A 287301-nucleotide genomic window follows, 5' to 3' on the forward strand; every position below is an offset into this window, starting at 1 on the left:
ACCAACACCTGCACACGCCTTGCCTTCCTTCCTCCTGCTGCAGTGGAGAGGCTGCTCCATCCTGCGCTTTCCCACCCTGTGTACTCCTTCCCTCCCAGGAATCCTACTGTGTTAATTAACTCTTCCTCTCAACTGAGTGCTTTCTATGCATTTAGATATACTCAACTCCCTCCCATCATTAGAAAAGAGTGGCAGTGCAGCGGGATAATTAACGAATCGGAGAGACCGAGGAATTGAGGGGGAATTACTTAATTATTTAGGTGCACTGACCCAGTTGGATTAACATCTAAAGGACTGAGCCCCAAACAAAGAGTCAAGCTACCTTTTAAGCATTTCGGCAGGGAGAGGAGGAGGAGAGGGAGGGAGGGAAGGAGGAGAAAAAAAGAGAAAAACTTCTCACCTGGTCCTCATTCTCCTCCAGCTATCACTCTCTTTCCCCTTTTTTACTCCTCCACGTTTCAAAATAGCTGCCTACACTATGCTGTCTTCATCTTCTTACTTTCTATCCTAGTCTGTTCAGGCTGCTATGAAAAAATATCATAAACTGGGTAGCTTATAAACCACAGAAACTTATCTCTCACAGTTCCGAAGTCTAAGATGTTCAAGATCAATATTGGCAGATTTGGTGTCTGGTTAGGGCCTTTGTCCTGGTTCATGAATGGCATCTTCTTGCTGTGGTTTACATGGTGGAAGGAGAAAAAAGAGCTCCCCTGGGCCCCTTTTATAAAGGCATTAATCCCATCAGGACTTAATCACCTCTCCAAAGGCTCATCCTCCTAATACTATTATATTGAGGGTTATAATTTCAACCTATGAATTTTGGGGGACACAAACATTCACATCATAGCACTTCCCATCATTCATCAACCCATCCCGTCCCTATGTGGACTCCCACACCTCTGAATCACCAAAACAGCTCCCACTGACAGCACCAGTGGCCTGCATGTCTCCATTTTAACCCAAGTCTCACCTCACCCTGCAGCAGCACCTACCGTGCTCATCATCTCTCCCTGCAACTTCAGAAACACCTGCTGCTCTTCTCCTTCCTTCCCCTGTGGCCACTCCTTTGGGGTCTTCTCTGCAAATTTCTCCTCTGCTGCTTGTCCATTAAAGCTTAGAGTCCAGGACTTTCTTGCTGCCCACCTTCTTCCTGGTTAATTTCATTCTTACCTGTCGCATTAATCACCAATTGCAAATAACATATAAAACTTTCACCCAGGTTTATTTATGCACCTGCCATTTGATATCACCCCTGAGACATCTCAAAGGAGATCCATACTCAACAGTTCCTCAAACTCATGGTCTCTCCAACCCTCTTCCCCTTCTGAAATCCTGGTTCTCTTCCATTCACTCTATGTACCCAGAGTGCCTCCAAAAACCAATCTCTTCCTCACTCTATATCCAATCTGTCACCAAGTCCTGCAGATTCTATTTCCTAAATTTCTCTCAAATCCATCCAATCTTTCTCATCTTCACCATGCCCACGTACGCTAGTCCAAGCTAGTTCTAGCACCATGACCTCCTAACTGGTATATGCCATGCTACTCTGGACCCATCCCAACTCCTTGCTAGTCCACACTGCAGCTGAAACACATGCAAAACACATCTAATTACATCATTCCCTTCTTCTTCTTCTTCTTCTTTTTTTTTTTTTTCTTTTTTTGAGACAAAATCTTGCTCTTGTTCCCCAGGCTGGAGTGCAATGGCACAATCTTGGCTCACTGGAACCTCCACCTCCTGGGTTCCAGCAATTCTCCTGCCTCAGCCTCCCGAGTAGCTGGGATTACAGGTGCCTGCCACCATGCCCGGCTAATTTTTGTATTTTTAGTAGAGACAGGGTTTCACCATGTTGGCCAGGCTGGTCTCGAACTCCAGATGTCAGGTGATCCGCCCACCTTGGCCTCCCAAAGTGCTGGGATTACAGGCATGAGCCACCACGCCTGGCCCATCATTCCTTTCTTAACCTGTCTGCAAAACATCTAATTACATCATTCCCTTCTTAAGGGGTCAACAGCTTCCTGTGGCTCTTATGGTAAACATAGAACTTCCTAACATGGGATGCAAGAACATTTATGGTTTGACACTCAGCTCATCTAGGTACTGGGTTCTGGGCCACACAGCCTAAACTTACAGTCTGACTCTGGCCCTTATTGCCAGTGGGACCCTGGGCAAGTTACCTTCTGAATCCTCTTGTGCCTCAATGTCCTCATCTGTAAAATAGTGATATAATGCTACTACCTCATATGGTTATGTGAGAATTAAGTGCATTAAACACCTAGAGTGGTATCTTGCACATAGTAAGTATTTGATGAGTGTTAGCTCTTTCAGTTCCTGCCTCTGGCCACATCTCTCACCCCACTCTCTCTCACCTCTCTGTTCTAGACATGCTGGCTTTTTTGTTTTTATTGACACCATGCTTCCTCTCTCCACAGGGCCTTTGCATGTTCTGTTCCTGCTGGGACTCTATTTCTTTGTCTTCAGCTATTCATTGCCAATGCAGCCTTCAGATCACAATGCAAGTATAATTTTGGGGTTGAGGGGGAGCTTCCTGGAGTTCCCTGACTGGCACTAGTCATCAGCGCTATTTTATATTTATGTATGATGATAATAATCTATCTCTTCCACAAGACTATGGGATCCATAAACAAGAGCAGAAATTGTGTTTATTTTTGTGAGCTTTGTAACTCCAGCATCTAGCAGAGTGCCTCACATTATAATAAAGGCTTCATGAATATTTGCTAGTAAATGAAAGAAGATTGAAAGAGCAGTTTAGGGGTGCTTCGTAAATGTTCATTTAATCTGACAAGGTACCCCTACCATGAAGGATCTAAAAGTATTCCCCTGTCCCCAAGTAATTCCCCCACTCCCAACCACAGTTCCTGAAAAATCACCACTAGGGTCCATCGTTTGGAAAGGGCCTTATTATCTCTGAGGTCAAAACACATTAATTATCCAAAACATTAGCCACAGAGATGAGCTCCTCTCATTTCCTGTACTGCCCACAGCTGGTGTAGAGGGCAACACCCGGGAGGCACAGAACATTAGAATATTAGAGTATCAGAACATGAAGACACCCTTGGGGCCATCCAGCCATCTGTTTCACTTTACAGATTTGGAAACTGAGGTCCAAAGAGGGGAAGGGAGGGATTCAATTTCACACAGCAAATTCATGGTAGAATGAAGACTAGGATCCAAGTCCCTGACCACCAACCCAGGGCTCTTTGCACTGCCCATTGCAGTTCACTAGTTCATGCATTTAATAAATATTAAGCACCACTGTGGGCAAAAATCATATTCATACATACATAAAGAACTCTGCTGCAAAAGCAGCTAAGTTGGTGCTCTCATAGAAGGGCTTGTAGCCATGCTGTGAAAGCCTACAGCAGAAAGCAGTCAATTCCAGGCTGAGTCAGGGCCTGCTTCATGGAGGAGGGGGTAATGTTTGAAGTGGACCCTAAAAAATAATCAGGGAAAAGCCAGGATAAGCATCTTAGCCTGAATAAATAGCACCCATCCTGGGATTTGGGGACTAGATGTCTGTTTGGGGAGCTGTCCTTGACTGCTTGTAAAGCTACAGGGAAACAGAAATGGGGCAGAGAATCAGGACCTAAAAGGAAGTTAGAGCCAAGCAGAAAGAGGAGAATAAGCTGGAAGATCAGCTGCTGTACCTCTATTTGGCAGAAGCTTTCCAAAACCCGAAAGACTGCCCTTCTCTCCCACCATTAGTAGGTCAACATAGGATAGACAACCCCTCCTCCCCCAGCTCCCTGCTTCCAGAGGATTATGTAACCAAGTCCAAGCTCACACCACTCACCACACAACAGCAAAGGCAAAGAAAGCAACCCTATTCAGAAAACCAAGAAGATAGTGGACTAGCATCATAAAGAACCATCTGAAGTCGGCATGAGTTTTAGGCTCCTTTTTACATTAAGGGGAGGGGAAGAGGAAGGGGTTGGGATCAAGAGGTGTTTGATGACCACAGACATCTGGATGCCAGCAAGGGTCTGAGAAGGTTGTAAAAGTTCTTTTTCCTGGGTCAGGTCACAATATTCCTATAAATCTTTAACGTAACATTGTTATTTGTCTATATTCTTCCTTATCTCCTTGTGGGTTAGTTTGGGGAAAAGAACTGTTATCATTTCTTTAAGTTGAACTGCAAGCTAATCTCCTATAATTAGCTGGTCTATGTACAGAGCTAAGCAGAAGCTTTTAACCTAAAGGATATTACCCCTGGAGTTCAGAGGCAAAATGGAGTCAGTCATGCTAAGCCTCCCTCCACTATTTCAATTTCCCCATTGTTAAAGATTCATCCCACAGTCTTGTGGGACTGGGGACAATGGGACATCATCTCACCTGGCTACTTCCTGTCAAACAGGGTCTACAAGGGGTGACTATGGAATGAAACCATTTGACCTGGCTAAGGAAATATTTCATAGTGCCATTTTTAGGAACAATGATCATGGGCATTTCCCTTTTTGCTTTGATAGTTTTAGTGAGACTTGCACAATCTTTGTTTACACAGTACATAATAAGTTTTACTAGAATGTAGGCCACCATGACTAAAAGAAGAACATCAAGGCTGAATTTAAGAATGCCTCCCAAGATTAATAGAATTACACTAGGAATCCAGGAGAATAGGTCTGTAAAGCAGTCTCTGTAAGGGCCCCCAGATTAAGCCTGCTTTGGTGTTCTAAGGTTTGTTAAAGCCAGGTAGCCTGTTGTCTAATTGTATCAATATGGGGCTGTAGAGGAGGAATTAAGCTAGCAGCAGGTGGCTAGGGACGCCATTTGGTAAGTAGAAAGTAGGCTTGCAGGCTTGTGGGTCCTTCTTATTGCTTTGCATGTAGTGTCTAATGAGGGGCTGCATAAGAAAGAAACATGGGGCCTCTGGGTATGGAGTTACGAATTGGATCCTATGTGTGATTTGAAAAACCAGATACCATAAATCTAATGCCCAAGAGGCTACATGACTAAAATCATGTGTACAGGAACAACTATAGGATCAGAGTGGTCATGTACTGAGCAAGGTTTAAGATGACAAATCCGGCAGTGTGATATGCTAGTGAAAGAGGCAATAGACTGAGAAATCCTAACTGAAAAGTTGTCTTGCCAAGGAAACAAAAATCCCTAAAGGACTTGCAAGACACATAGAGGGTACATTTTCATTTTACTTATCTTTTGGTGAAAGAGTAGCTTTCGGTCTTTTAAGTGCTCACAAGCCCACTGTTTTCTGGTTTCTGGGTTAGTGGGGTGTCTTCTGGTGGTGCTGCCTTGACCTGAGTATAATGTGCACATGGCTTTACTCCAGCAAGTTTAACTGAGGAATGTGTGTTCACGAGCAGCTCAAAAAGCCTTGTCCACTTGGCAGCAAATTGGTGTTCAGGTCCTTGTTCTTTCCAAGTATTTGGGAGGACCCAATTTCCCAGTTGAAAAGGATGTAGGACCACATCTGTTGGATGAGTGGTCCTGCTAGAAGCAAACTCATGAACAGAAGTTAGCATAGTGCCTAGAGTCTTAACATTTGGTAATTGCCAAATCTCTTAAAACATCAGTTGGTTCTCCCACCATGACGGAAACCTAGAATGGGCTACCAGATAATATTTCAAAGGGGCTCAATTTGAACCAACTTGAGGGAGCCACTCAAATCCACAACAGCAAACAGCCACATCTTATCCCAAGTCAAACATTTCTTGATATATTTTGGCAATGCTTCTTTTTAGAGTATGGTTCATCTTTTCTGTTTTTCCCATGGATTGTAGTCTCCAAGATGATAATCTAAAGGTTTCAGGAAGAGACAAGTCACAACACCCCCTCCTGTAGCCATCATAGACAGTCTTCTTTGAATTAAGGTAGGCGGGTATTAACTACAGCATATGTGGCCCTTGTATCAATAAGAAAGTCAATAAGTTTGTTCCCCACTGTCAATTTTACCCAGGGCTCCTGGGACTATGACAGCAGTTGGCTAAGCATACATATTCAATGTATGTATGTTACAGGAGAAGCTACAAATATTTATGAAGGTGATCCTGACACATGCATGTTGTACAAACATGCATGTTACATATGACCCATGTTTACCTTGAGGTGAAAACATAACATTTAAATGTACTACAATTAGGTCCTGTACATCAAATCAGAACACAAAGGCATGAAAATGCACAATCTCTATAACCAGCCAGAACCAGTTCATGGCCAGCAGTCTTCTTATCAGGAGAAAATTAGTGAAATCAGTCTTTTGTTTAATCAAAGCTATAGTTTGGCTGGTGGAACTGGGGTTCAGTTAGTCAGCATGTATGAACTGGATGAGTTGCAATTGTTTTAATATTGTTTGTCTTAAGGCCAGTGCTTGCTTGGCTGCTAGAGAAAAAGAGAAACCTTGTGTCGTTGAGAATATAACTTATTCTTTTTTTTTTTTTTTTGAGACGGAGTCTCGCTCTGTCGCCCAGGCTGGAGTGCAGTGGCCAGATCTCAGCTCACTGCAAGCTCCGCCTCCTGGGTTCACGCCATTCTCCTGCCTCAGCCTCCCGAGTAGCTGGGACTACAGGCGCCCGCCACCTCGCCCGGCTAGTTTTTTGTATTTTTTTAGTAGAGACGGGGTTTCACCGTGTCAGCCAGGATGGTCTCGATCTCCTGACCTCGTGATCCGCCCGTCTTGGCCTCCCAAAGTGCTGGGATTACAGGCTTGAGCCACCGCGCCCGGCCAACTTATTCTTTAAGTGTAGCGATGCATGACTTAACTCTTGCCTGGCATGGCCTTAGGTCCTGTTTATAATTTGGTATTTTATTGCCACAAAATTTCAGTTATGTCAGTCTTATGACCTCTATTTTAACATTCGTGTTGATTAGTTGTTGTATCTAAACCACAAAAGAGAGAGGGTATAATGAGGTGTGTCTGACTTCCCATCACATTATACCTGAAGACTAAGTTTTTAAGATTTGTCTGGGGTCCCCTTAGCCAAGAAGGGGGTCATTCTGTCAGTGGGGGGCTTAAGATTTTATTTTTAGTTGACATTCTCCCATTTGGCCAAGATATACCAACGGCAGCATAAATGGCCAAACTTTTATTTGTTCCACATTGTTGCTGGGGGTGTTGTGGCTACCTGCCCCAGGTCCATCATATCTCTTGGTAGGATCCCTGTGGCCAAGGAACTCAAAGCCAAAAGACTTGTATTCAATTAAATGTTTTAGGCCAGATGGTAATGGAGGTGGGCAAGCATTCATTAACCCTTAAAACCTTTTAAATAACATAAGAGCCCAAACCAAAAGCCAAAGAGCAAAGTTACAAAACTGACCTTTCTATAAGTTCTGTGTGTTGAGCCATCAGCTGTTTAGGCATCTGTGTACCTATATTTGGAGGATCTGAACTAATTCTACTCCTTAAAAGTAAAATTAGTACATCAAAAAGTGTTTTGTGCCTACCTCTCCCATGATAGTCCTTGGGCCCAGAAGGATTGAATAGTTTTTTAAATCCTGGAGATACTAGGTACAGAGAGAAAGGTAAACCCAATTTCTATAAGCTATAAATAGCTCAAAAAGAAAAAAGGCAGGCCAGGCACAGTGGCTCACGCCTGTAATCCCAGTACTTTGGGAGGCCAAGGCGGGTGGATCACGAGGTCAGGAGATCAAGACCATCCTTGCTAACACGGTGAAACCCTGTCTCTACTAAAAATACAAAAAATTAGCCAGGCATGGTGGCACATGCCTGTAGTCCCAGCTACTCTTGACTCTGGAAAACAAAACATGAAGAATTACAACATTTCAAACTTAATTTAGAATTAGATTTTGAGGACATTTGTCAAATATGTTAAAGCCTCAAAACATTTGATCAAAACAGAACCACAGGTCTTTGTAAAATAAGTTATTCATTTCACAAAAGTAATAATTCAAAGACTTTAATAGCAATACAGAAAGTTACATGAATATAAAAACTTAACCTTTCTAAAGTTCAGTTTTCCTAAGTAATCAAAAATCTGATGAAGATAACATAAGAATTAGGAATTATCTTGAGAAAATGTAAAATTTTTCCCTTTTTTTTTTTTTTTTTTTTGGGACAGGATCTCACTCTGTCATCCAGGCGGAAGTGCAGTGGCACAATCATAACTCACTACAGCCTTGAACTCCTGGACTCAAGTGATCCTCCCGCCTCAGTCTCCCCAGTAGCTAAGACTACAGGCACGCACCACCACAAACAGCTAATTTGTTTTTCAGAGATGGGGTCTTGCTATGTTGCCCAGGCTGGTCTTGAATGAGCTTCAAGTGAGCCTCCTACCTCATCCTCCCAAAGCACTAGGATTACAGGCATGAGTCACTGTTGCCCAGCCTAAAATAATTGTTTTTTAGGCCAGCTATCAAAAATGCAAAGAAAAATTTTCTGTAGTGTGATTGCTTCTCCTTATGGGAAGCCCATTTAGATAACCTGTAACTCAAACCTGATGAAAACAATACTTGAATGTAATCAGACACAGAAAGACTGTTCAAGGCCATGAGTAGCTGAGTCCAAGCTCATATTACTTGCCACACAACAGCCAATAAGTCTAGAGACAAGGTGTTGTGGCAAGGAAAGCTACCTTATTCAGAGAACCAGAAAACCAAGAAGATGGTAGATCATCATCATAAAGAACCATCTGAAGTCAGCACGAATGTTAGGCTGTTTTTTGTATTAAGGGAAGGGGAAGAAGAAGGGGATTGCGATCACGAGGTGACTGATGACCACAGACACCTGGGTGGCAGCAAGGGTCTGAGGAGGTTGTAAAGCTTCCTTTTTCTAGGTCAGGTCACAATGTTCCTATAAATCTTTAACATAACATTGTTATTTGTCTGTATATTTCCTTATCTCCTTGGGGGTTAGTTTGGGGAAAGGAACTGTTACCATCTTTTTAAAGTTGAACTGCAAGCTAAACTCCTATAACTAGCTGATCTACGTACAGAGTTAAGCAGAAGATTTTAACCTAAAGGATATTACCCCTGGGGGTCAGAGGCAAAATGGAGTCAGTCATGCTAAGTCTCCCTCCACTCTTTTTCTTTTTTGAGATGGAATTTCACTCTTACTGCCCAGGCCGGAGTGCAGTGGCATGATCTCAGCTCACTGCAATCTCCGCCTCCTGGGTTCAAGCAATTCTCTTGCCTCAGCCTCCCAAGTAGCTGAGATTACAGGTGTCCACCACCACACTCAGCTAATTTTTGTAGTTTAGTGGAGATGGGGTTTCACCATGTTGGTCAGGCTGGTCTGGAACTCCTGACCTCAGGTGATCTAACCACCTCAGCCTCCCAAAGTACTGGGACAGGTGTAAGCCACCGTGCCCGGTCCCTCCACTCTTATAATTAAACCAGCTGTTGCGTCTCCTGTCAAGAAACCAATTGTGAAGATTCACCATGTTCTAGACGGGAAAACGGCTGTAGACTGGGAGAGGCCAGTCAGGGACAAAGCCAAAGTTAATATAGAGGATGGAGCTCCTAGGTTATAGGGGTTGGGTCTGGGCTAGGGAGCTGGAAACCTAGGTTTTATGCTTGTCCCGGTTTTGACATTGGCCCTGAGCAGTGCTGTTTCTCATCAGCCTCTGCCTGCTCCAGGGGTCACAGGGCCAAGCCAGATAGAGGGTTGCTAGCGTCACTGGACACAAGATTGCTTTCCCACAGCTCCCCTTCCTCCAGCCCCTCTGCTCCACATCCGGAAACCTGGGTACCCTTCACCCACCTAGCTCTGTCCCACAGTGAGATTTATTGCTGGCTGCCCTGCCATCTGCCCCAGGGTAATAAATCAGGGCAGAGCAGAATTGCAATCACCCCAAGCATGGAGTGTATAAAAGGGGAAGGGCTAAGGGAGCCACAGAACCTCAGTGGATCTCAGAGAGAGCCCCAGACTGAGGAAAGGATGGACGGATGGAGAAGAATGCCTCGCTGGGGACTGCTGCTGCTGCTCTGGGGCTCCTGCACCTTCGGTCTCCCGACAGACACCACCACCTTTAAACGGTAATTGGTAACTCAGGCAGAGAAGGGATGGGAGGGGTGCAGGGTTCCCACCTTCCCAACACCCTGACTTTTCCACGTGTGCTGTCATTCAATCCTTACAATCAGCTGGACAGGGAGGTATGGAACTGTTCAGAGAGGTCAGGTGACTTGCCCAATAAATGACACTAGTAGTCAGATCTGGAAGCTGTGTCTTTCGCTTCCTGCCCAGAGCACCATGCTAACTAAGCACTGTAGAGAACTCAGAAGTATTAGGACATGCCCCTTGCCCTTGAGGAGCTCACAGCCTGAATATTAAGAAGTGTATGGGTGGTTGGGCGCTGTGGCTTCTGCCTGTAATCCCAGCCCTTTGGGAGGGCGAGGCAGATCACTTGAGGTCAGGAGTTTGAGACCAGCCTGGCCAACATGGGGAAACCCTGTCTCTACTAAAAATACAAAAATCAGATGGGCGTGGTGGCAGGCACTTGTAATTCCCAGCTACTTAGGAGGCTGAGACAGGAGAATCGTTTGAGCCTGGGAGGTGGAGGTTGCTGAGCCAAGATCGTGCCACTGCACTCCAGCCTGAGTGACAGAGTGAGACTCCATCTAAGAAAAAAATGGGGTGGGGGGTGGGGGGTGGGGCATGGGTACAGACTGAGCCACTGCACTCCAGCCTGGGTGATAGAGCCAGACCTTATCTAAAAAAGAAAAAAAAAAAAAGGCTGAAGAAGGGGAATAGACAGCATTTGAGAGAAGGCCTCACAGAGAAAGGGGCTTTCAATGTGGGGACAGCAGATGTGACCAGCAGTCCTGAAGGTAGGAAGGCAAATTTTAATCACGGTAATACTTGCTAAGCCTATAAAATGCTTAGGGTGTCACAGGATCTTTTCACATGTCTCATCTCAAGTCATGCCCCCAACAACTCAGCATTCCCACTTTGCAGATGAGGACACTGAGGCTCAGGGAGGTGATATGTAAGAGGCTAAGCCTCAACACACACTGGGCCTTTTGCTTCCAAAACTGCTTTCCCTTGCTCTGAGGCTCTCAGAGAGTAACTGCTGGGTTGTGAGCACTGGGTAAGAGGATGGGTACTTCAAAGCAGCTGCACCCCAGGATAAAGGCAGAGGAAAGTAAAAACATCTTCCCCTGCTGTTATCCAAAAGAGAAAAAGAATGGAATTGGGCAAGGGGTGGAGAGGGAATCCAGCTTTTGAAACAGAATTATAGGAATTTTGCTACCTGCTATGTGCAGAGCATCATGTGAGGCACTTGGGACAGCTGAATGAATGAGCTGCTTCTCAAGGTGAACATGTACATATATATGCTCACAATTTACATATATTGAGCAGTGGGCACATGGTTTCATCTGCACAGTGACTCTGAGGTAGGTACTACCATTAGGCTCATTTTTAGAGGGTTTAATGGAGACTTAGAAGAGGCCCAGAGAGGTTAGGTAGCTTTCTCAGAATCACACAGGTGGTAAGGGGATTCAGGCATGCCCCCTGCAACCACTGTCTTCACCACCATATGGCACCAGTTCCACATGCTGTACAGTGCAGGCTGTGAGACCCAAGGAAAAACAGAGCAGAGGCCCAAGGGAAGGTGAGGCCAGTGTGGGCTGGAGGCCTTGGGGCAAGCTTCTTGGAGGTGGGTGTACATGTTGGGGCTTGGAGGACTAAAGAACCTGGGGGGAAAAGGAAGGGGAGAAGGAAAGGATTTTCTGAAAAGGAAATGGCAAAAAGTAAAAGTCCAAACCACAGGCAGCTGTGAGTAAATAATGGGAAATGCAACCTCTTTGGGGTCAAACCTCTGACCCTCCATTTTCCCATCTGTAAAGTGGGAGTAATAAAATCATCCACCTTATGAAAGCAAATAAAATAATGATTGTGAAAATATTTTGGTAACAGTAAACTGTGATAGGAAGATAACAAATCATTTCTGTTACGATATCATGCTGATAGGCATAAAAGTTGCATTCATGTCCATGGGCAAAATGAGAGTAAGTAGAATGCATGGGACGCAGGAAGGATGTAGGAAGGAAAGGGTAGTGTAAGTATAGGAGGACTGGCCGCTGAGAAGAAAGTAGAAGAAAGAGGGAATCTCCCTGTGTATGGGAAAGTCTATTGCAGAGTCAACTTGGGCTTCCATCCTGGGACCTTCCGGTGAACAGCTAGAGACATCTTCCTCTGGGCTTTGGCAAACAGCCTTTACGTCGGGACCCAGGGGGCCCTATATGGGAAATAAGGCCAGATACATGCTCTGAATCCCTGCTTCAACATTTCTGAGTCACCTTTGTCCCCGTGAGCCTTCATTTTTCTCATCTATAAAATGGATGACAGCTAGCTTGTTGGAGAGCTCTCAGTAACAACTCAGTAGAGTCAGTTTCCCAGGTCTCTTTAATTCTGCCTCTCAAAGGTGATGGGAAAACATCTGGACAAGAAGCCAAGGGACTGGGACACATCTCTCCAAGGACGAGGTGCACGGTACTCTGAAGATGCTGGCATCTCTCTATGCCCAACCCAGCTCAGGGGATCCTCTCCACCACAGCCCTGGTTGGGTGCCTGTCCCCTGGTGTCCTGGAGACCTCGCAGCTGCTGTGGGCATCTGCTGCCACCTAGTGGCCTCCCATGGCACTGTCTCCCCACCAGCCCCTAGTTTTGACAGGGGCACTCCCTGGCATTCATCTCTTCAGAGGGAATGTCTGTGCCTGTTTCCCGTCTGTCCTCCTGCCAGCTGGAGTTCCTTAAAAGCAGTCATGATCGTTATCTTTCTAGCTCCAGTTTCCAGCACAGTGAGGCACAAAGTAGTTGTTCAGCAGGTGATTATGGATTAAATGAATGAACGGACCAATAAACAAACAGCCTTGTCTAATTAAAATTAGGCAACAGAAGGAAGTCACTTCAGGGTTATTTAATCCACGGGCAGCTGACTCCTCTAAATTGACTCTTGACAAGAGGTAACTCTTATAAATGCTCCAGAGGCCTTCAGGGACAGAGGTGATTTCCAGGTGGCTGGGCTAACATTAAAGGTGGTTGTACTAAAAGCAGGGATTTGGCCTCAGGGACTCTACCGTTATGGTGGGGGTACAGCACTTTTCTATTTTTGCTTCCTCCACCATGAGCCAGGATCTTCCTCAAGAGGATGCCCTCAATCCGAGAAAGCCTGAAGGAACGAGGTGTGGACATGGCCAGACTTGGTCCCGAGTGGAGCCAGCCCATGAAGAGGCTGGCCCTTGGCAACACCACCTCCTCCGTGATCCTCACCAACTACATGGATGTGAGTGCCTGGCCCAGCCCCTCGCTCCCTCCCTGTCTCCTTTCCCCCACGGACCTAGGGCTTTCTTTGCCACAAGACTCTCCCTTCCTATGCTGTGTTTGACGAAGGCGCTGAGGAACATTCCCATTTTCCGGTTGGAAAGCCTGAGCACAGAACACAGGAAAGCACTCAGGGGCCATTCAGGGGCAGGGTTAGGTTTGGAACTCAGCCCAGGCCTTAAGCCAGGTGTCACAGGTGGGTGGGAAGGGGTGTGTGACTCAGGTGGGGGTTTCTTTTTTGTTGTTGTTGAGACAGAGTCTTGCTTTGTCGCCCAGCCTGGAGTGCAGTGGCCGGATCTCAGCTCACTGCAAGCTCCGCCTCCCGGGTTCACGCCATTCTCCTGCCTCAGCCTCCTGAGTAGCTGGGACTACAGGCGCCCGCCACCTTGCCCGGCTAGGTTTTTTGTATTTTTTAGTAGAGATGGGGTTTCACCGTGTTAGCCAGGATGGTCTCGATCTCCTGACCTTGTGATCCGCCCGTCTCGGCCTCCCAAAGTGCTGGGATTACAGGCTTGAGCCACCGCGCCCGGCCCTCAGGTGGGGGTTTCTGTGACCTGGTCCAGCACAGTCTGACGGCTTCCTGCCCCAGTAGATTCTCAAGGGTCAAGTTCGCATCCTGCTTCATTCTCAATGTTTTGATTTCGCCATTTTGTCTTACTGAGATTCCCACTTTCTGGGATGCCATGGGGCGATGCTAAGCCTCCTACCAGTTCCTGCAGGACAGCAGAAACCCCGAGAGGCTATAGGACCTCACCTGGGCCAAATCTTACCCTGACAGCCAAGAGCGAAGCCAGGCAAGACCCCAAGACCCAAGGTCCCCTGAGCCCCTCCAGCCCTCTCTTTTTACCCCCACAGACCCAGTACTATGGCGAGATTGGCATCGGCACCCCACCCCAGACCTTCAAAGTCGTCTTTGACACTGGTTCGTCCAACGTTTGGGTGCCCTCCTCCAAGTGCAGCCGTCTCTACACTGCCTGTGGTGAGACCTAAGACCCACAGTGCCTCTCCCCAATCCCCCTGCCCTACTGTGCATGAGCAATCCTGCCCCACACCTAGCTCCCATCCCGCTTGCCACCAAGGGAGTGCCTTCCTCTCTGCCTCTGTACCCACTGACCCTGACACTTAGGGGAGAGAGGAAGATGTCTCCCATTTTTCTGATATAGCCACCAAGGTTTAAAAAAAAAAAAAAAAAAAAAAGAAAGCTCCAAGAATCCCTGACCACCCAGAAGGCCACTTCCCAGTCTTCCTGAGATTGAGACAGGACTGAATTCTCAAACCCATCCCAGGCACTCGGAACTCTTCCATCCCTAGTCTTAATCAACAACCTCTTACTGGGCACTTACTCTGTGCCCAGCATCTTCTCTGGTGTTATCAGTGTTAGTGATTACTTTACATTCCTTCATTTAGGACAAAATTATCGAGGTATGGGCACATTAGGGGGGCCCAAGAAACCCAGTCCTTGATTGATGAAGCACATATTCCAAGCCTCCTGACCCTAGAGTCACTCGTCCCTGTACCTAAGCTAAGTCCTAAGCCACACCAGCCATACCCACAATGCACCCTGCCTCTGAGTCCCCCTGTCTGGGCCACTCTTGGACAAACCTAAGCCTCTGTCCCCCTGCCAGTGTATCACAAGCTCTTCGATGCTTCGGATTCCTCCAGCTACAAGCACAATGGAACGGAACTCACCCTCCGCTATTCAACAGGGACAGTCAGTGGCTTTCTGAGCCAAGACATCATCACCGTAAGTGGGGTTGCCCTAGGTCATCTGCTCCCAACCCCTTCTGTCCCCAGGCCTCTCCTGACCCTCCAGGGACCATACCTGCGGGGAGGTGCACTGCAGCCCACTTGGAGCCTGGGGAGCTGAGGAACACCCTGCTCTGCCACATCTGGCTGTTGCTGCAAAGCAGCAGTACCTATGGGGGAGCAAGCTTGGGCTACGGGCTTAACTGTTGGGTGGTTTATGGACGTTTTTGCATCTGACTTGCACGTAGGGCTTGTCGTGAGCCCCATGGCTGCAGTCAAGTAACTTGCCCAAGTTCACCAGCTCTGACTGGGCTACACCCTAGACTGAAATCTAGGGTCAGGGTCAGGCTGAGTTTTAGGGTCAGGCATAGGTTTTAAGGTCACAGTTGAGGTTGACTCTGGGATTCAGGTCAAGTCCTGCTTTTTTTTTTATTTGGCCTATGCCTGACCCTTTCCTCATTCTGGAGTTTCTCAGGCCCTGCTCCATCAGAGTTAGGGGAGGGGCACACATGGGGCCTGACAGAAAATCAGGGTGATTCCTGCCTCCCTCCCTTTTTCTGTGAACTCAGATATAAAGAAGGGAGAAGGGCAAGGTTGGCTGTGCTGAAGAAACCCTCGCCCATGATAAGCGTGGGGGCCAATACCTAGTCCTGCCGGGCACGAAAGGCGGGCCACTGGGGAGGGGGAGGCGCTCTTGGCAGCTTTTCTTTTGCTGCTTGGCAGGACCACCCTCTCAGCCTCTACTGTCCAATTCCTGGTCAACTCCAGCTCTCTCTCGGCTCTGTGGCACAGACGTATTGGCATACACATTGGCGTACACAGAGTGTGTGCATGCAGAGTTGAGGAAACACTCTTACCCCAAATTCTGTACCCTGAAGCCTGTGTGGCCCTGGGATCCCTAGTGTGGAAGCCCAGACCAGACTCCAGCCAAGGAGCGGGCAGTGGGCTTGGTCTCCTCTGGTCCTTCCTCCCACAGGTGGGTGGAATCACAGTGACACAGATGTTTGGAGAGGTCACGGAGATGCCTGCCTTACCCTTCATGCTGGCCGAGTTTGATGGGGTTGTGGGCATGGGCTTCATTGAACAGGCCATTGGCAGGGTCACCCCTATCTTCGACAACATCCTCTCCCAAGGGGTGCTAAAAGAGGACGTCTTCTCTTTCTACTACAACAGGTGGGGACTGGGACTCCAGGGGCTGAGGTGGGGGGAGAGGAGGGGAGAAGAGCTGGGGAGTGGAAGGAGAGCCTGGGCCAGAATTGTTAAGCGTTTGTGATTAGATGACCGTCAATCAATATCTAGAGCTGTACTAGCCAATGTGGAAGGCACCATTGAAATTTAAATTAATTCAATACAGTTAAGCATCAATTAAGCATTCAACTGGTGGCTCTTAGTTGCACTAGCCACATGTCAAATGTCTGGCAGCCACGGTGGCTAGTAACTACGGTTTTGGACAGTGCGGATAGAGAACATTCCCAGCTTGGCAGGACATTCTAATGGACAGTACCACTCTGGAGCAAGAGGAGATGCAAGGTGGGGGTGATGGGAAATAAGGGATTACTGTGACCTGGAGCCCTGCCTGTGAGGGCCATGGCTCCTCCCACACAGAGACAGCCAACTTCAGTCATCCATTAGATCCTTCATTTGTTTGCCCACTCATCAGTTCAGTAAATGCTATGTGCCAAGCACTGTGCGAGGCTCTGGGGGTGCAGCAGAGAACACAGTGAATAAGGCAGAATCTGTACTCCCCTACCCACATAGAGCTTACAGGCTAACAGGGAAGACAAGACATATTCCAATGTAATGAGTGTCACAGGCAGGCAGCGAGTGTGGTGCTGAAAACCATGGATGCTTTTCAATTCTAGGCTGAGCTTATATGCAGCTCAGCCAGCATTGGGGAAGCTGTTGTCAGCTCTTGAGCAGGGTTGGGCTCTATTCCAAACTGCTGGACTCAGAAAGATGGCATGAGTTGGAGACAAGAGAGCTGGAGGCAAAAGGGGCCAGGTGCAGTGGCTCATGCCTGTAATCCCAGCACTTTGGGAGGCCAAGGCAAGAGGATCGCTTGAGCCCAGGAGTTAAGGCTGCAGTGAGCAGTGATTATGCCACTGCACTCCAGCTTAGGCAACAGAGTGAGATCCAGTCTCCGAAAAAAAAAAAAAAAAAAAAAAAGTCAAAAGGGTAAGAACATGAGGCCAGTGGCAAAAAGAATAGAGGAGAGGACCAGAGTTCAGAGAAATCTCACAGTAAAACGGAGAGGAGTCTCTGGTGTGGTGATAGAAAGGGAGACCTTGAGAAAAGACCAACTGGTGGCTCTGCAGTCAGGGGTGGTCTTTAGAAGAGCCATTTTAGAGGAGGTGGGGGCAAGGCCAGATGGCAAGCAGTTAAGAGGTGGATGACGTGGGTGTCAGGAAGTGGAGGTCATGAGATGTAGGTTGCCCTGGGACATTCAACAGGGAAGGGAATGGGGGGTGGCGTGGGGGGTGAGATCCAGAAGCAGAAAAGGAAGGGTGGGTGTTTTTAAATGCTAGAGGATGCTCAAGTGATGCCTGTAGGTGGAGGAAGAAGCCAATGGAAAGAAAGAGATTAAAAATGTGGAAAGAAGAGGAGCTAAATGGGGGCACTGGAGTTTGAAGGCCATGAAGGAGATGAGGTTCCAGCAGACAGGAAGAAGCCAGGCTTTGCAGAGGAGAGGGCTGGCTTCTTCCTTTATCTTGGGATGGGAAGGAGGGAACATCCAGAGACATCCTGAAGTATTGAGAGAGAGGCAGTAGGGAATTTGTGCTAGCACATACACATACATTCCGAATTTATAAAAACACAAATAGTTTGCAGTTGCACAAAATAACATATGCACACCTACACACCCATGCACACATGTGCATGTGTGAATTCCAGTATGAATTCTGGACAAACACATCACACACACATGCACGCCCTGGAGACTAGGCCTACAGTAGTCCCTGAGCCAAGCGCAGTGTGGAGGAAAGGAAGGCGAGGGGAATCAGCTCCAGACGGGGCACCAGGAGCCTGGCTCCAGTCCCCCACTTGTTCACTCATGGACTGGGTAACTTCAGGCAAGTGACTTCGCCTCTTAGTGATTCCATTGCCTGAAGGGCAAAGAGAGTAGATAACACCCACCCTGCCAAACAGCAGGGCTGATGAGGCTGGCAGGAAATGAAGCTTCCTTTCTGCTGTCTCTCTTTCTCTGCAGAGATTCCGAGTAAGGAGACAAAACCCCCACATGGCTGTGACCTTCCAGTACTCCCTGAGCACCTGACCCAGAATTCCACATGCCACCGGCCCAAAACTCGCATCAGCAAGCCCAGCCTCCGCTAGATGCCGAAGTTCTCTGTCCCTCCTTCCTGCTCTCTCCATGCCCCCTGCCCACACCCAACAGCCTCCTCAGGGTCCCCTCCCCTGCACCTGCTCAATCAGCAGCAACCCAAGAGTGAGGGGCGTCCATTTGTGTCTTGTTCACATCCACTCACTGTTCTTGTACCTGCTCCTTTTCTGTGACCTCTCTGGGGATGCTTTTTGGGGAACAGCTGGACTACCCTGGAACAACCTCTGGCTGGGCTTGGGGAGGGGAAGAAAGGCAGAGAAGCAGTATGTTCTGCATGCTTCCCAACGACAGTTCTGAGCCTGGCTGTCTGTCCCATATTCCGCTGCCCTAGAGCCCTCTGTCCTGCCTGGCACACTTGTGCAAACTTCCCCGATTGCCTGAGTTGCTGGGTCCCGGAGGTTATGGGTTTCCAAGAGCTTCTGATCTTTCCTTTAGGAATGCCCAGTCGCTGGGAGGACAGATTGTGCTGGGAGGCAGCGACCCCCAGCATTACGAAGGGAATTTCCATTATATCAACCTCATCAAGACTGGCGTCTGGCAGATTCAAATGAAGGGGTCAGAAATCCTCAACCCTCTCCGGGCTCCAAAAATTGCTGATGTCATTGAGGTTGGGGAGGGTGGGAAGGACAGCGTTACCATCCTGCCCTCTTTCCAAATGCAGCCACTTCTTAAGCACAGTCACCATTTGCTCTCTGCCTGCTCTGTCCAGGCTGGGGAACACAGACGGAAAGGGCCTGGGGAGAAGTGGTGGAGGGCGACAGTACCTTCCCTCCTCCATTCACTGCCTCAACGGGCCACCACTGTGGCCTCCACCCACCCACCCACACTCAGGAAGGACATGCAGCCTGGAGGTGCCCCATCAGCCTTCTGTCTGTCTGTCTGACTGTGGCCTCCCCCAGGGTGTCTGTGGGGTCATCCACCTTGCTCTGTGAAGACGGCTGCCTGGCATTGGTGGACACTGGTGCATCCTACATCTCAGGTTCTACCAGCTCCATAGAGAAGCTCATGGAGGCCTTGGGGGCCAAGAAGAGGCTGTTCGATGTAAGAAGCCAAAGAGGGAAGGTGCTGCGGGTGGGGGGAGCGCCACCTGGTATCGACTCACAAATCCCCCAGGTAGATGAGGCCATCTCAGGCCTTCGCTTGTTCACCTCACACTCTCCACACGTGTGGCTGGTCACCCATGGAGCGGGGCACTGTGCCCAACCCTCTCCAGAGGAGAGGCCAGGCCACCAGCGCAGGACTCCTCGTCTGCTGAGACGTCTTCCATACTCAAGGAGGCTCCCTTTGCCCCCCACCCCAGTATGTCGTGAAGTGTAACGAGGGCCCTACACTCCCTGACATCTCTTTCCACCTGGGAGGCAAAGAATACACGCTCACCAGCGCGGACTATGTATTTCAGGTGAGGTTCGAGTCGGCCCCCTCAGTGGCAGGGAGGAAGGCTGGACAGAGACCCTCAAAGGGGGACAGATTACAATGCATAGATCATGTTAGAACTGTAGTTCTCAAACTTGGCTGTGCCTGTCACCTGGAGAGCTTTGAAAAATCCTGGCACCTGGGCCACATCCCATACCTATTAAATTAGAACCTCTAGAAGTGGCACCTGGGGTTCAGTTTCCCTAGGTGATTCCAATGTGTGGCCATATTTGGGCATCACTGTGCCTGTTCCCTCATGTCCAGTTTCTCATCAAATACTCCCAATAATCCTATGCTCCTATATTCTTATCCTCTTTTCATAATCAGTAGGCTTAGAGAAGTTGAATAACTTGTCTAGGATCAGAAGCTAAGGCAAACTGTAATCTCCTGAAGGAAGCACGGTGCTTGATGCATTGTTTGCCTGGCATCTAGCACAGGGGCTAAACACAGGAGCGGTGCAGTCCACAATGGGGCAAAATAGCCAAGATGTGAGGGAGGCCCAGTGTGGCTAGGGGAGAGATGGAGGTGAGAAGGGGAATGTTGCTGGAGACAGTTGCTGGGGTCAGGCAAGGTGAAAGGAAAATGGTCATGTGCTGGGTATGGAGAAACTCTCCCCCTTCCTGCCAGGAATCCTACAGTAGTAAAAAGCTGTGCACACTGGCCATCCATGCCATGGATATCCCGCCACCCACTGGACCCACCTGGGCCCTGGGCGCCACCTTCATCCGAAAGTTCTACACGGAGTTTGATCGGCGTAACAACCGCATTGGCTTCGCTTTGGCCCGCTAAGGCCCTCTGCCGCCCAGGCAGGCCCAGCCTTCAGCCCTGGCCCAGAGCGGGAACACTCTCTGAGATGCCCCTCTGCCTGGGCTTATGCCCTCACATGGAGACACTGGATGTGGAGCTCCTGCTGGATTTGTGCCCTGACCCCTGCACCTGCCTTTCCCTGCTTTGAGGACAAACAGAATAAAGGCTTCATGTTCACAGCCTGTCGCATCCGGGTTCACTAGGGTTTAGAACAGAGGGAGGGGCTGCATGATCATGTGTGGACAGGAATGTGACACGGACAAGCTACACATTCGCCTTACACAAAGGTTCTTGCGTGCAGGGATGATGCCATCCATCGGCCATCAACAGGACTCAGGTGGAGCTGTTTACACAACCTCGGGTGGGAAGTCTGAAGAGAGCCGGAACCAAGCTCCCTCCAGTCCCTCAGGGACCAAGGCCAATGCTGTGGCAGTAGACTGTGGGTCAGAAAGTTCACCCGGCTCACAGAAGCCAGCTCTGAGTTCAGACTGCTCTGCTGAGCATGTCAGCCCTGTCTCTTGTCCCTGCAAAACTCCCCTCAGCTCTCCTTATCCACTGCAGATGCCCCCGCCCTGCCCCATGTAGCCATTTACACAGGCATTCTAAGGCACTACCACCTAAAATCATAGAACACCAGAGATCCAGGCAATACTTCCATTTTACAGGTGGGGAAACTGAGGCCCAGAGAATGGAAGGCCTTGCCCAAGATTACTTGGTCAAGAATCAAGTAGTGAAGAATACTGAAAGATAGTGAAGAATCAAGACTGGAACCCAGCCTGCCTGACTTGGGTCCTGGAGGCTTTCCGCCTCATCATAAGCAGTTGGTACTGTCATACGTACAGTGCTTCATGCACGCTGGTACGGGGCCACATGCACAAGCACACAGGTGCACACACACTGCTATCCTCCATCCCTTCCACCAGGGACTCCTCAGACTGAAGTCTCTTCTCCCACTCTCCTTGGGCTGTCTTCAGGGCACGTGTAACTTGGGGAATGAGAAATCAGCATCCACCTGGAGCCACTGAAGTCATCACTCTTCACCATAGTTGCTCACCTCTCTTTTGACAGAAAGTTGTGAGGCACTGAATGGCTCAACCAGGCCCTCAGTACCTCTGGGAGCCATCTGCAAGAGTCCCTGAGCAGTGCCAAGTGCCAGAGCCTGGGCTTCAGGACCCTGGACTCCCACTTATTCTCCATGTTCCCTTGTCCTGCGCAGCTGTACTTCCTGACTGCAAAGGAAGTGTTGGAGGCCATTGTCTTTTCCAGCTCCATCCTGGAGCTCCACGACCTTAAGAAGGCAGGCATGACTCCCATTATCTCCTTCACTGTCCAATATGGTAGGCACATGTGGCTATTTACACTAAAATTAAAAGTAATTAAAATTGAATAAAATCGGCAGGGCGCGGTGGCTCACACCTATAATCCCAGCACTTTGGGAGGCTGAGGAGGGTGGATTACCTGAGGTCAGGAGTTCAAGACCAACCTGACCAACATGGAGAAACCCCCATCTCTATTAAAAATATAAAATTAGCCAGGCATTGTGGCACATGCCTGTAATCCCAGCTACTCGAGAGGCTGAGGCAGGAGAATCGCTTGAACTCGGGAGGCGGAGGTTGTGGTGAGCAGAGATCGCACCATTGCACTCCAGCAGCCTGGGCAACATGAGCGAAATTCCGTCTCAAAAGAAAAAAAATTGAATAAAATCAACGTGGCTAGTGGTCACTGCATTGGACAGCAGATATAGAACATTTTCATCACTGCAGAAGTTCTGCTAGGCACAGCTGGATTCTGGACAGCAATAAGCATAGGAGCCTCGTAGTCAACAGGTTCTGGGATAGGCCAAAGGGATAACTGGGAAAATAGGAAAGGGCCCATTCTCTGAAGGTGCTTTTCTGGGTGGGGCAGTGAGAGACAGTGACTACTGAGATCCCTGAGGCCTCACTACAGCAAATAGGGCTGGCAGCCAACAGAGCCCTGCTCAGGAGGTGGCAGAGAATGACCAAAGGAGAATCTGGCTAGTAGAGGGACTTGCCCCTGAGCCGGCCTTGCCTCTCTCCATGTCTCCTCCCTGCAGCAACTCTGCCCTGGGACACCTTGTCACCCCTTCCCCCTACTTCTCAACCCCCAGCCATCACCACGCCCTGCTTTGGCCCTGCAGCTGTGCCAGGCCTTTAGCTCTCCTCCCCAGGACACACGCAGGGTCTGTCCACTTCACACCCCAAATGCCCAGCAAAGCACTGGGCTCGGGGACACCCACTTGCCTACTACCTGGCCCCATTCACATGCTCTGGATGGGACAGAGGCTTTAACTCAGCCTTGCCCCAATTCCTGCCCAGGAAATGCCCAAACACTCCAACGCCCTGGCTGTTCAGTGGCCTGCCAGGGGACAGCGCAGTCTGCTGGACTGGCACACTCTCACCCCAACGCTATCACCCAATGTTCCCTCTCCAAGGGCTGTGTTTCTGTCGGGGATGGGAGGTTGCCTGGGTGGTGGGTGGGGGCTCTCTGCAGGGAAGGACCTTTGAGATGTAGCAGGGGCCGCCCCTGCAGAGCCATTTCCCGGGGTCCGGGGACTGAGAGACAGAGAGCAGGGGCACAGAGGGGCGAGCCAAGTTGACGTCGTGGGAGCAGCGGATCTCTCTATTCCAGGATGAGATGGGGGCGCAGGACGAGCCCTCCCCCGCCTCCGCCCTAGGCTACCGGGAGAGAGCTGGAGTGTCGCGGCCTCGGAGGCCGGGAAGCCAGCCCCGGCGGGGACCCGAGCGGGGCGGAGCCAGCAGAGGCCCCACCCCCGGCGTCACCGGCCCCCAGGGGGGCGTCGCCCCCATCCAGCGCTCCAGGTAGCGGCGGCCGCAGCTGCCGGCGGTGGCTGGCTGCGCTCCCCAGCGGCCCTCGGGCCGGGGCGGGGGCGGGCCGGGGGCGTTCCCGCGGGCTGCCGCCCGTGATGTCACAATCGCGGCGGGCCGCAGCGCTCCGGGGTCGGCGGTGGGCGGCGGGCCGCGAGCCGGCGATCGAAGCGGGCAGCTCGCGCCTGAGTCATGGACTTCCCCTGGCCCCTCCTCTACCACTCCCACTCCCTCGCCGGGCCCCCCCGCCGGGGCTAGCGTCCGCCGCGGCTCCGAGGGGGTGGGGCTGCTGGGAATGGCTGTGCCCCCTTCGGCCCCTCAGCCGCGAGCGTCCTTTCACCTGAGGAGGCACACGCCTTGCCCGCAGTGCTCATGGGGCATGGAGGAGAAGGCGGCGGCCAGCGCCGGCTGCCGGGAGCCGCCGGGCCCCCCGAGGGCCGCCGCCGTCGCGTACTTCGGCATTTCCGTGGACCCGGACGACATCCTTCCCGGGGCCCTGCGCCTCATTCAGGAGCTGCGGCCGCATTGGAAACCCGAGCAAGTTCGGACCAAGGTAGCGGAGTGGGCGCGGGGCCGAGGATGGGGTCCTGCCAGGGCTGCCAGGGGGATGCGGGGACCCCGTCCTCGCATCTTTCCGGGTATTGGTCCCAGGGGTGAGCGGCTGCTTCGCCAGAAAGGTTTGGAACGTGGTTGTGTACGGATTTATTTCGTCCCTAAGCAAAACTAGGCTCACACCTCCCTCGGCCCTGCACACGCCCCCCTCCTCCTGGGGCTCTTAGGCACGCCGGGTGGCCACCTGCCCACTGTCGGCATGCTGGGTGTGCGGGCCGCACCCCCGTCGCTGCGTGCTGGTGCCCCTCACTGCCCAGAAGCGCGTACCCAGCCAGCTCTGAAACCTGAGGAAGCGGGAACTTTTAAGAGACCCCCACAGCCATACCCCGTGCACTGCTGCCCCTTCTCCACCCCACGGTGGGAGCAAATCCTCCAGGCTCTGAGCTACCCCTGTGTTTCCCAGGAGCCACCCTGTGGAATTCCAGCTAGCACTCAGCTCCTCACCATCGCTGCAGGCTCAGGCTCAGCACCCCCACACAGGCCATCTTCCCCAGCCCCAGCTGGACACAGGTCCCGGGACATACCTGTGGGCAGAGCCACTTACTGAGCCTTAGGCTAACTCCCCAGCCGACTACCTCCAGCCCCGCTGTGGGCTGCCTGTGGAGGAAGGTGCCGAGTGGGGCGCTTGTAGCTTTTGCTGGAATGGTAGCGGCTCCATGCAGATGGGCATTCTGGGGTGGGGTGGGGGCAAAGTTGTGGGGAGGTTCTAAACCAAGTGTGGAGGCTGACAGAACCCGCCCTGGGGGAGGGAGTAGCGTTTTCAAAAGGAAAGGCCCAGTTTGGTATAAGACTGTCAAGACATCAAGCAGGCCTGAGGTTAATTCCAGCACTGACCTAATGTGCCATCTGCCAGTCCCTCCCCTCTCCTGCCTCAGTTTCCCTACCTAGAATTGGTTCAGATGACCTCTAAGGCCCTCCCAGCTCTGTTATATTGTGCTCTACAAATTCTATGGTTCCTTTCTCCTTATCACCCTGCTGCGCAGAGAACCTTGCTCGCAGCCCAGTTGTCTCCTGTCTCTTCCGGTAAGGACCTCTGGCCACTAAAGTCCTGGGATGGGTGCCAACCTCAGTACCCTCCTTGTACCTCCACCACTGGATGGGGCAAGGGGTAGAGCAGAGCCCACTGCCCGGCACAAGGTGAGAGGCAGCTGGTCAGGACGTAGTGTTCTGGGCAACTCCCAGCCCTCCCCTGCCACATTCTGGTCCCTGTCGTTTCTTTCCATACTGGGATGGAGGGTAAGAAGTAGGAGGGGGCTTCTACCTCCCAAGTAGTGTGGAAATTTCTCCATTGCCAAATCCCATTCACTAGAGGCAGACCCAGGAGTGTGTGGGAGCTGAACCCACTACCATTTTTTTTCTTGAACTCATAGAGACTGGAGACCCCCAAGGTTGGGGACAGAGTGGAGCATGAGTGACTGGGCTAAAGCACGGGGGGGCTTGGGGTGGCTGTGCTCAGCATTCAAACGAGCACCTCCTGCTGGAGCTACCGAGTCCAGGGGAGAGACCAGAGAGATCCTGCCCCACCTACCCACCCACGCACTGTCCTCTCCCCATGCTAGCGCTTCACGGATGGCATCACCAACAAGCTGGTGGCCTGCTACGTGGAGGAGGACATGCAGGACTGCGTGCTGGTCCGGGTGTATGGGGAGCGGACGGAGCTGCTGGTGGACCGGGAGAATGAGGTCAGAAACTTCCAGCTGCTGCGAGCACACGGCTGTGCCCCCAGACTCTACTGCACCTTCCAGAATGGGCTGTGCTATGAGTACATGCAGGGTGTGGCCCTGGGGCCTGAGCACATCCGTGAGCCCCGGCTTTTCAGGTGAGGAGGGTGCCAGGGCCTCTGTCTCTACTATTCTTCAGGCCTCGGGCTTGGAAATCCTTGGCATGTGGGGTCCATGGTAGAGAGTTGTAAGAGCTGTGAGTTCCCTGAAATTGCATGAAAAAATGCATGTTTATATGCATCGCTCTGCAGAGAGGGGCTGTTGCTTTCTACAGATTTGAAGTGGTGCCTGCTAGAAGGATGAGTTCTGGGGGAGGAAAGGAAGAATTGTGATGAACATGGGAGCAGAGGACGTGGTTCCCTAAGTGCAGTAGAGATCTGCTTCCTGGCACCATGCCTCAAATCTCTGCCCACTCCAAGTCTGACCTGGAAACATCTCAGAGCCTTAGAAACGAAATGTGAGCCAGATCCCCAGGGCACTCAGGGTTTTCTACCTCTGTCTCTGTTTGTCAAGGAAAATGGGCCCTATCCAGGGTACGCATGGTTTTACCCGCCCAGGGAGATGCTATCTCTTCTGCCAGTCTGAGCTCCTTCCGGGTTCCCTGACGAAGTGGGAACCCAGGTTTGGGGAACTGTCAAGGCCTCCTTTCAAAGGCTCACAAGAATCTGTGGCTCCTGGGGAGCCCCTCCCAGTAAATGCTTGGATGTGTAGGGCCCAGGAACTGGACTTTTCCTTCAAGCCCTGGGAATGCTGTGGAGACTGGAAAGAGGGAGGACCAAAGAAGGACCCCTAGCATCTCCCTCTCCTCTGTGCCAGAATAAGGATGGCAAGGAGTGTCCTCCTTCCTCCGTCCAATGCCATGAGCCACATGGAGGGCACCGAGGCTTGAGTGAGGCCTGAGGCAGGCTGGGGTTTACTCCTGACACTGGGACAGTGGCACAGGGGTCTGCCTAGGAGCCTTGGCATCTGCCCAGGCTAATCCAAGGGGAAGGAGGCCTTGCATACTGAGGGGAAACAAGCCCACCTGGGTGTAGAGCAAGAAGTTTCTTTACTTCCTCACCTGCCACCCACTTAACCCCAAATGCCCCTGGCTCTGTTTGTGCACGCCTTCTGCAGGGACTTAGAAGAAGAGGATCTGAGAGCTCTTCCACCTCCATGCTCATAAGCGGCTGGTCAGGCGGGATATTTGAGTTGTATATTGTAGCTGTGTGTGTGTGTGTGTGTGTGTGTATGTATGTCTTGAGGGTGTGACAGGCATACAAACCTATGCAGGGGTGTTTGCAGGCTCCAGTTGAACAGTTCCAATAGGACCCAGACTGGAGATGTGAAGTCAGAGTAGGGTACAAGGGACCCTGTCCTGACTTCTGCCACTGCACTCCCCCCAGCTCTCCCTCAGTCTGGTGCATATAAGCTCAGATATTAACAGGTCGTCACCACTCCCAGGATCCCTCCACCTCTGTGTATCCGATGCTGTCACTCATCCTCTCACGCAAACAATTACCATTGTCAAGAAGATTGAAGGTGGATTTAGGTTCCATAAGAAGAACGTGGCACCTGGGGTAGAGCCCAAAATTGGGATAGGTGTAGGAGGTAGGCCCTTCCTTGATAGTTTTCCCAGGATAGACCATCATCCCTCTGGGTGAAGGTGAATGTCTGTGGGGGAGGCCTCCAGGAGCCACCCTCTACATGTTCCCTTGAACCCCACCCCCAACCTCGGCCTGCTGAGGCTTTGTAGCATGAAAATGCTGAGTGTTGAGGTTACTTTCATTGCTATTCCAGACAACGGACCTATTGATATTCAAGAAAACGCTCTGTTCATGCTCTGTTCCGAATCTTCCTTTGGGAAGGGAAGGCCTGAGTCTCAGGTCTCTTTCCCTGCCTTGCCCAAACCCTGGCGGGTTCCCTTCTGCCCCAGGGCCTCTGGCCTTTGAAAGAAAGCACAGCCTTCCTCTCTCACCCACAAGGTTGCTGCCACACCCCTTGTCTCCCACCCTTTAGGAGGTGGGAGTCTTGGGGGCTTCCAGAGGAACCCCAAAACTGCTCTGTTATCCCAATAGGGTATGGCCTGCCTCTTCCCAGGGCCTTGCAAGAGAGAGAATGTCCCTGGAACAGCTTGGTAACAAGGTTTCAAACAGCCAATGCCTTTGTTGTCTTTCCCAGTGATTGTTATTCGAGCAACAGGCAGAGGCTGTATGTTGGAAGGAAGCTGAATGTTGGAGTCTTAGCAGACGGTTGGGGGGTGGGACAGCAGAAGGGAAGACTGGCAGAGGACTGGGAGGGCCTAGCTGGGACACAGGGCCTCAGGCGATGGGGTCTTTATCAAGGCCCTCCTTCTCTGACCAGTCAGTCTTCCACTCACCCCCACCTTCTCCCAGCAACCTTCCCTACCACCACTCCTCTCCTGAGACCTTGGATAATGTCCACAGGAGAACTTGAAAATAGAACGCTGGCTTGTTTTGCGTCCTTGGCACCCAGCCGCCAGCATCAACTCCCTATAGCAGAGGAAGGGGCTGCCCTGGGCCAGCCTGTTTCCCTCCCCACCTTGGCCAGGCTGATAAGAGGCGGGCATTTCTTCCCTGCCTGGCATCACTACCCCCTGATCTCTAGGTGCAAAGTGACCTATGTTCACGTCCCCTGAGAGGATGGATCAGAGTCTGGGGAGAGGAGGGCCCGGCCTGCCCCGCCCCCATCCCCAGGTGCCCGTCTGTTCTCAGGAGTTGCTATGGGTACACTGGGGTAGAACAAGGCCACTGACCTGTGACCAACAGCCCCACTGCTCTGCCCTTCTGCTCCCTGAGGCAGCCCCAGCCTGGCACTGGAAAGGGAGCTGCCAGACTAAGGTCTTAATTCATTTTCCTCCCTTGTGCTGAGACCTTCCTTCTGCAGGACCTGTGCTCCTAAGGGACTTGCAATCGTCCCATCCTTGGCCCTCTGGCTAGTGCCCTGGTGGGCCTGGAGGGCCCCTATCTGGCCAGCAGGGGATGAGTGGGGAAGGCAATGTCCCAGCACTGATGCTCTACTCTTCCTGTTCCCTGCTGTAGGTTAATCGCCTTAGAAATGGCAAAGATTCATACTATCCACGCCAACGGCAGCCTGCCCAAGCCCACCCTCTGGCACAAGATGTACAATTATTTCACGCTTGTGAAGAACGAGATCAACCCCAGGTACAAAGATCTGGGAGGGTCCAAGGCTGCCTTAATATGATCTCCCTTCCCCATCCTTTTGGCTCCAGCCCACCCTGCTAGGAGGTTTAAGGGCTCAGGTCCCGGGGAGGAGGCTGGGGAGTTTCTCCTGCAGTCCCTTCAGTCCTAGTTGCTAAGCCTCTGTCTCCAAGCAGAGTTGGGCCCGCTGACTAAGGAGCTTAGATGAGCAGTTTTATACCCATGTGCTCATTTCTCCTTCACTCTGTGCTTGTGGCAGGGACCAGGGTTGGGGACAACATTTCCCCATTTTACTTAGAGGATGCTGAAGCTCAGAGACTGAGCTTGGCCCAGTGTTATGGGGCTTGTGAAAGGCAGGGCTTCTGTTTCCCAGCCCAGGGCTCTTTCCACCTGCCCTGCCTTCTGAACCATGAGCAGGGCAGGGCCCTCAGAATGAGGTGGGACTGAGCTTAGCAACAGTCAGAAGACCTCAACTCATCAGCTGACAAGCCCTTGGAGACATCAAGGTTCCTGCTACTTCCCAAGACCCCTCTTGTCCCCATGTGCCTTAGGGGACCCTGCCCCCACCTTGCTCAGACTGACAGCTTGCTGCTTCCCTCACTGCTCTTCACAGGAAAGGAGATAGTCCACCCATCCTGACATTGCCCTTCCCCGATAAGACAGAGTTCCCTGAGTTTTCCCTTAAGCACTCTGACCAGCAACCTGAGAGTCCTCCAAGCCTTTAGACACCTGACTCCCCAGCACACCCTGAGTGCCGAGGAAAGGATGGAGGCCTGGAGGAAAGCGTGGTGTCTTGCCTTCCTTCCTCCAAAAAAAGGCAGTAGTGAGTCTCTGCTTCCTTCACGCTCCCTGCTGGGCTTGGCCATCACCCGTCTTCCAAATGTTCATGGGAGTAGGGTGCAGAAGAGGTTTGAGGTGAAGGGTGTGTCTTCTCTCTTCCAATAATAATTAACTCTATCCCCATTTTGAGTATGTCTCTGTCACACGCATGCATGACTTTATCTGCATCATCCCACGCCATGCTTATCCAGCACTGCTTTGGGACTATTTGTCCAAGGTGGCCCAGGCCTGCCCTCTCTTCGACCATGTTCAGACCTTGTATGTCAAATATTCTTTCTGGGACAAGGACCTCCTTTTCCCTTAGGGCTAGAACAGTTCATAGAGAACAGGTCCTTCCAACCCTTCAGCCCACAGCTCTTATTTGACAGATGGAAAACCGAGGCCCAGGGAGGGGATGGGACCTGCCCAAGGTCGCTGATCAGTGGCAGCTTAGCAACTAGAGCCAGGCTTCTGGTGCTCAGACATAATCCTTGATACTGCAGCTTCCTTTGACTGTGCTGTCACTGTGTGACCTTGGGGGTGACCTTATTGGGAGGGAGTAATCCTGGGAGAAGAGCTGGCCCAGTCTCTTTGCTCTTGTCACACCTTTGAACCTTGGACAAACCAAGTTGCTTAACTTCTTTGAGCCTCTTTAGGGGATGATCCATGCCCTAAGCTGCCTGAGTGCCCAAAAGCAGAACAATGATGAGCAATCATTTAGACGAGATAAGCACCTGGAGCTCCAGGCATTGCCTAATAACCCTGAATTATTCAATCCTTCATTTCACAGACATTGATTGACTGGAATTAAAACAATTTAAAAATGAATGTGACACTGGCCCTGCCCTCAAAGAGCTTAAGAGCCATCTAGGTACACAGGACATGCCCATACACAGCTGCAAAATAAGGCAGGATGTGTAATATATGCTGGGTATGCTGGGAGTGGGAGAACCAGGGAAAGTTGTCTTGGCAGAGTTGGCATGGCAGAAATGAGCAGGGAGGCTACTCCAACTGGAGGAGATGGCTGGAGCAGGGTTTGCTCCTGAGTGACGAGTAGATGAGGTTGGCTGGAGCAGATCTCTGGGAAGGGTCTAGGGGCAGGGGTGAACTACAGAGTTGGAGCTAGGTGGTAAGGGGCCTTAAATGTCAGGCTAAGTAGCCAAGATTTAATTTAGCAAGTAGTGGGAAGTCATGAAGATGTTTGCGTCAGAGATTCAGGCCAGTAACCTGACCAGGACTGGGCTTTAGGAAGAAAGTCCTCTAGCATCATGAGGGACAGATTGGTGGGGGAGGGTGGATTTGAGGTAGGGAGACCAGTTGGGAGTGATGTAGTTAAGTGGACAAGATCTAGGACTAGGATTCCCAAACTTTGAGCATAAGATTCCCCTGAAGTGCCCAACTTTGGAGATCGATTGAGAGGTCTTGCATTTGCACCCTAGGAAACGGCTTTTTTTTTTTTTTTTTTTTTTTTGCTCTGTCGCCCAGGCTGGAGTGCAGTGGGATGATCTCGGCTCACCACAACCTCTGTTTCCCAGGCTCAACTGATTCTTCTGCCTCAGCCTCCCAAGTAGCTGGGATTACCGGTGCCCGCCATCATGCCCTGCTGATTTTTGTGTTTTTAGTAGAGACAAGGTTTCGCCATGTTGGCCAGGCTGGTCTTGAACTCCTGGCCTCAAGTGATCCACCTGCCACAGCCTCTCAAAGTGCTGAGATTACAGGTGTAAGCCACTGTGCCCTGCCAGGAAGCCACATTTTGATAGGCACCCCAGGTGATTCTGAGGCAAGTGATAGAGGCAAGGGATTGAGGAATATTGCCCTAGGGCAACTTGAGGTGGCGGATGGAGAATAGGATGTGTCGGAGACTTGTGGAAATAGATTCGGTAGCCTCATTGTCGGACACGGATGTGTCCAGAGTGGCTGGGAGAACGTGGGGCAGATAACGGGGTCGGGCATCACGAGGAGATACCGGTGGGTTGGTTGGTGGGAGGGCAAAGGGATAAGCCAGTAAGCTCAAATGCCTAGAAAGAGCCCTGTGGGGAGAAAGTACTCTTGCCTGTCCAGATCTTGACAGCAGAGTAGAGACTGGCCAGGCAGCAGTCCTGATATCAGGAGGAACCCCAAAGCTTCCCTGCAGAGACCTCCAGCCCCCTCCTCCCCTTCCTGCTGGCCCTGGGGCAGAGGAGCAGGAGGAGCAGTTTTTCCTGGGCAGTGTTTCTGGGATGCGGTGGTGGTTATTCTTCTGCCAATTACGCCTTGAAAGAGCCCCGTGGTGGCCGGACTGAAGGTAGCGAAGCTGGCGATGTTTCAAGTGCTCAGGGAGGGAAGCAGAGCAGTGAGGGAGGCCCCGGGGAGATAGAAGGCCAGGATTGTTCCCACAGTAACCATCTGCATGGCCTTGGGGTGGGCAGGGTGGGGTTCAGACTGAGGTCAGGGATAGAGCAGCAGGCATCCTGGATGTCAGAGCCATGTTTTTCAGGCCAGGACCTGAGCAAACCAAAGGAACCCTCCTAATTCTTCTCTTTTGATGGTCTCAATCCAAGAAAAAAATATAAAAGGAATCTTAAAAGGTAGCTTCTTAAGGAGAGCCAGGACTGAAACACATGTTACGCAGACCTGTCAGCACAGATAAACTCCAGGAGGCATGGGGAAGGCCTCCCCCATATCACCCCTCCCAGCAGACTCCCTGGACTCAGAGGGGCCTTTGCAGAGCCTCTGAGGGGCACCCAGGCCTTCAGAGAGAGTGCACAGCCCTCACAATTAGGAGACTCCATTCGATTTGGATCCTTGGAGGGGCCGAGGACTGCTTTCCTTAGATGAAGAAGTAAAGGATCCAGCAGCGCAAGAGGTATCTGGAGGCTGGGAGGAAGACTCTTTCCTCCCTTGAGCCTCAGTTTCCCCATGGGGCTGGACTAGATGACCTCAGATCTTCTTGAGCTTTGACCTTCTCAAAGCCTGAAAGGGACCCTGCGCTCTCTTCCTTCTCCGGAGGGGACAGAGGAGTGCTTCAGTGGCTGAATACGCTTCCTCATGTTCTGGTCCCTGGGCTGGGTGAGGGAGTGATCGGTCTGTCCTGTGGGAAGGTGAGAGAGGGTCGGTCTCATTCTCATCCTCCTCTATGTGCTCTTGCTACGCTGGACAGAGAAACACAAACAGGTGACACAGGAATGGAGATAAAAGCCCAGCCTCCTCCCCTCTGCCCATTGGTGGTTCTAGGTTTTTAAGGACTGTGGTGTTTGGCCTTTTCAGTGTACACAGACCTGTGTGCCTCCTGGGGACCAAAGTTCAGAGCATGCAAGCACAGTGGACCCTCATCAGACTTCCACATGGCCTCTGATAACTTGATTGATTGGCTGATTTCTTCATTCCTCAACATGTGTTTCTTTCAGCAGAAATGGCTGCTGAGTGCATGGGATGGGGGTGGGGCAGAAGGAGAGGTGGACCCATGCATCTTTGTTCATTGCCCCCAAGTTGCACTTGCATGGTCTGGCAGGGGTCTGGGACAAGGGAACACTTACTCATAACTCAAGGTAGAAGGGACGAGTCACTGGGGAGCCACAAAGCAAGCATGCTCTCATTGAAGGCTTTAATGTTCCTTTGACAGTGTAGGAGTGAGCTAAAGAAGCTCTTGGTTTGCTTTCTCATGTGAGCCGATGGTCTGTTTGTGAAATGAGAGGTTAGACCAGACCATCTCTCTGGTCCTTTCTACCTGTGACATGGTCAGCTGCTGGGGTGAGAGGGGGGCACACCAGGATATACCTCTGCCTCCTCAAGAGAGCTCCATTGCTCCAGCTCCCTGCCAGGGCACTACTCTTCCTGCCGGGGAGGATCTTTGTGGGACTCAGCTCGACTTAGGGAGCTGTACTTCCTCCTGGGGAGTTTTCCCAGCATCCCAAGAGCAGGTCTGTTTTGCATCTCTCCCCACTGCTCCTTGTTCTTAGTCTGGAATCCCCGAGTCTGGACACTCATTCTCACCTGCCTTGTCCTTTCCCTGTGTCTCCTTCCTTACCCTCCTGTCCATTTCACAAAGTAGCAGGGATGCCCTTAGTCAGTGACTTTATGCCCTGCCTCATGCTTTTATGCCCATGTCTTTATCAGCTTCCTGGTGTAACCAGAGGAGTCAGAAGGGCAGGACACCTCAGTGCCATTTTACAGATGACAAAAGTGAGGGTCTAAGAGATTGGCCTTTTTTCCAAGGCCCCCCCTGCAGTAAGACAGAGGGAGTGATGAGGCTCAAACTCAGGGCTCTTGAGGCCAAGCACCTGCCTGTCTATCAGCCCTCCCTTCACTGGCTACCTTTTTTTTGCAACTGCCCAGCCTTTCTGCAGATGTCCCTAAGGTAGAGGTGTTGGAACAGGAGCTGGCCTGGCTGAAGGAGCATCTGTCCCAGCTGGAGTCCCCTGTGGTGTTTTGTCACAATGATCTGCTCTGCAAGAATATCATCTATGACAGCATCAAAGGTATGGCTTTTCTGGCCCTGGGGCAGTAGCAGGGCTTTGGTTGGTTGGTTAGCTGGCTTCATGGATCTGTTCCTCCGGCTGGCACTTGGACAAGCAAAAGGAGACCTGGATTTAGGTCTTAAGTTAATTTGTAGGAGGGAAGGAGGAAAGGAAATAAAAAATTCCTACTTTGAAAAGTCTGCACCAAGGGCCAGGCACAGTGGCTCATGCCTATAATCCTAGCACTTTGGGAGGCCAAAGCATGTGAATTGCTTAAGCCCAGGAATTCAAGACCAGCCCAGGCAGTGTGGTGAGACCCTGTCTCTACAAAAAAAAATACACAAAACTTTTCCTGGTTTGGTGGTACATGCCTATAGTCCTAGCTCCTTGGGAGGCTGAGGCAGGAGGATCACTTGAGCCTGGGAGGCGGAGGTTGCCGTGAGCCATGATGGAGTCACTATACTCCAGCCTGGGCAACAGAGCAAGAACCTATTAAAAAAAAAAAAAAGTCTGGCCAGGCGTGGTGGCTCATGCCTGTAATCCCAGCACTTTGGGAGGTCGAGACGGGTGGATCACAAGGTCAGGAGTTCAAGACCAGCCTGGCCAACATGGTGAAACCCCCCCCCCACATCTCTACTAAAAATACAAAAATTAGCCGGGCATGGTGGCATGCGCCTGTAATCCCAGTTACTCAGGAAGCTGAGGCAGAAGAATCGCTTCAACCAGGGAGGCAGAGGTTGGAGTGAGCTGAGATCGAGCCACCGTACTCTAGCCTGGGCGACAGAGCGAGACTCTGTCTCAAAACAAAAAGACAAAAACAAACAAAAAAAATCTGTGCCAAGAAAGAGAGAGAGAACAAACACCTCCTGGTGTTGCTGATGAGAGCATCACCCCAGGGGGTATTAATACTTAGCTTTATTCCTGATCCTTAGCCATGCTGAGGACAGCTGTCTTTAGATGAGGAGAGCCTGAAGATCCAGCTGTGTGAGAGGGACACTGGGAACTAGGAAGGGCAGATGGATGGATGGATGGAAAGAAGTAGCTTAGAAGACTGCTGCAGTGATGGGGTTGGGCAGGGTTGCTGCAGAGGCTGGCATCACTCAGTGGGTGCATCCCAGAGGTCTGCAGAAGCTTGACCAGGCTCTGTTGCCAGATCTCCTGGGCCAACTCTCATCGACTCTCCTCTACTTCATAGGTCACGTGCGGTTCATTGACTATGAATATGCTGGCTACAACTACCAAGCTTTTGACATTGGCAACCATTTCAACGAGTTTGCAGGTGAGAGGGGCATTACTACAGTCATGTGCTTTGTAGTGGTGTTTCAGTCAATGACGGACCGCATATAGATGGTGGTCCTATGAGATTACTGTATATTTACGGTAATAGATACCATTTTTTTTTTTTTGAGACGGAGTCTTGCTCTGTCACCCAGGCTGAAGGCTGGAGTGCAGTGGCGTGATCTCAGCTCACTGCAAGCTCTGCCCCCCAGGTTTACGCCGATCTCCTGCCTCAGCCTCCCATGTAGCTGGGACTAGAGGCACCCACATAGGTACCATATTTTTACTGTACCTTTTCTATGTTTGGATAAGTTTAGATACATAAATACTTAGCATTGTGTTACAGTTACCTACAGTATTCAGTACAGTAACATGCTGTACAGGTTTGTAGCCCAGGAGCAATACCATGCAGCCTAGGTGTGTAGTAGGCTGTCCCATCTGGGTTTGTGTAAGTACACTCTGATGATCACACAAAATCACCCGATGGTGCATTTCTCAGAAGGTATCCCTGTCATTAGGCAATACAGGACTAGATTTGACCAATGTTCAAAGCACCCTCTTTAGGGTGGGGACCAGGGCCAGGGTATGGGGAGGGTGGAGGCTAGATAGCTCTTGTCCTCCAAAATATCACAGCTTGAGGGGTTAAGTCACAGCCTGCTCTTAGAGAATTCCAAGTCTCATTGGGGGAAGCAGGACTCACATACACAGAGCAGACCTCTCCTAGCCCATATGGCACTTTGGTACAAATTAGGAAAATGTGACCTCTGTAGGATCCTGAAGATACTTAGCTTGGTACATGAATTAGAAAAAGACCCCTTCCTCCAGGTCGACACAGCTTAGATGATTGCTGCAGCTTGGCCAGCACAGCACAGGATGACTTCAGCCTCCACTCCTTTGTCCAAGCTCCTTTATGCCCAGTACAATTGTACATGGGGGCCTTACATGCAGACAAGGAGTAGAACAAGCTACAAGTAGCTGTTTGCCTGGTGGCCTGATGAGAATCATCTAAGTAGAATCTAAGTATGTGCTATGTAATTTGACTCCCTAAGTTCAGTTTCTGGCTTTGCTGCTTATTGGCTGTGTGACCCTTGGGCAGTTTATTTACCCTCTCTGTGCCCCTATAAAATGGAGATGATGATAGTACCCACCTCATAGTGTTGATATGAGACACACACACACACATATGTGTGACACATACTAGGCATTGTATTGGCGTTTGCTGCTGTGATTAGACTGGGAAGCTTTCCGGGAGTGGGGATGGGAGAGGCAGGATGGGGGGTGATTCCTAGGAGTGGGCAGGTGTTCTATAAAGGCATAGTATGCACAATGGAACCATCTGTGTAGAGGAAGCAGGGCAGGATTTTCCAGCTTGAGGGTTAATTAGATGGGACCGAGGAGGCAATTCACATGGGACAGAGCTGGACACGGGCTGGAGAGCTGTCCCCAGACTAGCACGGTGAGGTGTTCCCATGATGGGGCGAGGCCCTGTGGCTCAGGATAGGAGAGGCATGCCCAGGCCAACTGGAGAGCCACTCTCCAGCCCCATCAGGCCAATTGTGTTCCTTCTGGAACCCCAGGTGATCAATCTGTCGAGCAATGATTGTACCTGAGAGTACCCCTAGGAACCCCCGGGGCGATGGAGCCTCAGCTGGGCAGAGCAGCTGAGCCTCGGGGTGTGGCTTGGAGCAGAGGCTGGCACTGGCAGGGCCCTGGGTCTGGGAATTCTTGGCTGCCAGGCTCACTGGCCTTTCCACAAGGGATAATTCTTAAGCATTTTAAGTCCTCCTCGCCCACGGCACAGAGCAAAGTCCAACTGGAATTTCTCCAAAGGGGTAGATTGCAGCCTGCTCCCAAGTTGAGAATGGAGGAGGAAGAACCTAGCCTGGGGGAAGGGAGAGAGCTGGGGAGATCCCGACCTGGGGAGAGGGGCCTCATGGCTGCGCAGGAGTGAGGAAGACACAGTTCTGGGCATTGGGAGATGGAGTTCCAGCCCTGACTCTGCCTCTAACCACCATATGACCTTGGGTACATTTCTTCTCCTCTCTGGGCCTCCGTTTCTACATCTGTTCCAGGAGATTCTTTTCTAGCCACACTCCTGGAGCCTCAGGAGACTGCATATGTTTCTCCAGGGATATAAAGGAAGCTTGAGAAGGACAAGAAGAAGAGGAAGGAGGGAACCCTGGAGAAGGTGGCCCAGTCCTGGTCCTCCTGTCTTAAACCACTTCTTTCTGTACCAGCTTTGAAGCTGTGGTTTCTTCCACCATGCCCGGGATGAGCTGGTGGTACTGGGTTGGCAGCTGGAGGGCTATGGCGGGGCTGGAAGGAACCAGAGCCATCCAATCCATGGGTTCCCAGCCTGGCTACACATCAGAGCCATCTAGGGAACTGGACTGGGGTGGGGGTGCTCTCCAGGTGATGTTTTTAAATAGCCTCTTAACACCAGGAAGCCATGTTTGATATCCCTACATGAAGTCCCTTCATTTGATAAATGAAGAAATTTCGGCCAGTGATAGGAAAGGGTTCCCCCTAAGGCTAACAAGGTTAGCATAAGACCTAGGGCTAGTAATGCTGATCCAGTGCTTTTCACTGAGGGCCTCCTGCACATGGTCATTTTTGTGCAGGGGTTGGGAGAGACAGTGGTGCTGTCTTGAGGGGTTCCCGTCACTCCCAGGACAGTGTCTTGCCCCTTAACCAGTCTGCCTCTCTCTCTCTGCTTTCCTCAATCCCACAGAAGCAGTGCTCCTAGCTGGGATGGGGTAGACCCCACACTAGCTGAGTTTCATACTCAAAGAAGCTGCCTTCTCAGGGCCGCCTCTTTAGGCACAGCCCCACAGGTCAAAGGAGATGGGAGTTTGAGGGGAGAAGGGAACACCTACTGAGCTTGAGGAGACCCTAGGTGGGCTCATCTCCAAGCAACTTGTGTCTGGCCTGCCTCCCCATCAGGCGTGAATGAGGTGGATTACTGCCTGTACCCGGCGCGGGAGACCCAGCTGCAGTGGCTGCACTACTACCTGCAGGCACAAAAGGGGATGGCCGTGACCCCCAGGGAGGTGGAAAGGCTCTACGTGCAAGTCAACAAGTTTGCCCTGGTGAGTGCCTTGTGACTAGGGCTGGCACAGGAAAGGAGTCAGCAGGAGGGACTGGTGACCCAACTAGCCTCCTACCCAGAGCCCAAGGTCAGGTGAGAGCCTGGGGACACCCATCCCCAGCTCCTGACCCCACCCTAGAGGTGAAGCCTGGTAAGAGCTGTCTTAGGCAGCCCTTAATACTTGATGCCCTGTTCCCTGCTCCCCAAGCCCCACCAAGTCTAGGCTCTCTCCTTTCTAGAGAAATACTTCCAAGAAATATCCTAGCTTCCTATGTTAGCAGTTTTCTTGTTTGAATAAGTAGTTCTTTCTACTGTCTAACCTCAGCCCTTCATGTTGCAGTTAAATTCATCCATATATATACTTTTTTTTTTTTTTTTTTTTGAGGCAGAGTCTCACTCTTGTTGACCAGGCTGGAGAGCGATGGCACTATCTCGGCTCACTGCAACCTCTGCCTCTCAGGTTCAAGCCATTCTCCTGCCCTCAGCCTCCCAAGTAACTGGGATTACAGGCATGTACCACCACACCCAGCTAGTTTTTTTGTATTTTTAGTAGAGACAGGGTTTCACAATGTTGGCCAGGCTGGTCTTGAACTCCTGACCTCAGGTGATTAGCCCACCTCTGCCTCCCAAAGTGTTGGGATTATAGGAGTGAACCACTGCGCCCGGCATACATACATACATATATATTGTGTGTATATATATATGTATATATACTTTTTTTGAGATAGGGTCCCACTCTGTCATCCAGGCTGGAGCACAGTGACACAATCGTAGCTCACTGCTGCCTTAAACTCCCAGGCTCAAGCGATCCTCCCACCTCAGCCTCCTGAGTAGCTAGGATTACAGGTGTGTGCCACCACGCCTGGCTAATTTCTTTGAACTTATTGTAGAGATAGGGTATTGCTATGTTGCCCAGGCTGGTTTCTAATTCCTGGTCTCAAATGATCCTCCCACCTCAGCCTTCCCAGTAGCTAAGGTTATAGGCGTGAGCTACCATAACCTTTAGAGAAGATACAGAATGTCAAGCTCTAATCCTTCTTTGTAACTACCTCTACTGACTCAGCACTCTAAGTAAACTTTTCCCGACAGGCTCTTCCTGCTCAAATGACTGTGCTGTCAGTTCTCAATTTTGAATGCCCCTTATCCAAGGTGCTGGTTCATGCCAAGTCTCCACTGGTGTGTGCCCAGGGATTCCTAACTAGCCTCATTAATGTCAGCTGTGCATAAGAAGCTAAGGCAGCTGCTTTGAATTTCACAGTACAGAAGAGAGCTAAATACAATCTTTACTTTTCTGTAATTTCAGAATCCCTATTCTGTTTTCCTCACTGAGTCTACATTAGGTTCTTCCTCCTCAGTCTTTAGACTTTAAGACCTTAAGAACAAGCCTTCCTCTTGCTAAGTTTTTTAGTGATCATTCATATGTGCTAGCTTATCTATGCCCCTTTTAAGGAATGGAAAGGAAATAAAGTGGAGGGAGGTACTTTGTAGCCAACCCCTGAGTGAGGAAGACTCTGGGATGGGGTGGGAATGGGATGGGAGAGCCACAAGGGTTGGGGGACGCACATGGGAAAGCGATGGCATCACTAGTGTTTGTTCAGGGGTAGACAGGAACCACAGCTCCCTGGCTTTATTTTAGTTTAGATTCAGAGGTCCACATGCAGGTTTGCTATATAGGTAACCCGCCTGTCACCGGGGTTTGGTGTACAGATTGTTCCATCACCCAGGTAATAAGCATAGTGTGACAGGTAGTTTTTCGATCCTCACCCTCCTCCCACCCAATCCCTGGCTTCTTGAGCCTGAGGTGACCTGGGCCTGGTGGGTACCTCTAGCCACAAGGAAAGCACAGTTTGATGCTTAGCAAATGCCCAGACTTGGGGGATTCTTGTTTCCATATTTAGGTTCATTTTCCAACCTAACCAGCCTCCCAATAGAAGAGAGGAAAAGGCGTGGAGGAGGTTAGTGTAGGGATCTTCCAGCAGACATGTGGCCAGGGCACTGCTGCCCATCACTCTTCCTTCCCTGCACCTTCCTGAAGAGCACCAGTCCCCACTGGCCATTAGGCCTAAGCTCTGGCTTAGGGGTTCACCTTGGCCTGGATACCTTGGCCTTGAAGACTCCAAGAGATCTCCCTGGGTAGGGAAGAGACCAGAGGTGGAGTGTGGGTCCTGCTTAGGTTGTGGGAACCCCCCAGAATTCCTCACTACTGACTACCTGCCTTAGGGTTGGTAAACATTCGGGCCTTGGTAGAACTGGCTCTGCCCGCCTTTCTCTAGAAGGAGTGGAGGCTCCCAATGCTGTGCAGTGACTTGGCCTCCAGAATTTCCCCAGCTTGTGCTAGGGAGACCCCACCACATCTCTTCCAGGGTCCTAGCTGTGTGTCTTCCACAATGACTGCATCCCTCCAGCGCTGTAGAGTTGGAAACAGGCATGGGGAGATTGCCAGGCTGACCCTCTCTGGTCTGTTTCCAGGCGTCTCACTTCTTCTGGGCTCTCTGGGCCCTCATCCAGAACCAGTACTCCACCATCCACTTTGATTTCCTCAGGTGAGTGCGGGGGGTGATGGGGGGGCGTGGAGAAAAGGGAGAGCCTTGGTTGAGCCCAGGGTGTGGGCAAAGGACAGCCCAGGCAGAATGCCCAGAGTCCGCTCCCTTGCTCTGCTGACTCGCCCCCGTTCTAGCTCATTTCCAGTGGGGCCGCTATCCCCAGGGGATGCCAGGAAAGTACCACTCTGAAAAGAGAAGTGTCACATCCTCCCTGTTCCTCACAGGAGGTCTGCTAGTCCCCACCAAATCCTGCTGCCTACTCCACTCCCTGCCCTGCTGCCAGCGCACCTATCCACGGAGCCTGGTGGTGGATGCAATCGTTGAAAATCAGTCTGAACAATCACAGATCCTACCTCGTTTTAACAGCAGAGAGGACAGAGGTCCAGAGCGCAGAAGTGATTTGCTGAAGCCATGCAGTGGTTAAGTGTTTGCCATGCTGCCTTCTGGTTGGGCGACAGACCCAGCTACTCCTTCAGTGGCTCCTAGTGATATATAGGGACTGTAGCTAGCTGCTGCTTGTGTATTGATGATTCAGGGAGTCCCTGTCCTGTGAGGTTCCTATGTCCCTAAGGGCCAGGAATCATTTCTCCATTCTGGTCCAGGGCCTTGCCCTTCTCCTTCTCACCCACCTTCAGCTGAAAGGGAATCACTAGCCTGGTTTCAAAGTGTTCACAACTATTAGAGAAATGCAAATGAAAAGCATAGTGAGATGTCGCCTCACACCCATTAGGATGGCTGCTATTAAAAAACAGAAGATAATAATTGTTGGTAAGGATGTGCAGGAATTGAAACCTTTCTGCACCATTGGTGGGAATGTAAAATGGTGAGCTACTATGGAAAACAGTAGGGTGGTTCCTCAAAAAATAAAAATATAACAACCGTATGATCCAGCAATCTCATTTCTGGGTGGGTAGCCAAAATAATTGAAAGCAAACTCTCAGAGAAATATTTATATACCTATGTTCACAGCAACATTATTCTTGGCACAGTAGCCAAGAGATGGAAGCAACCCGGATGTCTGCCAACAGATGAATGAATGAATAAAATACGGTCTATACATACAATAGAATATTACTCAGCCTTAAAAACGAAGGAAATCGTGTCACTTGCTACAACATGGATGAATCTTGAGGACATTATGCTAAATAAGCCAGTCATGAAAAGACAAATATGGTTCTATAAGAGATAACTAAAGCAGTCAAATCCATAGAAACCAGAATTGTTGCCAGGGGGTAGGGAGAGGGAGCAATGGAGAGTATCGCTTAATAGGTCTGGTTTCGGTTGTCCAAAAGGAAAAAGTTGTAGATATTCATTTGCACAGCAATATGTATATAAGAACTGTAAAACCAAAACTCCAAACAAGCATATTTGTGGAAGGGTTTCTCTAGTCTGATCTAAAAAGAAAAAAAAAATGTAGTTGCAATAAAAAAAAAAAAAAAATAGGCTGGGCGCAGTGGCTCATGCCTGTATTCCCAGTACTTTGGGAGGCCATGGCGGGCTGATTGCTTGAGCTCAGGAGTTCGAGATCAGCCTGGGCAACATGGTGAAACCCCATCTCTACAAAAAATACAAAAATTAGCCAGGTGTGGTGGCGTGCACCTGTAATCCCAGTTATTCTGGAGGCTAAGTGGAAGGATCATCAGAGCCCGGGAGGCAGAGGTTGCAGTGAGCCAAGATCGTGCCATTGCACTCCAGCCTGGGTGACAGAGCCAGACCCTGTCTCAAAACAAATAAATATTAAACATTTAAAAAGAAGCAAAAGAAATAATAATACTAACCAGTCTGGGTTGGGGTTGATCTGCTCAGACTTAGATAGGCCTAGAGCCACTGAGAAACTTTATGATGTGAGCACCCCCAGCAGGGCCCACCTGGCTTTCTTCCTCACACCCAGCTTCCTTCTGTCTTCCCCTAGGTACGCAGTGATCCGATTCAACCAGTACTTCAAGGTGAAGCCTCAAGTGTCAGCCTTGGAGATGCCAAAGTGACCAGCCACCCCATCCCTCCCCTACCCATCCGTCTGGCCAGACCTGTTCCCCAGAGCTCAATTCTGCGCTCTGGGGTCCACACCCTTGGACAAGGTGGGAGAGGGGACAGGTGGGTGTCCAGGGAGAAGGCTCTGTCCCTGCCGCCAGCCCCCAGTGGTTGCCACTGAAGACCTCATTCTCCTGTCTGGAGGGGCTGATAGGACCCCCTTCTGGGGGTCCCCTTCACCCCACCAGGTTTGGGAGGAAGTGCCTGCAGCCAGGTCCTGGACCATAACCACCCCTGGGAAACACATCATTCCCAGCCTCAGGCCCTGCTGGAATTGGGGCTGCCTTATATGTGTGTTTACCCCTTCCTGGCCTGGGGAAGGAGGCGGGGAGGGCTCCTTTCTACCTCCAGTGCCCTGAGCCTCCAGTCCGTCTCCCCCTGCATGCCCCCACGTGGGAGGTGCTGAGCTCCAAACCAGCATCACACCAACTCTGACACATGGATGTACATATCTTGGTGACGGGTGGGGGCCAAGAATTGAGCATGACATCTTCCCCAGCAGCCACCTCATCTGAGACCCCTCACCTTCCCCAAACCAGATCCAATCAAACCTCACCCCGAGGAAACATGCTCCCCAACGTGCTCTCCTGTGCTTCTGTTTTGTCCCCCTGCTGAGGGGACAGAAGAGGGAGTGGTGAGGCCCTGGACCTCCAGAGCCTGGCTCTGCTTCGTGCTGTGGCTTGGTCAGAGGGGACGTGGCCAAGGGTGAGGTGGCCAAAACCAGAACCAGCAGTCTCCTGCCTCGTTCCCTCCCTGGCCCTCAGGCCCTCCTTCCAGGGGTGTCTCTCCAGCTCTACTTTATGTCCTGAAGCTGACCCAAGGTCTTCCTATCTGGGAATGCCTAGTGGGAGCCAAGAGGATGGGGTGGGGGCCGGGGCCCCCCAGGGTCCAGCGTGGGAGAGCCTGGGCAGGATCCCATCAGAAAGGTGCTGACTCAGCTGGTTGCCCGGACACTCAACAGCCTCCACCTCCTTTCTGCCCTCACAGCTCCTGGGGCCTTCCTGGCTCTGGCCCAGAAAGTGATTCATTTGTAAATTATCATGGTTTTCTGCATTAAAATGCTCATTTCCGGACTGCTGTGTCTGAGTGACAATGGTGAGGAACTGACCCCTGCGTGGGGGCTGAGGGGTGCTGTAACCCCTCCTGATGTCCACCTGGGCTTCATGCTGAAGTCAAGGTAGCCACCTGCACACATCCTCCTGTGCACCTAGCTCCGAAGGCTCTGGGCAGGGCCCCTATTTCTCTCACTCAGCTTCTCTGCCTTTGACTCTCTTGGTAGAACCTACCAGTCAAACCTGGTAAAGTGCTGCTTAGAGGGAACTAGGCTGTGGATTACAAGGACTTTGGCTGACTCGGGACATGAACCAGTGACATCCTAAAAAGAAGTGCTCAGGACATCTTTCTGGGTCATCTCTGGCTCCCAGCTGTCGGTGGGGTGGGGAAGGGGCTGCTCTGCCTGAGAACAGGCAGGAGTGATTTCTGGAACCAATCCGTCACTTTCTCAGAAGGCCAGAGGGAAGGAAGAGCAGAAACTCAAAGATGAGAAGGAGGCACCCCTCTTAGCAGCCCAGTCACTCCGGCTGTACTTCCCAGGCTGTGCACCAGGCAGCAGCTGCTCCAGGACTGCCCCCCTGCCAGTAAGTGCCCAGTGCCCTTAGGGGCAGCAGAGGCAACAGCAGCAGCAGCCTGCCAGGTGGACTCTGGTTGTTTGGCTTTTGCCTGCAAAAAGCACCCTGGTGCCATGGCAACCACTGGAGCTGGCACCTTCAAGGTCATGGTGATCCAGCATAGCCAGGCCTTCTATGGGCAGCAGCCTTGGGGGTTACCAGTGGGGGGGACATGGGCGAAAGAGGTGCCCAGACATAGGGATGGTGCCAAGGCTGGTCAAGTAGGGGCCCCCTGGGGGTCACCCGTGGGGTCAGGTGGTCACAGCCACGACCTGTCTGGACTAAACAGCAGTGTCCCCGCTCCTTGTTCCTCTCCGAGCCACCTCTGGAATTGAGGGCAGAATTAACACTGTGAAGCCAGCTTTGTTTCCAGCCTCCTGGGCCTTGATGCTGTTGCGCTGGAGACAAGTGTCGCACTGGTGAGTAGGGAATGGCTGGGACAGAGCCCCCTGCAGGTATTACCCTGTGCCCCTAAGGCCCTGGCCACCATCTGCATGGGAAGGAATTAACAGCAGCCATCATCCCACTGCTGCCTCTAAGAAGGTATTCTCATTCCCCCAGCCCTCCAGCGGAGTGAGCTGGTGTGGTGGCAGGGAACACAATCCTGTCCCCCAAAGACTGCGAGTTCCTCCTTCGCTCCTTTCACTGCCACCCAGGCTAACCAGCACTCCTGCCCTCCTGGCTGAACACCGGGCCTGGGAGCCTCCCAAGTGTGATCTGGGCTCCACCCCCTCGGGCCCCTTCCAAGACTCTTAGCAAAGGGCTCTAGTTAAAGGACACCCGGGCATATCCATCTTCCCAACGGGCTCTGCCCCACGGTCTCTGCCGGAGACGCACGGAAGGGACGAACTTGTGGCCCAGCTTTCCCGGTAATGACCACGCCACTCTGCTCCTGGCCTCTGCAACCACCTGGCCCCATCCTGCCTCTCATGGGACAGGGGGTGGGGCTCCATGGCCCACTACTGTGTCTCAGCAGATGGAATAAGGCAGGCAAGACAAGAGCACTTGGAGAAGGGAAGAGGAACTCAGGACCGACAGGTGGGAATGAGCCAGGTTAGGAGAGTCTTGAGACTGGCAGGACCTGGTTTGGAAAAGTGGAGGAGGCCAAGGGCCGAGGTCGGAGGCGGGAGGGGATAGACAGTGGGAGGTGCAATGAGCAGCTCTCCATCGTGACCACCAGGGGGCAGGCGCCACCGCCAGCTCCTCCTCCCACATCTGCCTGCATCTTTTCCAGATATGGCGTGAGGAGGGCAAAGGAGAGGAGGCTGAGAACCTGGGCTGGGGAAAAAACAGCCAGCCAGCATCCAGGACGCTCCCCAGACCAAATGGCTGGGCGCTTAATTCTTGGGCAGTCTCTATTCCACACCCTCCCAACTTTGTAGTCCTAGAATCAACCACACCTGCCCTCTCTCACCACTACCCTCTCCAATCTAGAAATCCCTCCACTAGGACTCAAGAGCTTGAGGACTTCCCGAGTTGGGAAGTTCACTCTTATTTGTGGAAAAGGTGTTCTTTATGTCAAGACAGCCTTGAACCTCATCCAAGAGCTGAAGTTCTGCCTCATGAGCTTTGCGGAATACTACACTTTGCCCACCTGGCAGCTTTGGAGAAAGCAATCCTGTCCTTTCTGTCCAACTCTGTCTTGTTTTCTAGAGGAAACATGCCTGACCCTTCTGAAGACTCCTCTAAGGACAATGTCCACCAGGATCCCTCCTGTGCTCCTCCATGTGGGGTGCCTGCTTTGGGGCCCCTCCATTGTGAGGCCAGACTTCCCTAGTGACGGGGCGAGGTAGGGCATGCTGCCCCTGGGACTAGGTCTGTGTGGGGTACACTGGACCATCACCTCCCTTGTTGTGAACACAAACCTCTATTAATTCAGCCCAAGTCCAACTCTTCCACAAGAACTGCCATTCGGTTTTGCTGTCCCCACGCTATACTGATGGGATTAATTTTTCACCACAAGATTTGTCTCTCTAAAGCCTGGTTAATATGCATTTTTGAGGCATTTCAGTCTGTCATCCGGCCCTTGCAGGCCTATTACTTCTCCCAATGTGATAACTAGGTCTGAAGTGTTCACTCAAAGCATGTGTCATGGAGAGCCTGAAGCATTATCATTAGAGACCCTGCTTCATTAATTAGCATTGTGGGGGCCTCAGCTGGGCTTCAGGGTAAACCTTTGTGAGCCCTTTTCTGAGAAAAGGATCCACAGCTTTCATTAGAGTCTCAAAGGGCTCCTTCTCTGAATAAGAACCAGGTATAAGGTTTAATCTTGTTGTCAGATGAGGACAATGAGGCCCCAAAGGAGAGACCTGGCTCCCACTCCCCAACCCCAGCCATGTGGCCAGTTCTAGGGAGACCCTGAGCTTCCTGACTCCTATTACAGTGCTCTTACTATTGCCTTCTTAGGATCCAGGTGGCCTCACCTCCTCAAGGTAGGGGCATTCAGTGTGGGCTCTGTGGTCACTCAGGTCACTCACAGACCTGGCCTGGGATTCCCTTGCATGAAGCCGATTCCTACGAAGCCCCAGGCCTGAAGCTTTTGCAGGCTGCCACCAGGGGACAGTGGTGCCCAGGCTGGTGGCGTATTTAGGAATTCTGGACTTAAGCCAGCCTCCCTCCTCCCCTGCACAAGGGCCAGATTCTGAAATGATCGGTCTTTATTATCATCAGAAAACAAAAAAATCCCCCGAGTGTAAACAGGAGAAATGTGCTGGTTAAGTTACTCATCATTATCTTATTATTAACAAAATAAAGCACTATCTATGTTTACAGTCATAAAAAAGAAACAGCCTGGAGAGAAGTGGGGGCTTTGAAGATGAAGAGAAGACGGGGGCAGACACAGACTCCACATCTGGCCCTGTGGGATTTGGGGTTCCCATACTGATCCGTGGGCTGTTTAGATCTTTAGAGTTAGGTGACAATGGGATTTGATTTCCTTAGGGAACAAACTTTGTGAAACTGATCAGAGGCTGAGATCCAGTCCCCAGTATAGAGTCGGGGAGGGGAAGGCCGGCAGGTGAGGAGCAGGGCTGGGTGGGAGAGGCTGAAGCCCAGGAGTCTTCTCCACCTCTTCCAAGAATGGGGAGTCCCCCGCCCTGTGCTCATGAGGGAGGAATAAAGACCAGCTGCCATGGAGAGCCCCTCTCCAGGGCCTCTGACGCTGGCAGGAAGGGGAGCACCATCAATCCTCCTGTCCCGACTCCCTCGTGGGATCAGGTTGGGACCAGGGGCGGGGGCACCAGGACAAAGCCCCTTGGAGGCCGAGGCACATTCCCATGCTGATCAGAGCTAAAAATGGCTCCGTGGGAACCGACTGGCAGAGCCAGGGAGGGAGTGAAGGGGAGGGCAGGAGGAGGTCAGGAAGGCTGATGAGCCCAGGGCAGACCAGGGGCCTACACAGACCCAGAGAATCCAGAGGGCAAAGGGAGCACGGGCAGACACCAAGAAAGAGAGAAATCAAGGGCCTTGCAGAGAGACAAGGACAGAGAGAGACAGAAATGCACACAAGGAAACACAGAACCTGAGACACCCAGACTGACAAAGAGGTAGCAATTTGGGGACAAAGAGAAGCACAGAAAGAGGCTCCCGGAGAAGCAGGAGTGGCATCGAGAGACACACCCACAGGAACTCAGCAACAGTGCCTGGCACGTAGTGGGCACTCAATAAATATCTTGTGCAATGAATGAACAGATGAAACACACACACGTGCACACGCACACACACAGCAGCCAGAGGCGCAACGGGCTTGGCAGAGATGAAAACAGCAAGGGACAGCCAGACCCTTTCGCACAAAGTGCAAAGCGATCCTGGTGATAGACGAGCAGTCTGGGGGAGTGTGGGGGGGGTGTTGGTCCCACAGTGGCTGGTCCAGCCAGGACAAGAATGGAAACAAAGCATGTGACCCCAGGGAGACAGGTCAGTAGCTGCCATACCCCAGGTGAATAGACCTGCAAGAGAGGAGAGTCACACAGTGTCCCCTGGCCATGAGCCCTAAAGGCTGAGGTGCTCAGCCAGCTCAGCCCATGGCCATATTGCAGTTCCTGCCCACCCAGGCCAACAGCTCCTCAGGAAGGGAAGGCATCTCTCCCCTCATGAATGTATCTACAAGTGCACAGCTTTGCCCATCTCTGGGGCACGAACAAGTCCAAGTACCAACATAGTCTTAGGTTGGCTGGCTGTGCCCATCGGGTTGGGACGAGGTCTTCCCCAGAGGAGAAGGGGCCGGGCCCACCCAGCCAGGATCAGTCTGTGAGCACCACCAACTCCCCATCGCTCTTCTCTTCGCCCTCCGAGTCCTCGTCCTCGCTGTACCGGTACATCTCGCCATCAGCCACCGAGTGCCTGTCATCTGCGCCCTCGCCCTCCTCTCGGAGGCTGCAGGTGTTGACGATCACAGGCATGTTGGGGTCCAGGCTACGAGGGACATAGTGCTCCACCAGTGGCTGTGCCAGCGGCATGCCTGCCGCCCGAGGGTACAGGACATCCGAGGAGCTCATCTGCACCTGGCCAGCCTGCGGGCTGTGGGGCAGAGAAGGGGCACGGTGACGGATGCACACTTGATTCAACCCCAAACCCATCTCCCCTCCAAGCCTCCTCAAAGTGTGCACTCCCACTCCACACACTGTTGACTGTGACTTATATACCCTGCCCCCAGCCTGCTTTCTGATGACCAGATTCACTGAACCTACAACCCTGCAGATGACCTGCAGACCCAGGGCCATAGATGTGTTCAACAGACAATATTCTTGGAGGATCATGTTCGAATCCAGTTTTTAGAAACTGTGTATTTTATGTTTTCTTTACTTATATTTAGAGACAGGGTCATGCTGTGTCACCCATGCTGGAGAACAGTGTGCAGTCACAGCTGACTGCAGTGTCAGCCTCTCAGGCTCAAGTGATCCTCCTGCCTCAGCCTCCCGAGTAGCTGGGACTACAGGTGTGCACCACCACACCAGGCTAATTTTATTTAAAGATGAGATTTCACTATGTTGCCCAGGCTGGTCCCAAACTCCTGAGCTCAAGGGATCCTCCTGCCTCAGCCTCCCAAAGTGCTGGCATTACAGGTGTGTGTCACCACACCAGGTAGAAATTGTATATTTTAAATGCCCTGGGAGATGTCCTGTTTAAAGGAATAGAGTAGGGTGCTTGTTTTAGTCAAGTCAGGAACCTTTCTGTGTGATGAATACTTTTATTTCTAGCACCTTTGAATTTCTATTGAGTTCACTGGCAGTGGGATCTACAGGCCCTTTCTCCAGGTCCATGTGGCCAGTCCTCCAGTCACATTCCTATATCCTCAGCCACTGAGTAGTCACCATAGTCACATACATAGCCATACACAGTCGAATCGCACATGCAGGCTCAACTACACACAGATAACACACACACACAGGCATCCACACAGCACCCCTGGGGTCACACACAAAGGCAGGCCACACACTGACACCCAGCCACTCATGAGAGCTACACATGCACACACAGTCTCCTGGCTGCCTGTGGCAGGGGTCTGCTCACGGGATCACATAGCTCTGGCGGGCATCCTGACGCCGGGTCCTCATCAGGGCCTTGTACTCGCCCACACGCAGCCGCTTGCCCTCCACGATGCAGGTGCGCTTAGGCCGTGGCTTGTACTTGTAGTCAGGATACTTCTCCAGGTGCTGCCGGCTCAGCCGTGCCTGTTCCTCATAGTAGGGCTGCTTCTCCTGGTTGGTCATGGACTTCCAGCGAGATCCTGACCCAACCCCCCAGGGGCATGCAGTCAGTGCTGGGCTCTGCTGACCACCCCAAGCCCCATGCAGGACCTGAGAAGATCTTGGTCCCCAGGTAGGTCCACAAGATAATATATGTGCAAGCACTCAGCAAGGGCCTGGCCCGATATGGGTGCTCCTTGGACATTGGGCAAATGAATGAATGAAGTTAGCCTGTATAGAGGTATCCAACTGCTAGCTTAAGACTCAGTACCCACCCATGTTCCTAACAATGCAGCAACTTCCTTGAGCCTCTGGCCTGCCTGATTTTCATAAACAAAAGAGCAGCCACCTCCGGCCTTCAACAACCCAGACAGGCTCCCTGCTCAGGGCAAAATACCTGATGTCTCAGTCGACAAGAGTCCTGCCCTGCGCTGACACCACAGGAGCCTCAGTCTTGAAAACAACTGCCCCCTCGAGCCCCATCTGCCCTGCCCGACGTCCCTCTGTGGCCACCCGTAAGGACATGTAACTAAAAAAAATCTTTCTAGTGACAGCCCAGGAACACTAGTCTCTCCTGTTTTCTGCCAGAGCAAGGGTCTGGACAAACATTTAGATCACGAGTACTAAAGAATGTAAACACACACACACTGTCCTTGAGTTCTTGAGGACAGATGCTACCAAACACATCAGTGGTAAGACCCCAGGACCCAGCTGCCCTCACATCCCCAGCAACTCCTGCACCCCTATCATCAGATTCTACTGGAGTCCAACACAGTACGGAACATCACCAGGCACGCCCTAAATAGACCCAGCTGGCTCCCGCAACCAGGTCATACTGAACCAGGGCCCCAGCCACTGGCCCTTACCAAGGATCTTGCTGATGCTGGAGTTGTGCATGTCTGGGAAGGCTTGCAGGATCTTCCTCCGCTCATCCTTGGCCCACACCATGAAGGCGTTCATGGGCCTCTTGATGTGGCTGCTGTTTCGGGACTCGGGGAAGTGGCGGGAGCCTGGGAGACAGGAGTGAAGTCAGCCAGGCAGCCTGTCTGGGGTCCCAAGAGTGCCCCAGGGCCAGCAGAGAGACGTCCCCTACTTGACCAGCAGGAGGCACTGAGGAGGCTCCCACAGCAGTCAGCCAAGGAGGAGCAAGGCAGGAGCAGATGGGGCAGAAGAAACAGCAAGTTATCAGCAGAGGCCCAAGAAAATCACAGCGGTATGGCCTCAAGAGAGAGCAGAAACTCAGCAGCCACAAAACTTAGGAAAGCAGACTCAGAGACAGAGCCAACAGACACATAATGGGACAGCGGAGGCACACACACCTGGAAAGGACCCAACAGACCAAGGGAGGGAAGAGATCAGAGGCAGACACAGCCTGCCCTGGCAGGATACAGAGTTGGGCCCTCCTGCCCATCAGCCCCGCACCTGAGCCCTCACCATCCATGTCACAGCTCAGCATGGCTTCCTCCAGTGGGTGCACGCAGCCGTCTTCCAGCCGCTCCTTGGCTGGGGATGAGTCCAGGCTGATGAGGTCCTAGATTGACAGGGGCAACCTGACATCAGCCTCTGCTGCATCACCCCACTCCTCTCCCTGCTCCTCTCTTGGTGGCCTCAGACTGTGTCTTCCACCCCTGGCCACCATTTGTTGCTGCCTCCAGGTTCAGGGGAGTGGGGGACCTTACCTTACGGAAGGGGGTGTTGGGGGAGCCTTCCAAGGCCCCACTGTGGCTGTGCAGCAGCTGCCGAGCATCCTGGATGGCTTTGGTGACAGCATCCCCTTCACCAAGGAAGCCTGTGGGAGAGGGCAGAAGGGACGGAAGAGAAGCGAGAGAAGCTGAGGGCATCAGCCCAGTGTGAGTCCAAATTCCATCAGCCTCCCGCCATGCCACTCCCATGAGGCACCTGAGTTACTGTTCCCTCCTGTCCTTCCGCGGGGCGGCTGCATTGCACGTCCTCAAGGGGATGCCACTTACACTGGCTATTTGTTGTGCATGTCAATAGACTAGAAATGAGAATCGTACCCCCTGGAACTGTGCGACTCTGGCCTGAATCCCTGATGCTTGGAACACCCAGAGAGATTATGATGAGGGAGAGGAGGAAGGGGATCTTCTGCTAAGAGCAAGTCTAACACCTTGTTTGATAAAATCTGGAACCCAGGGAGGAGAAGGGACCTGCTCAAGGTCACATCATGCCGCTGGCCCTCCCCTAAAGAGGGCTGAGGGACAAGTGCAGGCAGCAGGAGGCTTACCCAGAGGCAGGCTCGGGGGGCTGGACTGCAGGTCCCGTGTGGGGCCTCCATGGCTGGGGGGGCGGGGCGCACAGTTGCTCATCTTCAGGCTTGGGGAGCTGGAGGTGTTGGGCAGCTCAGGAGCCTTGGGCTTGGCTGTGAGGTTCAGGGGCTGGGAGGGCTCCTGAGGGAGACCCGGCAGGTCAGAGGATGACAGACACCAAAGGAGACTCCCACAGCAGGACAGAGAGGAAGGGAGGTGAGCATACCCAGAACACACAAGGAGACGGACAGAAAAGCGGGCGCAGAAGGAGCGGGTGAACAAGAACACAGGATGCCAGGGCTCACCAGTTCACACCCCGCAGTCCCCTAACACGGCAGCCGGCCGTCATAAGCTCGAGAGGGAGCCCCAGGCCAGTGGGTAAAGGGCGGTACCTGCAGGGGGTGGTGGGCGGCCATGGCCCCAGGCCTCTTCACCACTGGGGCAGGGGGGCTGTGCAGCAGCTGCAGCGGATACTCCACTATGGAAAAGGCGGCAAGGAGAAAAGTCCTGGATGAGCACAGAACAGCAGACACCCTGCTTGACGAGGTCCCAGCACCACAAGGTGGGCAATAGCTCGGAGCTGGGCCAGCTTGGTTCCAACCCCTGCCCTCCCCAGCCCCAAAGCACTGCTGGGTGGCTCCTATCCCCTCAACCCACACTACCCCTGCACACTGACTGGTATCTTCAGCGGGTTCCCGCCCTTCCCAACTCACTCTAAATAGAGTTTCCCAGATTCTAGAGTCCCATCCAATGGCACAATGAGAGAGGGTACATCATCTATTCATCCAACAGCTACTTTTATTTTGTACCTACTGGGCACAGGGCACAAAAGCGGCTGCCTGTTGTGTAGAACGTCTCATGTGTATCATCTCACAATAATACATGGTATGTGATATATAACAGGCTGAATACATCATCATCCCATTTTAAAGAAAAGAAATGAAAACCTTAGAAGTCAAATGGGGCCAGGTGTGGTGGCTCACGCCTAGCACTTTGGGAGGCTGAGGTGGGAAGACTGTTTGAGGCCAAGAATTCAAGACCAATCTGGCCAACATAGCAAGACCCCCATATCTATTATGAAGAATTTAAGCCAGGTGCGGTGGCTCATGCCTGTAATCCCAGCACTTTGGGAGGCCAAGGTGAGTGGATCACAAGGTCAGGAGTTCAAGACCAGCCTGACCAGCATGACCAACAAGGTAAAACCCCATCCCTACTAAAAATACAAAAATTAGCTGGGCATGGTGGCAAGCGCCTGTGATCCCAGATATTCAGGAGGCTGAGGCAGGAGAATCACTTGAACCCAGGAGGCAGAGGTTGCAGTGAGCTGAGATCGCACAACTGCACTCCAGCCTGAAAGACAGAGTAAGACTCTGTTTCAAAAAAAAAAATTTTTAATTTTCAAAACTAAAAAAATAAAAAGAAGAAAAATGGGTTGTCCACAGAGCTACGAAATGGCAGCATCAGGATTTGAACCCAGGACCTCTAGACTCCACAGCCTTTCCTTCTCCTTGACATGGCACTCCTACCTACCCTATCTCACTCCCAGGCCCAGCATCCAGGTGGAGAGATGGAGAGATAGGCCACATGTAGAAATCACGAAGTGCATGGCAGGTGGTGATGAGAGCCACACAGGCAGAACACCAGTGAACTCTGCTCCAGCAGGGTAACTAAAGCAGGCTCCCTGTGGGAGCCGAGGTGTGCGCTAGTGCCTGCAGCATGGGCAGGATTCGGGCAGGTGGAGATGGGGTGGTGGCGTGTGTGAGGGTGAGCTGTGGGGAATGAGGCCGGCCATGAGGGCCGGGTTGGCTCCCAGGCCCGTGAAGGCCGAGGTCAGGAGTGTGGAGCCCATGCTGTGGGTACAGAGCACCGTGTAAGGTTTGTGAGCTAGGGAGGGCCACTGTTTGCAGTCAGCTTTTGCAAGGGACCTTGCTTGCTTAGTTTCTGGAGCAAACAAAGAGGGAGGCAGCCGTGCCAGTCCCAGGTTCCCACACCTTATTTACTGCCTCACTTGCCCAGAAAGCAGTTGAGGGCCCTATCCCTGACCAGATCACTGTCCCCTTGCTTCCATGGCTCTCCTCCACATTCATGAGGAGTTGCAATGGTTTGGAATTGCCCCGTCCTCCACCTTCAACCTTCTCCACTCCACATTCCCCCAGCTAACTGGAAACTTCCACATTGGGCCTGTCTTAGTCCACTCGGGCTGTTGAAACAAAGTGCCATAAACTGGACAGCTTACAGACCTCAGAAATTCATTCCTCAGTTCTGAAGGGGAATTTGCTTCAGAATGAATTATACCTTGAGTCTTACCTATAACTGATTTGAGATTTATTATTATTTTTGTCTGTTATGCGACAGGGCCTCACTCTGTCTCTGTATGTCTCGCTCTGTCTCCCAAGAGGGTATACAGTGGTGCAATCATAGCTCACTACAGCCTTGTCCCCCTGGGCTCATGCAATCCTCCTGCCTCAGCCTCCCAAGTAGCTGGGACCACAGGCACAGGCCACCATGCTGGGCTTTTTTTTTTTCTGTAGTGACAGGGTCTCACTTTGTTGCCCACGCTGGTCTTGAACTCCTGGCATCAAGCAGTCCTCCTGCCTCAGCCTCCCAAAGTGCTGGGATTATAGACATGAATCACTGCGCCCAGCCTAGGTGAGATTAGATGAGGCTCTGGACTTGAAACTTTTGAACTGATGCTGGAACAAGTTAAGATTTGGGTGCCTATTGGGATGGAATGAATTGCATTTTGCATATGACTAGAAAATGACCTGGGGAGAGTCTGGGGCAGAATGCTATGGTCTGAATATTTGTGCCCCTCTATGTTGAAATCTAATTCCCAATGTGATAGAATTAGGATGTGGGACCTTTGGGGGGTGACTGGGTCATGAGGGTGGAGCCCTCAGGAATGAGATTGGAGGCCTGAGGGAGCCTGTTTACCCCTTTCACCACCTGAGGACACAGTGAGAGACGCCATCTGTGAACCAGAAAGTCGGCCCTCACCAGACACCGAATATGCTGGCTTCATGATCTTGAAATTCCCAGCCCCCAGAACTGTATGTGAGGAATAAACGTCTGTTGTTTATGAGCCACCCAGTCCATGGTGTCTTTCTACAGCCCCTGAATGGATGAAGATGGGGCCTGGCTTTCTCAGTCCTTCGTGTTTCCCCTTCACACCACCCTACAGTGCCCGGCCAAAACCACGCAGGAGCGGAGAGCGGGTGGGACTGAGCAGTCTACCCAAGCCCACAGCCTACAGGCCTCAGGGAATTTCCTCTTCTGTCTCTTTCTCACCTGTGGAACAGGGATGATGAACTAGCACAGGTTGCCTTTAAAGCTGTCCACACTCCTGGGGTAATTATGGGCAGCGTCTCTGCCCTGTCCCCATAACTCTCTGTCACTGCCCTAGTTCAGGTATCATCCCCTATTACTAGAATCACCTCAGCAGGTCCTGCTTCTGGCCTCCACTCCCTACTCCTCAAAGCCAGAATGACACACTCACTACTCTAACGTTCACATGCACCCACGGCCTAGAAAATAAATCCCAGACTCCATGCTCCGTCCCCAACTGCCCTGCACCATCAGGTCCCACACCCTTGTCTGACACATGGCCAGTCTGCTGAATTTCAGTGATGGGGTGACACGGTGTAGGCAGGGGCAAGGGTGTGACATGGCCAGAGTGACATGGTGTAGGCAGGGGCAAGAGTGTGAAGATAGGAATCGTGGCTGTTAGAATTTGGGAGATGTTGGCTCAAGCCTATAATCCCAGCACTTTGGGAGGCCGAGGCGGGAGGATCACTTGAGGTCAGGAGATCAGCCTGGGCAACATGGCGAGACTTTGTCTCTACTAAAAATACAAAAATTAGCCAGGCATAGTGGTGTGCACCTGTAATTCCAGCCACTCGGGAGGCTGAGGCAGGAGAATTGCTTGAACATGGCAGGCGGAGGTTGCAGCAGTGAGCTGAGATTACACCATTGCACTCCAGAGCCCAGGTGACAGAACAAGTGAGACTCTGTCTCAAAACACAAACAAACAAACAAACAAAAAAGAATTTGGGAGATTTATAAACCCCAGTTAATATTCCAGATTTTTTTTTTTTTTAAATGGAGTCTCGCTCTGTCACCCAGATTGGAGTGCAGTGGTGCAATCTCAGTTCACTGCAACCTCCGCTTCCCAGGTTCAAGCGTTTCTCCTGCCTCAGACTTCTGAGTAGCTGGGACTACAAGCATGCACCACCACACCCAGCTAATTTTTGTATTTTTAGTAAAGATGGGGTTTCACCATGTTGGCCAGGCTGGCCCCAAACTCCTGACCTCAAGTGATCCACCCACTTTGGCCTCCCAAAGTGCTGGGATTACAGGCGTGAGCCACCGTACCCGGCAATATTCCAGATATTAATATTCTGGCACAGTAAATATACTCGAATTGGGGAGACTAGACCTGGATTGCTACATCATTTTACATCTGGAAAGGGCTTTATGGTTTTTCAGTGTGCTATTTCTTTTCATTCTCCCAGTGAAGTTCAGTGAAATTCAGCAAGATTCAGAAAAAGAGGATTATTCTTCCACCAGACAGATCCAAAACTGAGGCCCAGGAAGTTCACATAGCAAATTAATGGATGAGAGTCGCTCCAGGGCGCTTTCCCTGACCTCAGGACAGGTTGGCTGCCGTGCTGGAACCTCCCTTCTCTCACTCACCTGGTTTGCAGGGAATGGGCTGAATGGGTAAGGCCAGCTGGGAGTCGGGGGTGACAGGCAGAGGTTGGTGGCTTGGGGGGAAGGCTGGGATCATGACATAAGGCATGTTAACCTGCTGAAGGCAAAGAAACGCTGTGTGAGTCCCCAGGGACCCAAAGAGCTACCCAACTATGGTCAGCCTACGACACAGAGAATGGACCCATGGACAAGAGGCACAGGGGATAAAGCAGGGACAGTTTTCTAAAGGATCCCTCTGACCCTAGGCCACCTCTGTGGGCCCCTGTCTACCTGTCCTCAGATCTCAGCTGGGGAGGAAGACAGGCCGGGCTCCTCCCTTAAAGCAGGGAAGGAAGACAGGTTGGAGGCTAGAACAGAAATAACCCTCCTCGGGTCAGGCCTGAGTGATTCTGCTCTGGTGCTTTAACTCGGTGCACATCCCCTGTCCCCAGCACCCTCCAGGCTGGTGTCAACTCCCTCAACCACCTCCCATGCCTCTCTGGGTCTCCCTTCCGGTTACCTGGATCTGCTGCTGAAGGAGGTTGATCTTATGCTGCTGCTGAATCAGCTGCTGCTGCTGCTTTGCAATCTGGGAGAGGGAAAGAGTGGGCAGAGGGGGTCACGGACATTAGCCCTGGGGCCCAGAGCCTGCCCAGCCCTAACCACGCCCTGCTTTCTACAGTGGGGCAAACCGCGGAGTGGGGTGGCAGTAGGGAGCAGAGCAGTCAGCCCTCAGAATTGGTTCTCCTTTTGTAGGAAGCTCATCCCTCCCTCCAAGACCAGAAGGCTGGGTAGGAAGCTGCAAGCTGCTCTTCCTGCAGAGTCCCTTTCATACCCTCCTACCCTGACCCCGCACAAGGGCTCATGAATCAGTCCAGGTGGGAATCCTACAGCCCCTGGCCATAGACCCTGCCCCGCCTGCCCCCAGGCCCCAGCTTGCACTGGTGAGGCCTGCCCCTAAGGCACCCTTCTCTAGGTCCTGACACACTCCTTTTCCTGGAAAGAAAGCCACACCCACCGAACAGGACCTACCTGCTCCTGCTGCTGCCGGGCAAGCTCCATCTGCTGCTGCTGCTTCTCAAACAGCATGGCAGCCATGTTCTTCTGCTCCGAGTGGGCTGTCAGGAGCTGGTCCCGCAGGGTGGACAGCTGGTGGATCATGACCAGAAGCTGGAGCTCCTTCTCTGCTAGGCTCTCTTGGGTCCCTGCTCCACAGTGAAACAGCCCCCATTGAGACTTTTTATTTGTTCATCTGTACATCCATCCATCTATCCACCCATCTATCAAAAACTTATTGAGCAATTGCTATGTCCCAGGGCCATTAGGGGCTGAGCCACAGAGATGATGACACAAGATGCTGGCCTTGAAGGGGGTTCTTCATGTTGCTACCTGGCAACTACTAGCCTAGAAGTTCTCCCCTATTAGCCACGAATTCCAGCCCCTGAAAATGCTGACAGTGGGACGTCTCAGCCCCAGAGCCCTGGGCCTCTTGAATGTCCTCGAGTGCTCAGCACCACACAGGGTCAGGGTGGACAACCATCCCATTAGAGGGATCCAGTGGGACACACTCCAGCTTTGAAGCAAGACAGCTCTGGGGTCAATTCCCATTTCCACCCGTGCTGCCTGTGAGCTGTTAGGCCAAGTTACCAATTTCTCTGCACTTTAGGGTTTTTAGAGTCTGTTAAGTGGGCATAATAACAGTCACTTCAGAGGGTTACTGTGAGGGATAAATGAGCTAATAGAGGCCAGGCTTGGTGGCTCACGCCTATAATCCCAGCACTTTAGGAGGCCAAGGCAGGTGGATCACTTGAAGTCAGGAGTTCAAGACCAGCCTGAACAACATGGTAAAACTCCATCTCTATAAAAATGCAAAAATTAGCCGGGCGTGGTGGCACATGCCTATAATCCCAACTACTCGGGAGACTGAGGCAGGAGAAGTGCTTGAACCCAGGAGGCGAAGTTTGCAGTGAGCCAAGATCACACCACTATATTCCAGCCTGGGCAACAGAGCCAGCTGTCTCCAGGAAAAAAAAAAAAAAAAAGAAGCACTAATATATACAAAGCTCTTAGTCCAGGATCTGGAACGTGGTCCTCAACCAATAAATGTTAGTGCTTCCCTGACCTCCAGTTTAGCTCCTGTCTGATGCAGCAGTTTATTCCTGAGTACCTGGCCACAGACCTTTTTTTTTCTTTTTTCTTTTTTTTTTTAAACATCGGAATCACTCAGGGATCCTTTGAGAAGTATAGAGGCCCAGGCCCCTACCATGCCCCAGGGTTCCCATTCAATAGGTGGGGGTGGAGCCTGAGCATCTCTATGGTTTTAAAGTTCCCTCTGTGGGTGTGATCGATGACAATGCAAAAATGATCATTCTGGCTGGGTGCGGTGGGTGGCTCATGTCTGCAGTTCCAGCAATTTGAGATGCCAAGGTGGGAGGACTGCCTGAGCCCATGGGGTCTGAGACCAGCCTGGGCAACATAGTAAGACATCATCTCTATTAAAAAATATGTAAAAATTAGCCTGGCTTGGTGGCAGGTGCCTGTGTTCCCAGCTACTCAGGGGTCTGAGATGGGAGGATCACTCAGGAGGTTGAGGCTGCAGTGAGTCAAGATTGTGCCTCTGCACTCCAGCCTGGGCAACATAGGGAGACCGTATCTCCAAACTGCCCCCCCTCAAAAAAAAGCAAAAACAAAACAAAAAAATCACTCTAAGGAACCCAAGCCCATTAATCACTACTTCTCATTCACTTAGTGAGGTCCAACTGACCTAGAATTAATTAGAGTGAAAGGGAACTTTCTGCTCATGTTGCGGTTAGACCTGGGAAGTGGCAATGACATGCCTGAAGTCACAAGGGTGCCTGGTGAGAGCCCAGATTCAGAGTCATGGGATTTGATTCCTACCAGGCCTCTCCTGCATGGGATGAGTGAGACCTAATGCTTGGGGCCCCCAGGCGAGGGATGGTGATGACCCCTAAGGCCAGGCAGGAGCCAGATGGCACAGGATAGGTATGAGGGTACCAAGAACTGCCCTACAGAGCCAGGCTGCATGACCAGACCAGAAGAGAGATGGGGTTCAAACATCTCCCCCACCCCCGACAGGCCTTCACCTTTGACATCTTTGGCTTCCATAGAGTTCCTTCCTAGAAACCTCTCCTTCCAGTCACTGGACAACAGCTTCTCGATGGCTGGCACCACTGGAAGACAGCAAAGGGGTGAGGAATAACCGTCTTAACACCTTCCTGCCTCAGGCTTCTGCTTCTAACTAGGGCAGACATCCTACCTTCTTTCAAATTTCGGTTGAAGTCCAGCTTCTCCTGGCTTCCAGAGGCAGCCTCCGACGCTCCTGGTCTCTTGGGTTCCGGGGACCCATTACCCTCTGGAGAGCTACAGTCCTGCAAGACATACTGAATTGTCACCATTGCCCCCAGGAGAAGGGGACAGGCTGCAGGGAGGGCTGGGAACCCCAAAGATGTGTACCCTGAGGGATCCCAGCCCTATCCAGGTCCTACTTCTCCACTCAGTAGGCCCCTTTGACCTCTACCTGCCCAAGCTTTGTTCAGGAAAAGAAGAGAAGATTTCAAAACAAAAGACCTGGGTTTCAGTCTAGGCTCAGTGACTCACACAATGCTTGATCCCACACAAGTCCCTGAACTGCTCTGAACCTGACTTCCCTCTTTTGAAAATGGAAATATTAATACCTCCTCTGTCACAGGATTGTTGCTGGGATCAAGGGAGTTAATGCATGTGAATGAGGTCTGCCATTGCAATCAGGGGCCAAAAGTCACCTACTAATTATTACTCCCTTGAACACACCCACTACACCAGCAGGGCTGCAACAGGGAGCAGGCAGGGGCTGGCAAAAGTTACTCAAACTCCCCACTGCCTGCCTCACTCCTCTTATCAAAGTCCTCCCCATTCTTTAAGGCCTAGCTTGAGGCTCTACTTCTCCAGGAAGTCTTCCTGGATCACATCACCAGTGCCCCCACCCTCCAACCCCCTCCTCCAGGCTGGATTCTTTCTTAGAGCCCATAACTCTCCTCATTTTCACTTATTTGGATTTTCATTATATGTTACCTTTTTACATCTCCTATATGAAATCAGAATTTGTAGGAGCTGCAAGAATCCTTATTAATCATGTAGCTCAATTCTCTTGTTTTAAGGGTGAAGAACCGTATCATCTTTAACAGTGACCTAATTCTTGCTTGGGTAATTAGGCTGATTTTCCCAAATCACCTGAAAAAGCTGGTAGATGACTTTTAGGCCAAACTTTAGCATGTGTGTTCTATCTCCCCATCTAGTCCTCAGAAACAAGGACTGGGTCACACATAGGTGAACAGTCACTATCAAGTGAGTGAGTGAGTGCAGGCGTGAATCCAGGTCCTGCTCTGATAGGTGACTCTGCTTCCAGCCTCAGACTGAACTTGGCAGTGCCTCCCTGCTTCCCTGCACAGCGTCTTACCCCTATGATCACCATTTCTGCCTGTATCTGCTGCCATCTAGGGGAGTGGGCCTGCCCAGTCTAGCAGAGAGCCCAGGTACAGCGCATGGGTGTGAGGATGGAGGCAGGGCGGGAACACTGACCCAGGAGCCCCTGAAAACCTGGGCTGGAGCTTGGGGGTCAGCACTATCCTGAGAGGCCCGGGCTGGGTCTCCAGGCTGAGGTTCAGCGGCAGTGGCTGAGCCCTGGGGGGCCTCATGGCAAGGCTCTTTCTTCTCCTCTGACTTGATGGTGCAGTTCACCATGGTGCCAACGCCATCCAGGGCCAGCTGGGCAGAGATGGGGCTCCTCATGGACATCCTGGGGGAGGGACAGAGTGAGCTGAGGTGAGTCCCCGGTCATAAACTTCCGCCCAGAGGCAGTGATCCTACTGTTTGCTCCCCTGACCCCACCCAAGTGCCTCCTGGTGCCCGTCACACGGGCACACTCACGGAAAGGGCAAGCCTACTTATGAACCCACAGAAAAAAATCAGCAAAGGCTCTTGTATCCCTCATGCTTTTTTGTTTTTTGCTTTTTAAACAAAAAGTTCTAGAGAAAAGTGGGCCCACGCTTCCACACGCGCTGCCTGTGTAATGCTGGGACTACAGGACTAGTGGACTGACCAGCCCAACTAACGAGGCCAGATACTGACTGGCTGTCTCTGAGCCCAACAGAGTTGGGAAGTGAGAGAGAGAGAGAGAGAGAGAGAGACAGTGCACATCTGTCTGTGTATGTTTGTATGTATACAAATGCTTCCCTGCCCCGACTCCCTCACTCTGTCACCCAGTCTGGAGTGCAGGGGTACGATCTCAGCTTACTGCAACCTCTGCCTCCTGGGTTCAAGTGATTCTCCTGCCTCAGCCTCCCGAGTAGCTGGAATTACCACGCACCACCATCCCCAACTAATATTTGTGTTTTTAGTAGATATGGGGTTTTGCCATGTTGGCCAAGCTGGTCTCCAACTTCTGACCTCAGGTGATCTGCCCACCTCGGCCTCCCAAAGTGCTGGAATTACAGGCGTAAGCCACCATGCCCAGCCTACAAATGCATTTTTATAATTAGTTACCAAAACTTAAAAGTCAAGAGATAGCACATAAAAATCTAAATTTGAACTTCTAGCTCAATTGTCGTTGTGGCAAATATTGGCTGGAATTGAGTAATGGGTATTTCTTATGGACAGGCCAGTCTACCTTAGCCTCTAGACTCCTACTACTCCCCAAAAGGGAAACCAAGTATTAACTATATAAGACATATAGTCTTCTATATATAAGACATATAGTCTTCTTCTTACAGTGGAGACAAGGTAAAAGTAAATGATTTCTTACTTCATGCATCTATCAAAAGGGGGGAAATAGCCAGGTATGGTGGTTCATGCCTGTAATCCCAGTTACTCAAGAGGCTGAGGAAGGGGCATCACTGGAGGTCAGGTGTTTGAAGACAGTCTGGACAACCTAGTGAGACTCCCATCTCTTTAAATAAAAAAAAGGGGGGAGGGTGGACAGAGGGGAATAACAGACTGAGATGATTGGCTTTACAAAAAATATTTTCCAATATCTAGCTAGAATCTCTCATTTAGAGTATGGCCACTATAGGTATTTGAGTTTGCAGTTCCTAGTTTAAGCAGCTGGTATACCTGGCAGACCCTCTTGAGACTCTGCACCTGCTGTTCCTTTCCTGTCACATCACTGCCTGGGACATCTGAGGAGCTGAGCAATCGTAGCATCTCAGGGAGTGGTCATGCCAGGCTTGGGCAGAGCAGCAGATGCCTATCCTCCAAAGTCACTGGGGCACGCATCCAGAGATGCGCTCTGGATTCTAGTGGGAACACACAGCAGGTTCCAGCTACGCATGGGTCCTGCCTCAGCTACTGACTAGCCCAGTGACCTAAGGCAAGTTGCTTAGCTGCTCTGTACTTCAAGTTTCCTCACCTGTAAAATGAGCATAGTAAGAGTGCCTACTCTACAGGGCGGCCGTGAGAACTAGGAGTTGATATTTATATGGTACTTAGAACAGTTCGTGGCACCAGTAAGCACTGATCTGGTGTTTTGTTGTTTTCTTGTGTATTACATTTCCAAATACCATCACATGATCTGGTGTTTGTTAAACCACTACTAGTTGGAATGCAGTATAAGGACCAGCAGCTTCAGTATGCCTTGGGGGCTTGAGAGGCAAAGTCATGGGTCCTGCCCACAAATCAGAATCTCTGGGAGTTAGGCCCTCCAGGTGATTCTGATATGCACGAGTTAGAAAAGCACTGTTAAATAATTTTTTTAATTTTTTTTTTTGCATGGAGATTAGATGTTTAGGAGAGGTATGTAAGGCTAAAATCAGATATAGTAAAAATATCCCTACAGTAAAAAATTCCTTAAACATCCCAGGCGCAGTATGGTATTTAAATATTGCATCAACTATGTATGGATGCATTTGGATAGATTGCATCAACTCTGTAAAATGTTATGTATTATGAAACATGTATTGTATATAATAGAGTACATGTAGAGTATTTTAAATAAGTAAATATTATAATTGAATAAAATATATACAATCAGTCCTCTGTATCATAGTTTCCACATCCATGGACTCAACCAACCTCAGATCGAAAATATTTAAAAAAGAAATTTCATCTGTACTGGACATGCAGACTTGTCATTATTCCCTAGACAATACAGTGCAAAAACTATTTACATATGATTTATATTATATTAGGTATTATAAATAATCTAGAGGCACAGGGGCTCATGCCTGTAATCTCAACACTTTGAGATGCTGAGGTGGGAGGATTGCTTGAGGCCAGGAATATTGTATTTTTTTTGTAGAGACAAGGTCTTGCTATGCTGCCCATGAGCCTGAGAAACATAGCAAGACCCTGCCTCTACAAAAGAATACGAAATTTAGCTGGGGGTGGCATGCGCCTGTAGTCCTAGCTACTCAGGAGGGTGAGGCTGGAGGATTCGCTTGAGGCCAGGAGTTTGAAGCTGCCAAGATTAAGCCACCACACTCCACTCAGGGTGACAGAGTAAGACCCTATCTCAAAAATAATAACAACTGGCCGGACGTGTTGGTTCACGCCTGTAATTCTAGCACTTTGGGAGGCCGAGGTGGGTGGTGCACCTGAAGTCGGGAGCTCAAGACCAGCCTGACCAACATGGAGAAACCCCGTCTCTACTAAAAATACAAAATTAGCCAGACATGGTGATGCATGCCTGTAATCCCAGCTACTCAGGAGGCTGAGGCAGGAGTATAGCTTGAACCTGGGAGGCGGAGGTTGTGGTGAGCAGAGATGGCACCATTGCACTCCAGCCTGGGCAACAAGAGTGAAACTCTTGTCTCAAAAATAATAATAATGATAATAATAACAATAAATAAAAATAAGGTATACGGAAGGATGTGCATAAGTTATATGTAAATACTATGCCATTCTTTATCAGGGACTTGAACATCAGCACATTTTGGTACCTTTGGGGGTCCTGGAACCAACCATCTCAGATACAGTGGGATGACTAGACAGTCTTACATCACTTAATAGCATAAACATGTTCTGAGAAATGCATCACCAGGCAATTTCTTTGTTATTCAAACCTCATAGAGTATGTTTACACAAACCTAGATGGTACAGCCTACTCCACACCTCGGCTGGATGGTATAGCCTATTGCTCCCAGGCTACGAACCTGTACAGCATGTTACTGTACTGAATACTGTAGGCAATTGTAATGCAATGGTTAAATATTTGTGTATCCAAACATCCAAATATAGAAAAGCTACAGCAAAAACACAGTAGTAGAATCTTGCAGGACCACCGTCCTACATGTGTTCGGTCGTTGACGGAGACGTTGGTGGGAAGGCACCGCATGAGTGCATGTGTATTTGATTTGATTTCACCTTGCCGATCAGATCAGACTCTCCTGCTCACCCACTTTCAAAGTGTAGGGTTCCCCAGGGGCTGGGCCCCAGGACAGGGCACTGCAGAGAGGGGCCTCCCTGACCATAAGAAGAAAGGCCCCATCCAACCTAGATGCAGAGAAGAGAAGAGACCCTAGCCCAGCTCGCTCTGCGGTCCCCTCCTGCAGCCCAGGGGCCTGGAGAGCGTCCAGGAAGCAGGCGGCTCAGCCCATCCGGGCACCGGGAGGGGCTCAGAGCCAGGCCGAGAGCAGGGGGGTGAGAAGTGGGAGTGGGCGCAGTCGGGGAGGGGGTTTTATCCTGAAGCCGAAGGCAGCAATTACATAACAAACAAACCCTGGGCTCAAGCTGTGAATTAATCAAACCGCTGAAAATAAAACCTTCCTCTCAGGAACTTCAGACAAAAGAAATGAAAACAACCAGGCTGGCTGGAAAATAAAAGGCAGCAGCACTGAATGGGGGACAAAAGGAAGCCAGACAATAGGGTGTTGGACAAAAGCAATAAAGCCAAAGGAAGTGTGACAGGCGCACAATGCGGGCCTGTGGGCCTCTGATCCGTCGGCTCTGCACCACCTCACTCACACCCACCGCGGGCACAGGCCGGCCACCGGGTCCCTCCTCACTCCAGACTTGGGTCCTAAGGGTCTCTCCTTCATTCTGTCCCAACTTCAGGGGCTTCCAGCTCCTACCTCGAAGCCTTCCTGCTGCAGCCCAGAAATCCCAGCAGCAGCCGCAGCCTCCGGGAGCATGGTCAGATGAGAGGGACACAAAAGTCCAAGGTCTCCCCAGTTGGGGATGGTGAACAACCATCCATCCCTGGAGCTGATGGTGGAGGCAAAGGAGGCCATCATCTGTCCTAATTACCCTAGGACTGCGTGGCCCAAGATTGCAGCCACTTGCCACACGTGGCTACTAAGCACTTATAATGCAGCCAGTCCCAACGGAAATGTGCTGTGAGCATCAAACCCACCCCAGGTTTCGAAGGCTTAGTACACAGAATAGAATGTAACTAAGAATAGAATTCTTAGTACACAGAATAAAATAGCTCATTAATAATGGTTACTGATTACAAGTTGAAATTCTTTCTGGATAAGTTGGGTTAGAGAAAATATATCACTAAAATTCATTTCACCTATTTCTTTTTATGCTTTTTTATGTAGCTACTAGCAAATATTACACATGCAATTCCCATTATATTTCTGTTGGACAGCGCTGCATTAGGACACCTCCTCCCTTTGAGCTTTTACACACACTTAGCCTCCACGGTCCCTCCAGCCAGGCACCATGGATCACCCTTATATTAGGAAGCCTGTCTCCTGGCCCTCTCAGCGGCCTACCCTGGCCTCCAGCACAAAGACAATGGCTCCTGGTGACCAGCCAAGCCAGCTTAGAGGTGTCAGTCTGTTCACTAGGGCTTGGTGCCCACCAGATAACCCTGCCCAGACAAGGGCCCTTCCATCCTCACAGGTGTCTGGCTCAACGGCAGGTGCTGGGCACTGGCCCTTAGTTGGTATCCTCTGGGCCCACTTGTCTGTGAAAAGGCAACAGCCCAGGCGCAGTGCCACCCCGCCGCCACTGGAGAGCATCTCTGGGTCTCACCTTTGAGGGAGAGGGTCCCTGGGTACCTCTTTTACCTCCCCCTCCCCCTCCCCAAGCACAGGTCTGCTTGAGAAGAGCAGCTCCTTTCCCTGCCCTGTCTGGTCTTAAGGGAACCAAGCCCCAGCCTGCCATGGCCCAGAGAGACGCAGGTGTCTCTGTGAAGAGCATCAGTGCCAGGCTCCAGATCCTAACCATCCCAGAGAGGGGAGTGACGGTCCCATGATCAACTAGATAAGGGAGGAAAGGGAGCGAGATGGAAAGAGAGGGGTCGTTACATGGTCACTGCTCTGTCACTCTGCAGCTGGGGGTCTCTGCACAGTCTGTTTCACCCCTGCAAGCTGTGTCTGTAAAACAAGGGTCCTGGAGGGAGTCAGGGGACAACTTGGAAGACCCACAGGGTTTGAATCCAACAACCTGGGTTTAAATTCCTGCCCTGCCACAGGCTAACATGTGTGAACCTAGTCAAGTTAATTAACCTCCCTTAGCCTGTCTCCTCATCCTTACAATGAGCACAATAACCTATATCTCACTGGTGTCCATGAAGATTAAATAATACAGGGTGAATATCTATCTATAAGTTGTGCACAGTCCAAGATGCTCTGAGAGTCAAGTGGTTGAGAGAAAAGACTCTAGAGTCAGATAGACTTGGGTACCTTTGAATCCCAACTCTGACCAATCATTGCTGTGCAACCTTGGGCAAGTAACTTAACTTCTCTGTGCCCATTTCCTCCTCAGTAAAATGGGAATAAGAAACTCAACGTGGAGAGATGAATCTTCTGTTGATAACACCAGACCCTATCAGAGTGCCTATTTTACATTCTCATGGCACTTTGAACTTGACCTTAAAAGTATTTGTCACAGTTGGTAATGATACCTTTACACACTTAATTTATTTTGGAGTTGCCAGGCGCGGTGGCTCATGGCTGTAATCCCAGCACTTTGGGAAGCTGAGGCAGGCAGATCATCTGAGGTCAGGAGTTTGAGACCAGCTTGACCAACATGGTGAAACCCTGACTCTAGTAAAAACACAAAATTAGCCAGGTGTGTAATCCCAGGTACTTGGGAGGCTGAGGCAGGAGAATCGCTTGAACCTGTGAAGCAGAAGTTGCAGTCAGTTGAGATCGCGCCACTGCACTCCAGCCTGGGCAACAACAGCGAAAACTCGGTCTCAAAAAAAAAAAAAATTTATTTTGGATTCACCCAGTAGCCAAAAATGTACCTGTTTCTGCTCATCATTGTAGCTCCAGAGCCTAGCACAGTGCCTGAAACACAGTAGGTGCTCAATAAATATTCTTAGAATGACAAGAGAGTGACAAAGAGTTCAGCAGCACAGCACAAAGCAGGTCTGGATGCTTAACAGGTGATGGATACTGCTAGGACTATTAGACAGCTCCTGCTCTCTCAGGCTTTTCTCCCACACCCAATTATCCTCTGCTGTCTCTTCCTTGGGTCTAAGTTCTTCCTGTGAGTTACCTAAATACCCCAAGCAGCAAAGCGAGTCCATTTCCTTTTCTTTTTACCTTGGGTCAGATAAGAAACAGTTTCCATACTTTTTAGATTTAAAGACCCCGTTGGAGTCCGCCCTTAAGTCTCCCTTTAGACTTTCCAGAAACTAAAATAATCCCTCAAGTTCCTTTACTCCTTTGTTACACAGCATGCTCCTTGCTTCAGTGATTTTCCATGTGGCTCCGCAGGAGGTTTTAAGGTCAGTAACCTCAAACTCCGCTGTCCCAAAATGCCCAGAAGCCAGAGAACCCTGGGTCCACAGGATACAGGCATTACTGGGCTCCCTCGGTTTCCACCCTAGTCTGATGCCTTGTGGTCAGAGGCCACAAGTCCATAGGGTAGCCCATCAGCCCCTCGCTCGGATGGAAGTGCTCCTGTGTGCCCGGTTTCCTCTCTTGCCCAACCTTAACACATTTTACAAACAGAGAAACTGAGGTCAGGAGATGTCGAGTTCACACAGCTTTTTGGGCAGCACTGCTTCAAGACTATATAGAATGGCCGGGCATGGTGGCTCATACCTGCAATCCCAGCACTTTGGGAGGCCGAGGCGGGTGGATCACCTGAGTTTGGGAGTTCAAGACCAGCCTGGCCAACACGGTAAAACCCCATCTTCACCAAAAATACAAAAATTAGCCAGGCATGGTGGTGCACGCCTGTAATCCCAGCTACTCAGGAGGCTGAGGCAGGAGAATCGCTCAAACCCAGGAAGCGGAGGTTGCAGTGAGCCAAGATCGCACTGCTGCACTCCAGCCTGGGTGACTGAGTGAGACTCTGTCTCAAAAACAAACAAACAAACAAAAAAAGACTGTATAGAGTCAGAGGCCGTCAGCCAGCTGGGGCGCTGAGCAGCATCTCCGCTCTGCCCTCCCTTCCTTCTCAGGAACCCACCTCACAATCCCTCTTCCGTTCTTCTTCCTCCTTGGTCTTATCTCACCCAAGCGAGCATCCTTAAGAAGTGAAGACCGCTAAGGAGAAGGCTCCAGCCATCTTCACCCTTGACACGCAGAGCCTTGAGTCTCAGCTGGTGCCTGCCAGGCCCTGGGGCCCCCAAATCCAGCACCTGGGACAAGGTATAGAGAGGCACCCGCCTCCAAGGAGCGACAGTGGCTCAAAGCATGGCCCTTATAGGACAAAGCCCGCTGCAGGTGCTGATCCTCTTCCTTTCTCCTCCCCACAACCAGCCCCGTCACGGCCCCTCTGACCCCCACCAACCCACAGGTGCACACACACCTAGCCCCTTTCTGCCCCAAACAAATCACCAGCCACTTCCTCTTCTAACCAGTCAACCACCGACCCTGTTGGATTGGAATCAAAGGAGTTTTTACTGTCAGCCCTTCCTCCCTCCACAACGACAGTCTTCCCCCCCACAAAAAATATCTAGATGAAGATAAAGATAGAGATAAATTCCAGTCATCGTAGCATGACGGGTGACTCAGATGCTGGGGTACAGGAAGCCTGAACAGACAGGCAGACCCTCTGAGAGGGCCAATGGCTACACTTCCCCGCTGGGCACACACTAAGCCCCCTCCACTGCTGGCTCCCACTCCCAAGCTTGCCCTGAGTGGGTGGTGCCAAGGGGCATCACCAGGGAAAGAGATCCATGCAGCAGGGGTGGGGCAGGGCTTGAGTCCCAGGGGAATGCCACTTCCTCTGAAAGCCTCCAGAGAGCTGAGAACCTCAGGCTGCCCTAAACAATAGCCCAAGGCGTGGGTGCCCAGAACAGTGCCCCGGTGCCACATCCTGCCATTCTTCTCACAGACCACACCCTGCCACCCTTCCTGGCTACACCCGATCCTATCTCTAATGTTTACTCAGAGCTGGGAGCTGGACTGGCTGCAGGCTTGGGACAAAGCTTTCCTAAGAGTCCCTCTCTCCCTTTCCAGCCTCTGTGGGCCCTGGGGGGGATCAGATCCAGGGCACGGCCAGTCTGGTCTAGCCCAGCTCAGGGGGGCCACAGCCAACACTCTCTCAGCTGTTTCCCGGTTGGCCAGGGTGGCCAGGGTGGTATTCACCTGGTAGAGCGGCCAACACCAGACAGAGGCTGGGTAAACTCCCAAGCATGGGAGAAGAGGTGCTTCCCCGCAGCGCCTCAGGGTCAGAATCACAGTCCAGCCTGAGCTTCTGTGGCTGCCAGGACTCAGCTGACCCTGGCCCAAGGGCACAAAGGAAAGCAGTGGCTAGGGAGAGACTGTAGCTGTGATGTTCCCACCTGGTCCTCAGGCCTTGGAGGCATCTGAGTCTTCTCCCAACCCACTGAGTGGGTCGAGAAAGAGACAGATGGGGCTGCTCGAAAGCGCCGCTGGGGCTCCCAGTGTGATGTGGGCCTCCAGAAGGCCCAAACTGAAAAGAGGTCAACAGTGTCTCCAGGAGGCCCCTCTCTGGAGGCCTTCCTGCCTCTAGGACCTGAGCCTGTCTCCAGGTTCTCCTGCACCCCAACAGTGCTAGAAGGCAGGGGCAGGCCTTATCCTTGTCTCCCAATAGCAAGGCCAAGCCTGTGTCCTGGACAGGTGAGCACCTCTGGCTTCCTGCAGGGACAGTGCTCATCCTAGGGCCAGGAGATGCAGAAATTGTGCAGCTGAGGCTGACTGGCCATGTCAAAGGCCCCTTGGGGAATAGCCCTGAATATTGACCAAAGGAATGGGAGGCAAAAAGCAAGCATGCAGTGGTACAGCACTTACTTGGCTGCAAACACTAAGTGAAAGGCTCTTCCTTCACATCCCTGCTTAATCCTCACAAGAACACTACAAAGACTAAGGCTCAGGGGGCTGGAACGCCCTACTCAGGGCCCAGTAGCAGTAGCATTTGAACTCAGGCCTCACTGATGTCTAAATCCACATCCTTTCATTTATCCGCTGATGCCCTGGCCACTCTCCTCAGCGCGAAATAACAGGCTCTGGTCCAGCAAAGATAGAATGGCCACTGTCTTCACCTCTTATAGGACTGCAGTTGTTTTTGACTTGAGTCATGGCCAAGGAAAACCTAGTCAAAAGAAACCCAGGCAGCTCTGGGAACTTAGGGAAAAGACTTCACCTCTCAAAACTTCCATTCTTCATGTGTAAAAGAGAGATTCCAAGAACGATTTTGTAAGTAAGAGATAAGGTATAATTATAGAATCTGGTACAGAATATACGTTCAGGGAAGGAGGTAAGGAGAAAGAGCCCTAAAGCAGGAAGGAGTCCCTCTCCCTCCCTACCCCCAAGGGCAAGGGGGAGAAGGACTGGCAGCCTATTCTCCTCCCCAGCCAGCCCACCTCTTCTGGAGGCAAGTGGGTGGGTGTGATGACCCAGCATTGCTGGGAGGCATCCTGGTGTGGCTAATGGAAAAAGGACTTTGTCACATGGACCTGCGTCTGAAGACTAGCAGTGTTACGTACCACTAGATGTGTGACCATGAGGAAGTTTCAGTTTCTCTATCTCTAAAATGGAACAAATAATACCTACCCCATAGAGGTAGAGAAGACTGAATATGACGGTGTTTGTGAAAATCAAAAAAATGTTTGCTCCCTGACCCACCGCCACCCCCTTCCCCCACATGGTCCAACAAGCAGAAGACGTGCACCTGCAGAACACCGGGGCCCGCCACCCTCTTCCTCCTCCATCTGCTCCATGCAGGGCTCCCTCCCTAGCCTAGGTTATCAGTTTTCTGAATGCCCTGTTGATGTCCCCAACCACCCTGGAAGCCCCAGCAGGTGCCCCACAGTGCAAACAGGCGGAAAGGCTACAAATCTGCCAAGGAAGCCCCACATTCGCAGCGCCACCGCTTATCTGGCCAAGCCATGGTGCCTTCCCTTCCTCGACTGATGACACAAAAGCTCTGCAGAACTCATGAGCTCCCTCATTTCCTCTGGAGCCCACGAGGGTGAAGTGCTATTCCATTAACCCTTGCAGCCTTCTGCCAACCCCGGAGGGAGAGGAAGGTGGGGACTACAGGGATGACCACAGACAGGGGAAAGGACAAGTGCAACCAGTCTGCAAACAGCCATCTTTACCTGCCAGGCTGATGAAATCTCACCTTTGCCAAACACTCCTTCTCCCAGTACTGGGGTAGGCTGGGCAGCATTGGCTTCTGCTTGGTGACAAGTCTAAGCCATGTAGACTAAGCCCTCACAGTACGTGGTGAAATGAGGCTCTGGAAGACACACAGAATTGGTTCAAACCCAGTATCCCTCTTAACTAGCCAACTAGTTTAACTCTCTCAGCCTCACCATGTTGCCCAGGCTGGTCCTGAACTCCTGGGCTCAAATGACGCTCCTGTCTTTATTTATAACTGGGACAAATAGTAATATATACTCACTAGTGAGGTTTCAAAGAGTAAACAAGACAACACAGGCAAAGCCCAGTGCCTGGCACACAGCCGTGCTGAACAACCGTAATGGACATTTTATCATTGTCATCTAGATTAGGAGGTGAAGGGTGGAAAAGTGGGAAGCCACTGGGTTCTAGGTAGCCCAGTGAATACTTGAGACTTAACCTCTTCACACCTCAGATTCATTGTCTGAAATGGGGGCTAATAATACCTCCTCTCATGCTTGCTGGAGAACTGTAAGTTATTATATAGAAAATACTTAGCACAATGTCTGGCACAAAGCAGACTGGCACTTAGTATTGTGGTAGCTAAATGAAGGACCGTGCTTCCAGCCAGACCATTCAGCCCCAAACCAGTATGTTTCCAAGGCCTCCTGCCACTTTTTTTTTTTTTTATAAAGATAGAATCTCACTATGTTGCCCAGGCTGGTCTTGAACACCTGGGCTTCCTGCCTCAGCCTCCCAAAATGCTAGGATTACAGGCGTGAGCCACCGCGCCCAGCCATCTAAGGCCCTTGTTAAATGCATTTCAAATATCAGCCTCTACGCATCTGTGAGCCCATAGCCCACTCCCAAAATGAGCACTTCCACACAGCATCCTGGCATCCCAAGGGCTCAGGAAAGGTTTCTCTCCCTCTTCCCACCTCAGGCACCCAACTCACTGCAGAGGCAGGAGAAATGGGTCCACGATCCAGATGGGTAAGTGGTACAAGAAAGGAAGAGGAGTCAGTACATTTCATTCACCAGGAAAGCCACCAGGCAGTGTTGACAGGCGCACAGCCTTGAATGCAAATAGTCAGCAAACATACTTCGGCCTCCTCCTCTCCTCCCTGGGATTGTCTCCCTAACGCTCTAGAAAACAATATATACCTTGACAGAAGGTCTAGGGGCTCCCTAAGAGATTCAAGCATCTAGCTCCCAGCTTGGGCAGCCCTTGAGGAGGTGAGCAGCAGCCCTGCGATCACGGTGGCCAAGGCCCCAAGCCAGACTGGCACACCAGCTTCCCGCTGGCGCAGCCCGCTTAAGCCTATGGTGTCGCCCACCCCAGGGGTTCTAGGTGGGACAACACTCGTGCCTCATGTAAGCCTAATCACCACTAGCTCCCCTAACACAAGCTCGCTCATCGGACACCCCATTTTAGCAGCTCTTGCTCAGGCAGCATTCATTCTTCCAGTGAACAAACTGTTCCATTCTTTTTCTCTCCAAAGGCTGCACTTCCTCTCCCATTATCTACCCTATTGTCAGACAAGCCTGCCACTAAAGTAAGATTTCTTCTTTCATTTTGTTATTTTCGTGGTCCTCTTTATTTGTGGGTGGCTGTTTGTTTTTCCTGGCTTTGGTGCCTTTTCAAAAAGGGCAGGGAAGCAAAGGGATAGAAGTAGCTTAGTCTCTGTTTTCATCTACAATGCTCATCAAACAATCCCCAAAGCAGCCAGCTTTCACCCCAATCTGCCCAGAACCCCACTTTCCATCACCAGCACCCTTTGGAAACTGAGGCAGGACCACCTCAACCAAGACTTGGCCAAGGGGTGAGATGAAATACGACCTAGGAAGGGATCCTGACACATGGAACCCACAATACTAATAATAGTAAAATGAATAATGGTGACATTCAAGATTATTTAGCAAGGGAATCATGGGCACTGACCAATCCACTGAGGCTCTTGGGACAATCAGATGAATTGGCAGTTGCCAGCCACAAACAACTGGCTGAGTCACACTGGTATGTGGCGAAAGACCCCAATTATGGCTAACTATTTTTTAGAGATGGGGTCTTACTCTGTCACCCAGGCTGGAGTACAGTGGCACAATCACAGCTCACTACAGCCTCTCAACCTCCCAGGATCAAGTAATCCTCCCACCTCAGCCTCCCAAGTAGCTGGAACTACAGGTGCATGCCATCATGCCCAGCTAATTTATTTTTTGTAGCGACAGGGTCTTGCTATGTTGCCCAGACTGGTCTTGAACTCCTGGCCTCAAGCTATCCTCCTGCCTTGGCCTCTCAAAATGCTGAGGTTATAGGCATAAGCCACCATGCCCGGCCTATGACTAACGTTTATTGAGCTTTTACTGTGTGCCAAGCACTGTTTGAATCACTTTTACTTATATTAATTCATTTAATCTTTATAATAATCATCTGAAGTAGATCATATTATCATCTCTACTTTACAGATGAAAAACTTGAGATGCTGGCTGGATGCAGTGGCACACACCTGTAATCCCAGCACTTTGGGAGGCCAAAGTGGGGGAATTGTTTGAGCCCAAGAGTTTGAGACCAGTCTGGGCAACATGATAAAACCCCATCTCTACAAAAAATACAAAAATTTGCCAGGCGTGGTGAGGCATGCCTGTACCCCAAGCTACTCAGAAGGATGGCTTGAGTACAGGAGGCTGGGGCTGCAGTGAGCCATGATCATGCCACTGCACTTCAGCCTGAGCTACAGAGACCCTGTCTTTAAAAAAAAAAAAAAAAAAAAGCCAGAAAAAGAAAAAGAAACTGAGACACCAACATGATTTGAGCCCAGGCAGTCTAGCATTAGAATCCACCTCTCAACCAGACCATAGGAATCAACGACTTATAAGCTAAGCATAATCTATAAGGATTTAGCCTTTTAATTCCTTCATTAGTCCTATGAGATAGCTACTATGAGGACACAGAGGTGTAAGGAGCCATTGCCCAAGGTCATAGCCAGTGAGTAGTGACCAAGAAACTGAACCCAGAGACTGGCTAATGAGTCTCTTCTTTTAAGTGTTGGATTATACTGGCTTCTCTTCTACTAGTCAGAGGTCCCAAGAGCCACGGAAGGTTATCTCCTGGAGTCCCCACCCTCCCACCTCTGCTGGGCCAGTGCTGCTCCCACGATGGAAGTCAAGGGAACCAGGCCCTTTGCCCTGGTACAGATGATGCAAGGGAAGTAATAGTCAACCTGGGGCAGGAAAACCCCTGGTTTCACAGGCCACAAGCTTCGCTCACTCCTGCCAGCTATGCCAAGGGACCAGGTGAACATGGGTGAGGAGCTCAATGGAGCCTGCCTGCGCCGCTTGCAGACACAAGGTGACTCAAAGCCAGAGTCCTACCCACAGTATCTTCCCCATGAATGAGGTTTCTCGTGAACAAAGGGCAGCATTCTGGAGGGCTCCGGGCTGCCCAGACCCTGACTCCCCTTACATTCATCACCCGTCTGTATTCTGGCCAGTCCTCCCCACCACCTATGCCCACATCTCCCGGTTAGCTTCGCATTCATTCCTGAACTTTCAATAGCATCAGCAGAGCTGAGTGTTTAGTAGACCCTGGCAACACATATGCCTAATGAATAGTTGTAGTCACTCTTATTTTATCAGTTTTTTCCTAAATATAAAAGGAGTGTGTGCTTACCATAGAAAATCTGCAAAAAAAAAATTTTTTTTTTTTGCTCTGTCGCCCAGGCTGGAGTGCAGTGGCACCATCTCAGCTCACTACAACCTCTCTGCCTCCTGGGTTCAAGCAATTCTCCTGCCTCAGCCTCCCAAATAGCTGGGATTATAGGCATGCACCTCCACGCCCGGCTAATTTTGTATTTTTAGTAGAGATGGGGTTTCTCCATGTTGGTCAGGCTAGTTTCGAACTCCCGACCTCAGGTGATCTGCCCACCTCAGGCTCCCAAAGTGCTGAGATTACAGGCATGAGCCACTGCGCCTGGCCCCAGCTAATTTTTGTATTTTCAGTAGAGACAGGGTTTTACCATGTTGGCCAGGCTGGTCTTGATCTCCTGAGCTCAAGTGATCCAACCTCCTCCGCCTCCCAAAGTGCTGGGATTACAGGCGTGAGCCACCGCGTCCAACCAATCTGCGAAATTTAAAATAACATAAAGAAAGCAGGTTGGGCAATGATGACTCACATCTGTAATCCCAGCACTTTGGAAGGTTGCGGTGGGTGGACTGCTTGAGCTCAGGAGTTTGAGATCACCCTAGGCAACATGGCGAAGTCCCATCTCTACAAAAAATATGAAAAAATTCCCCAGGTGTGGTGGCACACACCTGTAGTCCCAGCTACTAAGGAGGCTGAGGTGGGAGGATCACTTGAGGTTGAGGCTGCAGTGAGTCATGATCACGCCACTGCACTCCAGCCTGGGCAACAGAGCAGGACCCTGTCTCCAAAAATAAATTTAAATTTAAATTTAAAAATAAGAAAACAATTTTTAAAATCACCCATTTCACATCCAGGAGGTGGCCACTGATCACAATTTAGCCTATTTCTATCAAACCTTTTTTTCTGAAGGTGGTTTTGTTTTTCATTCATAAGCAAGATTTTTTTTGTTTTTGTTTTTGTTTGTTGTTGTTTTTTTGAGAAGGAGTTTCGCTTTTGTTGCCCAGGCTGGAATGCAATGGTGCAATCTTGGCTCACTGCAACCTCCACCTTCTGGGTTCAAGTGATTCTCCTGCTTCAGCCTCCTGAGTAGCTGGGATTACAGGCATGTGCCACCAAGCCCAGCTGATTTTGTATTTTTAGTAGAGGTGGGGTTTCTCCATGTTGGTCGGGCTGGTCTCAAACTCCCAAGCTCAGGCGATCCACCCGCCTCGGCCTCCCAAAGTGCTGGGATTACAGGCATGAGCCACTGTGCCCGGCCTCATAAGCAAGTTTTATATTTATTTTCTCCCCCTTAATAGTACATCAGCAGTTTTCACGTTACCAAAAACTGGGTATTAAAAATTATTTGTAAAGCCGTATTTAATGGCTGCACATCTCCCACTCTATGGCTGCATCATGATTTCCTTTATCCCCATGCCCCATGGTTGAAATGATTCAACTCTTTCAATTTCACATTACTGAAACCTCCTCCTGACCCCTAGGGACGTCCACCCTCCCAACACCGCTGCCAGGTCACAGTCAGTCTGCTGCTGTGACAGGAGGGAAGGCAGGGCCCCTAACAGTCAGTGGACCTCGCCTGCCCTCTCTTGATGGGCTGGAGACAAAGGGGTTTAGGACAGAGAATGGAAGCCAAGACGGGGCTAGAAAGCCTGGGCCCAAGGGCCTCTGCAATGCCGCGGCACGTATCTGTGTTTCTCCGGCCTTGACTTCCCCTTAAAAGATAAAGAGCACAATGGATTTTCACTTCACACCCAACAGGATGGCTATTATCCAAAAAAAGAAGGAGAAAGAAGAAGAAAAAGAAAAGAAAGAGGAGGAGGAGAATTGGCAAGGATGTAGAGAATTTCTGATGGGAATGTAAAATGAAAAGTGGTGTAGCTGCTATGAAAAACAGATGGAAGCCCGGGCAACATGGTGAAACCTCATCTCTACAGAAAATACAAAAATTAGCTGGATGTGGTGGCTCACGCCTATAATCCCAGCACTTTGGGAGGCGGGTGGATCACAAGGTCAGGAGTCTGAGACCAGCCTGGCCAACATGGTGAAATCCTGTCTCTACTAAAAATACAAAAATTAGCCAGGTGTGGTGGCACCTGCCTGTAATCCCAGGTACTTGGGAGGCTGATGCATGAGAATTGCTTGAGCCCAGGAGGTGGAGGCTGCAGTGAGCCGACATCCCACCACTGCACTCTAACCTGGGCGACAGAGCAAGACTCTGTCTCAAAAATAAATAAACACAAAAATTAGCTGGGCATGGTGGCATACACCTGTGGTCTCAGCTACTTGGGAGACTGAGGTGGGAGGATCGCTTGAGCCTGGGAGGTTGATGCTGCAGTGAGCTGTGATCATGCCACTGTACTCCAACCTGGGAGACGGAGTGAGACCCTGTGGAAAGAAAGAAAGAGAAAGAAAGAAAGAGAGAAAGAGAGGAAGGAAGGAAGGAAGGAAGGAAGGAAGGAAGGAAGGAAGGAAGGGAGGAAAGAAGGAAAGAAAAGAAAAATAGGATGGCGGCTCCTCAAGAAATTAGATACAGAATTACCATATGATCCAGCAATTCCACTTCTGGGGATGTACCCCCAGAACTCATAGCAATATTACTCACAACAGCCAAAATGGGAAACAACTGAAGTGTCCATCAATGGATGAATGAATCAACACAGTAGGATATATACATGCAATGGAATATCATCGGCCCTAAGCTGGAAGGCAATCTTGACACATCTATGATGTAGACAAATATTGAAGACATTATGTTAACTGAAATTAGCCAGTCACAAAAGGTCAAATATTATATGAGTCTACTTATGTGAGGTACTTAGAATAGCTGAATTCATAGAGACAGAAAGTGGAATAGAGTTACAGGGGCTGGAGTGAGAGAGGAAGGGGAAGCTATTGTTTAATGGGAACAGAGTTTCAGTTTGGGAAGATGAAAAAGTTTCATGGACAGATGGTGGTGATGGTTGCAAAACAATGTGAATGGACTTAATGCCTCTGAACTACACATTTAAAAACTGTAAATTTTACATTATGTCTACTTTAATCCAATTTTTTTAAAAATGGAGAGAACAAAAAACTGCTAATAAGTTATGCTTTCAGGGCATCTTTAATCTGCAAATAGGCAGAGGCGAGACCATAAACACAGCCTCATCGACTGGCGAGGGGACACCATGGGGGCAGCAGGGCTGGGGAACGGCTGCCTTGGGAGAACCTGTGTTCACAAGGCCATAATTAACATCCCTAATTGAAGTGTCTAGAAGCAGCGAGACCCAGACAGTGCCAGACCTGCCCGACCAACTAGAAGGCCTTCCCTCACTGCCTCTAGAAACAATTAAAGGCTTCCGTGCACAACCCAGAGACAAGGTGTATTTAGGATTTCTCAGCAGAGAGTTAAAGGGACCCGGACGACAAGAAGATAGGGATAGAGGGAGAGATTCAGTCTTCCCCTAAAATCAGTTCCTCGACTTTCCTGGAAATTCTTTCCCGTCGGACGTCCATCTTAGAGTTGGCGGTTTCAAGGCAAGCACTGAGCTGACGCCTGTTTCCAGAACAGCTCTGCCCCTCCCTTGCCGTACAACCCTGGGAGACCTACTGTAGGGCTCAGGACCGTGGAAGAAGGTTTACTCCTGCTGCCCTCCCCGCCTGGAGAGGACACAGCACAATGGTCCAGACCGAAGCTCTAAACCAGAAGGTCTGTGCTCATAGAAGGGAGTGGCAGGACGGAGGCCACCTGGGGAGAGGAAGAGGACTGGGCAGCCTTCCCAGTTTGCAGGGACTCATCCATTTGAGGTCACAGATGCTGGCTTCTGTGGGCCACCCAAGCCATCCTTTTCCTTTTCAATGAATGACAGGCAAGCCCCAAAGTCCCACTAGCCCTACGGTTCATTTGATGCTTCTATTTTCTGATTTGGTGCTTTACTGGCAAACATTATCCCAATTCCCACTTAACCAACAACACATCACAGGGTTTGCTGTGTCTACAGGAGCTGCCGGTGCTCCATGGTGTGATTAAGAGTGCAGGCCGAGCTGACGGCAGCCCACCCCAAGGGAGCCTTGGGAATTTTCTGTGGAGACTGAGAAAGCCACCGGCATCTTTGTTCACCTCTGTCCAAAGAGGGAGACAGATGAGCATCCCTTCCTGGCCCTCTCTCTGCCTCCATTGGGCCATTAGAGCTCCCTGCAGTGCTTCCCTTCCCCCACTGCCTGCAGACCTGACCCAAGGGAAGGGGGTCAACAACGGGGTCACTGAAGGCGCCCAGCTCAAAACCAGCTCAGTTGCTTAGGAAGAATTTAACCCTGTCCCTCCTGGCTCATGACTCTTCACCTTCACAGATCTACCTGTATGGAGGGGAAAAAATAATTGCAGAGAGGGTCTAGAAGGGCCCAGGTGAGAGGTCTGTGGTGTGTGCCGTGGAAAAAGCAGAGGGCTCGAGTTTGAACGTCAACTCTGCCACAAACTCAATGTACGATCCTGGGCTCATCTGATTTCTCTGAGCCTCATCTTTCCCATCCGTAAACTGGAAGTCAAAACACACGCACCAGATCCCTAGGAGACTCGGCATACTTATTTTCTAAATGTCAACGCCCTTTACACACTTGGTTTGTAAAGCCCCATACATGTGTAAGGATTCTGATGCCTTTAACTCACTACGGGGCCTGGGACAAACCACCCAGCCTTTCAGGTCTCAGTTTTTCCATTTGCATATGGAATGAATTATTACTTCTTCTCTGAGAGACAAAAGTATAGGTAGGGGAGGGCTCCCAGGACTTTAACGCAGTGGAAATAAAAGTGTTGCTAAGCTTCTGACTTCCATGTTCGAGTTGTAGCCCAGGGCAGGCCACATACGGAAGCTCCTCATCAGAAAGATGATGACAGTGCCTGCTATTTACTGAGTGGTAACAACAAGCTAAACACTTCACAGATATTTTCTGCAGGGACAAAACCCATTGTATAGATGAGGAAACTGAGGCTTACTTGAAGACAGAATTCCACTTACGGTATGCCTGACTCCAAAGTTCCAAACCATAGCACAAGATATTTGAGAAGAGGTTACTTTCCACAGACACTCCAAACCCCAATTAACCCTCTCCGCCTGCTGGAGCTGGGTGACAAGGGGACAGCCACATGGTCAGGGGAGGGGTGCCCCCCACACCCATGCCACCGCCCTCACTTCCTGTCAGGCCCTGCAGGCATCATCCTGAGCACCCAGGGTCCAAAGGTCAGGTGCAGGCTGTTTATTATTATAAATTGCAATTCACCCACAGTTGGGTTTTGTGAATGCGTTTTGTGAATGCAGTAGCTTCATGCCTCAAAGCAGTCCCTCAAAACTGTATGTAAATTCCATAGGTTTCACAGAAATCAATCCTATGTAGTATAGAACTGTCCCCTTAGTGACCAGTTAGGGTGGGAAGAAAAGGCAGTGTGCTCTCAGCCAGACTGTCATTTCAGTCACACCTGGGAACGCCCTACCTACAGCTAGCACGTGAGAAACAGTTTCTTTCCTTCTCTGGGCTGATCCCTGGGGCCAGCATGGCGAAGTCCATGCCCCAGTCCACCTCCCCCATGTCCCCACATCCCCATGCTGATACACTTGGGACACCAGCTCTCACCCTTGCTTCTTTGACTGAATGGGGGTCACTCCAATAACAGAATAACCACAGCAACAAATAGCAATGGTAGCCAACGCCTGGATAAGATTCCCACGCACTATTCTAGACACTTCTCATGTGACCCTTTTAATGTTCTCTCTTCTCAAGTGAGAGCATCGTGATTAATGGCATTTCACAGTTAGGAAGCGGGAACACAGAGAAGCTAAGTAACTTGACCCATGCTGCACAGCGAATCTGCAAGTAGCAACCGTAGGTGTTACAGGAGACAGTGCCTGTCCCCACCACACACCAGGAAGCTGCTTCCCCTCCTTTCCCAGACCCCACAGAGGCCATGCCCATGACCCTAGGAGGAGCGGCCCCCCAAGTCCAAGTAGGCCCAGGAGAGCTGAACTGTCCCCATCCCAGGACAGACTTCAACAACCACCACCACAGCGACCATCACACTAATATCAGCTCCCACTTACCAGAGCCTTCGATAGTCCAGGTCCTATACTAAGGGCCATAATATATACATCACTTCATTAAATCCTTTTAATCTCACAAAGTAGGTGTTATTTTTTTTCCCACTTTGTAGGTGAGAAAACTAGGGTTTAAGAAGGTTCTGAGGCCACAGGTGGTGGCTCACACTTGTAATTCAAGCACTTTGGGAGGTCAAGTCAGGAGGATTGCTTGAGCCTAGGAGGTTAAGGCTGCAGTGGGCCATGACCATGCCACTGCACTCCAGCCTGAGCGACAGAGCAAAACCTTGTCTCAAAAAAAAAAGTTCTGGGCCAGGTGTGGTGGGCCCACACCTGTAATCCAGCACACTTCAGGAGACCAAGGTGGACTTTGAAGACTAGCCTGGGCAACATAGCAAGACCTTGTTTCTACAAAAAAGCTTAAAAATTAGCCGTGTGTAGTAGCACGCGCCTAAGTCACAACTAGAATCACTTGAGCCCAGGAGCTCAAGGCTGCAGTGAGCTAGCGTCGTGCCACTGCACTCCAGCCTGGGCAACAGAATGAGACCCTATGTCAAAGAAACAAAGAGAGAAAGAAAAAAAGTGAAAGAGAGAAGGAAAAGGAAGGAAAGAAAAAAGAAGATAGAAAGGAAGGACAGAAAGGCAGACCAAAAGAGAACGAAAGAAAGAATGAACTAATGAACGAACGAACGAAAGGAAAGAAACAAAGAAAGAAAGAGCCAAAGCTAAGAAAGAGGCGGCTCACGCCTATGATCCCAGCACTTTGGGAGCTCAGGTGGGAGGGCTGCTTGAGCTCAGGAGTACAAGACCAGCCTGTGCAATATAGTGAGACCCCCATCTAAAACACACACACACACACACACACACACACACACACACACACAAAAAGAAAAACAAAAAAGTTCTGTTATTTGCCAGAAATCACAGGGCTCAGAAGCAGAGCCAGGACTCAAACCCCAGTCTGATTTCACCTTGCCCCCAGCCTTCCGACCCAAGGCTACAGAGATGGGAAAGAGGCTTTGTTCCAACAATGAGCTGTTTCACCTCCCCAGCAGCATCTCTGAGGGTGGGGTCTGATCCCCTCACCCCTAGCCTTGCCCAGTGCCTTTCACACAATGAGGTCTTGGTAAAGCTTATCCACTGGATGAGTATCTCATTCATTCAAAAATATACCAAACCATTGGTTTTAAAAAGACATCTAGAGAGCAATATTCCTTGATCCTGAACAATGTAAGCATGCCCATGCTGGAAACTGCTCGTGCTGGATATCCCAGGAAAGCTGGCCACACTGATTCGTTTGGGTCCCAGTGGGACCAAAGCCGTGAGCAGCACTGGTCAGGGCAGACAAGGAAAAGCGACTTGTCTTTTTCCCAGGGTGGCAGCCCTGGGAACCCACTAGCCCTGGGAGGGAAGGGAAAGTTGTCTCAGTTACCAGGCAGTTCAATACGGAAGGCAGCAAAAATGTCTTTGAATGGAAAGGAAAAGAACAGGGTTCTGTTGGAATTTTTTGCAGGACAATGAGAGAGCAGCTTCAGCCTGAATGAATGAGCCACCCATTCTGAAAGTTCTCTGACAGATCCTCTGGTTCCCCATTGTCAACAAAGTCCTAGCTCCTCGGCCTGTGTCCAAGGTTCCTTCTGACATGGATGGTCTCCGCCTAACTGCAATCTAAACTAACACCATCCCTTCCCACCCCAGAGAGGCTCCTCTGCCTCTATAAGTCACCAGTGTTCCTTACAGCACCTGGTACAAAGGTGCCCTACAGATGCTCATCAGCAGAACACTGGGTCCAGAATCCATGCTCAACACACACTTACCAAATTCCCCCATGCTGAATCGAATCTGAGTTCATCCTTTCCTGAACCTCTGGCAAGAGTCTTGAGCTTGGCCGGGTATGGTGGCTCATGTCTGTAATCCCAGCACTTTGGGAGGCCGAGGTGGGTGGATCACTTGAGGCCAGGAGTTCAAGACCAGCCTGGTCAACATAGTGAAACCCTGTCTCTACTAAAAATACAAAAAAGTTAGCCGCGTGTCGTGGCACACACCTGTAATCCCAGCTACTTGGGAGGCCGAGGCAGGAGAATCGCTTGAACCCTGGAGGCAGAGGTTGCAGTCATGGCACTATACTCCAGCCTGGACGACAGAGTGAGACTACATCTCAAAAAAAACAGTCTTGAGCTAGTCAGGGAGGAGCTGTCAACCCAGAGAACAGAGGACAAGTAACCAGCCTCAGGGTTAAGTGGCCACCAGCTCGGTGTGGAGGATAATAATAGTTCAAACTTCACAGCTGGAAACTAGGCCCATGATCTCCCTGCCTAACACCCTCTCTCCCCGACTGCCCAACACACACATTCTCTGTGCTGGCTCTTCCTAGAGTCCCACCAGAGCTTCTTATCCTTCCAGTGAATCTGCCCTTCAACAACCATCCAATGGCACCCAGCTTGGAGATGTGGCTGGGATGCAAAAAATCACTACTGAAGGGTTCACTCTCCTCTAAGCAGCCTGGGCTCCCACCAGAGGCCCAGCCATAAGGCAGAGGCCCCGGGGGCTTCAGGCACCACCATCCTGGTCGGACAGAGTTCCTCCTACTAGAGTTCCCTGCCGTCTGGCACCATGGCCCTCTGCGCAATGCTGGCCCCTTGAAGACTAGATGATGTAGCTACGTCTAGTCAAAGCCACAGTTGGGAAGAGAATGAGGGAAAATGGGAAGAATGAGACCAACTTACGTGACAAGTGGATGGAGGTAAGGGACGCACCTCCAGGAATGGGGACCAGTGATGAGCCCTGGGCAATGTGGAGGCCAGCTCAGTGGAGGGGGTGCCACAGGTGCTGCCCCTGCCCTCTCTTCCGGGACCCCCTGCACCCACACAGCCCTGGTGCCCGCAGGGCTCTATCTACTGCCCTGATCTCACAGCCGCCAAGTGAAATTCCACCAGCTCAGCACTTTTGCAGAGAGGGGGTTGTTTTGCTTTTGCACCATTCTTTCCACAGGGTGGCCGCCTTGCCTGCTACCCCTCTTCCAGGGTCCCCTCACACAGCTGCTCCCCTGTTACTCGGAGCGATCTCCCCAGGCCCCACTGCCTCAAGAAACTACGATTTTGTTCCAAGCATCACTGCCCTGACCTCATTTCACACAGAGAAATCTGGAGCCTGAGGCCCGGCGGGCATGAGAGTGGGAGGGAAGCCCATTCACCCTGCTCCCCAGGGCTGTCTGGGCTCGCATGGGAATGCCATGCCGTCTAGAGGAGCACCTCCCCACGCAGGGCTGGGCTCAAAATGCCCTGTGCTAAAACCGTCCTCTAGCACAGGCCAAGACACCACACACTCAGTCATAAAATTGTTGATCTGCTCCTCTTTCCTGTCCAGCCTCTTCCCCACCCCACCCCCATGCATCTTCCCCCAACACTGGAGAACAGAATGTGCTTGGCTGGAGACCCGGATGTAATAAATTGCTAGTAACAGAGACTCAATCTGAAAAACAAATTAATACAAGGCCTAGCTCTTCCTTTCTGCTCCTCTCATTCTCAACACTGTTTCCTGCAAGGCCAAGCAGAGAAAGAAATGCCTCCCTGGTCACAGTCGCTGAGAGGGAAATCAATTCCTCCCACCCTCGGGACCACCAGAGGCTCCCCTCAACCCACCAGCATCTCCCTTCATGAGCTCAAAAGCCAGGTCCCGAGAGGCCTGCACGGTATGTATTTGTCTGAACTCTAATTGAGCTTTTGCTTCACATTTAATGGGCACCTGCTGAGTGCCAGGCATGGTGCCCTGATCCCTGACTAGGCGAGGTGGTGGCCGCTGGGGTGGGGTGAGGAGGGGAGGCTGGGCCTGTGCATCCAGCTCTCTGTGCTAAGCCCAGAGAGGTCAGGTCTGATCTCATCTGATCAGACCAGTTCGACAGCAGGAACGACCCCTACCCCACACTGACTGTTCCCAGTCACCTACCCCTCTGTCCGGGAGTGGGGGTAATGGAACAAGAGTAAGAAGACACAGACAGGCACAAAAAGGCAGAACCAGCCATCTCTGGAAAGAACAAGAGTAAAAGGCAAATCTGAATGTGCCTAGGGATAGATTATAAAATGATGTTTAGTGTACTGGTTATATGCAAATGGCATGTAAATATGGACAAAGCCCCTGGAAAAATCTGAGTGTCCCTGCTGCTCTTTCTGCCTCGCTCTGTTTCTTACTTGGGCAGTTTCCAAGGCTCCAAAGGGAGTCATCTGACCACCTGGCCAGGAGAACCCAGAGTAGTGTCCCCAGCCTAATCGACCAGCATCCCCTTTACACCAATGCCTCTCCTTGGTGTCAGCCCACCTTGTGGCTATCTGAGAAACATGACCTCAGGGGAAGAAGAGAAAACAAGGCTAAGTCCAGAGCCAAGGTGGGAAGTGAGGGAGGAGAAAGTAAATGAGGGCCCTATAAGCACACATCCTTCCAGATCCAGTCTCAGGATGGTTCCCTGTGACTGTCAAGAGACCCAGTGGGCTCCAGACATTCCTCGATGCCCCGGCCCTTCCCATCACCAGTTCCCCAAAACCAATGGCAAGACACTAGGGCAGGAGGCCAGGGGACTCTAAAGCAAGATCTCAGTGTGGGTTGTCACTTGTTCTGAACATACTGCATAGACCAGCCTCATCCCTGCAGATCCACAGCCAGGTGGGACTCTGGAAGCCCCACCACCTAGATGGTTCCCAATTCCCTTATCTGCCAAATCTGAGGATTAGATGCTCCCTGCCCTTCCAAACTAGAAGGTTTTATGAGGTACCCCTGAGACAAGCCCCACAGAAGCATCCCGTGCGGGGCTGTGGGAAAGTGTCTGACTCTACATCTGAGCTTTTAAACTGCAGCAAAAACTGCCAGTGTGGTTGTCATCACCCTCATCTAACTCCATTTCCAGCGAACCAGAATTCTTATTTTATATCAAGAGGACTCAAAATGCTCCCTTCCCAAGTTGCTGATGGGGGAAGTGAGGCTCCAAGTGGCTGAGTGGCAGCCCTGAGGGTATATAGGCCATTAGCAGTAGAAGCTAGCCTGTGTGCCCTCAGGGCTGTCAGTCAGCAGTAGAAGCACTGGCCCCAGCACCCCCCCGGAAACACCAGCACAGCCAGAAAGGGGAGATGTCAGGGAGCCCCCATAAGAAAAGGTGGGACAGAAGGCCCTACCGCCTCATGCGCAGGGAGCAGCCCCTGGGAAACTACAGGAAGGTCCTGGAACAGACAGTTGCAGCCACCATGGAGTCAGGCTCCCTCCTCTTCAGTCCAGTAGGGTCCAGCTGGTGCCCCTGGGAAGGCGGGCACCTGACCCCTCTGTATAAGGCAAGCAGTCCTAGGCCTCCCAGCCTGACTTATCTACCCAGGTGATGGGCAGCCTGGCCCTTTTGCGTCTGCAGAAGTCATGGAAGGAAGGAGAAAGACCATTGTCTCCTTGTTACAGATCTAGAGACCAAGGCCCAGACAGGCTTCGGACATGCGCCAGATCACAGAGGGACCTAAATAGCTACCATTAACTGTGCACCCAGCACACATCTTTCTCTAACCCATACCATCAGCCTGCCACCCGCACCATCAGCCTGCCACAAGAGAGAACCATTATCCCATTTTATGGATAAAGAAAACATGGCTCAAAGAAATTAGAAATTAAATGGCTCCACATCTGGTAGGCTGCACAGGCCCTCCACACCTGGCCCAGGCCACCCTTCCAGCTGTGCTCACAACCATATACTTCAGGCACACACTCATACTTTCACACCTCACATGGTGTCTCCGCCTAGAAGGCACTTCCTACATTCTTTCTTTCTTTCTTCCTTTTTGAGACAGAGTCTCACTCTGTCACCCAGGCTGGAGTAGCTGAGACTACAGGCGCCCGTCACCATGCCCGGCTAATTTTGTTTTTGTATTTTTAGTAGAGACGGGGTTTCACCGTGTTAGCCAGGATGGTCTCAATCTCCTAACCTCGTGATCTGCCCGCCTGGGCCTCCCAAAGTGCTGGGATTACAGGCGTGAGCCACCATGCCTGGCTCTTTTTTTTTTTTTTAACATGCACTTTCTGCTTTTGTAATTCCCACATTCTTGACCAGCAAACTCTTATATCTCACTCAAAACTCAGCCTAGATGTCCTTTATAAGTCCCTTCCAAACAATCTTAGAAGAGTTCATTATTTCTCCAGGGCATCCTAGAGACCTTGGACATCACTGGTGTCTAGTACTTAACCAACCTGCCATTATTTGTTTACCTCTCTACCCGCCAGGCTCTGACTAGATTTGAGTCCTTAATATGCTCTCAGGAAGAGGGACAATAACAGGCATCTTTTAAATGGTCCTTACTATATGTCGGGCACTGTTTTACATCCTTTCTCTATACTTTATATCTTTACATTTCACCATCACAATAGCCCCATGAGCCTGCGGCAGGTACAGTTGTTATCATCTCTATGGTTAGGTTAGATTACTTACCCAAGATCACACAGACAGCCTGGCTCCAGAAGCTGCCTGTCTGTCTATACTGGTACTGTATTATTCTCCATGTCCTCCCCAGTTCCTAGTGCAGTGGCTGGCACACAGTAGGTGCTCTGTAAAGATCTGCTTTAGAAATAGGTGAGCAGGAAGGAGGGTTGCCACACCCCGGCCACCTCCTGCCCTAAATCCCACCTGGAATCTCTTAGGTCTCACCCTAGCTTCCATCACTCCTGACATTCACCACATCTTTCTTCCCCAAAGCTCCAGATGCTTTCCCATCTCCCATCCATTTCACGTTTGGGTGTCCCAGGGGGAAGAGATCTTGCTGTCTTTCCAGCAAGGAAACTGAGACACACAGAGACCTCAGAGCTAGTGGATTCGCTCAGAGGCAGATTTCCTGCCTCTCGGGCTAATGCGCCCCACCCCCACATGGTCTGGTCTCACCTCTGTCTCAAGCAAGAACAACAAACCCTGAGAGGCAGGGGGTGAATCTGGAAGACAGCACCCCCTTGCTGACCAGGTCACTGATCTCTGGGCGGGGTCTGAGAGGAGGGAGGAGGGGGGCGGCTCCCTGGGCCAGGAAGGAGGAGACAAGAGGCCCTTTGTGTCTACAGAGCTCCTGAGACACCTGTTCTCGCCTCCTGCCTGCCTGTGGCCTCCCTCCCGGCCCAGCCTGTGTGCGGCCTTGTTTATCCTGCAGCCCTGGCAGCTAGGCCCAGCCTGCTCCCAGCGTGGGGCTCCAGCAGCCCCTGCCAGCACCTGCCTGGTCCTGGCAGCCCTGGAGGCTGCTGGCCAAGCACAATCACCCTGCTGTTGACACAGTTGTTGATTTTCGGGAGGGTAGGGAGGGACAGGAGGAGAGAGGCAGCAAAGGCATTTAATGCCAGCCTGGCTAATTTGCAGTTGGCCCTAGCAATCCTGCACCCCCCACAGCTGCCTGCGAGAGGCTTGGGGTTTCAATCCCCCAGCAGCTTGGGCCACACACCACACAGTGCCCAAGTCCCGCTTGAACCCACAGCACCACACCACAGGCAGTCCCCATCCCCAGGGCCCCCATAGGCAGGGCCCCCATGCATGTTAGTGCACACCAAAACCCCTCCTCCCTTGTGCTGGCACACACAACTTGTAGCTGAATAAGGCCCCTGATCTCTGGGAGCCCCTGGCCACCTTGTCTTCAAATGCCCAGTACTCACTCTCCCCGCAAAGTCATAGTGTGCCCGGGTCCTTGGTGAGGAATAGGACCATCTGATATGCCCTTAGAGGCCCAGGTGGGGCCGCTGGGAGATATGGAGGGGACCTGCGCTTATGACCTTCTCCTCCCTCTGACCTGTTCTCTCCCCCCACCCTCCAGGTCTTTATGTTATGTCTTTCAGGGAACTTTCCCTGGCTGCCCAAATCTGGTGTGGGCGCTCCCGAAGCATCCTGCCCTGTCCCTCCCTCCCCTCGGTTTGTCAGTACCGGTATCAGTTACTTACTTCACTTTCTCAAAGCTGTGTAAGGGCTGTGCTGGCCTCATGGTCTTTCAGCCCCAGCCCAGGGTGGCCCAGCATAGCCACAAGGCAGGTGCTCCCTACATACCTGCCTCAGGGACGGAGGACCTGAGAAGGCCCCTACAGGCCGCAACATCCACTCCATCTCCACCCCAAGTTCCTGCTTTTCAATCACCTCTTGGATTAGTAAGGCCCCGTGGCTGCTTAAAAGGCCAATGTGCTTCTGGAGTTACCTGTTAATCTGTCCATGCACCTAGATTGGTAAAGCTACCTAGCCAAGCTATCTCCTTAGAGATCAAGGAGCACGGATCCTGAAGGGCAAGGAATGGATGAATTTAGATGGTGGGAGGTGGAGAGAGAAGGCAGGAATATAAAGAAGACCCTGTGAGTTGAGGAACAGAAGAAGGACCTGGGGCAGGGGTTGCTATCAGGTGAGGCAGAAACTTCCCCTCTTCCCCATGTGCCTCCTTTCAGTCTTACGTGCCCCATCTGAGAGCTCCTAAACCCCATCAGTCCTGGCTCCGCAGTCAGGAGGTCCCTTACACCTGTGGCCAATTGGCCCAAGAGGGCTCAGGCTCAATAAAGGGTGTCAACGGTCCAACAGACCCTCTCTAAACTGCCAAACACACCAACACTCACACACAACCCCCCTTCCCACACACACACACACACACACACACAAAATTCTGGTTCTCCAAACTTCAAGTTAATCAGTGCCCAGAAAAGGGCAACACAGATAGCCAAAATCAGTCCCAAATGGAGAGTGCCACCATGGTGAGGAGTATGGATCTAAGGTCAGGTGAACCCAGTAGAAGAAAAGGGGAATTTACATTACGAAAACCAAAGGTTCCTGATGCTTTCAGCCAGTTCCAACAGACTCTTGTGTACAGTTGTACAGACTGTGCATTGCACAACTCTAAGACAGGCCCATTCACCTAGACTTGTACACCCATTTCAAGGATTCTCTGGCCGAGAGCAGTCAAGTCCATCCCTTGTCTACCTCAGATATGAAAGAGAAAGCCCTCTTGCTACCCACCTCTACCTAAGTCAAGATTTGACACAGGTCCCCTTCCTCTGTTCTCTGACCCTGTTTCCTGTTCTGGTCCCTAGGAGTTTACTGACTAAGGTACCTTACCCAACTAAGAGGAGAGGCCTCCTCTCCCTGCCCCACCAGCCCCAGTTAGGGAGCCCACCATTGACTCTTTCTCAACTACTCTTCTCTTCCTCAGCTCCTTGCCCTGGCCAGACACTGCCATATTAAGTGCTCCTGGGCAAGGGGGATGGCTGGGGTTCCATGATTGCCCTGGAAACCAAGTTGATAGCAAAAGGAGGGAAGGGGGTGATAGCCTACTACTGGCCCTCCCCAGCTATACTGGGATTAAAACCCCAACCTGCTTGGGGCACCGGAAGCTGTGGGGCTGTTCTGCTTCTTCCTTTTTCTTCCATTCTACTCTCCCTTCCTTCTTGACATCTGTCTAATGTCCCCACTGTCTCCCTGGAGTTCTCAGAGGCCCCGCCTGGTTCCCACAGGTCGGAAGAGCCTGGTCGGGGTCTCAAGAGCACAGGCCCCTGCCTGTCTGCACACATAAACACATACACCACACCTGGCCCTCCACACACACACTCATCACACTCACAGACATACACACATCACACTCAGTCCTCCACAAACGCACACACACCTGGCCCTCCACACACACACACACACACACCACTCACATTACAATCACACACACATCACACTTAGCCACCTCTCCCCACCACATACACACACCCCACCAGCAGCCAAGAAACAAGGAGCCACACAAGCCTGAGAAATGGCAGGGACTGAAGGGGCCACTCCCTCTGCTTTCAAGAGCACCCTATTCAAGCCCCACTGCCCTCACCCCACCTGCCTGAGTGCCGGCTGTACCTGCACACAGGCTTCCTTCCACCCCTCCTCATTACCTTTTATTCCCCCTTCTTTCCCCACCCTACCCCACCCTCATGGAACAGGCCCGAACCAAAACCTCACAGGGATGGTTGAGTGACTTCAGACTCCAGTAGGGCTGGAGGGTGGGGAGAGGTTGTTCGCGTGAGGGTGAGGGACCTCACACCCCGCACAGGCTGAGGGCTGAGACAGAAAATCCTCCTCACCCTCCACTCTGAGGAATGCCAGGTCCTGCCTTGTGTGGCCAGGCAAGAGTTAATGCTTTTAAGTCAGTGTGAAGGCAGCTCACGCCAAGGCTCCCCTCCCTGTCTGGCCTTTCCTAGGCGCCAGGGCCAAAGTAGGAGGCCCCATGAGTCCCGGGCAACCCCCCCACCCCTGCCCCCAGAGCCCGCCAGGGGGTCCATGGGGCCCACTCAGTTGTCATCGTGAAAGGGCATCAGCCCAGTCTGACACATTTCCACAACCACTCCTCCTGCCAGATCCCTCTTAGCACTGGTCAAGCCGTGCGTGCCTCCTCTTGGTCTTCCGTGGAAACAAACACGATGACATTTCTGTTTCACTATTTGGCAATATTAGATGTATTTTAAATCCTTTTCATCCTGATGACAAAGGTGCTACACATTGTTGTATTACTTTTAGAGACTACAGAAATAAGAAAATGAATATGAGCCACGATCTTTGAAAAAAAAAAAAGAAGAAGTCATGGCCAGGCACGGTGGCTCACGCCTGTAATCCCAGCACTTTGGGAGGCCTAGGCGGGCGAATCACCTGAGGTCCGGAATTCGAGACCAGCCTGACCAACACAGAGAAATCCCGTCTCTATTAAAAATACAAAAAATTAGCCGGGCATGGTAGCACATGCCTGTAATCCCAGCTACTCAGGAGGCTGAGGCAGGAGAATCGCTTGAACCTCGGAGGTGGAGGTTGCTGTGAGCCGAGATGGCACTATTGCACACACCAGCCTGGCCAACAAGAGCAAAACTCCGTTACAAAAAAAAAAAAAAGAGGCCAACAAAGAATATTGACCACCCCCAGCTACAGGAGCTGGAGTTAGAGCTGCTCTGCCTGCTGCACCTCCTCTAACTCAGCACCTGTCCCGCATGCTGGACTTACAAGAAAACCTTCAAATGGCTAGTCCTGGACCCCCACAGCACCTGCCTTTCTCTACACCAACTCAGCACAGGACCTGAGTCTGCATCGGGGCACCATCAGCCATACCTGGGAGCAGGCCCTGCCCCCAGATTCCTCACCCCCTTTGTTGGGGGATGGGAGGGGGCGGGACCAAGGTCCTCTGGGAACTAGTTCTCACCCCATCTTGTTCCACAGGCTGCACATTCCATTCTCAGTCAAGCAGGGGGCGGGGACTGGGGGAGGTAAGGCAGAGGGGAGGAGAACAGTCTGGCCTCCTCTGGGGCGGATCCCCCAGGGAGCTCTGGGCTTGGCAGGCAGGGATTAGGACCAAAACCACCAGAGCGGGAGGGGAGCCAGGAGGGCTCCTGCACAGTCTGTGGCCCCTTCTCTCTCCTCTCAAGCCAAAACACTGACACCCTAGCTTGGACATGTCCCCGGAAGACACAGAGGGACAATGTCGGGGGGTAACACTAATACCCTTCCCCCCAACCCTGCCCCAATCCCTGGGGCAGTTTATGGGGCTTCATGCCAAGGCTATTTAAATGCTAAGGCCACCATTGCGGGGAGAGTGGAGGGAACTGAATTCCAAATTTGATGACTTCCCAGTGTCAGACTTCCTGTGACCAAAAGGGTGTGGGTATCAAAAGCTATTTGGGAAGAAAGGTGGCAGCTGGAGATACTGTCCCCACTTCTAACTTCTTTTCCTCTACTATGCCATACACATTCCTTTCCCCAAAAAAAACACCCGTGGCTGAAGCCCTCAACATGTGGGTACAGATCTCGGGACGTCTCCTAGCTGTGCACATCCTGTGTACACTCAGCACTCTGAGATACCAGGCCACACACACAACACATCCTGGGGCTTTGGTTTGCCCATGGATGACCTCAGGAGGAGGCAGAGGAAACCTCAGCCACTTCCTCCTCACCTCGCAGCCTCTAGGAGGTCTGACCACTGCTGCTGTTCCATCTGAGACCATTGAGATCCTCCCTGACAGCACCACAATGTGCTCCTGCCAGGAGTGAGCAGGGAGGCAGGCCTCAGGGCCTCCTTCACAAAAGACGCAGTCCATGGAAGGAGAGGGGTCTTCCAAAAGCAAGAAGGACCTCCTGCCACCCACTAAGGCAGGAGAGCCACCTGGAGTAGCAGGTTGTAGCTACAAGGTTCTATGCTGTGAGGCCAGGCTCGGTGGTTCTCACCTGTAATCCCAGCACTTTGAGAGGCTGAGGTGGGCGGATCACCTGAGGTCAGGAGTTTGAGATCAGCCATGGCCAACACGGTGAAACCCCATCTCTCCTAAAAATACAAAAATTAGCCAGGCATGGTGGCGCACGCCTGTAATCTCAGCTACTCAGGAGACGGAGGCAGAATTGCTTGAATCCAGAAGGCGGAGGTTGCAGTGAGCCAAGATTGCACCACAGCACGAGGGCGGGGGGGGAAAAAAAAAACCTGTCCACAAAAAAAAAAAAAAAAAAAAAAAAAAGGTTCTATGCTGTGGACTACACAGACTGGACAGATTTTTTTTTTGGGGGGGGACAGAGTCTTGCTCTGACACCCAGGCTGAAGTGCAGTGGTGGAGTGATCTAGGCTCCAGGTTCACACCATTCTTCTGCCTCCGCCTCCCCAGCAGCTGGGACTACAGGTGCACACCGCCACACCCGGCTACTTTTTTTGTATTTTTAGTAGAGACAGGGTTCCACCGTGTTAGCCAGGATGGTCTCGATCTCCTGACCTCGTGATCCGCCCACCTCAGTCTCCCAAAGTGCTGGGATTACAGGCGCGAGCCACCGCGCCTGGCTCAGAAATCTTTTCCTAGGGGAGCTGCAAAGGCTTCATCATCATGGGGCTTTAAGTTGGGTCCATGGCATACAAGTGCTCTTAGGAGGGAACTACCATATCACTGCTCCTCCGAGAAAGTATTTACATTTTTTAAAAAGCAGTCACTCTTGATCAGAGAAGCTGACAGAGGTCGGAGGAACCCTGCTGAGCTGGCCTGCAGCAATCTTTGAACCAAGTCTTCCCAAGAACTAAGGAAAGGCCAGTCAAAAGGCAGGCAGTCACCGAGGCAAAGACCACCATCCAGAGCATGCCTTCCTGCTTCAGGGCAGGGAGCTGACAGGAGAGGGAAAGCAATCCTCCATGGGTCTAATTCCCCATCTGGTAAAAGGCATTGTGATGGCCTCCCTGGCTGACACATCCGGGTTCCAGAAAGGGGACTAGCAAAGGGTGAGGACCGCAACGAGTTCAGGCAGGAGCGAGCCCTCTTAAGCAAACACTGAGCACAAAAATAACTCCCATTCAAAGCACGATTTACTGTGTGCCTGGCCGGCCCTCCCAGCACAGAGCCCTTTTCAAACACTCAGCTTCACCCCTGAATGTGGCTGGGGGAGGGGGCTCAGGAGCACAGCTGCATTTGAATTCCACTTTTTCCGGTGGTGTCAGCTTCCTGGAGACTTACCCAGGGGAGCTGCCCAATAAGGACCAATCTCAAAGCACCCCCAGAGAGGAGAAAACCTTTGTAGAATCCAGTGTCAGCCTCTCAAGGGCAAGGACACCTAGATCCCTTGGTGGAATAGGCCTAGCTCAACCAACACTTGTCTGGTAATAGCAAACCCCAGCTTACTATTCGTGGAGCGCTGTTGCTACAGACATCATCAGCCATTAGCCTCCCAACAGTTCTAAGAGGAAGGTATTGGCCGGGGGCGGTGGCTTGCGTCTGTAATCGCAGCACTTTGGGAGGCCGAGGCGGGCAGATCACCTGAGGTCAGGAGTCCAAGACTAGCCTGGCCAACATGGCAAAACCTCGTCTCTACTAAAAATACAAAAATTAGCCGGGCGTCATGGCACGTGCCTGTAGTCCCAGCAACTCAAGAGGCTGAGGCAGAAGAATCGCTTCGACCTGGGAGGCGGAGGTTGCAGTGAGCTGAGATCACGCACTACATGATGAGTGAGACTCTGTTGCCAAAAAAAAACAAACAAACAAAAAAAACATTAGCCGGACGTGGTGGTGGGTGCCTGTAATCACAGCTACTCAAGAGGCTGAGGCAGAAGAATCACTTGAACCTGGGAGGCAGAGGTTGCAGTGAGCCGAGATCGCGCCATTTGCACTCCAGCCCAGGCAACAAAATCGAAATTCCATCTCCAAAAAAAAAAAAAAAAAAGGAAGGTATTATCACTGTTACCGTCCCATTTCACAGGAGGGAAAACAGAGGCTCGGAGATGTTATGGGACAAATATTTCTCCTGACCCTAAATCCTTCTCACTGTGGATGTGTTTTCCTAAGTCTACCAATTACCACAGTAGCAAAATGCCCACTATGGGACTCTCCCACCAGAAGGAATGACGGGGATAAGGATGCAGGTGGAACATGGGGTATTTTCCAGAGCCGAGGCAGCACTGAACATCATCCATGACTGACCCTGGCACTCTTGATCACAAAATCTGAGTTGGAGGTGGAAAGCCCTCCCCAAGCAAGTCTAATCCAAGTCATCAAGTCAGCCTCCTAACTTGCCTGATTCCATCCTTGCTCTCCTTGAAGCTCTTCACTACTTAGCAGCCAAAGTGATCTCTCTGTTGTACATATTTTTCACTTATGAAGTAATTTGGCCGGGTGCTATGGCTCACACCTAGAATCCCAGCACTTTGGGAGGCCGAGGATGGTGGGATCATTTGAGGTCAGGAGTTCGAGACCAGCCAAACCAACATAGTGAAATACCGTCTCTACTAAAAATACAAAAAAATTAGCCAGGTGTGGTGGCACACACCTGTAGTCCCAGCTACTCAGGAGGCTGAGGCAGGAGAATCACTTGAACTTGGCAGGTGGAGGTTGCAGTGAGCCAAGATCACACCACTGCACTCCAGCCTGGGCGACAGAGTGAGAGTCCATCTCAAAACAAACAAATAAACAAGCAAACAAAAATAATTCATGACCATTGTAGAAAAGCAAAAAAAAAAAAAAGGGAGATAAGGAAATTAAAACCATCCTTATGTCTAGGATCCAGAGCTAACCTCTGTAAATATTCTGACGCATCCTCCCAGATTCTGTCCATGCGTGTGTGCACGATGGCCATGTGTACACTTGCAATTCTCTGTACAAGATTAAGGCTGTACTCTGCAGTTTTATATCCTGATTTTGTCACTTCTTATGTAATTTTCCAGGTTATAAACTGCTATTAACCACGTTTTGGGGAATGGTTTGTATACCCACCCGGTACTAAATTCAGAAAAGACGAAAGGGTCTACAGCAAAAACAATCTTTTCTCCATCCCATCCCTCAGCCACCATTTCCCTCCCTTGGGGCAACTAGTCCCAAATAATCTTTTAAAATCATGGAGCAGATCATGTCACTCCCCTACTTAAAACTCTCTGATGGCTTGCCATCACCCTGCAATAAAATCCAGGCTCCTAATCAGTCTTACTCTCTGGCTCTCCTCTGATTTCTCTGATTTCTCCAGTCTCTCCTCTCCAGCCACATAGCTGTTGCCCCTGTTCTGGCCTTAGGGGGTTTCATTTGCTATTCCCTCTGCCTGCAATCCCCCATCTCCAGGTCTTTATGCAGCTGGCTCCTCACCCTTCAAGGCCTGGGCTGAGCTGTCCTCTCCCCCAGGTGGCCTTCACTGGCCTCCAAATCTAGGGCCACCACTGCCTGACCTACATATGTTTTCTATCACATCACCCTGTGGTATTTCTTTCACATTGCATGTCATAGTCTGATAGTCTTGGTTACTTAAAATTATTTACTGTCTGTCTCCCCACAATAGAAAGATGCCTCTTTGAAGGCAGGCACACTGCCTGTCTTGTTCTCCCCTGTTATCCCACTGCGTAGCACAGGCCCTGGCACATAGCAGGTGGTCAACAATTTCTGTTGAAGGAGTGAATGGGGTGACTGCAGTGTCAGTTGTCATAACTAAAAACTGCCAATTGCAGGATCGCCAACACGAAGAAGCAACCTTCTGGCCATCCCCCTCATGCCTGGGGTGGAGGTTGGAGGGTCTGAGAAAGGAGGACAGGAGCCTGTTGTCCAAGGCAGTGTGGCTGGACAGCAGCACCCTGTTCTTCCTCCTGGTTCCTCAGCTCACCCCTTACCTCTGCTATGCATTTGCAGAATCCCGAATCAGACAAGGAACTTGTGACAAACCCAAATTCCTAGAAAATCCTCCAACTGCAAGTGGAAAGTTGGAGGTGACACTTTTGCCCCTCACCCCAAATCCCACATCCAGTCTACCCAGGCAGCTGTGCTATTCCATGTTTCCAAGTGAGTCCAGCAGCAGGAGACACAGACGCTACCCAGGGAGCAGGGCTCCTCCTGGGACAGTCCCAGCCCATCCCACCTGATTCCTCCCCTGGGCCCCTGACACCTGGGCTCTTCTCTAGAAATTCACCCAGCCCCAGAGACACAAATGCACATCCAATCCTGATCCAGCAGCCCAGGCTGAGGATGCTCAAGGGACACCCTTTTGGAGACACTTCCTTCCTGGGACCTGATTTCCATGGAGAGAACACTGCAGTTGAGCCAAGATTGATTTTTAAGAATGAGGAAGGGAGGGAATGAAATGCTTTCACAAAAATTGTGAAGGGAGGGAGAAAGGAAGGAAACAACAAAAAGAAAAAAGACTCAAGAAGATGGCAGTAGACAAGGAATAAGAAGGATAAGTTTGATCTGAGGGGCTGGAATCAGGAAAGGGTGGGAGAGAGTACAAGATCTCCTCGTCTCCAGAAGTGGGCGATATTATAATTGATTAGTTGAGCACAAACACCAAGTGCTCTTCTGGGCTCTGTACAAGGTCAGTTAAATAATAATGGCAATAACAGCTAATATTTATCTAGCACTTATTATGTACCAGGCACTGTTCTCAGTTTCACTTTATTAAGGCTTTTAATCCTCAAGTCAACCCCTTGAAGCGTTCATATTAACCCTATTTTATGGCTGAGGAAACTGAGGCACAGAGGTTAAGTTAAATTGCCCACAGCCACACCGCCAGGGGCATCCGGGATCTAACTCCAGCTCCAGGACTCTTAACCACTAGGCTATATTTGGCCCTCAGTGATCCAGGTAGGTGGGTCCCTACCCTCCTGGAGAGCATGCCTTCCGAACCAGTATCTCCCAAACGATCACGACATGCCAGTTTCAAAGATGGCTGCTTACTCTACCCATTTCGCATGCGGGAAAGTCCGAACCCACGCTGCCCATCGATGGGGAACTGGAATCCAAATGTGCTGAATCCCAGCATCTTGCGAGGTGCTTTCTAATGAAGCACAGTAGAAACAGGGGTCAGCCTCAGGCCCTGACTCCCGACTGCGCCGAGGCGCGGATTACGGAGTCGGGGAGCCTGGGAGCCGGAGAAAAGGAGCTAGCGGGCCGGCGCCGCGTCGGCCGGGTCCGAAAACAGAACCGCGGAAGGCAGGGAGACCGCCCCAAGCCCAAGGCAGAGAGCAGAGGGCAGAGAGCGGCCTGGCTTGACGGAGAGCGCCGCCCGGCCAGAACCAAGCTTGCCTCCCAGGACTGCGAAACGAACAGAGTTATGCACCCATCTTTGAAACCGGCATGTCGTGATCGTTTGGGGGATACCGGTTTGGAAGGCATGAACTCCGGGAGGTAGGGACCCACCTACTTGGACTACTGAGAGCCAAGTACAGCCTAGTGGTCAAGAGCCAGCAGCATCGTCTCTGGCCATCTTTGGCCAGACCCCTTCACCAGCGCCAGCGCCAGCGCCGAGGCGTCCTGCCCGGAAATTCCCAGAGAGTCAAAGCAAACTTCCCAGGAAAACTCTTCGGCTTCCTCCAAGCCTCTGTCACCGTGGCGGCTGCCAAGAGCGCCAGCGGAGTCTTTGCAGCTGCCGCGGGCCCTCCAGGGCGGGAGCCGCCGCTCCAGCGTTCGGGGTCCTCCCGGAAAGGTCCAGGGCTGAAGTTCAAAATTCACTTCCCGCCCAGGCCCGGCTCACTGCCCCGCCCGGTACTCTCCGGCAACCCCCACGTCTCTTGCCCTCTCCAGCTCCAGTTAGTCCTGGAGCGCCTCCAGCCTGAAGACCCATGCGGGCAGCTGGGCGAATCCCGCGGGCGATCCCTGCGCGCCTGGGGACTGGAAGCAGCCAGAGCTGGCGCACACACACAACCTTGTGTGTGCGTGTGTGTTTACGTACGGAACGCGCGGGGTGGGAAAACAATGGCGAGCCGCTGGGAACTGAGCGACTACCCGCTCCGCATCTCCCTACCCCTAGGCGCTATCAGCGTTTGCAGCGGAATCGGGATGAAAAGGCTCACCTACGATATCCCAGGGCGGGAGGTGTGGGTAGTAAAAAGCAGCCTGGGGTGGGGGTGGGGGTGGGACGGGAGCAGCCGGAGCAGAAAACAAACAGGATGCGGCGCCAGTCTGGTCCGCTGGGGAACGACCCTGAAACCGTGGCAAGGGGCGCGCGTCTGTCCCCCAGCACCCCACGCAACCATGGCGGAGGAGCTCTGCGCCTCGTCGCAGGCACCTGAGCCCCACGCAGGACGCGCGCAGGTCGCCTCGGCTTCCCACTGAGAAATCCTTGAACTAGGCGCATAGTCGGGCTAATGAGAAAGACCTAGTCCTCTGCGGTCGGCGAGGAGCGGGTTGGGGGTGCACCCTAAGCTCGACCCGCGTGGTGAACGCGCGCGCGCGCGCGTACACACACACACACACACAAACACACACACACACAGCCACGCACTGCCTTACAGGCTGCCACCCCTCTCCACAAGGAACCAAGTCGGCCAGGGAGGAGCCGCCTCTGCCCAGGGTTGTTGGGGGTAGGTGAGGGTCCGTCCCTCCTCGAAAAACTTTGCACGGGGTGGAAACTCGCAGGGAAGAGAGCCGGTGGGTGCCCAGAAACGTAGGGGCGCAAGTGTCAAACTTCAGCGGGCTGGGGAGATGGGCGCGACGGCGCGATCATGGCGCGGAGGGGTGCACTTACTACTCAGCCAGGCGCGGGGCTCGGGGCTCGGGGCTCGCGGCTCCGCGCTCCTGCTCCAACTCCGTGCGGTCCTCGCGGCTGGCAGCCTACGCTTCCCGCTCACATGCCCCCGCGACGCCGCGGGCGGGCCGGGTTGGTGAGGCTGGGCTGGGAGGGGGCACGCCCCCCGCCGTCGGCCGGGGAGTAGCTCCGGACCCACGGCCACCCTTGGTCCGCGCCCCACGGGGGGCCGCCGTCCCGGGCGGCGAGCTTGGTTCCGGCCGGGCGGCGCCCTCTCCACCGAGCCAGGCCGCTCTCTGCCCTCTGCCCTCTGCCCTGGGTTTGCGGCCGTCTCCCTGCCTTCCGCGGTCCTGCTCCGCCACTAGTCCGACGCGCAGCCGGCCGGCCCGCCCTGCTCTCCGGCTCTCCGGCTCTCCGGCTCCACGCTCAGCGCCTCGGCTTGGTTCCGAGTCAGGGCCTACGAGGCTGACCGCTGAGCTCTGGGCTCAGACCCGGGCTCGCCGGTTCTGGACCTGGGTTCCAGGACCCGTGCTCACACAGTTCAATTCCAAGCCGGGACTGGAGCAGGGCGCTCGCTGCTCGCCGCTGCGAGGCTACTGGACAGCCTAGAGGAGAAAGAGGGAGGGAGACTGAGAGCGCGCAGGGGGAGGGGGGAGGAGGGAGGGAGGGAGGGTGGGGACATGCAGAAGAAGGGAGGGACAGAGAGTTTCCTCCTCCTCCCTGCAGCCGGGTCCATCCAGGCATCAACAGCTGGAAACCTCTGTTGGAAAGGAGAAAGCTTAAGGTTTCCGGGCGGCGGTGGAGGGTGGAGGTGGAGTGAGGGGGTGTAGAGAAGAGAAGAAAGAAGGATTCTGCCCGCTCCCACTGCCCAGGTATGCAGATCGCTACAGAGAATCTTCACTCCTTAAAACTAGACCTAAGAAGTTACTGGTCCAACTCCAAGCCTCCTAGCCCCTCCAGACAGATAGCCTGAACTCGGGTTTTTAAATAACCCATTTCTCTGGGAACCTGATCTCGGCCGGGCGCAGTGGCTCACGCCTGTAATCCCAGCAATTTGGGAGGCCGAGGCGGGCGGATCACTAGGTCAGGAGATCGAGACAATCCTGGCTAATATGGTGAAACCCCGTCTCTACTAAAAATACAAATAATTAGCCGGGCGTGATGGCACGCGCCTGTAACACCCGTACTCAGAAGGCTAAGGCAGGAGAATCGCTTGAAACCGGGAGTCAGAGGTTGCAGTGAGCCAAGATCGCGCCATTGCACTCCAGCCTGGGCGACAGAGCGAGACTCGGCTCAAAAAACAAACAAACAAACAAACAAAAAACCTGATCTCACCTGTAGCTAGATGGATTCCTGATATCTCCAACCACTCCCTAATCCTGTCATTTGCAGCCTCTCATATAAATCTCTTATTTTCTCCTGTCCCATTATATGGGAGGGTGGGGGAGAATGCAGAGTTGGTTTCCGTTCATTCAACATATTTATCAAATGTCCACATGTGACCGGGCGCGGTGGCTCACGCCTTTAATCCCAGCACTTTGGGAGGCCAAGGCAGCGTATCACCTGAGGTTAGGAGTTCGAGACCAGCCTGGTGAAACCCCCTCTCTACTAAAAATACAAAAATTAGCCGGGTGTGGTGGTGCATGCCTGTAATTCCAACTACTGGAGAGGCTGAGGCAGAAGAATTGCTTGAACCCGGGAGGCGGAGGTTGCAGTGAGTGGAGAACGCACCACCGCACTCCAGCCTGGGTGACAGAGTGAGACTCCGTCTCCAAAAAAAAAAACGTCTACATATGCCTGGCTTACCTGAGTGCTGGGGACACGAAGACAAATGAGACAGTGTCCTTCCCTTTCTGGATTCTGATTTTGTAAAGGAATGGGTGAATATACCATTGCAGTGAAGTGGAGAGGGCTAAGATAGGGCAGGCAAATGGGCGCAGGGCCACCAAAGACACTGGGGTATGGGGACTGGAACCAGAGTCTTCTTGGGGGAGGTGGCATCTGAAATGGGTCTTGGAAGGACCTGTGGGTGTAGGGCAGATTAAAAGAGTGACAATCATGGACCTACTAAGAAGTCTATGCCCACAGTGTGGGTGGCCAGTGTGTTCAAAGGTGATGGTCAGCAAGGCTCTCAAGGCCTTCTAAGGACTCATCCTTGCCCACTGCTTTGCCTGGCTAACTCCTTTCATCTTTTAGGTCTCAGCCTAGACATCAACTTTCCCTGAAGCCTTTCTTGATGGCCATATCTGGGCCAGGTGCCCCATCTGTGGGCTCTGGAAAAATCCCCACTTGTAGATAATATGGTAACCATTCATTTGTCTGTCTGCCCTGCTCGACTGTAAGCTCCGCAAGGGCAGGGATGTATCTCTCCAGTGTGCCTAGCCAAGGATAGAGAAAGAGCATAAATACTTATTGATCAATACTTGTTGATGGAAGGAAATGGGGAGCCACTGAAGGATTCTAAGCAAGGCCTCAGATGCCATCAATCTAGCTGGAGATAGGAAGGAGGCCAGTGACCAGACAATAACAGTGACCAGGGTAAAAATGATGCAGGCCTGAGCTAAGCTGGGAGTAGGAGGAATGGAAAGGAGAAAACAGGTGGGTGTAAGAGAGTGGGAGAAGCCAACATTAAGGGCCTGATGTTTGGGATAACTATGGATGAAGCCATCCTAGAAACCATGAAAGCGTTACCCAAGTTGCCAGATGTAGTGGCTCATGCATGTAATCCCAGAACTTTGGAAGTCCAAGGCAGGCGGATCACCTGAGGTCAAGAGTTCGAAACCAGCCTGACCAACATGGAGAAACCCAGTCTCTACTAAAAATACGAAATTAGCCGGGCGTGGTGGTACATGCCTGTAATCCCAGCTAATCGGGAGGCTGAGGCAGGAGAATTGCTTGAACCCCAGGAGGCAGAGGTTAAGGTGAGCTAAGATCGCGCCACTGCACTCCAGCCTGGGCAACAAGAGCGAAACTCCGTCTCAAAAAAAAAAAAAAAAAGAAAAGAAAAGGTTACCCAAGTGCCACCAAGACTTTCCTCCTCCCAGACAACATGCCTGTGTTTTCCATGTATCTGGTTGTTTTTCTCTGGCCCCTGATCATCTTCATGGAGGCAGCTTGACCGTGGGTCCCTCCCTGTAGCTGTCCTTAGTAACAGCAGATTGAGAGAGGAAGAGCAAAGATCAGCCCTTCCAAACACTGCCACCAAATTAAGGTATAAAGTGTCTCCCTATTGGGTCTTAGACACAATACTATTTTCCTATATGATATCTACTTGTACCTTATCCCAATTCTGTGAGGTTGGTGTCATCCCCATTTTATTTTATTTTTTAATTTAATTTAATTCCATCTCTTTGCAAGTCCCTGAGTACCTGGAATCCCATTCTAGAGATGAGAAAAATGAAGCTCCAGTTAGTGGTAAGAGGAAGTTATCTGATTGAAGATTCTAGATTTTCTCTACTACTGCACCATTTCCCAGGAACAACTATCAAATGTACACGATTTAACTCAGTCAGCCTCTCCTTGAAACACTCACTTCATGAGTCCACAGTCTCCTGAGTCCTCCCACCTCACTGGCTGCTCTTTCCCAGCCACCCTTGTTTATGCTCCCTCCTCCATTCTGGTCTCCAGGTGGGCATTCCCTGTGGGCTCTCTCCTGCACCCCATTTTCCTCCTACCACCTCTCCCTAGGTAAAATTTTGTCCTTTTCCATAGCTTTAAGTACCAACTATGTAGTGATGATTCTCCAAATTATTTAATATCCAAGACTATTATCCAACCACACACTTGATGTTTCTACTCAAGGGCCTCACAGGCATTGTAACCATAATGGGCCCATTGCCTGAGGGCCTGCAAGTCAATACACCAACTACCAGGGTTGCAACAGAAAAAAAAATTTTAAACGCAAGGCTGAACAAGGAAAGGAGAGAAAACCTCAATTCTGCTTCTCCAAAGAGTTGGGGGCTAGGGATTTTAAGGGGTCTGGAGTGGGCCGAGGTATGGGGATCACTGTGGATGAGTTGAAGAGTACGGAGAGTCAGGGAGATGAAGAAACTGCATTCTCATGCTGATTACTCTCCTCTGTGAGGGTCTTCCAACTGGTGGCATCAGCCATTCTGCTGGAACTCAAGAGCTAAAAACATCTTAAGCAAATCTTAAACAAAAGCCTTATGATTCCAACGTCAGTGATCCTATCTATAGGAACAATGGGGATGCAAATCGATTCTTCAACAAAAGCCTTATGATTCTAACATCAGAAGTCCTATCTATAGGAACAATGGGGATGTAAATGGTCAGTATCTGGTTCTACGGGACTTTTAGCAACAAGGAAGTGCGTCAAAGTGCAACCTAATTAATGCTTTTTCTTTCTTTCTTTCTTTTTTGAGACAGGATATTGCTCTGTCACCCAGGCTGGAGTGTACTGGTGAAGTCACGGCTCACTGCAGTCTCAACCTCCTGGGTTCAAGGGATCCTTCCACCTCAGCCTCCCAAGTAGCTGGGACTACATATACAGGCATGAGCCACCCTGCTTGGCTAATTGTTTTTCTTTTTGTGTAGAGACAAGGTCGCGCTATGTTGCCCAGGCTAATCTCAAATTCCTGGGCTCAAGTGATCCTCTCACCTCGGCCTCCCAGAGTACTGGGATTACAGGTGTGAACCACCGCACTTGCTCATTAAGGTTAAATTATAACTGTATTTCTGTCCAGAACCTAGCGTGTAATACTTGCTAACCCTGTGAGGATGGCTTCCACATCCTAACCCTAACATTGAACCTTTAACCATCATCCCCAACCCAGTACCATCTTCTTTCCCATCCAGTAAATGGCATCACCACTTACCTAATGGCTCAAGTCAAAAACCTAGCCATCATTTATGATTGTTTTTTGCTCATCTAATCAATTTAGTGAGTCATTGGCCTATCTCCAAAAATATATCCCAATCCATCCATTCCTCTGTCTTTACCACACCACCCTAGTCCAGGCCACCATTACCTACCGCTCAGATAGACTACAACAGTCTCACCTGCAATGACATCATTTCACTGAGGCTGCTTATATCTGCATGACTATAATATTTGTTCCAGAAATTTCTTCCCCAGGAAGGTAAGAATGTAAACCAGTAAATAACTTCATTATTTCCTTCAGGAACTTCCTGAAAATCAATTTATCTGAACAATAGGCTGCTCAAACAGCCCTCTTCTTGGAACAACAGTTTGCTTAACTGGGCAAACTAGTAGCTTATCAAACAATTGTTTATTCTTCAAGACCCTCCCTTCACCATGTCCTCCAATCCTAAACTGTTACAAATTTTGCCAAATCCCAATCAGATCCCCATACTGAAAGATCTGCCTTGAACTAGACTTGAAACCCTATAAAAATCTTTACACCTGGAAAGTTCTTCCCCAAACCCTCCTCTTCCTAAAGTGGGCACCTTTTCACCCTCTTGTCTCTTCTCATCTCCCCCTTTCCTCCCATATAAAATCATCCTCTACCCCATCCCACCTTTATTCTGTTTCTCAGCCCTGTTTGCTTCCTTCATAGCACTTACCATAGTTGCACTTATTTTATCTGTTTTCTTGTATTTTTCTTTTTCTTTTTTTCTTTTTTCTTTTTTTTTGGAGACAGAGTTTCTCTCTGTCACTCTGGCTGGAGTGCAGTGGTGCGATCCCTATTCACCACAACCTCCGCTTCCTGGGCTCAAGCAATTCTCCTGCCTTAGCCTCCTGAGTAGCTGGTATTATAGGCGCACGCCACTACCGCCTGGCTAATTTTTTGTACTTTTAGTAAAGACGGAGTTTCACCATGTTGGCCGGGCTGGTCTTAAACTCCTGGCCTCAAATGATTCACCCACCTCGGCCTCCCAAAGTGCTGGGATTACAGGCGTAAGCCACCGTGCCTGGCTTCTTGTATTTTTCCTGCTTCCCTTTAGACTGTAGGCTCTGTGAGGGGGGACCTTGTCTGCTCTAGTCTCCGTTTAATGTCCAGAATACCTGCTGAAGGAAAGACTCTGCTTGGCTTCCGGGAGTGGGGGCTCCGAGGGCTCCCCTCTGATTTGTGTGTGGCCATAGCCTGAAACACAGGTGGGGGTTGCAGTGCCCAGATGTGCTGGGTTTCTGATTTTCCCTTTAACCTCCAAGGTTAGAGACAAGGTGTAAAATGCAAATGCCCTTGGGAGAGATAATAAAATAATTAAATTCACAAAATGGTGTGAATTACTTTCCTCAAGCACCAGAGTGAAAGCTCTGAGAGAAAAAGCAAGAGCCCACGGGTTGAGAACAGGAAGAAGCATAGTGAAATCCTGGTCTCACTGCTCTGCTTCAAGACGGTCCTGCCTGTTCCCTCACCCACCCCCACCTAACCCAGGGCCATTTTCCCTGCAAAGCTTAGAAACAGGGTGCTTGTAGGTCGGGTCAGTCACGTCAGGATAGGCCCAGCCTCATGAGGTTTGTCTGGTACCAACTCTTCATCCTTCTGTCTGAGCAAGTGCTTTTCCACATCTCTATAGCTGGAGATGTGAGTCAGAGGTGCCCCACTCAGGGGATCTTGCACCATGGCACAGCCCGTGGGGCTTCTTCTCAGAGGCAAGCACTGCCTTCAGGCTGACCTGAGGTGGGCTTCTACCCACTTCTACTTGGGCTTTTCTAGGGAGTCACACTCAGGTATGGAGCCCATCAAGAAAGTAACAGATTAAGTCACAGCTGTTTCATTTGCCTATCAGAATCTGACAGTACAAGATCTGGAAGGAATCGGCCTTCCAGAACCATCTCCTCTAGCTCCCTCTTTGTGCAATAGAGAAGACTGAGGCACAAGGAGGAGGGATAGCTCACTCCAGCCTGCACACTACACACGGGACTCCCTGAAGCTATCAGCCGCTCTGTGAAGACCGGGACAGTTCCTTTCACAGATGAGGAAGAAGACACTCAGAGAGGGGAGGGAAATTTCCCAAGACCACACAGCGAAGGGGCACCATCGGACATCTGAACCCAGGTTTTCTGGTCCTCAGATCCATGCTTTGTCCAGCATACCATGCTGCCTTGCTGCTTGTGGGATTTTCTGGTCCTTGGAATCTGAAACATATAATAAACAGCAGCTGAGTAGTATTCCGTACCCTAGATTCTAGCCTAGACCCTAGAAGTAGAAGCAGCTCTCTGCTTTCCATATGCCAGTCAGCCTCCTGTTTCTTGAGTGGCGGACTTTCTCCCAAGGACAGAGGACCCAACCCATACCACCACTCCTTAACATGCAGGCACAGAAACATGCAGGGACTCCACTCAGTGTGTGGGTTCAGCTAATGTTGGTGACTTGAGTCCTTTTTACACATACACACACACACAGACACACACACACGCACACTTCTAGAGCTTTTCCACTCCATCTTCATGTGTTCAGCTGCCACAGGAAATGAGCTTGGGAAGAGGGCTGGAGTAGTCATTCTCACCTCCAGGGCTAGTGCACACTCTCTGTGAATGTAATTATCTGGAGTCCTAAGTGTAGGGCCAACAATCAGGCCGCATGTCTTCCTGATCTACTTGGAATGGGGGCAATGCAAAGACAGGGCCACTTCCCCCTGCAAGGACGCCCACACGCGTGCAAATACGCACAATGGTGGTTTTTTTTCATTCTCTTCTGTCTCTTCCCACAGAGAGGGGCCACTGGGCCCCACCAGAAAAGGCAGGTGATTGAGGGAGGGAGGAAAAGACATGCGGAAGGTGCTTCCCTCCCAGAAGCCTGCGCCATTTAGAAAATCCTGAGGCCGTCTCCTCAGTCTCTTTTCCTCCCCATAGCTACCACCTGGCTTACAGTGTCCCACACTCACCCCCAAACTTTTTTTAAAGCCCTATTTCCTGCCTTGAGGAGACCTAGATCCCCATCCTGGGAGGGACTGGCGACAATGAACAAAGGCACCATGGAGTAAAGACAATTAACAATCCAGAAAAGAGGGGAAAGAGAGGCTTTGTTCTGGTCTCCATGGCAACAGCGGGGTGGGGGAGAGGGGAGGATGAAGGAGGAGGAGGAAGAGAAGGGGCATCCAGAGAGGCTGATACTTTCACTTTCCTTTCATCCCTCCCCTCTCCGCCCCTTTGGATTTCTGCCAGGGATCCCAAAGGAAACAGAGCTGGGACAGGCCAAGTCTGAAGGCTAGAGATTAGAGGTGGGCAACTCCAAGATTCATGCCTTAGTTGAGAACTCACTGGGGAGTTAAGGCTAGACAGGAAGCTCTGGGGACTGAATCAAAGGTATTTGAGCTCTTCCTCCTCTTTTTCCAAAAGGCTTACCTTGTGCCCAAGAACTGTACCCAAAGATTAAGTGTCTGCCCTGGATGGACACCTCACGGTCAAAAAACTTGGTCGCTTCTGCATCCCTTCTCATTAGGATGTGGTGAAAAGTGAAGACAGGACTGTCTACACAGCTTGCAGGATCCGGTACAAAATAAAATGTTCCAAAATTAGTCCATGCGCGGTGGCTCACACCTGTAATCTCAGCACTTTGGGAGGTTGAGATGGGTGGATCACTTGAGGCCAGGAGTTCAAGACCAGCTGGCCAACATGGTGAAACCCCATCTCTACTAAAAATACAAAAATTACCCTGGCATAGTGGCATACACCTGTAGTCCCAGCAACTTGGGAGGCTGAGGAGAAGAATCTCTTGAACCCAAGAGGTGGAGATTGTGCCACTGCACTCCAGCCTGGGCGACAGCGACCCGTGAGACCCTGTCTCAAAAAAAGAAGAAAGAAGGAAGGAAGGAAGGAAGGATGGATGGATGGATGGAAGGAAGGAAGGAGAGAAAGAGAAAAGTAAGGAAGAAAGAAAGATAAAAAAAGAAAGAGAAAGAAAGAAAAGAAAAAAGAAAAGAGGGAGGGAGGGAAGGAGGGAAGGAAGGAAGGAAGGAAGGAAGAAGAGAAAGAAAGAAATAAAAAGGAAGAAAGAAAGGTGAAAGAGAAAGAAGGAAAGAAAGAAAGAAAGAAAAGAAAGAAAGAAGAAAGAAAGAAAGAAAGGAAAAGAGAAGAGAAAGGGAAGGAGGGAAGGAAGGAAGGAAGGGAAAAGAAGGAAATGTTCCAAAATTGTTAAGAATTTCAAGATGGCAAAAGCAGAGCACCAAGTGCAGGGCCCTCTGAGCACAGTGTACAGGTTGCACATCCATAAAGCCAGCCCTGTCAGGAGGAGCTTGGGGCTGGGCTCTGTCTGCCTGCTCCATGTGTGTGTGCATGCGTGTGTGTGTGTGAGAGAGAGAGACCTCTCCACTGCACACATTTCTGAGTGTGCGCTATGGTCTAGATGATGGTGTCCCCTCAAATTCATGTGTTGAAACTTAATCCCCACTGGGATCCCATTAAGATGTGAGACCTTGGAGGGGTGATTAGGTCATGAAAGCGGACTCCTCATGAATGAGATTAGTGCCCTTATGAAAGAGGCTTGAGGGAGCTGTTTGCCCCTTCAGCCATGTGGAGGACACAGATGGTGCCAGCTATGAAGACTGGGCCCTCCTAAGACCCTGAATCTGCCAGCATCTTGATCTCAGACTTTCTGGCTTCTAGAATTTTGAACAATACCTTTCTGTTGTTTATAAATTACCTAGTCTAAGGTGTTTTGTTAACAGCCTAAATGGATTAAGATGTTCACTTTTGAAGCAAGAGAGAAACCAAGTACAGAAAACCCATTCCCAAGAGTAGGGTGTTCTAGTAACCAGTGTTGACCAGGTATCCCAGGCTTCCCTCTTTGGAAAAGGCAGAAGACGGTGAGATGTACAAAGCTCCAAAATCCTGCTGAAGAACTATCAGGTTTCTATCCTAGGGGATTTAGAAAACACCTTCAATCTCACAAGGTGTTGCTCCCAGGAGCAGAAGTTTCTTGGCATGAGCAGCCAAGCACATCAGGCCTGGCCTCGTGGGGGGGCCTCTTCATTAGCCATAGGAGAACAGACCTCCAGAACATTTCTTGCTCTCAGCAAACCTAACATCATAAGAGAAAATGGGTTAGGGACTCTGGAGACCTGTCCTTCTAGGGCTCAGCCTCACTGCCTTGTGGGTCCAAGTGAAATAAAAAATATTACTCAGAAACTAAAATCAAGGGGGAAAAAAAGTCAGTTGTGTCGGAGGCCCCAAATCAGGCAAGAAAGAGGTCAAAGATCCTGCTTTCTGCCCTCACCTCTCTGCCCAAAGGGATCCTCCCAGGGACTTCTTACAGGGTTGCTGTTATGGGCTGAATTCTGTCCTCCTCTACTCCTCAAATTCACGTGTTCTAACTCCCAGCACCTTAGAATGTGATCGTATTTGGAGACAGGGTCTTTACAGAGGTAATTAAATTAAAATCGGATCATGAGAGTGGGTCCAAATCCAATGTGACTGGTGTCCTTATAAGATGGTATTTGGATGCAGAGACATACAAAGAGATGCTAATGCGAAGAGTCACAGACAGAAGACAGTCATGTACAAGCTAAGCAGAGAGGCCTGGAACAGGTATTTCCCCCAGAAAGAACCAACCTGCTTACACCTTGACCATGGATTTCTACTCTCTAGAATGTGAGAAAATAAATTTCTGTTGTTTAAGCCACCCTGTCTATAACAGTTTGTTAGGGGAACCCTAGCAAATTAATATATAGAGACTTAGATGCTGGGAGGTCTGCACAGCCTTAGGTTGCCTGGACTCAAAGAATGCATCTGAATGAGGGATATGTTTGTACTTATATTGCAGCATTATTTTAACGTGAAGCAAAATTGATCTATTACTCCCTTCCCTCATATCTCAGTCTTTTAAATTTTTTATTTCTTTTGGTATTGGTTGAATACATTTTATTGTTTTAATCCCTTTAGTCTTTTTATTTTTCTGGTTTTAATGATTTTACTTATCTCAGTCATTTTTAATCTCTGTTTTGTCTTTCTTCTAGCTATTTTATACTATTTTCTTTGATCTCATCTTATCTTCTAGATTTATTGTTATTGTATTATCTTTTTATTCCGCATCTTTTATTTCTAACCTTTGCCTTGTCATGTCTTTGTTCTATCTTTTAATTTCTTTTTAGCTTATTTGGTTTATTTTTAGTTCATATTATCACTTTATTGCCTGCCGCCCTCTTTTTTTTAACTGTTTTTACCATCTTTTTTATTTCTTCTTAGTTTACTTTATCTTTTTATTGACTGTTGTATTAGCTTCCATTTTTTACTGTTTTCAATTCTCTCTGCTTATTAAATGCAGAGGCTGGAAACACAGCCCTCAGGGGAGAGCTTTGAGGCTAACCCAGGCCCCAAGTGGAGGAGGAGGCTGGATGCCCTCTCTGCCTTCTGGAGTGGGCCCTCCCAACCACCCCTTCTGGACGCTCCATTTGCACCAAAGCTGGCCCCTCCTGTCTATAAGGATTAATCTGTGTAATATAAGAGATCTTGGGAAAAAAACTCCATCAGGAAGATACGTATTGTGAAAACCCATCTGAACTGCTGGAACAGCCTGGATTTCTCACATCATATGCCATCGAATTGCTCTATGTGCATCTGAAATGTACCATCACTGGACATTAGACCAAACCTATAAAAAGAGCATATTACTTGTCAGGGTGGGTGTGGTAGGTAGGAAATTTCACTTCAGGAAGAGCTCTCAACATACCTCTTTAGGTTTAATTTTAACAACAACAACAACGGGAACACAGTGGAAGGCCTGGTACGGTGGCTCACACCTGTAATCCCAGCACTTTGGGAGGCTGAGGAGGGTGGATCATAACGTCAAGAGATCAAGACCATCCTGGCCAACATGGTGAAACCCCGTCTCTACTGAAAATACAAAAATTAGCCGGGCATGGTTGTGCTGTAGTCCCAGCTACTGGGGAGACTGAGGCAGGAGAATCACTTGAGCCCAGGAGGCGGAGGTTGCAGTGAGCCAAGATTGTGCCACTGCTCTCTAGCCTGGAGACAGAGTAAGATTCCATCTCAAAAAACAAAAAAAAAAACAAAAAAAAACAACAAAAAAAAACTAAAACAAACAAACAGAATACAGTGGACTGGATCCTTGCAGCACAAGTTTTTGGGAGGAAGCGCAGTGAAGTATTTTCTGGAATTCTTCTTACATCTAGCTGCCTCTCATTTATTCATTCACCTGATAAATATGTGTTGGAACCCTCCTATATGCCAAAGCTCTGCTAGGCAAGGAAGACAAAGTACTGACCAAAAAGAGTGAAGCTCCTTGCTGTAATAAAGTTTATAGTCTAATAAAAGGATATTTATCTATTACCAATCTTATTTGCCTTCCTTTAGGCAAGATTACAGGAGGTTCTTATGTCATAGATTGGTAATTGTCCCCAGGTATCTGTTTTTTCCTTCTAGAATAATTTAAGTCTTAGCTAAGAAAATAATGATAAGTTAAAAGGTTGCATATAGCCAGGTGCGGTGGCTCACGCCTATAATCCCAGCACTTTGGGAGGCCAAGGCAGGTGGATCACCGAAGTTGGGAGTTCGAGACCAGTCTGACCAACATGGAGAAACCCTGTCTCTACTAAAAATACAAAATTAGCCAGGTGTGGTGGCACATGCCTGTAATCCCAGCTACTTGGGAGGCCGAGGCAGGAGAATCGCTTGAACCCGGAAGGCGAAGGTTGTGATGAGCCAAGATATCCTAGCCTCCCTTGCAGCTAAGTACGGCCATGTCTCTAGGTTCTGCCCTATAGGAACATAAGCAGAGGGCTACTTGCTTCCTGGTTTGGCCCTATAGGACCTAAACAGAGGGATGCATACTTCCTGGTTCTACTCTATAGGACCTGAGCATAGGGATATATGCAAATTCCTGGTTATGGCCGTTAAAGGAAAGGGTATATTCTGCCCATTCTCTCTTTCTCCCTTCTGCTGGCTGGAATGCAGGCATGGTGGCTGGAGCTATAGCTGGTATCCTAAGCCAAGAAATGAGAAAAGGGCGTTGAAAATGGGTGAGGGCCAGGCGCAGTGGCTCATGTCTGTAATCCCAGTAGTTTGGGAGGCTGAGAAGGGTGGATCACTTGAGGTCAGGAGTTCAAAACTAGCCTGGCCAACATGTCAAAATCCTGTCACTACTAAAAATACAAAAATTAACTGGGTATGATGGCATGCACCTGTAGTCCCAGCTACTCAGGAGGCTGAGGCAGAAGAAATGCATGAATCTGGGAGGTGGAGATTGCAGTGAGCTGAGATCGATGCCACTGCACCACTCCAGCTTGGGCGACAGAGCGAGACTCTGTCTCAAAAAAAAAAAAGAAAAAAGAAAAGAAGGCCGGGCGTGGTGGCTCAAGCCTGTAATCCCAGCACTTTGGGAGGCCGAGACGGGTGGATCACAAGGTCAGGAGATCGAGACCATCCTGGCTAACACGGTGAAACCCTGTCTCTACTAAAAAATACAAAAACCTAGCCGGGTGAGGTGGCGGGCGTCTGTAGTCCCAGCTACTCGGGAGGCTGAGGCAGGAGAATGGCGGGAACCCGGAAGGCGGAGCTTGCAGTGAGCTGAGATCCGGCCACTGTGCTCCAGTCTGGGCGACAAAGCGAGACTCTGTCTCAACAACAACAACAACAAAAAAAAAAAAGAAAAAGAAAAGAAAAGAAAATGGGTGAGGAATCTAGGTTCCTGATACCATGGAGCCTTCATAAAGCCCTGTAGTGCTTATTTTTGGACAATTACCTGAGAGACAAATAAATGGCTATCTTGTGTAATCCACTGTGACATTGGCCTTTGTTAACTGCACCTGAATCAGTTCTCTTTAACATGTAGTTCTCCCTGAAAAAATCTTCTTTTATTTTGAGAGCCAAGGAGTACATGGCAATCCCTAAATCATATCCTTCTAGAAAATAATTAGATATATCCCTGCTGGGTATGTAGGGCTCTGTAGGTAAGAGCCCTTCCTTGTCACCAGGGTGCATGATGGTGGGTGATCTTCCACACTTCATAGCTCGGCCTCTGAGTCTGCACAAGCCTGCTGATTGTGTTCTGTTCTCTTCAGTCTCAGAAAAATTAGCAAGGTTCTTAGCACCTGTCCAACTTGTTTTTGTTTTTGTTTTTTTTGTTTTTTGAGACAGCCTCACTCTGTTGCCCAGGCTGGAGTGCAGTGGCACGATCTTGGCTCACTGCAACCTTCGCCTCCCAGGTTCAAGCGATTTTCCTGCCTCAGCCTTCCAAGTAGCTGGGATTACAGACGTGTACCACCATGCCTAGCTAATTTTTGTATTTTTAGTAGAGATGGATGGGGTTTCACCCTCTTGGCCAGGCTGGTCTCAAACTCCTGTTCTTAAGTGATCCACCTGCCTTGACCCCCCAAAGTGTTGGGATTACAGGTATGAGTCACTTGGCCTACAGGTTCCCACTTTAAATATATTTTTCATGACAGACTAGCTATGCAAGCTGAAGAATCTATTCTGTTAAAAGCAAACTTTCATCAATGAAATCTATACCAATAGCCATATGACCCCTGCACCCCCAATCAACAACATGATTCCTTTCCAAATCTTCAATCATTGGCTTAGAACTCCAAGTTAGCCCTTAAAATGTTTACTTCCACACTACCCAGTCACATTTTCAGGGATTTCTTCAGCTGTTGAAGGTAACTCCCAGAGCCCTGCCCCTCTGCAGACAGAGGTTGTCTGCAGATTCCTCCACCACAGAATACTCTGTTGAACCTAACACTGTGAATTTGGCCTTGCTCTTTTACTCAATAAGATGACAATAGCTCCTCATCCCCCACTCACCTCTGTCTTATTCATGGCTACATCCCAGTCTCTAGAATAAGCGATGTAAGAGTCATACTCCTGCATAATTCCAAACTGCCAAAGGATACATCCTTCCAGAAGATTTTTTTTTTTTTTTTTTTTTTTTTTTTTTTTGAGACAGAGTCTTGACCTGTTGCCCAAGCTAAAGTGCAATGGCATGATCTGGGCTCACCGCAACCTCCATCTCCCAGGTTCAAGTGATTCTCCTGCCTCAGCCTCCTGAGTAGCTGGGACTACAGGCACGTGCCACCACGCTTGGCTTATTTTTGTATCTTAATAGAGATGGGGTTTCACCATGTTGGCCAGGCTGGTCTCAAACTCTTGACCTTGTGATCCGCCTGCCTTGGCCTCCAAAGTGCTGGGATTACAGGCGTGAGCCACCTCAGCCGGCCGACAATTTTTTGAAGTTGCCTTCTAATATCTAAGATATTTCTCCCAGCAAGGGACTGGATTGGGTTCTCAATAAAAACTCCCATTACTTTTTTTTGCTTGTTTGTTTTCTTTTCTTTTTTTAACTGTATATGTGTAGGTCTAACCATTATTTTTTATTTTAGTATATAATAGTACAATATCTTTAAAGGGGACAAGATTCTAGGAAATAATTTCATTTGTAAGAATTAGGACTTTTTCCTTACAGTTCTGTGTAGAAAATGAGGCAAAGATGGATTGACCATTTTAATCTCAATGCCACTAAACTTCCAGATTTTTTTTTCCAACTGATTCTTGTTTATTACTGTAACTTAAAATAAGAGAATCGAGGCATGCTGCTAACTTCAGATATTATCCAGTGATTTTTAAAAAATTTTTCTGCCTATAAAAGTTAACTCTTTTTTTTTTTTTAAATATACTTTAAGTTCTAGGGTACATGTGCACATCGTGCAGGTTTGTTACATAAGTACACTTGTGCCATGTTGGTGTGCTGCACCCATCAACTCGTCAGCACCCATCAACTCGTCATTTACATCAGGTATAACTCCCAATGCCATCCCTCTCCCCACCCGCCTCCCCATAATAGGCCCTGGTGTGTGATGTTCCCCTTCCCCAGTCCAAGTGATCTCATTGTTCAATTCCCACCTATAAGTGATAACATGCGGTGTTTGGTTTTCTGTTCTTGTGATAGTTTGCTGAGAATGATGGTTTCCAGCTGCATCCATATCCCTACAAAGGACACAAACTCATCCTTTTTTATGGCTGCATAGTATTCCATGGTGTATATGTGCCACATTTTCTTAATCCAGTCTGTCAACTTCCAGATTCTTAAAATTGTAGTCAGCCCATAAAGATACCTGTGGTACTAAATCTCCAGGATGGCCCCCAGTGATCCCCCTCTTGGTGTTCATGTCCTTACTCTTGAGTAATCCCTTTCCATTGAGTGTGGGCTGGACTTTGTGACTCACTTCTTTTTTTTTTTTTTTTGAGATGGAGTCTTGCTTTGTTGCCTAGGCTAGAGTGTAATGGCACGATCTCGGCTCACTGCAACCTCCGCCTCCCGGGTTCAAGCAGTTCTCCTGCCTCAGCCTCCTGATTAGCTGGGATTACAGGTGCCCGCCACCACACCCGTCTGATTTTTGTATTTTTAGTAGAGACGGGGTTTCACCTTGTTGGTCAGGCTGGTCTCAAACTCCTGATCTCAAGTGATCCACTCTCCTCGGCCTCCCAAAGGAGGCCGGGATTACAGGAGTAATCCCGGAGGCTGGGATTACAGGAGTGAGCCACTGTGCCCAGCTATGACTCACTTCTAATGAATAGAATAAGGCAGAAGTTACAATGTGGGATGAACCAGGTCATAAAATGCAAAGTGGCATTTCAATCATTTGCTGTGGGGTAAGCTGCCCACCATATCAAGCAGCTCTGTAGAAAGACCCACATGGCAAGGAACTGAGGCCTCCTGCCCACAGCCAGGTGAGTGAGCTTGGAATAAGATCCTCTAGGCCCAGACAAGTCTTCAGAGACTGCAACCCCAGCCAATAGTTTCATGAAAAACCTCATGAGAGACCCTGAACCAGAATCACTCAGCTAAGCCACTCCCAAATTCCTGACCCACAGAAACTGTGTAAGATGAAAAATATTTATGAAGTCACTAAGTTTTGGGGTAACTTGTTATGCAGCAATAGATAAGGAGAGAATAGAAAAGGATGTCAATATCGCTAAGATAACTCTATAGCTTCTTTTTTGTTTATTTGTTTGTTTGAGACGGAGTCTTGCTCTGTCACCCAGGCTGGAGTGCAGTGGTGCGATCTAGGCTCCCTGCAACCTCTGCCTCCGGGTTCAAGTGATTCTCCTGCCTCCGCCTCCCCAAGTAGCTGGGACTACAGGTGCACACTACCACGCCCGGCTAATCTTTGTGTTTCTGGTGGAGACAGGGTTTCGCCATGTTGGCCGGGCTGGTCTTGAACTCCTGACCTCAGGTGATCCGCCCACCTCAGCCTCCCAAAATGCTGGGATTACAAGCGTGAGCCACCTCTCCTGGCCGATAACTCTACAGCTTCTAAATATATTTACCATCTACGGATGAGATCAGCCACTTGCAAAATAGAAAATCAATAAATGGGAATCTGAGAGAATATTTATTCTCTGGAAAGCATGATTGAATCATCTGCATAATCTGTGTTTTCCCAATCCTCATAGACACTGAATTAGCTAATTGATTAATTGGTGGCTGCTTGAGACTTGCATTGTTTTCCATTGGCCTTATTTAGACAAATTTTTAGTAGATTCACAAAGCTCTTTCTGGAGTGAAAAAGTTATTTTAAATGTCTTCTTTGAAGTCTTCCCTGAGCATCCCCTGCCCCCATCCTCATCTTCACATCATCCATCAGAGTTTGAATCACTTTCTCGGTGCTTTCATGGCACTCTGAGACTACCTCTGCTATGGCACTTGTCACTGCATTGACTGAGAACTTGCTACTTCCCTCATTAGGTTGGAAGATTTTTGAAAGCAAAGGCTGCAATTTATTCATCTTTGGTCTTAGAACAGCCACTGGTCCGTAGTATAAGCTCAACAAATATATCTAACATGAATGAATAAGAACACATTAATGAAGAAAGGAATGAATACATGAATAAATGAATTGATCATAGATGAAAGCTAAGTGGCCGGAGGAAAACCACTTCCGCCTCTGAATTTCTGTTCACCTATGAAATGAAAGGGGTGGACAAGATTGTGTCTAAGATCCCTTTTAACTCAAACCTTCTGTGATTTATGATTGGAGATGGGAATAGAAGCCTATGCTCTTCTATGGCCTTCAAAAAGCAATACTAGGAATAAAATAATAAAGATAAGAGTGGAAATCAGTGAAATAATAAACAGACCAACAATAAAGAAAAACAATGAAAGCAAAGGCTGTTTCCCTGAGAAGATCAATAAAATTGATAAACCTCTAGCTAGATTGATCAACAACAAAAGAGGAAAGACAAAAATACCAATATCAGGAATGAAGGGTTGGGAACATATCACTTCAGATCCTACAGACATAAAAAGGATTAAAAGGATTAAAAAGGAGTATTATTAACAACTTTATAGAATAAATTTGGCAACTTAGATAAAATGGACAAATTACTTGAAACACACACATTACCAGAACTGGCCCAAGAAGAAATAGAAAATCTGAATAGCCTTCTATATATTAAAGACTTGAAGCAGTAATTTTTAAAAACTGACAAAATTCTATCAAACACTTAAAGGTGAAATAATCCTAATCATACATCAATTATTTCAGAAAACAGAGAAAGAGGGAACATTTCCCAATTCATTTTTACGAGTCCAGTATTACCCTGATACCACAACCGAAGATATTATAAGGAGGCTGGGTCTGGTGGCTCACTCCTATAATTCCAGTGCTTTGGGAGGCCTAGGTGGGCAGATCACATGAGATCAGGAGTTCGAGACCAGCCTGGCCAACATGGTGAAATCCTGTCTCCACTAAAAAACACAAAAATTAGCCAGGTGTGCTTTGGGAGGCCGAGGCGGGCAGATCACCTGAGGTCGGGAGTTCAAGACCAACCTGACCAACATGGAGAAACCCCATCTCTACGAAAACTACAGCTACTCAGAAGGCTGAGGCAGGAGAATCACTTGAACCCAGGAGGTGGAGGTTGCAGTGGGCAGAGATCGCACCATTGCACTCCAGCCTGGGTGATAGAGAGAGACTCTGTCTCAAAAAAAAAAAGAAAAGATAGTTTTGGCCGAAAGGAGTGTCCCATACCCATAATCCCAGCAATTTGGGAGGCCCAGGTGGAAGGATTGCTTGAGTCCAGGCATTTGAGACCAGCCTGGGCAACATAGTGAAACCCCATTTCTATTTAAGAAAAAAGCTTTTTTTAAATTAAATTAAAAGAAAAAGACATTTCTTCCTTTATTAGCTGTATGCCCCACATTTCTATATTACCCCACTTGGTCTTGATGTATTATTTGTTTGTGTATCGTGCGGTTCTATTTGCAGAAATTTTGTTAAAGCTTTTATGCTGACATTCATGAGGAGCATTAGTCCACAGCTTTCTTTCATTCTAATTTTTTTTTTTTTTTTTTTTTTTGAGACAGAGTCTTGTTCTGTTGCCCAGGCTGGAGTGTAGTGGTGCAATCTCAGCTCACTGCAACTGCTGCCTCCCAGGTTCAAGCAATTCTGTCTCAGCCTCCCAAGTAGCTGGGATCACAGGCATACATCACCACACCTGGCTAATTTTTTTTTTTTTTTTTCAGACAGAGTTTTGCTCTTGTTGTCCAGGCTGGAGTACAACGGCACAATCTCAGCTCACTGCAACCACCTCCCGGGTTCAAGTGATTCTTCTGCCACAGCCTTCCGAGTAGCTGGGATTACAGGCATGTGCCACCATGCCCAGCTAATTTTTGTATCTTTGGTAGAGATGGGTTTCACCATATGGGCCAGGCTGGTCTGGTACTCCTGACCTCAGGTGATCCACCTGCCTCAGCTTCCCAAAGTGTTGGGATTACAGGTGTGAGCCACCACACCAAGCCCAATGTGGCTTCTTTATAATGTTGATGAGGAAAATAAATCAGTTCCAGATAGAAGCCATTGTCTGCGTGGAGATTGCACATTCTCTGCATGTTTTCATGAGTTTTTCCAGGTACTCCGGTTTCCTCCCACATTCCAAAGATGTGCACAATGAGGTTAATTAGTGTGTCTAAATGACCCCAGTCTGTGTGAGTGTAGGGGTGTGTGTGAGTGAACCCTGTGATGAAATGGCAACCTGTCCATGGCTGATTCCCACCTGATGCTCTGAGCTGCTGGGACAGGGTCCAGCTGCCTGCAGCCCTGAACTGGAATAAGCAGGTTGGAAAATGAATGAATGAATATAAATTATTGTAAAATAAAAATTTATCCAGTCTATGACAATTATAAACATGCATGACAATAAATGATGCAGTTCTAAAGCACACAGTAAGCCTGAAATATTTGTTATTGTTTTTTTTGTGGGTTTTTTTTTTTTTTTTTTGAGATGGAGTCTCACTCTGTCACCCAGGCTGGAGAGAAATGGCGTGGTCTCGGTTCACTGCAATCTCTGCCTCTCAGGTTCAAGTGATTCTCCCACCTCAGCCTCCCAAGTAGGTGGGACTACAGGCACATGCCACCACACCTGGCTAATTTTTGTATTTTTAGTAGAGACAGTGTTTCACTATGTCTGCCAGGCTGGTCTCAAAATCCTGACCTTATGATCCATCCACCTTGGCCTCCCAAAGTGCTGGGATTACAGGCGTGAGCCACCGCACCCGGCCTTATTTGTTTTTTAACGGTGTGGTAGTTGGAGACGCTCCCTAGAATTTTTGCTTTTCACTTATTCCTTGATTTAACCCACTACCGCTATAGCTGCCATCACTCACTGATTCACCAAATATTGGGTAAATAATTATCTTACTTGTTTTTATTGACCTTTCTTTTATATTTTTTAAATTTTTTACAAGATAACATCTAATTTTTAAATGTCTTACTATTTTTTATTCTTACAAACATCATTATTATTATTATTTTGAGACCGAGTCTCACTCTGTCACCCATGCTGGAGTGCAGTGGCAGAATCTTAGCTCACTGAAACCTCCACCTGCCAGGTTCACGCAATTCTCCTGCCTCAGCTACCCGAGTAGCTGGGATTACAAGTGCGCACCACTGTGCCTGGCTGATTTTGTATTTTTGGCAGAGATGGGGTTTCACCATGTTGGCGAGGCTGGTTTCAAACTCCTGACCTCAAGTGATCTGCCTGCCTCAGCCTCCCAAAGTGCTGGGATTACAGGTGTGAGCCACTGCTCCCAGCCCTACAAGCATTATTGTTATTATTATTACTAGAGACAGGGTCTCACTCTGTCACCCAGGCTGGAGTGCAGTGCAATGGTGTGATCATAACTCACTGCAGCCTCGAACTCTTGGCCTCAAGCCATCCTGCTGTCTCAGCTTCCTGAATAGCTAGAACTACAGGTGCGCATTACCATATCCAGCTAATTTTTAATTTTTTTTTGTAGAGGTGAGTTCTTCCTCAGGCTGGTTTTGAACTTCTGGCCTCAAGTGATCTCCTTGGCCTCCCAAAGTGCTGGGTTACAGGCAAGAGCTACTAACTACTCCTGGCCCTAATCTTTTTTAAATATTTGTATAACTCACATTTATTTCAATATTTAATATTAGAAGTGTTGGTCAGGTGCAGTAGCTCACACAGAAACACCCTCACAGACACACCCAAACATGCTTTATCAGGTTTCTAGGTACCCTTAATCTTGTCAAGTTGACACCTAAAATAACCCATCAAATAGGAAGACTCAATACTGTTCAAATGTTAATTCTCCTAAAACTGATCTATAGATTCAATGCAATCCCAATACTAATTACCCAGTAATTTCTGCAGAAATTGACAATCTAATTCTAAAATTTATGTGGAAACTCAAAGGGCCTAGGATATGCAAAGCCATCTTGACAAAGAAGAGCAAAGCAGGATTGATATCACCTGACTTCAAGACCTACTGTACAGCTACAGTAATCAAGTCAAGTATGGTATTGGCATAAGGGTGGACACACAGATCAATAAAGCAGAACAGAGTCCAGAAATAGATCCACACATGTTTTGTCAATTGATTTTTTACAAATGTGCCAGAGTAGTTTAAAGAGGAAAGGATATCTTTTCAACAAATGATACTAGAACAACTATATAGTCTTATGGAAAAAAAATATACCTTGACTCCTACCTCGTAATACACACAAAAATAAACTAGAAAAGGATCGCAGAACTAAAAATAAAAGCTAAAATGATAACATTCTAAAAGAAAACATAAAAAAATTTTTTCTGACTTTGGGGTAGGTGGTGGTTTCTTAGGACACCAAAAGCATTCACTATAGAAGAAATAATAAGCCTGACTCTGTTGAAATTTGAATCTTCTGCTCTTCACATTTTTAGAAAATGAAAAGAGGCCAGGCATGGGAGCACGCATATGTAGTCCTAGCTACTAGGGAGGTTGAGGTGGGAGGATTGCTTGAGCCCAGGGGTTGGAGGCTGCCATGAGCAATGATTATACCACTGCACTCCAGCCTGGGGGACAGACTGAGACTCTGCCTCTAAAAAAAAGAAAACAAACAAAAAAAAAACCAGAGAAGTCAGGCTAGGTGCAGAGGCTCATGCCTGTAATCCCAGCACTTTGAGAGGTGGAAGCAGGTGGATTACCTGTGGTCAGGAGTTCAAGAACAGCCTGGCCAACATGGTGAAACCCCGTCTCTACTAAAAATACCAAAATTAGCCAGGTGTGGTAGCACATGTCTGTAATCCCAGCTACTTGGGAGGCTGAGGCAGGAGAATCGCCTGAACCTGGGAGGCAGAGGTGGCAATGAGTCGAGATAGCGCCATTGCACTCCAGCCTGGGTAACAGAGCGAGATTCTGTCTCAAAAAAAAAACAAAAAACAAAAACAAAAAAACAGGGAAGTCACAGGTCACAGCCTGGGAGAAATATTTACAATGCGGATGTCAGACAAAGAATTCGTATCCAGAATATATAAAGAACACTTATAATTCAATGAAAAGAAGACAAATAATCCAATTGTTTTGTTTTGTTTTATTGAGACAGAATCTCACTCTGTCACCCAGGCTGGAATGCAGTGGCATGATCTCAGCTCATTGCAACCACTGACTCCCGGGTTCAAGCAATTTTCCTGTCTCAGCCTCCCGAGTAGCTGGGATTACAGGCGTGTGCCATCACACCTGGCTAATTTTTGTATTTTTAGTAGAGATGGGGTTTCACCATGTGGGCCAGGCTGGTCGAAAACTCCTTACCTCAAGTGATCTGCCCATCTCAGCCTCCCAAAGTGTTGGAATTACAGGCATGAGCCACCACACCCTGCCAACCCAACTGTTTTTAATGGACAAAAGATTTGAACAGTCATTTCACCAAAAAAGATATATGAATGACAAATAGGCACATTAAACATCACTAATTATCAAGGAAATGCAAATTAAACCCACAATGAGACTTTACTACACTCCCAGTAGAATGATTAAAGTAAAAAAGATGGAAGCCAGGCACAGTGACTAAGGCCTATAATCCCAGCACTTTGGGAGGCCAAGGCAGGAAGATCGCCTGAGCCCAGGAATTCGAGACCAGCCTGGGCAACGTAGGGAGACCCCATCTCTACAAAAATTTAAAAAATAGCCAGCCTTGGTGACACGAGCCTGTGGTCTCAGCTACTTGGCAGGCTGAGACAGGAGGATCGCTTGAGCCTGGAAGGTTGAGGTCGCAGTGAGCTGTGGTCACACCACTGCACTCAAGCCTGGGTGACAGAGCAAGAGCCTGCCCCAAAATAACACAGGAACACTAAACCAAACACCGCATGTTCTCACAAGCAGGAGCTGAACAATGAGAACACATGGACACAAGGAGAGGAACAACACACACTGAGGCCTGTTGGTGGGCAGGGGGAGGGAGAGCATCAGGATAAATAGCTAATGCAAGCAGGGATTAATACTTAGGCAGTGGCCAAGCGCAGTGGCTCATGGCTGTAATCCCAGCACTTTGGGAGGCCCAGGTGGGTGGATCACGAGGTCAGGAGTTTGAGACCAGCCTGGCCAACATGGTGAAACCCTGTCTCTACTAAAAATACAAAAAATAGCTAGGTGTGGTGGCAGGCGCCTGTAATCCCAGCTACTCAGGAGGCTGAGGCAGGAGAATCGCTTGAACCCGGGAGGCGGAGGTTGCAGTGAGCCGAGATCCATGTCACTGCACTCCAGCCTGGGTAACAGCAAGATTCTGTCTCAGAAAAACAAACAAACAAACAAACAAAAAACCTAGGCAATGGGTTGACAGGTGCAGCAAACCACCATGGCACAGGTTTACCTGTGTAACAAACCTGCACATCCTGCGGTTGTATCCCGCAACTTTAAATTAAATTAAATTAATTTTTTTTTTCAAAAAAAGAGCCTGCCTCAAAGAAAGAAAAGAAAAAAGATGGCTAATACCAAGAGTGCACAAAGATGTAGAGCAACTGGAACTCTTGTAAGTTTCTGGGGGTGCATGAAATGCTGCAAACACTTCGAAAAATAGTTTGGCAATTTCTTTCTTTCTTCTCTTTTTTTTTTCTTTTTTTCTTTTTTTTTTTTTTTTTTTTTTGAGACAGCGTCTCATTCTGTCACCCAGGCTAGAGTGCAGTGGCACGATCTCGGATCAGTGTGGCCTCGACCTCCTGGGCTCAAGCAATCCTCCCACCTCAGCCTCCCAAGTAGCTGGGACCACAGGTGCACACCCCCATGCCTGGCTAATGTTTTTTTAATTTTAAAAAACTTTAGTAGAGACCAGGTCTCACTATGTTGCCCAGGCTGGTCACTAACTCCTGAGATCAAGCAATTCTTCCACCTCAGCCTCCCAAAGTGCTGGGATTACAGGTGTGAGCCACTGCACCCAGCCACAATTTCTTATAAAGTTAACATACACTTACCACAAGATCCAACAATTCCCCTACTAGATATGTACCCAAGACAAATGAAAATACGTATCCACAAAGACTTTTTTGTTTTTGTTTTTGTTTTTTGAGACAGAGTCTCGCTCTGTCACCTAGGCTGGAGTGCAGTGGCGCAATCTCAGCTCACTGCGACTTCTGCCTCCGGGGTTCAAGCAATTCTCCTTGCCTCAGCCTCTTGAGTAGCTGGGATTACAGGAGCCTGTCACCACACCTGGCTGATTTCTGTGTTTTTTAGTAGAGACAGGGTTTTGCCATGTTGGCCAGTCTGGTCTTGAACTTGTGACCTCAGGTGATCCGCTCACCTTGGCCACTCAAAGTGCTGGGATTACAAGCGTGAGCCACTGTGCCCAGCCACATCCACAAAGACTTGTACACAAATGTTGAAGGAAGCTTTCTTCATCACAGCCCCAAACTGAAAACAATCAAAATGTCCACCGACAGGTGAATGAATAAACAAACTGTGGTATAGCTACGCAATGGAATCTACCTGATGATAAAAAGAAACAAACTACTGATACATGCAACAACTGAGGAAAGCCACACACAAAAGAGCCCATATTCTATGCATTCATTTACATGAAAATCTCAAATTTGCAAAACTATTCAATAGTGACAGAAACCAGATCAGTGGTTGCCTGTGGCCAGTAGCTATGGAGAGACTGGCTGCAATGATGCAGGAGGGAACTTTTACAGAAATGTTTTATATCTAGATTGTGTGTTGTTTACATGGGTTTATATACATATTTGTAAAAACTCATTGAACTGTATACTTGAATCTGGTATATTTCGGTCAGGCGTGGTGGCTTATGTCTGTAATCCCAGTGCTTTGGGAGGCCAAGGAGGGAGGATTGCTTGAGGCCAGGAGTTCAAGACTAACCTGGGCAATATAGTGAGACCCCTTCACACACACACACACACACACACACACACACACACACACACACAAAAGAAAATTAGCTGGGTATGGTGGCATATACCTGTAGTCCTAAGTACTCAGCAGGCTGAGGCAGGAGGATGGCTTGAGGCAAGGAAGTGAGGCTGCAGTGAGCTATAGTCATACCACTGCACTCCAGCCTCACTGACAGAGTGAGATGCTATCTCCAATGAAATAAAATAAAAATGATGCATTTTTATTTCCTATTTTATTTTATATTTAACTCAATAACGTTAACCTAAAAAGAAAGGCAGTGCTGCTTTTTCCTACACTGAGGGTTTGTAGTTTGAGGCTGTTTTTTGTGTCTCATCCTTTTATCCCTTCAGCATATTTCTTTTATTTTATTATTTTTATTTTTATTTTTATTTTGAGAATGAATCTCACTCTGCCTCCCAGGCTGGATTGCAGTGGCGAGATCTTGGCTCACTACAACCTCTGCCTTTAGGGTTCAAGTGATTCTCCTGCCTCAGCCTCCCAAGTAGCTGGAATTACAGGTGTCTGCCCCCAGACCTCGCTAATTTTAGTATTTTTAGTAGAGATGGGGTTTCGCCATGTTGGCCAGGCTGCTCTCGAATCCCTGACCTCGGGTGATCCACTCACCTCGGCCTCCCAAACTGTTGGGATTATAGGCATGAGCCACTGTGCCTGGCCTTTCCACATATTTCTAACATCTTTTACTCCACAGCCATCTCATAGCAGGGGCTCCTTCCTCTGTGAAAGATCTCTTTTCCAGGATGTCCTCCCCAGTTCCCACGTCCTCAACCAGGACCTTTCTCCGTCAGCCTCCACAATCCAGAGCTCCTGTATCCCCTCCCAGCAAGCTCTATGGATAAGCTGTCTGCGCTTCCCTGGGTGAGGGCTCAGGGCCAAAGCTGAGCAGACTTAGCAAATTGTGTTTAGCTGATGTAGAATTGGCCCTCAACTAAATACATCATCAGCCTCACCAGCTCTTGCTGGGTCTTGGCAAGAGCGAGAGACTACACACAGAGTCTCTGGCACCCTTGCCTTCCTACCTTAACACTTCTCATCTTGTAGAGCACCAGGGCCAGCTTTTCCCTGGCCTGTGCATGAGGTTCCACAAATCCGGCCTAGGCCTCTTGGTCTCTACCCTACCCTGAATTCCGTCCCCTTTTCAGATCCTAGCTCGCTCTGACACAAGTTCTCTCCCTCCCCTAAGACATCATTCCATCTAAGGAATTCCAAGTAGAGACTTTGAAAACAGAGAAATCCAGGGTGGTGGCGATTCTGGTATAGGCCTCCTGATAACCCACTTTGAGGGGGGACCCAGCTGAATGCCTATTAGAATTCCTTGAGAAAGAAAACCTGGGCTGCCAGAATTTCTCCCCCACCAAGTGGGGTACTCTTTGCGAGGCTCGGTGAGCTCATTGCTCACATTACTGATAGGCTTACCCTTGCTGCTACTCAGTCCCTCCCTGGGGATAAAATGCATGAATACTTTGGGGCCTAGGGAGCAAACCTAGCCAAATAGAGAGAAAGGGTGCCAGGAAAGCCAGGGAGCTTGGTTAGGACCTCAGGTCCGCATTTGTTTCTAGAGTCTTCTTTGCATCCCTGTTCCAGGGAAAGACTGAGGCATGGAATTCAGATGCACAGCAAAGGCCACAGGACTCCTGGCCAGGGACTGTGGGGATCCGGACAGTAGCATCCTTAGGGGAGCTATAGCTCTTTGCCCTGGCTTCTTGAACTCCGGCTTTTGGAAAGCAAAGAGGATGCAACTACCCTGGTCATGGGAATGGCTGGACCCCTCTGACTTGGAGACAATGGCTGGACCAGAGCACGTGGGCGAGCCTAGGAGGCTGGCTCGGGTCTGCGGCTTCCTGGGAGGAAGTGAGGCATTGTTTCTTGGGCTGTGCGGGCCTGCTGGAACTCCAGCACAATACAGGGAGCGGTGGGTGCCAGGTCTAGCCCACCGACAATCGGGAACTTGTTTATTGCTTTAATGACCCCATGTTGGATCCACCTGGAAATAGACCTGCTAATGAGCAGAGACAGAGCTGGCACAGCCCCAAGGGAAGCCTGTCGGGCCAGCTACCCTGGAGGCGCTATGAGTGTGTGGTCTGAGACTAGGAGAGCTGGGAAGTGGAGACCTGGGTTCTGTCTGGGAAAACCACAGGGAGATCTCATGCTTCTCCACTGCTATCCACCTCTTGTTGTGGGTTACAAGAAGGTGAAGTGGGGGAAGGGGTGTGGGGCTGAGAATTCAAGGCATAGTCCATCTGCCCATTCCTTCTCTCTGCTCTCTCTACTGCTCTTTGCTTTCTCCAAGCTCTCTTCCCTCTCTCTCTCTTTCTCTTTCTTTTTCTTGAGAACTGGGACAGGATGTGTAGAAGACTGTGGCCCCACACTCCCTACCTAGGGTCTCGGACCGATAAGCTAAGATCCCAGACACAGGTGTGGCTTATTTGCCCTTTGAACACAGACCCCAGGAGATTGGAGGCCTCAGCAGTTGAGAAAATGGCCTCACTCCATGCAATAGTGGGACAGGAGTGGCCGTGAGATAGATGGAGGGTGCTGGAATCCAGTCCTAGGAAGAATTGGTCTCTGCTGCACCATACTGAGTTCTGAAGGTCAGGAAGCCAAACCGAAGCTCCAGCCAGGTGCTGAGTGTTTCTTTGCCCTGGTTCAAACACAGCAGTGAGTGGAGGGTCTGGGGTTGGAAGATGAAGGGAATGGGGTGAGACCACGAGGTGAACATATCAGGCATCTATGAGGACACTCTCATAGGAGCAGAACTCAGACATCCTAGGAAGTATTTAAGGAACTGCTTGCTTGCTTGTGTTTTGGGGGTTTGTTTTTAATCCAGGAAGTTTCTTTACAGGCTGAAAAGAGGTGGCCATCATCGATTCTGCTGACGGCCTCTGGCATGGCAGGCCAGGGAGTGGGGGTGGGGGGCTGACATTGTGAGGCAGAAGGAGGAAGCTGCCAGTGACCTGGGATAGGTCAAGGCGACAGCTCTGGGCCCAGAAGCCAGGATACCCGGGTTCTAGTTCTGGCTGTGCCAGGCGATACAGGGCGAATCGCTCCCTCTTTCGCATCTCATCTGTACTCTGCAGTCATCCATAGGTGATCTCTAGAGGCCCTGGCAGCATTGATATTCTCTGACAGTTTATCTTTACTGCTCTTTGGTTTCTCTCATCAATGCCCCTACACCTATGGTGTGGCACATAAGGGCTTGAGGTCTTGTTATTGACTGAAAGTTTGTGTCTCCACCCCCTAAATTCATGTGTTGAAACTTCGATCCCCAGTGTGATGGTATTAGGAGATGGGCCTTTGGGAGGTGATTAGGTTTAGATGAGGTCATGAGGGAGAGCCTCTAGGATTGGATTAGTGTTCTTATAAGAAGAGCCAGAGGCTGAGCGCAGTGGCTCATACCTGTAATCTCAGCACTTTGGGAGACCGAGGTGGGTAGATCACCTGAGGTCCGGAGTTTGAGACCAGTCTGGCCAACAGGGTGAAACCCCATCTCTACAAAAGTATAAAAATTAGCTGGGGTTGATGGCAGGTGCTTGTAATCCTAGCCACTCAGGGGGCTGAGGCAGAAGAATCACTTGAACCTGGGAGGTGGAGGTTGTAGTGAGCTGGGATTGTGCCACTGCACTCCAGCCTGGGTGAGAGAGTGAGACTCTGTCTCAAAAAAAAAAAAAAAAAAAAAAAAAGAAAGAAAGAAAGAAAGAAGAGCCAGAGAGCAGAGCCCTTTCTCCCTCTCTCCTTCATGATGTGAGGATGCAGCAAGGAGGCACAGCTTCTATCTGCAAGCCAGGAAGTAGGCCCTCACCAGAAACCAAATCTGCCCCCATCTTGAACTTCCCAACCTCCAGAGCTGTGAGGAATAAATGTCTGCTGTTTAAGCCACCTAGTCTATGGTATTATTTTTGACAGGTGTGCTTCCCTGTTCCTGGGAGATTTCTGCATGCGGCATAGCCCGTCTTTCACAGTTAAAGGCATTTGCTCTGGAGCTCAGGCAGTCCTGGTCTCAAATCTTGACCCTTGCCTCTTGCTAGCTGTGTAACCTAAGGTAATATGGTTTGGCTGTGTCCCCACCCAAATCTCAAATTGTAGTTCCCATAATTCCCATGTGTCATGGGAGGGACCCAATGGGAGGTAACTGAATCATGGGGATGGCTTTTCTCTGTGCTGTTCTCATGATAGTGAATAAATCTCTCACAAGATCTGATGGTTTTCTAAAGGGGAGTTCCCCTGCACATGCTCTCTCTTGCCTGCCACCCTGTAAGATGTGACTTTCTCCTCTTTCACCTTCCACCATGATTGTGAAGCTTCCCCAGCCATGTGGAACTGTGAGTCCATTAAACTTTTTTTATATATATATTTATAAATTACCCAGTCTCAGGTATTAGCAGCATGAGAATAGACTAATATGTAGGGCATATTCACTTCTCTGCTCCTCCTGCCTCACCTGAAAAATAAGAGTGGTCAGAGTGCCCGCTACCCGGGGTTCCTGGAGGACCAAGTAAGATAATTGGTGTAAATCCTTGGCACAGATTTGGGACACAGCAGGTGTGCAGCCACGTTGGCTGTGATTATTCCATCATTCTGAGGACGCCACCGCTCTGCTTTCTAGAGGAAGGTGGAGTGGCAGTCCCAGGAAGGACCTGCTGCCTAAGAGAGGTGGGGGACCTGGAATCCCCTCACCAGGGGAGGCTGTGTGTCTCCAGGCAGTCCTACCAGGGGATTTCAACCCAGCAAGTGAAAGTCACAACCCCCCAGAGGAGCCCCATTTTGTCACAGTGAAACTGCATAACTGATCTGAAGGGGAGAGTCAGGGAACTCAGGTTCTGACTCGGACTTGGCAAGTCCCTTAGCTGTGCTCGTTCTTACTTCTCTTGTTTATGAAGTCGGGCTCATCTCTGCCCTGCCTCATAGCCCAGGACAAATGAGGTCATGCTGACAAGCAAAATGAAATCAGTAAAAATCTTTTAAAGGACTCTACAAAAATAAAACGAATTATTTTTTTTTTTTTTTTTTTTTTTGAGACGGAGTCTCACTGTGTCTCCCAGGCTGGAGTGCAGTGGCGCGATCTCGGCTCACTGCAAGCTCCGCCCCCCGGGTTCACGCCATTCTCCCGCCTCAGCCTCCCGAGTAGCTGGGACTACAGGCGCCCGCTACCGCGCCCGGCTAGTTTTTTTTGTATTTTTAGTAGAGACGGGGTTTCACCATGTTAGCCAGGATAGTCTCGATCTCCTGACCTTGTGATCCACCCGCCTCGGCCTCCCAAAGTGCTGGGATTACAGGCTTGAGCCACCGCGCCCGGCCAAAACGAATTATTATCACAAATCATAATAGAATTAATCTACATGGCCCAGAGCAGCCCTTTGAGATTTATTTGTGGGTAGTAGAACTTCTCTTTCCTTTTCTTTTCCAGGGAGGTTTTTTCCAGCAGGCCCCTCTGCACCTTGGGGACAGAGTGGAGCTGAATGTCCCATGTAACTCACAGTCCTGTCTTCCACCCTCCCACTCATCCCTCCACTGGGAAATCTCAATGTATTTTTAGGGAACCTCATTGCTCCCGCCCCTGTTTCCTTTCCAGGGTATGCCTGGGAAAGTTCTTAGGAACTCATGAACGGAGTCTGCTGTAAGGACGCTCTCTTTGGCCTGGGCTTTGGTCCCGGCCCACTTCCCCAGGAGGGCTGAGATGCCCCGTAGCAGTGAAGAGGAGAGTGAGAAAAATCCATGTGACGTGTCAGGGAGGGGCAACTGCCAGAGGCCCCCAAGGAGGGAGAATGAGTAAACAGCCCAGCCACCGTCCCCAGTCCCCCTGTTCCACTTGGGTGCAGGCAGTTCAGCTTCAGAAAGCTGGGGGTGGGGCAGGCGGGTGACACATGCTCCTCTGGGAGTGGGATAAATAATCTTCAGCTGCAACAATAAAGATCAATTATGACCTAATCGCTCAGCCCATTCCAAAAGCCCAAGGGGTGGACCTCGCCCTTCCTCTCCCTCCAGGTTTAATTATCTGAAGAGTCTTGGACTTTTATTTCTTGTTTTTTGTTTGTTTGCTTGTTTGTTTGCACCTGGTTGATGTGTAAGTCTTAGATTTTGGGAGACCCAAAAGAGAAAGAAGATCTGTAAATAATTAAGCCAGGGGATGGCCTTCAGCACAGGAGTGTGTGTGGGCATGGGGTGGGGGTGGAGGATGTGGCAGGTTCCCCCTTGGTGCATCTGTGTGGGTTGGGTATGGGGTGAGGGCAGAGAACCAGAGCAGAGGAGACAAGGCAGCTGAAACAGACAAGTGCTTCAGGGACAGGAAGAAAATGTAGTGAGACCCGAGAGACCTTATTCCCTGACCAGTAAGGCAAGGAACATGGGGATCTCTTGTACCCAGAATTCTCCACAGTTCTCATGGCACATTTATTACAGGTGTTGTATTTTTAAATATTTATTTATTTATTTATTATTTTTGGGATGGAGTCTCGCTTTGTTGCCCAGGCTGGAGTGCAGTGCCACGATCTCAGCTCACTGCAACCTCCACCTCCCAGGTTCAAGCGATTCCTCTACCTCAGACTCCGGAGTAGCTGGGACTACAGGTGAGTGCCACCACGCCTGGCTAATTTTTGTATTTTTAGTAGAGATGGGGTTTCACCATATTGGCCAGGCTGGTCTCGAACTCGTGACCTTGTGAGCCACTGGCCTTGGTCTGCCAAAGTGCTGGGATTACAGCCACCACATCTGCCCTAAATATTTATTTATAAATATGTAATAGAAATATAAATATTTAATATTTATAATGTTCCAAATATTACAGGTGGTGGCAATATCCTTGAAGAGACTAAAAGAACTCAGAACAGCACTGAACAAGCCAGCAGAGCCGTCACACTCACCCCTACAGTCTCCACAGACAAAGTCCATGAAAGCATTGGCCATTGGCTTTCACTGGCGTGGATGTGTCACCAGTGGGGTAGAGTTGTTCCTGTCTCTGACACTATTAGTTCATTCTCACACTGCTATTAAAACAAACAAACAAACAAAAAACTTAAGACTGGGTAATTTATGAAGAAGAGAGGTTTAATTGGCTCATGATTCTGCAGGCTATACAGGAAGCATCATGGCTTCTGCTTCTGGGGAGGCCTCAGAGGCTTCCAATCATGGCGGAAGCCCAAGTGGGCACAAGGGGCTCCACATGGCCGCAGCAGGAGGAAGAGAGACAGCAGGTAGGTGCCACACACTTTCAAACAACCAGATCTCAAGAGAACTTACTATGGTGATGACAGTACCAGGGGATGGTGTTAAACCATGAGAAACCACTCCCATGACCCAATCGCCGCCCACCAGGCCCCACCTCCAGCACTGGGGATTACATTTCAATGAGATTTGAGCAGGGACACACATCCAGATCATATCAGACACCATCCTTGGCCAAGTTCGGCCTGTTCAACAATGCCTCTTGCCTCTACCCAACAGCAAGTGGTGCCCACTGTGTCTCATCTCACACAACTTGCCCATGTCCACCTTCTGTACAAAAGAAATCGCTGAAATATATGTGTATCCACAGCAGTGACAAAGATCAATTTGACACAATGATCGAAATCTGTAAAGGATTCATGCATGGCACACAGGTTAAAAACTCCTGCTCAGTTTGACTGGGCCCACTGGTTTTCCTTAAAGGAGTTTCGTGGTCGCAATTCATTTGTCTGGGATGTCTTCCCTGGTCTTTGTCTTCAGATAGAGGTAGCTAGAAAGTCCCTAATGGGATTTCCACATCTCCTCCACCAGTTTTGCCTCTACATTCCTAAGCAACCGCTTTAGAATCATGGCCTGTTACAGCCTGAAAGAATAGTAGAGGTGATAGAATCCATTTCACAGATGAGGAAACTGAGGCATGGGGCAGGGAAGTGGCCTTCTGTCTTCTAGTTCAGTGCTCTTTTCTTACCCAAAACTGGCTCTCCTGACTCCCATTTGCTTTCTTTCTTTCTTCTTTCTTCTTTTCTTTTTTCTTTTTTTTTTTTTGAGATGGTGTTTCACTCTTGTTGCCCAGGCTGGCGTGCAATGGTGCAATCTCAGCTCACTGCAACATCTGTCTCCCGGGTTGAAGAGATTCTCCTGCCTCAGCCTCCCGAGTAGCTGGAATTACAGGCGTCCACCACCATGCCCAGCTAATTGTTTTTATTTTTAGTAGAAATGGAGTTTCACCATGTTGGCCAAGCTGGTCTCGAACTCCTGACCTCAGGTGATCCACCAGCCTCAGCCTCCCAAAGTGCTGGAATTACAGGCATGAGCCACTGTGCCCAGCCCATTTGCTTTCTAAATTATTTTCCCCCATTGGTTTTTGCTAGTTAGGTATATCTTTATTAGTGATAGTTTTACATTTTCCCCCATATCACATGGGTTTTTAAGACAATGATGGAGGCTCACCCTGGATTAAACTGTATCCCCAGGCAGCCCACAGGGAAGACAGAACACAGGTTGCCTGTGAGCCTGAGGCCCATCCCCCACCCTAGCGTTGAGGCTGCACTATGTTTTAAAATTACCTGAGTATATTTATATATTAGTGTTCTTTTCTATTTTAAAAATGCTTTCCCATTGTGCTTGGCTCACTGGGGCAGTGCTGTTCTCCTGGTTGCGCCGATAGGCTTTTCAATCAAAAACAAGAAAAAAAAAAAACCCCACATTTCTATTTCTTTATATATCTCTGCTTTTTCTGGAAAATAAATATTTGTTGAATTGAATTGGGAAAATTTTTGAGAAAAATGTTTTTGTACCTTGTGTGTTCTGCTGTTATTGTTGTTAAATAAGTGCTTTCAGTGACAGGCCTTTCGTTCTGGAAAGGGGGTTTTTGTGTTTGGGAGGGGAGATATTCTCCATCCAGGGGGCTATGTTAGGCGTTTTGGAGTGGGAGTCACTGCCTGCAAGCCAGCGATGGCCACTGCGTTCTCATCTTTCTCTCTTCTCTCTTTCTTCTCTCCCACCAGGTTTCTGCTCCAAATTCACACACTCCCTCCTATCACCAAAGCCACCTGCCACCGCTGGCCTCCTGCATGCTGTGGGAGGAGAGCAGGGCAGACGACGTTGCCTCCCCTGACTCCAGTGGCGCGGGTTTGTGAGTCCATGGGGTGCAGATGTCCAGGGAACCATCTGACGCAGCGTGAGGGCAAGGTGATGCAGTGGCATCCCCCCTTGAGATGAGAGAAAGCTGTTCTGGGCTTCCAGTGATTGGCAGCTGAGGTCATTCCTTTGCCCACACCCCCACCCCAAGGCTGTTCCAGTGCCCCAAGTTCACCTCAAGGATCACTGCATAGCAGAAGTGAGTTTTACTTAGGTTGAGACACTCACATATAGGGAATGCAGAATAAATCCCATCCCTTCCTCAGCCAGCAGGGGCAAGGCCCTGAGAAGGAAGACATCGCGTGGGGACAGACCAACCTCAGGGGCCTCTCACAGGGCCCTCCCCATCATCACTCACCTCTCTATTCAGCAAACACTCAATGAGACAACCGTGGACCCTAGGGATGCAACGGTGAAGGAGACGCAGCCCTTCAACACCTGGCAGGGCAGAGACACTTCAACAGCCATTGCCAGCCCCAGTGAACAGTGTGATGGTAGGGAAACCCAGCATGTGACGCCCGCACTCAGGAGGGACAGCTGACAGGTGGCTGACCTTTTTTTCTTTCTTTCTTTCTTTTTTTTTTTTAGACGGAGTCTTGCTCGGTCACCTCTGTCACCCAGGCTAGAGTACAAGGGCACGATCTCAGCTCACTGCAATCTCCACCTCCCAGATTCAAGCAATTCTCCTGCCTCAACCTCCCGAGTAGCTGGGATTACAGGCATGCATCACCACGCCTGGCTAATTTCTGTATTTTTAGTAGAGATGGGGTTTCACCGTGTTGGTCAGGCTGGTCTCAAGCTCCTGACCTCGTGATCCGCTGGCCTCGGCCTTCCAAAGTGCTGGGATTATAGGCATGAGCCACCATGCCCGGCCAGCTGACCTTTCTTAAAAGATGTGTAGGTCTTGTTGGGTGCAGTGGCTCACACCTGTAATCCCAACAGTTTTTGGTAGGCTGAGGTGGGCAGATCGCTTGAGCCCAGGAGTTTGAGACCAGCCTTGGCAACATGATGAAACCCTGTACCTACAAAAAATACAAAAATTAGCCAGGCATGGTGGTGCAAACATGTGGTCCCAGCTACTAGGGAGGCTGATGTGGGAGGATTGCTTGAGACTGGCAGGTCAAGGCTGTAGTGAACTGTGGTCGTACCACTGCACTCCAGCCTGGGCAACAGAGCAAGACCCTGTCTCCAAAAAAAAAAAAAAAAAAAAAAGATATGTAGGTCTCAATCATCTCAACAACTGAAGAAGAGAAGCAGAAAAGGCATTCTAGGAGAAGGAACAATGTGTGAGACAGAATGACCGAAAAGCAACTTCAAGCTTCAAGTCGTGCAGAGTATGACAGGAAGCATGGGTGGCTGGGAAGCAAAGGCAGAAAATGAGAGCCACTGGGCTCATCTATTTATGCCAAGCACTGCTCTGTGTGCTGAGGGCACCATGCTGAGCAAGAGGTGCTCCCTGCTCTCATAGAGCCTCCATTCCAGTGGGGAAGATCGCAAAAACCAACCTAACAGAGTCATAAATGCCGTGCAGAAGATGACTGCGGAGGTCGGGGCACGGCAGCTGGAAGAACCTTCCTTCCTTCCTTCCTTCCTTCCTTCCTTCCTTCCTTCCTTCCTTTCGATGGAGCCTCACTCTGTCACCTAGGCTGGAGTGCAGTCGCATGATCTCAGATCACTGCAAGCTCTGCCTCCCGGGTTCACGCCATTCTCCTGCCTCAGCCTCCTGCTCAGTCCCTGTAGCTGGGACTACAGGCACCTGCCACCACACCCAGCTAATTTTTTGCATTTTTTAGTAGAGATGGGGTTTTACTGTGTTAGTCAGGATTGTGTCGATCTCCTGACCATGTGATTCACCCTCCTAGACCTACCAAAATGCTGGCATTACAGGCGTGAGCCACCGCGCCCAGCCTGCAGCTGGAAGAATCTTTCTAGGGAGAGTTGAGTGATAAGAAAGAGTCGGCCATGTGAAAATCAGGCATCCCAGGCGGAGGACACAGCTATCAAAAACGTGCCAAGTGACACAGATGTTTAAGAATTTTTTTTTTAAATGGAGACCGAGTCTCACTCTGTCACCCAGGCTTGAGTACAGTGATGCTATCTCAGCTTACTGCAACCTCCACTTCCTGGGTTCAAGCAATTCTCCTGCCTTAGCCTCCCGAGTAGCTGGAATTACAGGTGCACACCATCATGCAGCTAATTTTTGTATTTTTAGTAGAGACGGGGTTTCACCATGCTGGCCAGGCTGGTCTTGAACACTTGACCTCAAGTGATCCACCTACCTCGGCCTCCCAAAGTGCTGGGATTACAAGTGTAAGCCACCATGCCTGTCCTGTTTAAGGACATTTTTATAGGGGAACTGCTTTAAAAGACCACCCCTCTGCCAAACTCCCACCTCTCTAGTCCCTTGAAAGAGTTATTGGTGCATAACAAATTATCCCAAAACTTAGTAACATACGCATGGTGGCAGCATGGTGAGACCCTATCTCAACTAAAAGTGCAAAAATTAGCTGGGCATGGTGGCGCACACCTGTAGTCCTAGCTACTCAGGATGTTGAGGCACAAGAATCGCTTGAACCTGGAAGGTTGAGGTTGTGGTGAGCTGAGATTGTGCCACTGCACTGCAGCCTGGGCGACAAAGTGAGACCATGTCTCAAAAAAAAAAGAAAGAGAAAGAGAGAGAGAAGAAAGAAAGAAAGAGAGAGAGAGAGAGGGAGGGAGGGAGGGAGGGAGAGAGAGAGAGAAAGGAAGGAAGGAAAGAAGGAAGGAAACAAAAAAGGAAAAGGGCATTGCAGATGTGATTAAATTAATAAATCTTGCATTAGCAGGTGTGTGCAATGTCATTACAAGAATTTTTTTTTTTTTTTTTTTTTTTTTTTTTTTTTTTTTAGACAGAGGCTGGCTCTGTCACCCAGGCCAGAGTGCAGTGGCGCAATTTCAGCTCACTGCAACCTCCACCTCTCAGGTTCAAGCAATTCTCCTGCCTCAGCCTCCCAAGTAGCTGGGATTACAGGTGCCTGCCACCACACCCAGCTAATTTTTGTATTTTTAGTAGAAACGGGGTTTTGCTATTTTGGTCAGGCTGGTTTTGAGCTCCTGACCTGAGGTGATCCACCTGCCTGAGGCTCCCAAAGTGCCGGGATTGCAGACGTGAGCCACTGTGCCTGGCCCAGCTTCTTGTGGAAGGCTAAGAGCATCAGAGAAAGAGATGTGTTGATGGGTGCAGAGGCTGGAGTGATGCGATTGCTGTCTTTGCAGATGGAAGGAGGCCACCAGCCAAGAAATGCTGGCAGTGCCTGGAAGCTGGAAAGGCAAGGAAATGGATTTTCCCCTGGAGCCTCCAGGGGAATATAGCACAGCCTCTACATTGATTTTCACCCAGTCAGACACATTTTAGATTTCTGACCTACAGAATTGTAAGATAAATCTATGATCTTATAAATCACTAGGTTTGCGGCAATTTGTTAGAGCAGCAACAGGAAATTATTATGGGGATATTGGTGCCATTAAGGTATGCAGGGGTAGAAGCAGATTTGGGGACAGAAAACACTTATGTTTTAGACATGATAAGTTTATGGAGCCCAGGTGCAGTTGTGCAATAGCTGAGTATCCGAGGCTGGAACTCAGGAGGAAAGTTTGGCTGGCGGAGGATACTCGGGGACTATCAGGTTTTTAGCAGAAATGGAAACCATAAAAATGAATGAAGGATGAGACTGAGCAGAGATGGAGGATGGCAGAGGAGCCCTTGAAGGAGAGAGAGAACAATTATCCCAGATTAACTACTTCATCTCCTAACAAAGGCAGTAAAGTGATAGCATAGTGAAGACTTTAGTTTCGTTCTGCTGATTCTCTGGGGCCTGTTTTTTATTTTCTAGGCTGCCTGGATCCCCAGAGTTTGTCTGGGAAGCCTCTTGAGATGGGATTATGTGCTCCTAGGATCCCAGGAGGAAGAATGGGGCAACAGCAGACACACCTATGCCTCTGCAGCAGCCGTACCGTCGTCCTGGGAGTGAGCCCCAGCCGTGGCTCAAGGCACATGTGCCTCCAGAGCACAGTCTGGGATGCTCAGGGGACAGAGAGGCAGAGGGACTATCAGGGTGAAGCTGTCTTTTTCACTTCTTTGGCGCTCAGCCCAGGGCCTGGATTTATCCGGCACAAAATGAACAATGCAGGGCCCTTCATCTGGGGAAAGGTTAACAGGGGCGCCCAAGCAGAGCTAGGAGGTCCAGGTCCTCCAGTGGCAGGGGGAGGGAGCTCCTTTCCAGTTACTTTCTTTCCTAGATAGAGGATCTTGGTGACTCATCTCCCAGTTCAACTGTAAAGGCTAAGGGGCTCCGGGTCGGAGTTAGCTCAAGCGGTTACCTCCTTCTGCATTCCCATGTAGCATTTTAATTGAAGTCTGGAAATGTGACTAAAAGTCTGTCTTATTTTTTGAGACAGGGTCTTGCCTCACCCAAGCTGGAGTGCAGTGGCCCTTTGAGGCTTACTGCAGCCTCAGACTTCTGGGCTCAAGTGATCCTCAGCCTCCCAATGGTCTTTGTAGACAGCCTGATGGAGTCTCATGGCACAAGAAGATTAAAACAGTGTCTCCAATTTTAATAAATTTTTGCAATCCAAAAAAAAAAAAAAAAGGCTAAGGGGCTCCTTGAAGTTTCCTTCCCATGTCCATAGCAAGTTTGTCACGTAGGAATGTTGTTCAATGATGGGAAGCAGAAAAGCCAACGAGTAGGAGATGAAATCAGTTGAGTTTTTTTTTTTTTTTTTAATAGCAAGAAGTCTGGATATTGTCAGTAGCCGGCATTGGTTTAGGACACAATAATATTGGGAATGATGTCCTGTATTTTTCTTGGCCTTTTTCTCAGAGTCACAATGTGGATGCCATGGCTCAAGGTATCACACCCCTATTCAAGGCAGGATATAGGAGGAAGGGATGGTGCCAGATACATCTGTCCCATTTATTAAAAAGCAAGCTTCTCCAAAACCCAAGCAGGTTTCTGCCTATTTCTCATTGCCAGGACACTGTCAAATGTTCCCTACAACCACAGAAAATGAAAAAAGAAGATATTCATTTCTCCAGCCTCTGGAGTAGAGACTGGTAAGGGAAAGGAGGATCAGAATGGGTGTGGGGTAAGCCAGTCTATAGTTAGATAAATGCTTGTTGACCCAAATTGCTTCCCCTTGAAAGAGACAGGTTATGCCATGTGAAGGCATCCGGGGTATAAAGGATCTCTCACCCATGTCAGAGGACCACTCGCCCACCACACCCGGGCAGCCCCTGATAATCTATCCAGGCACCTGCTGCCATGGACTATGGCCCACTAACATCTCTCTCTCTCTCTCTCTCTCTCTCTCTCTCTCTTTCTCTTTCTCTCTGGGAGGTTTGTCTCACAGACAGCCACATCACTGAGGAAGCAGAAGGAAAAGAGAAAGTCTGTCTTAACTTCCAAGTAATAAAATTCAGGGCTGTTTTCTGTGGCCAAAGTGAACTGTTCAATTAACTCAGAGAGGAAACGTCATATCAGTTATGTGGGATAGTGACTAGCTCTCATCTTTCGACCAGCCGTCTGGACTTGAAGAGCCAGCTGGCACCCAGGTCCCGGGTATGTGGGGGCCTCCTTCCAGCCAGCTTTCCTCCTCTCCCTCTCCCCTCATTTCTGCTGCTTCTTCCACCTGGTTCCACCTGATCTCCACATCTGTTTACCCTTAGCTTGGGCTGCCTCCCATCCGTCCTCTCTCACCTGCAGATGGAGTATCTCTGAAGCTGACTGTGCATCCAACACCTCCCTCCCTCCCTGCCCCTCCTTGGACTCTCTACCCCGTGGCAGTGGGCTGGCAGGAAGACCCACCTTCCTAACCACAGGCCCCTGCCGGGCACACATACAGTACTGGGATTCCCTGGAGCAATGCGTTGCTGTTAGAGTTGATGGGAGGGTCAGGATCCGGGAGAAATCCTGAGGGACTTGCAGGCATGACTCACACTTGGAGTTTGGTGGGTATCTGCCCACATGAACATGAAGACAGGCACCTGCCCACCGTCAAGCATGCCTGGGGTCTCCTGCCTGAGTGGGCAGGTTTGTGCTTCTGCAAGACTGCAGGGAGCTCATTGGCATGTCCTTCATAGGGGCAGCAGCCTGCCTATGGGGGTTCCACAGCAGGAGTCCATAGCAGGAGCCTCGCCTAGCAAGGATGTTGCATCTCCTGGTGATTAACAGACAAGAGTCATTCCCATTGACCCTGAATCCCAATAGCCCAGGAATGGGGTGGGGTGCTAAACAAGGGTAGGCAGATACAGGAACAATTTCTAAAAATCTAGGTTAGCCCCGCTGCTGTGTTGGTGAAGGCTGGTGAGGGTGCAGGCAAAGGGAAAAGGGACTCTTTACTAAACTCTTGGTAGAAATATAAATTGCGGCTTAGGCATTTTTGAAGGACAATTTGGCCTTACCTATCAATTTTTATTTCTATTTTTTTTTGAGAAAAGATCTCACCCTGTGGTCCAGGCCAGAGTGCAATGTTGCAGTTGCGCCGTAGCGCAATCATGACTCACTGCAACCTCCACCTCCTGGGCTCAAGTGATCTTCCCACCTCAGCCTCCCAAGTAGCTGGGACTACAGGTGCACATCGCCATGCCTGGCTAACTTCTTGTATTTTTGTGTGTGTGTGTAAAGACAGGGTCTCACCATGTTGCCCAGGCTGGTGTTGAACTCCTGAGCTCAAGCAATCCACCTGCCTCAGCCTCCCAAAGTGCTGAGATTACAGGTGTGAGCTACCGTGCCCAGCCACCTATCAAATTTTATTTTATTTTATTTTATTTTTTGAGTCGGTGTCTCACTCTGTTGCCCAGGCTGGAGTGCAGTGGTGTGATCTCGGCTTACTACAACCTCCACCTCCCAGGTTCAAGTGATTCTCCTGCTTCAGCCTCCCAAGTAGCTGGGACTACAGGCATGCAACATCACGCTTGGCTAATTTTTGTATTTTTAGTGGAGATGGGGTTTCACCATGTTGGTGAAGCTGGTCTCAAACTCCTGACCTCACGTGATCCACCTGCCTCAGCCTACCAAAGTGCTGGGATTATAGGCATGAAGCACTGTGCCCGGCCACCTATCAAATTTTAAATGGGCAAGTGTATATCTAGGCTGCAGATTCAGTTTCACACATGTATTATCTTAGCAAGGTTTCTTCCAAGGATTTTAACTTTCTAATTATAAAAATAGCAAAAGGGTGGCCAGGCGCAGTGGCTCACACCTGTAATCCCAGCACTTTGGAAGGCCGAGGCCAGTGGATCACGAGGTCAGGAGATCGAGACCATCCTGGCTAATACGGTGAAACTCCGTCTTTACTAAAAATACAAAAAAATTAGCCAGGCGTGACGCCGTGCCCCTGTAGTCCCAGTTGCTGGGGAGACTGAGGCAGGAGAATGGCATGAACCTGGGAGGTGGAGCTTGCAGTGAGCCGAGATTGTGCCACTGCACTCCAGCTTGGATGACAGATCAGGACTCCGTCTCAAAAAAAAAAAAGGTGGGGGGGTTACCAACACTTTCCTGTACTTCAAATGTGTGTAGGTAAATATATTATCATCACCCTGGGGACAACTCTGGCCTCGGGGCTCCTGAATTCCACTGGTAGAGGTTTTTACGAGTCAGCAGGGTCAATGGGGACATGAGGTGCCTGGTAAGGGAATTTGGGGGCCATCAGAGAAGGCAGAGCATCCGGCTTTATTTGCTTGGGGGCAAGGTCTGCCTCATGGCTCTCCCCAGAGGCCTAGACTCCCAGCATCCAGTTTATTAAGGTGAAAAAATAGAAAACAGGAAGAGAAAAAATAATATAGCAGACAATAAAAGAGACATAGTAAATTAAAAGAAATAAAAAAGATTATTAAAACGATATAAAAGACAGTATGCAACTAAATGATTAAATGAACTAAAAATAGCCCCCGACTCAGCCTGAGGCTCTCCAAGGCTGGTCAACTCTGGAGGTTGCCAGGCACAACCATAGGTTCCCCCCAATCCCGCAGTCTGCACTGCAGCCACCGGGAGGAGGACCGCGAAGGCAGGGTTCGCCTAAGTGAGTGAAGTCCTAAGTGAGGACACGGGCTGCTCCTTTGCTCCTCATGGCCGAGCTGGAATCTGGTGGGGCTGTTCAGACAATCTGAGTGAAGACCTGGGCCCCTCAGAGGGGCTTTGGAATCTGGAGATGTGTGTGTTCCTGCAATGACCAGGTGCGCTGGCTCTGAGTCCCCTGCAGCCCCGTTCCCAGTCTGCTGCCTTGCCTCTCAGGCCTGCCTTCTCCCTTCAGAGAGAGAGTGATCTTCAGGTTTTCTTATGGGGGACCTTCTGAGCCCCGAGGCACTCTCAGGCCACTTCTGCCCGGTCTCACATCCTTCTAAGGATCTGCCCACAGGTAGGGTGATTGTCAGATGTGCATTCCCTACAGAACAAAAGCACAGAGCAGGGCTTGCCTTAGCTCTGAGCAGAGGGTTTAACCAGCCTCTCTCCTCACAGCAATATATTTCCCAAGGTCAGGGTTCTTCAACCTGGCATAGCCTCATGAGGAGACTTCAGTATGCCCCTGGGTGTGTCTAAGGTCCTCTGAATCTGGCTTTAAAGGGCACCTCTGGCCAGGTGCAGTGGCTCACGCCTATAATCCCAGCACTTTGGGGGGCTGAGGTGGGTGGATCACCTGAGGTCGGGAGTTCAAGGCCAGCCTGATCAACATGGAGAAACCTTGTCTCTACTAAAAACACAAAAATTAGCTGGGTGTGGTGGCGCATGCCTGTAGTCCCAGCTACTCGGGAGGCTGAGGCAGGAGAACCCCTTGAACCTGGGAGGCGGAGGTTGCAGTGAGCCGAGATCACGCCATCCCACTCCAGCCTGGACAAGAGCGAAACTCTGTCTCTAAATAAATAAATAAAGTAAAGGACACTTCTGCCAAGCTGGGAAGAATATTATGCCTTGCTATCCTGCTGGCAGCTTCCTCTCTGTGCCCCATCTAGCAATGGCTAGAACAGGACCAGATCCTCGCTCCTGGCTCTGTGATTTACAGGCACAACGTCTCCTACAGCCCTATGGAGAAGAAGCTCCTATCACCAGGGGAAAGATTAAGTGGTGCATGTTGTTGCTTCCTCACCCTAGAACACTCCTGAGCACTTAAGAAGCTGACGTGGGCCTCTTAAGGCCCACCCATATGTGGGCCAGGAAAGGCTATCTATGCCGGATTATTGGGGCCCAGGGCCTGGTCTTCCAGAACAAAGAAATATTTGGCCAGAATTAAATCCCCACCACTTGTAACAGCTTCCTGCTTGAGACCAAGGCTTCAAAAGTCCCAGGAGCAATGATTGGTCAAGGCTTGAGAATAAATGTTGAGGGCTCCCCACCACACAGAAATCTCCCTAGGGAAGGAAACATTCCCAAGTACAGAGCAATCTGGCTCCCAGGGAGGGCAGGGGACAAATTACCACTGTCTGCTCCTCCAAACCCCAGGAGTCTTTTGCCAGTCACAAAAAACAGCACAATAACAATAAAAGCGAGAAGATAAGATGAGATGAAAGAATGTAATATAAAATCATAAAGAACAAAATAGAGATAAGGAATGATCAAGATAAGTAAAACAGAACTAGAGGACTCAAAGATGAAAAGGAGAAAAGAGATAAATAAGCTTTTAAAATTATTCAAAAAATATAATCAACAATTTATGAGCTTAGAAGCTGAGGTTATAAAAACAAAGGTTTACAATGTTCAAATGGCCCCAGGCAGTGGAACCTGAGCAGCAGCCTGCAGGAGTCTTCCTTGTCTCCCACACAAAGGCAGAGTCTAAAACCCCCTTTAACCAAGTCCAGATCCCTTCTAGGCTACATCTCACTGCTTAAACACCTTGGGGCCTTTATTTCTGACTTCTGATTTTTGCTGATGTCCCTGAGGTAGTATTCAATTCATCTTCTGCCTGTGTTTCCCAAAGCAAATGTTATTGGGAACTAGTAAAATATAGGTCCACAATTCCTAACTCTCAATTCAGAAATCCAAAAAGCCATGAAAACCAAAACTCTGTCATCTCTTATTTGATGGCACAACTCGATCTAGCCTGAACTTATTTGAGAGCAACACCTGACCTGAACTGAGATGAAGCCATTGATAGGGTGAATCTTCATTCATTTCCTTGCAGAAATATGAATGTGCTTGATTTGAGGGAACTGCCACAGAGCTTGCTCTGGGAATGTGCTTCTTACCTTACTAAAATTCTGAAACACATCTGGCCCTAAGGTTTCAGATAAGAGATTGTGGGCCTGAGTTAAAATCCTCCACCAGATAGAAGAATAGGAAAATAAACAGTAGCATATTCACACAATGGAATACTATACAGCAATGACAATGACTTAGGTACACTACACTCTATATAATGTTCAGAAAATAAACCAAACGCAAAAATCACACATGTTGGAAAGCTCAAGACCACCTTGTGTTTTTGTTCATTTCTTAAATTCCACTGCTATAAAGTTCAAAAACAAGAAACCTAATCAGGTAGGATTTCTTTCATTTAATCTTTCAGTAAATATAGGCCAGTACCCCGATTACCTCTTCCCACCAGAGCCTAAGCCGACCCCTTTGGAGAATGTACTGCTAAGCCCCACACTGACAGCCCTGTCGCCAATGCAGGGCCAGTTTGCTCCCTCTCCACCTTCCTCCCTCTGCCTTTGTCTCCAGCTCCTCTTTGTTTTGCCCCGGTGGAGTGGCTCACGGGATGGTGGCAATCTTGTCTTTTCATGCTTTTGTCCCCAATCCATCCGGGGTCCCTGTCCACCCTCTTCCCTGGCCATTCATATAGGCGTTTTATCTTTCTTCATTCCCTCTCCTCCTTGGCTGATGGGCTGCCCGATCCCCACGCGGCCCAGTCTCTTCCTGTCCTTATGTCTTTACCGTCTGATGCTTGGGATCTGCTGGTTTTAGGCTTTTGTTTGGGCCGCAGGGCGTTCTCTCTGCCTCTGCCTCTCACTCCCACCACCCTCCCTTCCTTCCCCCTCATCTCGATGTCCTTTGTGGGACGTTCACTTTTATCTCCCTTTGATTTGCTCTCTCCTCTTTGTAGAGAGAGAATGAAAGGCTCAGCTAATTGTAGCAGTAGGGCAGTGACGCCTGGCTCCCCTTCCCAGCACCTTCCCCACCAGGGCTGAGCAGAAAGGGAAATGAGGGCAATTCAGAATCCCACCGCCCTAAGCCTGCTCCAGATCTCTCTCCCCGTGGGCTTTTCTCCCCCAGGTTTCGCAAGGGGAGATTAGATAGTACTGGAGCCCCTCAACCCTACCTCCACTCAGTCTCCCTGGACCCACCCCTTGCTCACTTTTGTATTCACTGTGCCCTGGTGTGTGCCAGGCAGCATGCAAAGTGCTGGGTGCAGAGTGGCCAACCAGATGGATGTGCAGTCTCTGACTTCATGTCCTAACATGAAGCAGGTTGGTGCTATAATAGCAGAATTATAATGTTGTCTTCAACAGAGGGACTGAACTCAGAATGGGGCCAGGGACCAGCTCCCTGAGGAAATGATGTCTAAGTTGAGAACTGAAGGGGACTTAGAGGAGTCTGGACAGAGAGGAGGGAAATGTGTCCTAAACAGAGCATCCAGTTAACAGGAGAGAGCATGACATAAAATTCCTTATGATCAGAACATGAACTGGTGGGAGCTGGGTGATGGGGTCTTGTAAGGAGCTTGCAATTTATCCTAAGGATGCAGGAAGTCATTGAAGTGTTTTCAGTGGGGATGGGACAGATCATATTTGTGTTTGGGGTGATGTGGGGAATAGGCTGAGGGGGAGCAAGATTGGAGGGAGAATTAGGACATGTAGTGCTTTCCTGTGGTTGCTGTAACAAATGACCACAGATTGAATGGTTACGAATCACATAAATGTATTACAAATCACACAGGTCTGGAGGTCAGAAGTCCAAAGTCAGGCTCACTGGGATAAAGTTAAGGTGTTGGCAGGGCTGATTCCTTCTAGAAGTTCAAGTGGAAAATCCATGTCCATGTCTTTTCTAGCTTCCAGGGGCCATCTGCATTCCTGGGGTCATGGCCCCTTCCCCTTCCTCCATCTTCAAAGGGCATGACTACAACCTCTGCTTTTGTGTTCATGTATCTTCTCCATGTCTGACCCTCCAGTCTCTCTCTCTCTCTCTCTCTCTTTTTTTTTTTAGACAAAGTTTTGCTCTTGTTGCCCAGGCTGGAGTGCAATGGCACAATCTTGGGTTCAAGCGATTCTCCTGCCTCAGCCTCCTGAGTAGCCGGGATTACAGGCACCTGCCACCATGCCTGGCTAATTTTTGTATTTTTAGTAGAGATGGGGGTTTCACCATGTTGGCCAGGCTGGTCTCAAACTCCTGACCTTCAGGTGATCCACCCACCTCGGCCTCCCAAAGTGCTGGGATTACAGGTGTGAACCACTGCACCCAGCCCAACCTCTCTTTTATAAGGACCTTTGTGATTACATCGGGCCCCTCTGGATAACGCAGGATAACCTCCCTATCTCAAGATCCTTAATTTAGTCACATCTGCAAAGTCCCTTTTCTCATGCAAGGCAAAATATTCATAGGTTCTGGGGATTAGGATGTGGACATCTTTGCCAGGCCATTGTTCTGCCCACTGCAGGGGACTGTCATGGTATTTGAGGCAGGAAATAGTGATTGGTAGCGGTACAGATGGAATCAAGGGCATAGATTTGAGATAACTTTAGAAATTAGACTAATTGGTGACTGATTAGATGTGGGACGTTGGGGAGAGAGATGAGGGGAGATCATGTCTGATTTTCTGACTCCCGCACTTGACAGGATGGGATATGGTTTGTAAGACAGAGAACACAGGAGAGAAAGGAGGTGTCGAGAGTGACTACAGGAGGAGATGAGTCCGACCTGCCTCTGAGACAGCCAAGATGAGATGCCCAGAGGGCAGGTGGAGGTGCATCTGGAGTCCAGGAGAAGAAGGGTCTGGGGAGGGTGATATGGTTTAGAGTCAGTAAACCATGGCCAGGGGGCTGGCAGCCTGTTTTGCAAGTAAAGCATTATTGAAACACAGTCAAGCCCATTCATTCTGTTTTATTTATTTATTTATTTATTTATTTATTTATTTAAGCGATAGGGTCTTGCTCTATCACTTAGGGTGGAGTGCAGTGGTGTGATCATGGCTCACTGTAACCTTGAACTCTTGGGCTCAAAAGATTCTCCTGCCTCAACCTTTCAAGTAGCTAGGACTGCAGATGTACACCACCACACCCGGCTAATTTTTTATTTTTAGTTTTTGTAGAGATGGGGTCTCCCCATGTTGTCCAGGCTGGTCCTCAACTCCTAACCTCAAGTAATCCTCCCACCTCAGCCTCCCAAAGTGCTGGGGTTATATTCATGGGCTACTGTGCCCAGCTCCATTTCTGTATTCTTTATGGCTGCTTTCATAATACAGCAGCAGAGCTGAGTATTTGCAACAGAGACCATATGGCTCACAAAGCCATGTGGCCCTTTTGGAAAAAGTCTGCCGACTCCTGGGTTAGAAGGTCATCAGCCCAAAGGTGGTACAGAGGAGTGGAGTATTTACATGTCCCACCTACACGCAAGGGGAAGGGATTATTCAGGGTTTGTACACCAGGGAATGGGAATCTTAACCTTAGGGGAACTTCTGGCCAGCAGGTGTCCTATATCAATCAGGTTAAAATTTTTTTTTTTTTTTTTTGGACTAGGAAGATCACGTGTCCATTAAAGGAAGCCAGCACCATAAAACAGAGGGGAAATGCTTCTGGCCCCCTTAGCTTAAGCTGTGGGTCATCTGCACAGCACAACTGCACATTAGAACTGTGCTTAAGGCCAGGCGCGGTGGCTCACGCCTGTAATCCCAGCTCTCAGGGAGGCAGAGGCGGGAGGATAGCTTGAACCCAGGAGTTCGAGACCTGCCTGGGTAATACAGCGAGACCCCGTTCTCCACAAAAAGAAAAAGAAAAAAGACCAAAAAAAAAAAAAAAAGAAGAAGAACTGTGCTTAAGCCTCCCATTTAATAAATCAAGAGAAAATAAGTTCTTTTTTTAAAGCATTTATTTATTTATTTTATTTTATTTTTTTGGATGGAGTCTCGCTCAGCCATCCAAGCTGGTGTATACTAGCTCAATCTTGGCTCACTGCAACCACTGTCTCCTGGGTTCAAGTGATCCTCCGTCTCAGCCTCCCGAGTAGCTGGGATTACAGGCACCTGCCATCATGCCTGGCTAATTTTTGTATTTTAGTAGAGATGGGGTTTCACCATGTTGGCCAGGCTGGTCTTGAACTCCTGACCTTAGGTGATCTGCCCGCCTCGGCCTCCCAAAGTGCTAGGATTACAAGAGTGAGCCACTGCGCCTGGCCAAAAAAGCATTTAATAAAGAAAAAATATTAAATTAATGGAAAATCAAAACTGTAATAAAAGACAAGATAAAAAGAGGGCAACAGCGGCTCACGCCTATCATCACAGCATTTTGGGAGGCTGAGAAAGAGGATGGCTTGAGGCCAGGAATTCAAGACCAGCCTGGACAACATAGTGAGACTTCATCTTTACCAAAAATTTAAAAATGAGCTGGGTGTGGTGATTTGTGCCTGTAGTCCCAGCTGCTTGAGAGGCTGAGGTAGGAAGATCACTTGAGCCCAGGAGTTTGAGGCTACCGTAAGTCATGATTTTGCCACTGCGCTCCAGCCTGACTGACACAGTGAGACCCTGTCTCAAAAAACAAAGCAAAACAAAACAAAAAAAACAAAGAAAAAAAAAGAAAGCAGCAACTTTAAAGTTTAAAGTGATAAGAAGAAACAAAAAATATGATTGAGGGCCGAGCATGGTGGCTCAAGCCTGTAATGCCAGCACTTTCAGAGGCTGCGGAGGGCAGATCACATGAGGTCAGGAGTTCGAGACCAGCCTGGCCAACATGGTGAAACCCCGTCTCTACTAAAATGCAAAAATAGCTGGGTGTGATGGTGTGCGCCTGTAATCCCAGCTACTCGGGAGGCTGAGGCAAGAGAATGACTTGAGCCCGGGAGGTGGAGCTTGCAGTGAGCCAAGATGGCGCCACCGCACTCCAGCCTGGGTGACAGAGTGAGACTCCATCTCAAAAAAAAAAAAAAAGAAAGAAAAAAAAGATATATATATATATATGATTGAGGACAAAAAGGTTAAGTGAAATAAAATAAAGAGGTATAAAATAGGAAGAAAAGACAAAGCATGCTAAGAACAATTAAACTGCCAAATCAGGACAAGTTAAAAGACATGAATGATTAAAGGACCAAAGAACTTTCAAAAGCTAAAATAAAACGTAAAAAACTAAGAAGTAAAGAACTGTAGTAAATGTTTTTAAATCTGGAGCAAGAACAAATTGAAAAGCTTACCAATGTCATGCTAAGTCAGCCAGTTATTCAAACGGAAGCAACTATAAAATCCAGCACACCTGCCTGAGTATCTTTCTCAACCAGTGTTCCCCATCTGAACCACAGAATACAGAATATTATTTGGGTGACTGTGTTCTCAATTCCCCCAAGGTACATAACCAGTTCCATTTAAATGCAAAGGAGAGAAGTTAATCTATTGCACACAGTGCCTTGGATGCTGAGAGCGTTAGGGCTTCCTTCTCACCAAACTGGCTGATACATGTCAAAAAGTGTGCAACTAAGAAAGGGTCTGTCTATTTGGCATTGAGTTCTGGGATGCCTTTGAGAGACAAGTTTTGGACAAGAGGTGGAAACCGAAGTACGATTCCTGGGACGTTCTCCCCCTGCAAGAGCTGCTCAATCAAGTGATGACTGACTAAAGCACAAGTCACTTTGGATCATTTACTGGAAATAATACAGCTATCAACAGATGTCTTGATTTCACCCAGAAGAATTCAGAGAGGTAGCAGAGAACGTTCAGTTATTTGATTTTACTCCCCATAAGCCTGCTGGCTAAAGGCACAGGAAGGACTTGTAAGTCAGTGCCTTTAAAAAAAACAAAAAAAAAATAGGCCAGGTGCGGTGGCTCACGCCTGTAATCCCAGCACTTTGGGAGGCTGAGGCGGGCGGATCATGAGGTCAAGAGATCGAGACCATTCTGGCTAACACAGTGAAACCCGGTCTCTACTAAAAATTACGAAAAAATTAGCAGGGCGTGGTGGCAGGCACCTGTAGTCCCAGCTACTTAGGAGGCTGAGGCAGGAGAATCACTTGAACCTGGGAGGCAGAGCTTGCAGCGAGCCGAGATTGCGCCACTGCACTCCAGCCTGGGCGACAGAGCGAAACTCCATCTAAAAAATAAAAATAAATAAATAAAGCTCTTCCAAATTCACACTGCAATGAGCCAAAGCTATCTTGTGAGTGAGGACTGATTGATTGCAGTCTCCAGACGCTCCTTTTTTTTCTTCCCCTCCAGCATTATGTAAGTGAAAAAGCAAATGATTGCTAGTTTCACATAATTGTACTCATCCTAGCCAAGGGACTCCTACAAAAACTGAGTTAAACTTCCTCAACTCTGGAATAATACAACAGGACTCAGTACCCACCAGAAGGTCACTGTGTTAAAAAAAAAAAAATCAAGCTAAATTCTGCATGGATATGGTTGATCACTCTTCCCTTGAAAAACTACCTACTCCCTTATTGTATTCATTATCTATTGCTGTGTAACCAATTACTCCAAAACTTTAGTGGCTTAAAACAACAAAGAGTTGGCCGGGCAAGGTGGCTCATGCCTGTAATCCTAGCACTTTGGGAGGCTGAGGCAGGTGGATCACCTGAGGCCAGGAGTTCAAGACCAGCCTGACCAACAAGGTGAAACCTCATCTCTACTAAAAATACAAAAATTAGCTGGGCATGGTGGCAGGCACTTGTAGTCCCAGCTACTCGGAAGTCTAAGACAGGAGAATTGCTTGAACCTGGGACGCAGAGGTTGCAGTGAGCTGAGATTGCGCCACTGCACTCCAGCCTAGACGATCGAGCAAGACTCCATCTCAAAAAACCACCACCACCAACAACAAAGAGTTATTATCTCACAGTTTCTGTGGGTCAGGAATTTCAGAACAACTTAGCAGGGTGATTCTGGTTCAAAGCCTGTCATGTAGTTACAGTCATTTGAAGGCTTGACTGGGACTGGGGTCCTACCAACTTGGCTCATTCACATGGCTTTTGGCTGGAGGCCTCAGTTCCTCATCATGTGAATGTCTCCAAAGGCTATTTGTGCCATGACACTGCAGTAACTTCCCCCAGCAAGAAGGAGGCAGGATTTGCAGTGCTTTTAATGACCTAGTCTCCAAATTCATACATTGTCACTTCCACTTTATACTTTTTTTTTTTTTTTGAGATGGAGTCTTGCTCTGTGGCCCAGACTGGAGTGCAGTGGCTCGATGTTGGCTCACTGCAACCTCTGCCTCACAGGTTCAAGCAATGCTCATGCCTCAGCCTCTCAAGCAGCTGGAATTACAGGCATATGCCACCACACCCACTAACTTTTGTATTTTTGGTAGAGACGAGGTTTCACCATGTTGCCCAGGTTGGTCTCGACTCCTGGCCTCAAGTGATCTGCCTACCTCAGCCTCCCAAAGTGCTGGGATTATAGGCGTGAGCCACCGCCCTCAGCCCACTTTATTCTGTTCATTACAAGGGAGTCACTAAGTCTAGTCCACACTTAAGAGGAAGAGATTTAGATACCACCTTTTAAAGGGAGGGATATCAAATAATTTGTGCACATATTTTAAAACTCCCATGCCTGTCTTCTGCAGCAAGACAGCTCCCCTGGTTGTCTTCCTATGTTTCTGGCTACTCCTTCTCAGGGTCTATCAGTGGTTCCTTGTATTCTTTCTGCCTCCTGAATGTTGGTTTTCTGGGACTTCTCCTGTTCTCATCCCATATGTTTGCTCTGGGCTCCCCTCTACTCCTGTGTACCATCTTTGGGCTGATGATTCTCATGCTTACGTTATGCTACTTGACAAAGGTGAAAGGATTCTGCAGATGTATTGAAGGTCCCAAATCAGTTGACTTTGAGCTAATCAAAAAGGAGATTATCCTGGATGGACCTGACCTAAGTAGATGAGTCCTTAAAAGAGACAAGGCCTGTATTAGTCCATTTTGCTTTCTTATAAAGGTATTCCTGAGACTGTGTAATTTATAAAGAAAAGAGGTTTATCTCACTCACAGTTCTGCAGGCTGTACAAGAATGGCACCAGCAAATGCTAAACTTCTGGTGAGGCCTCAGGAAGCTTTTACTCATGATAGAAGTCACAGGGGGAGCAGGCTTGTCACAGGGTAAGAGAGGGAGCAAGAGAGAGATGCAGAAGATTGAAGACACTTTTCTTTTCTTTTCTTTTGAGACAGGGTCTTGCTCTGTCCACCAGGCTGGAATGTAGTGGCAGAATCACAGCTCACTGCAACCTCCTGGGCTCAAGCAACCCTTCTGGGCTCAAGTGATTCTCCCAACCTCAGTCTCCTAAGTAGGCAGGACTATAGACTTGTGACCCTATGTCTTACTAATTTTTTGAATTTTTAGTAGAGACGAGATTTCACTATGTTTCCCAGGCTGGTCTCGAACTCCTGAGTTCAAGCAATCCTCCCACCTTGGCCTCCCAAAGTGTTGGAATTACAGACATGAGTCACTGTGCTGGGCCCCCAGACTCTTTTTAACTAGATCTCGTGTGAACACATTACCACGGGGCAAGGTGGATGGGGAAAGGATAACCAATACATTCATGAGGGATCTGCTCCTATGACCCAAACCCCTCCCACCAGGCCCCGCCTCCAACACTGGGGATCATATTTCAGCATGAGATTTGGGGAGGACACACAGTCAAACCCTATCAGGGCCCATCTTTTTTTTTTGGGGGGGATGGAGTTTCTCTCTTGTTGCCCAAGCTGGAGTGCAATGGCACGATCTCAGCTCACCGCAACCTCCGCCTCCGGGGTTCAAGCGATTCTCCTGCCTCAGCCTCCCAAACAGCTGAGATTACAGGCATGTGCCACCATGCCCAGCTAATTTTGTAGTTTTAGTAGAGACGGGGTTTCTCCATGTTGGTCAGGCTGGTCTTGAACTCCCAACCTCAGGTGATCTGCCCACCTCAGCCTCCCCAAGTGCTGCAATTACAGGTGTGAGCCACCGCGCCCAGCCTTTTTGTGTTTTTTTTTTTTTTGAGATGGAATCTCACTCTGTTGCCCAGGCTGGAGTGCAGTGGTGCTATCTTGGCTCACTGCAAGCTCTGCCTCTCGGGTTCATGCCATTCTCCTGCCTCAGCCTCCCCAGCAGCTGGAACTACAGGTACACGCCGACACGTCCGGCTAACTTTTGTATTTTTAGTAGAGACGGGGTTTCACCATGTTGGCCAGGCTAGTCTCAAACGCCCGACCTCAGGTGATCTGCCTGCCTCAGCCTCCCAAAGTGTTGGGATTACAAGCCTGAGCCACTGCACCAGGCCTATGGCTTGACTCTTGAGTGGCCTCCCTTCTACTCCTACCTACTCGAGACTTGACCCCCATCACCCTCCTGAGCAGGCTTATGAAATATCCTCTTAGTGTGTACATTGCCTCAGTGTACACACCTTCCTTTGTCTTGAGAGCCCAGAGAGTTTGACTAAAGGTGGGATAATCTTCAATGACTCTTCTGGTACTGAGTCACCGGTGCTTTTTCAGGGCTAACTGATAGACAAGAAGACCACAAGTACAATTACACTAGAGACTGGGGACAAAGAGGTATGAAACGTGACCCATGATTTCAAGGAACTTACAAGCTGTTTACTGTTTAAAATTTGTCAAAGTCCAACACTGATGAATTCTCTGTCCAGAGAACTTCAATAACTCCATGTTGGCTATAGGTAGAATGAATGATCATTTCATTTATTATCCAAATCAAAACGTTTTGATAGTGAAAAGAGACTCTAAAATTGCTGTAAACCAGACCCAGTGACCCATGCCTGTAATCCCAACACTTTGGGAGGCTGAGGCGGGAGAATTGCTGGAGGCTAGGAGTTTGAAACCAGCCTGAGCAACATAGCAAGATCCTACAAAAATTTTAAAAATTAGCTGGGCATGGTGGCACATGTCTGCAGTCCTAGCTACTCAGGAGGTTGAGGCAAGAGGATCACTTGAGGCCAGGAGTTTGAGATTATAGTGAGCTGTGATCTAGCCACTGCACTCCAGCCTGCACAACAGAGTAAGACTCTAGCTCTAAAATAATTACAATAATAAAATTACCTCAGGAAAACAGACATAGACTATGCCTATCCTGGGCAAACCAGTACAATGGTCCTCGTAGCTATAGGAACATATATAAGAAGAGCCCTAACACCTTTTTTATTTATTTAATTTATTTATTTAATTAATTTACTAATTTATTTATTTTTTAGACAGAGTTTCGCTCTTGTTGCCAAAGCTGGAGTGCAATGATGCAATCTTGGCTCACTGCAACCTCTGCTTCCCAGGTTCAAGCGATTCTCCTGCCTCAGACTCCCGAGTAGCTGGGATAACAGGCGCATGCCACCACACCTGGCTAATTTTTTGTATTTTTAGTAGAAACGGGGTTTCACCATGTTAGCCAGGCTGGTCTCAAACTCCTGACCTCAGGTGATTTGCCTGCCTCAGCCTCCCAAAGTGCTGGGATTGCAGGTGTGAGCCACTGCGCCTGAGTGCAGTGGTATGATCAGAGCTCACTGCAGTCTCAACTTCCTGGGCTCAGGTGGTCCTCTTATTTCAGCCTTCCAAGTAGCTGGGACTACAGGTGTGCGCCACCACACCTGGCTAATTTTTTGTATTTGTAGTAGAGACAGGGTCTTGCTGTGTTGCCCAAGCTGATCTTGAACTCCTGGGCTCAAGTGATCCTCCTGCCTCAGCCTCCCAAAGTGCTAGGATTACAGGCGTGAGCTACTGTTCATGGTTCCTAACACTTCTTATTCATTATTAAACTCACTTGGCCAAACCACAACTTTTTTGCATCCAACTCTCCTACTACTTTGCAGCTACCACCATGCAGCTGAACATGACCGGGAAATGCACAGCCATGCTGACTGGTCTGCTTTAAAATCATAACCATGTATCTCATGTGAACCCTTAAAGCTGCATAGCTATCATGCCACAGTTGCCTGATTCATTCATTCTCCCACTCTCCTGGACAGCGCTTTCACATCTCCTCCTCTCTCCCCGAAACTGCAACACCTGCCTCACTCTCACTCTGAGTTGAAGACCTTACCACTTCCACCCAGCTGGCTGCTCCTGCGCTCTGCCTGCTCTCCTGCTATTGTCTGTGCTCCCTCACCGGAGCCCTCACTCCATGGTGTCCTAGAGCCTGTCTCCTCCAACCCACTCAAACCCATTTTGTCCCAGCAATTCTTTCCTCTGTCTCATGCTTCGTTAGTTTTTCCCTCTCATCATTTGCTCAGCACAAACGTGTGTTATTCTATCTCATCTCCCATCTTTAAAAATCCCTCTCTTGGCTCTGTTTTCCCTTCAGTTATCACCCAGTTGCCTTCCTCCTTTCGCACAAAATTATTTAAAGGAATATTCAGTCTCCAATTTCTCACCTTCCATTCTATCTTCAACCCACTCCGGTGAAGTTTTTGCTTCTACCATTCCATCAGAACTGCTTGGGTCATGGTAGCTAAAGAACTCCACATCCTGCCTCCAGTGGGCATTTCTCATCCTCTCAGCAGCATTTCACATAGGTGATCTGAAAACACGTTTTCACTTGACTTAGAAGACACCATCCTCACCTGGTTTGACTCCTACCTCTCGGGCCACACCCTTCCTTCCTTCCTTCCTTCCTTCCTTCCTTCCTTCCTTCCTTCCTTTCTTTCTTTCTTTTCTTTCTTCCTTCCTTCCTTCCCTTCCCTTTTCTTTCTTTCTCTTTCTTTCTTTCTTTTTCCTCCTTTCTCTGTTTCTTTCTTCTTTCTTTCCTTCCTTCTCCTTCCTTCCTTCCTTCCTTCCTTCCTTCCTTTCTTTTCCTTCCTTCCTTCCTTCCTTTCTTTCCTTCCTTCTTCCCTCCCTCTCCTCTTTCTTTCTTTTTTTGTTGGAGTGTCTCAGGCCTTAGTCCTTACATCTCACCTCCTTTTTTAATCTGCACTTATTTCTTAGGTGATTTTATCCAGTCTGCAAGTTTTAATACCACTTGTATCTGATGATTCCCAAATTTGTATCTCTAACCTGAACTTCTTTCCAGAACTCCAGCCTTGATTGTTGACTCAACATTTCTATTTGGATATCTAATAGGCATTTCACACTTAACATATTCAAAGTTGAGCACCTGCTATTTACCCTAACACTGTTCTGTCGTCATTCTTAGCAAACGTGGATGATGGCAGCTACATTCTTCCAGTTACATGGACAAAAAACCTCTCTGTTATCTTCAACTCCTCTTTCTCTTACACCCTACATTCCACCCATCAGAAAATTCTCTGTTCTAGCTTCAAAAGGTTTCTGGAATTGGGCCACTTCTTTTTACTTTTTATTTTATGTTTGAGACAGGGTCTGTCACCCAGGCTGGGATACAGTGGTGTGATCTCCACTCACTGCACCCTCGACCTCCCAGGCTCAAGTGATCAGCCCATCTCAGCCTCCCAAACGGCTGGGACTACAGGTGCCTGCCACCACGCCCAGCTAATTTTTGTATTTTTTGTAGACACAGGGTTTCACCATGTTGCCCAGGCTGGGAGACTACTTCCTACCACCATCATCTCTCACCTCCTAATTTGTCTTCCTGCTTCTGCACTTACTTCCCTTTGATCTATCCTCAACACGGTAACTAGATGCATTCTGTCAAATCCTAATTCAGATCATGTCACTTCTCTGCTCATAACTCGTCTTTCTGAAATACGTAAAGATGAAAGCATCCCCCTCCTCATCACCTCTTTGGCATCGTGTCTTCCTTTCCCTCCTGCTCCCTCTGCCTCAGCCACATTGTCGCCGGCTATCCTTCAAATACACCAGGCATATATGTTTGCTCATGATGTTTCATCTGCATAGAATGATCTTTCCCCAGATATCCTCATGGCTAGCTCCCTCACATCTCTCCAGGGTGAATCCAAAGGTCATTTTCTGAAGCCGGCCTTCCTTGGTGACTGTGGTAGTCAGCCTCCAAAATGGCTCCCAGCAATCCCCATCTCCAGACACCTGTACTTGTTTGTGGTCATACTGTCCTCTCTCACATTGTACCAGGGCTGGTTTGTGTAACCAATGGAATATGGCAGAAGTGCTATTAGGCTATGTATTGGTCTGTTCTTGAATTGCAGTAAAGAAATACCTGGCCAGGCGCGATGACTCATGCCTATAATTCCAGCGCTTTGGGAGGCTGAGGCAGGCGGATCATTTGAGGTCGGGAGTTCGAGACCAGCCTGGCCAACATGGTGAAACCCTGTCTCTACTAAAAATACAAAAATTAGCCAAGCATGGTGGCTCATGCCTGCAGTCCCAGCTACTCGGGAGGCTGAGGCAGGAGAATTGCTTGAACCTGGGAGATGGAGGTTGCAGTGAGCCAAGACAGCACCACTATACTCTAGCCTGGGTGACAGAATGAGACTCTCTCTCAAAAAAATTAAATTAGGCCGGGCGCGGTGGCTCAAGCCTGTAATCCCAGCACTTTGGGAGGCCGAGACGGGCGGATCACGAGGTCAGGAGATCGAGACCATCCTGGCTAACATGGTGAAACCCCGTCTCTACTAAAAAATACAAAAAACTAGCCGGGCGAGGTGGCGGGCGCCTGTAGTCCCAGCTACTCGGGAGGCTGAGGCAGGAGAATGGCGTAAACCCGGGAGGCGGAGCTTGCAGTGAGCTGAGATCCGGCCACTGCACTCCAGTCTGGGCGACAGAGCGAGACTCCGTCTCAAAAAAAAAAAAAAAAAAAATTAAATTAAAAATTAAAATTTAAAAAAAGCAATACCTGAGGCTGGGTAATTTATAAAGAAGATTAATTGGCTCATGGATCTGCAGTCTGTACAGGAAGCATAATGGCTTTCTGCTACTGGGGAGGCCTCAGGAAACTTCAATTATGGCCAAAGGCAAAGGGGGAGTGAGCACTTCCCAAGACCGGAGCAGGAACAAGAGAGCAAGGGAGGAGGCGCTACACATTTTTAAATGACCAGAACTCATGAGAACTCACTCACTACCACAGGGACAGTACCAGTGGGGATGGTGCTAAGCCATTCATGGGAAATCCACCCCATGGTCCAATCACCTCCCTCCAGGCCCCGCCTCCAACATTGGGGATTACATTTCAATATGAGATTTGGGCAGAGACACACATCCAAACTATATCAAGATACCACTGATACTAGGTTATAAAAAATTGCAGGGCCTGGTGTGGTGGCTTATACCTATAATCCCAACACTGGGAGGTCAAAGCAGGTGGATTGCTCGGAGTTTGAAACCAGCCTGGGCAACACGGCAAAACCTTGTCTCTACAAAAGTAAAACAGAAAAAAGAAAAAAAAATTTTTTTTTAAGACTGCAGCTTCCATCTTGGGCAGGTCACCTCTCCCTTCAGAAGCCTTCTTTCTGGGGAAGACAAGCTGCCATATCATGGGCAGTCCTCTGGTGGGGCAGGGAACTGAAGCCTCTTGCCAACAGCCATGCGAGTAAGCATGGAAGTTCCCAGCCAATACCTTGACTACGATCTCACGAAGGATCCCGAGCCAGAGCCACTCCAGGTAAGCCACTCCTGTCTTCTTAATCCTCAGAAACTATATGAGGCCGGGCGTGGTGTCTCACGCCTATAATCCCAGCACTTTGGGATGCTGAAGTGGGTGGATCACTTGAGGTCAGGAGTTCGAGACCAGCCTGGGCAATAAGGTGAAACCCTGTCTCTACTAAAAATACAAAACAGCTGGGCATGGTGGCGCACAACTGTTTAGTCCCAGCTACTCAGAAGACTGAGGCATGAGAATCGCTTGAACCTGGGAGGTGGAGACTGCAGTGAGCCAAGATCACACCACTGTACTCCAGCCACTCCAGCCTGAGCAACAGAGCAACACCCTGTCTAAAAAAAAAAAAAAAAAAAAAAAAAACTATAAAAGAGAATAAATGCTTATTGTTCTCAGTTTTTAAGTTTTGGGATAATTTGTTATGTAGCAATAACTAATACAGACCTCATAGCCAAACCCATCCCCTGACATGTCATATCAACTCTTCTGCTTTATGTTTTTCTTCTTGGCATTGATTACTACCTAACACACTATAGAGTTTATTTATGTATTTGTTTATTTATTTTGAGACCGAGTCTCACTCTTGTCGCCCAGGCTGGAGAGCAGTGGCAATCTCAGCTCACTGCAACCTCTGCCTCCTGGGTTCAAGCCATTCTCCTGCTTCAGCCTCCTGAGTAGCTCGGATTACAGGTGCACATCACCACGCCCGGCTAATTTTTGTATTTTTAGTAGAGACAGGATTTCACCATGTTGGCCAGGCTGGTCGCGAACTCCTGACCTCATGATCCGCCCACCTTGGCCTACCAAAGTGTTGGGATTACAGGCGCGAGCCACCGGCCCAGCCTGTTTTATTTATTTATCTTGATTTTGTTTATCTCCCCAACTAGGATGTAAATTCCTGGAGGGCAGGAATTTGTGTCTGTTTTCTTTGTTGTTGTTTTTATGTTTTGTTTTGTTTTTTGAGATGGAGTCTTGCTCTGTTGCCAGGCTGTAGTGCAGTGGCGTGGTCTCAGCTCACTGCAACCTCTGCCTCCTGGGTTCAAGTGATTCTCCTGTCTCAACCTCCCAAGTAGCTGGGACTACAGGCGTGCGCCACCATGCCCAGCTAATTTTTGTATTTTTAGTAGAGACGGGGTTTCACCATGTTGGCCAGGATGGTCTCAATCTCTTGACCTTGTGATCACCCGCCTTGGCCTCCCAAAGTGCTAGGATTACAGGTGTGAGCCACTGTGCCCAGCCTTGTGTCTATTTTTTTCACTGCCATATGTCCGTCACTCAGAACAGAGTCTAGCATATAAGAGGCATTCAACAAATATTGGTCAAATGAATACATAATATGAATACATAAATTAATGAATGAATCTGATCTCAGCCTTCTGTCTGAAAATTTTTCTATGCAAATCAGCTATCCTAATCATTTACTCACAGTTCTCCAAGATTTTTATTCCATAATCCCTGCAGTCAGTTTAGCTATAGCACAACATCTATGCTCCTAAAATCACCCTGTTATGCAAAAACCATGCCAAAAAAATCTATAGGGCTGGCTGGCTGTAGCGGCTCATGCTTGTAATCCCAACACTGTGGGAGGCCGAGGTGGGTGGATCACCTGAGGTCAGGAGTTGGAGACCAGCCTGGCCAACATGGTGAAACCGCATCTCTACTAAAAATACAAAAATTAGCTGGGGGTGGTGGCATGCACCTGTTATCCCAGCTACTCGGGAGGCTGAGGCAGGAGAATTGCTTGAACTCTGGAGGTGGAGGTTGCAGTGAGCCAAGATTGCGCCACTGCACTCCAGCCTGGCAACAGAGCGAGACTTCATCTCAAAAAAACAAAACAAAACAAACAAAAAAGAATTATAGGGCTAATGGGAAAAATAGTTAGAGATTACAACATTCAGAAGTTTTGTCAATGTAACAACAAAAAAGATAGGAATCTAATAAAATTGTAGCACAGTTCACACATTAAATGGTTAAGAAATAGATACATGCTACAATAAATATGGCACAGTATCCTGAAACGGACATTAATTTTGTATATGGAGTTGGTTGTTGAAAGGGGTGCAGTTTATGAGTTCCTATGAAGTGGTGGAAAGAGGGTTTCTAACACACCCTGTAAACTCGGTTAGGTGGTAGAAATTTGAGAGGTGTCCTTGTGTACATTTTGTGTACTTCTGCCCTGTTTGGTTCAGCTGAGTAGAGTTTTCTCCATTCACCTGGTGTTTCTCAAGGAAAAATCATGCACAAGCAAATGCAAAATCTGTATTGCACTCAGATTGCTCCCCAGTACATGAATCAGGTTGAAACAAATTCATGTTTTCAAAACCAAGACTTAGAGCATAACTGACTGTCTTTGTTTATACTCTTTTCCAGGGCTATAATAGTCTTCTTTATCCTTCTTGCCTGGCCAATTCCACCTGTACTTCAAGACCCCTTTTCCATTGTCTCCTTTATTGCCTACGTAGACTTTATCTTCTCTGAACATTCATATGCTTCCTTCTCACTTAAAAAAATAGATTTTATTTTTTTAGAGCAGTTTTAGATTCACAGCAAAACTGAGCAGAAGGTATAGATTGTTCCCAGAAGACCCCTGCCTCCACACATCACAGCCTCCCCCATTATTAACATCCTACACCAGAGTGGTACATTTGCTACAATTGTGAGCCTGTATCAACACATTATTATCACCCGAAGACTGTAGTTAGCATTAGAGTTCACTCTTGGAATTGTAGATTCTATGGGTTTGGACAAACGTATAGTTACATGTATCCACCATTACGGTGTCATGCAGAGTTGTTTCACCACCTCAAAGATCCTCTGTGTTCTGCCTATTCATCCCTCTTCATAGTTTTGCCTTTTCCAGAATGTCATATTGTTGGAACCATAGAGTATGTAGCCTTTTATGATTGGCTTTTTTTTAAACTTAGTAATTGCATTCAACTTTCCCTTATTTTTTTTTTTTTTTTAGTAATATGCATTTAAGTTTTCCTTTTCATGGCTTGATAGTTCATATCCTTTTAGTGCTAAATAATATTCCATTGTTTGAATGTACCACAGTTTATTGAACCATTCACCTACTGAAGGAGATCTTGGTTGCATTCAAGTTTTGGCAATTACGAAAAAAGCTGCTATAAATATCCATGTGCAGGTTTTTGTATGGTCATCGATTTTCAACGCCTTTGAATTAATACAAAGGAGTGCAGTTTCTGGATCATTTGGGAAGAGTGTGCTTAGTTTTGTAAGAAATCGCCAAACTGTCTTCCAAAGCGGCTATACAATTTCGCATTCTCGCCAGCAATGAATGAGAGTTCCGATTGCTCCACATCCTCATCAGCATTTGGTGATGTAAGCATTCTGGATTTTGACCATTCTAATAGGTATGTAGTGGAATTCTCACTTCTATTTTATTGCCATCTTGAGTTAGTAAGTTGACATCACATAATATTAGTTCACATTACACCTATGTCTGTCTCTCCAACTAGCTCTAAACTACTTGAGAACAGGAGTGGCCTCCAATTATTGTATCCTTTGCTCGTCTTCCAGTCCTCATCTTAGGACTGTGTCTTGCATACAATGGCTGTTGAAAATTATTTTTTAACTTGGTTTTGTTCCTGAGGCAGGACTAGATAAGGCCTCTTTCATCACATAGCTCAATGCCGAATGAAAGCAGCAGGATCGCTTGTGGAGAAAATTCAGACCAGGAATGGGTACAGGAAACAAAAACCTGAGAGTAAAGATACATATGGCAAAGATAAAAGTAAGCAATGAGTCCCAAGAATAGGGCAGTGTTCAATGACCATGTCTTGGCCAGTTTAATTAGGGAATTAATCCTAGAATGCCTGAGTTTTAATCAGAATTTTAAAGAAAAGGACAGTTTTGACTCAAAATTTAAAATTTCTTACCTAGAAGAAGAATAGCCCTTGGTATTGAATACCTAGTCCACCATCATACCCTAAATTAGTATCTCCTAAGAGTGAAAGTAGGTTAACATTACATTTCTCCCACAAAGGTAGCAGGCGGAGCCACTACGTAGGCAATGAGTCATCTAGACAGTACAGTCTGGAACTGGTGGAAGGGAGTGGGGATGACTTTTGTGCCTCACTGATGGGGCATCAATTTGAGAAGCAGAAATGAACCGGGCCCCATCACTGCTCATTCCAGGTGCATCATTCAGATGTCAGTCTCTGTGAACCCCCTGCACACCAGCTGGAAATGAACCTTTACAGGGGAGGCTGACAACACAACTGATTCCAGCTGTGCGTTGGGTGAGGGGAGGATATGTGGTCAGGGAGTGGGGTATTAGTCTTTTTTTACACTGCTGCAGAGAAGTGCCTGCAAGTGGGTAATTCATAAAGAAAAGAGATTAAATCGACTCACGGTTCTGCAGACTGTACAGGAAGCATGGCAGCATCTTCTTCTAGGGAGGCCTCAGGGAGCTTTTATTCATGGCAGAAGGCAAGGCTGCAGCAGGCATCTTCACATGGCTGGAAGCAGGCTCCTTCACAGGAGGAAGAGCGAGACATCCAGGTCTCATGAGAACTCTGTCACAAGAACAGGACCAAAAAGGGAGGGTGCTAAACCATTTAGGAAGGATCCACCCCCATGATCCAATCACTTCCCACCAGGCCCCACCTTCAACATTGGGGATTACAATTGATCATGAGATTTGGGTGGGGACACAGATCCAAACCATATCAAAAGGGAAGGAGGGTGCAACAAAGCTAGAACTAGCTCTAGAGGTCTAATTAGAGTCTATGGCAAAACAAAAACATACTGTATTATTAATTCTAAAATCAGAGCTCAAGCTTATGGTTACTTTACATGTGCTTTGCACATTCACCCGCACAAACTGAAATCCCGTCTCTGCCTTCCACAACTCAAAAGGCTTTTTCTTTCCTGGTCACCCACTCCTCATCTCCTACCAAGGTCTAAATATTTGTGTTCCCTCAAAATTCATTACTTTTTTTTTTCTTTTTTTAGAGATGGGGTCTTGTTATGTTGCCCAGGCTGGAGTGCAGTGGCCATTCACAGGCAGGATCATTGTGCACTGTAGCCTCAAACAATCCTCCCACCTCAGCATCTCGAGTGGCTAGGATTATAGGTGTGTTCCACTGTGTACCCGGCCACTGTTGAAATCTTAGCCCCTAAGTTTATCCTATTAGGAGGTGGGGTCTTTGGGAGGTGATTAGGTCATGAAGGTGGAGCCCTCATGAATGGAATTAGTGCCTTTATAAAAGAAGCCTCAGAAAGGTCTGTCACCCCACTCTGCTATGTGAGGTTATAGCAAAAAGACAGTTGTCTATGAACCAGGAAGCGGTGGCTCACCAGACACTGAATCTGCCAGAAACTTGATCTTGGACTTCCCAGCCTTCAGAATTGTGAGAAATAAATTTTTGTTGTTAGGGCCGGGCGCGGTGGCTCAAGCCTGTAATCCCAGCACTTTGGGAGGCCGAGGCGGGCGGATCACGAGGTCAGGAGATCGAGACCATCCTGGCTAACATGGTGAAACCCCGTCTCTACTAAAAATACAAAAAACTAGCCGGGCGTGGTGGCGGGCGCCTGTAGTCCCAGCTACTCGGAGGCTGAGGCAGGAGAATGGCCTGAACCTGGGAGGCGGAGCTTGCAGTGAGCCGAGATCGCGCCACTGCACTCCAGCCTGGGTGACACAGCGCGAGACTCCGTCTCAAAAAAAAAAAAAAAAAAAAATAAATTTTTGTTGTTTATAAGCCACCTAGTCCATAATATTTTGGTATAGCAGCCAGAATGGACTAAGCCTTAATGAGACCAGAGGCCTTGGGATTTCCCTCACATTCTCTGAGTAAACACCCCCCTCCCCATCCTAGACCATCTTTGCAGTAATTTAATTTCCCCTGTGTTAAACTTCCACGGGAACTTTGAGCCATTGTGTGGCACTGGCTGCCTGGATTTCACATGATTTTTCTTTTTTCTTTTTTTTTTTTTTTGATACAGAGTTTTGTTCTTGTTGCCAAGGCTGAAGTGCAGTGGTGCAATCTCGGCTTACTGCAACCTCCACCTCCAGGGTTTAAGCGATTCTCCTGCCTCAGCCTCCCGAGTAGCTGGGATTACAGGCATGCACCACCATGCCCAGCTAATTTTGTATTTTTTGTAGAGATGAGGTTTCTCCATGTTGGTCAGACTAGTCTGGAACTCTTGACCTCAGGTGATCTGCCCGCGTCAGCCCCCCAAAGTGCTGGGATTACAGGCGTGAACCACTGCGACTGGCCCACAGGATTGTTTTCACTCTGGAAGATGGTGTGCTCCTCTGTGCCCACACCCTGCATGCATCAGCCAATGGACCTTCCCATGCATCAGAGGCAGCTGGTCTGGAATGCTCAGTCCATGTCGGAAAACACACAGGAACATGCTGAAGGGGCGATAGAGCACACAAGGCTCTTGTTATCTCAGGCCTGTCCAACGGCTGTCTTATGTGAATGAGGAGAGCTAAGAGCACAGTTGCTGCTGTCACTGCTGCTGATTACTGAATTTTTTTTAAGCCTCTATCCTTGTCCTCTGTTGTTCAGAATGAATTATAAATATGCACAATGGTGGTTTAATCCAAACCTTAATATCCTTTTCCTTCTCTGCCCTCCCTTGATGTGGGGAGTAGGGATGGGAGGAGTCAGGAAGAAACTTCTGAAAAGCTGATTTTCCAGTTTGACTAGAAAATAGATTACCAGCCCCAACCACTCTCCTCTCCTCCCAAAACATGACTGTCCATAGATCAGAAATTACCACTGCTATTTATTTTATTGGAGGGAATTGACTGGTTTGATAGAAAAAGACAGTCAAATAAACACTCTGCAATGGTTCATGAATCTGTTTAGATTGGTTGAGTATATAGTAGTCATGATTATCTTTACAGGCCCTGATACAATTTAACACATTAGGATTAAAACAACCATGTGAATAATGCTTGTTATAAGTAAGCACCAATAGAGGTGTTTTGTTTTTTGCTAATCTATGGGAGAAAAAAAATTTAATTTCTAATTGTAAAAATTTGATTCTATTCATTAGTAAGTTCCTGCCCCCCACCTCTGCAAGTGGGGAAAATACCACCATTATCAGAACAATAGCACCAAAATCTAAGAAAAGAGTTTTGAATTGGGATAATCGTGATGGTCTTGGGTACCTATCCCTACCTGGGAATTGTTTTGAGTGTGGGGCACACAGCAGCTCCACATGGCTCACTCCACCGTTGTCTTGGTTTGCGCCAAGGACATCAAAGGAAAAGAGGAAATGCTACCACCTCTACTTTGGAATAATGAGATTCTGTGTGTACTCTAGTGTGAGGCCCTTCAGAGCCCTCAGTCCACCCTGTGCTAGCCTGCTTCAGGCCTAGTAGCTTCTCCTTCTTTCCATCATTATGGAGTATATCAGTCTGCTAGGGCTGCCATAACAAAATACCACAGACTGGGTGGCTTCATCAACAGATGTTTAATTGCTTGAAGTTCTAGAGGCCGGGAATCCCAGACCAAGGTCTCGCAGGATCAGTTTCTGGCGAGGGCTCTCTTTCAGGCTTATAGATGGCCACCTTCTCACTATGTCCTCACACGGCAGGGAGAGAAAGAGTGAGCTCTCTGGTGCCTCTTCTTACAAGGATCCTAATCCTATCAGGGCTACACCCTTATGACCTCATTTAATCTTGATTATTTCCTTACTCCAAATGCAGTCACACTGAAGGTTAGGATTCCAACATTTGCAATTCAGTCTATAGCATTCTGCCCTGACTCCCACAAAAAATTTATGTTCTTATTGCATGCAGAATATATTTATTCCACCCCACCAGCCTCAAAAAATCTTTTTAAAAATTTTTAAACTTATTTTTAAATTGTATTATATTTACATCTTCTTGGACACCAATTTTTAATTTGTATTAAAACAATTTTTTTTGGCTGGGCACGGTGGCTCACACCTGTAATCCCAGCGCTTTGGGAGGCCGAGACAGGCAGATCACAAGGTCAAGAGATCGAGACCATCTGGCCAACATGGTAAAACCCTGTCTCTACTAAAAATACAAAAATGAGCTTGGTGTGGTGGTGCGTGCCTGTAGTCCCAGCTACTGGGGAGGCTGAGGCAGGAGAATCATTTGAACCTGGGAGGCAGAGATTGCAGTGAGCCGAGATAGCGCCATTGCACTACAGCCTGGCAACTGAGCAAGATTCCATCTCAAAAAACAAAAACAAACAAAAAAGCAACAACAAAAATATTTTTGAGATGAACTCTCACCCTCTCACCCAGGCTGGAGTGCAGTGGCGAGATCTCGGCTCACTGCAACCTTCGCCTCCTGGGTTCAAGTGATTCTCGTGTCTCAGCCTCCTAAGTAGCTGGCTTTTGTATTTTTAGTAGGGACAGCGTTTCACCATGTTGGCCAGGCTGGTCTCAAACTCCTGACCTCAAGTGATCCACCTGCCTTGGCCTCCCAAAGTGTTGGGATTACAGGTGTGAGCCACTGCACCTGGCTTGTCTACCAATTAAAATTTTTTTGTTTTTAATTATTATATTTACGTCTTCTTTTTTAAACTTTTATTATATTTACAGCTTCTTCCCTAAACTCAACACATTCCAGCATCAATTCTAAAGCTCATAGTCTCATCTAAATATCATCTAAATCAGATATGGGTGAGACTTGCAGTACATTCACCCTTAGGCAAAATTCCTCTCCAGCTGTGAACCTGTGAAACCAGACAAGTTACGTACTTCCAGATACAATGGTGAACAGCCATAGGATAGACATTCCCATTCCAAAAGAGAGAAATTGGAAGGAAGAAAGAGATGATGATCCCAAGCAAGTCCAAAATCTAGCAAGGGAAATTCTATTCAATTTTAAGCCTCAAGCATAATACTCTTTGGCTCAATGCTCCACCTTTTAGGCCCACTGGGGAGTCTGTCCCATATTTAGGACCTACTGGGGAAGCAGTCTCGCCTCCACAGCTCTGCCCCCACAGGGATTTATACCCTCAGGGCTCCACAGTATAGCCCCACCCACAAGGCTTCAGTCAGAGGCTGTCTGGCCACTTGAAACTGAGGCAATCACCCCACCCTTTGAAACCAAGGAGACAGCCCTGATGGTATCTGAATCACCTTTGAGGTCATTCTTCACTTTTACTTGCAGAATAAGGATTTAAGAAGTTCAATAGCCTTCTTTCATTTCATCTTGTTTTCTCTTTCCACTTTATTTAGTTCAAACTGACAGTGTCTTTGCTGGTATAATCCCATCTCTATTCCTGGCTTTTGCTAAGATGGTTGATGAAGTTTATGAGTCTTAGTCATGACCTCTTTATCAAATAGTTTTAGTTTTAGTTCTTTTTTCAGAATAAGTTTTTTCTTTTTTCTTTCTTTCTTTTTTTTCCAATATGGATAGACTTTCCCAAATCCTCTATTTCTGGTTCCTTTATGCTTAACAATTCCTTCTTGAACTAATTTCTCTCCTTTCCCATTTTGCTGTAAGCAGTCAGGAGGAACAAAGTTGCTCCTTCAGCACTCTGCTTAGAAATCTCCTCAGCTAAATATCCAGTTATATTGCTCACAAGTTCTGCTTTCCACAAAACACTCTTTAACCAAGTTATTCACCACTTTATTTATTTATTTATTTATTTTTGAGACAGAGTCTTGCTCTGTCACTCATGCTGGAGTGCAGTGGTATCATCTTGGCTCATTGCAACCTCTGCCTTCTGGGTTCAAGCAATTCTCATGCCTCAGCCTCCCAAGTAGCTGGGACTACAGGCATGTGGTACCACACTCCACTAATTTTTGTATTTTTAGTAGAGATGGATGAGGTTTCACCATATTGGCCAGTTTGGTCTTGAAATCCTGGTCTCAAGTGATCTGCCCGCCTCAGCCTCCCAAAGTGCTGGGATTACAGGCGTGAGCCACCATGCCCTGTCTTCACCATTTTGTAACAGGTTTCCTTTCCTCCAGTTTCCAATAACATGATCCTCATTTCTGTCTGACATTTCACCAGAATTACCCTTAATATCCATGTTTCTTGCATGTACCTCAAAAATCTTGCAGCCTCTACCCATTATCCGGTTCCAAAGCCACTTCTACATGTTTAGATATTTGTTACAGCACCACCTCATGTCTCACTACCAAAAAAAATGTATTAGCCAGAGTTCCCCAGGGAAGCAGTACAAACAGCGTGTGTGTGTGTGTGTGTGTGTGTGTGTGTGTGTGTGTGTGTGATATGAGAGAGAAAGACAGCAAGAAAGAGGTATTAGGGTAATTGGTTCATGTGATTATCGAGGCTAAGAAGTTGCAAGATCTGCAGTCAGCAATCTAGAGACCCAAGAGAGCAATGATGTAGTTCTAGTCCAAGTCTGAAGTTCTGAGAACCAGACAGCAAGTGGTATAAATTCAAGTCCAAAAGCCACCAAGATTGAGACCCACAAAGAGCCAATGTTTCCATTAAAGTCCAAAGGCAGAAGACCAATATCCTAGCTCAAGGAGTAAGACAGATAAAATTCCCTTTTACTGAGCATTTTTGTTCTATTCAGGCTTTTGACTGATTGAATAAGGCCCACCCATATTAGGGAACAAAATCTGCTTCACTCAGTCTTCTGATTCATATGTTTATCTCATCCAGGAATGCTTCCACAGGCATGCCTGGAATAATGTTTGACCAAATGTCTGGGCACCTCATGTCCCAGTCAAGTTGACACATAACATGAACTACCATAGGAATCATTCAAGAGAGGTAATAATAGATTATTTAGACCTTTCCCCCAACAGGCTTTTATTGAGTATATACTAAGTGCAAAGTCTCATTCCTAAGGCTGTTTCATGCAAATTTAATTCTGTTCCATCGGATTTTATTCCAACCATGGAACTGACTATTACTACAGATAGTAAGTTCATGTCCACCGAGGTCTTTCTGTAGTCGCCAACTGGACAGCCTAGTCTAGCTCACGGTTTCTAAGATGCTAGGTGATGGATGGTGATAATGTTATAAAACAGGTGGTAGTTTGGGGAAGGCAGGGAGGGAGAAGCTGTACTAGACCAGTTGTGTGTGTCTTCAGGAGCATATGGATTACCTCAGGAGCTTGTTAAAATGCAGATGCTGATTCAGGAAGTCTGAGATTCTGCATTTCTATCAAGTTCTCAGGTGATGCTGATGCTGCTGGGCCAGAGACAACATTTTGAGTAGTAAGGTATTAGATGAGCTTTAAGGTCCCTTCTGATTCTCTAAATTCAGTCCAATTCAGCAAGTGTTCATTAAGAACTCACTGTGTACCATGATGCCATGAAGTAGCCAATAGAGGTATGAAAGTGTTTTCTGCCTTCAAAAAGCAAACTTATATTTAGAAAGCTGGACAAATATCCAGCCTGGCCAACATGGTGAAACCCTGTCTCTACTAAAAATACAAAAATTAGCTGGGCATAGTGGTGGGTGCCTGTAATCCCAGCTACTCGGGAGGCTGAGGTGGGAGAATAACTTGAACCTGGGAGGCAGAGGTTGCAGCAAGTTGAGATCATGCCATTGCACTCCAGCCTAGGAAGCAAGAACGAGACTCCATCTCAAAAAAAAAAAAAAACAAAAAACAAAAACTGGACAAATAGCCACAAGTCCCACAGATTATACAATGACTCAACCTTCTGGGTTAACCTGAGTGTCTAGACTCAGGACAGCATTGTGCTTGAATTTTTTTTTTTTTTTTTTTTTTTTTTTGAGATAGAGTCTCACTCTGTCACCAGGCCGGAGTACAGTAGTGTGATCTTGGCTCATTGTAACTTCTGCCTCCCAGGTTAAAGTGATTCTCCTTCCTCAGCCTCCTGAGTAGCTGGTTCTACAAGTATGCGCCACCACGCCAGCCAATTTTTGTATTTTTATTTATTTATTTATTTATTTATTTATTTTTTATTTTTATTTTTATTTTTTTTGAGACGGAATCTGGCTCTGTCACCCAGGCTGGAGTGCAATGGCATGATCTCAGCTCACTGCAACTTCTGCCTCCCAGGTTCAAGCGATTCTCCTGCCTCAGCTTCCCGAGTAGCTGGAACTACAGGCACACGCTGCCACGCCCAGCTAATTTTTGTATTTTTAGTAGAGAAGGGGTTTCATCATGTTGGCCAGAATGGTTTCAATCTCTTGACCTCATGATCTAGCCGCCTCAGCCTCCCAAAGTGCTGGGATTACAGGTGTGAGCCACCATGCCTGGCCTAATTTTTGTATTTTTAGTAGAGATAAGGTTTCACCATGTTGGCCAGGACGGTATTGATCTCTTGACCTCGTGATCTGCCTCCCTCAGCCTCCCAAAGTGCTGGGATATAGGCGTGAGCCACAGCACCTGGCAGAAATTTTTATACAAAAGCCTTCCTAAGAAATTTGGTCTCCTTTTTTTTTTAGGAAGTCAGAGAACTGAAATTTAGTGGTTTAGCCACCTAGAAAAGTAACCTGAATAGAATAGTAATACAGAGAAGAAGATCAGCTAGATGGAAAACTGTAAGGTTCTATCTAAGCCCACAGGGGCAGCCATAGTGGGCTAAGACACGGACAAAACACCAGCCGTATGCACAAGGGGGCCCTGGGAAAGGACACCTCTGACTCAATGTTCTAGGGTCAGAGTTCCTCTAGGGAGGAACACAGGGGAGATACTTGGTGGGGAATAGCCAGCACTGTGGATGAAGGTCATGGACACCCCTGTGGGAGCGGCCATCAGGCCTAAGGAAGGGCCAGTGCATACCAGTCTTTTCCCAAGCTAGGACTAGTTTCCCTGATCTCTTAGGTTCATCTGGCAGTGGCGGAGGTGGGGAGGGAAGTTGGGAGCTAGTCAACGGGCTGGTAAAACTACAAACAAGAATAGGAGAAAGCAGTGGCTATGGGGTTAGAGTGGGGAACACTTGTGGGCACAAAGAAGGAAGGGGTGGAATGACAGGGTGGACCCCTTATGGCCTTGGCTATTAGGTATGTGAAAAGCCAGCAACAGCCAAAACCCTTGCTAAGCAGGGCTTTTTATAGTCACTCACTCAGGCTGCTCTTGTGATTTGGGGCAAGGGCAGGATCCACTGCCCTGATGACCCTCCTCACACACTCCAGTTCTCAGCCCCATTTGCCAAGCCCTAATCTCCATTCCACTAGCTTCCCTCCATGGAGACCCTGATAAGATTGAGGGCAACTGGAAGCCCAGATACAGACCCTCCCCACTTGGTCTCTTCCCAACACACACACACACACACACCCCTAACCAGGCCAGAGACTTGAGCTCAGACTGCCTGGAGCTGGTGGGGGTTGGAAAAAGGGGAGGGGGGAGGGAAGGAAGAGAAGAATCAAACAGAAACCTTCTCATCTTTCTATCAGCAGCCATGCAAGGAATATTGTTCAGCATGGCACAAAAGCGGCACTGAAAATAGCTGCACCCAGAGCGGGGCTGCCAACCACTGCCTGAGATAACGTCTACTTGGAGACACTGGTGTCTTTGTGGGGCTGTCAGTGTCCCTATTGTTCCCGAGCCTATTGCCTGGGGAATATTGTTCCCAGCTTTTGTCTCCCCCGGCTCACTTTTGTTTGCCTTTACTTACCATTTCATTCCCGCTCCCTTTGTGCTTTCCCATTCCCTCCTTTGTCTCTCCCTCTCTAAGCCTGCCTGTGGCTGTGGATTGGTGCCCAGGGAGACAATAGGCCCTACCCCCTCCCAACCTGCAGCCCCACCCTGAACTACACACACCCCATAGTTCCATCCTGCTTCTCCTTCTCCCAAGTGGCACCCAAGATGTCCCAAAGGCAAGAGAGCCTTGAGGGAGGGTGGGCTTCAAGCAACCCATTCCCCTCCTTGTGACAAGGCAGAAAGGCCATTGGAATATTTGGTTCCCAGAGGAGGTCTGAAATGTCTGATGTGGGTCCCTGCCTCTTTCTGGATCTCTCTCTCTCTCTCTCTTTTTTTTTTTTTTTTAACAAATTAGGTTTTGGGTCCAGTCAAAGGAATAAGGACAAGCTCATGCTCCACATCCCCCAAACCCTCTTTCAAGTGCCCAGCATGCACTTCTCTGACCAGGGCACTCCGTTTTCTTCCCCCTCCCTGTCAGCCTCAAGGATCAAAGCGACCTCTGTTTATTTGCACATTCAAATCCAGACTGCCTCCAGTAACTCGACCCAGTCAGGCGCCAGGATGGTGCAAGAAAAGCCCCGCCTGCACCCTCCCCATCCAGCAGCCCTTTTGGCTGAACTGGGTAGAAAGGGGGCAGGAGTCTCCTAGGGTCAGAGTAGGGAGTGGAAGAGGAGTGGGCAGTGAGGAAAATTAGACTGCCAGTCCCTTCAGAATGGCCTCTGGGTCCTCTCACCTCAGTGACGGGGGGAAACTGAGGCATCAAAAGAGATTTAGAGGCTGGCACAGTGGCTCATGCCTGTCATCCCAGCACTTTGGGAGGCCAAGACAGGCAGATCACTTGAGGTCAGGAGTTCGAGAACAGCCTGGCCAACATGATGAATCCCCATCTCTACTAAAAATACAAAAATCAGCCCAGCATGGCGGTGGGTGCCTGTAATCCCAGCTACTTAGGTGGCTGCGGTGGGAGAATGGCTTGAACCCGGGAGATGGAGGTTGCAGCAGTGAGCCAAGATGGCGCCACTGTACTCCAGCCTGAGTGACGGAACAAGACTATGTCTCAGAAAAAAAAAAAAAAAAAGAGAGAGAGAGAGAGAGAGAGAGAAATTTAGAAAACGCCGCAATCAAACCCGGAGCTTGCTTGCCAACCTAGAGCATAGGCAGGTGTCCAATCCCAGTCCTGCAGAGAGATTCTTCTCAGTTCTAGCCAGGAGAAGAAAGGCACCAGGTAGTGCTTAAGGTGCTGGGTTGACTTGTAGAAAATGCTTTTTCTTCTGCCTCCCCTATCTTCCTGCCTCACTACAGATGGGAACAGCAACTGGAGAGTGGAGGAAGCTTTTACTTTGGTGGGAGGCAGGCTGGGAGCAGGGATGTAATCTGAAGCCAGAGAGGAGGCTCTACTCTCCCATTGTTCTAATTCCAAGGACAATGGGAATATTCTCCAGAGAGTCATTCTTTGAAAAGCTGGAAATTGGGCAGGGGATTTCCGGAAAGTTTGAATGGAAGCCAGGCTTGGCTGTGAGGAGACCAGAGGAGGAGGAAGGGAAAGAGGAAGGGAAGGAGGCCGTCTCTGGGTTCAGAGAAAAGTACTACTGGACCCTGAGGACAAATCTGCCCTCCTGATTTCATGGCTATCAATCCCAGGCTGCCCATTTTTTGTTCTGATTCTTGCTCCACCCGTCTCCTCTATCTCCCTTCTCTAGCCAAGATCAGTTTAGATTCTTAATACTCTTCAAGTAGAAGGAGCAGCAAAAAACTTTGTCCCTGCCTTGAAGGCAAGAATTTAGTCTGATCCACCTTTGCAACTCTAGCCCATAGTGCAGAGCCCAGAGCATATGCAGAGCTTGGTAAATGAGCAAATAATGGATTCATGAAGACATTGTGGACTCTTGATCTTAGAGAGTCACTTTGACTATCCCGGAACTTCCTGTAGGGTAGGTATGGAACTGAAGGTTTCAGGTGAGAAAAATCTAAAGGTGAAGGATAAGATTCTGGGATAGATCAGGCAAGTAGTGTGGAACGTGGGGTGCAATTAACAGACAGCAATGACACAGCAATGTAGGACAGTATTTGGCCTCTAGAACAAAATCCCCTGCCTCAATCCTCTGTAGTCTTCCCACTCACTCTACGTAGTCTGAGCTGTCTTTCAAAGATACAGAGGTGATCACTTTTTGGCTCTGTGTAAAACCATTGGCAGCTTCCCTCTGCCTTCCCTCTGCCTTCAGTTACTTGTGAAACACTAAAATGGAACTCTTCAAGGACAGGGCAATCTTGATTGGTCCTGTATTCACCACAGGTAACTGGTGCCTGGCCAGCGCTACAGGCACCCAGTAAATGTGGAACTGAACTAACTGACAAGTGTGTGGGTCAATGTTGCCAATTCTACAGTGTTTCCTGGATGGCATTTCAAGTTAGCTACATTCAATGATTTTGATGGTGAGTGTTTTATCCATTCTACAGTTATTGATTTTATCTTTGAAAACAGCCAAGGGCCATGAAAATAAAAACATTCACATTTATTTTTAAAATTGGTACAGCACTTGGGAGGCGAAAGGTGGGAGGATCACTTGAGGCCAGAAGTTCAAGACCAGCCAGGGCAACATAGCAAGACCTTACCTCTACAAAAAACTTAAAACTTAGCCAGGCATGGTAGCATGCACCTGCAATCCCAGCTACACAGGAAGCTGAGGTGGAAGGACTGCTTGAGCCCAGGAGTTCCAAGTTGCAGTGAACCATGATCATGCCACTGCACTCCAGCCTGGGGAACAGAATAAGACTCCAACTTAAAAAAAAAAAAAAAAAAAAAATTGAGTCATATCTCATCTAACTAGAATATGGCTGAGAACAAGGATGTAAGTTAATGTAGGCTGCAGACTAATCAAAAGCAATGGCATAAAGAAATATATTCCATTTATGTGAGATAACAAAGTATCTCCCTTGCAGCTAGAGATGGCCAAAGAAATATATGTGGAAGAGGTGGAGCATCTGGAAGCTTTAAAAGGAGCTAACTCTGGTGGTCGTTATATCTTTTCACCCTTTTCACTTTCCTCTTTGTCCTAAGAGAATCACTGCTTGAGCCTCGGAGTTTGAGTCCAGCCTGGGCAACATAGCAAGACCCCATCTCTTAAAAAATAAAAAGAACTGGTAGGGGTGGCTCATGCCTGTAATCTCAGCACTTTGGGAGGCCGAGGTGGGTGGATCATGAGGTCAGGAGTTCGAGACCAGCCTGACCAAGGTGGTGAAGCCCTGTCTCTACTAAAAATATAAAAATTAGTCAGGCGTGGTGGTGCACACCTGTAATCCCAGCTACTCAGGAGGCTGAGGCAGAAGAATTGCTTGAATCTGGGAGGCAGAGGTTGCAGTGAGCCGAGATTGCACCACTGCACTCCAGCCTGGGTGACAGAGCGATACTTCGTCTCAAAAAAATAAAAATAAAAATAAATAAATAAATAAATAAATAAATAAATAAATAGAACCTGGTCATGGTCGCTGGATCTCCAGCAGCCATCTCGTGACCACAAAGGGTCACTGAGTTTGAAACTTTTGTGTTAAGGAAGGCCAAACAGAAAAACAGAAAGTGCTTGAGCCCAGATGACTGAGGAGCCCACAATACAAGCTTCAAATTGCGTAGCTCTGAAGTTTTTTATACAGGGCGAAAAAAGCTTTTATTACATTAAGTCCTTTAATTCAGGCCTTTATTATTAGAAGTCAGGTACAATGCCTCACTAATAAAGTACATGAGTTCTATCAATAAAGAAATACATTTCTATATCATTTCTTTGTTTGCTGAACTAATAGGAAAAAGAAAAGGAATCATAAGAGATATTCCATTGTTTGCTAGAGCACATGAGTAATCCTGTGGGTTTTGAAAGTGAAGTCACAAGCTGAGTTTGGAGGCAGGAGCTAGAGACATAGATACAGTACATTTGTTCTGTGCAGTAAAGCAGGAGGAATCATTCTGAGGTGACTGGGGAGCAGTGTAGAGCCCAAGCAACAGGCAAAAGATTGCTATAGACGTGTATATGGACACTGGAATCAAGTGGCAGCTTACAGCCAGAAAGAAGAGAAGAAGGGGAAAAACTCTAAAAGAAGACACAAGTGGCCAGGTGTGGTGGCTCACGCCTGTAATACCAGCAATTTGGGAGGCCGAGGCAGGTGGGATGCTTTAGGTCAGGAGTTCGAGACCAGCCTGGCCAACATGGCAAAACCCCATCTCTACATCTCTACTAAAAATACAAAAATTACCCAGGCCCCGTGGTGGGTGCCTGTTATCCCAGCTACTCGGGAGGCTGAGGCAGGAGAATCACTTGAACCCAGGAGGAGGTTGCAGTGAGCCAAGATCGCATCACTGTACTCCAGCCTGGGCAACAGAGCAAGACTCTGTTTAAAAAAAGAAGAAGACACAAGAACTAAAAAAACACAATGTTTTTTAAAAAGTCCATCAGGCTGGGCGCGGTGGCTCAAGCCTGTAATCCCAGCACTTTGGGAGGCTGAGATAGGCGGATCACGAGGTCAGGAGATTGAGACCATCCTGGCTAACACGGTGAAACCCCGTCTCTACTAAAAAATACAAAAAACTAGCCGGGCGAGGTGGCGGGCGCCTGTAGTCCCAGCTACTCGGGAGGCTGAGGCAGGAGAATGGCGTGAACCCGGGAGGCGGAGCTTGCAGTGAGCTGAGATCCGGCCACTGCACTCCAGCCTGGGCGACAGAGTGAGACTCTGTCTCAAAAAAAAAAAAAGTAATATACTATTTGTATTTTGTAACATTCATTGAAGAAATCTAAAAGGACAGTCAAAACTAGAATAATATTATTTTAATTTCTTAAACTGATACTGGTTACATTTATGCTGGGAACCAGGCCGCACCGCAGGAGGCGAGCAATGGGTAGGTGAGCAAAGCTTCATCTGTATTTACAGCCACTCACCATCACTTGCATTACCGCCAGAACTCCACCTCTTTCTCTACTAAAAAATACAAAAAACTAGCCGGGCGAGGTGGCGGGCGCCTGTAGTCCCAGCTACTCGGGAGGCTGAGGCAGGAGAATGGCGTGAACCCAGGAAGCAGAGCTTGCAGTGAGCTGAGATTTGGCCACTGCACTCCAGCCTGGGCGACAGAGTGAGACTCCGTCTCAAAAAAATAAAAAAATTTTAAAAAGTCTATCAATGTTAATGACACTAAAATCCAAATAGGTGTATAAACTTCATCAGGGCCTGAAGGCATGAGGTTTTTGCAACACTACACAAAAGTGGATGATTCAAAATAATGAGTATATGCCATCAAAGCAAGTCTGCTCCATTTAGTCATGCGGAAACCAAGTTCTGGGTCAAGACAGCAGGTGGAGCAAAGTTGAAACCTCCTCCTTCTCCAAACACATAAAACGAGAAAGGGAATAGGTTTAAAAACTCATAGCCACACTTGAAAACAAGAAAAGGAAATCTTAAAAGCTACTAAAGCGGGAAGACAGATTATTTACCAAGAAATAAGAATCAGATTGGGCTGGGTGAGTTGGCTCAGGCCTGTAATCCCAGCACTTTGAGAGGCTGAGGAGGGAGGATGACTTGAGCCCAGGAGTTCTTGGCAACATGGCGAGATCCTGTCTCTCCAAAAAAAAAAAATTTTTTTTTTTTTGAGATGGAGTGTCATTCTTGTTGCCCAGGCTGGAGTGCAATGGCTCAATCTCAGCCCACTGCAACCTCCGCCTACTAGGTTCAAGCAATTCTCCTGCCTCAGCCTCCCAAGTAGCTGGGATTACAGGCGTCCACCATCATGCCCGGCTAATTTTTGTATCGTTAGTGGAGACGGGGTTTCATCATGTTGGCTAGGCTGGTCTTGAAGCCTGACCTCAGGTGATCCACCCGCCTCAGCCTCCCAAAGTAATGGGATTACAGCGCCTGGCTTACAGAAAATTTAAAAATTGGCCAGGTGTGGTGGTGTGTGCCTGTAGTCCCAGGCTGAGGTGGGAGGATCACTTGAACCCAGGAGATCGAGACTTGCAGTGACCTGTGACTGTGCCACTGCACTCCAGCCTGGGCGACAGAGTGAGACCCTGTCTCAAAAAAATAAATAAAATAAAATAAAATAAATCAGATTGATTCCAGACTTTCTCATATGTAAGCAGATGCCAAAAGGCAATGGAATAAAATCCTGAAAATGCTGAAATAAAATAACGTTAAATGTAAAATTCTATGCCCAGTAAGATACACGAACTCTGAAATTTTACTAATCACAGACTCTCACTGAAAGAACTGCTTGAACAAAAAGAAAAGTGAATTCTGAAGGAGAAAATGTAGGAATCAAAATGCAACACATACACATCTGTAATTTTTTTTTAGAGACAGAGCCTTGCTCTTCTCACCCAGGCTGGAGTGCTGTGGTGCAATTATATCTCACTGCAGCCTCAAATTCTTAGATCCTCCCACCTCAGTCTCCCAAGTAACTGGGCTTACAGGCATCCATCACCACACCTGGCTAATTATTTTATTTTGTAGACAGGGTTTTGGCCATGCTTGCTCAGGCTGGTCTTGAACTCCTAGACAGAGGTCTCTCCTGCCTCAACCCTCTGTAAGTGCTGTGATTAGGCAGGAGCCGCCTCACCCACATCTTTTAATTTTAAAACCAACCGGCCGGGCTGGCCTAAGCCTGTAATCCCAGTGACTCTAGGAGGCCGACGGTGGGATCACGAGGTCAGGAGATCAAGACCATCCTGGCCAGGTGAAACCCCCCGCTCTCTACTAAAATACAAAAAGCTAGCCGGGCGAGGTGGCGGGCGCCTGTAGTCCCAGCTACTCGGGAGGCTGAGGCAGGAGAATGGCGTAAACCCGGGAGGCGGAGCTTGCAGTGAGCTGAGATCTGGCCACTGCACTCCAACCCGGGCGACAGAGCGAGACTCCATCTCAAAAAAAAAAAAAAAAAAAAAAAACCAAATACATGGGTAGGTGGTGTCACAGTAACAAACAGCCTCCACACACCCCAAGGGCTTACATGCATACAGGTGTGTTTACTGCTCTGGTCAACCCAGCTGCAGATGGCCGGGGTTCTGCTCCACGTGTCTTCTTTATTCTGGGATTTAAGTGAAAGCAAACGCTTCTACGACAAAGATGCTGTTTTCACAGCAGAGGGAAATGAAAAGTGGCAGAACCAAAGCATCAGCTAGGAAGTAGCACAGAGCCAGTGGCCCACAAAACTAAGTCAGATGGCCACACCTGCCATAAATGGGATGTGTCCTGCAAGTCACGTGGCAATGAGAAGGGTGCATAAGATCCTCTCAGGAAAGGGCATAAATAATTTGAAAATAGTAATACAGGCCGGGCGCGGTGGCTCAAGCCTGTAATCCCAGCACTTTGGGAGGCCGAGACGGGCGGATCACGAGGTCAGGAGATCAAGACCATCCTGGCTGACACGTGAAACCCCGTCTCTACTAAAAAATACAAAAAACTAGCCGGGCGAGGTGGCGGGTGCCTGTAGTCCCAGCTACTCGGGAGGCTGAGGCAGGAGAATGGCGTGAACCCGGGAGGCGGAGCTTGCAGCGAGCTGAGATCCGGCCACTGCACTCCAGCCTGAGCGGCAGAGCGAGACTCCATCTCAAAAAAAAAAAAAAAAGAAAAAAAAAAAAAGAAAATAGTAATACAACAGGAAAAAAGACTGGGACATTGTGACTGCTAACAGCTGTTTATTCTCGAGTGGAAAAATACAGGTAATTATGTTTTGTATTTTCAAAGTTCTCAAAACAATAAAGACACAGGAGAAAATTTAGATCCACTAGACCACAATTTTATCCTGCTTTTTAAAGTTTAATCTTAACCTTGTGAGCATTTGCTCATATCATTAATAGTGTTTTCCATTTTTTGTTATATGAGGCAGAGATCTAATATGGTTTAGAAAGACCAAAACAGATGAGATAATACAGCTTTGGGGCTTAACAGGATAAAATTATGCACATTTACGAGGAATTTGGATATCTGATATTTTATTGTATGTGATTATGACTCTGAGTGCCATATAACTTTAAATAATTAAATAGAAAACTTCATTTTTAAAAATGAAAAGGTGCCAACTAATATTGAGCACCTAAAAATAATGGACAGTGAGAGAATCGTGAAGAAATGGTGCTTATCAATAACTCAGGTATTTTTAGTTGTCAGAAAAAAATTGTGAAAGGCTGTGAAATGGATCAAAGAATTACTAAATGTCTTCAGTGAAAACCATGCTTTATGTAGAGCTCACCCTTCTAGGTTACCTGATTCTATGGGACTTGCACCTTTCATTGTCTCTAAGCTATTTTACAACACTAGAAGTTGTAAACAACTGATAGCAATGCAAATAATTCTGCTTTATACACATGAAAATGAATCTTGTCTAGTGGAGGGGCAATTGATTCTTCTCTCTTCCTATCCCCACAAAAAGCCAGTTTTGCATCTATTTATAAATTCATTTTTTGCCCTATTTATATGTATGACCTTTGAATTCTCTTTAGAACTGGTTGAAACATCTTACTGATGCCTTCATTAATGAGTTAAATAAAATCTTTGATATGCGTTCACTTTATATTTGAGTTGTGGTTTTATATATAGAGAGCGACTATATATATTGATTACCCTTTAATACTGAATATTCTACGAAACTTCATTTGAACACTTATTAGGAGTCAGCCTTTGAAGCTGTTTTTGCAAATATATAAAACAATTTTTGAAGTATTAACCATTGCCTTTCCCTTATGACTTTTTCCTTGACTTACACCCCATTTGACCCAAGGTTATTCCATCAGATTCTCTCTCTTAGTAATGTGTCTTAGTGAGTGGGGGTTGCTGTAACAAAATACCATAGACTCGATGGCTTAAACAAAAATGTATTTCTTACAGTTCTGGAGGCTGGAAGTCCACTCTCAGGGTGCCAGCCAGCTTGGCTCCTGGAGAAGCCACTCTGCCTGGCTTGCAAGATGGTTGTTTTCTTGCCATGGCCTTTCCCTGGTGGAGAGAAAGCTAGCTCTCTGGTCTCTTCTTATAAGGGCACTAATGCCATCATGTAGGCCCCACTCTCGTGACCTCATCTAACCCTCGTTATCTCCCAAATGCTCTGTCTCCAAATACCATCACCCTGGGGTTAAGGCTTCGACGTATGAGTTTTGGGGTGACACAATTCAGCCCATGGCATAATATAAATTCAAAGACAACTGTGAGTTCTGAGGCTGGGGGTGAGGTGATATCTTATTGGCAATGGTGGGGTCATCTTGCGCAGGGTAGTGGCTAGAAATGCAAAAGAGGAGGTGGAGGCAGGCACGCTGAGAGGGCACCTGCAGCTCAGTGCAGACCACCGCCTCCTGCTTCCTGACTTTCTGGGTACCTTTCTATTTCTGAAAATCATCCAGAATTTTTCCAGCAAATTTTCTTTCTTTAAAAATTCTAAATTTTTTTCTCTACATTTCCTTTTTTGTATGAGCTGATTTCTGTTATCTGCAATCAGAACAAGTTTAACCAAAACAAAGTGGCATCAAGAAGTAGGCCATAAAACCATTACCCTGGTGAAATCCAAGTCTCCATCTCTACCTCCTGGATCTTTGTGGCTGGAGAAAAACACTCAGCCTCACTGCCTTGTTTTCCCTTTAAATTCATGCATCTCAATCTCCGTGAGTTTTCCTGCTGCCCAGCAATCATCCCTTACTTCCCTGGTGTATTTACTCTCCCACCCCACTCTCCTATTTCACACCCTGTCCTCTCTCCTCAAACCTCCAATACCTCCTCCCACGTCCTCACCCTGGGCAGGAAACCTTCCTTGCTCCTTCACTAAGAAAATGGAAATCATCAGAAGAGAACTTCTAGAGAGTATCACCACTTCTACCCACATGGCTTCTGGAACGCAGTGGTGTCTCGGTTTTCTTTCTACTTCACAGGTTCCTCCTTCTCAATCTCCTTTGCTAGCTTATCTTCTCCTAAACCTCTCAATCTAAGCTGTCCAACAAGTTAGCCACTGGCCTCACATCGCTATAGAGCATTAGATATGTGGTTAGCCAGAATTGAGATTGCTGTAAAGTGTTCCGGACACATAAGATTGCAAATACTTGGCCGGGCGAGGTGGCTCACATCTGTAATCCCAACACTTTGGGAGGCTAAGGCGGGCGGATCACGAGGTCAAGAGATCGAGACCATGCTGGCTAACATGGTGAAACCCGTCTCTACTAAAAATACAAAAAATTAGCCAGGTGTGGTGGCAGATGCCTGTAGTCCCAGCTACTTGGGAAGCTGAGGCAGGAGAATGGTGTGAACCTGGGAGGCGGAGCTTGCAGTGAGCCAAGATTACGCCACTGTACTCCAGCCTGGGAGACAGAGCCAGACTCCATCTCAAGAAAAAAAAAAATGATTGCAAAGACTTACTAGGAGTAAAAGGGATGTAAAATATTTTATTGTGAATTTTTATGTTGCTTACATGATTAAATGGTAAAACTTTGGATATCTTGGGTTAAACAAAATATAGTTTAAAATTAATTGTGCCTGTTTCTTTTTTCCTTATTTTTAAATTTTATATTATTTATCTATTTTTTTGAGACATAGCCTCACACCCAGGCTGTAGTACAATGGTGTGATCATGGCTCACTACAGCCCCCAGCTCCTGGGCTCATGTGATCCTCCTGTCTTAGCCTCCCAGTTAGCTGGGACTACAGGTGCATGACCATCATGCCCAACTAATTTTCCTTTTCCTTTACGGCTTCCTGGCCAGGTGTGGTGGCTCATCCTGTAATCCCAGTACTTCGGGAGGTGGAGGCAGGAGGTTGACTTAAGCCTAGGAGTTCAATACTAGCCTGGGTAACATGGCAAAACCCCATCTCAAAATAAAATACGAAAATTGGCCAGGCGTGGTGGCATGTTTTTGTGGTCCCAGCTACTGGGGAGGCTGAGGTGGGGGGACTGCTTGAGCCCAAGAAGTCGAGGCTGCAGTTAGCTGTGATCATGCCCCTACACTCTGGCATGAGTGACAGAGCAAGACTCTGTCTCAAAAAATAAACAAACCAAAAGTGCAGCTAGTGGAAAATTTTAAATCAATATGGCTCACATTATGTGTTTATTCTTCAGTACTGTTCTAAAAGTTGCAATACCCCAGGGCTCAATCTTTGACCCTCTGTTCTTTCTCTACTGTTATTCTCTTATCCAATTTTATGGCTTTAAATACTTAATATATGCCAAGAACTCCCAAATCTAAATTTCTAGCCCAGACCTCTCCTCTGAGCTCCTGACTTGTCTATCCAACTGCCTGCTCAGCTTCTCCATAGGAAATACACACCCCAAGCTGGTGCTTCCCTAAGCCTTCCCCGTCTCAGTTCATGGCAACTCTACCCTTCTCATTGCTCAAGAGAGAACCTTGAAGTCAGCTTCGACTCCTTTCCTTCTCTCAAACACCATACCCATTTCTTCCTGTGGGTTTCTCTTCAGAGTATATCTGAAATCTAACCAATTTTCATTATTTTCCCTGCTGCCACCATCATTTCTTGCCTGCATTGCTGGAATAGTAACAGGTCTTCTAGCTTCTACCCTTGCACCTCCATAGTCTGTTCTCAACACAGCTGCCTGAGTGATCCTTTGAAAACAGAGTGGCTCCTGTCACTCCTCTGTTCAAAATCCAGCCACAACTCCCCATGTCTCTGAGAGTAAAAACCCAAGTCCTACAGTGGCTACAAGGTCCTACATGGTTCAACCCCCATCAGTTCTCTGGCCTTGTCTTACAGTGGCTACAAGGCCCTACACAGTTCAACCTCCATCAATTCTCTGGCCTTGTCTCCTGCCATTCTCATTCACCCAGTCCAGCCACACTGCTGTTTCTTAAAGTACCAGGCATGCTCCCACCTTGAGGCCTCAGTATTAGTTGCTCTCTCTGCCTGGGATGCTCTGCTCTTAAATGTTCAGATCTGATTCTCTTACTTCCTTCAAGTCTTTGTTCAAATGTCACAATCTAAACTGGGCTCCTCTGTTTAAAATTGCTACCTCCCACAGATCTTTTTACCCCCATTTACTTTTTCTTTTGTCCGAAGAACTTACTTATCACCCCTCAACATCCTGTACAATTTACTTAGTTATTATGTTTGTTGTTATCCCACCCACCTACCCCATACTCCTAGAATGGAAGGTCCTCTTGGGCAAGGAACTTGTGTCTCTTGCCTCCTGGTGCATTTCAAGTGCTCACAACTGTGTCTGGCATGTAAGAGGCACTCAGTACTGCTATTGTTTGAATGCCCCCTCCAAAACTCATGTTGAAATTTAATTGCCATCATGATGATATTAAGAAGTGGGATTGTTAAGAGACAATTAGGCCATGAGGGCTCTGCCCTCATGAATGGATTAATGCTGTTATCTCCAGAGTGGGTTCCTGATAAAAAGCGAGTTGGGGCCTGTCTGCTCTAGCTGGCTCATATCTACTCTCTTGCCCTTCTGCCTTCTGCCATGGGATGGATGCAGCAAGAAGGTCCCGGCCAGATGCGGGCCCCTCCACCTTGGACTTCCCAGCCTCCAGAACTACAAGAAATTAATCTCTGTTCTTTATAAATTACCCAGTCTATGGTATTCCATTATAGCAACAGAAAACAAATCTGTTGAGTGAGATTTAGGCTAATTGGAACAGTTCAATGATTTTGACAAGGGACAATAAGGCAAATTCCAGTTCAAATGTGCAAAGCCGGAAGCAGGGAAAAAAAACTGAACTACAAACCAGATTCTGAAATCCAGATGAATCAGTCAACAACTTGCAAGGCCCAAATACAGTTAACCAAGTGCTCTAATTTGCTCCATTTTTGTGTAAAAATGGTTGATACACTTGACTGGAAAAATGTGGAATCCTAAAACATTTATTGGGAACATGGAGAAGACACTAACAATTGTGGAAACCCTGGTCTTGGACCCTCTGAAACAGCCTCTTGTCATGCACCCTTTTGCTAAAAGAGGGCTCTCATTCCAAGGCTAAGACTGGAATGCAGTTTGGGGGCAGGGGCAACATTCCTGGAAAGATTAAAGAAGATAGGTTGCTTGCAACTCCCTTGATACCCTTTTGTTCTGGGTCTGTGCCTGAAGGCTAAGGCCATTAAGCAGAAAACAACTGGCGTTGCTAAGAAATGAAGACACACAGTCCTTGCCCAGGCCTGACTTTTCACCTCAGTAGGGCTGGAAATACACATGGTAAGATCCAGCAATGTTGCTGATATTCTTTCACCCATAAACAAACATTTCTTTTTTCTTTTTTCTTTATTTTTTTTTTTGAGATGGAGTCTCACTCTGTTGCCCAGGCTGGAGTGCAGTGGAGCAATCTTGGCTCACTGCAACCTCCACCTCCCAGGTTTAAGTGATTCTTCTGCCTTAGCCTCCCGAGTAGCTGGGACTACAGGCACGTGCCACCACACCGGGCTAATTTTTGTGTTTTTAGTAGAGATAGGGTTCACCGTATTGGCCAGGCTGGTCTTGAACTCCTGACCTTGTGATCTGCCCACCTCAGCCTCCCAAAGTGCTGGGATTACAGGCATAAGCCACTGTGCCTGGCAACAAACATTTCTTGAGCTTCTATTATGGCCAGACACATTCTTGGCCTTGATGAAACAGTGATGAGAATTTTTAATATAAGGTCCCTGGTTTTATGGAGCTTATGTCCCAGTTGGGAAGACAGAAAATAATCAAGTAAAAAGGGATTTAGGTAGTTTCAGATGATGGCACTTGGTAGACACTAAGAAGAAAATTAAAAACGGGAATATGATGTGGGAGAAACTAGTTTAGATAGGGTGGTCAGGGAAGGTCTCTGAGGTCTATTAGATACAAAAAGCCAAACTAACGATTTTCTTGCACTCACACTCAAAGCAGCTCAGAACACTTAACTTGCGATCACCAAATCATGTTGGCATTTCTCCCTACCAATTCTCCAGAGTACAGTAACTGCATATCCTATAATTCAATTCAATTCTGACACTAGATACCTGGACACAGCATCAGATCCCACAGGGTGAGGGCTCAGTCCCCCAAGATGGCCCCACTTCAGGTACCAATTGCAAGTCCCAGGTTATGACCTGTGATTCTGACCTATCAGCTATAAATCCAGGTTCCCACAATCCCCCTCCTCGGGTTTGATAATTTGCTGGGACAGCCCATAGAATCCAGGGAAACACTTACTTATGTTTACTGGTTTATTGCAAAGCCTATTTATTATAAGGGGTAGAGATGAAAAGCCAGATGCAGAAGCGCATAGGGAAACGTGGGGGAAGAGGCACCTCCATGTGTTCAGCAACTTGAAAGGTCATCAGATCTTGTTAAGGAGTTTTTATAGAGCTTAACTTCCAGCTTTCAGCCCCCTTTCCTGGAGGCTGGCGGATGGGCTGAAAGTTCCAACCCTCTAATTCTCTAATCACTGGGTCTTTTTGGTGACTGGCCACATCCTGGGCTATCTAGGGGCTTCACCCCAAATCACTCATTAGCATGAACCCAGGTGTGATCAAAGGGGGCTCATTATGAATAACAAAGGCACCTCTATCACTCAGGATATTCTAAGGGTTTTAGGAGCCCTGTGACAGGAACTGGGATATGTCATATCATACCACAGAGGGTAATATTTCCTCTAAGACCAGATGATGAAAAGGATCCAGCCATGCAAAGAACATTCAGGTAGAGAGAAGAACAAGCACCGAGGCTCTGGGCTGGGGAGGATGTTCATGGAGCACCAAGGAAATATGTGTGGCTCTAGAGAAGTGAGTGAGAAGAGAAGGGACAGAAGATGAAGCTGGAGAAGTCATGTGGGGTTAGACTATGCAGTGGGACACTGACAGTTACAAAGTGAGTATCATATTCTGACTTTAATTTTATAAATATTGCTCTAAACTGTAGGGATGGTTAAAAAGCTAATTCAATACACCAGGTGAAAAGACTTATGGCTTGGACAAGGAGGGTGGTGTTTGTGATGGAAATAAAAAGACATGGATGAATTCAGAGATACTAGATATTTTACAGTATGAAAAACCGGATGCACCAGACAATTAACCATAGTAATTTGTATTCAACAGTGAAAACAAAGGGGTGATGTAAGGGATCAGAATATGCCACCCCATGATATGCCACTTTGGCATAAGGATTATTTTGAGCTGAAAGCAATTGAGAAACAGCAGACACTGAAAAAAATTCTCTGCCATCCCCCTCATTTGCCTGAAAGTCTGACATGAATTTTCATTTGTAGAGATGTCTCTCTCTCCCACACCAGCAATAGAAGGACAACTATGAAACTCTTAATTACCAGAGACAACTCGAGACCTTAACAGCCCAGAAATGGCACAGAGAGGAATCTACATAGAAACCTTATAAAATAGCCCTTATCATCCATTAGTTTCCTTCACATATCTACCTTGACACAGTTTACCATCCCTAAAAGGCCTAAATTGCTTTTCCTTTTCTTTTTCTTTTTTTTTTTTTTTTTTTGAGACGGAGTCTCACTCTGACGCCCAGGCTGGAGTGCAATGGTGTGACCTTGGCTCACTGCAAACTCCACCTCCCAGGTTCAAACGATTCTCCTGCCTCAGTCTCCCAAGTAACTGGGATTACAGCACCCACCACCACACCCAGCTAATTTTTGTATTTTTAGTAGAGATGGAGTTTCACCATGTTGGCCAGGCTTGTCTCGAACTCTGCCCTCCTCAGCCTTCCAAAGTGCTGGGATTACAGGTGTAAGCCACCATGCCGGGCCCCTTTCCTTTTTTTTATTTGAAATAAGGCCTCACTCTGTTGCCTAGGCTGTAGTGCAGTGGCACAATCAAGGCTCACTGCAGCCTCAACCTCCTGGGCTCAAGTGATCCTGAGTAGCTGGGATCACAGGCATGCACCACTATGCTTGTCTAACTTTTTTATTTTGTAGAGACAGGGTTTCCCTATGTTGTCCAGGCTGATCTCAAACTCCTAGGCTCAAGCGATTCTCTTGCCCTGACCTCCCAGAGTGCTGGAATTGTTGGTATGAGCCACCACACTCAGCCCTAAATTGCTTTTCCTTTATCTTGTCACTTCTCTACAAATTTATTGTTCTTTGCTAACATGCTATATAAGCCCCAAGTTCTAAACATCCCTTTGAGTTACTCATCACTGAGTTCTTCTTGCATGTTTCCATGTTGCTTTTGTTAATAAGGTCTGTTTGTTTTTCTCCTGTTTATCTGTCTTACCTCAGTTTAATTTCTGGTGCCCCAGCTGAAGAACCTAGAAGGCTAGACAAAAAGGTTTTTTCCTCCCCTACCGTGGATAATTGTGCACTATCTGTCACACAACAGCATTTATATACTCTCAAAGTGGTAGAAATGAACATGCTCATTAAAAAAACCCTAAAGATATAGTCTCTCTGTTGCATATAAAAATAAGAAGCATGTAACTTAAAATTATGCTTAGTAATCAGTGTTTCTTGGAAATGGTCTAGATACCTAATTAATATCCATTAATTGTTGCAATTTAGAATCACTCTAAAATTTTAAGTTACCAAAGATCTTGGAAACTACAAGCTAATTATTGTCGAAATAAAGCTTATTGGAATGATTTTTCTATTTGGTTAAACATAAATTTATATGTTTTATAATCTTAAACATTACGTAGAACTAATGCTAACTTATTCAATCAGTAGATCTGTAGGAGTTAAAGGGCATACCTAAGTAGAATAAAAATGTACACTTATACTTAATGTCTGTAATTCAGAGAAAATATAACCAAAAGTATTAAGCTAGTTTTGCTTGTTAGAGATTTACCTAAATTATATTAACTCGAGTTCTTAAAATGTTTCTGAGTTAGTTTCTATAATAATACTTCTTTTTTCACATTAAAAATGTTAGAAGGCCGGGTGCAGTGGCTTATGCCTGTAATTCCAGAACTTTTGGAGGCTAAGGGAGGCAGGTCACTTAAGCCCAGGAGTTTAAGACAAGCCTGGGCAACATGGAGAAACCCCATCACTACAAAAAATACAAAAATGCCGGGCGCGGTGGCTCAAGCCTGTAATCCCAGCACTTTGGGAGGCCGAGACGGGTGGATCACAAGGTCATGAGATCGAGACCATCCTGGCTAACCCGGTGAAACCCCGTCTCTACTATAAAATACAAAAAAACTAGCCGGGGGAGGTGGCGGGCGCCTGTAGTCCCAGCTACTCGGGAGGCTGAGGCAGGAGAATGGCGTGAACCCGGGAGGCGGAGCTTGTAGTGAGCTGAGATCCGGCCACTGCACTCCAGCCTGGGCGACAGAGCGAGACTCTGTCTCAAAAAAAAACAAAAACAAAAAATACAAAAATTAGCCAGTTGTGATGACATTTGCCTATAGGTAGTCCCAGCTATTTGCGAGGCTGAAGCAAGAGGATCACTTGAGCCCAGGAGGTCTAAGCTGCAGTGAGTCATGATAGTGCCACTGCACTCCAGCCTAGGTGACAGGGTGAGACCCTGTGTCAGAAAAAAAAAAAAAAAAAAAATAGAGGTTAAATTTCATTAATTTCTGGGAATTTTAGGAATATTTCACTTATATAAGTGTTTATTTATCTCTAAGTCAATCAAAATATAATTATTCTAAGAGGCTTTGTAATCTAAATTATTAATACCATCTGGAGGTAGGATAATATTACACATTCACACAATGAGCGTAAAGACTTTCGTGAGTTATGGACACATGAACACACAGACAGACTGAGAAAGAACTCTTAGGGCTCCAATTCTAAAATTTCAACTATGGGTCAAGCATAACCATAAGGTGGGTCACACAGTTAGAGTTAGCACAGCCAGGATTCCAGCCCTGGTACTCTAGCTCCACATGGACTAAGTGATTTGAGTTAACCACTTGCAGTAGCCCTACTTTATGGCCAAGTGCGGTGGCTCACACCTGTAATCCCAGCACTTTGGGAGGCCAAGATAGGTGGATCACCTGAGGTCGGGAGTTCAGGACCAGCCTGACCAACATGGAGAAACCCTGTCTCTACTAAAAATACAAAAATTAGCCAGGCATGATGGTGGGCACCTGTAATCCCAGCTACTCAGGAGGCTGAGGCAGGAGAATCGCTTGAACCTGGGAGGCGGAGGTTGCAGTGAGCCGAGATTGCACCACTGTACTACAGCCTGGGCGATAGACTGAGACTCCATCTCAAAAAAAAAAAAAAAAAAAAAGCCCTACTTTACAAAAATGGGGAAAATCAGTGTAGTTAAAATAAAGATTTCCTCTTAGAAAGGGGGAATAAAGGAAACTTTCAGTACAGCTCCAACATTTTGATAGCAAATGAGGTACCCAGGTCCTGCTGGGCAGGAACAGATACTGAAGTAAAAATACAACACCTACATAGCCAGGAGTGGTGGCTCACACCTGTAATCCCTGCACTTTGGGAGGCTAAAGCAGATGAATCACTGGAGGTCAGGAATTCAAGACCAGCCTGGCCAACATGGTGAAACCTCATCTCTACTAAAAATACAAAAATTAGTTGGGTGTGGCGGCGGGCGCCTATAATTCCAGCTACTTGGGAGGCTGAGTCATGAGAATCGCTTGAATCCAGAAGGTGGGGGTTGCAGTGGGCCGAGATCGTGCCGTTGCACTCCAGCCTGGGCGACAGAGCAAGACTCCGTCTCAAAAAAAAAAAAGTCAAATTTGTAAACATAGAAAGAATAAAGTCATCCTAATTTCAGAGATCACTTAGCTACCACTTTCCAGGAGCTCTCTAGTCTTGATAAGGGCAAAGATATCACAGCTGTCTTATTTAATTTTTTCTGGATGGTCCTAAACCAAGGTGGCAGGTTTAGTTTAAAAATAGGAGATACTATGTCCCCTTCTCTAAATTACAAGACCTTTCAGAATACTGTGATATTTTGACTTAGAAAAAATATATAAATAAACTTTTTAGATTAGGCAACTGGAAATATCTAGAACAAGGACACCTCTATGTCTAGTCTAGACAAAGACACCTGTTCATAGTATAAGGAAAAGGAACACTGAAAGAACAGTTGCTCTACCTTAGCTCAAAAGATAGGATCTGAAAAGACAAAGAACAAAGTTTGGTTGCCAAATGACAGCTCTGTAGGAGTAACTGCTCTGGTCTGTCCACAACTGCCCTTAACACAAAAGGGAGAAATTTCCACGCAATTGCAAAAACAGAATACTTTCTTTCTACCATAAACCCTACCACCATTCTATCATTCTCTTCCTTGGAGTAACAAAAAGTTTTCAGTGGTAGAAATCTCAAATACACCTCAGTCTCTGTCTTTGTCTCAGCTGTTTCCTGTCTGTTTGGGCTTTCTCACTAGCCAATATACTGTTCTGCTTAGTAATTTCACTCCAGTGAATTTGTCATAAGTGCAGTACCATAATTTGACCAATAGTTTGATGATGGCAGAGACTGACTAATCACTGCCTAATGCCTCCCCTATAAACATCTCAAACCTCGGACCTAGCTGTGATAGACTCTGGGTCAAAGACAATTCAGATGTAGGACACACAACAAAGGCTGGATCCTTAAAGATCTCAACTGATCTAGTTACGACCCCCCAAAACTGCTGCAAAAAGGAGGATGTCGAAGCCCTTTAGGCTGTCTTATCTTGTATACTGCCAGAAAACAAAAACAAAAACAAAAAGAAACTTCCTTGCACTAGCCCTTATATTACCTGCATTCTGCCTATCAAAAAGTCCTGTAGGTTCAGCAGCCACATCGTACAAGAACTAGGGCTATTAATAATTTGCTTTCTTGCTTCCCTATAATCGTCAATGCCAATTACATCCTATCCTCAATCCCTGGAACAGCTACTTACTTTATAGTCATAGGCCTATTCCTTACATGCTTTAGAATGTCCTTGCAAACATACTCATATGTTTTTTTATTTGGGAAAACCAACAATACATGTGGACAATGATGCCCAAAGGGCTTACAGAAGCATCCTCTTATTTCACCCAAGTACTCAACAATAACCCTGGAGACATCCAATTCTCCTAGGAATCTATTCTTATAAAATATGATGCCTCTCTGTTATGCTCTCCAGATGAAGAGGCTTGCAAAATTGATTTTCTCCATTTGCAGAGAGTGTTTACATACAAGGCACACAATGTCTCCAAGAATAAACTCCCAAGTTTATCACATCCAAGTCCATTATCTAGGTCATGACATCACACAAGATGGAAAGCATCTTTGTTGAAAAACTTTAGGGACTTGCCCCCATCCAATTACTAAAAGACAACATCAAGGATTTCTCAGCCTCGTAGAAAACCATAGATATTGGATTCCTAATTTTCAGAATTTGCTGTCCCTTTAAATGTTCTGATAACAGCAGAAATACCTGAGCCCTTGCCCTGGAAGGGTTCACTTGAGACTATTTTCTATAACTTAAAGGACTCCCTTCAAAACATTCCTATCCTTGAATTTCCCAATTACTATAAACCTTTCTATGTATACATGAAAGATCAGTACAAATCTTGGGGGCTTCTAAATCAAAAGCTCAATGGACATCATAGTCCAGTAGCTTATTTTGGCCTCTCACTTGACCCTGTAGCAAAAGCCTACCCTTCTTGTTTGTGTGTAGTCACAGCAGCTGCAAAGTTAACTGAAGCCTTTGATGATTTAGTCTTAGGATTTCCACTTAACCTCATGGTCCCTCATGCTGTTCAAGCCTTATATTCAACTAAAAGCCACCCGACATTTTTGTGCTTCTAGACCGACCTCCTATGGAATCCTTCTACTCTAACATGCATATATTTCCAGTACTGCAATACCCTAAACCTCACCACCTTTCTTTCCCTTCCAGAGGAAGGCGAACCTCATGACTGTCATGCATGAGTTTGGGAGGATTCTTTGCCTTACTCTGATCTTGATTTCTAATTTAATTCCACTCAAGTAAAATAACACACTTAATATAATTTGATTTATTTTAAATATATTAAGACTTGTTTTATGTCCCAGAATATGGTCTGTTGTATATGGTTCCATGTGTGCTAAAAAAGAATTTTCAGACCAGGCGTGGTGGCTCACGCCTGTAATCCCAGCACTTTGGGAGGCTGAGATGGGCGGATCACGAGGTCAGGAGTGCAAGACCAGTCTGACCAACATGGTGAAACCCAATCTCTACTAAAAATACAAAAATTAGCTGGGCATGGTGGTGCACACCTGTAATCCCAGCTACTCAGGAGGCTGAGGCAGGAGAATTGCTCAAACCTAGGAGGTGAATGTTGCAGTGAGCCGAGATCGTGCCACTGCACTTCAGCCTGGGTGACAGAGTGAGACTCTGTCTCAAAACAAAAACAAACAAACAAACAAACAAAAAAAGAATTTTCAAAAATAAACGAATGAAATAAAAAATAAGGCTGGGCACAGTGGCTCACACCATAATCCCAGCACTTTGGGAGGCTATGGAAGGGGCATCACTTGAGACCAGGCGTTCAAGACCAGCATCAGCACCATAGTGAGATCCTGCCTTTACCAAGTAAATAAATAAAAAAGAATATTCTTGCAAGGGTTTGGGTCAACTATAAAGTTAGAGGTCATAGTCTTCAAGACTGTCCTCACCTCTGACACCAACTAAAAACTCAGGATGTTCCCAAAACCACTCTAAGTTTTTTTTTTTTTTTTTTTTTTGAGACAGAGTCACACTCTGTCGCCCAGGCTGGAGTGCAGTGGCGCGATCTCGGCTCACTGCAAGCTCCGCCTCCCAGGTTCATGCCATTCTCCTGCCTGCCGGGTTCACGCCATTCTCCCGCCTCAGCCTCCTGAGTAGCTGGGACTACAGGCGCCCGCCACCATGCCCAGCTAATTTTTTGTATTTTTACTAGAGACAGGGTTTCACCATGGTTTCAATCTCCTGACCTTGTGATCTGCCCACCTCAGCCTCCCAAAGTGCTGGGATTACAGGCATGAGCCACCGCGCCCGGCCCACTCTAAGTTTTGATAACTTGCTAGAACTCATATAACCCACTGAAAATATACTCATGGCTATAGCTGTGATTATTGGGAAAAGGTACAATTAAAATCAGCCACGATACAAGTACGTTAAACAGAGTCTAGGAGAAGTATCCAACATGCAGTTCCTGTTTTCCTTTCTCTGTGGAATCAGGACTCATCATTGGTTTGTGACAATATACAAGAAGTATTACCATCCAGGAAAGCTTACCTGAGCTTCAGTGTCCAGAGTTTTTATTGGAGCCTCATCATAAAGGCATGATTGATTGCCCATATGGTTGAATTCAGTCTCCAGGTTGGCTTCTACCAGGTAACCCAAAGCCCCTACTCTCAGACTATTAGCTGTGGCCAGCCCCACCCCATATGATGTGGCCAGCCCCTGCTTTAAACAAAGACATTTCTATACAGTCTGACACAGATTATCTGCCAGAAGCTGAGGGCAAAGGCCAGACCTCTCTTTGGGAAAGGCCAAATTTTTTACTAAACAATTTTGTGGTTCTACAAAGTGTTCTAGAAATGTCAATTAAGTAAAATTGGTTGATAGCTTATGCCACATCTTTTATATCCTTCCCCATTTTCTGTTTATTTGTTACATCCATCATTGAGAGACAGGCATTGCAATCTTCAACTATAATTGTGGATTTGTCTAATTTTAGTTACCTCAGTATTTTCTTAATGTATGCTCTGTTATCAGGTACATAAACATTTAAGATTATTATGCCCTTTTGATAAATTGACATCTTTATCATGAAAGGATCCTCTTTATCCCTTGTCATATTGTTTTATCTGAAATACATTTTGTTGGATATTAACATAGATACTCCAGTTTACTTTTCCTTTTTTGTAACAGTGTTACTGAAATAAAATTCGCACATACCTCTCTTTGAAGTGTACAATTTAGTGACTTTTAGTATATTCACAGAGTTCACATCTATCACCACATCCATCACATAAATTTGTGATAATTCCAGAACATAAATATAAGCATATATATGAACATATATATCAATCTATATCTATATTATATTTTTCTTTTTTATTACAGCTTATTTTTATTACAGCTTACTTTTCTTTTTATTACAGAGTTACAAGTGTTTTTCAAATATTCTGGATATAACTCCTCTATCTGATATATAGAGATATATATATATATTTGTGGAGACAGGATCTTGCTGTGTTGACCAGACTGGTTTCAAACTCCTGGCCTCAAGTGATCTTCCTCCCTTGGTTTCCCGAGATACTGGGATTACAGACATGGGCCACTGCACTGTCATCCAGAACATTTTAATCAACTTAAAAAGAAGCCACATCAGTCACTACTCCCCATTTTCCCTAACTAACAGTCTGGCTACCACTAATCTACCTTTTCTCTTTATGAATTGACCCTTCTGGACATTTCATATACATAGGGTCATATAATATGTGATGTTTTGTGTCTAGCTTCTTTCAGTTAGCTAGCATAATGTATTCAAGGTTCATCTATGTCATTGTATGTATCAGAACTTCTTTTGTTTTTATGGCCAAATAATGTTCTATTGTATGAATATGACATTTATCTGTTGATAGACATTTGGATTATTTGCAGTTTTTGCTGATTATAAATAATGATGCTATGAACATTCATGTGTAATTGTTTGTGTGACACATGTTTTCAATTCTCTTGGTACATACCTTGAGTATATACCTAGGAGTGGAATTGCTGTGTCATATGGTAACTCTAGGTTAACTTTTTGAGGGGTTGTCCGGCAGTTTTCCAGAATAACTACGCCATTTTGCATTCCTAATAACAATTTAAAAGAGCTCCAATTACCCACAGCCTCACCAATACTTGTTATTATTCTTCTTTTTCATTATAGCTATTCTAGTAGGTGTGTAGTGATATTGTATTTCTTTCTGGTTTTGCTTTATATTTCTGTATTGACATATAGTGACATTGGGCACCTTGTCATGAGCCCATCAACCATTTGTGTATCTTCTTTGAAAAAATGTCTGTTCAAATCCTTTGACTATTTTTAAATTGGCTTATTTGTCTTTTTTTCTTTTTCTTTTTTTTAGATAATGTCTGGCTCTGTTGCCCAGTCTGGAGTGCAGTGGTGCCATCTTGGTGACTGCAATCTCTACCTCCCACCTCAAGCTATCCTCCCACCTTAGCTATCCAAGTAGCTGAGACCACAGGCACACACTGCCATGCCCGGCCAAGTTTCGTATTTTTCATAGAGATGGGAAGTTACCATGTTGTTCAGACTGGTCTTCAACCCATGAGCTCAAGTGATCTGCCTGTCTTGGCCTCCCAAAGTGCTGGGATTACAGGTCGAAGCCACCACACCCAGCTTATTTTTCTTTTTATTACAGAGTTACAAGCATTCTTCAAATATTCTGGATATAACTCCTCTATCTGATATATGACTTGAAAATATTTTCTCACGTTCCAGGAGTCATTTTTTTTTTCTCTTTCTTTTCTCTAATAATTCATCGCTCTTTCTTTCTTGAGATAGGTCTCACTCTGTCACTCAGGCTGAAGTGCAGTGGTGTTATCACAGCTCATGGCAGCTTCAACTTCCTGGTCTCAAGCAATCCTCCCACCTCAGCCTCCTAAGTAGCTGGGAACATAGATGCATGCCACTATGCCTAGCTATTTTTTTTTTTTTTTTTTTTTTGTAGAGATGAGGGTCTCCCTGTGTTACCCAGGCTAGTCTTGAACTCCTGGGATCAAGTAGTCCTCCGGCCACAGCCTCCCAAAGTGCTGGGATTACAGGCATGAGCCCTGGGCTTTTTCACTTTCTTGATGATATTCGTCAAACCATGAAAGTTGCTTTTTCTTTCTTTCTTTCTTTCTTTCTCTCTCTTTTTTTTTTTTTTTTTGAGTTAGAGGCTCACTCTGTTGCCCAGCCTGGAGTGCAGTGGCATGATCTCAGCTCACTACAAGCTCCACCTCCTGGGCTCAAATGACTCTCCTGCCTCACTCTCCCAAGTAGCTGGGATTACACGCACATGTCACCATGCCTGGCTAATTTTTGTATTTTTAGAAGAGACAGGGTTTCACCATGTTAACCAGGCCGATCTTGAACTCCTGACATCAGGTAATCTGCCTGCCTCAGCCTCCCAAAGTGTTGGGATTACAGGTGTGAGACACCGCACCCCGTTGAAAAGTTTCTAGTATGATGAATTTCAATTTATCTATTCTTTCTTTGTCTCTTGTACGTTTGGTGTCATCTCCAAAAACCTATTGTCTAATCCAGAGTCAAGAATATTTATACATATGTTTTCTTCTAAGAGTTTTATAGTTTTAGTTCTTAAATTTAAGTCTATGACCCCTTTTTGACTTAATTTTTGTATATTGTGTGAGGTTGGGGTCCAAATTCATTTTTTGCATGTGGCTATTCAACTTTTCCCATACCATTTATTGAAGAAAATATTCTTTCATTCCTATTGAATGGTTTTGGAACTCTTATTAAAAACCAATTGGTGATTGATATATGGATTTATTTTGGGACTCTCAATTCTATTTCATTGATTTATATTTCTGTCCTCATGCCCATACCAGACTATCTTTTGTATTGTTTTGTTTTCTTTCTCTATATAGAGAGAACAAAATAAACCCATATATATTTTATTTATATATATATTTTTATTTATATATAAAAATATATTTATTTATATATATTTGTTATACATAATATTATATATTATATAATAGTATATATTGTTAAAGGGAACTATATGTGGCCTGAGAAGAACTCCAAACTTCTATATTTGAGTACTTGTGGATGAACTGTAACCTAACTTAATAGGTAGACAAGATTGAAACCCTAATTTAGAAGTATGCACCTGTAACAATAGCTGAGCACTGGCAAATCCCAGTAGCTATACTTCAACCACTCGTAGACTGCTGACTGTTCAAACTGTGTTCAAATAAGGCAAAAGCCGACCTGTAACCAATCCAGTTGCTTCTGTACCTCTCTCTCAATTTCTGTACATCACTTTCCTTTTTTGTCTATAAATTTATTCTGACCACAAGGCAACCCAGGAGTCTCTGAATCTGCTGTGATTCTGGGGGCTGCCCAATTTGCAAATAATTCATTGCTCAATTAAACTCCTTTAAATTTAATTCAGCAGAAGCTTTTCTTTTAACAGATGATGTCAGAAGTGGGGTCTGAAGTGGAGCTTCTCACCACCCCCAGGAGTCCTCAGTCAACAAGCAAGGTACCTGCAGGACCCACTTGTATACATTGATCTCTTGGAGCAGCTAGGGATCATAGGTAAGTTATCTCGATCTTGGAGTTCCACAGATTTGTGTTTTGAGCTCTCTGAGTTTCTTTGGGCAAATTTCTGATCCAAACTGGGTTTGGAAGTCACAACAGAAACTGGACTGGGTCCAGGAACGGATTTGATCTGATAATTAACTGGCTTGGATCCATTAGAGGCCTTTTACATCTGACTGGGTCAGAAAGAAACTGGTAATAAATGGTAACATTGCAGGGGGTGTAAAATTTGGTTTTTAAAAATTTGTGGGGATTTTTGTGTTCTATCTCTTTGTTTCATTTTTCTTGCAGTAGGAAAAAAATCATTGGCTAAGTTAAACAAGGGAACTGGAGAGTAAAGCCAATATTTTAGGTAAAAATGAGATCCTTAATTTCTGGAAAACTGAGTTCCTTCTGGCTTATACATCAGACACAGAAAGCAGCAAAGTCTTACAGAAATGGCAAAATCTTACTAAAGATGACTTACAGTGGAATGTTCTGAATGAACAACAATGCATTGAAGTGCGTTTTAAAATGAAGACTCAAATATTAAATCTTATAAACTTTTAGCTTAGTTACTATCCCGATCCAAAGGAAATAGACTGCTGCAGCACCAACTGGCTGACTTTGGATAAATAATGAGCCACATTTACCTGAGTAACGGATGGGATTGGGTTAGAGACCCTCCCCTCAGTGAAGTTCCTCTTGATTAAAAATGGGTTAAAGATGACAGGGCCCAATCAGGGTCAAGTTTGAACCTTGCCAGTTTGATATTTGGTGCCCCATGCAGCCAGTTGAGTGGCATCTTGCAAAATTCAGAGGCTGTTGCCCGTGGTTCCATGAAACAGAAAAATATGATTTTCCTTTATGATGTGGCTTGGCCCCCAGGGCTATAGTGTGGAGATCTTGGTCACTAGGACCACTCAGGGAAAGGGAACCCGGAAGCGTGGCATGCAGGCCAAAGGGTAAGAATTTCTTACTAGTCAGACTTCTGGCCCCTCTCTTCCTCTCTCTCTCTGTGCAGACTGGCTGAATGAATGGTAAAAATCATTGTTTATCTCCTCTGTAAAGTTTTGATTAATGGAAAAAATGATTCATGAGGCTCATCTTAAGCTGTATTGTGCTTTTTGTGTCTTTCTGTATTGTTGTCATAATGAGGGGTACCTTAGGATAGAATGCGGGCTTAGGACCCCATAAGCCTGTTGTTCAGGAGGGCTCAGCAAAACTGGTCAGTAATAAACTTTGCTGCAGGTCCTTGAAAAAAAAACTGGATGAAGTCTCCATCTGGTCTTGTATGTCCTTGGTGCTTGACCTGGTAACTACGTGGCAGGACTTTCTTTGGGTCTCTGCCATTTTAAAATGCCCAGGTTCAATTCCCAGCTTAGGAAGTGAGTACTTTCTGGTTGGTATTTGGGTAATATTTGCCCTTTTCTTATTCTCTTCCCCTCCACAAACTGTCTTGAATTTTCCTTTCTCATAGCACCTGTGAGGTTACTTTCGGTAAAGTTTAAAAGCCAGAAATATCAGCCATTTGGTCTGGCTAAAGTCAGGTAAAAAGAAATTTAAAAGGACTTTTAAAGTCAGCTTAATTAAAAGTGGATATTCAAGTTTTGCTTTCTAGCTGTGCCTGCTTTTTATATTAGACCCTAGAAACTGTATGCTTTCCTGGCCCTGTTCTTCCAAGTACTCCATTGTAAAGCCAGTAATCCAATTAAGAAACCGAGAAACTGGTGCTGGGTGTGGTGGATCATGCCTGTAATCCCAGCATTTTGGGAGGCCAAGGTGGATGGATCACCTGAGGTCAGGAGTTCGAGATCAGCCTGACCAACATGGTGAAATCTCATCTCTACTAAATATACAAAAATTAGCTGGGTGTTGTGCATGCACCTGTAATCCCAGCTACTCAGGAGGCTGAGGCAGGAGAATCACTTGAACCCAGCAGGCAGAGGTTGCAGTGAGCTGAGATTGTGCCACTGTACTCCAACCTGGGCGACAGAGCAAGAATTCATCCAAAAAAAAAAAAAAAAAAAAGAAAGAAAGAAAGAAAGAAACTTAGAAACTGGTAAATGAAAAATCTTACAACTACTGCAACTACTCGATCTTCTTCTGTCTGTCTGTCTGTCTGGTTATGTATGTGTTGTGTGTGTATGTTTATATAAAAGCTCTAATTAATTGGCTTTAAGAAAAATAAGCACTTAAGTCAAATATTTTGAAAGAAAAATAGAAACGGTAATGCCTCTTAGTTCATGTCACTTTAGTAATCTTAGGGAAATAAAAAGTTTTAAAGATTATTGGCAAAAATAAAGACATTTGGTCTAAATTAGGGAGGTTAGATATTAGGCTTGCTAAATGTTGTAAGGTCATAAACTGCTTTGACTTTTCAAAATTGTTCAATTTGCCTAGCTTGGAGACATTAGATTCTAGATAAGGCCTAGGGCATGTGGTATTAGCTATGCCCCCTAGCTATGCAAAGAAAGTTATAAAGGAAACATATTTTATATAGGAAAGAATCTTGTGGCTGGGCATGGTGGCTCACGCCTGTAATCCCAGCACTTTGGGAGGCCGAGGTGGGCAGATCACGAGGTCAGGAGTTCAAGACCAGCCTGGCCAACATGGTGAAACCCCATCTCTACTAAAAATATAAAAATTAGCCAGGCATTGTGGCACATGCCTGTAATCCCAGCTACTTGGGAGGCTGAGGCAGGAGAATTGCTTGAACCCAGGAGATGAAGGTTGCAGTGAGCCAAGACCACGCCACTGCACTCCAGCCTGGCAACAGAGTGAGACTCTGTCTCAAAAAAAAAAAAAAAAAAAGAAAGAAAGAAAGAAAAGAAAAGAAAAAGAAAAAATCTTGTGGCTGGGTGCAGTGGCTCGCACCTGTAATCCCAGCACTTTGGGAGACTGAGGCAGGTGGATCACCTGAGGTCAGGAGTTCGAGACCAGCCTAGCTAACATGGTGAAACCCCGTTTCTACTAAAAATACAAAAACTTGGCCAAACTTGGTGGCACGCACCTGTAATTCCAGCTACTCAGGAGGCTGAGGCAGGAGAATCACTTGAACCCGGGAGGCAGAGGTTGCAGTGAGCTGAAATCATGCCATTGCACTCCAGCTTGGGCAACAAGAGTGAAACTCCACCTCAAAAAAAAAAAAAAAAAGAATATTGTATGGTAAATTCTTGTTCTAAAGTAAAATAACATGTTGTTTAAAAAAAAGGATGTTGGCCAGGTATGGTGGCTCACGTCTGTAATTCCAGCACTTTGGTAGCCTGAGGTGGGCGGATCACGAGGTCAGGAGATTGAGACCATCCTGGCTAACATGGTGAAACCTCATCTCTACTAAAAATACATATACAAAATTAGCTGGGCATGGTGGTGGGTGCCTGTAGTCCCAGCTACTTGGGAGGCTGAGGTGGGAGAATGGTGTGAACCTGGAAGGTGGAGCTTGCAGTGAGCCAAGATCCATTGCACTCCAGCCTGGGCAACAGAACAAGATGCTGTCTTTAAAAAAAAAAAAAAAAAAAAAAAAAAGATTATTAAGACAAGTCAGAAAGTCCAAGCATGTTGTAGATGGTCTGTGTAAGTTGTGAAAGGAAATTTATACACCAAAAGTAAAACTTGCTAAGAGTTACCATTATAGCATGTAATTGAAACTACTTAAAAAAATAGATTTATATGTAAGGTGTGTGAAGAGAGTGAAATGTGTTTTTGGTAAAAGATTATGAGAAGGCATGGTAATGTAAATGGTGTTTGTTTGTTTGTTTGTTTGTTTTGACAGAGTCTTGCTCTGTCATCCAGGCTGGAGTGCAGTAGCATGATCTCAGCTCCTGCAACGTCTGTCTCCTGGGTTCAAGCAATTCTCCTGCCTCGGCCTCCTGAGTAGCTGGGACTATAGGCACATGCCACCACACTCAGCTAATTTTTGTATTTTTGGTAAAGACAGTGTTTTGCCATGTTGGCCAGGCTGATCTCAAAGTCCTGAGTTCAGGCAATCCATCTGCCTCAGACTCCCAAAGTGCTAGGATTACAGGAGTGAGCCACCCCGTCTGGTCCTGGAATGTAAATTTTTGTCTAGTTTAGGGGTTAAAGGATTTTTTAACTAGATAAGATAAAGCTAAAGGTTTGAGTAAGTTGTGGAAAGTTTGTAAAAATTAATCTTGTAAAAAAAATTCTGTGTGTGCAAATGTTGACTAAATTTAAAGGGGTATCATTCAGTTTTTCTGTAAATCGACATAAAAATAAAAGCACAACAGGCTTTTCTTAAAGCATTGATCTCGTCTTTCACAAAAATTGTAAAGGGCTACAAAAGATTTATAAGAATCTCACCTCATAGTCAAACTGGTTAAGCATAAGGTGTTTTAAACCTTTAGCATAATTGATAGGTTTCCCAAAATTAAATTTCAACATCAAAATTGCCTTTTCTGACCTCTAACTTTGGGATGCAACAGAAGGCCCCTGAAACATCCAAAAGAGAGGTAAACAGGACTATTTGACATTTTAAGTTACATAGGAAGCACTATCAAAATAAAAATAATGTTTAATCTTCTTCAGGTTATATTTTAGTGAATGACATTAATATATGTTCCAAAATTGAATGGGATTTATAAAATTCTAATATGTCTGAGTATATGCTATCAATCATAATTATGGTTATGATGTTAAGTAATTGTAAACCACAGAAATAACCAAATTTCATTGTCCTTTGTGCCTTTACCTATAACTACTTAAAGTTATTTTCACAGTTCATTGCTTAATGCTGATGTAGTTTCTGAAAACTTCATAAGCATGCAAAATTCTAGAATATGGTGTGTTTTAGGAGATTCATGAAGGGATGGAAAGGACCCGAAAAAGCACTCTTGAATACAGGTTTCTAGTAATTTTAGAATTATATAATTTGAACTGGGTAAGAATTCCTGGAACTTTAATGAAAAGACTGACTGGTTTATAAAACTGCTAACCCAAGTAGAACAAAAATTGACTGAATAACTAGAAAATACCTTGCCAAATTTTAATGTTAAATCAGCTGATAATGAAATTGTTTAGATGTACAATTTGAACAAAATCCATGGTCTAAGTCAAATTACCTATGATAACCCATCAGTTAGTGCTTCACATGTAATTTGGAGAAATAACTGGTATTCTGCATTCCATGACTCATCATGGAAAAGACAAAATAATCCAAATTAAATATATTGGTGTGGTAATTTATAAATTGCTAAAATCATTTATAACTAATGTTTGGTTTGTCAAACCCAAATTCCTGGGAGAACAATCAAGGTTCAGGTATATTTGGTTACTGGATGGGCCATTTATACATTTTATAACGGGATTTCATTCAATTATCATTTTTAATGCATGTCTTCTAGTTGTATGAAAGCTCTCCCATGCAAGAGGGCTGATGTTATAACAGTAGATTATTATGCTACAGTGTATTTTCACCAGGTAAAAAAGCTTTTTATGGTTCACTGAGACAGTCAGCCACTTCACAATGTAGAACCCGAAGATTGGATCTTCTGAGAGCATTAGAGAAAGACTGCCCTTGCCATCCACATTGCAATGGAATTTGGGGGTCCTGAACCTTGGGTTCATAATATCACAACTGAGAAGGATCCCTCCACACTCTTGGAACTGTACACTCATTGGAATCCTTAAGGTAAAGCTAACCAAGGAGGTGTCTCCCCAGAAGAAAATGGCATCTTTGATGTGAACAGCTCTTCCTAAGATCATAGATCAAGACTTCTACTGTCATGAGACTCTTATCTTTGAATATTTTTCCTTGTTTATGCCTCTACTAACAACAGAAATGAAAAAGGGGTCTGTTGCTTGCACTTGCACTTATGGTGTATACTTTCATTTGTGAAGGATTTTGCAGTCAGCCGTATATGTGGATAACCTTATACTTTGAAAGATAAAAGATGAAGGCCCAATACTGGTGAGAAACTTTAATGGTACATTCCTTGCCTCATGGTCAGTCAGAAACAGAACATTGATTCACTCCTCTTATCCCACATCATGGGTTAAAGATAAATTGCCAGGAGGCCTTCACTCTTCTAGAAGTGCATCAATTGTTAGGCCCTTTTTCCATGGTTTGGAATAAAAGAGGCAGTGGTTAGAAATGTATCCCTCATGATAGGCTCTATAGCAGATTCTATTGTAAAGGCTATAGTTACACAACAGACTTTAAATTCTCATGTGAAAGTTATGTTAAATTAGAGAACTGGCTAAACAGAACAGTAGCTGTGCAGCTGCTGGCACTTGTGGCCTATGGAGAGATACATTAAATGTAGATTATAAAAATTCAGTTTTAGAGGATTCATGAAAAGACCACTTAGTTAAGCGAGTAGACTCTTCATCTAGCTCATTCTTTGATCTATTTGATTTTAGGAGGTTTGGTTTATGGGGACCTTGGGGAAGGAGCATACTTCAAACTCTTGGTATTATCCTCCAATAGTCAAAATAATAGTTTCCTTGGTGCACTGTGTTCTCTCAAAGATTTTTAAATGTTTACATGCAGAATGTCAAATGGTCTGTCTTCAACTAGAATGACGAGAGCTGAAAGAAATGTGCAACCATGAGGACAATATAACCTATGAATGACATGCTGAGACTGGAAACTCAAAATGATGGTAACTGAGAGTGGCACTAAGGCCTTAAGTTTTGTTTTTTGTTATTTTTTTAATCTTTTAATTGTCATTTTATAGCTCCCCACCACAGCTGCCCCCCACCCTTCCCTTCAATGATGACATTTGCAGGCTTCAGGGGACCAGGGAACAAAGCTGGCACCTGGCAGCCCCACCACACTGCCAGCCAAGGAGAACAAGTCAAAATTACAAATTATCACAACAATTAGTGCCTGTACTTGGGGGATCTGCAAATTGAGGAGATCCCTGCTCCTCATTGTACAGGGGTCTATTTGGCAGTGACCTTGCTCTGGAGACGATGATATTCCTTCAGCCTGAGGGAATTGATGGTGATGAACCCGGTGGCATCAATTGGCTCATAATCACCCTGCACGTTCATGCTCACCAGCTCCTCATTGTAGAGAGACAGTGGGGACTCCCAGCCGAGGGTGTACACCTGGCCCTTGAGGACGGACACCTGCACTTTCCCTTCCACTCACTTCTGGGACTTGGCGATGCAGTGGCGGACAAGTTCACACCCAGGGCTGTGCCAGAAACCAGTGTACCTCAGCTCAGCAAATTTTAAGCCCAGGCCTTGTTTGATTTCGCGCACTTCCTGGTCCATGGTGAAGGCCTCGATGTCTAAATGAGCGTGGAAAGGAATGGTGCCTGCTGGAGTCTCGTAGATACCTCGGGACTTCATTCCAATGAAGCAGTTCTCCACGATGGCAATACGGCCCATGCCGTGTATGCCTGCAACTTCATTCAGGTACATGAAGAGCTCCAAGGAGGTCTAGTGGGTGGTGCCATCCTTGATGTTGGTCACCTTCACGGGGACCCCTTTTTTGAACTCGATCTCGAGAATGTCAGGGGTGTTGGGGGCTTTGGCAGGGTCCTGGGTCTTTGTGTAGAGACTCGAGGCGCTTGGTTCTTGGAGTTCTCCAGGATTCCAGCCTCATAGCTGATGTGCATGAGGTTCTCATCCATCTTGACCCAGCTGTTTCTGTACCTCACTTCCGGTTTCTGTAAGTAATTTCCCCGGACGAGGCATCCCTAGGTTTCTCTGAATCTGCTGTGATTCTGAGGGCTGCCAGATTCATGAACTGTTCGTTGCTAAATTAAACTCTTTTAAATTTAAATTGGCTGAAGTTTTTCTTTTAACTATATTATATGTATAATATATACTGTTATACATTATTAATATATAACATATACTATTATACATTATTGTATTTTTATATATGTACTATTATATATTATATAATATATTAATATATAACAATAATTGTATATATTCCATATTTTATATAGTTTATATTTTTTATATGTTATGTATATAATTTCTTTCATTGAGAAATATGTATTTCTCTTTTGCCCTTCCACCACAGAACACATTATCTTAATTAGCTTCATAAAGTTTTTTAATTTTTTTATTTTTTGAGACAGGATTTTGCTCTTGTTGCCCAGGCTGGAGTGCAACGACATGATCTTGGCTCACTGCAACCTCCACCTCCTGGGTTCAAGTGATTCTTCTGCCTCAACCTCCTGAGTAGCTAGGATTACAGGTGCCCAATACCACGCCCAGCTAATTTTTTGTGTTTTCAGTAAAGCTGAGGTTTCACAATGTTGGCCAGTCTGGTTGCGAACTCCTGACCTCAGGTGATCCACTTGCCTTGGCCTCCCAAAGTGTTGGGATTATAGGCGTGAGCCACCATGCCCGGCCATGTAGCAAGTTTTAAACTGAAGTGTGAGTTCTCCAACTTTGTTCTTCTTTTTCAAGATTGTTTTAGCTATTCTGGGTCCCTTGCATTTTCATACACATTTCAGGATCACTTTGTCAATTTCTGCACAAAAGGCAGCCAGAATTTTGATAAAAATTACATTAAATCAGTAGATCAATTTGTTGGCTTTTTTTTTTTTTTTTTTTGAGACTGAGTCTGGCTCTGTCGCCCAGGCTGGAGTGCAGTGGCCGGATCTCAGCTCACTGCAAGCTCCGCCTCCCGGGTTTACGCCATTCTCCTGCCTCAGCCTCCGGAGTAGCTGGGACCACAGGCGCCCACCACCTCGCCCGGCTAGTTTTTTGTATTTTTTAGTAGAGACGGGGTTTCACCGTGTTAGCCAGGATGGTCTCGATCTCCTGACCTTGTGATCCGCCCGTCTCAGCCTCCCAAAGTGCTGGGATTACAGGCTTGAGCCACCGCGCCCGGCAATTTGTTGGCATTCTAATGCTATTTTAAAATATTAATATTAAAATATTGCCATTTATTTTATTCTAATTTTTGTGCCTTTTAACAATATTAAATCTGTCAATCTATTGACATAGGATATCTTTACATTTATCTTTAACATCTTTAATTTTTTATATTGACATTTTGCAGTTTTCAGTGTACAAGTATTACCCCTGTCTTTTGTTAAGTTTATTTGTTTTTTGTTTTTTTCAGGCAGGGTCTGGCTCTGTTGCTCAAGCTGGAGTGCAGTGGCATCATCAGAGCTCACTCCTATGGGCTCAAGTGATCCTCTCTCCTCAGCCTCCTGAGTAGCTAGGGCTATAGGCACATGCCACTGTGCCTGGTTAATTTTTAAATTTTTTGAAGAGAAAGGGTCTCACTATGTTGCTCAGACCAGTCTCAACCTCTTGGCCTCATGTGATCCTCCCACTTCAGCTTCCTAAAGGATTGGGATTACAGGCAAGAGCCACTGCTCCCAACCAAATTTATTCTTAAGTATTTTATTCTTTTTGATGCTATTGTAAATGGAACTGTTTACTTAGTTATGTTTTTGGATTGTTCATTGATAGGGTCTAGAAATACAACTGATTTTTATATATTGACCTTGTGTCAATACACTCTTACTAAACTTGTTTATGAGTTTGAATTGTTGTGTGTGTGGGGGGGGAGTGGGTGGGTACTTCTTAGTATTTTGTATATACAAGATCTTATCATCTCTGAATAAAAATATTTTTATTTTACTTTTCAATAAAGATATGTTTATTTCCTTTTCTTGCCTATTTGCCTTAGCTGGATCTCAAAATACGATGTTGTTATTGTTATTATTATTATTATTATTATTTTTTGAGATAGAGACTCACTCTGTTGCCCAGGCGGGATGGAGTGCAGTGGTACGATGTTGGCTTACTGCAACCCCTGCCTCCTGGGTTCAAGCAATTCTCCTGCCTCAGTCTCTCAAGTAGCTGGGATTACAGGCATATGCCACCATGCCCAGCTAATTTTTGTATTTTTATTTTTATTTATTTATATTTTTTGAGATGGAGTTTTGCTCTTGTCACACAAGCTGGAGTGCAATGGTGCAATCTCGGCTCGCTGCAGCATCTGCTTCCCAGGTTCAAGCAATTCTGCTGCCTCAACCTCCTGAGTAGCTGGGATTACAGGCACCTGCCACCACACCCAGCTAATTTTTGTATTTTTAGCAGAGACACGGTTTGGCCATGTTGGCCAGGCTGATCTCAAACTCCTGATATCAGGTGATCCACACACCTCGGCCTCCCAAAGTGCTGGGATTACAGGTGTGAGCCACCACACCTGGCCTGATGTTAAATATTAACAGCAATAGTGAAAGCAGACATTCTTGTCTTGTTCCTCACCCTTTGGTTATTCAGTAGTGTGTTGTTTAATTTTCACATATTTGTGGGAGTCCCAAATTTCCTTCTGTTATTGATTTCTAATTTCATTCCATTGTGATTGGAGAATATGCTTTGCATAATTTCAGTCCTTTTAAACATATTGAGGCTGGTTTTAGGCCTAATACATATTCTATCCTGACGTATGTCTCATGTGCTATTGACACAACATGTATGCTGCTTTTGTTCAGTGACGTGTTCCATAGATGTCTGTTGAGTCTACTTGGTTTATAGTGCTGTTCTCCTGTTTGCTTATTGATCTTCTGCTTTGTTGTTCTATTATTGAAAATGGGGTATTGAAGTCTCCAACTATTATTGTTGAATTGTCTATATCTTGATTCAATTATGTCAATTTTTGCTTTATGTATTTCGAGGCTCAGTTGTTAAGTGTATATATGTTTATAATTGTTATGTATTTCTGATTGACCCTTATCACTCTAAAATGTCCTTCTTTGTCTTCAGTAACAATTTTTCGTCTTGAAATCTATTTTGTCTGATATTAGCATAGCCACTCCAACTATCTTTTAGTTACTATTGCATGGTATATCTCTTTCCTTCCTTTTACCTTTAAATCTTTCCCTCCTTTTACCTTTAAACTCTATGTGTTTTTTAATCTAAAGTATGTCTCATTTAAAAGAAATAACAGCAAAAAAAGGAGAACTAAAGTATATCTTTTGTGGACCATGTATAGTTGGATCACATCTTCCTTTATCCCTTCCAGCAATATCTTCCTCTTCAGTGAATTTTTTTTTTTTTTTTAAAGATAGAGTGTTGTTCTTGTTGCCCAGGCTGGAGTGCAATGGTGCAATTTCAGCTCACTGCAACCTCCCAGGTTCAAGTGATTCTCCTGCCTCAGATTCCCAAGTAGCTGGGATTACAGGCATGTTCCACCACACCCGGCTAGTTTTGTATTTTTAGTAGAGACATGGTTTCACCATGTTGGCCAGGCTGGTTTCAAATCCCTGACCTCAGGTGATCCACCCGCCTCAGCCTCCCAAAGTTCTGGGATTACAGGTGTGAACCACTGTGCCTGGCCTTCATTGAAATATTTAGTCAGTTTACATTCAGTGTAATTACCAATGAGGTAGAATATGTCTGCCATTTTGCCTAAAGGGAACTTTAGTATTTCTTGTAGGGCAGATATTTGGTGATGAAATCTCTCAGTTTTTGTTTAACTGAAAATGTCTTAATTTCTCCTTTATTTTTGCAGGATAGTTTTGCTGAATATAGAACTCTTGATTGATAGTCTTTCTTTTAGCAGTGAATATGTTATCCCAGGACTTTCTGGCTTCCAGGGTTTCTTTTTTCTTTTTACTTTTTTTTGAGATGGAGTTTCACTCTTATTGCCCTGGCTAGAGTACAATGGCGCAATCTTGGCTCACTGCAACCTCTGCCTCCCGGGTTCAAGTGATTCTCCTGCCTCAACCTCCCAAGTAGCTGGGATTACAGGCATGCGCCACTACACCTGACTAATTTTGTATTTTTAGTAGAGTCAGGGTTTCTCCATGTTGGTCAGGGTGGTCTTGAACTCCCGACCCCAGGTGATCCACCCACCTCCGCCTCCCAAAGTGCTGGGACTACAGGTATGAGCCACCATGCCTGGGCTTGGCTTCCAAGGTTTCTGATGAGAAATCAGTTGTTAATTTTACTTAAGAACACTTGTAAGCCGGGCGCGGTGGCTCACGCCTGTAATCCCAGCACTTTGGGAGGCCGAGGTGGGCAGATCACAAGGTCAGGAGATCGAGACCACGGTGAAACCCCGTCTCTACTAAAAATACAAAAAATTAGCTGGGAGCGGTGGCGGGCACCTGTGGTCCCAGCTACTCAGGAGGCTGAGGCGGGAGAATGGCGTGAACCCAGGAGGCGGAGCTTGCAGTGAGCCAAGATCACGCCACTGCACTCCAGCCTGGGTGAGAGCGAGACTACATCTCAAAAAATAAAAATAAAAACAAAGCAAAACAAAAAAAAAGAACACTTGTAGTAATGAGTTGCTTTTCTCTTGCTGCTTTCAAGACTCTCTTTGTCTTTTGATAATTTTGGTTTGTTTGTTTGTTTGTTTAAATAGAGATAGGGGTTTGCTCTGTTGCTCAGGCCGGAGTGCAGTGTCTCTATCATAGCTCACTGTAGTCTGGAATTGATCCTCATGCCTAAGCCTTCCAAGTAGCTAGGACTACTGGCACATGCCACCATACTCAGCTAATTTATTTATATTTATATTTTTTGTAGAGTTGAGGGTCTTGCTATGTTGACCAGGCTGGTTCCAAACTACTGGCCTCAAGTGATCCTTTTGCCTTGGTCGCCCAACATGCTGAGATTATAGGTGTGAGACAACATGCTTAGTCTCTTTTAACAGTTTTTGTATGACAAGTCAAGGTGTGGATCCCTTTTAGTTTATCCTACTGGGAGTTTATTTTCTTGGATGTGATGACTTTTGTTTGTTGTTGCTTTGTTTCTTTCTAATTTGAAAGGTTTTTGGCCATTATTTGTTTGAATATTCTCTCTGACCATTTTTTCTGTCTTTTCCTTCTGACACTTCCATTATGTGTATGTTGACACACTTTATGGTTTTCCATACATCTCTGAGGACCTTGGTTTTTTTTCCTTCAGTTCCTCAGAATAAGTAATCTCCTCAGTTATTCTGTCTTCAAGTTCTTAGATTCTTTGTTTGGCTTATTTTTGTTTGTTTGTTTTAGAGCAATAGAGTCTTGCCAAAGGGCCCAGGCTGGACTAAAACTCTTGGCTCAAGTGATGTTCCTGCTAAAGCCTACCAGGTAGTTGGGACTAGAGGTGTGTGCCACTGTGCCTGACTGAGTTCTTGGATTCTTTCATATTCTGCTGAAATCTGCTGTTAAGTTTATCCAGTGATTTTTCATTTCAGTTATTTTACTTTTCAACTTCAGAATTTCTGTTTGTTCCTTTTTTAATTAATTAATTTTTTTAAAAGTTGACAAAAAATTATATATAGTGTATAAAATGTTTTGAAATATGTACACACTGTGGAATGACTAAATTGAGCTCATTCACATATGCATTACCTCACATACTGATTGTTTTTTGTGGTAAGAACACTGAAAGTATATTCTCAGCAATTTTCAAGAATACAGTGCATTGTTACTAACCCCAGTCACCATGTTGTATAATAGATCTCTGGAGCAGGGTTTGTCATTGTTGCTAGTTGTTGCTATTGTTTTGTTTAGTGACTTTCCTGGACTAATTCTGTAAAGTCTGTATTCTTTGTAATGTAAAGTCTCTGTTCAATTAGCTTAATGGCCAGTTAATGATGGAACACAGATTTCCTCAACTATCTTGAATGAATAAGTCTTCCAAATTTTGTTGATTCACTTGGTATTGGGGTATAGTTTCAATTCTCTCTCAGGCAGTTTACATCTCTCTTTAGCCTTCATTTCTTGCTTAGGAAAAGCCTTAATATCAGCCAGAGGCAAGAAGACATTGGGGTCTTCTCAGGTCTCTTCTGGGCATGCACACATCATGTGCATGGCCTAATAGATTCCTAGGATTGCATCAGAGCTTTCCAAATCTCCCAGTGAACATCTTATTCTTCAGTTTTTTTCCTTTAAGTTTTTCATCAGCATCTTGTTATCCCCAACTGTTAGCAACACCTCTGGCAGTTTTGATATTAAACAACTGCCGATGATTGTTTTCAACAAATGTCACATGGATAGGACTATTCACAGAGACTGAGCTGTAACCAATATTCAGACCAATAAAGACAAGCTCTGAGAATAGAACTTTTCATCGAGCTGCCAGACAAGTCAAATAATGACAGTCCTCTGGGATTGAGGCTTTCCTGGAGTTCCAAGTCCATTCTTCCCCCTCCAGTAGTTGCTAGTCTGCTGCTTTTCATAGCTATTGTAATAGCATAGCTATTGGATTGTAATACTACTTTGAAGAGGATGAAGAGGAGTTAGAATTCTTAAAAACCAAATCTCATTGTTCTTACCAAGATTCAGCCATTTTTCTTGACTAAACACTGCTCACATTGCTGCAAACTTGTGTTTAATTTCTAGAGTCTAAAAAATTAAAAAATTTAATTCTGATGGGTTGTGGAGATCTTATTGCTTTTATAGTGTAGCAAATTTTTGGAAGTCCTTATTCTACCATTCTGAAAGTTGGAAAGATCTCCAGCTTTCATTTGTTTTTTGTTACTATGTTGTATTATTTTATATTCTTTTACTTTTATTCTATGTGTGCCTTTGTTTTATTTTTTTTTCAAGTTTTCACACATAGCGTTGATTGTGTCTTTATTTTAAAATGAGTTTCCTTCTTCCCTGTTGAAGTTATTAAAATAAATGAATAAATAAATAGAGTTTCTTGAAAGTAGATAGTATGTAATTGGATCATCCTTTTTTATCCAATTTGATAATCTCTGCTTTTTTTTTTTTTTTTTTTTTTTTTTAAAAATAAATGGGGTTTTTATTGTGTGTCCACGAAAACAAAGGGTGGCCTTTGGTTAATCCCCCCCAACAAGATGACAAAAAGGAGGCATGCATGACAACAAGAACCATGTTCTCCTCTGACTGAGCGAGGCCTTGCCCTCCTGGACCCTAAGAATTACAGGCAAGCAGGGCCAGGAGGCTGCCGAAGAAAGCACACTCAGGCCCCCATGGAGGGCCTGAATCTGCTGCCTCCCTGGTGGGACAAGGCAGGGGGAGCAAGCACTACTCTGGGCTAGGCCCAGCGCCCCCCAAGCACAACACATAAAAGCCCCTGCCCCTGCCCCCACACCCACCCCCACCCCCACTGCTAAGGCAGTCAGGCAGGACTTCCCCAGAAGACCTGGCTCTGAAGCCCAGACCCTCATGGCTCCCTCTGGAAAGGGTTGCCTTCCTCAGCCTGCATGAAGTAGTAAATGAAAAAGAGGACGATCACAAAGACCAGGAAAAGCAGCAGCTGGCCCCAGAGCGGGACCTGGTGATCCTGGCCCAGCCCAGCCCCAGGAGCATGGTTTTCAGGCCGGATGGCACGGCGGGTGAGCCATGAAGAGGAAGATGATGAGGAGGACATAGAAGAGGTGGAGGAGGAAGTAGGATAATAGGACAGGTCCAGGGAGCTCCTGGAGGCTGAAACAGGGCGGTAGTGCGCGATGCTCTGGTAGGCACTGTCCCGGCCGTACATGGGGCGTTCCCTATCCTTGCACTCCTCTTCAGAAGACGACAAAAGGTCGTCATCACGCACCTGGTGGTGGAAAGTATCAGCATCTGGGAGTGAAGTCACAGACTGGCGGAAGCCCCTGGACGGGCCCGCAGACTCGGGCTCCCCATAAGTCCTGGTAGTGAAGTAGCTCTCTTCATAGTAGTCGTCATTGTAGCCTTGGGAAGGGGGGCAGCGGTAGCAGAGGGGGCATCGGTGTGCCCCGCCTGGCCCGATGGCCCTAATCTGAATCCCATTTCGGGACCTGTGACAGTTTCTCCCTCCTAAGGCTGCTGGAGTGGTTGGGACTGAGGTCTCAGGTCCTCCCTGTGAGCGGGGTCCCTGACGCAGTCGGGTGAAGGTGCCAGCGTGCCCACCCAACCCCTGCCTTACCCTTGCTCTGGTAGAGTAAGGCGTCCTCTTTCTTGGGAAGATCATACATATCTGAATCCCCTGACGTCGAATTCAAGTCAGAGAAGCGATAAGAGGAGGCAGCGGACGAGCCGGGGGGCGAGAGCCGCCGCCTCTGGGTCTCATACTCGAAGATCTTCTGCTCGTAAAGCCTACGAGTTGATCCTACTACAGGCCCGTGCGGGATGTTGTACCGGCGCAGCAAGGCGGTCAGCTCGGTATTTGAAAGATCTGCGTAGTCGTCCATGGCGGGTGCGGGCTCGGGCGGAGGCCTGGCGGCGGCCCGGGCCTACCAAAACCGGCCGAGCAACGGCTGCCTAGGAGCACGGCAGGGGCGGCACGAGTGCATCGGGCATCTCTGCTTTTTAATTGCATGTTTAGAGGATTTAATTTGACTTACTTATTTATTTTATTTTATTTTATTTTATTTTATTTGTTTTTCAAGATGGAGTTTTGCTCTCGTTGCCCAGGCTGGATTGCAATAGTGTGATCTCGACTCACTGCAACCTCCGCCTCCTGGCTTCAAGCGATTCTCCTGCCTTAGTCCTGAGTAGCTGGGATTACAGGCATGTACCACCATGCCTCACTCATTTTGTATTTTTAGTAGAGATGGGGTTTCTCCATGTTGGTCAGGCTGGCCTTGAACTCCCAACCTCAGGTGATCCACCTGCCTCGGCCTCCCAAAGTGCTGGGATTATAGGCGTGAGCCACCACATCCAGCTGACTTAATTTTGTTTTTTAGAAGATTTAATTTGAAATTGTTTATTAATGTTGTAAAACATAAAGCTACTCGCTCTATTTTCTTTCCATTTGTTCTATCTATTCTTTGTTCTCGCTCTCTTCTTTTTGACTTCTTTTAGATTGAGTGTTTTTTATACTTCCATTTTATCTTTTTCATTGCCTTATAAGCTATACTACTTTCAGTTTTCTCCTTGTTTTTTTGTTTTGTTTTTAGTGGCTGCTTTATGGTCTTTAATATACACCTTCTACTTATCATTGTCTACTTTGAAGTAAAATTATACTATTTCACAAATAGTATTAGAACACATGGCAGTGTACTTTTTTTTTCTCCTCTCTTGGCTTTTGCCCTATTGCTGTCATGTAATGTCTATACATGTTATAAGCTCCATATTTCAATTTGTTATTTTCATTTTCATACTCTGTTACCTTTTTTTTTTTTTTTTTTTTTTGAGATGGAGTCTTGCACTGTCACCCAGGCTGGAGTACAGTTGCACCATCTTGGCTCATTGCAACTTCCGCCTCCTGGGTTCAAGTGATTCTCCTGCCTCAGCCTCTCTAGTAGCTATGATTGCAGGCACGTGCCACCACACCCAGCTAATTTTTGTATTTTTAGTAGAGACGGGGTTTCACCAGGTTGGCCAGGCTGGCTGGTCTCGAAGTCCTGTTGCGTGATTCACCCACCTCGGCATCCCAAAGTGCTGGGATTACAGGTGTGAGCCACCGTGCCCCACCCTACCTTTTTTAAAAATTGTAAAAATAATTTTTAAAGTTCTTTTATATTTGCCCACATATTTACCATTTCCAGTGCTCTTCATGTTTTGGGGGTAGATTCAGATTTTTTTTTTTTTGACAGAATCTTGCACTCTCACCCAGGCTGGAGTGCAGTGGTGTGATCTCGGCTCACTGCAACCTCCACCTCCTGGATTCAAGCAATTCCCCTGCCTCAGCCTCCCGAGTAGCTGGGATTACAGGTGTGCACCACCATGCCCAGCTAATTTTTGTGTTTTTAGTAGAGGTGGGGTTTTACCCTGTTGGCCAGCTTGGTTTTGAACTTCAGACCTCGTGATCTGCCCACCTTGGCCTCCCAAAGTGCTGGGATTACAGGCATGAGCCACTGCGCCTGGCCAGATTCAGATTTTCATTTCATAATATGTTCCTTCTACCTGGTGACTTTCTTCAAATTCTTTTTTTTTTTTTTTTTTGAGACAGGGTCTCACTCTGTCATCCAGGCTGGAGTGCAGTGGCATGATCATAGCTCTCTTCAGCCTTGACCTTCCTGGGCTCGGATGATCCTCCTACCTCAGCCTGCAAAGTAGCTGGGACTACACGTGTGCAACACCATGCCTTGCCTGGATAATTTTTGTATTTTATGTAGAGACGAGGTTTCACCATGTTGCCCAGGCTGGTCTTGAATTTCTGGGCCCAAGTGATCCACCCACCTCAGCCTCCCAAAGCTCTGAGATTACAGGTGTGAGCCACCATGCCCAGGCTCTTTCACATTCTTTTTTTTTTTTCTTTTTATAAACTTATAGTTTTATTAAGACAAAAACTGACAGTGTGGTATGAAGTTTACATTTAAAAAAAGTTTTCACAGAAATCTAACACATGCCTAAAAAGGTTTTACAATGTAGTTCTAGATGCAAGTCTAGGCAATATCAAGAACTGATGGATCTCATAACTCAGGACAGAGCATTTTGGATATCAGTTACTTCTTAGGATTTTTTAAAAAATGGTATTGTTGGCTGGGCAGGTGGCTCACGCCTGTAATCCCAGCACTTTCGGAGGCTGAAGCAGGTGGGTCACGAGGTCAAGAGATCGAGACCATCCTGGCCAACAATGGTGAAATCTCATCTCTACTAAAAATACAAAAATTAGCTGGGCATGGTGGTGGGTGCCTGTAGTCCCAGCTACTCAGGAGGCTGAGGCAGGAGAATTGCTTGAACCCAGGAGGCAGAGGTTGCAGTGAGCCGAGATCATGCCACAGCACTCCAGCCTGGTGACAGAGCAAGACTCCATCTAAAAAGTAAAAATAATAAAAAAAAGGTTTTGTTTGTTTTTTTGTGTGTGTTTTAAAGTGAACCACTGCCCAGTATGAAAGTTTAATCTTCTCCTAGGACCAACGCTTTTGAAATCACTCAACTCGAATCAATTCAGTGGAACTTGTGCTGTCAGTGACTGAACCCTGCCAGCAATGGTTTCAGAGTTCAAAGGTCAAAAAAGGGATCTGCTCCAAGAGTTCTCCCCACTAAGAGTATGGACCCTTGCTTTCCCTACTGTCTTATCTCCTCTACCACCCTCTTCCCCTTCCCCAACACCTCAGCCAGTGGCTTCAACAAGGTGATATTTATAACTTCATTATTGGAAAGAAAAGGGTCTTCTGTCTAATTTCGGGAATTAGCCCCTCTGAGACAGAATGATCTGCTCATATTGTATACTCTCCAATAAAAGACCTTCCCTCCTCAGTCAATTTCCATCTCCAAAATGGCAATTTTGGTAGTTTACCAACTAGCGTATCCTTTGCGGTGAACAGCATCAGGTTTAGGCAGGGAACATCTTGGCTTATATAGGTTTCAGACATTCACAGCCTTTTTTTTTTTCCATTTAAAAAACTTTATTTAAATGGAGACAATTCGTCAAATGATTGGAAAATAAATAATGAAAAATAGTTCTTTAGGGTCTTCTGGTGAGGTGGAGGAACACACCAAACTGCACTGGCCCTGTCAGGGGACAGACACCCTTGTGGGGTCAGGCTCAGCCCTCTGAGTGGCATGAGGTCCTGCAGGTGGCGGGGCCCTCACACTCCAGCCCCCTGCCTGGTGACCCACCCTGGGCCTAGGGATTCACAGCTTTTAATCATAGTCCTTATTTATGATGCCAATGACATTTCTTTCAAAGGTAAAATATTCTGGACATAGAAGCAAATCATTAGTTGTCTGTTCTTTCCATTGCTTCACCATTTCCCCTATCAAGCACCAAATTTTTATCAAAATGATGCTACCCATCTCCCTTCCTCTTCTCCCCATCCCTCCCTCCCCCAAATAATACATCAGTAATAGCCAAAAACTGCACACATGCTATGCTGTAACAATGCAGTTAACACTATTGGGAAGTAGGCTGTGGGCTGTGGAGATGCTCTTTGAAGATCTACAGTATTTTTATTTGCTCTCCTACACACCCAACTCTACAAGTGTTGTCCTTCACAGAAGGCCCTTTGCTTTTCTCAGCAAAATGAAGAATAGACTGCCTTGAAACACTTATCACCTTTCCCCTCCACTGGGATGGGCCTGCAAACTCTACAGCTTGGAATGGCTGTAAAGCACTTGGGCTGCTGTAGGGCACAGAAACTATACTGGCTCTTCAAAGGACATTTTCTCAAGCCACCTCTATGCTGTCAAGACAAGTAGAACTCCTTCCCTTCCCACTGGAAACCCACATTCAGATGTGACAGGGGCTGGTACTCAGGAGAGTCAATTATTGTCATCTTTTTTGTCATCCTCTTTCTTGGGGTAGGAATGCCTTTCCTCATAGAAAGATATGACAACCTGTGGGCTCTTGACATTGGCTTCCTTGCCAGGAAACAGGTCAGCCTCATCAGAGTTTCTTCATTCCACTGGGAACATGAGCTCTCCACTGAAGTCTGTAGCTCCAATAATCTGCTCTGGCATCAAACTTCCAGCAAAGTCTCATGGCTTTTCTGACCCTTCTTTCTTCTTCTTCGGTTTGCTCTCCTCTCCCTTTAAAGCAGGAGATGTAAAAAAAAAAAAAAAAAAAAAAAAAAAAAACCAAAAACCAAAAACAAAAAAAAAACAAGTTTTCTGTATGGGCTGACTCACTCCAAGGCCCAGTAATAAGCAAGTCTCTGTCAGGGCTCTCATAGTGCTATCAGCAGAGCCAGAGCCCAGAAGGAATGGGCTCCAGGAGCAGGGATGAGAAAAACAAGTTCTTCTTATCAGTTTCCCCTTTTTAAAATTCTCTCCCCATACCATTATTCTTTGTTCTGCTCTCCTAACTATTTTTGTAACTATCTCTGCAAGTTGGTAAGGATTTTGTAAGTACCTGTTTTCCCATCTGCGCAGTATGGCAAAGGTCACAAGACATGCCTGAGTTTCAACATCTGTCACTGTTTGATAAACTGCCTTTGTTCTGCTTCTGTAAGCTTGCTTGCCCGCCCTGCAGGTTTCACACCACTAGCTGACCAACCCCCTTCGGATGCATGTATAAAAGTCAAGCCCTGTCTTTGTTTGGGGTTCACTCTTTGGATGTTAATCCGCTGGGCTGGTGCACCTAAATAAATCCTCCTGAGTCACCCATTGGTCGCTCCTGTCCCTTTAATTCTCACAACACCTTATCTTCAAAATCATCAGCTTTGGGCTTGCCTCCCTCTGATTTATCTGTCTCATGTGTTATTTTCTGTGACTGCAGAAACTCAGCAATGAGGTCAGGGCAATCCAAGTTCTCTTCTGGTTCCCATGTGTAGTCCTCATTGAGAGCCCCTTCCACTTTAGGAGCTACTCTACTTTTCCCTTTACCACTCCAGAGTTGAGAACTTTTTCCACCACAAATTCCTCTTCCTCCACTTCTAGAACCTCCTCCACTTTCCTCTTGTTTTGTTTTTTCCTCATAGTGCCCGCTAGCTTTCTGGTGTAAAGGGTGACACTACTCAGAGCAGTGCCCAAGAGTCCAAGAGGAATTGGTGCCACACTACTGGCACATCGTGGTGTGTTGGCAGAGGGAGTGGCGCCCAGGAAAGCAGCAAGCCAGGTGGCCACAGTGGAGCCCCTCCCTGAAGTGGCCTACTGTAGGTCCTGGCCAAGGGCCCTTCCCTTAGCCAAACAAAAGAACCTCACACTCTGTGCTGCCCACCTCCCACCCTCTTTCAACATTCTTTTTGTTCAAGTGTGTTGGTTAATTCTTCCAGGTTTTGTATGCTGAAAAACTTGTGTCCTATGTTTTTGAAAATTTTTCTCCGGGAATATAATTCTAGGTTGACAATTGTCTTCTAGTACTTTAACTATATTGCTTCACTCTCTTCTAGGCTTGCATTACTTGCAGCAAAAATCTTTTGCTATTTTTTATATTCTGTATGTAAGTTCTCTTTTTTCCTTTGGCTGATTTTAAAATTTAAATTTTTCTTCTCATAAGTAGTTCTAAGCAATTTGAATATGGCATACTGGCATACTGGCATACTACTTTTGTTGCTATTACTTGGGCTGGGGGTTCATTGACCTTCTTAGATCCATGGATTTATACTTTTCATCAATTTAGAATTTTTCTCTTTTTTTGAGACAGAGTCTCATTCTGTCGCCCAGGCTGGAGTACAGTGGTGTGATCACAGCTTACTGCAGCCTCCACCTCCCAGGTTCAAGCAATTCCCCTGTCTCAGCCTCCCAAGTAGCTGGGACTACAGGTGCATGCCACCATGCCTGGCTAATTTTTTGTATTTTTCGTAGAGACAGGGTTTTGCCATGTTGGCCAGGCTAGTCTTGAACTCCTGGCCTCAAGTGATCTGCCTGCCTCAGACTTCCAAAGTGTTGGGATTATAGGCATGAGCCACCATTCCGGGCCTATTTAGAAAATTTTTATCTATTAGTCTTTCAAATATTTTTTCTGCCTACCCCTCACTTTTTCTGGGACTGCAATTACGTGCATATTAGGTCACTTGAAGTTTTCACACATCTCACCAATGTTTTGTATACCTTTTTCCGTGATCTATTTCCTTCTGCATGTTTATTTGTATAGTTCCCATGCCTTCAAATTCTGTAATCATTTTTTTCTGTAGTGTCTAATCAGCTATTAATCCTGTTACAGGCTGAACTGTGGCTCCAAAAGTCCATATGCTGAAGCTCTAACTCCCCATGTGACCGTATTTGGAGAAAGGATCTTTATAGAGGCTACGAAGGTTGCAAGAAGTCAGAAGGGCACATCCTAATCAAATAGGACTGGTGTCCTTATGAGAAGAGAAGGAGACACTTCTGTGTGTGTGCACCCAGATAAACAAACATGTGAGGACACAGCAAGAAGCTGGCTGTCTACAAGCCCAGGATAGAAGCCTCACAATAAACCAACCCTGGCACCTTGATCTTGAACTTTCAACATCCAAAACTAAACTTCTGGCCAGGTGCAGTGGCTCATGCCTGTAATCCCAGCACTTTGGGAGGCCGAGGTGGGTGGATCGCTTGAGCTCAAGAGTTCAAGACCAGCTTGGGCAACATGCCAAACCCCATCTCTACCAAAAATATAAAAATTAGCCAGGCATGATGGCACATGCTTGTGGTCCCAGCTACTCAGGAGGCTGAGATGCTAGGATCGCTGGAGCCCAGGAAGTCAAGGTTGCCATGAGCCATGATTGTACCATTGCACTCCAGCCTGGATGACAGAGTGAGATCCTGTCTCAAGAAAAAATAGATAAATAAATAGGCCGGGCGCAGTGGCTCAAGCCTGTAATCCCAGCACTTTGGGAGGCCGAGATGGGCGGATCACAAGGTCAGGAGATCGAGACCATGCTGGCTAATACGGTGAAACCCCGTCTCTACTAAAAAATACAAAAAATTAGCCGGGCGAGGTGGCGGGCGCCTGTGGTCCCAGCTACTCGGGAGGCTGAGGCGGGAGAATGGCGTGAACCCAGGAGGCGGAGCTTGCAGTGAGCTGAGATCCGGCCACTGCACTCCAGCCTGGGCGACAGAGCGAGACTCCGTCTCAAAAAAAAAAATAAAATAAAAAATAAATAAATAAATATAAACTTCTTTTGTTTAGGCCACCCAGTCCATTGTAGTATGTTATGCCACCCCTAGTAGACTAATAATACAAATTCCATCCAGCATATTGCTATAAGTTCTATATGGATATTTAAAAAAAAGAAAAAAAGAAAAAAAAAATCTTCCATGTGTTTCAGCATGCTCTTAATTCCTTCTTGAAAACATGTCCTTTCTTTTTTTTTTTAGACGGAGTCTTGCTCTGTCGCCCAGGCTGGAGTGCAGTGGCATGATCTTGGCTCACTGCAAGCTCTGCCTCTTGGGTTCATGCCATTCTCCTGCCTCAGCCTCCCGAGTAGCTGGGACTACAGGTGCCCGCCACCACGCCCGGCCAATTTTTTGTATTTTTAGTAGAGACGGGGTTTCACCATGTTAGCCAGGATGGTCTCGATCTCCTGACCTCGTGATCTCTGCCTCGGCCTCCCAAAGTGCTGGGATTAAAGGCGTGAGCCACCGCGCCTGGCTGAAAACATGTCCTTTCTTCTTGAAAACATGGAATATATTTATGATAGTTATTTTATTTTTTTAGAGACAGAGTCTCACTCTGTTGTATAGACTTGAATGCAGTGATGTAATCATAGCTCACTGCAACCTCAAACTCCTGGGCTCACATGATCCTCCTGCTTAGCTAAGCAACTAAGATTACAGGTGCATGCCATCATGCCTAGCCAATTAAAAATTTTCTTTTTGTAGAGATGCGGTCTTGCTATGTTGCCCAGGCTGGTCTTGAACCCCTGACCTTAAACAATTCTTCATCTTCAGCCTCCCCAAGCATTGGGATTGCAGATGTGAGCCACCACACCTGGCCAATGATAGCTATTTTAATGCCAATTATTTGTATCATTTCTGGGTCTATTTCTGCTGACTTATTTTTCTCCTCATTATGGGCTGTTTTTGCATGCTTGATAATTTTTTATTGGATGACAAACTGAATTTTATATTCATGGGTGCTGAATTTTTTTGTAGTTTTAAAATGTTATTGTATTCATTTTGGGATGCTATTATTTGTAAACATATTGGTCATTTCAATGATCACTTTTCAGGTTTTTTTGTTTGTTTGTTTTTTGTTTTGTTTTTATGAAACGGGGTCTCACTATATTGCCAAGACTGGTCTTGAACTCCTAAGCTCAAGTGACCCTCCAACCTCGGCTTCCCAAACTGCTGGGATTACAGGCATGAGCCATCATGCCTGGCCAGTTTTTAGCTATTTAAGTGAAATTAGAGCAGCCTTTATTCTGCAGTGAAATTGCCTTCACTACTGAGACGGTCCTTCTTAGTACTCTACCCCAGCTCTGTGTATTGTAAAGTTGCTCCACTTTGATGATGGGGAATATGGACTATTCTCAACCTAGTGTAATTTCTGGTAATCGTTTTGCCCAATTCTATCCAGTGGTTCTTTCTTTGGTCCCTGTCAGTTTTTTCACACCCACATGCTAATCAGTACTCAACTGAAGACTGAAAGGAAACCCTTTGTAGGTCTCTGCAGCTCTCTCCAATAGTTTGCCTTGCAAGTTCTAGATGCCTTCACCTCTTCAAATTCTCAGCTGTAGCTTCTCAACTTAAGGACACTCGGAGCTCCGTGTGGGCTCCTCCTCATTGTGCGGAGGTCTAGAAAACACCTCCAGCTATGAGGCTGAGTGAGCCATTTTTCACATTTTTTCACTCAAAGGACCAACATTTTTCTGCATGGCCAGTTTTAGAAAAACTATTGTTTCTTGTCTTTTGTCTGTGTTTTTAGTTGTTGAAGGTGGGAGGGTAAATGTGGTCTTTGTTATACTTCCATGTTCAGAAGTGAAAGCCTCTCTAAAAGCATTTAAGTACTTGGTACTTCCAGCTGAATAGGCGTGAACAGCACACTATATCTATTTATTTATTTTGTTTATTTATTTTTTAGAGACAAGGTATCATTCTGTCACCTGGGTTGGAGTACAGTGGTGCCATCATGGCTTACTGCAGCCTGGACCTACTAGGCTTAGGTGATCCTCTCACCTCAGCTGCCCAAGTAGCTGGGACCATAGGCACAGGGCACTGTGCCTGGCTAATTTTTTAATTTTTTTTTTTGTAGAGATAGGGTCTCCCTGTGTTGCCTAGTCTGGTCTCAAACTCCTGTGCTCAAGTTGGTCTTGAACTCCTGCTCAAGTGATCCTCCCACCTCGGCCTCCCAAAGTGCTGGGATTACAGCCACGAGCTACCACTCCCAGCCTATATTTAGACTACTATGATGATCACAAGATGTCAGGACCATCAAAATTTCTTTGGATGGTATTATGTAATGTTAGAGAGAAAGAAATACTACATCTGGAAGAATAACTTTAATAATAGGAGTGCTTACCTGATAAATTTTATAACCTACAATCATTCTCCAAAATCCACAAATTAAACAAGTGAGTTCAATGGGGACACTTTAACAGTAATCATCCCTGCACACACCAAGCTAGGAAGCAAGAAGAAACAAATACCAAAAACTTACTGTAGTGCAGACCACATTTCCTGATCCTAATGAGATAAAAGGAGAAATCAATAACAAAAAGATAATTGTCAAATGCAGATATTTGGAAAACATAAATACAAGTCTCTCTATGAACTCATGGAAAGAGTTTCAAGATATACAGTTGAAGTAAATAATTCAAAGTATTGAATATTGTTTAACATATGGCACCATTTCTGTAAAGGGGGGAAGTATATATTTATATTTCCATATATATATAAATAATCTGGAAATATACACAAAAAATTTAACAATGGGCACTTTATTGGGGAAAGTATATCAAACCATGTGGATGGGATCAGTAATAGTAATGAAACTTTTCACTGAATACCATCTTACATTTTTCATTTTTCAATACTATGAATATATCAACTAACCAAAAATTAAGTGTTCAAAATTATTTATAAAATATATATACACATACATTGTTTGAGATGGAGTCTTGCTCTGTCACCCAGGTTGGAGTGCAGTGGCTCCATCTCAGCTCACTGCAACCTCTGCTGCCCCAGTTCAAGAGATTCTCCTGCCTCAGCCTTCCGAGTAGCTGGGATTACAGGGGTGTGCCACCATGCCCGGCTAATTTTTTGTATTTTTAGTAGAGATGGGGTTTCAGCATCTTGGCCAGGCTGGTCTTGAACTCCTGACCTCATGATCCACCCATCTCGGCTTCCCAAAGTGCTGGAATCACAGCTGTGAGCCACCATGCCTAGCCTATAAAACGTATTTTTTAACAATTTATAAACCAAAGAAGGAAACATAATGGGGAATTATAGTTAAAACTGAATGTAACAATAAAATACTTACATTCCAAAATTTGTAAGAAGTCTCTGAAACAGTACCAAAAGGAACATTAATAGTCTTAAATGTTTACAGTACAGCAGAGGCTAGATTGGAGTTAAAGTGGTAAGAATTCCCTTCTAAAAGTTAGAAATACTGTCATAATAGTGCAGACCCTATAATAATAGTGCAAATCATGCAAATTCAAGGAAAACATTTTAATTGAATTCTCTTTCTGTCATATGATGGATAATTTATTTGAGCAAATCTGATTAAAACAATTAAAATTCTGGCCGGGTATGGTGGCTCATGCCTGTAGTCCCAGCCCTTTGGGAGGCTGAGGCCAGAGGAGCACTTGAGCCTAGGAGTTCAAGACTAGCCTGGGTAACATGGTGAAACTCCGTCTCTACAAAAAATACAAAACTTGACCGGGCATGGTGGTGGTGCACCTACAGGTGCTACTAGTCCCAGCTACTCAGGAGGCTGAGGTGGGAGAATTGCTTGAGCCTGGGAGGAAGAAGTTGCAGTGAGCCAAGATGGTGCCATTGCACTCCAGCCTGGGTGACAGAGTGAGCCCCTGTCTCAAAAAATAAAATAATAAAACAATTAAAATTCTCAGTAAACACTTTTTTTCAACAAAAATAACATTTTAAAATGTATTGATGGGCTGGCATCAATCTCCAAATTCCCACCATGAGTTGCAAGCAGCGGTTCTGGAAGCTAAATGCTCTTACATCGCTCTGAGGTTGTCTAAACAACTCTGAGGTCTTGATTTCCATGGATTACAGGGTTTCAGGAAATAGGCCTAGGGACCTTCCCCAGTGGAGAATCTGTTTTTTGTTGTTGTTGTTTGTTTGTTTGTTTGTTTTTGAGACTGAGTTTCGCTCTTGTTGCCCATGGTGAAGTGCAATGGCTTGATCTCGGCTCACTGCAGCCTCCACCTTCCAGGTTCAAGTGATTCTCCCACCTCAGCCTCATGAGTAGCTGGGATTACAGGTGCCTGCCACCACGCCCATCTACTTTTTTGTATTTTTAGTAGAGACAGGGTTTCACCATGTTGGTCAGGCTGGTCTCGAACTCCTGAGCTCAGATGATCCACCCACCTCAGCCTCCCAAAGTGCTGGGATTACAGGCGTGAGCCACCGCCCCCGCCCCCAGTGGAGAATTTAATGGGAGATAGCCACTTACAGTCAGGATCCAAATGAATATACCCCAGTATAAAAGTAAACAAAAATAAAATCCTATTGTAAAAAAGTCGGGTGACAAACTGATTTGACCTTAGTACTAGACAGAATGAGGAGAAAATCTCCATGGGTAATTTAAAACAATAAGCCATCTGTGGTACCCAGGATCTAAGATGGTTTCAGTGACCTCTGCCTGTTGGCATTCACTTCTTGCATACACTCACCTTGTACATTGAATAAGGCTGATCTGTGCAACTAATAAAATATTGCAGAAATTACTAGATGTGACTTCCAAGGGCTAGGATATAAAATATTGAGACTTCTAGTTTTCACTCTGTTGGAACACTCTCTCTGGGGGAAATCAGCTGCCATGTCATGAAGACATTCAAGCTGGTCTGTAGACAGACAAGGAACAGAGGGCTTTTTCTAGCAACCAGCATTACCTCGCCAGGCCCGGGACTGAGCCCCCTTGAAAGTGTACCCTCCAGCCCCTAAGTTAAGCCTTTAGATGACTGCAGTCCCAACTGACATCTTTAATGTAATCTCAGGTGAGATCCTGAGCCAGAACCACCCAGCTAAGCTACTCCCATTTTCTACAAAGATTGTGTAAAGATAACTAAGGTTTGTTTTAAGCTACTAACTTTTATGTAATTTGTTATGTAATGAACAACTAATATACTAGACCTCCTAAAGGTTTTTGGTCTGAACTTATGCTGCCTGCATGATCAGAAAAAATTCAAGTGGAAATTTAACAACCTGTAGAAACAAATACAAAGTGTCTTAGGAAGAGCTTATTTTCAGCCCAGGCCTCAATGAATTACTAAAGATAACTTTCAAGGAAAATAATAGTTTACATTAAGAATCACAAAATACCAGCCAGGTATGGTGGCTCACGTCTGTAATCCCAGCACTTTGGGAGGCCGAGGTGAGCGGATCACCTGAGGTCAGGAGTTCAAGACCAGCCTGGCCAACATGGCAAAACCCTGTCTCTACTAAAAATACAAAAAGTAGCCGAGCGTGGTGGCAGGCTCCTGTAATCCCAGCTCTTCAGGAGGCTGAGGCAGAAGAATCACTTGAACCCAGGAGGCAGAGGTTGCAGTGAGCCGAGATTGCACCACTACACTCCAGCCTGGGCGACAAAGCAAGACTCTGTCTCAAAAAAAAGAAGAATCACAAAATCCCTAAAGGCAAGATACCATGAGTCAGATCCAATGAACCGATAGACAGCAGAAGCAGAAGTGCAAGGGCTCCTTATGCCAGATTTTCCCAGTCATAGAATCTAAAAGGAATATGTTTAATGTATTTCAGGAAATAAAGGCAGAGAAAAGAAATTATGAGCTGGAAATAAGAAACTATAAAGAAGAGCCAAGTAGATTTTAAAAAGAACAAAGCAGAACTTCTAGAAATGAAAAATATATCATTTTAAATTAGTCAATGAACTGACTAAAGAGTAGATCAGACACAGCTGAAAAAAGAACCAGTGTACTAAAAAACAGGCCCAAATAATTTATTAGATATTGATCATTTTTGATTTGGGTAAAAAAAAAAGAAGAAGAAGAATTTACGAGGATTCAGTCTATGGATTCAAAAATGGAAAATATAAATGAAAGGTGGTTACGAGACATGGAAGACAGGATTAAAAGGTCTAACATAACTCAGTGGAGCTCCAGAAGGAGATAACATTAAGAACAAAGATGAAGCAACATTTGAAGATAAAATGGCTGAGAATCTTCCAGGGTTGTTGAGAGATACCAATCCTCATATCCAGAAAGCCTAACAAAATTTAGAGAGGATAAATAAAAGTAAATCCAACAGAGATATATCACAATTTAACAACAAATGAGAAAAAAGACGATCTTAAAAACCAGAACAAATTAACAGTAAGTATAACAAAGGAAATAATAAAAGTAAAAACATAAATTGATGAAATAGAGAAGAAATGACATCATAGAGTGGTGCATAACAACAAAACAGGCATTAAAATAGGCAAACGTATGGCAAGATTGATAATAAATAAATGCTTAATAATTAAGTTTACATATAAAAATAATGAGTGGAAAGGGGGCATACAGTTTTAAAGTATAGGAAACTATTATGAAGAACTTTATGTTAGTAAACTTAGATGAAATGAACAATGCATTAGGATATATTTGCCTTCATGTAAGAGAATATCCGATTAACAGTTGTTGAGCAATAAGACTTTTTTCTTTTTTTGAGAGGGAGTCTTGCTCTGTCACCCAGGCTGTAGTGCAGTGGCATGATCTTGACCCACTGCAACCTCCGCCTCCCAGGCTCAACCAATTCTCCTGCCTCAGCCTCCCAAGTAGCTGGGATTACAGGTGCCCACCACCACACCCAGCTAATTTTTGTATTTTTAGTAGAGACGGTGTTTCACCATGTTGGCCAGGCTGGTCTGGAACTCCTGCCCTCAAGTGATCTGGCTGCCTCAACCTCTCAAAGTGCTGGGATTACAGGTGTGAGCCACCATGCCCAGCCTGCAATAAAACATTTAGGTAAAATATACTTTTTAAATTTTGGGTTTTTTTTTTATTATTATTGTTTTTTGGTTTTGAGACAGGACTCTTACTCTGTCTCCCAGGCTGGAGTGCCATAGTGCTATTACTGCTTACCACAGCCTCAACCTCCCAGGCTCAAGCAATCCTCCTACCTTACCTGAGTAGCTGGGACCACAGGGGCATACCACCATGCCAGGCTAATTTTTCTTTTTAGAGACAGAGTCTGGCTATGTTGCCCAGGCTAGTTTCCAACTCCTGTGCTCAAGTGATCCACCCACGTCAGCCTCCCAAAGTGCTAGGATTACAGGCATGAGCCATTGTGTCCAGCCTTAATTAAAATATAGAATGGATTTTGGTCAGGGAATCTAATGCTATTTACATAGGATTGGCGCTAATTGCTTTTTATACAAATTTTTTAGAAGCAAAACATTCAAATGGACAGGTATACAAATCAAGTGCACAGCTCAACACATTTTCGAGGCAAAGTGAATGCGGATCACAAGGTCAGGACATCGAGACCATCATAGATCACATGATGAAAGAACATCTACTACTAAAACAGAAGCTTCCTTGTGGCAGTAATAATTTAAAACTTAATTCTTACAAATGCTTTGTAGCTCACATGGATTCAACTGGCTTGGATTTTAACAGCAGTAAACAATTTTTTGCCCACCAGTTCCTAAAACATATTGAAATAGTTGTTTGTTTTCCCCAGAATTTGAATTCTTGCCTTAACTCTGCCTGCTCACTAAGTCCTCTATATCCACCAGTGTGTGCTGAAGTTTCCAAGAAGCTCACACATGTGAAGCAAGGCCAGTGCCATAAAGTTTCAGCATATAATCACGGTGTGCACTACAAAGCCACTTGAGGCCTATGAAGAGGCTTGTTGAGGGGTGTGCTGTTTTGCTAGGGACCACATCTTCACTAAGCCCCAATGTGTGTAGCTTTGCCTTTTTGTAAAAGAACAAGCAGCAATGTCCTCACATAAACTATTGCTGTCTGCTAAGGTCAAAATATGAGGTGGCTTAAGACTTAAAGGCTCCTGAGAAGTTAAAAGCTATCTACAAAACAGTAAAAACCCACTTGGCTTAATATAACTTCTTTAAGATGCCAAAGTCAAAACACGTTATACACACTCTGAAGTCTAAAGCTCAAAGCTACACACCTTACATAACCCAATTCCCTTTTGTGTGTATATTTCGCCATCCAAAATTTAACCCCCTATTTACTTACCAGGGTTCACAGCCCAACATTTCAGTTGTTGGGATTTTGAGGTTACACATCTGAAATGCAAGCCTCCTTACTATAGAGGCGATGCTTGCCTCTGGATATCTTAAATCACAGAGGGTAACTATCAGAAGATTCTACTTTCTACAGGCGAACCAGCTTGCTGGAGAAAGAGATTAAGTTACCCAGGCCCATTTTCTTAAACTCACCACTCAGGTGACCCTTACTTCTCTCCCCAGGAAGCTAAGAGTGGGGAAGTAGAGAGAAGCCAGGAAAGTTATGCTAATAAAGCTCTCCCCAATTCAGCAAGTGATAGAAAGATACATTCTCCCCAAACCTATTGGTTCGGAAAACCATGCATTGAAAGTTAGAAGATCTCATCTTAGTGTGTCAAAACTGCTCTAGGAGAATATGTAACAGACCTAGAGAACAGGGTTAGAAGCTCTGTACACAACTTGTCAAACAGCTAGAGCTCCAACAAGGTGCTCAGGTAGTCCCAAAACTAGCAGTGATCGAGTCAAAGAAAATCTATATTTTTCTACTGGGTTTGATAATCACTAGGAGGTAAGATGTCATGTCCTCCACAAACAGGGAATAAAAAGGCATAAAGAGGGAATAAGAGAGATAAAAGGACAGCAGAATGAAATACAAACAGCACAAGAGAAACAAAAAGTAAAGAAAATGATATGGGAGAACTGTAAAAGAAATCAAACAACCATTAAGAACTAAAAGATGGAAGACGGAAAGTAGAGCCTGACACTATAGAAAATGGAACAATGAATGGGAGGAGAAATGGGGAAATGAGGGAAGGATGGAAGAGAAAGAATAATGGAAAGAGGTGGAAATGGAAAGTGGTGGATGGAATGATGAAACCCTTTGCCTGTAATTAAAATACAATAACAGGCGTGGTGGCATGCATGTATCCCAGCTGCTCGGGAGCTGAGGTGGACACCCGGAGAGGCGGAGGTTGCAGTCAGCTGAGATCGTGCCAATTTGAACCCAGCCCCAAAGCACAGAGGTAGATCCCGGTTTCCAAAAAAAAAAAAAAGTCAAAATTGAAAGTTTTTAGAGCTGGGTAAAAGCATTAAAACCAAAAGTGATCATCATATTGAAGAAAAGTCAAATAGACCCATATAGACATACTCTGGCAAAAAATTACAAAAAATAAAGAAATTGACCTAAGTACCTAAACAGGTTAGCTATAAAGAAAATTATGTTTGATTTTAATCTTTCTTTGTAATACTAAAGACACCAAGGGAACAATAGATACAGAATTTTTAGGGTACCATAACTTAGTCGCCTGAATCAGCAAAGACATGTCCTAGAACAGATGTCTCAAAGGGTAGTCCATGAACCCTTCAGGGTCTTTGAAAACTTATCAGAGAGTCTGCAAGGTCGAAGTTATTTTTATAATAATATTAAGATGTTATCGGCCTTTTTCACCGCATAGGTATTTGCACTGTTGATACAAAAACAATGCTGGATAAAACCACAGTTTAGCACAAATCAATGCCATGGTGCCAACTATACTAGAAATTACAGCCTTCAAACACCATTTACCAGGAAGAAAAAAGTGTCCTTGATGAAACAATAAAAAATACTAATTTTCATTGTCCTGAATCTTAAGTACACATTTTTTTAATATTCTGTGTGACAAATAGGAAGTATATATAAAGCCCTTCTGGTACCTAGTGGAGCGTGATGATGGTCTCAAGGAAAAGCACGTGTGTGACTGAGTTGCAAGCCGACCTAGCTGCTGTTTTCATGTATCATCATTTTTACTTGAAAATGAACAAAGTGAGCCTGTTACTTCAAAGGAAACAATTGCTGGTGTTTGTTGCCAATGAAAAAATGTCAGATTTCAAGTGAAAATTACAATATTGGGAAAGTCATATCTGCCACCTTTGAGCTCAGTTCTCTGTTGCTTAAAGACTTTTCTGATGAGATTAGTGGGAATGCAAATGAGTGTGTCTTTTTTTTTTTTTTTTTTTTTTGAGACGGAATCTCTCACTCTGTCACCCACTCTGGAGTACAGTGGCATGATCTTGGCTCACTGCAACCTCCAACTTCCGGTTCACGCCATTCTCCTGCCTCGGCCTCCCAAGTAGCTGGGACCACAGGTGCCCGCCACCACACCTGGCTAATTTTTGTATTTTTTAGTAGAGACGGGGTTTCACCGTGTTAGGCAGGATGGTCTCCATCTCCTGATGTCATAATCTGCCCGCCTCGGCCTCCCAAAGTGCTGGGATTACAGACATGAGCCACATGCTCGGGTTGTAACGTAACTTTTATCATTGTTTAATGAAATGTGTGTTGATTCGAAGACATGCATAATTCAGTGAACTATTATTTTCCAAATAACTAAATGCATATACATGTACCAGCAGGTAAAAGATCTGCACCAGTGCGAAAGATAGACGATGACTCAACTGAACAGAGTAAGGAAAGATCTCTTACCTGAATCGGTTTTAGAGTCCATATTTGGTAACTAAACTAGGAAAACTACAATTACAATGTTGAATTTGATATAGTATCAAAGGAGAATATCCAGAATTACCTGAAAAGAATATTAAAGTATTTCTCCCTTTCCCAAGTATACATCCATGTGAAGCCAGATTTTCTTCATATATTTCAAATGTATTATAACAGATTGAATGCAGAAACGTATGAGAATTCATCTGTCTCTATTAGTTTCAGACATAAAATGGATTTCACAAAAAGTTTTTACTGACCAAACGGCCTGGGTGACGACAGAAAAAGTGAGTTTCAGATATGCAAAAGCTCAGTAAATAGAATACCTACTGCTCTTTTTTTTTTTTTTTGGCACGGAGTCTCGCTTCAGCCAGGCTGGAGAGGTGTGCAGTGGCCGGGATCTCGCTCACTACAAGCCTCGGGCCCCGGGTTCACGCCTACTCTCCTGCCTCAGCCTCCCCGAGTAGCTGGGGACTACAGACGCCCGCCACCTCGCCCGGCTATTTTTTGTATTTCTTAGTAGAGACGGGTTTCACCGTACAGCTGTGGGATGGTCTCTACCTCCTGACCTCGCAGGATCCGCCCATCTCGGGCCTCCCAAAGGCTGGGATTACAGGCTTGAGCCACCGCGCCCGGCCCTACTGCTCTTTTAAAAGGAATTACTTGAAGACTTACTGCCATTCAAGATATGGATTATATAGCCACACAATGAGAAGTTGGGTGATAAGAGGATTGTTTTGTGATTTATAAAATGTCTCCAAATGACTTGACTGTCATTGGAAAAAGACAGGGGATGTGAGGCAGACAAAATCAAAGTCCTTTGTCTAGAATGCATATCTCCATATGTGCCCACCTAAGTCCTATTTAGATTTTAAGACATATCTCAGATCCCACATAAAATCATAGAATCTCGGTACTGCAAAGGATCTGGAAAGAGGCAAATAACTTGTATTATTATGTACCTGGGTGTTTAAAATTCATCCACATTTAATCTGTACAGAAACCTAAATTGTCTTGTTATCCCCATTTTCCAGATGAGGAAGTCCAAGTTCAGAGAGATAAAACCTCTTGCCCAATGTCATCCTTCCAGTTAGATGTGGAGTGGGAACTAAAACCCAGATCTTTTCTACTTGGAAGTCCAGGTTCTTTACATTTCACTCTATCTCAGAGTTCTTCTATCTAAATAAGCCCTGCCCAACCTGTTGCTCAAGTCTTCATTAAGACAGCTTCATCCACCGTTATCAGTCCAGTCCCCTCCAGGGATAAGGAATTCAACATATTTTAATGCAGTCCATCGTATCTATTGAGGGCATTTAAAAGTTTCTCTCCGGCCGGGCGCGGTGGCTCATGCCTGTAATCCCAGCACTTTGGGAGGCCGAGACGGGCGGATCATGAGGTCAGGAGATTGAGACCATCCTGGCTAACACGGTAAAACCCCATCTCTACTAAAAATACAAAAAATTAGCCAGGTATGGTGGCGGGCACCTGTAGTCCCAGCTACTTGGGAGGCTGAGGCAGGAGAATGGCATGAACCCAGGAGGCAGAGCTTGCAGTGAGCCGAGATTGTGCCACTACACTCCAGCCTGGGCGACAGAGCGAGACTCCATCCCAAAAAAAAAAAAAAGTTTCTCTCTATATTAAGCTGACATATTTCTTCTGAAACCCTTGCTTACAAATCCTAAGAGTATCCTTTGGAGTTATGCGTAATGAGAAAGTGAAAGGGGCTAACCGCTTGTATATCTGTTCTCTCTCTTTATGTAGTCATTTTTATGCAGCACGAAGGCAGGTGTACCGTGAAGCTAATGAAGCTTCAGAGCCCCCAATCACTGGAAATTGTGGAGTGTTCTAGATGGAGAGAAACAGATTGTGTTTAGGAAATGTGTCTGGTAAATTGGCTGAAGAGATCTCAGAAGAAAGGGACCTGAAACTCCAAATCTCCAGTAATCTGTTCTGATTTCTTTTCTCATCTTTAGCAAGCATTTACTTTTGTACCAATTTTGTACTGGAAACTTTGTACTATTTTCCTTAAAGAGGGTTCCAAAAATTGTATTCAGCCCCACAAAATCTGGATCCACTCCTGGTTTGACCCGTAGCAGTCCTGTTAAATATATTTTCAGTATTGTATTTATGTCTAGGCATTTACTTGAGAAAAATGAACCCCTGTCTTGTTTAACCTACTGTGGTTTTTATTTTGATTTGCTTTTTTCGTTTTTTGTTTGTTTGTTTGTGATAGGGTCTCACTCTGTTGCCCAGGCTGGAGTGCAGTGGTGCAATCACAGTTCACTAGAGTCTTGAACTTCCAAGCTCAAGTGATCCTCCTACCTCAGCCTCCAGAGTAGCTGGGACTGCAGGCACATGCCACAATGCCCAGCTAAATTTTTAATTTTTTGTGGAGACAGGGTCATGCTATGTTTACTCAGGCTGGTCTTGAACTCCTGGCCTCAAGTGGTCCCCCCGCCTCAGCCTCCCAAGTGCTGAGATTACAGGCATGAGGCACCGTGCCCAGCCAACCCATTGTTATTTTGGATCTCCATCAAGGCAGCCAGGGCAATATCATGATACAGAATGCTTAATTTCTACTTGCCATGTGCAAACATGACCACAACTCTAATACCACCACCACAGGTAATTATTTCAAGGGGAGGCCTGACCCAGGCCAGGCCAATCATTCCTTGCCCACAATTTTCGAACTGGGACCGTAAAGGCAGTCAGTCTCTCTCTGGTTACCTGCACAATCAGCTGGCAACTGTGTCCGTCTATAATTGTGTCTCCTTATTTCCATATGGAGGAAGACAAGAAGCCCTTCCTTCAAGACAAGGGCTATAGAAAGTGTGTCTTTCCAATTGTTCCTTGGGGCCAGCTGCATTTCTGTCCTTCCTGTGATTTGGTTCATCAATTCTTCCTTGACCCAAGCTGGTTAAACAGTTTCTGTCTCTTGTAGCCAATAGGTCTGCCTATTACAAAGAAAAATTTGCAATGCACTTCTCATACAGCATGTATGAACCAAGCCAGGGTAAGTCCCCAGAAAACTCCCATCCTATGCCTTTCCATGTTAACAATCTGCCTATGACTCTATATCTCCTGAGCTCCTAGATCCACGTATCCAACTGCCTCACTGATAGGATATCTCAAAGGCACCTCAAAGTCAGTATCATCTTTCCTCAAATCCTCTGCCTCCAGGGCTCCCCATTGCAGTAAACCCAGTACTCACCTCTAGGTGCCCAACTCATAAACTTGGATGAGGTATGTGACTTATAAAATCTAATATGAGGCCAGGTGTGCTGGCTCATGCTTGTAATCCTAACACTCTGGGAGGCCGAGGTGAGAAGATCACTTGGGCCCAGGAGTTTGAGACTAACCTGGGTAAGATGCCAAGACTCCCTTTCTATAAAATATTTTTAAATGGCCGGGCGCGGTGACTCACGCCTGCAACCCCAGCACTTTGGGAGTCCGAGGCGGGCGGATTGCTTGAGATCAGGAGTTTGAGACCAGCTTGGCCAACATGGTGAAGCCCTGTTCCTACTAAAAATACAAAAAATTAGCCTGGCGTGGTGGTGCACGCCTGTAGTCCTAGCTACTCAGGAGGCTGAGGCAGAAAAATCACTTGAACCCGGGAGGCAGAGGTTGTGCTGAGCCGAGATCACACCACTGCACTCCAGCCTGGGTGGCAGAGCAAGACTCCATCTCAAAAAATAAATAAATAAATTTAAAAGCGATCCAGGGGTGGTGGCGAACGCCTGTAGTCCTAGGACTTGGGAGGCTGAGGTGGGAGGATTGCTTGAGCCCAGGAATTCCAGGTGACAGTGAGTTATGGTAGCACCACCACCCTCCAGCCTGGGCAGCAAAGCAAGACCCTCCCTCTAAAACAAACAAATTTAAAAACCATAACATGTCCTGTCCCTCTTGTTTAACCATACTCTTGCCTCAAGTCTCTACCCTCCAACCACATTGGTTTATTTAAAATTAATAAAGTAACATCTCCCTTTCCCCCAGTGTTCTTCCACTATACCATTTGACATATAACTTTCTTATGCGAAACTGTAAATTCCATGCAAAATACTTAAAAGGGAGAGCTATGGAAGCCCCTTGCACCCGTGGGCTTCCTCTAACTGACCTAGGTCTTCTAGACACGGCTCTCAGAAATACGGTCTATCAGACCTTCTACCAGACACAGCTTTCAGAAATAAGGTCATTCCAACCCTCACACATCTCCGAGTTTGCAATAAGTGGGGTAGAAATAGAAGAAACTATAGAGATCCTAGTTTTGCAGCGATGTGTGTCAAGGGTCGTGCTGACTGAATTTTATGTGGGATGGCTTCAACAGGGCCCAATCTGCTTAACAAATAAATGATTGGACCTCTGCTGCCATCCTGGTAAGAAACATTGATCCAGCTTCCTCATCCTGCTCTCTTCCTAATCAAAATCTCATGCAGAAGCATCTGATTGGTGAGCTTGCTTTCATGCACGTGCCATAGCTATGCATAAGAGTCTGTCTGAACATGGACTGAGACAGTGAACATCTGACTTCTGCTGTGGGCAGAAAACAACCTCAAAGGGAAAGGTAATAAAAAAGATGTTGGGCAGCCTTAAAGTATAATTGTCCCTTCCCCATGGCTTAACCCAGTCAGCAGGTGACATTCCTCTAGCCATGGAGATTGCTTCACTATAGGCATCTGACCCAGTTCACGCCAGTGAGATGTTAGGGAGGCTGGGGTTGTTGTAAAATATTCTTTTCTTTGCTTTTCTTTGCTTTTCTTTTCTTTTTTCTTTTCTTTTCTTTCTTTCTTTCTTTCTTTCTGTCTTCTTTCTTTCTTCTTTCTCTTTCTTTCTTCCTTTATTTATTGCTTTCTTTTTCTTTCTTTCTTCTCTCTTTCTCTTTCTCTCTCACTTTCTCTCTCCCTTCCTTCTTCCTTCCTTCCTTCCTTTTTCCCTTCCTCCCTCCCTCCCTCCCTCCCTCTCTTCCTTCCCCCTCCCCTCTTTTCCCCTCCCCTCCCCTTGCCTTCCCTTCCTTTTTTTCTTGAGACAGGGTCTCACTCTGTTGTCCAGGCTGGAGTACAGTAGCACGGTCTTGTCTCACCACAGCCTTGACCTCCGGGGCTAAAGCAATCCTCCCACCTCAGTCTCTTGAGTAGCTGGGACTACAGGTGCACACCACCATGCCCAGCTAATTTTTGTATTTTTTGTAGAGACAGTGTTTTGCCATGTTACCCAGGCTGGTTTTGAACTCCTGAGCTTAAGCAATTTGCCCATCTTGGCTTCCCAAAATGCTGGGATTACAGGAATGAGCCACTGGACCCATTCTGTCACTCTCTCTCTCTCTCTTTTTTTTTTTTCCAGACAGAGTCTGGCTCTGTCATCCAGGCTGGAGTGCAGTGGTGCCATCTTGGCTCACTGCAACCTCCACCTCCTGGCTTCAAGCAATTCTCATGCCTCAGCCTCCTGAGTAGCTGGGATTACAGGTGTGCACCCCTCTGCCTGGCTAATTTTTGTATTTTTAGTAGAGATGGGATTTCACCATGTTGGCCAAGCTGGTCTCAAACTTTCAACCTGAGATAATCCACCCACCTCAGCCTCCCAAAGTGCTGGAATTACAGGCATGAGCCACCTCGCCCGGTAGCCCTCTCATTCTTAAGCTCTATTGATTACCAGCTATCTCTCTTTCTGGACAAAGTGCTTTAGGGATGTGAGGCCAGCGATTTTGTCACCATGGAAAAAGCTGTCCCCCAGATAAAGCTCGGACAGCAGATGCAGAGTAGAGATATGGAAAAACAGTGAAAAACTGAACTCTGGCCAGGCACGGTGGCTCACACTTGCAATCCCAGCACTTTGGGAGGCCAAGGCGGGCAGATTATGAGGTCAAGAGATTGAGACCATCCTGGGTAGCACAGTGAAACCCTGTCTCTACTAAAAATACAAAAGATTAGCCGGGCGTGGTGGTCTACACCTGTAATCCCAGCTATTTGGGAGGCTGAGGCAGGAGAATTGCTTGAACCCAGGAGGTGGAGGTTGCAGTGAGCTGAGATCGTGCCACTGCACTCCAACCCAGGTGACAGAGTGAGACCCCATCTCAAAAAAAAAAAAAAAAAGAAAAACTGAACACCAATTCCAGAGTCTGCCCAGGTCTCACTATAATGTGAGCCAGTAATTTTTTTTTTTTTGAGATAGAGGCTCGCTTTGTTGCCCAGGCTGGAGTGCAGTGGCCCGATCTCAGCTGACTCCAAGCTCCTCATCCTGGGTTCATGCCATTCTGCCTCAGCCTCTGGAGTAGCTGGGACTAAAGGCACCCGCCACCACGCCCAGCTAATTTTTTGTATTTTTAGGAGAGACGGGGTTTCACTGTGTTAACCAGGATGGTCTCGATCTCCTGACCTTGTGATCTGCCCACCTTGGCCTCCCAAAGTGCTGGGATTACAGGCATGAGCCACCACACCTGGCCAATGAGCCAGTAAATTTTCATCATTTAAGCCAGGTTGAGGTTTTTGTTTATCTAAAAAACCCCACATATCTGACATAGAAGTTGTATCCCAAATATGTAAATAACTCTCAAAACTCAATAATAAAATAACAAACAACCCAATCAAGAAAAATGGGCAAAAAAATTACAGAGACATTTCACCAGAAAAGATAAACAGACAGCAAATAAGCATAAGAGAAGATGATTGGCTCCATTAGTCATTAGGAGCAACATGGCGAAACCCCATCTCTACAAAAAAAGAAAAAACTGATATATAAATAACAAGGTAAGGTTAGTGAACGAAGACTTCCTGGAAGGGAGAAGCAGAGGTTATAAGGATAAAATCTTGCAACAATATGAAAGCATTTTGGAAAGTATAACTTAGAAAAGTATAGGTTTCATAATTTTTTTGTATCTCCTGTAAGTTCTAGCATAATATTGCAACATGTTGCTAGTATTTGGTAAATGTTTCTTATTCATTCCTATTATAGGGTTCATAAATAAATTGTTCAATGAGTGGAAAGGCATTCAAATCAAAGGGCAGTGTCCAGAAAAGATCCCCACAGATTAGCCCCAGACCTGACTCAGGTCCAAGGACTTTTCCCCTTGTTATGGGCAGAGTTTAGGGTTGGCCACCTGTTATTTTCTTAATCCAGGAAAATTGAGGTCACACTGTTAGCTATGGCATGGTTTGCAGTCTGAGTGGCTGGTATCAATCTTGTGCTTCCTGTTTTACAAAAAGATGTAGGTTCTGATGGGTGTGGGGACACAAGATGTCCCCTGCCCAGGTTGGCATGCTTCCTGTAGCAGCCCCCTCTGCATGCCTTCCCCTCCTGCCTGACTGCCAGGCTCAGTGTTCTGCAGAAACCAGCACTGATGATATCTCATTTCTCAGATCTGCAAGGGCCCCCTCAGCTGCAGATTGGTAATGTGACAATTAACCTTCAAGGGCGCAAAGTCTCAGGTATGAGGCACACAGCAGCAATCACCTCCGGTAGTCAGCATCTTGCTAGCTAGCCCACCTGCACCCCAAAAATCTGGTGATGCTGTGATTTGCAGAAGTGAAAGAAAACTGTTTAATTAACCATCTTTCTCACCTCTCTAGGGCCATAAAAGCTCTGGACTTTCCCCCATCAAAAGAATCTCTTCCCTTCCCAACAAGCTACACAATGGAGTGTAAATAATTAATTTTATTCTAATAGATCCTATAATACTCTTTCCTTTAGGAAACCTCCTAGCTGAACACTTCGCCTGGACACTGAAATTCAACTTTTTCCCCCAAGTTTTCCTTCATTCTGAACTCTAAAATTTACTTATTTTTTTCAATGAAAACACCCTACTTCTACTTCACTACTGTTGTTTTGGTTTTCTGTCATTGCAGGTCGGATCTTCACAAGTATACCTATCTTAAATTTTAATATCATAGAAGACAGGCACTGGCTCTGAGCTTATATGGTAGAACCTAGCAATACATAATTTTTACAATAATAAACACATTACATAGCTGGGAAAACAAGGTGTAGTTAAACAATATTCACAGCTTTCCAGCTCCCTCCCTCTCTAGAAATTCCCTGCCTGTATCTGAGGAAAAGAAAGGGGATTCCATGAGTCACCAAGAAGTTTGGAAACTGAAAGTCACCCATTCCCTGCCAAAATGTTTTTTGGGCATATATGTTTAAAGTGCAATAAGGTAACCAGACACAGTGGCTCATGGCTGTAATCCCAGCATTCTAGGAGGTCAGGGCCAGAGGATCTCTTTGAAGCCAGGAGTTCAAGACCAGCCTAGGCAACATAACGAGACCACATCTCTACTTGGGGGAAAAAACATCCAATAAGGTAAAAGACCTACTCTGTATCTCTTTTTCCCTTTTCATATGCTCAGAACTACAAGGGTCCCACACAAAAGATTCATAAATTACAAGTCATTTCATATATATTTATGTTTATTATTTCTTAGTTTAAAAAACATATGAAATGCCAAAACATAGACTCTGCATTCTGTAACCCTACCCACTACCCTCACATACCCATAACACTTCCCTCCTCTCCTGGTTTCCTCATGGCGAACAGGCAATGCCGAAGCTCTCCTGCCTACCTACCATGAACTCTTACTTTGCTCCAGTTCTCCCACTAGGGCTCAGATGCCCAGTTAGTTTCATCCTTCTAGTTGCGGCCAGACCTGGGAGATTCTTTCCCAGAGGCAGGAAGTACGATGAAAGCCTGGGGAAATTTCCCAACCCCACCCACAGAAGCTAATTCAGGAAAAGCCTGTAGAGGCGATTCATGGGCTTTAAGTTCATGCATCCTAAACAAATGCGGCCACCCAGAACTGTCTTCTATGCCAGGACTCCTGTGCCAGGAGAGACCCAGGCTGGTGGTAAGGGGAAATTTTCTAACCAATCAGCTTTCCACCTAAACAATGAAGAAAAGTCCCTGAGGAGGAGGCTGTGGGACCAAGTAGGGGAAAATGGAAGCAACACCTGGGTTAGGTAGATGCAGAAAGAACAAGCATCCCTGGGCTGACCTGGGAGGCTCTCTCTTCAACAATGGGTGCATAAATTAGAACCTGAACTTTGGTGGCAATCAGTTTACACCAATGTAACAAATCCCAAGCTCAGATGATGTTTAAAATGATGGGGATGGCTAGGTGTGGTGGTTCATGCCTGTAATCCAAGAACTTTGGGAGGACGAGGTGGGCGGATCACGAGGTCAGGGGATCGAGACCTTCCTAGCCAACATGGTGAAACCCCATCTCTACTAAAAAAAAAAAAGAAAATACACACACACACACACACAAATATTAGCTGGGTATGGTGGCATGTGCCTGTAATCCCAGCTGCTTGGGAGGGTGAGGCAGAGAAGTGCTTGAACCTGGGAGGCAGAGGTTGCAGTGAGCTGAGATCGCGCCACCGCACTCTAGTCTGGTGACAGAGCAAGACTCCATCTGGAAGGAAGGAAGGAAGGAAGGAGGGAAGGAAGGAATGAAGGACAGAAGGAAAGAGGGAAGAAGGGAGGGAGGGAAGGAAAGGAAGGGAAGGAAGGGAAGGAAGGAGAAAGAGAGAGACTGAAAATGCTGCCAGCTTGGTTCTATCATTAAGGCTGTTAGCATTCTTTTTTCTTGTTGTTGCTCAACATAATCCACAGCTTCACAAGTTATAACATTCTTGAGGCAAGGAACAATGAACCTCTGACCTCCACATATTCCATGACAGCAGAAATTCCCCAGGCAATACAGATGTAGGACCCAAGGTAATAGGTTTCAAATTCTGTCTTTTTTTTTTTTTTTTTTTTTTTTTGGAGACAGGGTCTCACTCTGTCACCCAGGCTGGAATGTAGTGGCGTGATCTCAGCTCACTGCAGCCTTCACCTCCCAGGCTCAAGCAATCCTCTCACCTCAGCCTCCTAAAGTAGCTGGGACTACTGTGCTTACCACCGCACTGGGCTAATTTTTAAATTTTATGTAGGGTGGCTGCGCACGGTGGCCCACGCCTGTAATCCCAGCACTTTGGGAGGCTGAGGCGGGTAGATCATGAGGTCAGGAGTTCAAGACCAGCCTGGCCAAGATAGTGAAACCCCTTGTGTGTAATTTACATACTCCCCAGGGGTCTCTACTGAAAAAAATACAAAAATTAGCCGGGCATGGTGGCACACACCTGTAGTCCCAGCTACTTGGGAGGCTGAGGCAGGAGAATCGCTTGAACCCAGGAGGCGGAGGTTGCGGTAAGCTGAGATCGTGCCATTGCACTCCAACCTGGGTGACAAGAGCAAAACTCCATCTAAAAAAAAAAAAAAAATTCATGTAGAGAAGGGGTTTCATCATGTTGCCCAAGTTGGTCTCAAACTCCTGGGTTCAAGTGATCCTCCCACCTCGGCCTCCCAAAGTGCTGGGATTACAGGCATGAGCCACTGCACTCAGCCCCAGAAAACTTTGTAAACCACTGCTCAGTAATGCCTGACTTTGGTACAGTCCTTTGATTTCAAGTACATTTGATTCCTTCAGCAATCATCAGAGGTTATTAGACTCGCTTCCTCTGCAATGATTAGGAAGGGTAAGTAGTATAGAGATAGGGCCCTGGGTGCCTTGAAAGCAAGCCTCACTTTTATAAGAATCCCAGCCTAGCAGGGCTGTGGTAAGAGAAGTGGGCAAAGCAAAAGGAAGTTTGTTACTGATACTCAGTGCTATTGAGTGATAATGCAACCGTTCATCTTCCTGTTGAAGAGTTTGACATGCTTTCACAGTTATGAATGAAACTCTCTCGGATTGTTTTTTAAAAATTCCTTCAAGATCTCTAGCTCTTAAAAGAGTAGCAGTACCTTCCTCCATCTGCAGTCTAACACATTTCCATGGTGACTGCTCTAACATAGTGTGGTGTATATTCCTCATTTCTGTGGCTGCCGTTCATCTGAACCCACTCCTTGTATTTGGATAATCCCCTATCATTTGAGCTTTAGTAAAAAGCAGGGCCAATGTCCCACTATAGAAGTAGAAGGATCCAATACTTACTGCCCCAGCACCTCTTGCAGCAAGGGAGAAGGCCTGTGACCTTGGCTTGGTCAACTGGACATGTCCAGCCAAGGTGTTGACTGAGGAAATAGTAATGCAAATAAAGAAGCAGGGAAACACTTTATTCCAACAACAGTAACATCCAGTTTTCATGCCAGGGGTGGCATCCAGTGTCTGGTGCCGGCAGCAAGAAAGGCTTTGTCAGACTGGTTCTGTGGTGTGACCTTGGCAGTGGCTGTGTTTCACTCTCTCCCTCCGCTTTATTTATGTCCATTTGTGGAGCTTAAGTCTCCAGGTAATCCTGCGAACTATCCAACCCTTTTGGTTGCTTCAGGCACAAACTTGGGAGACATCTTTGAGTTTCCTCTATAACCTTATATCTAATCCAATAGGAGATTCTGGAAGCGGCCCATTTCCTCTGCTAGTACTCCCTGGCCTACACCACCATTATCTCTCACCTGAATTACTGAAATAGACTCCTTTAAAAAAAAAAAAAAATAGTTCATCAAACATTTTTTGTTGCCAAAAATTTTATGTATTTATTATGTACAACATAATGCTTTGAAATATATATACACTGTGGAATGGCTAAATCAAGCTAAATATCATATGCTTAACCTCACGTTTCTTTTTTTTTTTTTTTTTTTGTAGTGAGAAGGCTTAAAATCTACTGTCTTTGTGATTTTGAAGAATACAACACATTGTTTTTGTGTGTGTGTTTTTCTGTGACAGAGTCTCACTCTTGTTGACCCAGGCTAGAGTGCAATGGCACAATCTCGGCTCCCTGCAACCTCCGCCTACTGGGTTCAAGCGATTCTCTTGCCTCAGCCTCCCGAGTAGCTGGGATTACAGGTGCCTGCCACCATGCCCAGCTAATTTTTGTATTTTCAGTAGAGACAGGGTTTCACCACATTGGCCAGGCTGGTCTTGAACTCCTGACCTCGGGTGATCCACCCACCTCAGCCTCCTAAAGTGCCGGGATTACAGGCGTGAGCCACAGCACCTTGCCCAACATATTGTTATTAATTCCAGTCACCATGTTTTACAACAAATCTCTTGAACATATTCCTTCTAACTGAAAATTTGTATCGTTTGACCAATATCTCCACCCCCAACACTCAGACTCTGGTAATCACCATATTACTCTCTGCTTCTATGAGTTCACTTTTTTAGATTCCACATATAAGTGAGATCATACACTTTTTTTTTTTTTTTTTTTTTGAGACGGAGTCTCACTCTGTTGCCTAGGCTGAAGTGCAATGGCACGATCTCGGCTCACTGCAACCTCTGCCTCCCGGGTTCAAGCAGTTCTCCTGCCTCAGTCTCCTGAGTAGCTGGGATTACAGGCTTGCACCACCACGCCTGGCTGACTTTTGTATTTTCAGTAGAGACAGGGTTTCACCATGTTGGTCAGGCTGGTCTTGAACTCTTGACCTCAAGCAATTCCCCCGCCTCGACCTCCCAAAGTGCTGGGTTACAGGCGTGAGCCACTGCTCCTGGCCACTATTTGTCTTTTTGTGTGTAGCTTATTTCACTTAACATAATGTCCTCCAGCCCTTTTATTTCAATTACATTTGATTCCTTCAGCAATCAAAGCAAATAATGGATGTTTTCCAGGTTCATCCATGTTGTTGCAAATGACAGAATTTCCTTCTTTTTAAAGGCTGAATAGTATTCTATTGTGTATATGTACCATATTTTATTTATTTATTCATCCATTAATGGACATTCAGGTTGATTCCATATCTTTGCTATTGTGAATAATGATGCAATGAACATGGAGTGCAGATATCTCTTCAACACACTAATTTTATCTTTGGATACATGCCCAGTAGTGAGACTGCTGGATCATATGGTAATCCTAGCTTTAACTTTTTGAGGAAACTTCATACTGTTTTCCATAAGGGCTATAATAAATTACATACTTCCCAATAGTGTGCAAGGGTTTCCTTTTCTTCACATCCTACTGATACTTACCATTTCGCTTTTTGATTAATAGCCATTCTAAGACCTGTGAGGTGATCGATAGGCAACCTTGTGGTTTTAATTTGCTTTTCCCCAATGATTAGTGACATTACGTTTTCATATACCCATTGGCCATCATACACCTGTTGGCCATTTACATATCTTTGTTTGAGAAATGGCTATGCAGGTCCCTTGCCCATTTTTAATGGGGTTATTTGTTTTCTTGCTATTGGATTGCTTGGATTCCTTATGTGTTTTGGATACTAACCCCTTATTAGATAGATATATGGTTTGCAAATATTTTCTCCCATTCCACAAGTTGTCTCTTCACTCTGTTGATTGTTTCTTTAACTGTGCAGGAGCTTTCCAGTTTGTTATAATCCCATTTGTCTGTTTTCACTTCTGTTGCCCGTGCAACAGCCTCAACTGGTTTCTCTGCTTTCACTTTGTTCCCATACAGACCTGTCTCCACACAGTAGTCCGTTACCTTTTACAGTCATAAGTGAGATCATGTCACTCCTCTGCTCAAAGTCACCCCACAGCTTCTCATTATTCAAAATAAAATGCAAAATGCTTGTCAAGATCTATGTGATTGGTCTCTTGCTTGCTACCTTTCTAATCTCGTCTCCTCCCCTCCCTTACTTGCTCACTCCGCCCGGCTGCACCAGTCTCTCTTCAATTCCTCAAAATGCCAAGCACACTCCTGATGCTGGACCCTCAGCCTTGCTATTCCCTGTGTCTAGAATGCTCTCCAAGATACCTATATGACTTGCTTCCTCACTTCAGTCAGGTCTCTACTTAAATGCTCCTTTATCAGATAGGCTTCCTTGACCACCCTATCTAAAATTGCACTCCTGGCCAGACGTGGTGGCTCATGCCTGTAATCCCCGCACTTTGGGAGGCCGAGGCAGGCAGATCATGAGGTCAGCAGTTCGAGACCAGCCTGGCCAACGTGGTGAAACCCCATCTCTACTAAAAATACAAAACTTAGCCAGGCGTGGTGGTGGGTGCCTGTAATCTCAGTTACTTGGGAGGCTGAGGTAGGAGAAGCGCTTGAATCCAGGAGGTGGAGGTTGCAGTGAGCTGAGATGGTGCCATTGCACTCCAGCCTGGGCCACAGAGTGAGACTCTGTCTCAAAAAAATAAAAAAATAAATAAAATAAAATTGCACTCCTCTTTCCTGCCAGTTCCCCTCTATTTTTCTTTGCTAACATCTGAACCATTACTCCTTAGTTTTTTCTTCAAATGCATGTATGTATGCATTTGTCTGTCTCCACCACTAGGATGTAAGCTGCCTGAGAGTAGGGACTTTGTCCATTTGTTTTCTGCCATATCCCAGTGCCTAAAAGAGTACACAGTACTTAGTGAGCACTCTATAAACATACATTAGGTAGATGTATTCACCAAATACATTTCATTTCTGTTTAAATCTGCCATAGTTGATTTCTGTTTCTTGCAAATTAACATGTTAAGAACCTTATCTGATAGACATGTAAGACGCTGGGAATCAAATTTCTCTCTCATTTAGTGACTTTGAGCAAAGTCACTTAGCACTCTGGGTCTTAGTTTCTTTATATATTGCCCCTCTTTGCTCTAAGATGATTTTACAATTTTTAAAGATGCCATATGTCCTTTTTTTTTTTTTTTTTTTTGGGGACAGGGTCTCATTCTGTCACCCAGGCTGGAGTACAGTGGCACGATTTCAGCTCACTGCAATCTTCCCCTCCCAGATTCAAGCGATTCTCCTGCCTCAGCCTCCTAAGCAGCTGGGACTACAGGCGTGAGCCACCACACCCTGCTAATTTTTGTATTTTTACTAGAAATGGAGTTTCACCATGGTGACGAGGTGGGTCTCAAACTCCTGACCTCAAGTGATCCTCCTGCCTTGGCCTCCCAAAGTGCTAGGATTATGGGTGTGAGCCACTGCGCCCAGCCAAAATGCCATATTTCAAAGCCACAATAGAATAATGGTTTTCCCAAAGTATATACAGTCATACAGTGACATTCTGGTAATGACAGACCCCATGTACTGTGGTGGTTCCATAAGATTAGAACGAAGCTGAAATATCCCCATCACCTAGTGACATGGTGGTCCTCTTCACATTGTAGCCATTGCCACAGCACAATGCATTACTCTTATGTCTGTGGTGATGCTGGGCTCAACCAATCTATTGTGCTGCCAGTCATATAAAAGTATATAGCACATACAATTATGTACAGTACATAATAGATTTTATTTTGTCTTATTTTTAATTTTCAAATATTTAGGGCTGCATGTGCAGTTGTTTTACACAGATATATTGTGTAGTGGGAAAATCTGGCCTTTTAGCGTACCCATCCCTCAAACAGTATACATTGTACCCAATAGGTAGGATTTTATCCCTCACCCCCCTCCCATTTTCTACCTTATGGAGTCTCCAATATCTGTTATTCCACTGTGTGTATCTCTATGTAGCCATTGTTTAGCTCTCACCTGTAAGTGAGAATACATAATACTTGATAATGAAAAAAAATACTTGATAATGATAAATCAGTATGTTACTGGTTTATGTATATACTATACTATACTTTTTATTGTTATTTTAGAATGTACCCCTTCTATTTATATATTTTAAAAGTTAACTGTAAACCAGTCTCAGGCAGGTCCTTCAGGAGGAATTCCAGAAGAAGGCATGGGTATCATTGGAGGTGACAGCTCCAAGCATGTCGTGGCAACTGGAGACCTTCCAGTGGGACAAGATATGGAAGGGAAGACAGTGATATGAATGACCCTGATCCTGTGTAGGCCTAGGCTAATGTGTGTGCTTGTGTTTTAGTTGTTAAGAAAAATGTTTAAAAAGAAAACATTTAAATAGAATAAAGATATAAAGAAAAAATTTTTTGTATAGGTATGTAATATGTTTGTGTTTTAAGTGAAGTGTTAATATGAAAGAGTCAAAAAGTATTAAAAAAAAAAAGAAAGAAAGAAAGAAAATTTTCAGGCTGGGTGTGGTGGTTCAGGCCTATAATCCCAGCACTTTGGGAGGCCAAGGCAGGCAGATGGCTTGAGCTTAGGAGTTCAAGACCAGACTGGGCAACATGGCGAAACCCTGTCTCTACCAAAAAATACAAAAATTAGTCGGGCATGGTGGTACACGCCTATAGTCCTAGCTCTTCAGGAGGCTGAGGTGGGAGGATCACATGAAACTGGGAGGCTACAGTGACCTGAGATAGCACCACTGCACTCTAGCCTGGGGGACAAAGTGGAACCCTGTCTCATAAAAAAAAATAATAATAAAAACTTTGTAAAGTAAAAAAGTTATAGTAGGTTAAGGTTAATTTATTATTGAAGAAAGAAAAATTTTAAATACATTTAGTGTAACCTAAGTGTGCAGTGTTTATTTTTATTTATTTATTTTTCTCTGTCACTCCCTTTGTCTGGCTAGAGTGCAGTGGCATGATCTCGGCTCACTGTAGCCTCCACCGCCTGATTTCAAGCGATCCTCATGCCTCAGCCTTCCAGGTAGCTGGGTTTACAGGTATGAGCCACCACACCCGGCTACTTTTTGTATTTTTAGTAGCAATGAGGTCTCGCCATGTTGGCCAGGCTGGTCTCGAACTCCTCACCTCAGGTGATCCACCTGCCTCGGCCTCCCAAAGTGCTGGGATTACAGGCATGAGCCACCACGCCTGGCCTAGTGTGCAGTGTTTACAAAGTCTACAGCAGCATATAGTAATGTCCTAGGCCTTCACACTCACCACTCACTCACTGACTCACCCAGAGCAACTTCCAGTCCTGCAAGCTCCATTCTTGGTAGGTGCCTTATACGATTTTTAATCTTTTATACAATGTTTTTACTGTACTTTCCTATGTTTAGATACACTTAAATACACAAATACACACCATCTTGTTACAATTGCCTACAGTATTCATTAGGTTTGTGTCTGAGGAGCAACAGGCTGTACCACACAGCCTAGATGTGTAGGAGGCCACGCCATCTAGGTTCATCCAAGTACATTCTGTGATGTTCACACAACAACAAAATCATCTAACGATGCACTTCTCAGAAAGTAGCCCCATCATTAAGCAACACATGGCTGAACTTCATTCTTTAGCTTTTAAAGTTGGCTTTTATTGTATCTCTTCTTAGAAATGAGTCACCTTGCTCAAAGTTTCATCATTCTCTGATAATCCTTTTTTTTTTTTTTTTTTTTTTTTGCAATGGAGTCTCACACTGTCATGTAAGCTGGAGTGCAGTGGTGTAATCTCGGCTCACTGCAACCTCTGCCTCCCGGGTTCAAACAATTCTCCTGCCTCAGCCTCCCAAGTAGCTAGGATTACAGGTGCCCACCACCACCCTGGCTAATGTTTTTATTTTTAGCAGAGATGGAGTTTCACCGTGTTAACCAGGCTGGTCTTGAACTCCTGACCTCAGGTGATCCGATCCCCCTCGGCCTCCCAAAGTGCTGGGATCACAGGCATGGCCACTGCGCCCAGCCTCTCGGATAACTCATATATATTGTCAATGCCATATGTCACTAATGTTGCCTGTATCACCACCACTATTATCATTTAATAAAAGTAACAAGCTAAAAGACAGTACATAGGATTTAGGCTAAATAAATGCTAGAGAAGTTCGGAAGAAGGGAGTTAATCGTGAACTGGGCTGAAAACTGGGAAGGACTTGAGCTAGGTTTGAATGAAAGATAGAATTAAGATGAGCAGAGAGGAAAGGTGGTATACACCTTACACACGTAAAAACAGAACACTACATCTATATGGTGGGGAGGTGAAATAACCAGAAACAAGAAAAGTTCACTTTAGTAGGGATACTCACACATTATCCACTAGCGCTTCTCTTGCTTCCCAGGAAAAAGATATAATCCCATAGCTTGAAGCTTTGTCTCAGGCCTTTCTCCAAATCGTACCCATGTCTACATGCTCAACTCATCTCGTTTCTCCATCTTCCTGCACCTGAAGACCTTATAAACATTTTTCTTTTCTTTGTTTTTTTTTTTTTTTTTTTTTGAGACAGAGTCTCACTCTTTTGCCCAGGCTGGAGTGCAATGGTACCATCTCAGCTCACTGCAACCTCTGTCTCCCAGGTTCAAGTGATTTTCCTACCTCAGCTTCCCAAGTAGCTGGGATTACAAGCACCAACCACCACACCCAGCCAATGTTTGTATTTTTAGTAGCGATGGAGTTTCACCATGTTGGTCAGGCTGGTCTCGAACTCCTGACATCAAGCAATCCACCCGCCTTGGCCTCTCAAAGTGCTGGGATTACAGGCATGAGCCATCGCACCCAGCCTGTACTTTTTGTAGGGACGGGGCCTTGCCATGTTACCCTGGCTCGTCTCAAACTCCTAGGCTTAAGCAATCCTCCCACCTCAGCCTCCCGAAGTGCTGGAATTACAGATGGGAGGCATCATGCCTGATCATAAATTTTTTTTTAACATTTCTGAAAATTAGCCAGGCATGGTGGTGTGCACCTGTAGTCCCAGCTACTCAGGAGGCTCAGATGGGAGGATTGATTGAGTCCAAGATGTGGAGGCTACAGTGAGCCATGATTGTATCACTACACTCCAGCCTGGGTGACAGAGTGAGACAATGTCTCAAAAAAAAAAAAGTTTACTTGTATCACTCATTGGTTCCTATAAAACTCCAGGCCTTTTTTCTCATGAACTGCTACCAAATCAAGTCTTTCCCTTCCTATGCTTATTATATATTTAATATATATACTGGGCTTTCCAATCACCCCTGTACATTTTTTTTTTCAGCCAAACATATAGCCAAACTAGGATTTGGAATGCTAACTCTCTAGGTCAATGTAATGGGTTATAATTACTACAGGTTATGTCACCTGAAAATGTTATAAGTAAGCCAGGCATGGTGGCTCATGCCTGTAATCTCAGCACTTTGGGAGGCTGAGGCGGGCGGATCAAGAGGTCAGGAGTTCAAGACCAGCCTGGACTACATGGTGAAACCCCATCTCTACTAAAAATACAAAACATTGGCCGGGTGTGGTGACAGGCGCCTGTAATCCCAGCTTGTCAGGAGGCTGAGGCAGAAGAATTGCTTGAACTCGGGAGGCAGAGGTTGCAGTGAATCGAGATCACGTCATTGCACTCCAGCCTGGGCGGCAGAGTGAGACTCCATCTCGAAAAAAAAGAAAGAAAAGAAAAAAGAAAATGTTGATAAATATTTCTCCCCGTGACATGAACTGACTATGTAACAAACCTTCACATGTAGCCCTGAAACCTAAAATAAAAATTTCAAAAAAGAAAATGTACTTTCCATAGGTCTTTATCCAAGTTGTTAAAGAAAATGTTGAATGAGGCAAGGCCTGGCCTTTAGAGATCTCTCACCAAATTAAGATGGATTTTGTCAGTACTCAGATTTAACTTTTCAATCAACAATAAATAAACGTGCCCAACTGTTTTGCGAGGAAGAGAGTGTAATTTAGTGAATGGAGCAATGGGGTGAACATATTCCTATAAACATGATTCTGACACAAACTTTGCCCTTGACTTTGGGCAAGTCAATTAACTTCTCTTGAACTCATTTTGAAAATGAGAGGGCTGCACTAAACTTACTTCCTCTTCCAAAAGCCAGGGATTCTATTATCCAGTCCATATTTTCCCATAAAAAGAGACAATATTGTACTATCCCTTTATCACTCTCTCAAACCCAGGGCAATAGTATTTCTCTTTGGCCTAATTAATAGTATTGTAGCAAAGGCGAGTCTTGTAACATCTTCAAGATAGATAGTCTAATTTCAATTCATTTTACAAACATTTGTTAAGTGCACACTGTGGCAGATATTACAGTAAGGGACTTCTAAAATAAATCGGCAATAAAAAATAAAGTTCATTACCAAATAAGGCCTGTATTCCTAATTTTGCCTCCTGCTCAATGATTTTGCTTGTGTGCAGCAGTATGGAGGTATGTCTCAGACTCCTCTCTACTGATACTAAACTTTGTAGTTTCCACAGCATCAGTCTTTGTGCATTTTATTGCAAGAATTATGTCTTATCCCTGAATTCTCAGAGATATTCTCTCATTCCCTCAGAGCCTATATGCAATTAATCATATTCTCGTTCTCTTCTTCAGATGTTCCCTCTGGAACCTTTAGGGAAATGGCAGTTACATCGGTTAAGATCTGATCAGGAAAGCAGACCACTATGAGTAACATAGAATAAAGGATTTATTATAGGGATTAGATCTCATGCAATCATGGGAGCTGGTTAAGCAGTCTATGCACATTTATTGCTTCTGCATCTGCTGCTAGGCCTGAGGTGAGCCAGGTCATTGATTGAAAAGGGAAGATGTGGGAGAGACAAGGGACAAAGTGGAATCCATGAAGACAAACTGGAACTGTATGTGTCTTTCTTTCACTTCCTCTACTCTAGGTAATGGGATTGAGCTCCAGGATAAGCTGGTATTCCTCAGCATAGAGCTGTACATGCACTTGGTACAGGATTTGGAGAAGATGAAAGAGGAGATCCAGTGGGAAATGGATCCTGTCCCAAAACCAGCAAAATGAGCCAGCAGATAACTGACATGTGAGCTACACAACTGCGCCTGCTCTATGCTGACTTTCAGAGCATAAAACTGGCTACTACTTCATTTCTACCTTCAAAATCTTATGCAATTTTCTCTTGTGGATAATTACAACCAAGAAATACATAGGAAAGAAAATTACGGGAAATATAGTTACAGCTTTGCTATATTGACACAATACAAAGCCATTGCAAGAATCAATACACACAGGCCGGGCTAGGTGGCTCATGCCTGTAATTCACAGACCAGGCGCGGTGGCTGACGCACTTTGGGAGGCCGAGGGGGGCGGATCACCCAAGATCAAGAGTTCGAGACCAACCTGGCCAACATGGAGAAACCCCATCTCTACTAAAAATACAAAATTAGCTGGGTGTGGTGGCAGGCACCTGTAATCCCAGCTACTTGGGAGGCTGAGGCAGGAGAATCACTTGAACCCGGGAGGCAGAGGTTGCAGTGAGCCAAGATCACACCATTGCACTCCAGCCTGGGCAATAAGAGTGAAACTATCTCAAAAAAAAAAAAAAAAAAAAAGAATCAGTACACAACTGGACAGCCCCAGGTCAAATTTCTCTTCCCTCATTCTTCAGAATCTTCTTTCTTTTGGGTATTCATCCCCAAGCTCCCTGCTACTATACTTGTTGCTATTATCAGGCTAGGAAAAAGCTACTGAAAATACATCTTCAAAAATCCTTATCAAGAATATTCTAAAATTTTAAGACATACAGAAGATAAAACTAAGTAAAGATTTTAAAATATACTATGTTCATGGATGAAAATTCTTAATATTAAAAGTTAATTTGAAAAAGTAAGTCAGGTCCGGTCAGAGTGGCTCACATGTGTAATTCTAGCATTTTGGGAGGCTGAGGCAGGTGGATCACTTGAGGCTAGGAGTTTTAGACTAGCCTGACCAACATGGCAAAACCCTATCTCTAAAACAATACAAAAATTAGCTGGGTGTGGTGGTATGTGCCTGTAATTCCAGCTACTCGGGAGGCTGAGGCACGAGAATCATTTGAACTTGGGAGGCAGAGGTTGCAATGAGCTGAGATCGTGTCACTGCACTCCAGCCTGGGTGACAGAGTGAGACTCCGCCTCAAAAAATAAAATAAGATAAAAAAGTAAGTCAGACCCAAATCAATCTAAGAATCCAGTGAAATTACAAACAAAATTCCAGTAAGTTTGTTCTGTTGAACCTACAAAATTCACCTGAAAGATTAAAGTACCAAGATTAGCCAGGATAATTTTAAAGAGGAACCACAAGGTAGAGGGACTTATTCTACCAGATATCAAGATGTCTTATAAAGACAAGTGTTTTTTGTTGCTGTTGGTTTGTTTGTTTGCTTTTTGTTTTTTGTTTTGATACAGGGTCTCACTCTGTCTCCCAGGCTGATGTGATCACGGCTTACTGCAGTCTCGACCTCCTGGGCTCAAGTGATTCTTCCACCTCAGCCTCCTGAGCAGCTGGGACTACAGGCATACACCATCATGCTCGGCTATTTTTTTTTTTTTTTTTGTATTTTTTGTAGAAATGGGGTTTTGTCATGTTGCCCAGGCTGGTCTCAAACTCTGAGCTCAAGTGATCCACCCACCTCGGCCTTCCAAAGTGCTGGGATTACAGGCATGAACCACTGCACATGACCAAGATATAATATTTAACATCCTGGTAATGCTTTAGGAATTGTCACACCTGCCAGTGAGTTGAATAGAGAGCTAAGAATAGACCCATAAAAACATAATGCAGGTGGCATTACAAATTTTGTAGCAAAAAAAATAGATTATTGAAAAAATTATATTAGAATAATCAATAATCTGCAATTGAAAAATTATTATAAATCCCTATATCATGTACAAAAAGAAAAATGTAGATAAAGATTTAAATATCAAAATCAAAATATTAACATTTTTAGAAGAGAATATTAGAGAATATTCTTATTATGTTGGGAAAAAACCTTAAGGAAAAAGACCAAAAAATTTAACAGTGTTACAAATGTAAACTTCTGTAAAACAAGACACCATAGATAAGGAGCTAAACAAGCCATAGGGTAAGATAGTATAATTGTAATAAATATAACTGACAAAGAGTTAATATTTAAGATATAAAAAGAACCTCTACAAATCAATAAAATAAAAAGTAACTTAAGAGAAAAAACAGGCAAAAGAGATGAACGAGCAATTTGCAAAAGAGAAAACTCAAATAGCCAATAAACACAAGAAAAGATGTCCCACCTCTCTACTAAAAGAGATACAAATTAAAACAGTTAGGTTTCATTCATATTCTTCAGACCAGAAATCATGGTATTTTGTTTTGTTTTGTTTTTGAGACAGAGTCTCGTTCTGTTGCCCAGGCTGGAGTGCAGTGGCATGATCTCCACTCACTGCAACCTCCGCCTCCCGGGTTTAAGTGATTCTCCTGCCTCAGCCTCCTGAGTAGCTAGGATTACAGGTGTGCACCACCACGCCCAGCTAATTTTTGTATTTTTAGTAGAGGCAGGGTTTCACCATGTTGGCCAGGCTGGTCTCCAACTCCTGAGCTCAGGTGATCTGCCTGCCTCTGCCTCCCAAAGTGCTGAGATTGCAGGTTTGAGCCACCAGGTCCAGCCTAAAAATTGTATTTGTTGTTGTTGTTGTTGTTGTTGTTGTTGTTAGGCACAAGGTCTCACTCCGTCACCAAGGCTGGAATGCAGTGGCACAATCATAGCTCACTGCAGCCTCAAACCTATGGACTCAAGCGATCCTCCTGCCTCAACCTCCCCAGTAACTGGGACTTCAGGTGCATGTCACCACACTTGGTTAACTTTTAAACTTTTTGTAGCAACTGGGTCTCACTATTTTGTCCAGGCTGGTCTTGACCTCCTGGCCTCAAGCAATCCTCCCACCTCAGCCTCCCAAAGTGTTGGAACTACAGGCGTGAGCCACTGTGCCTGGCCTGAAAATCAAATTAAAGTCTTACAAAACTAAATGTTGGTGAGAATATGGAGAATTGGAAACTTATACACTGCGAGTAGAAGGTAAACAGGTAAAACCACTTTGGGGAGTGATTTGTCAATAAGTAATAAAGTTGAAGATGCATATAACATATGAACCAACAATTCTACTCCCAAGTAGAAATATTCTGGAGAACTATCGTATGTATATACAATGAGAAATGTACAAGAATATTCTTTGCAGCACTGTGGTAACAGAGAAAATTAGAAATAATCTAAATGCTCATTAATAGATAACTAGATGAATATAAATTCAAGCATATTTATTCAATAAAAAATAGTTAATAGTTAAGATGGATATGCTAGAGTTACATATACCAATATGGACAAATATTAAAAATAATCTTCAATAGAAAAAGCAATTTTCAGAATAATATTTATAATATGACACCATTTAAATAAACTTTAGAAACAGGCAGAACACAATCATATATTATAGCATATAACAAATGTATTAAACTATTCAAGAATATAATATATACTAAGATAATGGACAGGGTTGCGGAGAAAGAAAAAGATTTTATCAGAAGGGTACAAAATGGATTAAACTATATATGTAATGTTTAGCTTCTTAAAAATAAACAAAACATCTGAAGTAAGTATGACCAAATGTTAAGTAAGATGTGATGAGCTGAGTGGTGGATACATTGTTTTTAAATTAGTCACTGTAGTTTTCTGTAGTGGATACATTGTTTTTAAAGTAGTCACTGTAGTTTTCTGTTTGCCTGAAACAGTTTATAACTGAAGTGTAAGAAAGAATGGAAGGGAGGCAGGAGAGAAATCAGGAAGGGAGGAAGTAAGGCAGGCAGGCAGGCGGCCAAGGAGAGAAAGCAATTTCAATCTCTGTAGCCCATTTCCTATCCAATGCCATGATTTTGCCGCTGTTTCTTCTCTACAGTGGAGGCACACGGTAGAGTGGAAAAGAAAATGTCCTGTTTTCCAAATATTTGAATTTTGATCCTAACCTGATCCTGTTTTAGTCATATGCCCTTAATCAAGTCACACAATTTAAAAGGTATAGGCCAGGCATGGTGGCTCACATCTGTAATCCCAGCACTTTGGGAGGCTGAGGTGGGCAGATCACTTGAGGTCAGAAGTTCGAGAGCAGCCTTGCCAACATGGTGAAACCCCATCTCTACTAAAAACACAAAAATTAGCCGGGTGTAGTGGCACACACAGGTAGTCCCAGGTACACCGGAGGCTGAGTCAGGAGAATCACTTGAACTCAAAAGGTGGAGGCTGCAGTGAGCCGAGATCACGCTACTGCACTCCAGCCTGGGCAACAGAGCAAGACTCCATCTCAAAAAACAAAAAAAAGAAAGAAATACATCATAATTGCTGATCTTTTAGCTTTTTCATCCCTCTATGATTGTTTCTGTATGGTACCAATCCTTCTTCCACCATTTGCTTTAGTTTCAGTGCCATATTATAAAAGAAGTCAAAAAGAGTCTTGAGGAATCAGAACCCTTCTGCCACATTGTATAATGTCTGTTTTCTGGCACTGCTTCTTCTACCTCTTCTTCCTCCATATCTGGCACTGGTACAGAAGCACGCCTCTCCATCAAGTCATCTTTTGTTAATGCCTATAATGTGGTGTCAGTTAGCTCTTGAATTTCTCTAAGATTCAAATCTTGAAACTCTTCATCCCCCTCCCCCCCCCCCCCTTTTTTTTTTTTTTTTTTTTTTCCCTATATCCACAATCACTTTCTTTCATGATTTCCTCGGATGGCTCTGTCATAAATCCTGTGAAGTCATGCACAACATCCGGACAGTTTTCTCTAGCAGGAGTTGATTGTTTCAGGCGTGATGGCTTTCACAGCTTTCCTCTAACAACGATGGCATCTTCAGTGGTGTAATCCTTCCAGACGTGCATGATGTTCTCTCCATCAGGGGTTTCCTCCATAGCATTGGCAATGTTTCCATAGAATACTGCGTTAATGAGCCTTGAAGGTCCTTATGACCCCCGAATCTAAAGGCTGAATCTTGTGTTTGGGAGTAGGTAGACCACTTTGATACCTTTGGTGTTGAATTCATGGGGTTCTGGGTGGCCAGGGGCGTTGTCCAATATCAAAAGAAATTTAAAAGGCAGTTCCTCACTGGTAAGGTAAGAAAGGGTCAAAGTATTGATGGAACCACTCCAGAAAAAGGATTCTCATTTTCCAGGCCTTACTGTTGTGCAACCAAAGGACTAACAGCTTGTGTTTATCTTTTCCCTTCAAGGCTCGAGGGTTAGTAGCTTTATAAATAAGGGCAGTTCTGATCATAAACCTGATTGCATTTGCACAAAACAGTAGTTAGACTATCCCTTCCTGTCTTAAATCCTGGTGTTCACTTCTTTTCTTTACTAATAAATGTCTTTCTTGGCAATTTTTTTTTTTTTCCCAGAATAGGACACATTTGTCTGCATTAAAAACCTGTTCAGGCAGATATCCTTTCTCCTCAATGATTTTCTCAGTGGCATCTGGGAACTCATCTGCTGCTTCTAGGTTGGCAGAAGCTGTTTCTTTTGTCATCTTGACATTTTTTAATCCCAACCTCTTTCTAAAATTATCAACCCAAACACACAAACAAACAAAATTATTAAACCATCCTTTGCTGGCATTAAATTCTCCAGCTTTAGATCCTTCACCTTCCTTTTGCTTTTTGTCATATAATGACTTCACTTTTTCTAAAATCATATTAGAGTCTATAGGAATACCTTTCTTACAGCAATTCTGTACCCACATAAAAGCTCCACTTTCAGCTGGGTGCAGTGGCTCATGCCTATAATCCTGTAATCCCAGCACTTTGGGAGCCCTTGGCATGTGGATCAACAGGTTAAGAGTTTGAGACCAGCCTGGCCAACATGGCGAAACTCCCTCTCTACAAAAAAATACAAAAAAAATAAAAATAAAAATAAAAAAAATAATAGCCAGGTATGGTGGCACACACCTGTAGTCCCAGCTATCTGGGAGGCTGAGGCAGGAGAATCATTTGAACCCAGGAAGTGGACATTGCAGTGAGCCAAGATCACGCCACTGCACTCCAACCAGGGTGACAAAGCAAGACTCTATCTAAAAAAAAAAAGAGCTACATTTTCAATACCAAACAAAAAGGTATTTCACAAAGTGTGCAGAGTTTTTGTATCTGCCAGCATAGCAGAGGCATGGGTTTGTGAATTTCCTTTCCTTTTGTTACAACAGTCCTTGTGCTGGATTCATTTATCTTGTAATGGCAGGCAACTGCAGTGCAGCCCTCAGTCTACAGTAAGCATCAAGCAATTTGGCTTTTCTTTGTGATGTCAGGACTTTTTCCTGCTTCTTGGAAGCACTTCGAGTCACTAGTGGCACTTGGTATGGGACACATGGTGTTATTCAAGGTTTATGGTGTTGCATTAAACATGATGAAAAATATGCTAGAACTTCAAGAAATCATTTTTTATTGTGATGTACAATCTACTAGAGAGATGAACTGTTCATGCAGAGATGATTAAGGCCACACGGTGGTTTAAACAGATACTAACCACACTTGAGCTCACCACAACAGCAACAGGAGGTAGGTAAAACATGATCAGAGCAGCACAGCATGCACAACAGTTAATTCTATGCAGTTATGATTTAATAATGCATGTTTACCTGTGTTTACATTGCTCACGACTGTGAAAGTTACCACATTCAGTGTATAAATGTTTGTCAGTTTTGATAAATTTGAACTCTTTATAATAGATTTGTGTACATTTTATGATAGCAAAGGATAAAACAGACTACATATATGTTGTATGCATTCATGACATACCTTTTTCTTAACTTTTTTCAATATTTTTTGACTACATGGTTTTTCTAGGCTGTAAGTTTATTCAAATTGTCCCAAATCTCCAAAAACTTTTCCAATATAATTATTGAAAAAAATCTATGTATAAGGGGACCCACGTGGTTCGTACGCATGTTGTTCGAGGGCTAACTGTATTTCCTACTGGTTCTTTTTTTTTTTTTTTGAGACGGAGTCTTGCTCTGTCGCCCAGGCTGGAGTACAGTGGCCGGATCTCAGCTCACTGCAAGCTCCGCCTCCCAGGTTTATGCCATTCTCCTGCCTCAGCCTCCCGAGTAGCTGGGACTACAGGCGCCCGCCACCTTGCCCGGCTAGTTTTTTGTATTTTTTTAGTAGAGACGGGGTTTCACCGTGTTAGCCAAGATGGTCTTGATCTCCTGACCTCGTGATCCGCCCATCTTGGCCTCCCAAAGTGCTGGGATTACAGGCTTGAGCCACCGCGCCCAGCCTCTACTGGTTCTTTTTCTCTGGTGGCACGCTGATTTATGCAGTGATATTAACTACAGTTGTTGGTAAGTCTTCTTAATTAATATAATATTAGAAAAAGATGTAGAAGAGAGATTGATTTTGGAAACTATAAAACCTCCAAGTAAATTAATAACGAGAAAGGATAAGAAAGTTATAAAATAAGCCAAAATAAACCAAATTGCTTACCTTATAATATGATGGCTAAAGTTTTTTTTTTTTTTTTTTTTTATCAGGCAGCTATAAGTAGGCAAATATACAGTTAAGGATGTTTGTGAACTTAAAATATTCACCAGTAGAATAAAAATAGGGTGTTTGGGCCGGGCACGGTGGCTCAAGCCTGTAATCCCAGCACTTTGGGAGGCCGAGACAGGCGGATCACGAGGTCAGGAGATCGAGACCATCCTGGCTGACACGGTGAAACCCCGTCTCTACTAAAAAATACAAAAAACTAGCCGGGCGAAGTGGCGGGCGCCTGTAGTCCCAGCTACTCGGGAGGTTGAGGCAGGAGAATGGCGTGAACCCGGGAGGCGGAGCTTGCAGTGAGCTGAGATCTGGCCACTGCACTCCAGCCTGGGCCACAGAGCGAGACTCTGTCTCAAAAAAAAAAAAAAATAGGGTGTTTGAGGTAGCCAGCCTTAAGATAGCTCCCAATGATTCGTACCTCCTGGTATTGACATCCTGTGTTGTCTCTTCCCATATTGTACTGGGGTTGTTCTCTATGACCGACAGAATACAGCAAAAGTGAGAGTACGTCATTTGGGAAATTGGGTTATTAAAGATATTGTGGCTTCTGTCTTGTTCTCTCTCCCTCCCTCTTGGATCATTTGCCCTTGGGTAAGCCGCCTGCCATGCCATAGCTGTCCTGTTTGAGACCAGCTTAGGTAGCATAGCAAGGCCCTGTCCCTATAAAACATTTAAAAATTAGCCAAATGTGGTAACCTATGCCAGCAGTCCCAGTCACTCAGGAGACTGAAGTGGGAGGATCGCTTGAGCCCAGGAGTTAGAGGCTGCAATGAGCTATGATGGTACTAGTACATTCCAGCCTGGACAACAGAGTAGACACTTCTGCTGAAAAAGAGAGAGAAAAAAAAAAGAAAGCACTAAAGCAGGTGGAGTTCTTGCATATGATAAAGGATAGTCAGAGATGAAAATACAATATTAAGGAATTGATACAAACTAACATAGCAGCTAAATATATAATGTAGACTGGTAGGCTTGTAATGAGAAAATGATATAAAATACAATTATAGTAGGAGATTTTAATTATCTAATATCCATGACAGATTAAGCAGACAGTATGTATAAAGGCATGAAGGACTGAAACAGTATAATTCATAACATAAAACATTATTTCAGATTTTATATTCTACAGACAATGGCTATATACATTCATGTACAGAAATTCAGCACATCCAGGCCAGGTGCAGTGGCTCACACCTGTAATCCCAGCGCTTTGGGAGACTGAGGCGGGCGAATCATGAGGTCAGGAGATCGAGACCATCCTGGCTAACACAGTGAAACCCCTTGTCTACTAAAAATACAAAAAATTAGCCGGGTGTGGTGGCGGGCGCCTGTAGTCCCAGCTACTCGGGAGGCTGAGGCTTGCAGTAAGCTGAAATTGTACCACTGCACTCCAGCCTGGGTGACAGAGCGAGACTCTGTCTCAAAAAAAAAAAAAAGAAAAAAAGAAATTGAGCATATCCGGTTATAGAGAAAAATCTCATTAAAGACAATAAAGGAAAACACTTTTGGGCTATATTTTCCATCCACAATTAAACATTAGGCCAGGTGCAGTAGTTCATGCCTGTAATTCTAGCACTTCGGGATGCCGAGGCAGGAGGATCGCTTAAAGCCAGGAGTTTGAGACAAGCCTGAGCAGCGAAGCAAGACCCCTTCTCTATTTTAAACAAAAAAAAAAAGACACTAAAAAAATGAACAAACACAATGAAACGTTAATGGCATAAATGTTTTCTTAGGCATAGTCATCAATAGTCTTAGGAATAGTCATCAATAACCTGTAAAATAAACAAGTACCCCACAGATGAGAACTTGGACAAAAAAGAAAAAAGAAAGGGAAAGTACAAAAAGAGCATGCTTGGTAGGCTATATAAAAGTATATGAAAAATGTTAGGAAGTATTATTAGTTAGCCATTTAAAAATAATAATGATAAATAATAATGAAAATACCAACCTATCTAAATCTTTGTGATGAAGTCAAAGAAGTATGTGAGTAAGAAAAATTATTATATATTATGTAAAATTATTATATAAAAAACAATGACAGGCCAGGCATGGAGGTACATACCTGTAATCCCAGCACTTTGGGAGGCCGAGGTGTGTAGATCACTTGAAGTTGGGATTTCGAGACCAGCCTGACCAACATGGTGACACCCTGTTTCTACTAAAAATACAAAAATTAATGGGGCATGGTGGCAGGCACTTGTAATCTCAGCTACTCGGGAGGCTGAGGCAGGAGAATCGCTTGAACCTGGGAGGTGGAGGTTGCAGTGAGCGGAGATCACACCACTGCACTCCAGCCCGGGGGATAGAGCGAGACTCTGTCTCCAAAAAAAGAAATATACAAGCCTCCAGAAAATCTAATTAAGAAGAGAGAAGAGATACACAAAATATTAGAAGCGTTAACACACAAATAATATACAAACATGCTAAAAATGTTCCTATCCCAAAGAAAAAAAGTTTTGGTTTTTTTTTTTTTTTTTACTATAGTTCTTACTCTTTTCTCCGGAAAGACCACTTCTAAACCAAACAATTTTTTGGAAATATTATGTTTTCTGATTATAAAAGTACTACAAAAATATTTCTGTTTAGTATAGTAGACTAGGTACTACAGGACTGAACCATCTGGTAAAATCAACTAAAATTACTGGATTTTTAAAAAGTCTTAAATGCATTCAGAAGCTGACAAGATAGTAAAGATTACTTAATGTATTGTATGTCTATTCTAAGGCATCGCTGGTTGAAAGATATGCCATTACTTTACTACTAAGAAAGAAACAAAAATGCTATCAAACTATGACATAATGCTTTCTTATAATTTTTTTCTTGTAACTTTTATTTTATACTTATGGAAGATCTTGTAGGCATATCTTCTATTTTTTCCTTTCATTTTTATTCATTTACTTATTTAAAGACAAGATCTTGCTATGTTACCCAAGACTTGAAGTCCTGACCTCAAGCAATCCTCCTGCCTCTGCCTCCTGAGTAGCTGAGACTGTACTACCGCACCCAGCTTATTTTTGTAATTTTATTTTTTTGAGACAGGGTCTCACTCTGTCACCCAGGCTGGAGAACAGTGGTGTGATCATGGCTCACTGCAGGCTGGACCTCCTGGGCTCAAGCAGTCCTCCAGCCTCAGCCTCCTGAGTGGCTGGGATTACAGGCATATGCCACCACATTCGGCTAATTTTGTATTTTTAGAGCAGACGGGATTTCTCCATGTTGGTCAGGCTGGTCTCGAACTCCCGACGTCAGGTGATCTGCCTGCCTCGGCCTCCCAAAATGCTGGGATTACACGCATGAGCCACGGCGCCTGGCCAATTTTTTTATTTTAGTAGTGACAGGGTCTTGCTATGTTGCCCAAGCTGGTCTTGAACTCCTGGGCTCAAGTGATCCTCCTGCCTCAGCCTCCCAAAGGGCTGGGATTACAGGTGTGAGCCACCACCCCAGCCTGATCCAGCTTATCTTTAATCATATGTTACTCTTGAGCATATATTAACAGTAAAATGCAAGTGAAAAATTTGCTTAAGGTATGCTTAAAACTACCTCACATTTAATCTGACTCTTCCACACAATTCTCTGTGCCATCAAGAACATTAGTAATGTATTATTTCAAAAAACAATCCTTAACATAATGAAAAAAACATTGATACTGGGCTCTTAAGCCTGACTTTGCTATTATGCAGCACTAACCTACTTCTGACTCATTTTAGGAGCGTTGCTGAAAAGTCTGATTCACTGTACCATCCCCTCTCCACTAACATTTGATGTCTCGGGGTTAAAAGAATGCTCCACTGTTAGTCTCAAGATTTTCTTCCAAGCCACTGACATTCATTCTGCAATGAATTTTGATGCTGCAATTTCGATATTCATACATGCATAAACAATGACATTTATGTAATGGCTGACTGGCTGACAGTGACTGTAGACAGTTTAAGATACATACTGATTTCAAAGATGTTAAAATGTGAAAAATACATTTCAAACAATGAAATATAATAAAGTAAGAATGAAGTGAAATCTAGAGGATATCTACCAAAACTGGAAGAACTTAGGTCCAAGTTTAATAGCACTGTGCAGCATGTGGGTTGGAAATGAAAGCCCAGACCCACCTAAAATAGGGAATCTAAAAGGAGATTCCCTCTTCCCCCTATAAAGCTGGGTCCCAAAGAGTTACTCTCTCAGTGTAAGGCAAATTAGAAATCATCCATTTCTCCACCATAATTATCACCACCAGATGACTATAACAGTAATTGCTCATCTCAAAATTTGGTGCTGAGTCGGGAAAGGGAGATTATCTCCTCCAAGAACCTGTAACCACAAGCCAGCCCTAATGCAGGTTTGCAGCAGAAACACATATAACCTAACACTATAACCTAAAAGAAAAAAAAAAAAAAATCATAAGCCAAGAATTAGGATTCAAATAGTCCTAGTACAATGATGCCCTCAGATGCTCAAAAGAAGCATGTCCCTTTGGAGGACCTCATCTATCCCAGGCCTCAAGGAATTTCCAAATAAAATGTTTTTTAAAAAGTCAGTAGAGCAATGAAGCAAGACAAAAACAAAAACAAATCACAAAACTGCCAGGAAACAAAGCACCATGAGCAAGAACCAGCAGGAGGCCGGGCGTGGTGGCTCACACCAGTAATCCCAGCACTTTGGGAGGCTGAGGCAGGAGGATGGGCCAGGCATCAACAGTCTTTTATAGGAATAGAACCAAGATTTTGTTTAGTGAGTAATATGCTAAGCTTAAAATGCTTACTCTTAGGGACTGAATTGTGTTTCCCAGCACACCACCTCTCCCTAGTCCCCTCCCCAGCCACCACTGAAATTTATATATTGAAGCCCTAACCAATGTGACTAGATTTGGAGATAGGGTTTTTAAGGTTAAATGAGATCATAAGAGTGGGGCCCAAATCCAACAGGACTGGTGTCCTTATAAGAGGAAAAGGCGCCAGGCGTGGTGGCTCAGCCGGGTGCAGTGGCTCACGCCTGTAATCCTAGCACTTCGGGAGGCCGAGGCGGGTGGATCACCTGAGGTCAGGAGTTCAAGGCCAGCCTGGCCAATGTGGTGAAAACCCATCTCTACTAAAAATACAAAAATTAGCCAGGCGTGGTGGCAGGCGCCTGTAATTGCAGCTACCTGGGAGTCTGAGGCAGGAAAATCGCTTGAACCTGGGAGGCGGAGGTTGCAGTGAGCCGAGATCATGCCATTGCACTCCAGCCTGGGGGACAAGAGTGAGACTTCGTCTCAAAAATAATAATAATAATAAATAAGAGGAAAAGAAACTAGAACTCTCTTTCTCTTCATGAACACAGAGGAGAAGCCATGTGCGTACACAGGGGCAGAGCAGCTGTCTGCAAGCCAGGAAGAGCGCCTCACCAGAAACTGAATCTGCCAGAACCTTTATCTGGGAGGTGGAGGCTGTGGTGAGCCACAGCACTGCACTCCAGCCTGGGCAACACAGTGAGGCTCTGTCTCAAAAAAAAAATCCAATAAACGAAGATAAATGAATCATATAAACATATTGGAAATAGATTGAAGTCTCGCTTAGTTAACTATAACGGTAACATAGTACTCACTAAAATAAGACATCTATGACAAATTAGTGAATGTTATTAATGCAAAGTATGTTTGAGATTAGTCATTGCACAAGAAAATTTGAACACCCTGAAATCTTTTTTTATTTTTATTTTTCTGAGATGGAGTCTCACTCTGTCACCCAGGCTAGAGTGTAGTGGCACAATCTTGGCTCACTGCAACCTCTGCCGCCCAGGTTCAAGTGATTCTCCTGCCTCAGCCTCCCGGTAGCTGGCATTACAGGCACCTGACACTGTGCCTGGCTAATTTTTGTAGTTTTAGTAGCGATGGGGTTTCACCATCTTGGCCAGGCTGGTCTTGAACTCCTGACCTCATGATCCACCCACCTCAGCCTCCCAAAGTGCTGGGATTACAGGCATGTGCCACTGTGCCCAGCCGAACACCCTGAAATCTTAAAGTTTATATCTGAAAGAAATTTGGTAGAGGTTTTACCACATTTGACAATCATCTTAAGAAATTACATGGTATTACCAAAAGGAAGTTGTAAAGCTGAAGGAAACTTTTCTAAACAATCAGTAATGAGAATAAATTTCAAACAAGAAGGAGAAAAGATTGATTTATCTTTATATTCATGTAATAGAAAATACTACAAAATCTTGACCAGGCACGGTGACTCATAACTGTAATCCCAGCACTTTGGGAGGCCATCGTAGGTGGATTGCTTGAGCTCAGTAGTTCAAGACCAGACTGGGCAACATGGCATGACCCCAGGGCCTCTATAAAAAATACAAAACTTAGCTGGGCTTGGTGGTGCGCATCTGTAGTCCCAGCCAGTTGGGAGGCTGAGGTGGGAGGATCACTTGAACCCAGGAGGTCAAGGCTGCAGTGAGCTGTGATGGTGCCATTGCACTCTAGCCTGGGAGACAGAGTGAAACCCTGTCTCAAAAAAAAAAAAAAAAAAAGGAAGGAAAGAAGGAAGGAGAAAGAAAGAAAGAGAGAGAGAAAAAAGAGGAGAGAGAAAGACTACAAAATATTGTCATATGATGAAGCAATCAGAGTTGCAGGAAGAAAAGTATCACAGAGGTGATTCAGGTAATTAATAAAAATATTATGTTGTTTTTCTGGATTTTATCATTTGTGTTCTTGATTTAAAAAATTTTTAAATTTGTTATGATTTCTTTTTTCACTCTAAATGAAAACTTACTTCTGTGCATAATTTTGTACTTATAATTGAAAATTTATATTTTCACTCTTTTTAAATTTTTTTTTTTAACAAAAAGAGCCCCCAAATTACATGAGCTTCAGGTCCTACAAAGCCTGGCTCCACTCCTGATGACAGATGAATATGAAAACAAGAGAGCAAAGTATGAGTCTGAGATGGAGGGAGTCATAGGGATTAAAGGACAGGAAAGTTTCTTCCCACTCATCTGTTGGCCAGTTTGGAAGGGCAAGCATGAAACTGGCAACCAAAGGAGGCATTATGCTTCCAGAAAAATCTCAAGCAACAGTAGTTGCTATTGGATCGCATTCTAAAGGAAAGGGTGGAGAGATTCAACCAGTTAGCGTTAAAGTTGGAGATAAAGTCCTCCCAGAATAGCAGGCACCAGCAGTCTTAGGACATGTATGATACTTTCTTTTTTTTTGAGACGGAGTCTCAAGCAGGCCACCCAGTAGGCTGGGAGTGCAGTGCTGACTCACAGCCTGCAAAGCCCGGCCCCAGGTTCAGCCATTCTCCTGCCCCTCACCCTGCAGCTGGGACTACAGGCCCCACCACCACTCCTGCCAGTTTTAGCTTCTTAGGCAGAGACGTTTCACCATGTCGATTGCATGGTCCTGATCTCTGACCTCGTGATCCGCCCGCCTCCGCCTCCCAAAGTGCTGGGATTACAGGTTTACCACGGATTATTCCTCTCGGTCATATACATTTTGAAAGCACGACTGAAATAAGTCACCATATTGAAATGGCACTTCAACGTAGCTGCCCATTCCACTGAAGTTCTGAAATCTTTCATCATGTAAATAATTTCCATATTTCTCTTTTATAATAAACTAATGATAACTAACAACAACAACAAAAAAAACCCCACAACATCAGTTAAGGTAAACTTATTAATCATTTCAATAGAAGTTTGAAAATGCACGATAATAAAACTCAACGACCTTCACATTAAAACTAGATCTATTTACTATATCTGGCAGTATGCTATAGTAGGTATATTTCTGCACATCATGTTGGGGCAGAAAAATAAAAATACAAAGTACAGATATATTCTACCTAGAGTTAATCAAACTACAAAGTTTGAAGGAACAGTGCCCACAAGACTATCCTCACTTCTGATACAAACTATAAATTTGGGGGGTCCAAAAACTGCCTTCTTTGATAATTCACAAGACTCACAGAGCTCACTGAAAAGTATTATGCTCATGGTTACGGTTTCTTACAGAGAAAAGATACAAATGAAAGTCAGCCAAGGTGGCTGCGTAAAATGGTGCAGCCACTATAAAAAACACTGTGGTGGTTTCTCGAAAAAATAGAAATAAAATTACCATGGCAATTCTACTTGGGGTGTATCCAAAATAATTGAAAGCAGGTCTCAAAGAGATACTGCACACCCATGTTCACAGTAGCATTATTCATACTATTTAAAACACAGAAGCAACCCCAAACGTCCGCTGATGGAGGAATGGATAAACACAATGTGGTATACACATACAGTGAAATATTACACAGCCTTAACAAGAAAGGAAATTCTGACATGCTACAAAATGAATGAACCCTGAGGACATTATCCTAAGTGAAATAAGTCAGTCACAGAAAGACAAATGCTGTATATTCTACTTATTTGAGGCAGAGTAGTCAAAATCATACAGACAGAAAGTAGAATGGTGTTTGCCAGAGGGTGGAGGGGAGAGAAAAATTGGAAGTTGTTTAATGGGTACAGACTTTCAATTTTACAAGATGAAAAGAATTATGAAGATGCACGTTATAAATATATTTAATACTGCTGAACTGTATACAGAAAAATGGTTAAGACAGTACATTTTGTGTTATGTATATCTTATTACAATTAAAGAATTTGGCCAGGCACGGTGGCTCACGCCTGTAATCCCAGCACTTTGAGAGGCTGAGGCAGGTGGATCACCTGAAGTTGGGAGTTCGAGACCAGCCTGACCAACATGGAGAAACCCTGTCCCTACTAAAAATACAAAATTAGCCGGGCATGGCAGTGGGTGCCTGTAATCACAGCTACTCGGAGGCTGAGGCAGGAGAATCGCTTGAACCTGGGAGGCGGAGGTTGCGATGAGCCAAGATCACGCCACTGCACTACAGCCTGGGCAACAAGAGTGAAACTCCGTCTCAAAAAAAAAAAAAAAAAAAAATTGAAAAAATACAGGATCCCCAGTTAAATTTGAATTTCAGACATACTTATGTTAAAAAATTATTCATTGTTTACTGAAATCCAGATTTAATTGGTGTCCTGTATTTACCTGGCAACCGTAACCCCTCCCACTGAAAATAGTAGCTATACACACAAACACAAACATATACACATATAGCCACATACATACCCACACACATCATCTTCTTAAAGGCATCAGAAGTGACAAGATAAAAAGGAATTATCAAGTGTGATAACTTTGTACTGTGTCAGTGAAGAGTGTAATTAACATACTCAGAGATAGGAAAATATGACCAATTCATACAATGAGAAGTGAATAATTTTTTCATACAGACTCACAGACCCACAAAATTTGCAGCTTCAGTTCTACAACTTCAGTCAAGGGTCAAAGTAAACACAGAATACAAAATCTCACTAGATCTGATCTCAAATAGATTTTCCTGTCCAGTGTACACAAAATGTTTTCTTTTTCTTTTTTTTTTTGAGATGGACTCTTGCTCTGTTGCCCAGGCTGGAGTGCAGTGGCAGGATCTCAGCTCACTGCAACCTCCACCTCCCAGGTTCAAGCGATTCTCCTGCCTCAGCCTCCCAAGTAGCTGGGACTACAGGCGTGCGCCACCATGGCCAGCTAATTTTTGTATTTTTAGTAGAGACGGGGTTTCACAATGTTGGCCAGGATGGTCTCGATCTATTGACCTCGTGATCCGCCTGCCTCATCCTCCCAAAGTGCTGGGATTATAGGCGTGAGCCACTGGCGCCCAGCCACAAAATGTTTTCTTATTTGACTTGAACTAACAAATAGGCAAAGTTTCACATAAAGAAAAAAGAGTCACAAACCATATTCTGTCATCTCTTAGCTGACAGAGTATATAAACTCCCATCATGTTGACATCCATAACCAAATGTGCAGACCATAAAATCAGACCCCCAGCTGTTGCTATGATCAGTTGAGAACAGCTTGTAAACTGTGTGCAAATCAGAAATAGAACCAAGTTTAACCAAGAACCAAAAACAAAAATAACAACACAGGGTAGGAATAAAGAAAGAGATGGAGGCTAAAGTTATATTTCCACCTGGGATTCACTCCAGGGACCAATAAAATGGTATGTCTGAGCTTAAATATTCCATAAGGCACACTTCAAGGGTAAAACTCCTTAATTGTTTGAGGTAAGTGTCCATTTGGGCCTTTCAGGTAAGTGTCCATTTGGAACTTCCAGAACAATCAACGTATAATATTTAAAAGGTTTAAAATACGTCTTTTACACAAATAATAGAATGAACCCATGTCAAAAATACATTAACTTATTAATGATAGGACCACAAAACTAATAAAAGTGGCTCCAAGAGTATTGGAGGAAGTGTGTATTTATAGACATGTTATTTTTAAAAAGAACGCTGGATTAAGATTGCTAGATTAGATACAAAACTGGTCAATGAGTTCCAGGGCAATAAAACTATAACCTCTGGGGTTATCTTTTCCACTGGACAGAAATCTAAAAGTTAACACTTAACTTCACAGATTTGGGCTGTAACAGATGGTAAATAGTAAAGTCAAACACACATTCTCCTAAAGAAGTCAACAATCCTCGGATGGGACTGTTAAACAGTGCTCTAGTAAGACATTGAAAAGACAGGGAATACTTTCTTTTGCTTATTTCTAAATTTTATTATTATTATTTTTTTTTAAGATAGAATCTCACTCTATCACCCAGGCTGATGTGCAATGGAGCAATCTCAGCTCACTGCAACCTCCGCCTCCCAGGTTCAAGCAATTCTTCTGCCTCGGCCTCCCAAGTAGCTGGGACTACTGGCACGTGCCACCACGCCCGGGTAATTTTTGTTTTAGTAGAGATGGGGTTTCACCATGTTGGCCAGGCTGGTCTTTAACTCCTGACCTCAGGTGATCCACCCACATCGGCCTCCCAAAGTGCTGGGATTACAGGCATAAGCCACTGCACCTAGCCTTAAAGGTTTTTTTTTTAGAAGAATGTGCTCAACTAATCTTGAGTCCTGCCTCTGTATGCATCTCTCCTGTTTGACACTCTACCCTGAGAACTCTAGTTGCCATGGCCTCCCAGTAATCCAGTTCCATCTCTTCAATGCAGGGAGATGTTTAGGTTACACCTAGGTTTCCACTCCCTTCATCCTAGCAACAATTTCAGGCAGTAAGCTGGGCCAGTTGTAGAGCTCTATTTCTTTCCCATTCATCAGGGTTCACTGTACTCAGTAGCCTAACGTCTAATATCTTAAAAACCATTGTTTCATATATTTAGTCTAGTTTTCCAGTTGTTTCAGTCAAAAGGGTAAATCCATTTCCTATTACTTACTTTATCTTGGCTACTTTTTCTTGTTTCATTCATTGCACTAGTTAAATCACTCAGTATAACGCTGAATAGGTGAGAGCAGACATCATTGCCTTCTTCCTGATTGTACAGGGAAAGCATTAAGTCTTTCAACATTAAACATGATATCGATGTAGGTTTTTCATATATAACTAACCTTAATCTGCTGAGCGTTTACTTATGTTTTCTAAGTGTTGAGATCATAGTTGCTGTTTTTTCTTTTACATGCTGTGAATGTGGAAAATTGCACTGATTGGCCTAGAGTGAGTTGGGGAATGTTCTGCTCTCTTTAACTTTCAGCAAGACTTTGTGGGGAATTTGTATTTGCTTTTCTTCCTTAAATGTATGGTAGAATATAATAGTAAAGCTCTCTGCGCCTGCTGTTGTCTTTGTGGGGTTTCTAGCTACAAATCCAAATTATTTAAGTTATATAGCTGTTGAAGTTAACTATTTCCTCTTGAGTGAATTTTGGTAAGTTTGTCTTTCAAGGTATTTCTTCTAAATTGTCTAATTTATTGGCATAAAATTGCTCATAATATTCCCTTATTGCCTCTTAATATACATAATATCTGTAGTCATGTCACTTCTTTCATGTAATTTGTGTCACTTCTATTTTTTCCTGATCAGTCCTGCCAGAGGTTTATCAATTTCATTGATCTTCTAATAAAAAAAAAGCCCTTTCATTTCTACTGAGTTTATTACTTTTGTTTTATACCTAATCGATTTCCACCCGCATCTTTTATTATTTCCTTTTTTCCTGCTTACTTTGTTTTATTTGCTTTATTTTTTATTTATTTTTTTTTGAGATGGAGTCTTGCTCTGTCGCCCAGGCAGTGCGCAATCTCGGCTCACTGCAAGCTTTGCCTCCCGGGTTCACACCATTCTTCTCCCTCAGCCTCCCTAGTAGCTGGGACTACAGGTGCCTGCCACCGCACCCAGCTAATTTTCTGTATTTTTAGTAGAGACGGGGTTTCACTGTGGTCTCAGTCTCCTGACCTCATGATCCGCCCACCTTGGCCTCCCAAAGTGCTGGGATTACAGGCGTGATTTCTTTGCTCTTTATTTTCTAGTTTCTTAAGGTAGAAGCTGAGGTCATTGATTTAAGATCTTCCTTCTTTTCAAATGTATGTATTTATGCTACAAATTTTGCTCTGAATCATGCTTTAACTATATCCTACAAATTTTGATATGTGTGCTTTCATTTTTCATTCAGTTCAAAATGAGTCCCAACTTCCCTTTTGGTTTCTTTGTTGATACATGGACTACATAGAAGGATATTATTTAGTTTCCCAATATTTGTTAATTTCCCAGAGATTGGTTATTTCTAACTTTATTGAAGTCACACTTTGAATGATTTTTTTTTTTTTTTTTCTGAGACAGAGTTTCGCTCTTTTTGTTTAGGCTGGAGTGCAATGGTGTGATCTCGGCTCACTGCAACCTCCACCTCCCAGGTTCAAGTGATTATCCTGTCTCAGCCTCCCAAGTAGCTTGGATTACAGGCACGTGCCACCAGGCCCCGCTAATTTTTTTTGTATTTAGGTTCACCATGCTGGTCATGAACTCCTGACCTCAGGTGATCCATCTGCCTTGGCCTCCCAAAGTGCTGGGATTACAGATGTGCACCACCGCGCCCGGCTATGAGGTCACACTTTGAATGATTTTAATCCCTTTAAATGCATTGATACTTGCTCCCCAGAACTTAGCCTATCTTGATAAAGTCCCGTGTGCACTTGAAAAAAAAAGTTTTCTGTTGATGCTGAGTACTGTATAACTTTTATTTTTAAAAAGTTTTATCAAATCCCCTATTTTAAGAAGCATTTTTAATATAATTTATTTTTGCTGCTAGGTACTCTGTAAACATCTGTTACATTAAGTTGGTTGATAATGTGGTTCAAGTCTTTTACATTCTTATTAATTTTCTACTTAGCAATTATTGAGAGGTGCTAAAATCAGACTGTAATTGTGAAAATTGTTTTTCCTCACAGTTCCATCAGGTTTTGCTTTATGTATTTTGAAGCTGTCATTTAAGCAAATGAACATGTAGAATATAAAATAAATCCCATGATTAATTGTAGTACTTTTTCCTTTAAGCAGTAACTGTTTTACCAAAAAAAAAACCAAAAAACAAAAAAAACTTTTTGTTTCTTTTTGTAGATCCAGACTTCTATCTGGTATCTTTTTCCTTGTCCCTGAAGGATTTAATACTTCTTATAGTATAAGTCTGCTGGTGATGAATTCTTTCAGCTTTTGTATTTCTGAAATAGTCTTTATTTCACCTTTCTTTTCTTTTTTGTTGAGATAGAGTCTCACTCTGTCACCCAGGCTGGAGTGCAGTGGTGCGATTTTGACTCACTGCAACCTCTGCCTCCCGGTTCAAGCAATTCCCCTGCCTCAGCTTCCTGAGAAGCTGAGATTACAGGCACCCACCACCATGCCTGGCTAATTATTTTTATTTTTAGTAGAGATGGGGTTTCTCCATGTTGACCAGGCTGGTCTCAAACTCCTGACCTCATGATCCACCCACCTTGGCCTCCCAAAGTGTTGGGATTACAGGCATGAGCCACCATACCCAGCTCACCTTTGTTTTCAAGAGATATTTTGGCTGGGTATAGAATTCAAGGTTAATATTTTTTTTCTTTCAATACTTTAAAGATGTAACTCCATTGTTTTCACATAAGATAGATAAGAAATATGCTATCATCCTTTGGTTTCTCTATCTATGTCTAGTTCCTACTGCCTTGAATATTTCCTCTCAGTTTCTTGTTTGAACAATTTTTTAAGTGTTAACGTGTTATGATATTGTTTTCCTTGTCTTCCTTGTGCTTGAAGTCCATTAGACCTATGTAGGACTTATAGTTTTCATCAAATTTGAACACTTATCAGCCATTACTTTTTCTAATCCTTTTTCCCTCCTCCCCTCTCCTTTGGAGACTCCAATTACACATACGTTAGACCACTAGAGGTTCTCCCACAGTTTACTGATATACTATTCATTTTCTTCAGCCTTTTTTCTTTTATTTTGAAGAACTTCTGTGCTATGTGTTCAAGTTTACTAATCTTTTATTCCACACTCTCTAATGTGCTGCTGATTCTAACAAGTGTGTTTTTCATATCAGACACTAGAGTTTGCATTTTCAGAAGTTTGATACTTTTTTTTTTTTTTTTTTTTTTGAGATGGAGTCTCACTCTGTCACCCAGGCTGGAGTGCAGCGGCACAATCTCAGCTCACTGCAACCTCCGTCTCCTGGGTTCAAGCAATTCTTGTGCCTCAGCCTCCTGAGTAGCTGGGATTACAGGTGCCCCCCTACCCCAACCCCCACACCACGTTTGTCTAACTTTTGTATTTTTAGTAGAGATGGGGTTTCACCATGTTGGCCAGGCTGGTCTCAAACTCCTGACCTCAAGTGATCCACCTGCCTTGGCCTCTCGAACTGCTAGGATCACAGGCATGAGCCACTGTGCCCAGCCTGATACCAGTCTTTTCAATCTTTCAATGTTTCAAGCATTCCTCTACTTTCTTGAACATACAGAATATACTTTTAACTAGTTTCAATATCCTTGTCAATTAATTCTATCATGTGTGTCATTTCCAGGTGTTCATATTTATTTTTCTCATTGTGGTTGCATTTTCTGCTTTATTGCATGATTGGTAATTTTCAATTGGATACCAGACATTGAATTTCACTTTGTTGGGTGCCAGATATTTTTGCATAATATAATAATATTCTTAAGCTTCATCCCAGTTTCTCTCAAAACTCACATTTAAGCTTTATTAGGTAACACCAAAGCAAGCTTAGTCTAGGGCTAATTTTGTCCCACTATTAATGCAATGTTGTTCTATTCATTTTTCAGACAGGGTCTCACTCTGTTGCCCAGGCTGGAGTACAGGGGCACAATCACAGATCACTGTAGCCTTGACTTCCCTGAATTCAGGTGATCCTTCCACCTCAGCCTCCTAAGTAGCTGTGACTACAGGTGCATGCCACCACACCTGGCTAATTTTTGTATTTTTTTGTAGAGACAGGATTTCACCATGTTGCCCAGGCTGGTCTCCAACTCCTAGGCTCAAGTGATCTGCATGCCTTGGCCTCCCAAAGTGCTAGGATTACAGGCATGAGCCACTGTACCGGCCTGCAATGTCCTTTTAAATATTCTATCTGACTCCTTTTGAGGTGTGAGGTCTTTCTTCTGCAGCTGGCAGGAATAAAATCTTTTCCCAGTCCTTTGCAAAATGTATGAAAGAAGTGTTTATTCTGCTTCTTTTTGATGTTTACTTCCCTTGCCTGGGTTGTTACCTCACATGCATGTGCTGGTCAACTCTCTGAAGACTTGAGGTGGAAACTCTGCACATCTCCAGTTCTCTCCTCTCCAGAACTCTTCCCTGAAAACTTTATTTCCTTGGGTCGCTCTAGATTCCCAACCCCATCTCAACTCAGGGAGACTCCTGTGTTCCACCCAAGTTCCTACCCACTGCACTAAGGCTTGAGAAAATCTCCTTAGATGTTAAGTTCAATGGATTGTAAGGCTCACTTCATATGGTTCCCTGAGAGAACAACCTCTGTCCTGGAATGCCTGGTGTCCTACTGTCTGAAATTTAATTGCTTCATATTTCTTGTTCAATTTTTTTTTTTTTTTTTGAGACGCAGTTTCGCTCTTGTCGCCTAGACTGGAGTGCAATGGCGTGATCTCAGCTCACCACAACCTGTTCCTCCCGGGTTCAAGTGATTCTCCTGCCTCAGCCTTCCGAGCAGCTGGGATTACAGGCATGTGCCACCACACCCGGCTAATTTTGTATTTTTAGTAGAGACAGGGTTTCTCCATGTTGGTCAGGCTGGTCTTGAACTCCTGACTTTAGGTGATCCACCTGCCTTAGCCTCCCAAAGTGCTGGGATTACAGGCATGAGCCACTGCACCCAGCCCCAGATTTTTACTTGTTTCTGTTAAATCTGATCCCTCTTACTCCATTTTGAGTAGAAGCCTACTGTTTTATTTTTTACAGCTGTGATTACAAGCCTGTTGTGGAGGAAAGACATGAACTCCTCTGTGAATTTAATGAAAGCTACTGACCACATTCCCCTCATAAATGAACATTCCTTGTTATTTTTAATGTAATTTCAGGTAGGTTCATTGGCTCCTGTATCTGGTATGAAGGGCTCATGGATCTGACACTTAGAATTCTTGCTTTTTCTTTTTCTTTTGAATTTTCTTGAGTTGGCTTTCTGTTAATTCTACCCTTCTGTTCTTTTCATTTTAGTATTTAATCACTTTGCTCATCAATTTTGTTCTTTTCTTATTCCTTAACCATCATGTTTACCTTTTTGTCTTTTTTTTTTTTTTTGAGACAGGGTCTCACTCTGTCGCCCATGCTGGGGTGCAGTGGTGTGATCTTGGCTCACAGCAGCCTTGACCTTCCAGGCTCAAGTGATTCTCCCATCGCAGCTTCCCAAGTAGCTGGGAATACAGGCATGCACCACCACATCTGGCTAATTTTTGTATTTTTTGTAGAGACAGAGTTTTGCCATATTGCCCAGGCTGGTCTTGAACTCCTGGGCTCAATCCACCCACCTCAACCTTCCAAAATGCTGGGATTATAGGCATGTAGCATCATGCCTGGCCTCATGTTTTTATATATATATATATATATATATATATTTTTTTTTTTTTTGAGACAGAGTTTTGTTCTTGTTGCCTAGGCTGGAGTGCAATGGCGCGATCTCGGCTCACCACAACCTCCGCCTCCTGGTTTTCAAGCGATTCTCCTGCCTCAGTCTCCCGAGTAGCTGGGATTACAGGCATGCGCCACCAAGCCAGGCTAATTTTGTATTTTTAGTAGAGACGGGGTTTCACTACTTCTTGTGTTACACACTGAAGATAGTCATGCAGCAGATAGTCATGGTCATGCAGCAATAACTGTGTAGTCAGCCCACACTTTAAATGGGACACCGTTTACCACCCTTCACCTATAACCAGTTGGCCTGCACTGGCCCTCCTTGCTCTCCTTCCTACAACCTAGACATTGAAAACTCTAGTCTCAGTAACTCAGATCTTCCTTTAGACAGTGAGTTGTCTGTGTTTGCAATGTTTTATTTATTTATTTATTATTTTTTTGAGACAGGGTTTCACTTTGTCACCCAGGGTGAAGTGCAGTGATGTAATCACAACTCACTGCGTCCTCACCTCCCAGGTTCAAGCAATCCTCCTGCCTCAGTCTCCCTAATAGCTGGGACTACAGGCGTGTGCCACCATGCCTGGTTAATTTTTGTACTTTTTGTAGAGACAAAGTTTTGCCATGTTGCCCAGGCTGATCTCAAACTCCCAAGCTTTAGCGATCTTCCCACTTTGGCCTTCCAAAGTGCCAGGATTACAGGCACAAGAGCTACCATGCCCAGCTGCAACATTTTGAAGCTGTGAAAATAGTGGTTTTCTTCGCTCATGTCACATACAATGTAGGCCAGTGTTGTCCAACAGAAATACAATGCAAGCCACATATGTAATTCTAAATTCCCTAATACCCACATTGGCCAGGTTCGGTGGCTCACTCCTATAATCCCAGCACTTTGGAAGGCCGAGGTGAGCAGCAGATCACTTGAAATCAGCAGTTTGAGACAAGACTAGGCAACAAAGTGAGACTCTACTTCTGCAAAAAACCACAAAAATAGCCAGGCATGGTGGCATGCGCCTGTAGTCCCAGCTACTCAGAAGGCTGAGGTGGCAGGATGGCTTGAGCCTGGGAGGCAGAAGTTGCAGTGAGCCGAAATCAAGCCACTATACTCCAGCCTGGTTGACAGAGCCAGACCCTGTCTCAAAAAAGAAGCAACATCAAAAAAAAAGTAACTGGTGGAATTAGTTTTATATAATCCATTTTATCTAAAATATAACTATTTCAATGTTATAAACATAAAAAATTATTATTGGCTGGGTGCAGTGGCTCACGCCTGTAATCACAGCACTTTGGGAGGCTGAGGCAGGTAGATCACTTGAGGTCGGGAGTTTGAGACCAGCCTGACCAACGTGGAGAAACCCCATCTCTACTAAAAATACAAAATTAGCCAGGTGTGGTGGCACATGCTTGTAATCCCAACTACTCAGGAGGCTGAGGCAGGAGAATCACTTGAACCCGAGAGGCAGAGGTTGCGGTGAGCTGAGATCACGCCATTGCACTCCAGCCTGGGCAAAAAGAACAAAACTCCATCTCAAAAAATGTATCTATTTACATATGTTATTATATATATATATAATTATATATTATATATATTTTTATATTATATAATATATATTATATATTATATATACATATATTATACATATATTTTTCCCCCGAGATGGAGTCTGGCTCTGTCACCCAGGCTGGAGTGCAATGGCATGATGTCAGCTTACTGAAACCTCCACCTCCCAGGTTCAAGTGATTCTCCTGCCTCAGCCTCCTGAGTAGCTGGGACTACAGGGACGTGCCACCACACCCAGCTATTTTTTGTATTTTTAGTAGAGACGGGGTTTCGTCATGTTGGCCAGGCTGGTCTTGAACTCCTGACCTCTGGTGATCCGCCCACCTTGGCCTCTCAAAGTGCTGAGATTACAGTGAGCCACTGCGCCCAGCCATAAAAAATTATTGAGATACTTTAGTTATGTTATTCGCACTTAGTCTTTTTTTTTTTTTTTTTTTTGGAGACACAGTCTCACTCTATCATCCAGGCTGGAGTGCAGTGGCATGATCTCGGCTCACAGCAACTTCCACCTCCCAGGTTCAAGCAATAAGCAATTCTCCTGACTGAGCCTCCTGAGTAGGTGGGATTACAGGTACCCGCCACCTCGCCCGGCGAATTTTTTGTCCTTTTAGTAGAGACGGGGTTTCACCATGTTGGCCCGGCTGGTATCAAAACTCCTGATCTCAGGTGATCCGTTCACCTCAGCCTCCCAGAGTGCTAGGATTACAGGCGTGAGCCACTGTGCCTGGCCTGATATCTAATGTGTATAAGGCCCACTGTATATTCATTTGGGATACTAAATTTATATCAGAAATACTGATCTTTATGTTTCATTAACGGTCTAGCTTATTTTTTATTTTTTATTTTTATTTTTGATACTGAGTTTCATTCTTGTTGCCCAGATTGGAGTGCAATGGCGCAATCTCGCTCATTGCAACCTCCCCCTCCTGGGTTCAAGCGATTCTGCTGCCTCAGCCTCGCAAGTAGCTGGGATTACAGGCATGCACCACCACGCCTTGCTAATTTTGTATTTTTAGTAGAGATGGGGTTTCACCACATTGGCCAGGTTGATGTGGAACTCCTGACTTTAGGTAATCCACCCGCCTCGGCCTCCCAAAGTGCTGGGTTACAGGCATGAGTCACCGTGCCCGGCCAGATGTCTAGCTTAAAAAGTAGACTGTCATACACAAGTTGTTCCAAACATACTTAAAAGTTTTCTAAACCAAAAAGTACATTCCTTAGCCTTGGTAGCCACATTTTAAGTACTCAATAGTCACATATGGTTAGTGACAGCTATATTAAATAGCATAGGCATAGGTCCTTTATGAAGAGCTACAGAATATCTCATCTCCGTGGTGATTGTGCTCTATCCCTACACAACACACAAGCACACACACCCATATATATATTAAAACATTGCCTAAATCTTTGTAAGCAGATTTCACAACAGGAAGAAGTATGTCAAAATTTCAACTCAGGAATGGACTCAACACTCAGATTTTAAAAACCAGTTAAGAGGTATTTAAACCTCAAATACTAATCTCTGAAAAAAGCATAGTTGAAATTCATAGCCAAATTTTTGACATTTCCCTTTCAATAACCTGTCTCCAACAAGTCTATAATCAATTCAATCTATCTATTTTTCTCTAGGCAAAGTCATAAGACCTTTCCCCCCAGGGTATATACATTCCCAATGTCCTTCTTTTTCTAAATCTTATTTATAATACATAATAACTATAAAATGTTGTTATAAAATATAGATACCTGCTCATCGAAATATACTTCATGAGCTATAAAAGATGCACAAAGATGTTTATTGTGGCATAATTTGTAATAATGAAAAAGCTGAGCTTCACAAGGAAATGTATCATAAATTATGATTTGTCAACTCAGTGGAGTACCATGAACAAAGCTTAGAGGGCAACAGGAAATGACTATTGTAGAAAGCATGATTATGGGTGATACATTTTTTAAAACCCTGATGTCCTGTCTTAACAATGGAATGGGATAAAAAGGAACACCCTAGAATTAAAACAAGGTAGAAAGACTGGAGTAGAAAGTACTTTTTCTTTTCTTTAGGTGTCTTAAGGAAATCAACAATAAGAGAAGAAAATGAAATGCCCTCACTGACCTTCCCTCCAGCCTTTCCTGCTGCTAACTCCCTGAAACTGAACTCCAGCCAAGACTTTAGAAGGATCCTATACATAAATGGAATCAGGCTTCAGGTTTCCTCAAGAGGGGGTGGGAAAGTTATGTGTGGAAAGGTCTCAACTAGAAGCCAAGAAAAGATCCACTTGGCAAAAAACCATACACCTTTTCAGAAAGAATGACCCAAAAAATTATTTCTAGTCCAAAATTTTGTTAAAATTTAAAAAATTCATAAGACAGAAAATATGGGACTTCCCAACCCAATATTCAGGCACACAATGTGAATCTCAGTAACTGCCTAAAGCAAAGATAGTAACAATGTATTATGGGACTGAGAACTAAAAGTATGACGAAAAGAGCACAAAGAGGGCTGGGCACAGTGGCTCATGCATGTAATCTCAATACTTTGGGAGGCCGAGGCAGGCGAATCACTTGAGCCCAGGAGATTGAGACCAACCTGGGAAACACAGAGAGACCCCATCTCTACACACACACACACAAAAATCCAAAAAACAAAACAATTAGCTAGGCATGGTGGTGCATGACTGTAGTCCTAGCTATAGGGGAGGCCAAGGCAGGAGGATCACTTGAGTCAGGAGTTTAAGGCTGCACTGAGCTATGATTATGCCATTGCACTCCAGCCTAGGTGACAGAGCAAGATCCTGTTTCTTAAAACAAACAAACAAAAACAACAACAAAAACACACAATGAAGGGAGGAATTGGAGGTGTAAGGTTCTCATAGCATACATGGAGAGTTAAAATACTACTGAAAGTAGGCTGGGCATGGTGGCTCACACCTGTAATCCCAACACTTTGGGAGGCCAAGGCAGGTGGATCACCTGAGGTCAGCAGTTCAAGACCAGCCTAGCCAACATGGTGAAACCCCATCTCTACCAAAAATACAAAAATTAGCTGGGCATGGTGGTGGACACCTGTAATCCCAGCTACTCAGGGGCTGAGGCAGGAGAATCGCTTGAACCTGAGAGGCAGAGGTTGCAGTAAGCTGAGATCATGCCACTGTACTCCAGCCTGGGCAACAAGAGTAAAACTCCATCTCAAAAAACAAAAAACAAAAAACAAAAAACAAAAACAAAAAGCAAAAACAAAAAAACTACTGACAGTAAACTGTAGTAAGAAAGATGTATACTATAATCCCTAGGAAATCAAGTAAAAGTCTTTTAAAAAATGGAGTATAGTTAATAAGCTAATAGTAGATATAAAATGAAATCACAAAAATAATCCAAAGGATAGCAAAAATTTTGAGGAAAAAAAGAGATGGGGATAGGACAAACAAAAAACAAGTAAGATGACGTAAAGAACTGTGAAGTATCCTTAGTTTTACCCTACTTGCAAGCTAAGTACGTCCCCCTCCCCCCATGTTTTCATGGATGCTGGTAGAAGACACATGACATGTGAGTCAGAGGACAGTTTATTACTCTTATCAAGGACAATATCCAAGTGTATCAGCATTTTCGTACCAGTTCCCCAGATCCTAATTCTCAAAGGCAATGCAAGGATGGCCAAATGATACTCACGGGCAATGGGTTGTGTTATGAGCAGAAAAACCTTGAATTTGAGGAACCAAATTTTTTATGCGATGTCTGTCCCATGCTCTGGTGGTACGCGCCTGTAAACCCACCTACTTGTGAGGCTGAAGCAGGAGAATCACTTGAACCTGGGAAGTGGAAGTTGCAGTGAGCCGAGATCACACCATCGCACTTCAGCCTAGGCAACAGAGGGAAATTCCATCTCAAAAATAAAAATTAAAATTAAAAAAAATAAGACATGTTTTCAGTCAGTAACCAAAGCTTCTGCCTTAAGAAACTAGAAAAAGATCAAATTAAACCCAAATAAAGAGATACATAACAATCATAAAGAACAGAAATAGATGAAGAATGAAAGTAAAGATACCGCTACAGATCCTACAGGTGTTAAAAGTATAAGGGAATATTGTGAACTCTTTGTGCCAATAAATTTAATAGCTTAGATGAAATGGACAAATCCCTTTAAAAACACAACTCCAGCTCCCCTGGGCTATTCTGGGCACACTGCCTATGGGGTGCCCCTGCTCTGCAAGGAGCAATAAAATAAAAACACAACTCTCAAAGCTCACTCAAATGGAAGTAAATAACCTGGACAGCCCTAGATCTATTAAAGTAATTGAATTCGTATTTAAAGCCATAAAAACAAACCATGGAGATTGGTAAACTTAGTGGGAGGGAGTTGGAGCATCTATTTGGAATACAGAGTATTCTTATACGGTAGTCCTGGGAGATAAGAGTGAAGGGCAGGTTGAAAGCAGATTATAGAAAACATTGAAAGTCATGCTAAGGATTTTAATCTCTATTGCACAGGCAAATGTCGTTTTCACTGTGTGCTCGCAGCACTTTGGGAGGCCGAGCCAGGCAGATCACCTGAGGTCAGGAGTTCGAGATCAGCCTGGCCAACATGGTGAAACCCTGTCTCTACTGAAAATACAAAAAATCAGCCAGGCGTGGTGGCAGGCGCCTGTAATCCCAGCTACTTGGATGGCTGAGGCAGAAGAATCGCTTAAACCCGGGAGGCAGAGGTTGCAGTGAGCAGAGATCTCGCCATTGCACTCCAGCCTGGGCGACAAGAGCAAAACTCAGGAAAAAAAAAAAAAGAGAGAGAGAAATGTACTACATAATCTTATTTATATGTAGACTCTCTAAAAAAGTCAAATATAGATGCTCCTTGACTTATGAAGGGGTCATGTCTTAATAAAGCCATTCTAAATTGAAAATATCTTAAGTTGAAAATAAAGGCTGGGTGCAGCGGTTCATTGCTATAATCCCAGCTAGTCGGGAGGTTGAGGCAGGAGAATCGCTTGAGACCTGGAGGTGGAGGTTGCAGTGAGCCAAGACTGCACCACTGCACTCCAGCCTACATGAAAGAGTGCAACTCCGCCTCAAAAAAAAAAAAAAAAAAAAAAACAAAGAAAAAAGAAAATAAGGCCGGTGCAGTGGCTCACCCCTGTAATCCCAGCACTTTGGGAGGTGAGACAGGGGATCACTTGAGGTCAGGAGTTCAAGACCAGCCTGGCCAACATGGTGAAACCCTGTCTCTACTAAAACAAGAAATACAAAAATCAGTCGGGCATTGTGGCAGGTGCCTGTAATCCCAACTACTCAGGAGGCTGAGGCATGAGAATTGCTTGAACCTGGTAGGCAGAGGTTGCAGTGAGCCAAGATGGCACCACTGCACTGCAGCCTGGGTGACAGAGTGAGACTCCATCTGGGAAAAAAAAAAAAAGAAACTTTTGTTTTTTACTTATATATTAAACTTACAATGGGTTTATCTGGGTAGAGCCCCATAGTAAGTCGAGGGGTGTACTAAATGTATGTTATTTTCTCACCATCCAAAAGTTGAAAAATTGTAAGGTGGAGATCATCTGAACATAGAAACAGAGGAGAACAGTGGTTACCAGGGGCAGGGAGGGGGAGAAATGGGGAGAAGTAGGTTGAAGGGCAAAAACTGGCAGTTGCGTATGATGAGCAGGTCTAGAGACCTAATGGACAGCATGAGGACAACAGTTAATAATACTGTATTATAAATGAAAAATTTGCTGAGACAGTAGATGTTAAGTACTCTTACCAGACAAAAAAACAAGTTACTATGGAAGGTGACAGGTTAATTTGCCTGACTGTAGTAATTATTTCAGTTTTGTACACCTTATAGACAACTTAAAAAAGAAAATCCCAAGCCACCTACAAAAAAACACCTACTATAACAAAGAACTGAGCTTAGTAGGGTCACAGGATACAAGGTCAATAAAAACAATTGGAAGTCAAAATTACAAAAACAGTACCATTTATAGTGGCATCAAAAATATAAAACAGCCAGGTGCAGTGGCTTGTGCCTGCAATCCCAACACTTTGGGAGGCCGAGGCAGGGCAATCACTTGAGCCCAGAAGTTTGAGACCGGCCTGGGAAATGTGGTGAAATCCTGCCTCTACTAAAAATACAAAAAATTAGCTGGGCATGGTGGCATGCAGCCGTAGTCCCAGCTACTTGGGAGGCTGAGGTGGGAGGATCACCTGAGCCTGAGAAGTCAAGGCTGCAGTGCGCCATGACCCTACTGCTGCACTCCAGCCTGGTCAACAAGAGTGAGACTGTCTCAGAAAAAGAAAAAAAGAGAAATACTCATGAAGGGATAAACCTAACAAAATGTGGTAAAGCTGAAAACTACAAAATGCTGATGAGAGAAACAGAAAAATCCAA

The 287301-nt window shown here is 46.3% G+C and overlaps 5 protein-coding genes, 2 long non-coding RNA genes and 2 pseudogenes across 17 annotated transcripts; 4 read left to right on the forward strand and 5 right to left on the reverse strand.

Annotated features, from left to right (window-relative positions):
* The first annotated feature begins 9578 nt into the window (after positions 1 to 9578).
* REN (renin) lies at positions 9579 to 20746 on the forward strand. The gene is made up of 10 exons (XM_003893250.3): positions 9579 to 9969; positions 13070 to 13220; positions 14114 to 14237; positions 14884 to 15002; positions 15981 to 16177; positions 18213 to 18221; positions 18780 to 18899; positions 19244 to 19385; positions 19645 to 19743; positions 20385 to 20746. Exons 1-10 carry the CDS (start codon positions 9791 to 9793, stop codon positions 20544 to 20546), a joined length of 1302 nt encoding a protein of 433 aa, XP_003893299.2. The 5' UTR covers positions 9579 to 9790; the 3' UTR covers positions 20547 to 20746.
* Positions 20747 to 23375: 2629 nt separating this feature from the next.
* On the forward strand, positions 23376 to 44172 carry ETNK2 (ethanolamine kinase 2). 7 transcript variants are annotated; one of them, XR_638770.2, is made up of 9 exons: positions 23376 to 23963; positions 25582 to 25841; positions 28785 to 28907; positions 34038 to 34180; positions 35355 to 35438; positions 38381 to 38526; positions 40889 to 41068; positions 42981 to 43162; positions 43639 to 44172. XR_638770.2 is itself a non-coding variant. In XM_009189211.2 (8 exons), the coding sequence occupies exons 1-7, from the start codon at positions 23706 to 23708 to the stop codon at positions 41057 to 41059; spliced, it is 1185 nt and encodes a 394-aa protein (XP_009187475.2). In that variant the 5' UTR covers positions 23376 to 23705; the 3' UTR covers positions 41060 to 41068; positions 42981 to 44172. The 7 variants fall into 7 exon arrangements, 5 of the variants coding, with proteins under 5 accessions (XP_009187475.2, XP_003893304.2, XP_009187482.2 ...); XM_009189211.2 differs by having other exon boundaries at positions 42981 to 44172; XM_003893255.3 differs by having other exon boundaries at positions 40995 to 41068; positions 42981 to 44172.
* LOC103878530 lies at positions 32282 to 34101 on the reverse strand. Its single transcript, XR_638759.1, has 3 exons — positions 34017 to 34101; positions 33239 to 33378; positions 32282 to 32854 (listed from the first exon to the last, which is right to left on the reverse strand). It is a non-coding gene; the product is annotated as an uncharacterized LOC103878530 (long non-coding RNA).
* Positions 44173 to 47405: 3233 nt separating the features above from the next.
* SOX13 (SRY-box transcription factor 13) lies at positions 47406 to 102153 on the reverse strand. 5 transcript variants are annotated; one of them, XM_009189266.3, is made up of 14 exons: positions 101543 to 102153; positions 62006 to 62204; positions 60687 to 60798; positions 60514 to 60600; positions 58442 to 58614; positions 57930 to 57998; positions 57413 to 57527; positions 53113 to 53198; positions 52699 to 52861; positions 52133 to 52242; positions 51876 to 51984; positions 51320 to 51463; positions 50278 to 50494; positions 47406 to 49284 (listed from the first exon to the last, which is right to left on the reverse strand). In XM_009189266.3, exons 2-14 carry the CDS (start codon positions 62201 to 62203, stop codon positions 49008 to 49010), a joined length of 1860 nt encoding a protein of 619 aa, XP_009187530.1. In that variant the 5' UTR covers position 62204; positions 101543 to 102153; the 3' UTR covers positions 47406 to 49007. The 5 variants fall into 5 exon arrangements, with proteins under 5 accessions (XP_009187530.1, XP_009187523.1, XP_009187515.1 ...); XM_009189259.3 differs by having other exon boundaries at positions 51888 to 51984; positions 57413 to 57524; positions 61988 to 62204; XM_009189251.3 differs by having other exon boundaries at positions 57413 to 57524; positions 61988 to 62204.
* Positions 102154 to 107349: 5196 nt separating this feature from the next.
* On the forward strand, positions 107350 to 109987 carry LOC103878570. Its single transcript, XR_638804.4, has 2 exons — positions 107350 to 109690; positions 109809 to 109987. It is a non-coding gene; the product is annotated as an uncharacterized LOC103878570 (long non-coding RNA).
* Positions 109988 to 133911: 23924 nt separating this feature from the next.
* On the forward strand, positions 133912 to 136826 carry LOC101020392 (putative uncharacterized protein encoded by LINC00303; the record flags this gene model as incomplete). The annotated part of the gene is given in 4 exon segments (XM_031656778.1): positions 133912 to 133968; positions 133970 to 134031; positions 136065 to 136317; positions 136464 to 136826. Coding segments are annotated over 3 exon segments (333 nt in total), but the record flags the coding sequence as incomplete, so codon positions are not given.
* A 70337-nt stretch (positions 136827 to 207163) lies between these two features.
* LOC101020750 lies at positions 207164 to 208222 on the reverse strand (annotated as a pseudogene).
* A 6936-nt stretch (positions 208223 to 215158) lies between these two features.
* On the reverse strand, positions 215159 to 216656 carry LOC101023680 (emerin). The gene is made up of 2 exons (XM_031656780.1): positions 216285 to 216656; positions 215159 to 216070 (listed from the first exon to the last, which is right to left on the reverse strand). Exons 1-2 carry the CDS (start codon positions 216547 to 216549, stop codon positions 215559 to 215561), a joined length of 777 nt encoding a protein of 258 aa, XP_031512640.1. The 5' UTR covers positions 216550 to 216656; the 3' UTR covers positions 215159 to 215558.
* A 3279-nt stretch (positions 216657 to 219935) lies between these two features.
* Positions 219936 to 222391, reverse strand: LOC101024028 (annotated as a pseudogene).
* Positions 222392 to 287301: the final 64910 nt, after the last annotated feature.

This window comes from Papio anubis, chromosome 1, assembly GCF_008728515.1.
Source record: "Papio anubis isolate 15944 chromosome 1, Panubis1.0, whole genome shotgun sequence".
Lineage (NCBI taxonomy): Eukaryota > Metazoa > Chordata > Mammalia > Primates > Cercopithecidae > Papio > Papio anubis.

Bases quoted from the DNA above. Each gene is read 5' to 3' on its own strand.
- REN (XM_003893250.3), top strand. From the start codon at position 9,791: ATGGAGTGTATAAAAGGGGAAGGGCTAAGGGAGCCACAGAACCTCAGT. The intron at 13,221-14,113 runs GTGAGTGCCTGG...TTACCCCCACAG, and splicing joins TCCTCACCAACTACATGGAT to ACCCAGTACTATGGCGAGAT. The intron at 14,238-14,883 runs GTGAGACCTAAG...TCCCCCTGCCAG, and splicing joins CCGTCTCTACACTGCCTGTG to TGTATCACAAGCTCTTCGAT.
- ETNK2 (XM_009189211.2), top strand. From the start codon at position 23,706: ATGGCTGTGCCCCCTTCGGCCCCTCAGCCGCGAGCGTCCTTTCACCTG. The intron at 25,842-28,784 runs GTGAGGAGGGTG...TCCCTGCTGTAG, and splicing joins CGTGAGCCCCGGCTTTTCAG to GTTAATCGCCTTAGAAATGG. The intron at 35,439-38,380 runs GTGAGAGGGGCA...CCTCCCCATCAG, and splicing joins CCATTTCAACGAGTTTGCAG to GCGTGAATGAGGTGGATTAC.
- SOX13 (XM_009189239.3), bottom strand. From the start codon at position 62,203: ATGTCCATGAGGAGCCCCATCTCTGCCCAGCTGGCCCTGGATGGCGTT. The intron at 52,862-53,112 runs GTACCGCCCTTT...GGTCTCCCTCAG, and splicing joins CCGCCCACCACCCCCTGCAG to GAGCCCTCCCAGCCCCTGAA. The intron at 50,495-51,319 runs GTAAGGGCCAGT...GGGTTGGGTCAG, and splicing joins CAGCATCAGCAAGATCCTTG to GATCTCGCTGGAAGTCCATG.
- LOC101023680 (XM_031656780.1), bottom strand. From the start codon at position 216,549: ATGGACGACTACGCAGATCTTTCAAATACCGAGCTGACCGCCTTGCTG. The intron at 216,071-216,284 runs GTAAGGCAGGGG...CCCCTTCCCAAG, and splicing joins CTTACTCTACCAGAGCAAGG to GCTACAATGACGACTACTAT.